General features: G+C 43.3%; 11 protein-coding genes and 2 long non-coding RNA genes across 24 annotated transcripts; 8 read left to right on the top strand and 5 right to left on the bottom strand.

Annotated features, from left to right (window-relative positions):
- Positions 1-9,473: 9,473 nt before the first annotated feature.
- PTTG1IP (PTTG1 interacting protein) lies at positions 9,474-19,922 on the top strand. Its single transcript, XM_082221968.1, has 7 exons — positions 9,474-9,832; positions 12,586-12,638; positions 15,632-15,740; positions 16,549-16,654; positions 16,772-16,837; positions 17,234-17,280; positions 18,275-19,922. Exons 1-7 carry the CDS (start codon positions 9,718-9,720, stop codon positions 18,319-18,321), a joined length of 543 nt encoding a protein of 180 aa, XP_082078094.1. The 5' UTR covers positions 9,474-9,717; the 3' UTR covers positions 18,322-19,922.
- Positions 19,923-25,687: 5,765 nt separating this feature from the next.
- SUMO3 (small ubiquitin like modifier 3) lies at positions 25,688-36,117 on the top strand. Of its 2 annotated transcripts, XM_082221985.1 has the most exons (4): positions 25,697-25,873; positions 30,010-30,138; positions 31,249-31,320; positions 34,292-36,117. In XM_082221985.1, the coding sequence occupies exons 1-4, from the start codon at positions 25,853-25,855 to the stop codon at positions 34,352-34,354; spliced, it is 285 nt and encodes a 94-aa protein (XP_082078111.1). In that variant the 5' UTR covers positions 25,697-25,852; the 3' UTR covers positions 34,355-36,117. The 2 variants fall into 2 exon arrangements, with proteins under 2 accessions (XP_082078112.1, XP_082078111.1); XM_082221986.1 differs by lacking the exon at positions 31,249-31,320 and having other exon boundaries at positions 25,688-25,873.
- Positions 36,118-39,621: 3,504 nt separating this feature from the next.
- On the top strand, positions 39,622-58,773 carry UBE2G2 (ubiquitin conjugating enzyme E2 G2). Of its 2 annotated transcripts, XM_082221970.1 has the most exons (6): positions 39,622-39,767; positions 44,289-44,324; positions 44,408-44,453; positions 53,912-54,030; positions 56,861-57,001; positions 58,516-58,773. In XM_082221970.1, exons 1-6 carry the CDS (start codon positions 39,725-39,727, stop codon positions 58,626-58,628), a joined length of 498 nt encoding a protein of 165 aa, XP_082078096.1. In that variant the 5' UTR covers positions 39,622-39,724; the 3' UTR covers positions 58,629-58,773. The 2 variants fall into 2 exon arrangements, with proteins under 2 accessions (XP_082078096.1, XP_082078097.1); XM_082221971.1 differs by lacking the exons at positions 44,289-44,324; positions 44,408-44,453 and having other exon boundaries at positions 39,681-39,767.
- Positions 58,774-87,235: 28,462 nt separating this feature from the next.
- On the top strand, positions 87,236-127,026 carry TSPEAR (thrombospondin type laminin G domain and EAR repeats). Of its 2 annotated transcripts, XM_082221803.1 has the most exons (13): positions 87,236-87,800; positions 95,770-95,813; positions 98,313-98,533; positions 99,827-100,065; positions 101,734-101,824; positions 107,989-108,145; positions 109,600-109,731; positions 110,748-110,980; positions 112,435-112,621; positions 114,921-115,150; positions 122,675-122,856; positions 123,172-123,273; positions 125,513-127,026. In XM_082221803.1, the coding sequence occupies exons 1-13, from the start codon at positions 87,784-87,786 to the stop codon at positions 125,664-125,666; spliced, it is 1,989 nt and encodes a 662-aa protein (XP_082077929.1). In that variant the 5' UTR covers positions 87,236-87,783; the 3' UTR covers positions 125,667-127,026. The 2 variants fall into 2 exon arrangements, with proteins under 2 accessions (XP_082077929.1, XP_082077928.1); XM_082221802.1 differs by lacking the exon at positions 95,770-95,813.
- LOC309532077 lies at positions 126,380-127,414 on the bottom strand. Its single transcript, XR_014219587.1, has 2 exons — positions 127,331-127,414; positions 126,380-127,272 (listed from the first exon to the last, which is right to left on the bottom strand). It is a non-coding gene; the product is annotated as an uncharacterized lncRNA (long non-coding RNA).
- Positions 127,415-130,749: 3,335 nt separating this feature from the next.
- On the bottom strand, positions 130,750-137,134 carry LRRC3 (leucine rich repeat containing 3). Of its 3 annotated transcripts, none has more exons than XM_082221948.1 (2): positions 135,636-137,134; positions 130,750-132,086 (listed from the first exon to the last, which is right to left on the bottom strand). In XM_082221948.1, exon 2 carries the CDS (start codon positions 132,056-132,058, stop codon positions 131,273-131,275), a length of 786 nt encoding a protein of 261 aa, XP_082078074.1. In that variant the 5' UTR covers positions 132,059-132,086; positions 135,636-137,134; the 3' UTR covers positions 130,750-131,272. The 3 variants fall into 3 exon arrangements, with proteins under 3 accessions (XP_082078074.1, XP_082078075.1, XP_082078076.1); XM_082221949.1 differs by lacking the exon at positions 135,636-137,134 and adding an exon at positions 135,134-135,229; XM_082221950.1 differs by lacking the exon at positions 135,636-137,134 and adding an exon at positions 132,891-133,007.
- LOC309532040 lies at positions 133,105-138,238 on the top strand. 2 transcript variants are annotated; one of them, XR_014219539.1, is made up of 4 exons: positions 133,105-133,489; positions 134,099-134,226; positions 135,176-135,276; positions 138,054-138,238. It is a non-coding gene; the product is annotated as an uncharacterized lncRNA (long non-coding RNA). The 2 variants fall into 2 exon arrangements; XR_014219540.1 differs by lacking the exon at positions 138,054-138,238 and having other exon boundaries at positions 135,176-135,291.
- Positions 138,239-142,304: 4,066 nt separating this feature from the next.
- On the bottom strand, positions 142,305-179,836 carry TRPM2 (transient receptor potential cation channel subfamily M member 2). Its single transcript, XM_082221699.1, has 34 exons — positions 179,623-179,836; positions 175,102-175,165; positions 172,666-172,973; positions 172,317-172,402; positions 170,496-170,664; positions 168,792-168,972; positions 167,492-167,655; positions 166,701-166,881; positions 164,543-164,604; positions 163,648-163,848; positions 163,444-163,546; positions 161,953-162,074; positions 159,285-159,635; positions 157,917-158,054; positions 157,196-157,325; positions 156,154-156,299; positions 154,890-155,002; positions 154,518-154,731; positions 153,655-153,773; positions 152,540-152,672; positions 152,208-152,379; positions 150,567-150,750; positions 149,967-150,148; positions 149,349-149,481; positions 148,865-148,952; positions 148,272-148,359; positions 146,875-147,026; positions 145,923-145,999; positions 145,634-145,735; positions 145,458-145,544; positions 144,548-144,653; positions 143,971-144,072; positions 143,150-143,266; positions 142,305-142,508 (listed from the first exon to the last, which is right to left on the bottom strand). Exons 3-34 carry the CDS (start codon positions 172,858-172,860, stop codon positions 142,383-142,385), a joined length of 4,524 nt encoding a protein of 1,507 aa, XP_082077825.1. The 5' UTR covers positions 172,861-172,973; positions 175,102-175,165; positions 179,623-179,836; the 3' UTR covers positions 142,305-142,382.
- A 163-nt stretch (positions 179,837-179,999) lies between these two features.
- CFAP410 (cilia and flagella associated protein 410) lies at positions 180,000-187,873 on the top strand. Its single transcript, XM_082221934.1, has 7 exons — positions 180,000-180,224; positions 181,033-181,051; positions 182,201-182,247; positions 184,134-184,363; positions 184,609-184,783; positions 185,670-185,766; positions 186,889-187,873. The coding sequence occupies exons 1-7, from the start codon at positions 180,034-180,036 to the stop codon at positions 187,015-187,017; spliced, it is 888 nt and encodes a 295-aa protein (XP_082078060.1). The 5' UTR covers positions 180,000-180,033; the 3' UTR covers positions 187,018-187,873.
- Positions 187,874-192,363: 4,490 nt separating this feature from the next.
- Positions 192,364-234,233, bottom strand: PFKL (phosphofructokinase, liver type). 2 transcript variants are annotated; one of them, XM_082221778.1, is made up of 22 exons: positions 233,455-234,233; positions 225,692-225,765; positions 222,669-222,746; positions 218,113-218,302; positions 215,880-216,045; positions 214,652-214,696; positions 214,368-214,476; positions 213,128-213,223; positions 212,081-212,173; positions 209,847-209,972; positions 208,025-208,089; positions 206,202-206,265; positions 204,312-204,458; positions 203,901-203,971; positions 200,419-200,506; positions 199,395-199,547; positions 198,973-199,137; positions 197,390-197,451; positions 195,620-195,735; positions 195,106-195,201; positions 194,336-194,441; positions 192,364-193,446 (listed from the first exon to the last, which is right to left on the bottom strand). In XM_082221778.1, exons 1-22 carry the CDS (start codon positions 233,558-233,560, stop codon positions 193,299-193,301), a joined length of 2,364 nt encoding a protein of 787 aa, XP_082077904.1. In that variant the 5' UTR covers positions 233,561-234,233; the 3' UTR covers positions 192,364-193,298. The 2 variants fall into 2 exon arrangements, with proteins under 2 accessions (XP_082077904.1, XP_082077905.1); XM_082221779.1 differs by lacking the exon at positions 233,455-234,233 and adding an exon at positions 226,205-226,277.
- Positions 234,234-238,425: 4,192 nt separating this feature from the next.
- On the top strand, positions 238,426-245,128 carry LOC309532009 (endothelial protein C receptor-like). 4 transcript variants are annotated; one of them, XM_082221955.1, is made up of 5 exons: positions 238,429-239,358; positions 240,887-240,922; positions 241,827-241,888; positions 243,121-243,393; positions 244,231-245,128. In XM_082221955.1, the coding sequence occupies exons 1-5, from the start codon at positions 239,087-239,089 to the stop codon at positions 244,341-244,343; spliced, it is 756 nt and encodes a 251-aa protein (XP_082078081.1). In that variant the 5' UTR covers positions 238,429-239,086; the 3' UTR covers positions 244,344-245,128. The 4 variants fall into 4 exon arrangements, with proteins under 4 accessions (XP_082078083.1, XP_082078081.1, XP_082078082.1 ...); XM_082221956.1 differs by having other exon boundaries at positions 239,160-239,358; positions 241,827-242,078; XM_082221957.1 differs by lacking the exon at positions 240,887-240,922 and having other exon boundaries at positions 238,426-239,358.
- Positions 245,129-247,645: 2,517 nt separating this feature from the next.
- DNAJB11 (DnaJ heat shock protein family (Hsp40) member B11) lies at positions 247,646-261,321 on the bottom strand. Its single transcript, XM_082221911.1, has 10 exons — positions 261,200-261,321; positions 257,604-257,760; positions 254,598-254,695; positions 252,933-253,065; positions 251,398-251,540; positions 250,802-250,884; positions 249,958-250,015; positions 249,055-249,166; positions 248,718-248,877; positions 247,646-248,009 (listed from the first exon to the last, which is right to left on the bottom strand). Exons 1-10 carry the CDS (start codon positions 261,265-261,267, stop codon positions 247,945-247,947), a joined length of 1,077 nt encoding a protein of 358 aa, XP_082078037.1. The 5' UTR covers positions 261,268-261,321; the 3' UTR covers positions 247,646-247,944.
- A 318-nt stretch (positions 261,322-261,639) lies between these two features.
- Positions 261,640-272,440, top strand: TBCCD1 (TBCC domain containing 1). 2 transcript variants are annotated; one of them, XM_082221831.1, is made up of 8 exons: positions 261,640-262,195; positions 264,330-264,689; positions 265,010-265,159; positions 266,140-266,506; positions 266,626-266,812; positions 266,926-267,423; positions 268,718-268,875; positions 271,981-272,440. In XM_082221831.1, exons 2-7 carry the CDS (start codon positions 264,345-264,347, stop codon positions 268,845-268,847), a joined length of 1,677 nt encoding a protein of 558 aa, XP_082077957.1. In that variant the 5' UTR covers positions 261,640-262,195; positions 264,330-264,344; the 3' UTR covers positions 268,848-268,875; positions 271,981-272,440. The 2 variants fall into 2 exon arrangements, with proteins under 2 accessions (XP_082077957.1, XP_082077956.1); XM_082221830.1 differs by lacking the exon at positions 261,640-262,195 and adding an exon at positions 262,202-262,328.
- Positions 272,441-275,298: the final 2,858 nt, after the last annotated feature.

The following is a 275,298-nucleotide window of genomic DNA, read 5'->3' as shown; positions in this document are numbered from 1 at the left end:
GTATTTGAAAAGTACAAAATAAGGTACGAAACAAGGTAATAATTTGCTGATATCTTTATTATAAAGAATGCAGGGTAAGGGAGATGCGAGGAAGTCCAGTTAGTTATATAAAAAATGTGTTGAATGGTTGGTTTTCTTTTCTTCTTTTTTTCTTTTTCTTGTTCTTTTACTTTTTTCTTCAGTGTATGTTTCTAACTTTGTATTTGAAAACTTAATAAAATATTTATTAAAAAAAAAAGAGAGAAAATCCTTTCGCTTTTCTGGGGTGCAGGGAAGTCTCAGAGCCGGAGGTTGGGGAAGGGACCCCCTTTGCTCTGCCCTCTTCTCCCGTCTTAGATTCGCATGGGGGTCCCCGCCTGAGCTTGCCTGGCCACCGGGCCACACAAGGGCCGCGCTCTACGCGGCACACCTTGCTAGCCGCGCAGCTGTCCTCCGCGGCTGTGGAGCAGCCCTGCGCCGGTGCCCAGCCCCTCTGGGCGCCCACTGCGCTGCCAATGACAAGCGGGCGACGTCGCGGGCGGGGAAGGCGTCGCTTTCTTTCCCGATCCTTCATCCTCCCAGTCTTCCAGCCCTTTTTTGGGTTGGAAGCTCGTCTCGTTCGCTCTTCTCCTTTCTTCACCCTGCGCGCAATTTTCCTCCCTCGTCTCCCTCCCCATTTCTCCTTCCTTCCTTCCTTCCTGACTGACGGGCTCGGGTTCGGGCTTCGGCTCAGGCTCGGGCTTCGGCTCGGGCTCGGGCTCAGGCTCGGGCTCGGGCAGCCACAGCGTCGGCGGTGTTGGCGATCGGCGGCGCGGGGGGATGGTCCTCCCGGGGGAGCCGGCGCTGCTCAATGGGGTTGCCAAGGAGACAGGCCGGCCGCCCCCCTCCCCCGGCCCGGCGCCCCCCGCCGCGCCGGTGCCCGTTATCGAGCTGGTGCGCGCCGGGCGCCCTATAAAAGCCGCGGACGCGCCCACCGCCGCCCGAGATTATTGGGGGGGCTGAGCCCCCCCAAAACGAATTTTTGAGGGGGCTCGGGCTCCCTCAAGCCCCATGGAGTCGGCGCCTATGCCGAACGGGCCAGTCTTGACAGACTCTGGGGTTTGTGCGCCCATCTCACTCAAGAGGCCGGGGGCCAGCGCTGTCCGGAGACACTTCCGGGTCACGTGGCCAGCGTGACAAAGCTGCATCTGGCGAGCCAGCGCAGCACACGGAACGCCGTTTACCTTCCCGCTGGTAAGCGGTACCTATTTATCTACTTGCACCCGGGGGTGCTTTCGAACTGCTAGGTTGGCAGGCGCTGGGACCGAGCAGCGGGAGCGCACCCCGCCGCTGGGATTCGAACCGCCGACCTTTCGATCGGCAAACCCTAGGCGCTGAGGCTTTTACCCACAGCGCCACCCACGTCCCATACTTTTCCATAAAGCAGTCAGAAAAATTGCACAGGCAGTAAAACACTGCTTAGTTACAAGAGGTAAAAGTTTCTAAACTATTGGTAGAGAAAAATGCTAGTTTCAAACTTTGTTCTGGTTTGAAACAAGAGAGGCTAGTTACAGCCATATGCTGGAACAACCATCTCAGAGCTTCTTACACACTGAAATCCTGGTGGAGAGAGACAGATAACTAATGTCTTAATGCACTTATTAAATTCAAACATGCTAGAATTCTATGAGGCTGGAATCCTACAGCCTGGAGACTGACCTCAAGCAAGACAACAGGCCATGATGATCATTCCTGCATAGATGTACCAAAAGCAAGTTTGGAAATAAGTCCTCACTCAGAGAAAGTGTCACTTGTTGTATCCTGTTTTTGTGTGTGTTTTAGGAAGTCAGGGAAACAGCAGTCCAGGAGGCAGTACCTGTGTTTCTCTAAGATTCTGAGATGCACCACAATGGTGGGTTGTGGTAGACAGCTCAAAGAAAGCAACAACTCAGTATGCAGCAGCTGGGGTGGGGGAGGGGAGAAGGCAAAGCCCAGGTTAGGGATCAGAAACAAAACTTCCAATATAATAACGTCCTTATAGATTTAGAAATATTGAGTTTCTCAATATTGAGTTTCTCAAAAACATTAGGAAGAACTTCCTGACAGTAAGAGCTGTTCGACAGTGGAATTTGCTGCCAAGGAGTGTGGTGGAGTCTCCTTCTTTGGAGGTCTTTAAGCAGAGGCTTGACAACCATATGTCAGGAGTGCTCTGATGGTGTTTCCTGCTTGGCAGGGGGTTGGACTCGATGGCCCTTGTGGTCTCTTCCAACTCTATGATTCTATGAGTTCTGCTCACCTCCATGTCTAAAAGGTTATAGAACAGCTGCAAATGGTGCAGAAAAGAGCAGCCAAAATGATCAGGGAGTTGGAGCACATTCCCAATGAGGAACGTTTAAAGCATCTGGGGCCTTTTGCTGCCGGGGGGGGGGGAGGAACTCTTTATTTTGTGCTTTTGGCTGTCTCTAGAATCAGTACAGCAGCTGGCAAAATCAATGTAATAGTCTGGGCTGCCTGTTCAGGGCTGGGCCCACCCTAGGCAGAGTGAAACAGCTCCTCAGGCAGCTGATTTTGGGTGTCATGAACAAGTAGCAAATTGTAGGTTATTTAACTTATAGTCATCAATCTTTTTTTCTTTTTTTCTTTTTTGCTGCCAGGCACATTAAGAAGCATTTGTGCTTCAAGTGCCAAAATAACTTGATTTGCCTTCGGTAATGCTCACCGAAACTTGGAGGAGGAGGATAATTTGCTGTTCTGCCTCCTGCAGCAATAAGTCTTGGGCCTTATTCCATACCCAAGGAAGGAAGGAAGGTAGCAGAAATGTAGCTGGATAAAACCTCCTTCAGTGAGGAGCTTGCTCTGGAAAGCAGATCAGATTTTATGAGCTCCCTAGTAAAGGACACACTGCAGTGGGTCTGGAGAGCTTCTCCTTCAGAGTGGGAAAATAGGCAGCAAACTAGGCATGGGATACCTTCGGCTCATGGGACATCTCTGAGGCCATTTTATGCAAGCCACATCCATCTGACATCATGGCCCAACCATCTCACACTATCTCATGCCATATAGGTAAAGGTGTGGCTGTTGGAAATAATTGGAAGAGACCCCAAGGATCATCTAGTCCAACTGATTCTCTTCCTCAGCTTCCAGCCCCTCCCTCTATTCCTCCAGAATTTGTTTATCGCACAGTAGCAAACCCACAGGGGTCCTATCTTCTGCTTTACTGGGGAGAATCACACAGCCTCTCCAGATTTTCCAACTCTTCCTCTCCCTGAATCACATTGTAAGTGAACCTTCTACAGCTTCATGGGGAAAGGGGAAGGATGGAGCTCATGATTGCCATTCACACTTTCATCGTTCTGTCTGGTTGAAGCCCAGACATGCTGGGAGGCTGGAAGCCTCAATGGCGCCCCTCTGGAGGCTTCACCTGGGGCAGAAACCCTGGCTAGACATCCCCACCCCAGCTACAGCTCTGCTTGTGGGCATTCTATAACTTCACATCAGCTGGCTTAATGCCAAGTAGGGGATAAATAAACAAAGGCAGAGCTCTCAGACAGGCAGCTGATGATGGCCAGCTTTTAGCTGATGAAAACCACATCCATCCTTGTCCAGGTCCTATCCTTGGAGCTTCTTCCACAGCCTGCTTAATTAGATACTCTCATCTAGAAAATCTATATGATGGAACCATATCGTGGCAGAAATGAACACACCTCCGTTCCTGATCCATTTGAAGAACATCATCTCTTAATGACTGCAGAATCCATCAGAGGATGCAGATGCCAAAGGAGGACCATCTATCACAGTGAATATTATAAAGCAGCTAGAATCTTGTGGCTTAGAAGAGTTTCTGGGAAATGAGGAGTTTCTTGGAATGTAACAGTGACTCACTGAAAGGATTTACCAGCAAGTAGATCCAGGTTGTTAGACATTAACAGAGCCCCATAATGTTGGGCAGTTTGCATACTGGAAATGCATGGCGGCTATTGCTTTCATTGTAACTGTTCTCCCTACTCCTTCTATTTCCTTCCAGCCAAATCATCCCCTGTGGCTGAGGAGCACTAATATTTTCTGTTGCACCTATCAATGACAAGGCTTTATTACTCTGAATAACTGTTGTAAGGATAGGGCAGTCTCCTGTTCCAGCACCAACTCTGCAGGGTAGGCTAGTATGCCTGGAAACTCATCCTAGTTCTCTCTCTCTCTCTCTCTCTCTCTCTCTCTCTCTCTCTCTGCTACAGCCATTCATCAATGTATCCAAGGCATTGTGCCCTCCAAGGCATTGTGTAGACCCAGTCGCCTAAGCCATAAGAGAGGTTAACTAGCCTTTGAGTGTGTTCAGAAACCAGTACAGCCCAGTAATCCAATTAAGCAGTTTATTCAAAGGGTAAAAAGGAAGACGAGAGGAGAAGCAGCCAGTATGCTGCTTGTGATACAAAAATACTGGCCTAAATAATCCTACACTTAATCCAAACTAACACTGCAAATTTATGCTGAATGGTCACCTCTAACTCTAACAAACTTCAAGAATATGTTGCAGGTTGGAGGAATGAAGGGCAAATGACACTGTTTGCAACAGTCCACTTTGGGGGGCTTGATTGACAGCTGGTGATACTCCACCAATCACAAGCCAGTCATATTCACCAGGTAGAGGGTTGACAGCTTTTGCAAGTTGGGAGATGGCTATCAAGGCTACCATATGTCTGGATTTCCCTGGATATTACTGGGATTTCAAATGTGGAATTTCCGAAAAGCAGTACTTTGTCTTTGATCTTAGGCAAGTAAATCGGAAAAAAAGCTCAACAACTTTCGGGGTGTCCTGGTTTTTCTTTTTGAAATATGGCAACCCTAATTGCTATCTCAGTGTTGGTTATCACTGAAGTCCCCACACTCCACCTGTTGCTGTGTATTTGGGAACACTGCAGCAAGGATATGCCTGACTCACTCAGGCAGAATGGAGGGCAAGTGATTAGAGCTTTTCTCCACAGCTGGTTTGCTAATCAGTGAAGAACACCCCTCCTCATTCTTTTCCACCCATAGTGTTTATCATCCCCGTAACAGTCATCTTTTTCAAACAAAGGCAATAATTATCCACAAATTTACAATTGTTCCTTGTCAGTTACTCCATTCTTTGTTTCACCTTGGTCATACACTCATGGCCTCACCATTCCAGCTGCATGCTGCAAAATCTCTTATTGTTTGTTTGGATGTTTCTGAAAACCTGATGTGAGGCATTTTGACCATATTTGCATAATCCCACCAATGTTTTTCTAGTCTTTCTTCAAAGAGCCTGAGCAAAAAAAAAGAAAGAAAGATATGCTTTGCTGGTTTAAGGCGTGCTCAGGATGCACACTGTGAAAATAAAAGTTATCCAAGTGCAGGTCCCTGGTTGTTGACAAAGGGCCAGCCTCTATGTGCCCTTAAATTCTGGTTCTAAAAATGCAAATAGCATCAGGATGGAGGGCTGGAAATTACTGGGATTACAGTATGAAGGGGGGACTTAACTCTTTCCTAAGGAATATTCCTCCTCTGAAGTTGGTATTTGCTATGCAGGGAAATCTCCCATTAACACCTAAGGTCATGACACAGCATCTAATGTATAACACAGCTCCACCAATGAAATACAATTCACATATATCAAGATGCACAGCATGGGTGGGTGTCACGATGACAACAGAACCATGAGCACATAAGAGGCAGCTGGGTGTCAGGGAACTTTTGTGGAAACAGCACTTTGCAAAAAGCAGGTATGGGGAAATTGTGGCCTTCCAGATGTTGAACTACAAGGCTCTGAATCTCTAACCCCTGGCTATGCTGGTGGGGACTGATAGAAGCTGGAGTACCATAGCCACAGGTCCCCCATACTTGGCAAAGAGAAGCACAAGCAGCCAAGGAGAACAATGAAGAGCAGATTATTGACATTAATGTATCCTTAGGTGTCTTGCTGTACTCCAGTCACAAGCGCACATAGGAACTTGTTCCACCCCAGCAGTTATAATGGAGGCTAACAAGGACTGTGGATGCCAGGGGGTGTACCAGTGAGAGTGAGACCATGCCTTACAGCAAAATTCCTGAATACCCACAGGGTTTACAATTGTAGTCATTCTCAGGAAAACTCAATCTCTCAGTGGCCACTGGGTCTGGGGACAGTGTACTGATGTGCTGTGTAGCAGCAAACAAGCATAACAGCCCAGAAGGATGTCAAGCATTCTGGTGGGGATTTGCCTCTTTTCCTGCCTCTGTGTGTTGCCACTACTCCCACAAACACCAGGAAAGGCCTTAAGCAGAAGAGTAGGTGGGCGCTGGGGGGAACTCATGAGGAGAGTACTTGAGGATTGGTGTGGGAGGACGAAAGCTGGGAATTTTTCTTCAGTGCAAATTTTAACCCAAAGTGAAAAAGAATTTCAGGGTGTTAAAAGCTCAGCTCTTGCTGGATTTGATCTGCATCCCTTGTGGAAAAAATTCAGTGCATCTCTTGCCTTAGGCCCTTATCCCCTCCTGAGTCCTCATGGAACTCAATTTTTCACAAATGAATTTTGTCCATTGCTTTATCCTGACAACATTCTGTTTATTTTTCTTCCATGCCTGTTATTAAGCCCTCCTGTTTCACAGGGCACTTCCAGATTTTCAGTACAGTGGTGCCCCGCAAGACGAAATTAATTCGTTCCGCAAGTTTTGTCATCTAGCGAATTTTTCGTCTTGCGAATCACGAAATCCCATAGGAATGCATTGAAAATCAATTAATGCGTTCCTATGGTCAAAAAAAGTCCAAACAAAGCCAAATTTGGTACAACAACAGTTTATTAACTGCTCTTTAAAGTCACACATACTGTAAAGAGCAGTTCAAAAATTGAAGGGAAAATAAATTAACTTTATAAACAAAACATGTCTGTTTTTAGACAAAGGAAACGTTTTCGTCTTGCGAAGCAAGCCCATAGGTGAAATTCGTCTTGCGAGGCAAATCGAAAACGGAAAAACCTTTCGTCTAGTGAGTTTTTTGTCTTGCGAGGCATTCATCTTGCGAGGTACCACTGTATTTTCAGGTGGGATTCAATCACCTATCAGCAAATCCAGTTTGTGCAATTAAAGTTGATTTGGAGGACTTGTGTAACAAATCTGCTTCTTCAAAGGATTGAAATTTTGATATAACATTGTCTAAACTCCTCACAAGCAAATAAAAATGAATGTCCTAACTTCTCTAAGAACTAATTAAGATGAATGCTCAGTATTCCAGGTCACCTGGAAATGCCCACAGTTCTTCAAAAAACCAAACATAAACAGCAAAAATAAACTTTTAAAAACCATTGTGAATTCTGCACTGACTGAAATCTTACGCCTTTCCAAAAATTTCCCAGGGGGGCTGTTAAATAGCTTTTGGAAGACAGTCTTCAAAACAAGTTAGCTAACATGTTCTTTTCAGGCTTTTATATATACTTCAAGATGATGGCACCATCGTGTGGTCATTTTTATTTTCTTTCTTTTTTACTGTTAATACTGCAATGGACAAATTAATCTCTGTTGTTACAATTACTATTTTAACCTCATATAACAAAGTAGATATTATTCCAACAGACACATCTTCTTGTGATCCAGATGTAAATATGGAAGGGGACACCATGGTGTAACTGCAATGGCTGACTTCCATTTCTCTCCAACACGCTTTGCCATATGAAAACTGGTTTTTGCTGCTCAGTTTATTGTTGCTCTGACACCGCCCCCCCAAAAAAAACCCCTATAAGAATCTCTGTCTCTCCACACACACAAGGAGGCACCCATTTAAATTCCCCTACAATGCTTCTAGTGCTTTGGTTGCCTTATTCCAGTATAATGCTTATATCAGGGTCCCAGAGGATTGAAATGGCAGGCACCACCAGCAATAGTTGCCGCTAGACTGCCCTCTCTGTCTGCCCTCTCTAAGTCCAGTCAAAGGTGACTATGGGGTGCGGCAGTGGCGTAGTGTGGGTTGTCAGCACCCGGGGCAAGGCAAGTAATTTGCGCCCCCTAACCCATGGATTTGCACCCCCTAAACCTAACCCCCAGATGTTGCGGCCGGTGTGGCCGGCCCCCCCTGCACCCCCCACGCTACGCTACTGGGGTGCGGCACTCATCTCGCTTCAGGCCGAGGGAGCCAGTGTTTGTCTACAGGCAGCTTTCCAGGTCATGTGCAGTGGAACACCATGACGGAAGCCAGAGCGCACGGAAACGCCGTTTACCTTCCTGTCACAGTGGTACCTATTTATCTACTTGCACTGGTGTGCTTTTGAAGTGCTAGGTTGGCAGAATCTGGGACAGAGCAACAGGAGCTCACCCCATTGCACAGATTTGAACCACTGGCCTTCTAATTGGCAAGCCCAAGAGACTGAAGTGGTTTAGACCACAGCGTCATCCACATTCCTGCCAGGATAAAGGACCCACCTAGGTGGTGGGATGCTGAAACTCCCCACCTGGAATTGGCACCAGCACCATGCAGTATATTTTTCTCTTTTATTTCCTTTTATTTAACAACTACCCTGTAGAAGAGTACTGGTGACCTCAACAGCTTGCTTAATTTTTAATTGGTCCTAATACTCATATTATGCAACTATTGCTGTTTGGATATCCCCCCCCCCCAATGGACCAACAAGGCTGATTACTTTAATCAACGATGATTAAAACCAGAGCAGCACAAAAGCTGCTGTCTGACAGAGCTTGCCCTGGGTAAAAGACATATAAATGGGACGAGGAGGACCATAGATCAGGGACAGAGCTCAAGCTTTGCACAGGAGGCAGTGAGGACCACCAACTAGGATGACTTTCAGAGGATTGGATAAATTAACGGAGCACAAGTCAAGCCTATCAATGGCTATTAGTCACGATGAAGGCTATGGAGGAGGCTCCTTTTACCCTCGTGCAGAAAGTCTGTAGTTTGGTCCCTGGCACCCCTACCCCGTGTGTCCCCTCCCCTTAAAATGGATTAGGGAAATGTGATGAGAAAGACTCCTGACTGCTTTATGCTCTTGGAGTGCAAGCCCAAAATCCCAACTTCAGTCCCATGTGTGTCTCCAAGGAGGTAGGGCTGAGAAAGAAAGACTCCTCTAAATCCTTGAAGAGTCACTGAGCTAGACGGATCAACGAGGGGGAGACTTGGCGCAAGGCAGCTTCCATCCCGTGCAATCATAATGCTGTGCAAACCTCCCAAGTCACTCAATTCGATGGCGCGGCGGGCTTCTGCTTCTCTTTTCCGCGCGCGAAAGGACAGGGCGCATCGCAAAAATACCGGTACAGTAATCTGAACAGGGAACGCCTGAACTCCCAACGGCTGCTATCGCCGCTGCTGCAGCCATGACGAGGGGCGCCAAAGAGCCTTGTGGGGAGAGGGAGAGCGCGCGCGATTGGGCGGCACCTAGAAAGCGCCTTGCCAGCAGTAGAGTATCATTCGCGCTTCGGCGCGGTTGTGATGGTTACGGCTTCCTTGCGGGAGCGCGCGTTCCCTCGGCCCCACCTTTCGGGGGGGGGGGAGCTGCCTTGTTGTCCCGCCCGCCCAGCGCGCGCTCCCGCCCCGTCAGTGAGGAGGGCGCGGGTGGAGACCGGCCTGCGAGCGAGAGCGCGACTGTGCGTGTGTCACGGCGGCTGTGGGTGTGTTTGTTTCCTGTTGAGCTCGGAGTACTGAGGAGAAAGAAGCGCAGTGAAAGCAGAAAAGTGTGTGTGTGTGTGTGTGTGTGTGTGTGAGAGAGAGAGAGAGAGAGAGAGTGTTCCCTGGCGCCAGAAGAAGAGGGCGCCTTCTCCGCCATGGGCCGCCACCACTGCCTCCCAGCCTCTCCGCGGCCGCTTCTCCTGCTCTGCGTCCCGCTGCTCTTCGCTGTCGCCCGCGGAGCCCCCACGCCCGGGCCCGGGGAGCAAGCAGGTGAGAGACCTCGGCCTCTCGGGGGCAGGGAGTTGTGGGCGGCCGAGGCAGCCGCGGGAGTTTCCCTCAGCAGCCCCGGGCCCGCTTCTTTCCCCGCCCCTCGCCGCTTTAAAACGCCGTTTGCGCGGCTCTCCGGTGTGGACGTGCCCTTCGTGGCCCCCGGAGGGCCCGTGCGTCCTTTCTCCTCTTCCCTTTCCAAAACGGCGCCTCGTTTCCGACGAGGAGCGCCGCCGCCGGGGCTTGCCGTGATTTGTTTTATTTTGTTAGCTTTATTGCCCTCCGCGACGCGTTGCCGGGGATCCGACGTGTTTTCCTGAAAGTTTTTTGTTATGGCCGCGTACGCACGATTTCTGGAAAGCCCGTTCGAAACGCAGCGATGGGAATGCGCGGGGGCAAACCCTATAAACTATGGGCGTAGCCAATGGGGGCACCTGCCTCCCCAGTCAAGTACTGTAAAGGATTGAAAATACTTAACTGAGGTTCTGACCCCCCTAGGTCCCGTCCCCCTCCCCAAAGTCATGGCTATGCCTATGCCCTAAGGGCTGCAATGTGAAAGGGTGCCTCAGCAATATTGCAGATTGAATCCAAATATCATCATCATCATTATTATTATTTTAAAAAATAGAGATGGAAAACTTATCTTAAAAAGGGGCTTCTTTTTTCTCACATGAAAGGGATTTCCTCCTACCACACATTCCTGCTTCAGAACTACAGTGGTACCTCAGGTTACATACACTTCAGGTTACAGATTCGGCTAACCCAGAAATAGTACCTCGGGTTAAGAACTTTGCTTCAGGATGAGAACAGAAATCGTGCTGCAGCGGCGCGGCAGTAGCAGGAGGCCCCATTAGCTAAAGTGGTGCTTCAGGTTAAGAACGCACCTCTGGAACGAATTAAGTACTTAACCCGAGGTACCACTGTAATTTTTTTACACACATGCAAGTTTGATTGCCTAAGATTTATGAAAACTGGTGACAGCTCCAAAAAAAACTGTACTGGACTTAGCGGCTTGAGAAAGCACTGGTGTAATCAGTGTCTGGTCTCTGTTCTTGTTCGTTTGCATTCCTTAATTTGGAACCTAAGCATTAGATTTACCTTAAGTGAGTAAGGTTGGTTTCTTTAGTCTCTGAATTTGAGGCTGATTCATTTGTTCAGTGATCTAATGTTATGGGTTTGCCAGGCAATAAATAGTTGCAGCAAAACTCCTGATATCCAGCCATGTGATACAGATTAGTTGCTCCTTAGCACACTTTGATCTCTTGATTGTATAAAGAGTTCTATTGGTTAATGTGGGAACTTCAGATCTCTGGAGAAACTGCAAGTCCAAAGTTGGCTGTTGTAGTTCGTTCTGGGCTATTCCTTGTGTGGTCTTGGGATAACAGGGATGCCATTTCTGAATTTCATGATGTAGCAAATTGCTGTATGCAAAAAAGTTTGTTTAGGGTTAAAAATAGTGGGGTTTACCCTTATAAGCATGAATGGCATTGTTATGGTGCTTGTAAAAAGCGCCATGCCATATGCTTTGCATACAGAATGTTCAGTCCCCTGTCATCCCCAGTTAGAAAGCTCATATGGTCAATGTCTAACTTAGTATAAGTTAGCCTATATTTCTGGTGTCAGTTTTCACTTGAGTAAAATACATGATAGCATATGGCTATAGCATTGCTTTCGTAGTTTACCTCAGTGACCTGCATTGACTAGTTCATTTGAACTGTGTGTGGGCATAGGGACATTTCACTTCCTTTAACCCAGATGTTTCCTTGGCCAGCATTTGCGACTGAGTTGACAACATTGTACAGATGCTGGAAACCAAGATGAGTGCCCTGTTGCTAAACCACTTCCTTGTAATTGAGCTAAACCAGGCTGTGTCATGTGCTCAGGGTTGTTCTAGAAGACAATTGCTTAGAACTTTATTCTGTAAAGCTGATTGCTAAACATGACCTCATTAATCAACTGCACAATTGTACTGACACTAATGTCGAATCTTAATGGCATCATATTACACCTACTTTGTGTACCTACCTGAGAGCAGTTCAGCACAGCATATATATATACAAGTAAATAATAGCCATACAGTAGTTTAGAAGTTTCCTCTTTGCCTGAATTTTAATGTCTAAGAAATGATTGTTGCAAATTATGGGAATGAATTTTGGACTGTTTTAATTTTCTGTCCTAAAATAGGAAGTAAATGTTTACAACCATAAGCAACTTGGCTTAGATTCCTGGCATCAGGGAATACCACAAACTTCTACAAGTAGAGTTCAGCCTTTTTTAAAAAATAGCAAAATATATTATGGGAGAAAGCTGCAGTAGTGAGTGACTAACTTAATGCAGGGGCGTGGGTGGCGCTGTGGTGTAAACCAATGAGCCTTGGGCTTGCCGATCAGAAAGTCGGCGGTTCGAATTCCCGTGATGGGGTGAGCTTCCGTTGTTCGGTCCCAGCTCCTGCCAACCTAGCAGTTCGAAAGCACATCAAAGTGCAAGTAGATAAATAGGTACCGCTCCGGTGGGAAGGTAAACAGTGTTTCTGTGCGCTGCTCTGGTTCGCCAGAAGTGGCTTAGTCATGCTGGCTACATGACCCGGAAAAACTGTCTGCGGACAAACGCCGGCTCCCTCGGCCAGTAAAGTGAGATGATCACCGCAACCCCAGAGTCATTTGCGACTGGACTTAACTGTCAGGGGTCCTTTACCTTTAACTTAATGCATTGTCAATTATAAACTAACACATCATTCCTCTACTCTCTCACAATAGGCTGCCAACAGTACACAAACAAAACATGTGAGGAATGCCTGAAAAATGTCACGGTAAGTAGTATACAATTGCAGAATGCATATTGTAACTTGAAATTGTCTATGAGCCTGCTGTGTGCTGTGATGTTAAAGGCTAGCCCAACCCACAACTGTTCAGGCACTCTAGAGTGCATCCACAGGGCTATGCTGTCAACCAAAAGTGAACGGTTCCAGAAACCCTGCAAATGCAATCTTGGTAGTCAAGATAACCCCACGGTTAATTGGAAGTTGTAACCATGAGCTCATATATGTTCATATTCACTTGCTTTGATATAGGCCAATTGGCTTGCTTTGATTTTATCCTTATCTGTGGGCTTGGGGTGCTGGGCTCTGAGCCCAGAAAATGGGAACTATCTGTAAGATGTGGTTATTTGCTATCTATGCCCTATCTGGTCAAGTAAAGTGATGGAAAGTGCTGGCCAAATTGACGTATGCTGTTTGGGGTATAAAGAATGTATAAACATTTGCTTGGGCCATCTCCTTGCTCCAGTGTCCTTCCCGCATCTGTAAAGGCTGGGAGACCTGGCAGGCTGACTTGTTGAAAGACTACACCTCTCTTTTAATAAAGCACTAGACCTGATTGCTCTGGTGCTTTTGACATCCTCCTTAGGTATCCCTGCACCAAACCACTCCCACGAGCCCTCCTTTGGTCTGGTGGATCAGGACTAGGGCTCAGCAAATACAATAAAAGGAATAATTCTGCGTGTGCAGTGAGAATGAATGCATCAAATTGTTTCTATTTTTAATGGGGAAGTCTCTTCCAGAATACAAGCTTTGTGTATGCACAGGGAGCTGTTGGCTTAGCACAGGGGTGAGGAATCTTATTGCCATTGCCCATGCTGGCAGGGGCTGATGGGGTTTGTAGTCCAACATCTGGAGGGCCATAAGTTCGCCACCCCTGCCTCAGATGCTCCTGCACTACACAACCCACTCTACACATACTCAATAGGATGGTCAGTGATACAGAAACAAGCTTGTTGTGCAAAAATGATCAAATCTTGCTTTCTCTAGTAAGTTTATAACATCCTGTTTCTTTCTATAGAGACCAGTATAATATTACATAAAGCCAAATCATCCTGGGATGAATAGATATGAGGCATAGGCACCACTCTTCATTATACAGTATACTTCAAAAAAATTAATTAACTAGTCCCCTTCCTCAACAGATTTAAGTTGCAAGCCTGTGATCTCTTACTTGCAAATTGTATTGTGAAATCCCTCTTCCAATTCTTGAGAAATGTTTCTCAATCAGTTGCTAGTTCGTCCAACTAAAAAGAAATCACTGTTAGTTGACAATAAGTGCAGATTCATGTTTAGGCAAGGAAAGAGGGTTCGTTAAGTACAAAAATTTGAGAGTCAGCATTTTTGAGTTATGTATGAACTGGAGATACCTGAGAAACATCCAATGAGTATTTTGATCTATAATCTACCAGATGTTGCTTCTGAGCAACTTCTCTATGACCTGGACTTGAGCAGGGGTTTTATACAAGTCTCATTGTACTGAAGCATCCAGATCTTGATTTTTCTTGCAGTTGTCTGGCTTTTCATATTGGGAAAATGCAGGAAGACTTATTGCATTCAAGTCCTATTGAAAATTTAGTCAAAATAGTTTTTAAGGATAGCAGAATTTGCTGCCAGTTTTGGACAAATGCACTATTAGTTTATTTGGACTCCGCTGCCATTCCCTATAGAACTGATGAGGAACCATTTTCAGTCAAAAAGCTGCATTCCCTTCTGGGCAATTACTAAGGGACTACATGCCAGTGTGGGCAGGGCTAGAGGCAGAAGTGTGCATTTTACCTTTATACAGTAGGTTTGCTTCTACACACATTCATGCATCACTTTCTGTTCTCACTTCAGGCAAGCAGGAAATATTATTGGAGTTCCAAGGACACATTCCAGCCAGGCAAAAATATTCGAGAGCCAGCTAAGAAAACAGTGGAGGGCTGCATTTGTTGTCTAAGCCTGAGGTTCCCCATCTGTGCCTTATAAGCATTAAAAAATTGTACTAACCACCCAGCAAACAGATTAAGCAAAAAATGGCATCTAAATATGAACATGAGGGCTTAATTTGGGAGGGGTGTGTGATGTTGTTGTTTCTATTTGACTGCACAGTCCTTTAATATGCCAGATGCACTGTTTAGAAAGCACTGCAACTATGGAGGCCCTAGAGGTGTACAGTGTATAATTCTGAGTCTTGGTAAAACCACTTCCAATTTGCTGCCTCGTTCTGTAAGAGTCTGAATCTAATGTTAGTCCTTGACCTCTAGGTGCTTTTGACAGGGTACCCTTTGGGTTCACTTGTGCTGATCACAAGAACAGTCTTCCTTGATCACTACAACTTTCTGCTTCTATCTGTGGCCACGTTATACAGTTCATTTACTGATCTATTATAGTTCCCAGTTTCCACATAGTAATATTTTTATTTGGTACTAATCCCATGCATATGTAACAGCCAACTACATATTTTAATGTGGCTGGGATTGTTTTTGTGTGTGGACATGTTAAATGTGATCATGTGTTTAACACAATGAGTAGTTTGTCTCTCTGCTGAATTAAGGGACGCTTCAAGTACAAAGGATTGCAGTTCTAGACGAAACAAGTTTTTATGACCTTTTAAAATGACCTACATTTGATGCTGTTTTAGATGGGATTACTTGGCAATACAAAACTCAAGAGGACCTAGTACTTCAGTAGTGCAGTGTTGGTACTAAGGTTGAAGCAGTGCTCTTGAATTCTTGGCAATGCCCTCTAGTCAACAAGATTACATAGAAGCAATATTGATAATGTTGGCATACAGTTGTGTTCCTTTCGCTATCTTTGGGCGATACCCAGCTAGTTCATTCTCAGAATAGACTGGTTGAAATCAGTGGCTTGAAGTTACTTAAGTCAACATATTTCAGTGGGTCTCCTCCAAGTATGGATATTGCCCTTCAACTTTATCCTACTCAACTGTTTTGTTTGTTTGTTTATCGGCTTGTTGTATTTTCCACCTCTTCTTTTTCCAGTGTTTATGGTGCAGCAGCAGCAAACAATGCCTGGAATATCCTGTTCGAAATATCCTCCCTCCCAGTTCACTTTGCCAGTTGAGTAAGGCCCGCTGGGGTGTCTGTTGGGGTGAGTAACTTCCAGGAATACTGCATGTGTGTCATTGGCATTGCAATTATCTCTATAAACAATTCCTGGATTGCTTCTTGGATGCAATAAATACTCCTCTTCTCAATACCTTTCTTTAATATTATTTAGGGTATTATAAGTAAACGTATCAGAAGTTTGCAGTCTCCTTGCAACATAGGCAGATCAAATTACTACAGCTTACAAGTTGATAGAAAGGAATGGAACTCCTTTACTTGCTACCAGCAGCAAAATGTTCCATGACATTATTTTACAGGCAGAGATTTTTTCCCCTGGGTTTTTTTTTTCTGGATTAAACAGCAAATCATTACTGCAGCAAGATCATGGGGATTCTTTCTAGTTACGTTCCTATATCACAGCAAAGATATTAGCATTTTTAGTGGTTAGCTAGGTGTTACTAGGATAAGCAGAGTATGATGATGCTTCTCCCAGTGTTTTGGTAATTAGAAGGTAAGCAACTTCTGAACATGAAGATTCCATTATGCATTTTGTGTTCAATAGTTTTGGATAGTAAATGCAACTTGTCCTTAAAAAAGAAAATTTAAAGCTATTGTGGTAGCAGAAGGCTCAGCATTATAGATGTCCTATAGAGGACATTGCCCATGCAGTGGCTCATTTGTATGAAGCTGCTGCACTGAGTTTATCCTCCATGCTTTAACTTGGCAGGTTTACAGTGATTTGTGTAGAATAACTTTAATTTTGAAATAAATGACTTAGGCCTATTTTAAATTCACAGTTTGTTTTTTGGCAAATGGCTCACTCACTACTTTTCTTATGTTATATATTTCAGTGAATTTTGAAGCTCTCATAATTACAATGTCTGTGGTGGGAGGAATAATCCTTATTGCTCTTTGTGTTTGTTGCTGTTGCTGCTGCAGAAAAAAAAAGAGCAGAAAGCAAGTATCTGAACATGTTCTTATTTTTTTATACCGTAAATATCCTTACCTTAATGACACCCCTCAAGTTATGGCATACCTAATTATACATATCCTAAATGCTCTTCTTTTGTGCAGACCTGATAAGGAGGATGAGAAAGTTGCCAGAGAGAGAGAGCAGAGAAGAGTAAGACAGGAAGAAAGGTAAGTTGCTGTCAACCTACAGATGTTGTCAGGCCTGCTGCTACCTTCCCTTTTGATGTTAAGACCAGATGTTTGCAGAAAACATCTGGAGTAACAGACTGTTGCAGGTCTCTTTATACATTATTCCTCTGTTGTAATACTTAACGTGTTGGCCTTGGAGGACTCCAGTGTTTATAAGCATCTGGAATTATATTGTAACCTGCTTGAAGGTCCTATTGATGAAAAGCACTTTGAAGATTCTATTGGTCAAGAGACAGGGTATAAAATTAATCTTGAATGTAGGTAGTTGGAAGCTGTCTTCTCACTAACATAATTTCCTGCCTACACAGGAGAAAAAAATGTATACAAAATTATTCTAAATTGCAAACATCCCATGACATGTTATCTTTCTTGCAGGAGAGCAGAGATGAAATCAAGGCATGACGAAATCCGGAAAAAATATGGTACGTGCCAATGGCTAGCTGTCAAATGCATAAGATGCTTCATCTTAGTGTGCTATATATCAACATGTGATAGTTACCACTTCAACTCATTACCCGAAGGAATGGTGTCCCAAAGTTTTTGACTGGCCTTGGTAACCAAGCCAAAAGAACCCTGATTACCAGCAATCTCTCTCTCCCATCTGTTGCACCTCCACACAGATGTCCGGAAATAAACCCTGCTCCCTAAGTAAGGGTACAAAACTGACTGGAGTTTATGTTCTCTAAGCGTATCATTTAACTGATTTTGCTTGAACGGTAATTTGGGTGTTGATAATTCTGATAAGCTGTCGTCAGCTTTTCCTTATTATTAGATCAGTACCCCTGACACAAGAAACAATCAGTTCTGGGTTAAGCCAAAAAGTTATAAAACATAATTTATTGTATTATAACTCTTTAAAATACTTGTCCAAAAACATGTTGCAAGAAAGGAGTTGTTGGGTTTTTTTTAACCAGATGCCACATTGTGTGGAATATTTGGATAGGCAAACTACAGTGGTGCCCCGCAAGACGAATGCCTCGCAAGACGAAAAACCCGCTAGATGAAAGGGTTTTCTGTTTTTCGATGCGCTTCCCTATGGGCTTGCTTCGCAAGACGAAAACGTCTTGCGAGTCTTGCGATTTTTTTCACTCCCCCCCTTTTTCTAAGTCGCTAATAGCCTTTTAGCCGCTAAGCCTTTAATAGCCGCTAAACCGCTAATAGCGCTAATCCGCTAATAGGGTTGCTTTGCAAGATGAAAAAACCGCTAGACGAAGAGACTTGCGGAACGGATTATTTTCGTCTTGCGAGGCACCACTGTATTGAGAAATGCAGTTCACTAGACTTTGATCCTGCCCCCTACTTTCATGAATACTGGCAGCCACTTTTCATCACCTCCCTCGGCTACTTCCTTTTCATATTTGCCCCTCACCAATATCTTTGATCTCTGTGTTCTAACCAGATGTTATTTTTTTCCAGGTTTGTTTAAAGAAGAGAACCCATATGCCAAATTTGAAAACAACTAAAATTTCTTTTGAAAAGCCAAAGTAAGCTCTGCCAGTGCTGTCTATAGAATGTGTAGTACAGCTGCTAAAAGATCTAGTAAATTAGATGCCTAAATTGCAAATGGAAAATTGGTCTTACTAGAAGACAGCTGTTAATAAGCAGCAAGATAAACGAACAAGCCAAACATACCTCTGAAAACCAGATGGCCTAGCAGGCTGGAGATGTTAGATTTTTCTTCTTTCTGTCCTGCAGGTGTCTGTGCTCTTACATAGTATAGCATAACCTTTGTTTGCTGGTCAAATCTTGGAACAAATTTGTTCATGAAGTGGAGAGGGACAGTGCACATTTCTTCTTGTCAATCTTTTCTATGGTCAACAAATTATAGCTGTTTTTAATTGAAGGCTAGGAGTTGGGTGGTCATATCAAAAAACGAGGTGGGTAGGCTATGTGAAAGGAACATAAGCTTTAATTGTGCCACTAGCAAAAAGTGCCTAAATTGATCTTTAAAAACATTTTGTTTGCAGCACAGATGTTTTTATAGTGTGATTCTGAAGGTTTGCACTTTTATATATGAATACTACTTTTTCTTCTGGACTACGTATGCGTGTTCCTTCTGTTCCTTTGCCTCTTTTAAATCACTTCAACTACAGAAATAGTTAGACTGATTTATGTTAGTAACAGTGTGATATGAATGCTTTACTGGTGCTGATTAAATGGCTGCTTGTATTGGAATTTTAAAGGCTCTTCTTATATTTAAGAACTTTGTACTGCTTGTAATTATCTGAAGCAATGTATAATCTTGGAAAGAATGTCCTTAGTAACCAAATCAGAAGAATGAAAAGGTTCCTTTTTTGAAGTAAAGAACCATAATGAAGCCTTGGGGTTGATTTCTGCTGCCTAGAGTAAGGCCTGCCAATACAATATTTGGCTTGATGCAATAGCCTGTTTTTCTTCAGGCTGTTCTACGTCAAGAGTCCTATGCACTGGAGTTTCTTTATAAAGACAGATTAATAAGGAAAATAACTTCTTATTGTTTACTGTCAAGTGGAAGAGTGGATTAAAACAAAACCGTGAAATAATGATTTGGAGGACTGGCTACACTTCGAATGTATAAAGTTTGTTTCCAAGGAAACTTTAAACACTACATTTGCCTGGAGTGAAATAGCACCTAGGTCATAAACACAGAACTTGTGAAAAATGTGGAATGATATTTTCATTTCCCCCACCCCAAAATTGAAAGCATTAGCTAGTATAGAGAAATTAAATGTCTGATTTTCATGCCCACACCCTTCTAAAAACACACATACATATGGAGGTATATTAGTTACTGAAGTAGTAAGATTCCATTGTAATCTTAAACTTTATATATGTTGTCAAAGTCACAAACACATATAATACTTTGTATTCATTTAAATATCTTTACTCTTCTGTTGACATCTTTAAAAACAAGTTGAAATCTGCCAAAATTTGCCGACAATGCGTAGTAAATTCCAGAAATACAGGATATTGTTTTATAAAAACTTTCATACAATTATTCTGCCATATTAACAAGTAAAATGAATTATTTACTGTAGCAAAATTTGTAATTATTTACATAATAAAATAAATATTTAATATCTTACATCTCTTGGCATTCTCTAATTCTGTTGCCCTCTTAAGCAAATATAAATAATAGGAATTATTGTACCACATGGCCATACAATCTCCTTTTTCTGAAGAATATGAGTACAAGTGGGGAGGGATGCCAGCATCTGAAGAAAGTGTTTTTTAGTGACAGAATCACAAATTTGAAAACTAAAAATGCTTAAGGCTTATGCTGACTGGTGTGTGTGTGTGAGTGAGTGAGTGAGAGAGAGAGAGAGAGATCTCCTCAAAGAGAGGGTATGACTGGCTGAAACTCTGAACAGGCTCCCACACTGCAATGTTTTGTGGCACACATGCACATACATGCATAACATCCTCAGGTTGTTGGGGCTGGCAGCCAGTCCAAGAATAAAGCCTGCTAGCAACATAGTGGAAGATGGCTTTGAGATGGGAAGCGAATGGAATGTGTCCTTTATTCCTTCCTACTCTGCCCTAACGGCCAGGGGTCTCTTTATCTTTACCTTTACTCTGCCCCAAGAGGGCAGAACAATAATACCTTTTGGGGATGGGGATACACTGCAACATTCCACACAGCATGTTCGCCTTGCTCAGTTTATCCACATATATGGGCTATCTACATGACTTAGTAATCTAGTTAGTCTTTACAATACTACAAAGATCTGTTCTAAAATTCTAATACATGTTCTTATTGCCTGGATTACTGTAATGTCTTGGTTCCAGTTTCTCACTCTAAATGTCTTCTATCCTCAGCTCTGTGGCCATCTAATATTTTGCTCACTGTTTAAAAGCCACACCACTGCACCATTCATTCACTCTTTTTGCATTTTGTTCAAACTTCTTAGTATTGGCTCTTCTTTCATCTCAACACTAGTCATATTTATTTCATGTAATACAGAGGTAGGGAACCTGTAAGACGCTGGCAGGGGCTGATTAGAGTTCAGTAATTCTGGAGAGCTACAGGTTTCCCTGTTCCTGATCTAATACTGACTTACATGCACCTAGTACATGCACCTGCCTTCCATTATTATTATTATTAAAAATTTTATACTACCCTATACCCACAGGCAGTTCACAGAGTAAAATATGAATATAAAACCACAAAACATACAATCAAAACAAAAACTAATAACCCCCACACATTTTTAAAGGGCAATAAAAGCTACCTAAATGTCTCCTCTTCTATCATTCCTATATTGACCTTTTAACAGTCTTCCCTTCAGTCTTCCCTCTTCCTAGATTTCTGCATTGTGCCCAATATTTAACAAACTTCCCATCTTGTTTGTTGCTTCTAATATACGTACAACACTTATGAAAAGCACTTCATTAAAAAATGACATATAGTGAGGCTGTGTGCTGAGTGACAGTGCAGTCCTACAGGTATCTACTAAGAAGCCTTATATGACACAATAGGGCTTACTCCTTACAACAGAGCAGGGGTGGGGAACCTGCCCCCCTTCATATGTTTTTTGGGAGTACACTTCCCATTATCCCTGACCATCGGTTATATGACTGAAGCTGATGTGAGTTGTCGCTCAACATCTGGAGGGCCAGAGATTCCTCAGCCATGATTAAGGACATAGGATTTCAGCCTGAGAGAGGGTCAAATAACACTCATCTGACTGCTTTCAAGATACTCTTTGGGAAGAGATCAATGAGTTTTTATCCTACTTAAAATATTTTGTACCTCTTCAGGGTGAACTACCTCACCACCCCAATGAATCCCTCTCCTCAAATATTAGTTCCATCTCAAAGGAAACCATTGGGGACGTTTTAGAAGTTTTGGAAGTTAACTACCCAATGGGGAAATATTTCTCAGTTGTCCCAAACTAAATTTAGGTACATGTTGTTCCTTAGTAAAGGGGGAATAGCTGCATTAGGCAGAGGGCGTCAGGACTACTGTGGTTAGAACTGATAATCTTTTCTCTACATCGCAGATTGCAGAGAAGAAGGCACAGATGAAAGAAGCAGTGTTTATATGCCACACTCTAGAGTTTTGAAAGAAAACCAGAAGTTAAAAGATTTATTTACCATACAAAAAACTTTCAGTCAAAGCCATAAGTTATGCTTTTGATCAATTTAACAAGACGCGACATGATCAATGTCTCCACTTCCTTGAAATTGCCTCAGAACTCCCAACAAGGCACCATTGTTTATGTTGTACATATCCAAGGTACTTATTAAGATGTTTTGCCACAACTACTGGTGCAACATACAGTGCAGCGGTTGCCCAATTTACTGGATTAGCAGTCACATAACACAAAATGGCTGTCACGGGGGAGGAGCACAGTGTAACAAAATTGTCATTGCTGATTCCCCTTCTCCCTCGACCTCACAAATGCAGAGGTCTGCACACATACAACACTGTTAAGAGGCTGCACACACATAACTGTTAGGAAGATTTGTTCGTAAGGACACATTCCCCAATACCAGGAGGGAGAAAAGGTTCCGACCCCACAATCACTACACACACAAAAACCAGAGACAGAGGCATCTCTCTCTCTCTCTCTCTCTCTCTCTCTCTCTCTCTCTCTCTCATGCACATACATGCACCTCTTTCTCTCTGTCCAAGTGCATCTCTCTCACAGTTCATGCATACAAACAGATCACACGCACACATCTCTTCCTCTCTGACACAGATCCACCCATAAACCTTTCCCTCTCTGCCCAAAGAATCTCTCTCAGTCTTACTCTCTCACACACACCCCATTTTGAAGCTGCCCTACACACACATGCAAGTCTCCCCACAGGTGAAGGAAAGTGCCTGTTGCCTCAACCCCACCCAGTTCATCCCTTACAAATACACAAGGGCTGTGCTTTTTTCTGGGGGCATGTGGGGGTACGCATACACCTAAACATTTTGTCAATCTAAGTTTGACCTCTTGAGGGGCAATATTTCAATATGAGTAGGAAAATGAGAGGACCCCTAAAAAATTTTGAAGGAAAAAAAGCACTGCACAAGAGCCACCAAACTAGTACCCACAGGTGTCGTGTTGGTAACCCCTGATAACAATGGGTGACTTGATGGTGATAAATATACTCAGTGTATCTAAAAGGGAAACTAGAATTCAGGAATTTGCTTCTTGTTTGGCAAAAGTGCAATTTCTCATTGTCTGAAATTCCCTTATGTTATGTTAGTTGTCTCTTCTCCCGCTGCCTGTCAAATATGGGGTGGTCACTGATATCCCACTCGTGGCACAAAACTTGAATAATTGAATTCTTTCTTAGTTCTTCCTAAACCAATCATAGCAGAAGGAGACACTGATGTTGGGCTAAATGAGCCAATGATCTGACCCAACAGGGTTGTTTAGGGTCATGGAGGCAACCTGTGTGGCCTTGATCCCCATCAGATATGGCTGAGTGGATACCATTGCTATGGTTGGTTTACTGCCCTGTTTTGTTATGAAAGTAAGTCACCTTCCGTTATCTTCTAAAACCTTCCCAATTCTAAGCATATTTGCCAGGAAAAAAGTACTGGACTGTACTGTACTAACAGGACTGTAAAAAATCCTCTTAGATAAGTGGAATGCCTTTTTTTGGGGGCCTTTGTTTTCTTCATACCAATTTCTTGTCTGCATTCAGTGTCATTCAGGTATAGCAAATTTCCCGACAAACTACTTGGCAGAAGTAGTAGTCTGTCTATTTGTATGGCTGTTAAGAATGTATTTGTGTACCAGAGTACTGGAATTTCTGCCTCTGTAGAGGTGAATTTGGCAAGTCAATATAAATGTGCAAAATAATTTGTCAGATTTTATTTTTAATAATATGGAAGTTGCCAAGAGAAATATTAATTCTGTGATCTATGAAGATTCTTTGTTGCTTTCAAGAAACAATTTTTACTTATAAAGCAAAGGACTTAGTGGCTTGGCTCAATAGATCTCTGGGAGCCTTTACAAGTGGCCACAAGAACACTCTCAAATGCTCTTTTAATTCTAATCTGGCTTCATATTCATGAGAGATAGTAAGATACCTTTTAGAGTTGCATATAGCACTAGTGAATATTGGAAATGTGAAATGAGAAACTCAAGTCTATTATTTTTATAAAATAGCATTTCATTTGTAAATGTGGCTTTTTTAACAAAAAGGTTCAATTTTCTGTGAGAATGATTAGTTTCAGCAAAAAGACATACGCTTACACAAATTCTTATTGCTGAAAATGAAAGAGTAATTTCTGCACCTTTTCTAATTTGGATTAACTAATTCCTTAGCTAGTGATCTCTAATAGCTTTCCCAGATGATCAGATCAATGTCATCCCATGCCATTTGTAGTCTTTATAGTGTGAACTTGGAATAGCCTTACTGCTCCAAGTGAAATATCCATGCCTCGTTTTCTTTCCTAGTCATAAATATGGATACTGCACATACAGTGTGGTTGTTCAGCTTATTAAGAGCCAGAGGAGCAATTAGGGGCACTGAAATGTTAAGAGACATGAAGCTGATATGAGGCTTTTCCAGAGTTTGTGCTTAAAGAGTTTCAGCTCCTTTGGGAGTCCAGCCTTTGCAGCATGGGTGCACCTTGGCATAATTTCAAAATTGCTCTGCAACACTTCAGTTCAGACCGCTGGCAAGAGTGATTTGTCTATCACATGGCGGCTTGTTGTTGAAATAGAGCAAGGAGAGAAAGAAGGGGTGGACCCACTATTGGCTTCAATCCTTGCTTATGTATTACGTTGCTCAGGGAATGCAGCAAAAAACGTTCTTTGATAGGCTAAATGCTGATGTGAGAGACAAAATATTTATTTCAACTATTTTGAGTCCACTTAACACTACGGTCTCTAAGTGGTGTACCCTAAGTTTACAGAAATAATATAACAGATATAAAATCAGGTAAAATTACCATAAAATCAGAAAACTTGTATTTAAAAAATCTGCTAAACAAGTATTCACCAAGCACTGGAAGTTCAGCAGGTAGGTATGATGTTGCTCTGGCACTATGACCCTTCTCCACAGTTTTCTGTGCTTTAAGCTAACTTTGAGCTGTTGTGGCCCACTGTAGCTTAATCCAAGTTGTAAACTGTTTATAGATTCATAGAATCGTAGAATTGGAAGGTACCCAAAGGGTCATCTATTCCAACCCCCAGCAATGCAGGAATCTCAACTAGTTAATACATGACTCGTTTCTGATGGCAAGTAATGCGGGGTTGTTGTTGCTTTTTTTATTTACTGTCTTTCATCATTTCATTAATTAGATTGTATTTGTAAACTACATTGTTGTTTTTTATTTCAGCCAAGCAGTTTATAAATTTTATGAAATAAATATTTTGCATTTTGCCTAGTTTGTTGGCCTGCCAGGAAATATTTAGCTGCCACGAATGGATGAAGCGTTTCCGCACAGCTTTTACAGCCAAGGTAGGCTTGAAGCGCAGCAGCTAAAAGGTCCTTATGTGAATACGTGTGGAAACAGAAGGCAACTTTGTGTATGAGAGCAGATGCGCGATGCCTCGAGTCTATTTCTATGATCGGCTTCCTAGGCCCACGACGTTATATCCCCGAACAGGTCACATAGGGGGACTATGGAGAGCGACCCTCCTCCATTCCCCAGGGGGACTTTTGTATTCCTTTTCGGAAGCCTTCGCCCCGCCCCCTCCTTCCTTCCGCGCCCTGACGTGGCTCCTCCCCTTCCCCATCCCCCCCCCACCCGCGCACCTTCTGCCGCCCAAGTGCTCCCGCTTCAGCCGGCGATGACGCACCTTCGGCGCCATCGCCGCCGCCGCCTCCGCCCTGGCGAAGCGCGCTCCCGACGGGGAGAGCATCGCTCGGGAGCGCGCATCGGGAGCGCGCTCCGCCCCCACGTGACCCCTCCGAGACCAACCGGGAGCCGAAGATTGCGGGGAGCGGAGCGCGTCCTCGCGGGCAGTTGCTGCGGGCGGGAGAGGAGAGCGCAGGAAGACGGGGGCTCCGAGCGCGTGCGGACTCGCTCCTTGAGAGGTCCCTGCCTGACGCGACGCCATGTCCGAGGAGAAGCCCAAGGTGAGTGCGAGGCCGCCCCAGCGCCTCCTACAGCCGCTCGGGCCCCGTAGGCCCTCCGCCTCCTCTCGGGCCCCTTCCGAGCCTGCCTGCCTGCCTGCCCCCCTCACGAGAGGGGCGCGAGGCTCGCCGTGGGGCTGAGGCCCCGAGGGTCTGCGTTCCCCCGCCCCGGTTGTGAGCGGCGAGACCCGGACCCGCCTCACCCGGAAGCAAGGCGGCTCGAGAAGGGGCGGCCCGACCGCGCTCTTCCTCCGCGGAGCTCCCGCAAGAGTTCGGCGCCGCTCCTAGGCCGCGCCGCTCCTCTGCGAACTCCCACCCTGGCCCGCCCCCGCTGGGTTCGCTATTGTGGAGCCAGGCCGAAGGCGCGACCACCACGTGCTCCGCGAGGCAGCGCTCTCTCGCCGGGGGCCGGATCCATCCGGCCTCTTTCCCTCTCCCCGCCGCCCACGGCCCCTTTTCCGCGCGCAGTTGGACCGAGGTCTACACGGACCGATGTCCAGTAATTTCCAAAGGGTTTTGCACCTAAGAGCCCCCTTCCCCCGCGTGCATCCATATAGTGAGGGAGCTGCCCTAGACAGAGCAACCCCATTGAGACCTGAGACTCAACATGCATAGGATCTGGCTGCAAGTTTGAGGAGAGGCTTTTAGTGCAGTCAAGTGCTGGCCATTGAATTCAGTGGAGGATACCTCCCAAGACGGTATGCGGAGCATTACACTGTTCTGTTTTGCGCGTGTGAAACAATCGCTATCCACAGTGTAATATTAGAACAATTTAATGAAAGGTGATACGTTTAGCGTTGTCCCCTTCAGTTGTAAGCCTACATCACAGAGTCGCTTAAAGGTGAGCTTTATAGATGACTGGGTGTTTGTAGGCTGAAAATAATCAGATAAGCAGGAGTGAAAGCATTGAAACTTTTTTTCCAGTTTTTTGGATGGTATGTAGTTTTTTTAAAAAATTGGCTTTTATCCAACCTCCCCCAATAGTTTTAAAAGCAGAGAGGGATCATTCTAAAATTGAGTCTTTTTGCAGACTTGTGGAATACAATGGTACCTCGGGTTAATTACTTAATTCGTTCCGAAGGTCCATACTTAACCTGAAACTGTTCTTAACCTGAAGCACCACTTTAGCTAATGGGGCCTCCTGCTGCTGCTGCGCCTCCAGAGCACGATTTCTGTTCTCATCCTGAAGCAAAGTTCTTAACCTGAAGCACTATTTCTGGGTTAGCGGAGTCTGTAACCTGAAGCATATGTAACCTGAGGTACCACTGTATCTACACTACATTTAAAGCGTATTTAACATCCATTCTTTTAATTCCCCCCAAAAAATCCTGGGAAATGGAGTTTAAGAGTACTGGAAAAGTTAGTTCTGTGAGGGAAATTGCAATTCCTACAATTTTTTTAGGGGAAATCATGTGCTTTAAATGTATAGTGTGGATCTGCTGTTGGTCAACCATGTTCTGATTCTGTGTGGAATCTGATAGAATTGTAGAGTTGGAAGGGACCAAGTTTAAATATATTATGAAACACGTAGACTTTTTAAATAATTACAGGAAGATTGCCTAGTACTGGAGGTTGTTTTCCCTCCTGCTACAGGAGACTGGTGCTGGTGAAGCTAAGACCCCAGGGTGGCACATCTTTGGCAATTTATTGAGTATTAATTGCACTCCAAATTTGGAGTAAGAGATGTAGTTCAGTGAAAGAGAATCCACTTTGCATGCAGAAGGTCCAGGGACCAGTTCCTGGCATTTTCAAGTAGGAGATGAGAACATTCCCTACCTGAAAAGCAGAGAGCTGCTACCAGTCAGTGTAGACCAGAGCTAGTCAACCCTGATATCCTCACATGGTTTGGACTGCAACTCCTATCCTTTGTTCTTGGCCATGCTGGCTGGAACTGATAGAAGTTTTAGTCAACCACATCTGGAGGGTGCCATGTTGGCTACTCCAGGTTTAAAGAATACTCAGGTAAATGGATCTGAGTCAGGATAAGACAACTTCCTCTGCTGCTTGAGGAAGGCTTTCAGTTTGCATCATGACTAGGCTGTGGGTTCTTAAAAAGCATTTAAAGATCATTTTGAATAACACATGCAGCTAGGGAAATGTAATTGGTGTGAGACTATCACTTGGGATCAAGCTATAGTGGTACCTTGGGATGTGAACGGGATCCGTTCCAGAGCCCCGTTTGCATCCCGAACAGAACGTAAGCCGCGACAGTGCGTCAGCGCACGCTGCGTTCCACCGCTTCCGTGCATGCGCATGACGTCATTTTGACCGTAAGCACAAGCGGCGAAAACCGGAAGTAACATGCTCCATTACTTCTGGGTCGCTGCAGAGCACAACCCGAAAGCGCTCAACCTGAAGCTTATTTATCCCGAGGTATGACTGTACTAGAAATTTATTAAAACTGCTAGTTGTTTAATATGCTATGTTGTGTGCTTAAGCCTACAATCCTAACCCCACTTACATGGGAGAAAGCCCTTTGAATCAACTATATTTTATGAGTAGACATGGTTAGGATTGCGACCTAAGTATAAGCTTACCAATAGTGAAAGTATAAATGCAATTTATAATCTTTCTAAGGGTAAGCTGTGAAGGGTGGTGTTTCAGCAACCCTCTTGGGAGAAGTTTTTATGCCAACCTTTTCTTTCTTTCACTTCCTGTGTTGCTCCCTGGGCTACTCAGTGGAAAAAGAAGGCAAAATTTATGTTTGTAGATTTCACTTCATTTTTTACCTTGAAATCCTAATGGAATTTCCTAGAGTAAAAAAATCTAGAGTCCAGTAGCTGAAGAGGGTGTTTTCAGACTAAAAATGTGGAGGGGTTGCTAGATAATGCATTGAGGCTGCGTTACATATCATCTGCAGTTGTGTTACAAATCATACCTCCAAACCAGTTGAGGAAGCAGTGCTTTGTTAATTCATACCAAAATGGTTGTGCTGCAGTCACAATGAAAGATCCAAACATTGCTACAAGCCAATGCACAACAACAGGATGACACATGGGGAGAAGCAGAAATACCCCATTCCAAATTCCTTTCAGCTTAGTCACATGGCTTAGCCACCCTGCAGGGGTTACACCATCCTTTTTGCCAGTGTAAGTCAAACTATTTTTTTTACAGGTTTGTGTGCCTTTGCCTCTGCTGCGTTTGGGCTGACTTAATCAGCAGTAGCTCCACTACTGAATAGAATTTGGAATAGGACTAAGTTGTACTGGCTTCCTGTAGTTTGGTTTGCTCTGCCCTTTTGTTTATTTTATTTAATGACATCCATGTGCTACTTAACTGTAGTGCGGCAGCTGTGAAAAAGGCAAATTCCATGCTTGGGGTCATTAGGAAAGGAATTGAAAATAAAACTGCTGATATTATAATGCCTTTATATAATTCAGTGGTGTGACTATGTTTGGAATACTGTGTACAGCTCTGGTCACCTCACCTCAAAAAGGATATTGCAGAGTTGGGAGTGATTTAGAAAGGTGCAACCTAAAATGATCAGGGGGTTGGAACAATTCTGCTATAAGGAAAGGTTGCAGCATTTGGGACTTTAAAGTGTAGAGAATAGGTGAGTAAGACAAGACATGATAGAGGCATATAAAATCATACATGGTGTCAAGAAAGTGGATAGATAATTCCCCCCCCCCTTTCTCATAACAGTAAGAATTCGTGGAGATCCAGTGAAGTTGCAAATTTGAAGATTCAGGGCAAATTTTTAAAAAGTACTTCTTCACACATCACATAGTTGAACTATGGAATTTACACCCGTAGGAGGCAGTGCTGGCCACCAACTTGGATGGTTTAAAAGAGGATTAGACAGATCCGTCAATAATAAGTCTTATCAATGGCTGCTAGCAATGATGGAGGCTATGCTGTGCCTCTGCAGTTGGAGGCAGGAATGCTTCTGAATGCCAGTAGCTGGAAATGCAGGTGGGAAGAGTGCAGTGCTCTTGTGATCAGGTCCTGCTTGCAGGTTCCCCACAGCTTGGCCATTGTGAGAACAAGATGCTGGACAAGGTGGGCATTGACTTTATCCAGCCGGTGGTTTGCACATTCTTTTCTGAGAAATCTTCTAAGTGCTGCAGGTATCAGCCAGGTTCTCTTGACTAATGCTCCCCAAATACTGATCTGAACTTTTATGTTTTGTTTTGCAGGAAGGAGTAAAAACAGAGAATGACCATATCAATTTAAAAGTAGCTGGCCAAGATGGATCAGTGGTCCAATTTAAAATAAAACGGCACACACCACTAAGTAAACTAATGAAGGCCTATTGTGAGAGACAGGTAAATGAGTTAACTATATTTTTGTGTTATTATGCACTTGTTTATTGTGAGGTACATAAAAAGGCTCCCAGGCACCCATGGCTTATTTGCCCAGATAGATTTTGATGTTAGAATATTTTCTCAAGGCATACAAAGTTCTGATGCCTTGGTGGTGTAAAACCCATTATGCTAGTGTGTTGAAGCATACAATTATCCCACATAATCTTTGATGTGCTTGTTGAATTCCTTTCATTTGCAGTGCTGAATTTATTAGCTTTGTCCTAGAACTTAAATTTTCAAAAATCCAATTACTGTAACCAGTTTTTTCCTATCTCTTGTTTCTTTAATGGAGACACCAAGGAAATACCCTGTGTTGTGAGACATATCTGCACAAGTGTCAAGTCATAATTTATCTCATGTTATGCAGTGTTAAATTGAAGTATGAGAAAGCTTCATTTAATGGGGCTGTGTAATGTGGATAAACCTGGGTGCTCATGAGATTACATTAGACCCATCAGACACATAACTTGTGTGCATTCAGCTTTACACATTTGGCAAAAAAAGTAAAATTTAAAAAGCGGGTGGGCATCCAAGGGGAAAAGACTTTGGCAATCCCACCCGCCATTGCACCCAGTGTGTTTTGACTATATGTGATTTTGGCTTGTATGTACTATTCTTGGAATGTAGTCCCCACATAAATTGTGGATTTACTGTATACTGCGAAGTGGGAAGCCATAGGCTAAGGGAGCCGAATAGGACCCTCTGGCTTTTCTTGCTCGGCTTGTGTTTGCCTCTGGCTCTAGCCATCATTTGCAGGTGGCCTCTAGTAGGTTGCCTAGATAGGAATGTATTTGATTCTGCTGTTCATAGAAAGTCACCTCTACACTTGACAAAGAAAATACACTGTCCTAATTACATTGCATCTCTAGCAGCTCTACTGAGATTGCTAAATTAGACAAGTTTATAGAAATGTTGCATGAGGCAATAAAATTCCTGAGAGATACTTGGCTCATGAAGTGTGTATCCTCAATCAGCTTTCAGTTTAATTCTTTGAAATACTGATGTCTGTGAGCAATATCCATTTTGACATGAACTTATATATGTGGATTTTCATTAACTGTCATATTTCAGGGTTTGTCAATGAGACAGATTAGATTCAGATTTGATGGACAACCAATTAATGAAACAGACACACCTGCACAGGTAAGAGAGAGTGGTGTTCGTTATACAGTTGAAGCTGAGCTTGCGGCTACTGCCTGTGTCTTGGAAGTTTAGTTAATTACTTCAAATGGGAATTAAGTTGATTCCTAGAATAAAATGTTACTATGGTGAGCTAAATCATTATTAACAAGAGTCCATCAAGGTGGGAGAGAGAAAAGAATTAGAGAATATTAGAGAAGCTGTAGGCCTTCAGAATTCACTGGCAATTTCCACTAGTGAGGAAATGGTGTGTAAGGTTTCTGGGGTGTAAATAAGGTTGACACAGACTGATAAGATGACAGATTTTGGTAGGCTCTCAGTGATTATTAGAAATACATATAATAGATCCTTTTAGATTTTGGTAGGCTCTCAGTGATTATTAGAAGTACATATAACAGATCCCTTTACTGGAATTAATCCCGGGCATGATGTAATTCCGTGCCTGTGGTACTTGGTGGAATTCTCTCATCATTGATAGAAAATATTAATCTTTTCTCATGGAAACTTTCTCCCCTATATCAAATTTATAGTGTAAGCATGCTACAAAATTTCCCCACCAAGAAAGGATTCAGCCTTATTGAGGCTGAAACTCTGTGCACATTTATTTGGTAATAAATCCTATTGAACTCAGCAATAACTTCTTCTGAGTAAAGATGCTGGGTTGTATCAGTTGACGTGCCTCCAGCAGATTTGTGAGGGGGCTGCAGGGGGTAGGGTGGTTATGGAAAATCACTTCCCTCGCCATTCTTCTGATAGAAGGCTCTACTGGATCAAAGAGTCTTCCATTTCAACAGGACACCAAATGGGCATAAAGAATTGCACTGTAAGTATTTGGCTGGAGGGAGTGCAAGAAGAAACATCCTTAGAGATGGAATCTAAGGCATTACCCCACAAGAAAGATAGGGATTTTGGGTTAAGAGAGCTGTAGCACATATGAGTGTGTGAGCTACTGGGAAGATCTGGTTTCTCCAAATAAATGTGTTCCAAAATAGTTAACATGTGGTCTAAATATTTATTGTTAGTCTGATTTTAAATGTTCTCACTTTCATGTAGGATATGAAAACTGATGCCTTTCTTATCCTTATTTTATTACTATTTCTAAAGGTTTTGAAAGGCATTAATTGGGATAGGAAAAAAGTTTTAGTCTAAGCTAACCGGTTCGCCAGACCATGCATGCTGGCTGGCACCAGAAATATTTGTTTTATCCTATGTAAAATTATTCATGCAAGTTGCTAGATTTTTCTGTATGTTTATAGTTGAGGATCTGTGTCTACAAATTTTGCCTTGCCTCTCTTTTATCTTCCTGAGGTCCTATGACCTGTGCACAGAATTTGGGGGAAGAGAGGCCTGCTCACTCATGTTCTAGGTTTCTGCAGAAGGTTCCAAGCAGTGCCTGTGCCATGAGAAGCAATAGAATCCATCCATCCTTCCACAGGTTGTGGAGAAGGGAGGGTACTTTTTCAGTCAGGAGCTGGATATCTGCAGGAACTAACATCAGCGATTCTGGAGAAGTTGAGTGAGGAAAAATAGTAGTAACTCACTTCTGCAAAAACCCAGTACTGAGAAGAATAACCATCCAGTGTCTTTCACAAGCTGTTCTTATGGAGAAAGCACTTGGCAGTACCTTTCTGCTTCCACTTACGAAAGTTGTGGAAAGGGAGGAAAAAGCATTTTATCTATTTATATGTTTGCTTTTATCAAAACAATTCACAAGGTGTAAAATTACAGCAATAGCAACTGAAAAAATGTAACATTTAAATAATCAGTGACAATAAGCAAGTATATCATAACAAAGTCAACCCACAACGTTATATTAAACTAATACAGATAAAGTAACGTAATTAACAGCTTAAAACTGAACAGGAGAGAGAATAAAGCCTGATATGGAAATAGAAATAGTAGTACAGAAAACTAAATTCCACAAGATATTCTATTAGGTTACCACAGTTAACATGCACACACTGGATGGCAGGCACCCACCTATCTTCACTAAATTTCTCTGTTGGATTTATTTGGAATGACTGTGTTAGCTGCTTTCTTAGCATGCCCTCTGAGATGTACTTTAAGCATGCTAATGTTGGGGGGAAACGCACTGTTAATGCATGTGTATCATACTAAGAAAGCTGTAGGAGTTGGCAGTAGAAATAACCCAAGAATATTTAGCCTGCCAGATTGTGAAATGTTGGACCAGTAAGAGTACTTAGACAATGATTTGCTAAGTATATGGTTTCCTCTGTTTCTAGGAGAGTGGTGAAGGGCATTGTTCCTTCAAGGCTATATATTAACCTTCCAAGCCGCATCCTCCCCAACCCTGCTTTGCACCCCCCCCCCCGTGTTCTTACCTGAGTAGAATGTGTCCTTGAACTCCAGTAATGTTTCTTGCTTGCTTGGATAGAGAGTACAGAGATGTGTTGAGTGTGAAGAAACTAGCCTGCTCTACAAAGGTACAATAATGCTTTTGCCTCTGGCCCTGTTCACCACTGGCATATGGTCCCCAGAGGCTCGTCCAGAAGGGAATGCCTCCCTTGGGCTGAAAAAGTTCCCCATCCCTGCAATACAGCAAGCAGACGTGGTTGCAGAGTTCTCTTTAATTCTAGAAACCCAATGTGGGTTTGTGAGAGATTCAGCTTTTAGCACTGGAAGGGGGAAAACTGGTGCTGATAAAATAATACATCTAAACAAACCTCTACACAGTATGCTTCCAAACATGAAATTAATTATGTGTATCTGTAGCCTGCCCTTCACCAAATGATCCCAAGGCAAGTTACAAAAATCTCACAGCTAAAACAGGTACAACTACATAAAAAACATAACACAACTGCAGAACAACAGACCAGCAACATGGAACAAGAGTGGAGCAAGAGAGAAGGCATCTACTCAACCATAGGTCTGGATTAAGAGGTTTTGGTATATTAGAAACAAGATTCCTTAAATATTATTTTTAAAACTCGTTACTTTTTTGTCTTATTAACAGTTGGAAATGGAAGATGAGGATACTATTGATGTGTTTCAACAGCAGACGGGTGGCATGTGCTAAATATCCTGTCCTTTTAGGAAGAGGAATGTAAAATTTCAACTCACTTTATCATCTGTCCTTGGATTTGCTATTAAATAGTAAACAAATGAACATGCCAATCATACAGGAATCTCCTCATGTTCTGAAGACATTTATCCAAATTCTTTTCCTGTCCCTGATATACTGCGTGTGCAAGTTGAAGCTGCATCTGTGGGAAATTACTGCATCATAAAAATGGGCCCAGTCAAAATTAAATTTTCAAATAAGTAAAATACCGGTTGTTGTCTGCTGTCATCTTGTTTCTATAAATTGGTGGCCTAAATACAAGCCTACTGTAAAAGAAGGATACTTAGTCCTGGCTTTCATTGTTTCTGTTTTACTGCTTAATTATGTAATGTAAATATTGAAATATTTTTCCTTGCAATAGTAAGTTTCTCAATACAGGTGGTTTGAGAAAGAAAGGATTTTACCATTAAACACATGTATTACTTTAAAACTGTTAATGGGATATGCAGAAAGGACAGTACTTCAGATACATGCTTAGTGACAGTTTAAGGTAATGCAAATGTACATGTGCTTTTTCATAATAAAATAGCATAGAATAAAACAATTTTTTAAAGTAAAGGAATGTCTTTGAGTTTGTCAGCAGCTGAAGCATTTGCATAGGTTAACTTTCACATCTTCTATTTAACTGTCACATGTCCAAAGTTGAGCACCAATGTCTTTGATAAAATGTTTAAAGAATGGACCAGAACCAGAATCCTCTTAGGAAGCAATGGTGTTCAACTAATTTTAATGGAATTTGTTTAGGAGAAATTCTGAACAGATTGTTCCCAGTGAGAATCACTCCTTATTGATGTATTAGGCAATAAATAAACTTGTGTACCTTTTTCTGACATCTCTCTTGAAAGCTGAAATTTTAACTATTCCCTTAGCTGCTACTTTGAAATCTATAGGCTGGGATACAAAGGACCATGTGCCATGTTCTGTGTGCACATCAGGGATTTCTGCAGTCTCTTCCTGCTATAACTCCTCATGTCTCCTGAAAAGTTGCTTCCTACAGGAGGAGGACCCTTTGGAGTATTGTGCAATACTGGAGGGCTGCAGAGGAGAAATGTGTCCGGTACCTGTTCTCCATGTACATGCAGAGTCTCCTGCTTGTGCATGGGGCTCTTTGGATAACCACCATCAATCCATAGATATTTTAGTTATATTATAATGAGTAAATTAGGTGTAGTTTTTAAAAAATATGGTATCAATATATTTGGGAGTTAAGTATGCAGGAAAATCTCAATGTAATGATACATTCTTAAAGAGGCTTGCTGTGTCCTACGTCCTCAAATATTTTGAGCTTCAAAATAATGTTTGTAGTGACAACTGGCTTGATAAAATTTAATTTGCAGAGATCCAAAAATACAAGGTCATTCTGTTGACTTTCAGGATGCTGTTCATTGCTGCTTGAGAATGTCACTTCCTTTTAATCTCTACCCATCATGTGTTAGATTATCTGCTTGCAAGAAATCCTGTTGGAAAAAAAGTCTGTTCTGTTTCAGTTATATGTTGTCTAAGGAGGGGTATTTTAAAATCTGTCATTGTTTATTCACAAATTTTTACATTTGTTGTCCTTTACTACTGTACACAGTAAATATAGTTTGTTACTCTGTCTCTTGGCTTATGCTTGATGCTGCTGCATTTCATATGACTGTACTCAAAGCTATATCACTGAAATGCTGACAACTTATTCTTATGTACATCTTTTATTAAAGTTCTTTTATTGAGAGTAAGCCTACTGTTCAGGGCATAAAAATCAGTTTTTCATAAAATACACCCTGGAGGTGTTTTTCTTTATTAACTTACAATTACATGGTGATATTATTTATCCTTAATATCTCAGATGAAATGCACTTACTATTTAGAAAAATGGATGGCGTGGGAGGAAGTGGTGATGGTGGCTTAAAGGGCAAGGCCATACTTTCTATTCAGTATTTCAGAGATAACTGCACATCAGACACCCATTTCAGGAAAACATTGCAGATCCATTTGGAATTGCTTCTATATGTAGTTACACCTGGACCATACAGCTGCTGCTTCTGTTTAACTTGCACATAAAAAGTTTCACATTTGAGTAATTTAGCTTTAGTGTAAAATTTGAGTTGTTGGAAGGCATACAGTGGTGCCCCGCAAGACGAATGCCTCGCAAGACGGAAAACCCGCTAGACAAAAGGGTTTTCCGTTTTTGAGCTGCTTCGCAAGACAAATTTCCCTATGGGCTTGCTTCGCAAGATGAAAACGTCTTGCGAGTGTTCCGATTTTTTTTCGCTCCCCCCCCCTTTTGCTAAGCCGCTAATAGCCTTTTAGCCGTTAAGCCTTTAATAGCCGCTAAGCTGCTAATAGGGTTGCTTCGCAAGACGAAAAAACCGCTAGATGAAGAGACTCGCAGAACGGATTATTTTTGTCTTGCAAGGCACCACTGTATCAGGATGCATAGTGCATTCTGGATATCTCACAATAGGCCTTTACCACAGTAGTGTGCCAAAGCCACATTTTTGCAGTTGTAGCTTGATGGTGGGCAATGCTTATATCTTTCACTTTGACACTATTTTGGGGTTGTAGCTATGGAGATGCTGCCATTACTTGCTAAAAGTCTAGTTACCTGCAGCTTTTGTTTCAAAACATTTGGGTTGTTGGGAGTCCTGCAGAATCTTTGTCCCTCAACTGTTTGACACCATTGGCATCAGGTTATTATTGAGTCCATAAACAACAATAATAGAGTTGTAGAGTAGAAAGGGATCACAAGGGTCATCTAGTCCAACCCCCCTGCAATACAGGACTCTGTTTGCCCAATGTAGGTCTTGGAACCTATGACCCTGTGACTGAGTCTCATGCTCTACTGTCTGAACTGTGATGGCATAAAAATTGCTGCATATCTTCATGAAGCAGAGAAGCATCCAGATATTATTGCAGATATCATTGAAGCTACCTTTTTAGGAATGACTACCTGTAGGTAAGTCACTTTGTTTTGCCCAAAAATGACTTCTGACCCTAGTTGGTCCAATGAATACCACTTTGAAGGGCTGGATGAATGCTGTGTGTAGATCAGGGGTCAGCAAACTTTCAGCAGGGGGCCAGTCCACTGTCCCTCACACCTTGGGGGCAGGCAGACTATATTTTGGGGTGGGAAATGAATGAATTCCTATGCCCCACAAATAACGCAGAGATGGACTTTAAATAATAGGACACATTCTACTCATGTAAAAACACCAGGCAGGCCCCACAAATAACCCAGAGGTGCATTTTAAATAAAAGCATACATTCTACTCATGTAAAAACACTGATTCTCGGACCGTCTGTGGGCTGGATTTAGAAAGCGATTGGTCCGGATCCGGCCCCCGGGCCTTAGTTTGCTTACCCATGGTGTAGATCATGAAGTACGTACTACTCGGTCTCTAACCAGGCTTTTGAAATGTCCACATGAATTGAACGATTTTAAAAACATGGTACGAGCGTGTGATAGTGGGTGCAGTGTGAGGATATGGAACTAATAAGAATACCCCACGGTACTCCCATAATTTGTTTCTTTTCTTTTTAATCATTTTTTATTTTAGAAATTAATTCATAACCATACCAAATGCACATCCATGTAAAGAGATTACTTTGCCCCCCCATAGGTTCTATTGTCAACATTTTCAACTGCATATTGTAATCCATATGTAATCCAATTTATGTCTATCCATACTGTCCATAGCATTTGTTACAAGTGAGATTAAAATCTTGCTAATGTTTTCATCTGCTTTACTGTGGTCTAAATAAATTATAAACTTTTCACATTTCCCATACTCAGTTTCAAGACAGCATGTTTAATTGACAAGTACTGAGTAAAAGAAAGTTAAATGATTCCAAGCGCTTTGGTGATTCCCTTTCTATTTTGTGAAGAAGCAAAAGTCTGTTTCCTAGTACAGCACAGATTCTCCCTGTCTTTACACTGTGTAGATAAAGAACTAGACAACTTTTAGAAGACATCTGAAGGCAGAGCTGTATCGGGAAGTTTTTTATGCTTGATATTTTACTGTTTTTATATATGCTGTAAACTGCCCTTATTGGCTGGGGGAAAACAAATATTAAATATTATTATGGCCGGGAGTTTAATAGTAGTAGTAGTTATGTTATATACATCTAGATTACAATGGAAGCGAAATTAAGGATCGAGTAATTCTGATTGCGCGTGACAGTTCTTAAGTTACGGGAGACCGAAGCTCGAGTTCTGCGGCACCGTCACCCAGAGCGAGATGGAGGTTGTGCAGAGGTGAAGCCGCTCAATTGACGCATGCGCACAAAAGTAATTCAGCTGGGTGACGACAGACAGGTTGGCTCACAGAGATAAGGTACGGGAAAAGGCATATCATATCGTGGACATGAATGACTTCTGGATTCATCTTGTTAAAATCTACACCAGGGTAGAAACAAGCACTCGCTGGGTCACCAGCATGCCTTCTTAGAAGGAAGCAGTAAAGAGAGTTTGTGCTCTTTCTAAACTCGAATAGCTCCGCCAGTTCAAACATAGGAGTGCGCTGTGGTTGAGAACGATTTACACAGAAGTGTGCATGCACACGAAAGTTCATACCAACAACCAACTTAGTTGGTCTCTACGGTGCTACTGGAAGGAATTTTTTTATTTTGTCTGTACTGTACTATAATGTACTCCACAACCCGCTGCAGGTTGGGGTTGGCAGTGAGGCTGAGCAATATCTTCTTTGGCGATCACTCGTAGCAATGCAGCCCAGGGCTGCTATCGCCCACGTCTTAGATGGGATTGCGGCTTATAACAGCCCTTCAACGTAACTCGCTGTCAGAGGAGGGAATGAGACTGGGTTGGCTTTCCATTCAAAATCACCTTATGCAAAACACGACCTCTCAGGCTACACAAACGATTCCTTCCATTCCGAGGCCAGATCCAGCGCCCACTTGCACGCAGAAGCCCTCCTGCTCCGTTTGGTCCGTTGGCTTGCATACCCGATGGGTTGCACTTTGCCCAAAACCCTGAAAAAACGCGACATTTCCCCACGAGTGGCAACCGAGCCAGAAAATCTAGACTGATTTGGGTTGTGAGGCCCGCTTCCCAACGTCGCAGAAGGAGAAATGCATGCTTTCTTTACCGATTACCATTATTCCGCTCCCCTCCCCCTCCCCCCAGCGAGCAGAAAGGTCGATCGAAAACATTTAAGCTGAGGTTCCCTCTACTTGTTTCTACCTCTAGGGAGAGAACGAAGAGTCTCCTCCGGGAGCGGCCTCTCTATGGTAAATGGCAACCGGAAGTGGCTCCTCGGATGGTTCCGGTGACCCGAGGCGCAACAGCTGGCGCCGGATCCGACTGCCCTCGTCACTGCCTGAGCTATGGCGGGCACGGCGCTGAAGCGGCTGATGGCGGAGTATAAACGTGAGTGGGGAGGCGAGGGCAGGCGCCCCCGTGGTCTGTCTCTGAGGGAGAGGCGGGAGCTACGAAGCGGCGTCCCCTCCGGCCGTTTCTCTGGGCTCCGTTGCTGGGGGTGGCGGTGGGGCTGGGGGGTGGCAGTCCCGGCCGGCCGGCTTCGGAGCGACGCTTCCGAGTCCCTTGGCCGTTGCTCCCCTAACTCCTCGTCGAGCTCCTCCGTCCAGTCACGCCAGTCTCTGGCACCCCGGGCCAGGGCAGACATTCATCAGGCGCAAGGGAAACTCCTTTTTCCGTGAAATTGGCTTTGGCTTTTTGGGACTGAACTGCCCCACGCCCCCACATCAGTCCCCTGTATGTGGAAATCTGGTGCGTCGAGAGAGAAGAGTTTCTCTTCGGGGTGGGGAGCCCTCGGCCCTCCAGAAGTAATTGGGACTCCAGTGCCATCAGGCCCGCCCAGTATAGTCAATGGGAATTGTAGCATAGCTGTCAACATTTCCCTTTTCTTCCAAAGAATCCTATTCGGAATAAGGGAATTTCCCTTTGAAAAAGGGAAACGTTGACAGCTATGAATTGTAGTCCAACATTGTCCAAAGGGCCATGGGTTCCCCATCCCTTGGTTCACTCTATATAGTAGTATTCTCCTTGACATGTTTTTTTTTTTTTATGTGCAAAGGTGTGGGGTGTTTTCCTTAGCCGGTATAGAAATATCAATTTCCCAAGTCCCTTCAGTGGTTTATATTTGAAAAACAAAACAAAATTTTGCACAAAGGCATAGTGTAATAAGTGCTACTGTCTGAAGTGTTAACAATGTAGCCGAGACTTTAGCGCTTGCTTCTCTTTTGTGTCTGAATTAGACAGCACCAAACAAAGGGTTCTGCTCTGCTGTTTTATTTAATAACTTGAACAGAAATATGAGAGTTAGTTTTTGCTGTGTGGAAGGTGTTTTGTTTGGTCATTCAGTTACCAGTGTGTAAGAGAATTTGGAATGATGATGCCAAAAAGAAGGTAATATTTTTCATATAGACTGCTTAGGAAGTCTACAGTAGACAAACCTAGTGCCATATTAGCTAATCATGAGAAACCCTTAACTGGGCTGTCAGCTACGGTTGCTGCAGTCAGCTATGTATCCCAGTGTTTGACATTTGCCCCAGGTGCGTGGCATCTCCAGGTAGGACTATAAGAGGCTCCAGCTCTAAGTTCTGGAAAGATGCTGCTCATTGAGTATTGAGCTCAATAGTATTGAGCTAAATAGATCAATGATCTTATTCTGCATAAGGCAGTTTCTTGTGTATCTTGCAGCAGAGCCTATGGGAAAGTGCTGGACTCAGGGGAAAAATCCTCTTAATATAGCAGTCTTGTCAAATTTATATCATAAGGTATAAAGGTAAAGGTACTTTCATGTGTTTAACTCTGAATGGTAGTATATAAACACAAAAATTAACAAATACATGGCTCACTTATGTGGGATGGAAATTTCTCCAGTGCTTTATTCTCCACAGAAAATTTTCTGTTTCGTAAGTTTAATAGTGTTACGCTAAAATCTGGGTGCGGGGCTACTCTGCCACCCAGCTCGTCGGACTAAGTCCGCGGGTCCCTGTGGAAGAAAATGAGCTCAGCCAGAGACAGGAGCAAACTGCAGAAGATCCAAGTTTATTGCGCAACAGGTTCAAGGCGAGATTGAACAGCGAGAAAGGGGTGACATGAACTTTTGAAATTTCCCTCCATGTCCCAGAATACAGTGCAAAATACATCCCAGTTACATCATGAATACATTAAGAAGAGGTTGGGTTACACAGATTACATCATGAATACATTAAGAAGAGGTTGGGTTACACAGATTACATCATGAATACATTAAGAAGAGGTTGGGTCACACAGGATTAACATATGGAGGAGGGAGGGGGGAATATGCAGAGCTGGAGATATGCACAGATAAGCACATCCTGAGTACCTGATGAGAAGACAATGGTCCATGTATGCATGGTCTGCCACCTGGCCTTGCCCGGAGGAAAGGCTTGACAGAGTGATTTGACAGGATTTGGGTCTTGACATCTTGCTTGAGGGATTATGGAGGACAGGGGAGGTGTCATGGAGTCCTAGAGAAATTGAGCAAATTGGCACGTTGATTTTCTATGAATTTTATAGATTTTAGTCCCTTTTGACATTGACAATTGGAAATAAATGGATATATTGTAGCGAAGAAGGAGGTGAAGAAGACATGCCCCCCCTTCCGTATCAATAGTAACAGTGAATATAGGCCGATTGCAAAAGCAGTACAGTATTAAGCAAGTTCAACTGTTTCAATACCTTTTTTTAGCTTTGTTTACTAAATACAAGTAAAATAAATGTGCTAAATAAGACCACTCTCTAGGGCATCAGTTAGCTTTCCAATGCAAGTTAGGGTAATTTGCAAATGAAATTCATTTTTCCTGGAAAAAACCATTAAATATTAATATGATTCTATGATTTTTAATTGTATTTTAATAGATTATGTTATGTCTTACATTTTATTGCATTACAGTTTGAATTCTATGGAGTAAATATAACAAAATAGATATGAAATAAAGGGAACAACAAAAATACAATTAAAAAATCATACAACATCTACCATAGCACATGATAATTGCTTCCGTAGGCAGAAAAATCATTAAGTAGTCTGCCAAGACCCTCAGCAATCTTCAAGTAGTCCATGGTGGGGGGAGTTTGAGAACCACTTTTTTTTAAACAATCATTTGATGCTGATATTTCCATCTTCTCCACTAGAGAGAGCAATAACTCCTCTTTTCACTCCTGTTCACTTCTCCTGTCCTCTTCTCCTGCCATCATCTCACATTCTAGATCTTATTGTTGTAAACAACTTGAAAAGTGGTAAGAATATGCCAGCCTTCCTTAGCCTGTGGCTAATGTGAGTTGCAGTCCAAAACACCCCTGCAGGGTCCTAGGTTTGGGAATGCTGGAGTCGGCACCTGTTAATGAACACTGTGGGTCAGATTCAGCCAACTGGCTCTGCTAGCAGAAGCCCATGCAGGGACTTCTGCTAGCACAACAGGGCTTTTGCCCCTGTCAGCCCCAAGGTGCCATGCACACAGGCCCCAAATTGGCTTGTAGGGGTGGTCAGTAGAACTCCAAGAGCTGAGCATGGGAGAGGAGAGAGAGGAAATTGTTCCACCAGGCAAGCAGAAATGCTGCACTGATAGAACATGATATGGAATTCCTTCCAGTTTAGGAACCAGGAAGCCTAATAGATTCCATCAGCTAAAATAAATAAAAACTTGAATAGCTGTAGGATCTCATGCTTATTGCTTGCTGACTGTATTCATATACATACTTTTGCATGCCTCGATATAAATGATAGAATGCAAGCTTGTTTTATATATAAAACAAGTCATCTCTGTGGCAGTGAGAACTAGATTTAAGGATATAAGAAAAGCCTGCTGGATCAGACCAGTGGCCCATCTATTTATTTTTTAGTTTTTAAATGTGTATACTGCCCTTCATCCGTGGATCTCAGGGCAGTTCACAACATTAAAATGCAAGATAAAAACACAAAACAACTAATAAAAACAACAACACCCCAAACTAACAACCCCCCTCCCCCAAACACATTTAAAAGGGGTATAAGATGTTAATCAGTCAATGACCTATTTAAAGAGGAACATTTTCGCCTGGCGCCTAAAGGTATAATGAAGGGGCCAGCCAAATCTCCTTGGGGAGCCACTGCAGAAAAGGCCCATTCTTGTGTTGCCACCCTCTGGATCTCTTGTGGAGGAAACACATGAAGAAGGGCCTCTTATGGTGATCACAAGGTCCAGGTATGAAGAGAGGTTGTTCTTGAGGTATAATAATATTTATTTATACATACATACATACATACATACCCTGCCCATCTGGCTGGGTTTCCCCAGCCACTCTTGGCGGCTTCCAACAAAGTATTAAAATACAGTAGTCTGTTAAACATTAAAATCTTCCCTAAAGAGGGCTGCCTTCAGGTGTTGCAGACCTGAGCAATTTAAGGCTTTATAGGTCACAACCAGCACTTTGAATCAGGCCCACAAACTAATTGGCAGCCATCGCAGTCCTGTATCCTGTTCTCAGAGTGGTCATCCAGATGCCTCCAGGAAGCAGTCAATCAGAACCCGAGCCTGACAGCAACAGTGGTTTCCAGCAACTGGTATTCAGAAGCTTACTGCTTCCAACAGTGGAGGGTGAAAATTTTAAAGCGAGAACTGGGTTTCCAAGAATACTGATAATTCATGTATACTTGGAAGTAAGTCCAGTTGTATTCGACGAGGCTTATTTCCTTGTGAGTGTGCTTACCCTAACAAGCAAGCAAGCAAACTAAGAAACAAACAAAATAGTAGGATATAAAGTTTACTCTAAATCATTTCCGTGTGTTGAGTTATCTGTTATTGCTGTCAGAAATTATTGTGGCCATATAGATTGTCTTGGTAGAATATTAAATGCCTTGTTTTTGTGGTATTAATGAACTGAGGAAAAATACTTTAAAATATTTATTCTTAATTTTAGAGTTGACCTTGAATCCACCAGAAGGCATAGTAGCTGGTAAGGAATCCTATTTATTTTATATCTGTATACCTTGAAATTGGATAACTTTAAATAAAATAATACATTTTGTCTTTAAATAGGGCCTATGAATGAAGAAAATTTCTTTGAATGGGAAGCTTTGATAATGTAAGTTTATAAGCTATTATTCTTTCAAAATTATATCTACATACATTTTGCTGGTGGACTTCAGAGAACAAAAAGTAATCCTATGTGCATCTTTTAATAAATGGAGTATCAAGTTTAGGGATTCCCCTGAAACAGTTCAGGTTGCATTTATCCACCTGCCAACACAAGTCTTCTTAATACGTTCTGAAAAGATAAAAGCTTTGCCAGCTTGCAAAGAGGGCAAGTTGTCGAGTTCAATAATAATCTCATTTTCTTGTCTTAAATGAAACAAAAAGCAATGCTTGCCAACCAAGCGGGCTTCTCCTTTTTGTTGAATTCATATGTGGCCTTTAGTACTGAAAGAACTTAAGAGTTTTGCATGCCACCACACCTTCTGGGACAGACTCAGATAATGAAGAAGAGAAATAGTGTTAGTGTCTTGAATTTCACCTAGTTTATTCATAGCCACATAGGAACAAGAGAGACTTTTCAGCATTGTGCTCTCACCTACGAGGTGTTTTTTTAATTGAGATGAAACAGGTGGTGAAATTGTTGAGGTCTAGCCAACCTTAGGGGAGTTATTTTCCACGTTTATCTTAACGAGGGTTTGTGCATCCCATTTTCACTCAAAGGGGACCTTGGCTGTTGGAAAGACTTGGGCTTTCTTTACCATAGCCCCAACTTTTGGGGTTTGTCTTGTGAAGTTTGCAGATGACTCAACTTGCCAGTGTCAGGGGAATGTTTCAGAAATGAAGAGTACAGACAATGGGAACACAAACAATATGACACAAATCTCAAGATCTGGAATTTCTCTGAAGTCCGGTTTTCCTCTTCTGAAGTGCACTCTTTCTGTGTTATTTGGCAATGTGCTGTATAAAATTTCAGATAGGATCATAGCTCTGGAAAATTGTAGCAGTACAGTATGCATTAAGACACACTGGAAGAAATTAAAATAGTCTGTATACCTCTGGGAGGCTTTTTCTAATGAGAAAGGCGGGTGTTAAAGTAACAAGCTAACTGTTACAAGTTTGCTGCAAATTTTGATTGTGTGGCCATAGCTGATAGAATAGAGAAACACATGCTTAATTTTGTGCATCAGGCTACTAGTCAAATTGCAAGAAAATAAACTTTGGATTATAATAAACCAGTGCTTTGGAAGGAAGTGTGGCCGGTATACAGCAGGGTCATTTTTTTGTAGTTCTTAAATACCAAATGTTATTTTCTGCCTTGCAACACACATGTACATATGGAAAGAGTACTTTGAACATTTTTTCAAGGAATTTGTGTATCAGCATCTTCCCTTCCCACTGTAGTGGAGGTGTAATCAAGGGCTGCATTGATAATGAGAGTGCCTAATTTATGAGTAGCACCAATAAAGATTAAGCTAATAATAATGAGGCATCTCTTTTTATTTACTGTATTAAAGGCTCAGTTTGGAAGAACTACAGAGCTGTAATACTTTCATGACTTCTGAAAAATTTAATTCTATGTAGATGTGAATATCAAAGTGTAGAGTCTGAAGTTTCAGGAGTGAGATTAGAAGGGTGATGAGAATGACTGCTATTCAAACATACCAGAAATACCAAGCCTTGCATTTCATGATGAAAACTAGTATTGCTGAAACATCATATATTGAATATTTTCAGTGTGGCTAAAGCTGAAAAGAAACACTGGTTGGCATCTGATCCTAATAAACTTACGTGGAACAAGACCCAATTTTAGCAAAAAAATCTTATTTAGTTTTGCTGTGTCCATCTCATGGCCAGTAGTATGTCCACTTTGGTAAAACTATGCTTGTTTTTAGGGCCTGAAAACAAGTGCTGTGATCTTGTGCACAATTTCTAAAGCAAATAAATGCTCACTTTTGATCTTGTCACATCAAAAGCGCAAATAGGCAGTGTTAGATAATGGGAATGCATAAAGACTTCCAGCTTCATACCGTGTGAGTGCTGTGTTGCGTAAATCAATTAACTTGATATGTGAGATTAATGTATTTTCTCTCTCTTATCAGGCTATTCTCACTTAGCTTTATTAACTTCAAAACGAATGGCATTTGAAAACTGTTAGTGCTCATTATCACAACAGTTTACCCCACTAAAATGATACAAAAGTATTCATTGTTAGAACTTGGCTAGCCTAAAGGCTGCTCTTAAAAATAACAAGTACAAATTTAAGCCAATATTTCAGAAAGCTGTCTAGAAATGTAATTATATTTCAGTTTAGTGTAAATGTTTACTTCGTTGTGGAATTCCCCTTTGTGCATTGTAAGATTTTGGGAGCAGGGATTGCAGCTGCTTTCATAAAAATTGGAAAAAACACACAAATGTGCTTAAAAACAATTATTATATCATTAACTGACCTCCCATAAGTGTTTGTTCTTTTGTTCCATATGTTTATGTGAAGGTTTTCTACCCTTTTATTTTCTGTAATTGTATGTTACTGTTATAATGTTTTTGCTTATGCTCCAAGATACATGTAAATTTATGGCTGTTTGTCATAATATTTTTATGTCATGTGTCACTGAAACGCAAGACACCACTAACTTTTGAAAACTTCCAAGTTTTTCTTATATCTTGAGCTACATGTGAATGGTGTTTCAAGAAATAAGAGCCCTGCTAGGACCCCTCAAGTCCAGCACTCTGTTAACCAGATGCCTATGGGAAAACCATAAGCAATACATGAGGCTCCCGCTCAGGACTCCCAGGAATGAGTATTTAAAAGCATATTGAATTTGTCTATCCGCTCTTTAAAGCCAATCACATTGGTGGTCATCACTGCATCTTGTTGCGAATTCAATAGTTTAACTATGTGTTGTGTGAAGAACTACAGTCGTACCTTGGATCCCAAACACCATGTGAGTCAAACGTTTTGGCTCCCGAACGCTGCAAACCCAGAAGTGAGTGTTCCAGTTTGTGAATGTTCTTTGGAATCCGAACATCCAACACGGCTTCCAATTGGTTGCAGGAGCTTCCTGCAGCCAATCGGTAGCCGTGCCTTGGTTTCCAAACGTTTTGGAAGTCAAACGGACTTCCGGAATGGATTCCATTTGACTTCCGAGGTACCACTGTACTTCCTTTTGTCACTCTTGAATTTTCCAACGTTTAGCTTTTTTTGAATGACTCTGGCTTCTGGAATTATGGGAGAGGCATCATTTTATACAGTTCCATCAGGTCACCCCCCCCATTCACCTTTTTATAAACTAAAAAGCCCCATACGTTGTAACCTTTCCTCATAGGGAAGTTGCTTCAGTCCCTTGATCTTTCTGTTTGTACTTTTCTGCGCTATAGTTTATATTACTGTATTGCACCTAATTATCAGCAACCATTATGTACTGAGAGCTGGAAGAATGATATACAGTCTGTAACAAGTGACTACTTGCTCAGTGTCGCTATTTTAAAGTTTATGGGGGTAGGGTGGAGGAAGTATTAATGTTTAACCCCTTAGAAATTGTAGCAGTAAAACTACCTAGACTTATTTATTATCACATTTAAAATGTGCTTAGATTAGGAATAACTTTTCTGTACAGTAGTGAATTTATGATGTGCTATAGATCTAGACAGGGACACGGGTGGCGCTGTGGGTAAAACCTCAGCGCCTAGGACTTGCCGATCTCATGGTCGGCGGTTCAAATCCCCGCGGCGGGGTGTGCTCCCATCGTTCGGTCCCAGCGCCTGCCAACCTAGCAGTTCGAAAGCACCCCCAGGTGCAAGTAGATAAATAGGGACCGCTTACCAGCGGGAAGGTAAACGGCGTTCCGTGTGCTGCGCTGGCTCGCCAGATGCAGCTTGTCACTCTGGCCACGTGATCCGGAAGTGTCTGCAGACAGCGCTGGCTCCCGGCCTATAGCGTGAGATGAGTGCACAACCCTAGAGTCTGGCAAGACTGGCCCATATGGGCAGGGGTACCTTTACCTTTCTAGATCTAGGCATCTGAAAGTTGTGTGTCTAATGGCTGATCCAAGGTTTTTGTTTTTATTACTACTACTTATTTGTAATGCTATTTGTAATGCTTATTTGTAATGTAGTGCTCTGGTCCATGGGGTCATGAAGAGTTGGATTTAAAGTATTGGTATGTTCTTGCTAGTTCCCATAATACTAGACAAAGAAAGGAGGCATGCTATTTCTCTTCTCCCAGAAGTGAGTAGCTTTTCTTGTTTAATATCAAAGAAATAGCTTAGCTTGGGAAATTGTAGTTGCCTTACAAATAAAAGGCAATGATCAACTTTGATCCAGAAAGATCAATTGCCCTGGAAAATAATTTGTTATTCTAGGACCAAAAAAATCCATTTGGTTCCAGTCTAAATATGCAAATGATATTTCTTTTAAAAAAATACCTAATTGCATCCTACAGTGCCATAATAGGAGACATTAAGCATGTATTTTGCTTTTATGGTGGAAGCTATATCATTTCTTCCTACTATGGTGACAGAGGCAATTTTCACATGGGGAATGTTGGTTCAGAATGTTGCTTTGATAGTTCTGTACTACCTAATATGGAGTCAGAGTACTGGAAAAATTCTAACTTAGAACTTGCTCCCAGCACCTGGAAAGCTGAAATAATTTTTTCTGCTACACGCGCATAGGGATAGTGAAATAACTGGCGCAACCTTATTTAATTCCAGTATTATACCCTAACTTTTTAACAAATATTCAGGGTATATTACAAACAAAATAAAAGCAGTGAAGAATGATAAAAAATAAATTGGAGCTAAATCAAAAGTATAAAAACAAAGTTACAAAGCTGTTACTTTTTATATAAATAATTTATTATCACTATGATTTAGACTTCTTCTTTTGTAGTAACTTGGAATGCATGCCAAATATCTTCTACTTCAGTGAATAGAGCGTTCATCACTTTTCATTCTGAATAACATAGAGTATGGTTCCTTTAAGAGGTTAAGGTACCTGACACTTCTAGTTTGCCTATAATAGCAGAGGTTACTGCCCCATTCATATACATAAGGCTTACATTTGCAATTTCTAACACCTACTACAGCCATGCTGTTGTCTCTTTGGACATTCACAGTACAGCAGAAATGCTTTCTGCTAGGGCTTAAAGGTTGTATCCAACAGCCATACACTGAATAGACCCATTTAAATCAGTGGACCTTAGCATGACTTGGATACAACCCAGAGTGAGCAACATATATCTCATTATAAACAGGGGTGGCGCTGTGGGTAAAACCTCAGTGCCTAGGACTTGCCGATCGTATGGTCGGCGGTTCGAATCCCCGCGGCGGGGTGAGCTCCCGTAGTTCGGTCCCAGCTCCTGCCCACCTAGCAGTTCGAAAGCACCCCTAAGTGCAAGTAGATAAATAGGTACCGCTTTATAGCGGGAAGGTAAACGGCGTTTCCGTGCACTGCGCTGGTGCTGGCTCGCCAGAGCAGCTTTGTCACGCTGGCCACGTGGCCCGGAAGTGTCTTCAGACAGCGCTGGCTCCCGGCCTCTTAAGCGAGATGAGCACGCAACCCCAGAGTCAGTCACGACTGGCCCGTACGGGCAGGGGTACCTTTACCTTTTAGGACTTAAGGGTTGTATCCAACAGCCATACATTGAATAGACCCATTTAAATCAGTGGACCTTAGCATGACTTGGTTACAACCCAGAGTGAGCAACATATATCTCATTATAAACAGAGGAACATATATATATATATATATATATATATATATATATATATATATATATATATATATTCAGAAGTAAGTTCCACCGAGTTCGGTGGTTTTCCCCCAGGTAAAGTATGGGATTGCATCCTGACCAGACCAAGGGAAGCATAGAGGAAACTTCAGGTGATTGAGGATCAAAAAACACTGTTCTTGTAAGCAGATAAAGGTTCTTCTAAAATAAAACATCTAAACATAGCACTTGTCAAAATTGCCTATAAACAGAGCATATAATAGTGTTGCAAGGCCATCCCAGTCCAGGAATCACAAGTGGGTAGAGTGATAGAGTTAGTATAGTCTTGTTGCTTGAGTGTTGGATCTGAATGTGAGAACCAGCATCAAATCCTTGCTCAGGCATGAAACTATCTGGGTGGTCTTCGACAAAAGCACAGAAATTAAAGGGTGAAATAAGGCCCTCCAAGGGGTTCTGCTCAATGCACTTAAGCTATATTAGGTGAACAGATTGGAAAGAAGAACCTGTTCTGTTTTTGGAAGGAGAAACGCGTAATAGTGAAGTTCTACTTGGCTAGACTATGATGGCTCCAATATTTTTTTTGCCAAGGTGATTGTTGAAGAAAAAAAGGAGGGGAGGTGTTTTTGTTTTCTAGAGGAGGAGAAGCTGTTTAGACCCGAGAAGAAATATGCTAGAAGTGACACTGAGAAAAAAATGAGAGGCACAGGTTGTGCATTTGTAGGAGGGAAATAAAATAACAATAGAGAGGTAGCAAAGGTTGAAACTCCTACTTCTAATACTTATTACTTATGAGGACTCTAATTCTGAAATTCAGCCCTATGTTTGTTGTTGTTGTTGTTGTTGTTCAGCAGTGCTCAGAAACATATGTTCATTACTGTCTAGAAAAGCTATGGACATACAGGTGGAAGTTTCCACTTTGAATGATTTAGCTTGCCAAAAATTATGGTCAGTGCTTGGTGTGTATGTAACCCCATTTATAATCTGGGTGTGCACCTTGGGTGTACTTACCTTCAAAGTCTGAAGTCTGGCCAGCATGCACATCCTAATTGCGTATCCTGAAGTTGCTTTTATTACTTGAGTTGTTGTGTTAAAATCTAACATGCACATCTTTCCATCAGACCATTATAGAAATAATAAACATTGGTTATACAATGCCTTGCAAATGGCAGTTTCTGACACTTTTGTCCATGCATTATAATAGTGTCTTCAAAGTAGCAAGATCAAGCACCTGTAGGCTATATCTCTTAACGTGCAGGCACTAAAATCTGGAACATGCCTTGGAGACAGATTGAGCATAATTGAATAAACACACCCTGGTAATTAAGCAGTGTTGTGACCTTCCTAGTAATTTAATGTGCAAGCTTTGATTTCTCTCCCTTTCAGCTTCTTGTTTTAGGTTAGAGAGGATGTGAACAAGTTAACTCTTTGTAATCAAGGCTTCTAAAAAAACAGCATGAATTTTTCAGTACACATTGGGTTTCACTGTGTAGTATAGCCTTGTAAATAAGCTCACCAAAGTTACTTGTCTAATATTTTGTTTAAGTGGCACAGAAAGTAGGGTAAATGTGCTTTCCACAAATTGGGCTGGCAGTTAACATATGGAGCTGAGGGACAAGCTTCTTGTCTTCTATGACAAGCTCAGAAAATTAACAAACAGGCTGAGAACAGCTAAAGAGACCTGTCCCTCCTTTGCCAGCCCACTCACTCGCTTGCATGGAATTTCTTGTCACCTGTGGTTTCCAAGCAAGGTGTTGGGAGAGACAGGACCAGTTTAGTACCTATAGTGGCCCATGCTGAAGCAGCTTCTGTAGAAGTGGTTACCATCTAGCATGGAAGCTTGCATGCTGTTAATTACCTATGACAAATCACCAGTTGTAGAATGGCAAGTAGACGAGTGTAGGGCTGTGTGGATTGGACAGAGTTGTCTCTGATGGCCTCTTGCAGAGACCAGCAGGAAGCCCCCAGATGGGTCTTTTCTAAGGAGGGAGAAGGGCTGAGGCAGCCCATGATCCATTGGAAACTGAGCTTGCTGCTCTATGTCATGTGATAGCATTGAGCCTAATCTGGGCCTGATCACTTGGTTGCAAAAGCATAAGTGTAAAAATAGTGTGTCAGAAAAGCTGTATCCTTATTATTAGGTGAGAAAACAGGGTTTCTGATTCTCTCCTTTTGCAGTGAAAGTTGAGCCAAGTAGTAGCTTAGCTGTAGTATTTAGTGATGCATTTCCATTGAGAATAACTTAGCACTCGCCCCCTGCTGCCAAAAAAATCACTTTCTTAACCTGGTATTAGGAATCAGACCTCCAATATTGGATGTTAGAACTTTAAAACAAAATAAAACACAATAATAACTGAGAGTTAATCCTATTTCATATTTATAGTAACAGCTTATGTATACAACTGTATACAGCTTATGTATGTAAAGACCCCAACAGGTGGAGTGATTTAAACTGAGGCTATTTTAAATCACAAATTATATATGACGTTAGGTGAGGGGCAGGTGGAGATGCTGCTCTCTATGTACAGTTGGATGCTGCATTAGAAAGAAAAATGTAAGCCCAGCCAAATCACCATTACTGCTGATCAGCTGATTGGTGGTAACTTCAAACCCCACTTGGATAAACTTCAGATTTTTCTTCCTAGTGTGGCTTGCCATAGTACAAAGGAAAAAATGGCTCTTGGTAATGTCATGTGGGCAGGCCTTGAGAATGGAGGAACTCAGGATCTGACGCGCTTGTTGTTTAGTCGTTCAGTCGTGTCCAACTCTTCGTGACCCCATGGACCAGAGCACCTCAGGCACTCCTGTCTTCCACTGCCTCCTGCAGTTTGATCAAACTCATGTTTGTAGCTTCGAGAACACTGTCCAACCATCTCATCCTCAGTCGTCCTCCTCTTCTTGTGCCCTCAATCTTTCCCAACGTCAGGGTCTTTTCCAGGGAGTCTTCTCTTCTCATGAGGTGGCCAAAGTATTGGAGCCTCAGCTTCAGGATCTGTCCTTCCAGTGAGCACTCAGGGCTGATTTCCTTAAGAATGGATAGGTTTGATCTTCTTGCAGACTCTCAAGAGTCTCTTCCATCTGGCCCACTAGCTGGATCCACTTCTCTACTGCCATAGCATACAAAGTGATGCAAGTTATCCTCCTGGGGTCATTTAATGATTCCAAATATGTATGACTGTTAAACTGCCATTAGTGGAGGAAGCAAGTGGTGGTGATCCCTGCAGCACAGACTTCCCCTGCTTCTTTAGCCTTGGTTCTTGAGTATGATTGCTGACTCAGTAAGTCATCTATGGCAGTGCCAAATGTACAGCTGCATCAAAGCACTATGACTACAACATCAATTATAGTTTATCAGCAACTTATTTATGTTTAGGAAAATATATATAAACCATCCACTCATAAAATAGCCAGGTGGTGTACTACAATATATACACATAAAAACAACATGCAATAATCGTAAAACTGACTCACTCATTTTGGCAAAATCTAAACAACTGAATGGGTCTGTCAGCATAAAAGATATTCAAGAGCTCCCTGAAAGTTAGCAGCAAGGATGCTTGCCAAATCTCTACTGGATTACATCTTGGATATCCTCTTGAAGATTGATCTGTTTGAAATGGAGAATACTCTCCTAAATAGTTTATAGTTATTCAATTCATACAGTCTGGAAACTACTTCCATGTTATAATTGCATGTATCTACTAATCTAGAGACTTCCTTGTGCTGCTGAAATACTTGATTACCATCAACTTCCATTTTTAGTAACTATTATTTTGGAACTAGTTTGAAAGTGGTGCCAACTGTTTCCATGCTGCATAGATGTAATGTTTCTTTTGTTTCAGGGGCCCAGAAGACACATGCTTTGAGTATGGCGTTTTCCCTGCTATTCTGAGTTTTCCTCTTGATTATCCTTTAAGTCCTCCAAAGATGAGGTTCACATGTGAGATGTTTCATCCCAACAGTAAGTTCTACCAATAGTGCCTTGATGGTTTCTACATTGGTAAAGAATGTCATCAAGTCCAGCTATCTAACAAAAGCTTAACGGGCACTTCAGCTATCTGGACCTACCCTTTGATTTTTGTTGTTGTTCATTATTACACAATTAGAGAACCATGTACTTAGTCACTGGTTAACACCTTTTAACTATGTTTTACTTGTAAGCCACTTTGAATTGTGGTACAAAATAAAGCAAAGTACAAGATGTGATCTTCTGTATACCATATACCCTTAATGTAAGTAATTTCATAATGTAAAATGCCCTGAAATAGAATGGAGGAGATAGAAGGGCTGAGCTAGCCTGGGATCTGCTGGAACCTAAGCTGGTCTCACTGCCATCACATGATAGGATCAGCAACCTTGCTTCCCCATCTGAACTTCTGCCCTATCCACCTTGTGTCCATAAAGTCCTGTTGGTAGGGGAGAGGAGAGGTTTGAGTTACAGCCTGAGATTACAAATACTTGACATATAGATTTACCAATGAGATCAATTTAGTTCGTCAGTAGCTCCATTTCTGGTGATATTTTGTCTTTGTTTGCCCAACTGATAACAGTAACTAGTTGGCCTCTGCGTAATTCCCATTGTCTTAAAAGAAAAAAATCACAGGGTTGAGACTTCCTTTCTGAATTCCATGTCTTTAATAACAGGAGAGCTGGATACTTCTCTAGGAGCATTATAGGCAGATGGATAGGTACCATGAAGTAGCAATTGGAGAAGAAGAACAATGACGCCCACCAAAAGCATGGACCAGATTCAATTAAATAATTGTTCTGGTGGGAATCTGTGCAATGAGTCCCACTAGTGCAGTGGGGCTTTTCTCCCCCCCCCACCTCCTAAATCAGCTCTGCAGAGCATGAGTTAACAGTGTAATGTTGGGAAATGTTGATCAGTTCTCTTACCTGGGCAGCTATCTTTCCACAAGGGCCGACACTGATGCTGAAATCCAGCATCGCCTGAGCTCTGTGAGTGCAGCTTTCTCCGGATTGAAGCACAGAGTGTTTGAGGACCGGGACATTAGCAGGGAAACCAAAATGCATGTTTACAAAACTATTGTACTACCAACCTTACTGTATGCTTGTGAAACATGGACCATTTATAAAGGCCATTGCCACTCTTCAAAAGATTCCATCAAAGGTTCTCTCTGAAATTTTTTACATGTCATTTGGGGGGACAGGCGAACTAATGCCAGTGTACTGGAAGAAACAAAGATCACCAGTGTCAAAGCAGTGATTCTTTAACATCAACTTCGTTGGACTGGTCATGTTGTTCAGATGCCTGATTTTTGTCTTCCAAAGCAACTACTTTTAAAAAATGGAAAGTGTAATGCCGGTGGTCAGCAAAAGAAGTTTAAAGACTCTCTCAAGGCAAATCTTAAAAAATGTAGTATAAACACCGACAATTGGGAGACACTGGCCTGCAAGTGCTCCAGTTGGAGAACAGACTTTACCAAAAGTGTCATGGACTTTGAAGACTTTAAGCTCAGGACGAAAGGGAGAAATGTGCTAAGAGGAAGGTACATTTGGCAAACCCTCACTTTGATCAACTCCTACCCGGAAACCTATGTCCTCCCTGCAGAAGGACATGTGGATCCAGAATTGGCCTCCACAGTCACTTACGGACTCACTCTTAAGACCATGTTCATGGAAGACAATCTTAATCGGCTGCGAGTGATCACCAAAGAAGAAGAAAGCAGCAGCAGCAGCAGCAGGGCATGCGAGGGAAGATGGTTCCATCTGGCAAGCGGAAATGCTTGCACTAACAGAACAATTGTATTAGCATGATGTTGAATTCAGCTCTGTGTGATTAACTCTCTTTTCATGTATTATTTCCCCTAAGTTTGACTATTGGGACTTTCAAAGCATCTTTGCATCTTCTATTTATGTGCCTCCTCTACAGAATAGAGATCCATCAAAGTCTTCTCTCCCTTTCCCTCAGCTATGGATAGACCAACAACAACCATTCCCTACCCTAAGGCTGTAATGAGGGAGTAAACACAGTAACCTATATATAGCACTTAACAAGTTTCAAACTTGCACAGAAATTAGCTGAAGGGGAGATTTGAAAATGTGCCTGGCAGCTTTCTACCACCCGTTTCACTCTGCTGTTATTTTGGGTGGAGAGTAGCTGGACAAATGGAAGAACAACCCTGGGGGGCATGAGAGAGAAAATAAAAGTGAAGAACCAAATCTCTCTCCCAGTCACTCAGTTAGAAGTGCAATACCAATTTATATTTGTAGCATGGTCTTTCTCCATCTCATTCAAAGTGAAAAACAGTAAAATGGCACAAAACACTAGTGCAAGGCAGACTGTTAAAAGTGCACCAAAGGTTTGTTGAATTTTAAAAATCTAGCATCTTTTAGGCTGTAGACCTACTTGTTAGGGGAGTATTTTGGGGAGGCGGAACTTGTCCTTCTATTTTAAGACACCTTAAAATAAGAACTAATGTCAGTGTAATCCTATGCACTCCTAACTGGAAGTAAATTCTATTGTGTTATATGAGATTTATTCCCATGTAAAAGGATTAGGATTGTAGCCTAAAATGCATAAACGATGGGCAGTGTTTGGACAGAAAGCATGTGGGGAAACATATTACACTGGAGAATTTGGAATCCCTCAGAAATTGATCTATTGACCCCTCCTTTTTATCTAGAAAGTTGTGTGTTTTAAGAATATTAGCTCTGTAGTTGCAAAAAGTATACTGTTGCCTCCTAGATTCTTCCACTTTCTTTCTGTTTTTCTTAAATGACTGTTGTGTAGAGGAGGCTAAAGAACAAAATACTTTTCTTCTCCACAGTTTATCCAGATGGGAGAGTTTGTATTTCTATTCTTCATGCTCCTGGGGATGATCCCATGGGCTATGAGAGCAGCGCAGAACGATGGAGCCCAGTACAGAGCGTGGAGAAGATCCTCTTGTCAGTGGTCAGCATGCTGGCAGGTATGAGTTCATCTCCAAACAGTAAGCTAGGAAAGCTGTTCAAGCAGCAACCAATTAATGGGCTGCTAAAATAACAAGAGTTTCAGCAGCCACCTTAGAAGCTGTTTAGCTATGGTTCTCTTTTATGTAGTCTACTATTCCCTTAGATTTGGCCTTGGCTTTTCTTTAAGATAAATTGTGTCTACGAAGAGAAGAAGTGACCAATTTAATCAATGTCTTGCTTCCAGGTAAAGCAGTCCACCTTCCCAAATGTAAGCCTTTATGTTGCTACTTTTGAAGACTGGAGAATAAGGCTGTCACTGGCTAATAGCCACAATGACTATGTTGTACTACACTGTTGAAGACAATATGCCTCTGAATGCCAGTATCTGGGATTCGCAGCTGTTGTGCTCAGGATCTTCATGCAAGAACAGAGTGCTGGACTAGATGGGCCTTCGGCCTGATCCAGCAAGGGCTCCTTAGGATGAGTTGAAAATCCTATGTTCAGATAGTTCATTGTTTATCTAAATAGAAGAAAGTTGTTACTCTCCCTCTATGGCAAAGTGCAAGGCAAGCTGATGAACTGCAGTATGTTCAGACGACAAGGGTGAAAAATACTACTCATTCTGGCATTGAAATAGTCATTATTTGAGGTCTTATTTCTGTAAGCCCCTGCAGACATGAATGGTATGTGCTTATGCACATAAACTTTGGCTTAAGTAAATCTCAAGGAATTGTGAGATTTGCTTTAATTAAGAAACCACCATTCTACTAATTTGCTGTCAAAACAGCTACAAATTTAACAACAACAACCAAATACCAATTCAAAACCAAACTTATAGGTCCAATTTAAATGAAGATGGAGTAGCTCAGACCGTCAAATATGGGTTGCCAAACTAAATTGTTCAGTGAGCCAGCTTCACCACCTAACCTACAATCCTGGAGTTGTTTTCAGTCCCTATATGTACTGGCAGTTTTCTGTGTCTGTTGATGCCTCAAATTCTGCGACTCCATTTCTTTAACACAGTGCACGTGCAGTTGTGGTATAGTGTAAATACTTAGTAGCCCCATTAAAATATTAGTTGGGTCAGTGATCCATGTATAGAGTCCAGTACAGTGGTACTTTGCAAGATGAATGCCTCGCAAGACGAAAGAGTTTTCCGGTTTTTGAGTCGTTCCGCAAGACGAATTTCCTTATGGGCTTGCTTCGCAAGACGAAACGTCTTGCGAGTTCTTGCGAGTTTGTTTCCTTTTTCTTAAAGCCGCTAAGCCGTTAATAGCCGCTAAGCCGCTAATAGCCATGCTTTGCAAGACGAAAAAACCGCAAGACGAAGAGACTCGCGGAACGGGTTAATTTCGTCTTGCGAGGCACCTCTGTACATTGTGTACCTTTCAGTTCTGCAAGGTGGTCTGGGGTGCCAGCAATCCTTGGAAGCAGTAGGGAAGGAAATTGAAGAGGCAGAGGACCAGTCAGAGTCTTAGGGTGCATTCAGATGTAATGCTAAACCCAATTTTTCTTTTATTTCCCTTTTCAGAACCGAATGATGAGAGTGGAGCCAACGTGGATGCTTCTAAAATGTGGCGGGAAGACAGAGAGCAGTTTAACAAAATAGCCAAGCAAATAGTCCAGAAATCACTTGGGCTTTAAAAAAAGGAAGGAACTGAGACATTTGACAATCATAGTATTTGATCTTTTATCAGGCAGACACATGGCAGTACTCCGTGTTGATAGGAAAAAGCAAATCTTGCAAAATTTTTGACTGGGTGTCTTAATACCACACACATCCTCTCTCCCTCCTCTCTACATGTCTTAGATGGGATCTTCCTCCATCTAAGACATGTAAGTAGCTGCAATACAAGTGGATTTAGTCATAGGAGAAAGGTTGCATAGTGCTGTGGTTTCTTTGCACTAGTGAAAGCATGGGAGCATTGCATAGCGTCTGTGTCTCTTCAGTTATATTTATATTTTCTTAACCCTTTTCAGTGCAGTACTGTGCACTTTCTGGTAATGGGGTTGAGAAGATCTATGAATTAATAACTGCCCAGAACCATGGAAAGCTGCTGGAACACCATTGGACTCCCTTGTCTGGAAATGGAGAAATGCCGTTCTAAGGATGTCTTACTTCATAACTGGATGTAATTTTTGAAGGCCTCAGATTCTCTCCTCCTTAAGACAAAGCAACCACACCTGAAGTCAAATGAGAACATAGTTAAGCTGCTGGGCAAGAGTATTTTGAGAGCAAGTGAGTTACTGTATCTAATTGAGGTAAATCAGAGAAGTGGCCAATGTAATCAGTGTCTTGCTTCCAGGTACAGCAGTTAACCTTCCCAAATGTAAGCCTTCATGTTGCTACTTTTGAAAGCCTTCAAACACTATTGAGTTCCTCTTGAGACATTATTTGAACTTGGTACAACTCCAGAAAGTTTGATAAATAATCCTCATTTCTAAAATGTATTGGTTTCCTTTAACAGCTATCTCTACTCATAAGATATGCTGGAAATACCTTGTATTGCAGCAGAGCAGTCTTTCCAAAGTTAATCTTCCGTCCTCAGCTGACAGCACTTAAACCTAATGCAAAGAGGCTGTCTTAAATCTAATGTCACCCAAACTGTATTCCTAATAGAAATCTGGAGAACAAAATCAAGTGTGAATATTATTTGGATTAGAAGGACTTGATGGTATTCAACTTCAGTTACTCTTTTATTTTCCTGAGTGTGCTGTGGGAGGGAATCTTTATCTTGGAAACACTAGACTAAAGTAGTACTAGACATCCCCTAGTTTCTTAGTCTAGTACCAGGAAAATAAAAGTTATTGCTTTACTTTCTTACTGGCTGGGAACAACTGAGCAGTAAACTGGTTCTTGATGTGTATTTCAAAGCCAGGTTATATAGCAGTTGACAACCATTTCTTACTACATCTGTACTACTTTAGAATGCCAAATTTAAAGTTACATGGCAAGAAATACTATTAATATCTCTTGCTTAAGCTTGCATTTTAATTACTTTTATACTGTTTACAATTTAATCAATTTCTGATTGAAAGGGATTATCATTCTCTGAAATTTCATGCATTGAAATTCAATTTCATTTTTTTTTTTTACAGTGGCATACTTTCCAGGAAAAATTGCTCTCATAATTTCATCAGTGCACAGCAGAAGCTGAATCTAGGCATTTTTTTAGCAGCATGAAGCCCTGACTTCACGAGAGTGATTTTCTGTGGGAGTTGTGCCTGAATTAGAAGACCTTTCTACTTTAAAAGGTTTTGAGAAAGAGAAGTTACTTTGGGCATGGATTAGGGGAGGGTGGAAGTAGTAGTATTTTTCCGAAACAACATCTACAAGTGGTGGTTTTCATGGCAAATGAGAGGTTTTTATTTATTCTACAAGTTGTAATTTAGTTTGACGAGTCCAGCAAGACAGCAGCATGGAAAGAAGGTGCTCTTTGTTTAATGGTGATTACATATGGGAAAGCTGTCCTGGTCTTACACAGTATTCAAGTGTATTTAAACACATTGTTTTATATTGGACACGAATATTGTCAATGAAAATAAATGCATATTTTCCTTAAAGTACAAAATCACCTGTACTGCTGTTTTTGGGAGATGTCCTACTTTAACACATACTACATGTAGAAGAGAGTGTATTTACCTCAGATTCAATGCGACCATGAGAGAATGTGGGGGTCTTACAGATTGTAGAAAATGAATTGTAGAGTTGGAAGGGACACCCAGGGTCATCTAGTCCAACCCCCTGCAATGCAGGAATGCTGCCCACAATCATCCTTGGGTGGGCTTGAACCAGCAAGAGACATACAGTGTATTTTTTTGCTCCACGTGTGACCCACCCTCACTGAAGCACATTTACCTAGAAACAGCAGGGCAGATACATACCAGTTTGTAAAGAAAGAACCTCAGTGATCTTCTGTTTCATCTGGGATTTGATGGGCAAGTGTTTACAGGCAGGGGGGTTAACTGTCTACCACAGGGGTGGGGAACCTCTCGCTCTCCAGATATTGTTGGACTCCAGTTCCCTTCATCTCTGACCATTGGTCGTGTTGGCTGGGACAGATGGGAGTTGGGGTTCAACAATATCTGGGGGGCCTCAACTTAACCACCCAGCAGCTACAGTTCTTCTCAGCCATACACATACATACACTGAGTTCACAACAGAAATACTCAGATATAATTATCAGCTGTGCTGGCTGACAACTGTTGAAGACAGATCTGAAGAAGAGTTTGGATTTGATATCCCGCTTTATCACTACCCAAAGGAGTCTCAAAGCGGCTAATATTCTCCTTTCCCTTCCTCCCCCACAACAAACACTCTGTGAGGTGAGTGGAGCTGAGAGACTTCAGAGAAGTGTGACTAGCCCAAGGTCACCCAGCAGCTGCATGTGGCGGAGCGGGGAAGCAAACCCGGTTCACCAGATTACGAGTCTACCGCTCTTAACCACTACACCACACTATGATCCAGCATTAACAGTCTTCTGTTTTCATACAGTGGCCTAAATACTTGTGCAGGTACCTATGGTGGGAAAACTAGGTAGCGACAGGTCTTTAGCAAGCACCTGCTTTTTGTGGCAAGGCATGAAGCATTTTTTTTAGCTTCTTGAACTAATGCCCAATGCATATGTACTATTTCACTACGAGGGGAAATGAGCACATGTCTTTAACTTACATTGTAGATGGATGAGCTTGCATAACTTAATTGGGAACACTTGAGCCTCTTGGTGTGCTGGCAATGAAGGGAACACATTATCGTGTGTGATTCAGCTGCCTCCATGTGTACGAAATTTAGAGATGATTAGACTGCTGTCGGAAGAAGCCATGAGGAAATTGCAACCAGGTCTAAAGCTTTTTTTTTTTTTTTGCTCCAAAATATGGTGGTTTAGAACTGCAGCTTTGGGAGAAGACTGCAACGTAGTGCTTCGAAAGGCCGCTGCTCTCAAATCTTATTAGTGCCAGTGTAAGAATAAATTTTGTCCTCTATTCTTTTGACAAGGATATGTGTGTGTTAGCAGGCTCTGCATCCCTAGCTCCTGGCGACATTTCTAATTGGTGTACCTTTTCTTTCCTCTAACAAACAATTACTGTAAAACTTGTTCCTCGGCAGATGTTACGAAATTTTTTTTTTTAAGGTGTTACTATTAAATACATGCAAGTAGCTTTTTAATCTACAATTTTCACCTTTCTGCTTAGATTGTTTGCTTTAGGCTTTGTAGTTGGAAAGGATGCAAACAAATGCCTCTCCCCTGGCAGCAAGGGCTGTGCTAGGACACACAAGACACACACACAGGCAAGGGAGAGATTAATCATGTCTTCCATCCCTTACCCCACTTCTTTGAAAAAAACCCTGCTGTATTAAATATGTTGGAACCACATAAAACAGTTGACGCTGGAGGGCAGGGCTGATCTCTGGATTCTTACTGCCTTCTTGTGTTTGGCCCAGTTCTCACTTCGTGATTATCAGCATGTTGAAAGAAATATGCGTGTTCTACAATCTAGCTGGCATGCTAGCTTTAAAGTTACTACATGCACTGCAATTGACACCTGTCTTAGTTTTTTGCTTTGTTTGTTACTTTCAGTTTTCTTGGCAGGGTCCCGCTTCACAGTTAAGGCATGAGCAAAAGAGATCCAGTTAAATCTCACACCATGAGCTGCTGACAGTTCATACGTTACTGAGGAGTTAGCACCCTATCCATAGGCCCCAGCCACCACTGTAACCAGCCAGCTGACTTCTATGTCCCTCAATTCATGGTCCTTTGGCCCCGTCCAGGAACTGAAATCTATGCTCTTACAGCTCATTATATCTCTATATTATGTCTCACAAGTAGTCCTTTTATTTTCTTGTCCCTTTGCCACTTCTCTTTGAGAGGAAGGTTTATGTCTAAGCCAGGGGTAGGCAAACTAAGGCCCGGGGGCTGGATGCGGCCCAATCGCCTTCTCAATCCGGTCCGCGGATGGTCCAGGAATCAGCGTGTTTTAACATGAATATGTCCTTTTATTTAAAATGCATCTCTGGGTTATTTGTGGGGCATAGGAATTTGTTCATATTTTTTTTCAAAGTACCACATGGTCTGAGGAACAGTGGATCAGCCCACAGCTGAAAAGGTTGCTGACCCCTGGTCTAAGCTGTCATAGAATAATTCCACAACAAACATTATAAACATTATAGTCACCTAGTTCAACCTCCGATCATACTCTAGGGTGCTTTCATTTACTGCTGTCCTGTACACCCTCAGAAGGAGTGGAATATGCTCATCCGAATCCCTTTGGTGCTGCTGGACAAACGTTGCCAGTTCTATCCCCAACATGTGGTTTAACCATGCCATCCGACTGAGGCCTAGCTTGGTATTCTGGGTATTGTGGATGCCTAGAATTTCACCCACTTTCTGGAACACCCTTGACTCACAGTTCCTGTGTTGATCAGAGTGCAATTCCCCCAGCACTTGAAAATCAGAAAAAGAAAATGGTCACCCAAGGCATTTGCCACTATCACAGCTTCCTGTTTTTTTAATAGCAGACGCCTCTGACCACTGTGTGAAATAATCCATGGAAACCAAGATGTAGCAGTTGGGTCCTAGCACATCCACTGCCACATGTTCCATTGAGGCATCACCAGGTGTTGCTGCATTGGAGCTCTCTGTGCTGGGAAGAGAGCTGCTTTGTTATGCAGGCATCACACCTTTGACACCAACTGTCCACGCCAGCTGAACCCTCAACGTGTGGTTAAAGCTCTCAATGCCAAAGAAAATGACATTGCAATTCCAGTAGATTTGGAATTAAACTTGCTTCATAGCCTGCCTTTTGGAGTTTATATCCTCTCAAGATGGGTTACAACAAATGCTACAGCATTAACATTCCAATCATTAAAACAGCAGTAGTGAAAACAGCAAATAGAACGGTGTGTGCATATTTAGAGATTACAACATTCATTAAAATTTGGACGAACCCAAATGAGAACGATTGGTTTCAATGGAAGTACTGTCTCTTGTGGCCTCAGGCTGGTACCCAGGATAGCGCCAGAAGGAAAGCGTTAAATCTAAAGCCGATCCATGTAAAATCCTGCAAAAGCGTTGCTTTTCACTCCTTCGGCCACTTGGTGGTGCCTACAGTTTGTCTAAATGAAAAAATCGTTCCGGAAATGAAATAATCATCTATGCCTAAACTATAAGAAACATGGAAAGAATGCAAGAGTCAACCAGTCCAGTCAGCATGGAAACATGCTCTGCTCTCCAGGAACAGATTGTCCCCTATTCCTTGAGATTAATTTCTGGTTGCTGGCCTTGAACATTCACAGAGCTAGAAGAACTTTTAATGGGATTGCAAGAGTATGAGACCAGCAGCATGAATTGGAGCATTTCACAAGGGTGACTTAAATTGGTTTTGGCTTAAATTAGCCTGCATCATGAATATAAAACCTGTATTACCTGTGCAAAGGTGATTCTTATGTGGCGTATATGGTGAGCGAGGGAATCAAAAGCTTAAGACGTTTCGCAGCTGTGAAAATGTCTTCAGACTCTATAATAGAATGGCTAAAATGTTATATGCAAAAGAATAGTGTTTCAACTCGATGGATTTGGAATGGAGGGCATATCAGACACAGCCCTGAGCCTCTGAGAACTGGCTATCATGCAACCGTGTCTGGAGTCCTACAGCTGAGCTATATATGACTTTCATAATGTAGCTGATTCCCTTTAACAATACATGGAGTGAACTGGATTAGAATCATTGCAGGGGGCTGGACTAGATGAGCCTCAGGGTCCCTTCCAACTCTACAATTCTATGATTGTGGTGGGGATAGGGAAATTTAGCCCTTTGCTGCTGCCACAGCCCAATCAGAATTGGACCCCTTCCTGCACCTTCTATTTGCAGTGGAGAAAAATGTGATTGCGAAGATATCTTCGTTGTGTTCATGTATGGCATTTACATATACTGTATACACACACACACACACACACACACACACATGCATTTTATGGGCACATTATAAAAGTGTAAAGCAGCCATTAGATGATTCTTCAGGTGCATTTCAACAGAAGCAAATATCAGACGAAAAAGATAATAAAAGTTTGCTGTGTTTACATATTTATATTCTGTGGCTGAAAATGGGAGTGCCAATGCTTGTTCAGAACTGCTTGTGTAACATATAAATGGCAATGGCCAGTATCAAAGCAAATGTAAAATAAACAACTATCTGACTTTTAGAAGATATCTGAAGGCAGCCCTGTTTAGGGAAGTTTTTAATGTTTGATGTTTTATCATGTTTTTAATATTTTGTTGGGAGCCGCCCAGAATGGCTGGGGAAACCAAGCCAGATGGACGGGGTATAAATAATAAATTACTACTACTAGTAGTAGTACTGGTACTATTAGTAGTAGTATTCTGTGAACACAATGGCACTTTGAATGTGTGGCAGCCTCCTTTAGCAGTTGGGCCCTGTACTGCATGAGCAATCAGCTTTTAAAACCAAGGGGAGTTTAAAAAGCAATTGGTGAGAGGGCATGGATGCAGGTCAGTGATTCAAAGGGATCTGGATTTAAAAAGAAAGAAAAGGCATCAGACAATGTGTTGGCACAAGTACCATGTAAGTGTCTAACCATCTTTCTGGATCCTAGGCAAATGCCATCATTTACCAAGGTGAAAATATACAACTTTTAATTATACATCCTAAGGCCCAAGCTCAACAGTTTACACGCATAATAAAAACCCTATTAACTAGTTGTTCCAGACAAAGCGACTCTTGGAGCGGGAAGCTTGCAGCAGAGAAGGACACATGCATTTGAAGCCCCATGAAGGCAGTTACAGTGGGAAAATGGCAAAAAGAAGGAACATCCCTTTCCACTACTGCTTCTCCGCTGCAAATCTCTCGCTCTCCAAGACACTTTGCCTACAAAAAGGAATCCCTGGGCTTTTATTGCCTATATTTGCATGGAATGGGTAGCTTGCCCTTGATCTTATAGTTATGGTGCTGTAGAAAACAATACGTGAGCAAGCCGTCGTCTGAAAGATTGGCTATTGTGCCAGCCAGTACTTGCTAGGGGTAAAACGGCAAAGCAGCCTAGAGATACCTTCAAGGCTTGTGGAGTTTGAATGTTGTTAGGGAGAAGAACCACACTAGCAATTACTGGCACTTTGCAGTGGGATTAAGGCGATTACTCAAAGTACAGCCCAACAGCAGCCTGCTGTTGCTGTGCAATTACAGGGGGTCTGGCTGTGGCAGGGCACCTCAGAACTATCCCTGCTTTCACTCGGAGAAGCTGGAGCTGCCTGGCGAATAGCTGTGGCTGATAAGAGAGTGACAAATGTTCATCCGGCTACATCTGGATGACTTGGGATCTGTTGCTGTGGTCTGAAGGCAACCTGAAACCCCTGAAACAAAACATTTCACAACCACAGTCCCCAGCTAAGGGCAAGACTTGGGAATCCTTCCTTCTAACAGCAAACTAAGTGTCAAGGCGATTTGAACCACACTGAAAAGGTAGCCGCATGCACAGGTGAGGCAAAATGTATGCAAAAAATAGGGCGTGTGTGTGTATGTGTGAAAGCCCATCCCCGTGAGAACTAGGTATCCTCGGAGGTCTCCAGGAGCCATGACATGTTGATGTCAATTGGGAAAGAATCTCTTATAACTTGTTATAGTATCTTGGAAGAGGGCATGTCTAGATGCCTTGGACCATAAAAAGGAGCGCAGCTCTTAGGCCCCATTTGCACCACACATTTAAAGCAGTACGGTACCATTTTAAACAAGTCATGGCTTCCTCAAAGAATCCTGGGAAGTATAGCTTGTAAATGGTGCTGAGAGTTACTAAAGGTAAAGGGACTTCTGACCATTAGGTCCAGTCGTGACCGACTCTGGGGTTGTGGCGCTCATCTCGCTTTATTAGCCAAGGGAGCCGGCATACAGGTTCCGGGGCATGTGGCCAGCATGACTAAGCTGCTTCTGGAGAACCAGAGCAGCGCACGGAAATGCCGTTTTCCTTCCCGCCGGAGTGGTACTTTTTAACTACTTGCAATTTGATGTGCTTTCAAACTGCTAGGTTGGCAGGAGCAGGGACCGAGCAATGGGAGCTCACCCCATCACGGGGATTCGAACTGCCAACTTTCTGATTGGCAAGTCCTAGGCTCTGTGGTTTAACCCACAGCGCCACCCGCGTCCCTTACCGAGAGTTATTAGGAGGCCTCTATTCCCCCTGCAGAGCTACAATTCCCAGAGTTCCCAGGCATTGATGTTCTGCAGGTCTGGCTCAAGACATTTTGGCACCTGAGGAGGACCACAAAATGGCGCCTCCCCCACCAAGGAAGGAAGGGGAAGAGGAGATTTTACATAAGGAAGAAGGGTGGGGGGATAAAGTTCTACATTGGGAATAAGGTGAGAATCAAATCACCCTAACCCAACTGTTAAAGTGGGAATCAAATGCCATGGGGTGGGGCTCTGAATCATGCTGGAAGGATGCAGGCCCCAGAAGACCCCAGAGGGCAGCCCTTGCCATTTCCTCCCTGGGGTGGGAGGAGATGAGCAACACCTCCCATTCACCAAGAGGCCACTGGAGGGGGGGGAGGCAGCAGATCCAGCCCCCAAGGAACGTGTTGCAGCGGGTGATGCATTCATTAGAAGCCAGATCTGGTCCTGTGGATCTTGCCACCCAAGGCAGTCATCTCAACTTGCCTCATACGTGGGGTGGCTCTGACTCTGGGCATTGTAGTTCTGTGAGGGGCAATCCTAGCTTAATTTTTGTGTTGGAGAAGAGATAGCAGAGGGGGGTGGCAATGGACTGGTGGAGCAGAACAGAGGTGTCTCTTACACCTACACAAACATTCTCATTCACCTGCATGGAATTCCTTGTTGTCTATAGTTACCTGCACAAACATTTAAAGCACATTTGCCGCTGCCGCCAAAGGATCCTGAGAACTGCAATTTGATAAGGTTGATGGGGCTTGTGGCTCTGGGAGGGGCAAGCTACAGTTCCCAGAATTCTTTGGGTGGGGGAAAATGTGCTTTAAATATATGGCATGTATACAGTCTATGGCTATCAGCTGAGTGCTTAAACAGACCAGGCCAAATCTCAGCTCCTCTTCCTAAAAGTGTGAGTGACTTTGGCAGACAACTCAGTTTTCCAAGCTGATTTTTCAGTGGCGAAACTACTATTCATGAGACAGTTTTCTCCCTCATTAAAACCCCAGCGCAATCCTTCAGGGCATTCAGAGGCATTACGACAATCTCCCAGCTATAAACCACTTTCGGGATTGCACTCTCTGGTGAGCAAGGGAGAAGAAAGGCTCGTTCCCTTGGGTCTCTTTAAAGGAGGTGACTTCAGAGGCCCCACAAAACTCTTAAAATGTGGATCCCACTCCGTGAGAGGCCAGTAAGATTATGGAGTGTACTGGTATATAATTAATGTTAATTATATGCTTTGCTGTGTCATTATAGGGCATATGCTTCCGCTGGCATCACATGTGTAAATTGCTTGTGAAGCAAAAGGAGAGGCCGCACTTTTGTGCATAGCAGAAATCTGAATATTTAGGGGCAGCTGAATAGATTCAAGCAAAGGCTGATTGCATACATTCATCGTGAAGTGGTAGGATGCAGGTTTTAGCTCCTGGGAATATTAGAAAATGAGACGTATGATCACATGCGAATCAGCATGTTTACAGATTTATGGGCTGCATGCATGTACAGAGGTACTGTAGCATGCAGGCCTGGATCTAGACACATCAAAAAAGTGTTTCAGAAAAATGCGTTGTAAACCTCAAAGTGGGGGAATCACATTGGCAAAAGACGGAACTCCACAGCGCCATCTGGTGTCACAGTGTTATAACACATATAATGTGCTTTTTCTTTACTAATGTAACTGAGTCCCAGTTGCCATATTAATTCATGCCAAAATGGATGTTTAATACAGCTGTGCTGCAAACAAGAACAGTCTAGAACAAGCACATGACGGATTGCCACCATTTGACACAGTGCCACCTATAGTTGGAATAGCAGTATAACAGTTAACGCTACATCACAGCAGTGAAACAGAGACTCAGGTGCTTTTGACACTCAAAGGAATAACATTCAAACAGCATCTGCTCAACAGCTGCCTCTTTCAAAATGACCGGGGTCACCTTCTCGTCAGATAAATGGTTAGCAACTTCCTGGAGTCAGTCACTCATCTCTCTCCAGCCAAAGAAATCCAAGGAGCAAGCAAAAATGTGGCAATCCTTACCCTCCACGCACCTTGTTCACGTCCTCAGCTGATACCAATTGAAACTCACCTCACCCAACAAAATAGGACACAATGATAAACTAGACAGAATTTCAGAAACAGATGCATCTAAGCTGTGGCAAATGCGAACTATTTTATTGCCAAAGTGTTTAGAAAATATGCTACAGGAGGTCTCCAAGGGTTCACACACATCCTTTTGTGGGCCAAATTGGAGAAGGTCCAGGACTACTTGGAAGATCAAACGAACTATGCATTTAATCTTATAATCAAAGAATGTGCATGTCTCATCTGTGCTTTTCTCTTCAGAACTATAGATTTTACCCCTCCTAATATGTAGAATTGTGCATATCTAATCAAGTGATTTTTCAATCAGGTGAAACTAATACAATTACAGCGGTACCTCAGGTTAAGAACTTAATTCGTTTGGAGGTCCATTCTTAACTTGAAACTGTTCTTAACCTGAGGTACCACTTTAGCTAATGGGGCCCCCCGCTGCCGCCGCACCGCTTGCATGCAATTTCTGTTCTCATCCTGAGGTAAAGTTCTTAACCCGAGGTACTATTTCTGGGTTAGCGGAGTCTGTAACCTGAAGCGTATGTAACCTGAAACATCTGCAACCCGAGGTACCACTGTAATTGACTAGGATTTCTGAAGTCGTGAGGCATTATACAAAAGTGTGTGTGTGTGTGTGTGTGTGTGTGTGTGTGTGTGTGCCAACTCCCTGAGGTGCAAACTCCCTGAGGCCCTAGGTGCCCGAGCACCCACAAAATTCCCCATGAAGGGGCTGGGCACCCACACATTTTGGTGCCAGGGCCATGCACGCTGCGTGGCACCCATGGTCCCAGGCACCCACAGTCGCGGGGCCAAGCTGGCGCTCCTGGTGTATATACACATATATACGCTGACACACACATCTGTGCACACAAATGTAATTAAATCTTATTTCCTTGCTGTCAAGCAGAGCATGAACTGCCCACTGGTGCTCCCCAGCAACTGGCATTCAGAGGCATGATGCCTCTTGAGCCTGGAAATAGTGCGTAGCCACCCCCATTGAAAGCCTTATCCTCCATTATGATTCCCACCCAGCAAAGCTGACAGAGATCGACTATAAGAGTTACGGACGCTTCAGGTTACAGACACTTCAGGTTACAGACTCCGCTAACCCAGAAATATTACCTCAGGTTAAGAACTTTGCTTCAGGATGAGAACAGAAATTGTGTGGTGGTGGCGCAGCGGCAGTGGGAGGCCCCATTAAAATTTAATTACATTTGTGTGCACAGACGTGTGTGTCAGCGTATATATCTTGTCGCAGGAGGGGATGGATAAGACCTACCTTCCAGAACAAGAGCTTTCAGGATGGCTATTGTTTAATGTGGGGGGGGGGGTGTTTGAGGGGACATTCATGGGGAAATAGTGGAGGTGTGCAAGTATTCAGAGGAAACAGTCCAAACTGGAATCAGCTGTGGAATGATGCCAAAAGTGAATTCGCCCCCTAAACCTGACTGTGTGCTATTTCCCCTGCATTTGTTAAACTAGCAATTAATACCTGGGAACACCCTGTGAGCGTTCTATATATGGGAGACATATGGCAGTAATCCTTGGTAAAAACCTGTAGAGAGCTAGAAGGTAAATGCCCATAATTGTTGCGCTGATGGATATGACATTGTAACAATCTGGAAGCAGAGAGACCTGGTGTTTAGACACGCATAATATGAAGTATCAACAAAGTTTTTTTACAGGCTATTTACCTGTCAAAACACAGTTTATTGCTGGTGACAGGAGCCTTTTCAGATTGTCTTATCGAAACAATGGCAGGTCCCAGCCAGCATTCCCCAGGGAGGGACAGCGTTAGTTTCTTCTGGGTGAAGCCTGTCCCCCTGCATTTGGACATGACAAGCCAGCAGGAATTGCCAAACTCCATGCCAATGTGCTTGATGGAAGAAGCTCCAAAAGCGAAAGCGAGATTCTGGGAGATGAGAAATCCCTTATCTGATAAGGCTTTATCCTGTAACCACAGGGAAAGGTGTGAGTTCAGTGGCAGACCACATGCTTTGCATGTAGACAGTCCCAGTTTCAAGACTCAGCATTTGGTAATGAAAACCCTAGAAAGTTGATTCTACAACAATGATTCTTCAACATCAACTTCGTTGGACTGGTCATGTTGTGCGGATGCCTGATGATCGTCTTCCAAAGCAACTACTCTATTCTGAACTTAAAAATGGAAAGCGTAATGCTGGTGGTCAACAAAAGAGCTTTAAAGACTGTCTCAAGGCAAATCTAAAAAAAAAAATGTAGTATAAACACTGGCAACTGGGAAACACTGGCCTGCGAGCGCTCCAGTTGGAGAACAGCCTTTACCAAAGGTGTCATGGACTTTGAAGACACTCAAACTCAGGACGCAAGGGAGAAACGTGCTAAGAGGAAGGCACAGTTGGCAAATCCACACCAAGATCAACTCCCACCCGGAAACCAATGTCTCCACTGTGGAAGGACGTGTGGATCCAGAACTGGCCTCCACAATCACTTATGGACTCATTGGTAAAACCGTGTTTATGGAAGACAACCTTACTCGGCTACGAGTGATCACGAGAGAAAGAGAAAAAGAAGAATGAAAACCCTGGAAAGTTGCTGTCTGTCAGTGTGGACAGCCCTGAGCTAGATGCACCAGTAGTCTGACTCAGTTCTCCCTGTGTTCTTATACAAAACTCATAGAACTGTCTGAGGGTGCAGCCACCAATGGTGCTGCTGTTTCGAACATGACTACATCATTGTCCCATCTTGCATGATCTCTCTCTTTCAAACACTGCCAGCATGGCTGAGGACCTGACCATGCAGAAATAGCAACTTGGTTGCACAAGTGACATCAAAACCAATTTGCCAGTGAATACAGAGGAATGGTGGTGTGGAAAATGTCCAAATGATCCAGGTGAAACACATGTTCCTACAGTAACAGTGCCATGAGGAACCGTAGATAAGGCAGCAGCTTTGCAACGGCCACAACACCATAGAGAAATCCATGAAAATATGGAAGAATCCTAGCATAGCAAAATACCATAGTATTTGTGCCAAATACCAATTCACATGGCAAAATATATATATTATTTTACCAGAGTTAAAGTATTTTTTGGATAAGTAGCTTAATTCATTTTTAAAATGGAGCCCAGGCACTAGAAAATGTCAGGGACCACACACTGATGGTTCTCAGAATTAGAATTTGGGTAATCAAAAGCATTTAAAACTCCTGTTAAAACTGCTGTTTTCAATAACCTTGCTGTGTCATTAATTACATCTTAAAATACATTGAGAGTGTGTGTGTGCGTGTGTGTGTGTGTCTCACAGATTCTGGGCACTGCAGACCAGTAAGGAACAGGCTATCCAGACACTGCATAACAGTAAGATAGAGTGTTTGGCTTTGGAACAGACTTCTGAGGAAGTACCAATAAATTAATGAAAATGGCATTTTTGCAAATCATGCACACTTTGTCATTTTGCATTTGACACAGTTGTAACAGAAATGAAAAACCTAGTTTGCCTTCTATGTGCATTCAACTGGCTTTCTCCCCATGAGATCTATATGGATACCTTAACAGAATCTGCAAGGGCACAACCCTTGTGATGAAGAAGGGCCATGTAGCTCAGTGGCGTCAGGGTTGCATGCAGAGAGGCCGTCATTTCAAATCCCTGGCATCTCCAAGCAGGGCACTCCAGTTGTTGTTGGACTCAAAGTCCTGTGAACCCCAACCAGTATCAGACAGGGATGATAGGAGTTGTAGTCCAAGAACGTCTGGAGAGGCACAGACTTCCCATCCCGGGTGAGGCCAGGACTGAGCTACAGTGGACCAATGATGTCATTCAGTATAAGGTCCTATGTTCTTGTGATCCTTATACTGGAGTTTAGTGGGGCTTCTTAGGAGGCACATATACACTACAATAAAAGCACAATTTGGTGTGTGTTTATTTCCTAGTAAGTCCCTCTGTGTTCCTTCCATTGTGTTGCTGGGTCAATGTGCCTAGGTTTGCAGCCTTCGTTGGGAGTAGGCCTGAGTAAACACAGAGTATTAGGGTACCTTTTGAAAAGATCCACACAATATAATTTCCTGCCTTGCCCAGAACATTCAGTGAAAAACAAAAGACTCTTCTCTTGTCAGAGCTCTCCCTTTCTCCCTGAGTCCAAGTAAATAGCTGGGTCATTTGCTGCCATACCCCGAAAGTCAATAAATGACGTTTATGGCAAACTACTTTTAATTAAAAGAAATGAGGCTAGAGGATTGCTTTGGATGCAAGAAGGGAAAGAAGGCCAAGTCATTGGTTGAGTAACAGGGTGGGGGTGCCACTTCCCCTATTTGAACTAAACTTCAGGATCAACGTATTTGGGAAGGAAAATGCCTAGTGAAGCCACATGACTGCATCTCATCTGGCAACAAATGTTTGTCAAAGAGAGAAGAGTAGTTCTCAATACACAGTCTGGCTTTCCCACATTAATACACAAAACAACAATCATGTGATGCAATCAAACACAAGAAAAAAAATATAGTTCAGCACATCTTCACTATAACCTTTCCAGTCTCCACCATTTTGAAAAATAAATAATCTTTCAACTTGCACTTTTTTGTCAATTAAAAAAAAAATGTTAAACTATATTTGCAATTGCACTTTAATGAAACTGTTTTAGTGTAATTTTTTTAAAGTACTTTTAAATTAATAGTATATTTGAGGCTTTTTCAATTGATTCCACTTATAATCAGGCTTATTCCCATCCCTGTTTAATGTTATATTTTACTTCTAATGTTAAACCTTTTTGAGTTAGTCATTCAATGGCTCCAAGTTTTTTTAAGCACTGTACTGAAGATTTAAAAAATAATTTTTAAAAAATGATCCAGAAAGTTTTGTTTCAAACGTCAGGCTCAGGTGACTCAACCTTTCCCCACCCATAGCAACAATACATCGCTTAGTCCAGGTGGAACATAGCAGAATGAACACACACAAAAAGCCCTAGAACATCCAAAGTGTGGGAAATGAATTGCAATTCCACATGCAGCTTACAGCGGAAAAGTGCTGGGAGCTGCCCATCTGGACACAATCCTGAGCATGTCTACTTAGAAGCAAGTCTCACTGGGCTCAATGGTGTTTACCACCAGTTAAGCCTGAATAGGACTGCAGCCTTAAGGGTCATTCCAGATGTCTGGCCAGCAGTAGCAGGCTTGGCAGAGCAATGCAGCCACCTTTGCTTCCACAGCCCCACTGCTCATATCAACCAGAGAAAAGTTCCCTTTTGCTACAGCAGCTACTACCAACAGGCGATACTGTGCTGGACTGCAGCCTCCTGACTTCCCTTGACACTAGGACTGGATGAATCTGCCAATTTCTATTTTTCATTTTTTCCAGTCTTAAGTTCAGTTCCCTACATTTCTGCATCAGTTTGCAGATTTATTTATTTTTAAAGCCCTCATGAAAATTCAACAGGATTGTAGTGAAAATTTCTTATAAGGTAAAAGGTAAAGGTAAAGGTACCCCTGCCCGTACGGGCCAGTCTTGACAGACTCTGGGGTTGTGCGCCCATCTCACTCAAGAGGCCAGGGGCCAGCGCTGTCCGGAGACACTTCCGGGTCACGTGGCCAGCGTGACATCGCTGCTCTGGCGAGCCTGTACCAGCGCAGCACACGGAAACGCCGTTTACCTTCCCGCTATAAAGCGGTACCTATTTATCTACTTGCACCCGGGGGTGCTTTCGAACTGCTAGGTTGGCAGGCGCTGGGACCGAACAACGGGAGCGCACCCCGCCGCGGGGATTCGAACCGCCGACCTTTCGATCGGCAAGTCCTAGGCGCTGAGGCTTTTACCCACAGCGCCACCCGCGTCCCCTGCAACGATAAAAACTTTTTTTTAAAAAAAGCAGTTTCCCTAATATACTGCATTTTATATGCCATTTTCACTAACGTATACATTTTAAGCACACTTTCCCCTAATATACACATTTTTGTATGCATTATTTTGTTTGTAGACCTGCATTGCAAAATTCAGAGAAGTACAATTTCAAAGGATAGCTGTTCTCATCTCCACACCATACATTTAACCCCCCCCCCCCATGTTGGGAACTGTAGTTTTTTAAAAGGGTGCTGGGATTGATATGGCATGTGGGATAAAGCATGGTTCCCATGAATTTTTTTGGAGGGAGCCATGTGTGACCTGTAATTTCAGTCTGCAGATATTTTTGGAAGGCGAGAATTAGGTAGACATGCATTAAAATGTGAAGCAAGCTGAGTTTCCCCAGCCCTATCTTACACACCATCTTTTGGGGATTTCTGCTTGCTACTGCTGGCAGGGATGCTACTGGCAGGAGCTCCCACCCACGATTTGGGTGGCTGCATTGGGGTGCTCCTTGCAGGTGGGACTTCCCCACTGGCAGAGGCAAGCAGACCTGGGCAAGGCAGGGCAGAAGGACTTCTCCACACCCTCCAACACCCCACAGCACAGCAGATTGAGGGACCTTGCAACTAAGATTAACGCAACAAAACCCATTTCCTTAAAATGCATCTTTAGGATGGTGCATGGTAACCAAATCCAAACAGAACAGTAGGCTTCAGTTCTGCAGTGGTGGTGCTGGGGAAAACGAATTGTAATTATGGGAGGGAATCCTGGATCGAGCCTCCACCTTCTCCCTTCTGCCAAACACACTGCAATTAAGAGTGCAAAATTCCTGAGCGTCCTCCACATAATTTCTGAAAGCACCGACTTCAAAGACTTGAAAAGTGGGAAAGAGGTACTGCGGCTCACTGACGAAGGGATATAATTATAGCTGAAAGAGGGGGAAAGGGAGAGAGAGAAACGCACACCAGAGCTCAGAGTGCGATCAAGGGGTTGCTCATCATCGTCATCACACACAGCTTCCCTTTTCTATTTATCTTCTGCTTTTTGTAAGCAGAGGCCTCTATTTACAGACACACAACCCTATTAGGAACAAAGGCGCATTCTGTTTGATGTGAATCAAATGTAGCCTATAAAAGGGAAGTCTGTGCCAGGTTCTTCTCTGATAACATGTTGTTTTCTTCTTAGCTCTTTGATACTTTGGCTGTGTTTAACTTCCCTCCCTGCTCCCCATTTCTGGTGACGAGGCAGGCAGAGATACATTACTGACCCCACCCCACCCCACCTGCCTCCATGTGCAACAAACCCAACCCAGTACCCCATGAAAATAAGCCTTCTGTGGCTTGTGCCACAAACCCAGTGGGTTAACTGAGGTCAGATGGGGTTCCATCCAAATGAAAGTCCGGGGAACCAATGTGACCATCATGGGCAACTAGTCCTTATGAATAAATGCATTGCCAAACAACTGTCATGTGGGTCACCCAGCCTCCCTGTGTAGCACTTTTTGCCTATTTTTGAGACTTCTTTTCTCCCCAAATGAACATGTGAACAAATGAAGCTGTGTTATACAACACTGGACCACTGGTCCATCAAGCTTCCAGCAACAGTTTGTGGGCTAGGGTGGAGTGTGGTGGCGCTGCTTAACTGCCTTTCCAACATGGAGGTCACCACCATTAACCAATGGGGGGGGGGAGAGGCCAGCACAGTTAAGGTGCAGCAGCAGCAGCAGGAGTGTCAGGTTGGCACTGTGCCAACCGCCCCATGCCCAGGTCACCCTCCCTCTCTTGGTTACCAGCAGCGACCTCCTCACTGGAAAAGCAGACAAGCAACACCCCCTCCCCACCCACCACTACTGCTAGCTTGATATTGTCTATTTTGACTGGCAGTAACTTTCCCAGCTCTATAATATCCTTTGAGGTGAGGCAGTACTTCAAGTTGGGTTGCACCAGATAGATAGTTCTATAAATGCATTATTCCATTGGCAGTTTGATTTTCAGTTCCTTCCCTAGAGCATGGAATTCACCTTTTCCGCAGCTGCCAGCCACAAACTGGGGTGACCTCTTCATTGAGCTCTATCCCCTGAGGTCTCGTTCCTAGGCAGTCACCTCAGTTTCAGACCCCATGAGCATATATGTGAAGTTAAGTAATGTTTATGCATACACTCATTTACATTGATCTGCATTTGCCGTTTTACTGCCCATTCACTCAGTTGGGAGAAATCCTTATGAAGCTCTTCACAATCTCTTTTTGTCTTAACCATCATGAACACTCGGGTTTCGTCAGGAAATCTGTCTACCTCACTGTTCACCCCTAACTCTTTAATAACATCTCCTTTAGATTATTGATCTCCTCTCTCTCTTTCCCAGAAAAATAAGTTAGTTTATCCCAGGAGGCAATTGCAGAGTAGAATTTTATTCTGTTTGGTGCGTTCTTTTATCTATTATTTTATATTTATTATTAGTCACTTCATAACAGAAGCCTCATATACAGGTATACTGTTAAATGTGGATATAAAACTCCTTGTACCTCCATTAATTCTCTGCTATCCACAGGACATTCTCCTTGAGATTACTGCCTTCCTGCACTTTTCCTTTCCTCGGTTGGGATTTTCTTATACTCTCTCCTTCTCAGAGTATCCCTGGTTTGATAAAATCCAGACTGAGGGATGGGAAAGTGTGAGAAGGCAGTGATTTAGAGGAGAACGTCATATGGAAAATTAGAAAAGTGGAAAATTAATGGAAGTACAGGAAGTGGACTATTCACACTGAACCAAAATATGGATGAGCCTGTAGTTCTCTGGGTGTCATACAACTCTTATTTAATTCAAAATTTAAATTAACCAAACAAATTATTCAAATCAAAAACACCAACATCAGCAATCAGCATGAGCAAACAAATGAAGTAGCACAATTTTTTTTTAAAAACCAACCAACTGCCACCTACAGCAGAGACGTAGAAAACCAATCCTTAAGAAATAATAGCATTATCTTTACAAAGTAGTGAGGTTAAAACAGTATAAAAAGGCAATGTTTCTTCAGACTTCAAACAATCCATTTTCTACCACCATCAAAGCTAAAATAAGAATACAGCACATACTTTATTAACCCATTCCATTTCAGATTAATATTGAACTTTCCAACCACAAAGTTAGCCCGAACTTTTCATCTTGTATTTGAGGATTAATTACCCTTCAGTTTCTGACTTGGGAGTTTGTAATACTTTCCACTCTCACAGAACGGATTACACCATATCCTTCATAAAACCTCTCTCTTTGTTTTCCTGTATAAATCATTATTAAGTCAGCTGTGGAGGGGGGGAGGGTGCATTGGCAGTTGTGACTCCTCTGTGCAAACAAGAGCAAGACAGGAAAGCAAGCTTTTATAGTCTTGCGTTTGGCCTCAGGAGCTATTATTTGTTGCTCTTCAAGACTGGTTCCAAGTGAGGTCAAAGGGAAATATTACACATTGCAATTGCTCTCAGAAAGCTGCCAAAATGACAGGAGGAACTACAAATTGTCAGCTACAAATTGTCAAGCAGTAGGAACAAGCCAGCCAGCCTGCCTGCCTATAACATCAGATGTAAGGAAGTGACTGGCAGGTGTGAAGGGTAGACAATCTCTGTTACTCTTAGAACCTATGACTCCTCTGTTTCCATTTGTTTGTTTATTGTTTTTTGCATTTATATTCCAGCTTTTTCTCCACTGAGCTCAAGGTGGAGTACATGATTCTCCCCTTCATCATTTAATCCCCATGACAATCTTGTAGGTAGGTTAGCCGAGAGGCAGCGACTCATGTTAAGGCAGTGACTAGCCCAAGCACACCTAGGAAGAGCTTCATGGCCGAATGAAAATTCAAACTCTGGTCTCCCAAGTCTTAGTGCAACAGGTGTGAATGGGGCCAAGTACGGTACTTCCCATCTGAATTCCTTCCCCCATATTTCACAAATGCTGATTCTCCTAGTGTAATTTGCATGAATGTACAGCTGAGCCTTGCATTTCTCACGTTAAGATTGTTGGATACATATTAATGCCACATACACAAGATGACACCAGGGTATTCTTTGCCAATTGAGCAGAATTAGGCACCTCCAGTTCTATCTTTTCCACAATCAGACTAGAGTGGCTTAGAATCTTACTTCATCCTGAAACATTAATCGAAAAGGTAGAATAAATCTGACCATTATTTTCTACTCTTTAACCTTTCCGACTGTGTGTGCAACAGGATGTCTAAAGGATGGTAAGGAATCATTCTCTACTCTACCTTAAGAGATCTTAAGTATTCATCTGCCCCCAAGGCCTGAGGTTCACTGCTCTAGACCTTGGAATTTGCAAGACAGGGAAGTACGTATGTGTCTCATCTGTGTCACAAATGCTCTCAATATCTATTAAGTCAAAGGGTTCTCTAGTTCCCAGGGGCATTTCCTATACACAAGCTGCAGAAACCAGCAGAGTGTGGCAATGACTGGTGTCAATGGGTAGGAGTAACACCACCATAAGCAAGATTCCAGGAGCAGCAGGCCCCAGTGCTCATGACAGAGTTCAGAGGCCCCAGAGCCTGTGTGAATAAAAGAGTTATACCTCCAGTGTCCAAAGTGTGCGATAGCCAGCCTCATATAACCAACATACTTCAATCTAATTAATGCATGAAGGGGTTAATACCATAGAATAAGCTGTCCTGCCAGGTTTAGTGAGAGGTCACTTCCGCTTACCCTGGGAGGCAATGGGTAATCAAGCCTATTGTTCTATTTTCTACCTGATGTCCTGAACCCCTGGCCTACCTGGCAGTAAGTCAATATGCCTAGTCCAAAGTCTGGGGGTCAAGCCACACAAGCAAAGTCCAAAGGTCAGGAAACACATTCTGGGGTCAATCCAAGTAGCCATGCCTGAAGTCCCACAGTCAGGATACATACCAGAGTCAAACCTCAAGCACAGTCCCATAAAGGTCCAGGAACATCCAAGCCAAGGGCCATCAACATGGGCAGTTGAGCAGACCCAGCACCTCAGCTCTGTTTCCTTTTTGTACTTTGCATGCTGATTTCAGCATCTGGGCTTGATGAGGCATGTGACCCTCACCTGTTCTAAGCCTACTTCAATTGAGGAATCACACCCCTCCCCCCAGAGCTAGTGAGCTCCACCTGGCCAGCTAGGGAGCTGGACTATGGGCCCTTGCCTGCCGCAGCTTCCTAGAGTGCCACTCCTGCTGCTCCCTATGCCTCAGAGCCTGCCACATTTGTGGGGACAGGGACCCATCTGTCTCTGGCTCCTGCTTCTCCTGTACATTGACCTCCATTCCCTCGTCATCGTCCATCACTCTGTGAGTACTTTTTTCTCCACACCCCCCCCCATTTGCCCTGTGTATTCCAGTCCCAGCTACAACACTTACTGGGATCCTCTTCCTCTTCTTCCTCTTCCCTGTCATTCTGCCAGTTCATGACACCTCTCACAAGCTACTCTTGAGTTCCTATACCAATAATTTAGGAAGTTTTACCACTGTGACCAAGCCACATTTTACTGCCTGTGCAACTTTTTCTGAATGCTGTATGGAAAAGCCCATGAACCAGACCCTTGGAGAGTTTGTAACTAACCCAACTTTTAACTTGCCAAACATGTGGTCTTTTCCTGTACTGGGGGAATAGGGAAGTTTGGGAACTCACAAGGGCATATTTTAAAGGTCTAACAGACTATATTTCCACATTCATGTTGGTCTGATGCAGTCGAAATAAAAAATAAAAAATAGTCCAGTAGCACCTTAGAACCAACTAAGTTTGTTCTGGGCATAAGCATTTGTGTGCATGCACACAAAAACCTATACGTAGAACAAACTTAGTTGGTCTCTAAGATGTTACTGGACTATTTTTTAATTTTTAATTTTTCTACACTTTACTTTGCTGCATATTTTGTGGTTTTACCAAAGAGTTCTTGCCCCCAGATTTGTATCTTGGCACCCAGGAATTCTTCCCTTCTATATCTATATATATTTTTCCTTGAACCAACACAAAGGGCATAGGAAAGCTGAAATTAGATGACAGGGACAGGAAACAGTGTCTAAAGGATAAAAATGGTCATTTCTGTGTTGTTCTGCATACCTGCCATACTATGATGTATGGCTATAAATATTTATTAGGCATCCGGAAACAGGAGCTCAAACAAAGGGAACTAAATGAAACCACAGGGCACCAATCAATACTCCAATTTTCCAAGCTATGCAAGGGGTTGTGCTTCAGGAGTTGGAAGTTGTACAGTTTGGCTCAGATAAATTACGTTTGGGCCCCAGCATGGCAGTCTTGTTGGCCATATTTCTTGCTGGTGTGAATGCTGGCAGAATGTTAATACTTTTATATCCTTTTTTTAAAAAAAATAGAAGTTCCTCAAACCCCACCCTCACAAACGCATTGAAAAATAATGAGGCGCTTAGTTCAGAAAGACAGGCTGTATTTTTACTTTATTGGGATTTTATGAGGAACAGTTCATTAAACCATGTGCTACTTGTAGCTAATGAGCTTGCATCTGAGGCTTCTTTGGGCAGCAGGGACGAGAAAGACTGAACTTGGCATTTTAATTAGTTCAAAATGTCTGCTATGCTCATACACTCAGAAAAGTCAAGCAGAGTCTTGTTTAATATGGACAATTATTATGATGCCATGGGTGAACCTTGACAACATTTAAGTTTGGATGCCTCAGCTTTCAGAAACATACATATGGCACATGGGGGGGGGAATACAAAGCAGAGAGCCCGCTTTAAGTATGGCAGGAGACAAGACTTGACAGCTGAGTCAGCCGTCAAGTTGCTGGTACACTTAAGGGCGATCTACTTTCACACCTCTCCATTCTGAAGGAAATCAGCCCTGAGTGCTCACTGGAAGGACAGATCCTGAAGCTGAGACTCCAATATTTTGGCCACCTCATGAGAAGAGAAGACTCCCTAGAAAAGACCCTGATGTTGGGAAAGATGGAGGGCACAAGGAGAAGGGGACAGCAGAGGACGAGATGGTTGGACAGTGTTCTCGAAGCTACAAACATGAGTCTGACCAAACTGCGGGAGGCAGTGGAAGACAGGAGTGCCTGGCGTGCTCTGGTCCATGGGGTCACGAAGAGTCGGATACGACTAAATGACTAAACAACAACAACAACAACACTTTCACACAGCTGTGTATATGCACAGCACTGGAAAATAGATTCAAACCAGAGTCCTCATGACTCGCAAGGAGACCCTCCCTGGAGCCCAAAAAGGACTTCAGTGAGAGCATATGAAACTCCAGAGAGACCTGAGTGGGACTTTTTGTGGGCTGCTAACCCTCCCTGCTGCTTTCCCACATGTCCTCCAGCCTCCAGTTGGCCACAAATCTTCAACTCTAGTCAAAGAGAGAGTTGTGTGGTGAGAGATGGGGAAAGAGAGCTGGAGAGCTGAGGAAAATAGGAGTTAAGAGGTTTTTTAGAGAGTGCTCCCTACTTATGCAATTTTCGCTTATGGGCATGGGGCCTCAGAATGTAACCCCTGCGCAAGTGCGGGGGTGCCTGTATTCATGCCTGTTTATCATATGTTGGAGATGTGATCATGCTACAGCGAATAATTCACTATAAATCTTCCCTTTATGTCAAGTGTGTAGCGTTTTTGATCCTTTGGATACAACTTCCATCAGCCCCAGCAAGCATGGCCAATGGCAAGGGATGATGGGAGTTGTAGTTCAGCACAATCTGGAGGGCAAAATGTTCTCCATGCCTACTTTGTCTTTCAATACACATAACAAACTTAAAGGAGGATAACTCATATATAGATGTTCCTCCTCGTCGTTTTGCCGCAAAGCAGCTTACAAAAAATAAAGTGAAAAACAAGCAGATCAACACAGTAATGAAAACGATAAAAGCAGCAGTAAAACCAACTGGACCACCAACAGGGCAAAATGCAATTTAAAAGTACTGAAAATGGATATACGCACTAAAAGTATGTGTGAAGAGGGCAAACTTTGTGTGATACCAAAAGGAAAATAAAAAAGTTTTATTTTTCTTCATATGCTGGGGGAAGGAGTTATTCAGTTTGGGGCGGCCACACTGCCTCATTTCCAATCGGTGCATATTCTGTGGCTTCCCGCTAAAATTCCATAACTTTTCATAGCACAAATGTATTTTTTTTTGGGGGGGGGAGGTCCCACTCTTGCTGCACTAGAGCCCCTTCAGATGCATCTGCAGAGCTTGTGACTCACAGGTTTCTGTGAGTGATCTATAGTTCCCAGCGCTGCCTTCATGCTGTGACTATATTCCTGCCACCTGCCCTCTCCCTTGCCCTGGGGCAGTCCAGTGTGGGAAGGGCTCCATTCAATGGCAGGAAAGCCGCAACGGCATCTGACGCCTTGAGGTCCAGACATACAACAATCTGTACCTAATTTGGAATTTGGATCATTGTTATTTTTTATGTCCAGAGGATGTCTGGGAAATATGAATGAAGAGCAGATCATACTCTTGGTGGTTGTCGTCTTTGCTCATCTCTGTTATTGGAACTGAAATTTCCAACGTTGCTGCAATTTTAACAAAAGTGCAGCGTCTTCAAGGCTTATCCTCAGACAATTCAGTTGCTCTTGCAAAATTTCCAACATTAGATGGGCAATGTGTTAACACTCGGGACCGCCTACAGGTGAACTGAGGGAGAGAAAAAAGCAAATAAATCAGGCCCTCGAGGTCTTTTTGGTGGCCCTTGGCAACATTTCATATGCCCCCCCCCCCGGACCCTGCACTGCCTTCCAAAGCCAGGTAAGCAAGGCGCTAGGCTTTAGGAAGGAGGCATGAGGGCTCTGGCAAGGTCCTAGAGCCCCCCTTCCTCCTTCCCAAAGCCTAGTTAGTGTTTTCCCAGCTTTGGGAAGGATATGAAAGGGCTCTAGGACCCTGTCAGAGCCTCATGGCTTCTCAAAGCCCAGCACCTCACTTAGCTGGTTTTGGGAAGGCAGCACGAAAACTGGGGGGGGGCATTGGTTTTTCACCTCACTCCCCACCACCACGTGAAAAAGTAGTGTGTGGCCTACAGGTGCTGTGTCAAAGCACTTTTGCAGCCCACTTGGTATGAAAAGTTGGGCTGCCTTGGTCTAAATCTATGCTTTCATATCCCGGCTTCTTCTTCCCCGCACTTTTGCTCCCAGCTGAGCTCAACACACTCCTGCAAAGCCCTCCCATGGGCTTTGTTCTTCCCCAGCAAAGCCACCATCCGTCACAACTTGAAGACTGTACTGTAGCGTTCCAAACCACAACTGAAATTTGAAATACATATTTCAGCCACATCCAGAGATGTCGACAATTTCTTCCAGATAGCTGCCTTGCGCTGTCGTGCTCTGAACACCCAAAGTATGGATGACTGCCATTTGCGGCTTCATTGCAAATCTTTAGCTGGAATTCATTTGCAACATTTGCCTGTGAATACTAACCCAGCTTGCTAGAAGATATTCATATGATCAGGATTCCGAGATGCCTGAAGCCTTGCTATATGCATTGCAGAGTAATGGGAGGATTTGGGGTTAGGAATAATTAACGGCACAGAGGAGGTCCACATCCTGAAATGGTCTGTTTTCCTTTCCCATTGTCTTGTTGTTGGTTTGCTCCAAAGTCTGCTCTCTTATCCCACCAGGGTTCCTATAATTTTAAAAGCTGAGCAAGAGGCAAATATATTACCAGCGGCACCCTTCTCACAATGTGGAGCCTGCCGTGGTTGGAAACTTTGTACCTGATCCATTGTTCTGCTCATGTGGCATCTTAAGAGTTGAAAAGCCCAGTCAGAGTAGGGAGGAAGGCAACAACAATAAAAAGAAAAAATACCTTACTTTGGTGGATGCGTTTCTTTAACAATAAATACAGCACCTCAGGGAGAAAGAATCCCAAGCCTCCCTCCCTCCTGGATCATCCTTCTTTGCAGTCAATTAGCTTATGTCACTTCACCTCACCTTGGGAGGAAATGGGCAGCCAAGCCTTTTGTTGTACTCAGTCTAAATGCGAATTCGATAGGTGAGGAGCCCCAAGCTGCTCCTTCCAGCCACATGGCTTTAACCAGCCTCTTTTGTTTCAGACAATAACGGAGTTTGAAACCAATGTTTTCCTATACCGTTGTATGGGAAAGCACCAGAACCTGGCCTTTAAATGGTTTTGTAAGTAAACCATTTTATAACTGTGGTCTACCTGTGTGCTAGGGGAAGTGGGAAACTATGGAAGGAGCTCTTAAAAGGGATGTTTTGGAATTTACTGAAAAGGGCACATTTTAAGGTTTTCCAGCCTATATTTCCATGCTGTATGTTTTTGCCATATTAAATCTCTGCAAGGGTTCTCTCACTTGCCCCAAACTTGGATCTTGGCAGCCAGGATTTCCAACATGCTTTGCATTCAAAAAGTGCCTGGTTCAATTCCTGGCATCTCCAGGTGAGATTGGGAAGGACTCCCACCTGACTATAAGGAGAGCCAGTCAATGACAATACTGAGCTAGATGGACCAATTGTTCTTCTGACTTTCTACAAGGCAGCTTCCTATATTCAACTCTGGCTCCGGCCTGGCGGAACGCTCTGTCTCATGAGACCAGGGCCCTTGAAGATCTGATTTCTTTCCACAGGACCTGTAAGACAGAGTTGTTCCGCCTGGCCTTCAACTTGGAATCTATTTGATCCCCCCCCTTCTTTTTCCTTTCCCCTCCTGTGATGGAACTCCTATTTGGGGACTTCCCTGGCTTTTTTCTGGCCCATGTAGGACCAGTCTGGAAAGTTAGCCTTGGTGAAGACTTGACGTTTTCATCCCCCAAAAAGTTTTTGATTGGAGTTTCCATTGAAATGAGGCTGTGTTTTAATGTTTTAATGTTGTATTTTAATCTTGTGTTTAAGTTGTATTTCAATCAATTTGTTTTTATATCGGGTGTTAGCTGCCCTAAGCCCGGTCTTGGCTGGGGAGGGCAGGGTATAAATAAAATGTATTATTATTACTATATTGCTTTCCTGGAACAGGCAGTTGTGTCAGTCTTGTCATGGTCAGACCATGGTCACACCACTGTCTTGGAGAAGCTCAGATGTCTGTGGCACAAAGCCTTCCATTTCTTGGTCTGATTGGAATGTTCTGCTCTGGAGATTGATGAATGCCCTTGGTTTCCAGCACAGCATGTATGCAGGGCGGTGGTGGAGAGGGAAGGATCTAGTCATAGACCTTTTTTGTCGAAACTCAAGAGGCTAATCAGGGCTGTTCCCTGTCAAGAATAGCCTGGAAGAAGTATTTGAACTGGTCCGAATTCACCACAAATTCAAAACGAATTGGCACAGAATGGTGCCCATGTTCTTCCTAGGCATTCCTTTATTATCTTCCAAGGAAACAGTCCCCATTGTTACAGAACTGCATTCTCATTTTTGTGGCCACAGTAATTGGATGTTTGCTATTATCTAGAGACCTTGCAGCTCTGTCTCTAATTCTACTGTTTTAATTTTAATGAGCTTCTCAAGCTGTATGTTTTCTCGCACTTTTCTCATGCCACCCCACCCGTCTCACAGCCGCCGCCTCATCTCAGGGAAATCCACAGCTTCACCAACCTCAAAGTGAATATCTCTGTGTGTACATATCACACATTTAAAGTACATTTAAAGCGCATGATTTATCCCAAATAATCATGTGAGCTGGAGCTTACCTTTCACAGTGCTGCAATTCAAAATGTCCTTACACTACAGTTCCCAGGACTCTTTGGAGGAAGCTATGTGCTCTACATGTGGTTTTTAATGCCTGGTTTGTACGCAGCTTAAACCCAGCAGCATCAGTTTCCTTTGTTTTCTGCGCATAGCTTCCAAATTGAGTTTTGGCAGCATTTAGACAGGCAGCTAACTCCCTTCAATTGCAGTAATATTGGTGGTGTGAAGCACTGCCTAGTTATTTCAGAATCCCTTTTTTCCTGCAAAAATCTGGTGGGTGGGAATAATTACAGAGCCGGGAAGACAAGGCACATAACACACGCACATGGCTCTATCTTAATCTAGGCTTGCAGCATCACAGTAGATGAGATGATGATTTCAGGTGCACACAAAAGCTGAGCTCCTCCTCCTGCTCTTTATCTGCCATGCCCTCTGAACACTGGCTCTGCTGGAGAGGGAAATTCCTTTGCTTAAACATTAAAACCCAACCTCAAGAGGGCTGGGCAAAAGATGAAAAGCTCCCCAAGGCAGTACTTCTCCTCCTCTTTTTCAGGCTAGTTTCCATTTAAATGTCTGCAAAGGCAGCCTCCTGCTGTTGCTTATTTTGTGTCTGGTGGGAGGTCTCTTTCTCCCTGCTTCTTCAGGATGGGGCATTTCAGCAACTAGACACCAGAAAGCCACTTTCTGGCTTTCCTCTGTTGATTATGCTTGTGCTTCCATTTGGGGGGAATGCCTCTTACCTTGCAGCCTAATAATAGCAGCTGGCTAAGCCTGGACGAGTGGTTTTAGGTGGCACTGGGAGGAAAGCCTGATGAGGAGAAGCAGAGAGAGGGAGGATTCAGACTGTGGTCACCAGCCTGATACAACCCCTTCTCCTAGGAGGGGCAGGAACCTTGGAGGGCTGGGTCACTCCTTGTAGGTGCCCCCCAACAAGATGTTCCTGTAAGGTCTCTGAATGACCCAAGAGCAGAGGTTTAGGATATGAGGAGATTAGATGATGACCAGGAGTGACAAAGTTCTCCGATGTCTGCTCTGCTAATGGTTTGGGCTGTGCTTCTGCACTTGGGGATTGAGCAGACCCTGGCCAGAGGAGGAAAGTCATGGGAGCACTGCACAGGTAAGAAGGGCTGGGGTGTCATTTATTGGGGTGGTTGGCTACACTTCATCCTCTGATCTTCAGCTCCTCAAATGAGCTTGCCTTCTAAATATGGGATCATGATTATATTGCAGAGCTCTATCAAATACACGGGCTTCCAAGTCCTTACCCACCCCCCACCCCCCGAAATAAACCATGATGTGTGAAATTAAAAGATGGGAGGGTCAGCAAAGATATCATGTAGGGTTGAAGTAGAATTATTTTATATAAAACAACAACAACAAGAACTGCCTGCTTTGGACTTTTCTGTGTCAGGTTCCATTTCAGCTGTGCAGAACCCTTGGCAAGACAAGAACTGTGTTACTGTGTTAGTTAACCTGGAAGTTAGTTTTCTTTCAGTTCTGTCATGTTATCTAGTTGTGAGTGAAAGTGAATTATGTTGATGAGCCTTTTGAGAGCAATGCTTCCCCCCCCCTTTGAGAAATCTCAGTTGATTAAAGCAAAAGTGCCCCGCTGCCCGATCCTGTGCGTGTTTGATCAGAGGTCTTCCTGTGGTTGATGGGGTTTTCTCCCTCGTCTATGCGTTTGGGATGGTAGCAGTAGTAAATTTACTAAAATATCATTCGATGGAAACTTTCACAGCATTCAGGAAGGAGAAGATTTTGACACACGCGCCCCCAGTCCCCTCTTCCAATTAGCCATGTATTCAAAGATGCATTCTTGGAAGTAGCAAATTCTTGGGGCTGTTAACCATGATAGGGTTGCCATATTTCAAAAAGTAAAAACACCCCGAAAGTTGTTGACCTTTTTAAAGGAAAAGTTGTTGAGCTTTTTTTTAGACAAACTCCCAACATTGTCAAGCTTTTTATTTTTTACAGTTTGTTTTTTTTACAAATTGGCTTCAGTTTCAGCGCTTTGATCTCTACAGTTATTGGAATCACAGCCGTGGAGACATATATGCTGGGTCTGCTGAAATAACTTTTAGAAGCACCTTTTTAATACAGAAAACCCGTGCACAATTGTTGCCCCTAATGAAGGCACTTGTTGAAATGTTTAGTCACATTAATAAACTCTCCTGGCACCTGTTTGAAGCTCATCTTATTCTGCTTTTCTGGGCAGATTTGGTGCTGTCATTATTATTATTTTTAAACCCTTCCACTTTTCTTTCTTTTTGTATTTCAGTCTCGCATATTAACATATTTTTGTGTGGTAAGTGCTGCTCCACATGTTACAACACTGCTGCATTGAGGACACATCTGTCTAGCTATTGACATGCAACCCACATCACAAATGACCATGCAAGGCACATATGCCAATAAGCTGTGGTTTTCGTTGCTTCCCAAGTATGGGCACAGAGCAAAATAAAACCCCACGTGTCTAACCATTGCACATTGCTATCTTCATCTGAGGTTTACATTCATTCCGAAAATGCATTCCTTCTGCATAGGAATTTTGTTCTACATCTAACAAAACAGCTCTAGCTTTGAGACTCGGTTCAAATGTTCATGCTGTGTTGGAGCTACTGATCCTTGTTAAAAACACCAGAGAAATTGTTTCTCTCTTTGCAAGTGTCTACACGAATATAGAAAATGAATGAGTTTGCCATCTTGAGCTGATGACTAGTTATATGCATTGCCTTCGTTTGCTTCTACTAAACAGTTATTTTGGGGTGGGTGGAGAGAATCTACCCCACAGTTAACTCACCAGGTTTTCAGGATTTGTCAATGTAATTTTAACTTTGCATAGAAATTAAACCATTTATATTTTGATTTGTTGTTAACAGGGTTTAATATACTGCTTGCTTGCAAATAGAACTTCTAAGTGCTTTACAAATGGCAGGGATGACGCAAATCATAAACCTGACAGAATAAAAGCAAGTATAAACACAAAATACTAAATTCCCCTTGGAATCACAAGAATTAAATCTAAAATATTCATATAACTTGATAGTTTATGTGCCCATGGGCTTATCTGTAAGTGTAATTATATCTAGGCATGCCTGGTCAACATTTTTTTGATGCCTTCTCTTAGCAAGCGGGAATATTGTAACAGGCAGGAATATTGTAACGTCCCAAGACACGTTACAGTGAACGAGCTCAACAGGGTAGTCTGGAAATGTCCATTTGCAAGTCCAAATATATTCCAACATGTTTTCTTTTCTGCACACCGTTTGAATTTTGGTGAGTTCGGCATTTCCCCGCACATATCTAAGGGTGTCCAGTGTTTGGAACTGGCCCGTAAGATACATAACTAACAAGGAACCATTGAATACACATTTTTAAATATATCTGCACATATTTTCTCCCCTCACCAATACAAAATCAAAGCAGTTTCAGTCACTAGTAATCTGTCTTGCTTTGAACCCGAGAATAAAAACTCAATTCCAGTAAGAAGGACTAGCGTCAATATCAGCAGGGTCATTTCAAGGACAAAATCCTCCCGAGTATAGAACATTTCTGAATTACCCCTCGATGGAAAAAGGAGAGCAAAATGTTCGAACAGACTGCATAAGTTCTTCAAAGCTCTTTATAGTTACATATTGCTAAGTGCTTTTAGTCTTTGAAACTAAGTGATGAGTGATGTGTGATTATTTCTATTCCACTTGTGGTTCTTTTCCATTCATATCAGCAGTGGGAAACATGTGGCCCTCCAGATGTTGTTGGAGTCCCTACTCTTAGTCAAGCAACATCTGGAGGGTTCCTCACCCAACTGACCAAGCATAGCGAATCTCTCTCTCTCTCTCTCTCTCTCTCTCTCTCTCTCTCTGTGTGTGTGTGTGTGTGTGTGTGTGTAAGAGAGAGAGAGAGGGAAGTGTAAACTGAGCATATGTTACTTAAACTATTCTTCCATATGTGTCTTAAATAAGCAAGATTCTTCGATTCCTGAAGTTAGTAATCTAGGATAATGAACTGATTTCTGGACACCACAGCAATACACAATTTTATGCTTGTGTATTGTACCTCTCTGGGTGCTTTCAGAAAGGGATTGAATGTGGTGGTGTTGGTGTTGCAAATGGGTCATTGAGAACAGCTTTGGTTTTCCTCACCAAGGGTAAATTTGGGGGGAGGGGAATACAGACTAGTGTTTTGATTTCAATGTTTTGTGGATGCTTCAAAAATCTTGTGCGTATGAGGAGCTTGCTCCTGATATCTCTCCACATTGTTGGGTTCTTCTTCTGGGGCTGCTGAGCAATCTCTAGGAATGCAAGTTTGATTTCAGCCCATTTCCTAGGTTTTCTTTATTTTAAATTACTGAAACAATTGCACAGTTATACTCTCCTGGAAGTGGCATTGCCGGTGCCTTTCCCACTAAAAACCATATTGCCTTATGTCAACTGTTGGAAGTTATTTAAAATGTAGTCAAGGGAAATAATGGGGGAATCCCCATTCCATGGTAAATTTTACCTTTTGAACCCCGGATGAGATTTCTTTTGCCAGGTTCAGGAGTTTTTTTTTGTCTGCGTTTATTTTTATGGTGCGCTGAAGCAGGGAAATCCCCTCTGCATCCTGAGCCTTAATGTTCGGTATTGTAATACTGTACTGCAAGACATTAATTTCCATATGTTATCCTTTCAGATGAAGGATTTGTGTATTGCATGGGGTATTTCAAATATCTAGAATTGCGATAAGATCAGGATCTTCTATGGTTCTGTTAAATAATATAGACACAAGACAACCACAGCCCCCTCTTAGACTACTTATATTGAATTTTTCGGTGGCAGAAAATGTTGTATTTGTCAGGCAGTGGAAACGGCTTTCTGCACCATCTGCTAAATATTAACTCATTAAAATAACAGGGACCATGGAGATGGATAAATTAATGGATTGTATCTGAAGAAGAAACAATATTCAGACTTAAGTTTTTTATTTGAAAAATGAGGAAAAGTCACATAAACTATATCATGCTAGACGGAGATTTCTTTCGTGTGTGAGTTTTTAAATCTGTTTCAATCTTAGTCTTCACCAAGGAAAAATAATTGTAACCCTTTGATGGTGGGTCTGGTGCACATTTCAGTACAAACTGCACATATTAGGTGTACCAACACCTTGACTGAGCAGTGGCTCAAGGCAACCAACTAGTACATATATTATTTTTTTTTATTATTTATTAAATTGTGAAGGAATTCCAGTGCAATCTAACTGCACAACCTTTGATTCTTGTCTTAGGATCTGTTTACACAGTAGTTGTTAACCAGTCTGGTGCTACAGCACACAACTGGGAGCGTGGGAAATGAAAGTGAAATGTTTCCTTCAAGATTTTGCAGGAGCAGCATGGGCTATAAAGCAAATTCCATTTGCCCACATGAATGCATCAAATCTTCAGCGTGAAGATGGATCCAGAAGCATGCAGGACATGAAAGAATGGACAAATGGGGGCACATTCCCAAAGAACTCGGCCCTAGAGAACTATAAAAAGCAAGACAACGATTTGCATAAGAGTGTATAAAAGCAATGGAAACACAGGGTTGTAGTCAACTAAGTCCTACTCTGACCAGTTGAAATAAATGAACCTACGTTAGTTATGTCCATTAACTTGTATGGGTCTACTCCGAGTAGGAATAGTATTGGACGTTGCAAACATACAACACTGTACTATTTCAATTGTTCCATCTGCATAAGCATTGCAACTCGCCCGATGAAACACCCCCTAGTCCCCCCTGTGCTGCTCTTTTGGGTCTCGCAACCCCCTTGAGCCAATTTTGGGGGGCTGAAGGGGGAGGGGATGGGGGGAAAGCCCTGTTGCACAAGTAACAATTAGTATCAATTGCACATGCATTTCAGCTGTAGACTGAAACATCTAAGGCAGTATTTCACTAAACAGTTCCCCTAGCATGAGGAGTTTTCAGTTCACAGTGAAAGTTCCCTGTGCAACCGCTAAATGTGTTCTAGTGGTGCCCCCAACCCTCCAGAACAAATTATGGGGTGCGAGCAGGGAGAAGAGAGGGTGGGGAGTTCCATTCTGCAGCTAACATTCCTTGAGCTTGGGCAGTGCTTTTCTTCTAGAAAAAATGGTTTGAGTACTGCGTACCCTTGAGTGTCCCCAGGAAAAAAACGCTGTGGTTGGGGAACTCTTTAGTAAGAAGGCACCCAGAAGGCTGATCTAGAAAGCCCTCAAACGCAGCCTTTGTCTGTTTTGAGACAGGAATTCTTAAATTGAGACATGATGGGCATGCAGAGGCCCTGGTCCACACCCCTTTTTAGAGTTCACCCACATAGGCCTCTGAGTTTCAATTTAAAATAATTAACTGGAACATGTTCAACAGGAGAACTCAGCCAACTAGCCTTAAGTCTGAGAGCTGTGCTGAATTCCTGCTACAGGAATGGAGAATGGCCTCCATCTCTTAGGGCCTGGCACACATCTGCCATCCGACGAACAACCAGACTGATGGATAACTGGCAAAGTTGAAGGCATTGCATGTACTGACAATACCAAAGGCTGATTCTCTCCAGTGTGGTTCAGAGACATGAGGAACCACTCCCAGTACACCTGGCAGGTGCTTCCATCACAATCTTTTAGAGCTGCCAGATCAAACCCACTGAACTGATGGTTGCACGTGGCCGATATTAAGATGTCATGTAGTTTTTAGAACACTTGTATATTATGCAACCTGATGCTTTTTTGAGTGTTTTCACACAGAAGATATGAGGGGCATATTCCTCACTCCCAACCCCAGTTGTATAACTTCAAGTGAACATGTTACTATGAATGTTTGCTGTGGAGATTTTGCAGGAAAGGCACTACGCTTGCAAGTTCAAACACCTTATACAAATGAAAAACTGACGTTTAAACCATATGCAGCATAAATATCTCAAGGAGGCTGTTGTGCTTGCGAGGTTCTGAGGGGCTTTGTGCATCCAGAGTGCTATTCCAGTTTGGTTATTTTAGAAGCCGCGCTGCAGTCAGGCTGCTTTCCCTCCCTGCTCCCTGCTTTCTTCTCTTTAGGGCCCAGAGTGGAGCTCCATCGCTTTGCCAGCCAAGGGAGATTTAGGCTCCTGTGTAACTTAAGAGCTTTTGAAAAGGCTGCCCCAGGCATTCCCTTGATCTCTCGGATGATGTGGCCCTCCTGAGTCTCTGTTAAAAGTGAAAGAAGGATCTAGTCAGAGTCTTCGCAACATAATTTGCCTCACTTCTCTCAAGTATCCACAGCTGCTGTTCTGTAATCATTAATAAGATTCTGCATAATCCCTCGCTGCACTTTAATCATTAAGAGTGTCTGTATAATGTGGGAGGTGAACTGAAAATAACTGCTTTGGCTTTCATTTTACGTCAGTTTGAGACGGAGGTGCTCCACCATCTCCGAGGAATCTGTCTGCAAGCCACAGACAGCTGAGCTGCTCAAAGTGCCTGTGCTAACCTACCACAGTCAGTCTTCCCATTGAGAAAAGAAACACGGAGCAGCTTTGTCTACTTGAGGAGGAGCATCACACCTAGGGATCAAGAAGGGATCTGATTTTTTAAAATGGGTAGTTCATTTACATCAGGGGGTGTCAACATTTTGGACTCCCATGGGCCAGCGGTGGAGTGTGCTTTAATGGCGCCCAGGGCGGGCGCACACATGTGCCGGGAGAGCTGGACAAAAGGAGCCCACTGCATGCCAGCCTAGCCCTTGCCAAAGCGACACCAGCCCTGAGCCTCTTTGCAAGGCTGGAATGATCCCAGCCTCGTGAAGCGAGGTTTGGGGAGGGCAGTGTGAGCAGCACCCCCACCCAAGAAATGTGCCCCCCATGCCCCTGCGATGGGTACATTTACAAACTAGAGAAACTCTTGTGGGCATCTTGCATACAGCACACACACCCTCCCCCACATGCACATAGGGTTCCTGCAGACACCCCTTTTTTCACATCCATGATCCTTTGTGCTCATGATGCTATTAGGTGCTCAAACATGATCCCACTTTCAACATAGTTTGCATCTGCAAAAGTCTGGAGGCAGTCACACTGCTTCATTTCCAATCAGTGCATATCCCATCACTTCCTGCTTCCTGATTATTTTTGTCCTAGTTTTGTTGCTCTGTAGCCTCCCTGGGCAACAGTCATGTGGTAGCACTGAGGAAATGTCACACAACAAATGAAAGAATAAATCCGCCACTAATATAGCACCTGTGTGGAGGGGCACTCACTTGCCCCTCTCCTGTAGGCTTGGGAGAGAAAAAAGGAAATAAGAAGCCAAACCTATTTTAGATGTTATATATGCATGCGTGGATGTGCAGAAGTTTGTTGTATATGACCTGCCTCCATGCATCCATCTGAAGATACATCAAAATGTGTAGGGTCTTTCAGATCTCAAAACTAATATATATAGATGTGCACATGCCTCTCACCATTCTTGCATTTATAAAACATCTGCAAGGGGGTAAACTTGAGGGGTAGGGAAAAGCCCAGTAGCTTTGATGTGACTAACAGCATGCTGACTGATACAGGAAATGAAAACAAAATTAATGACAGCATCCAACCAAATCTGGTGAATCAGTTGCAGGCACAGGATAATTTACTTTGCCAATCTTTAGTTGGGATAGATATATGCAAGGTTTTTGAGTTGCACAGCTCTTCAAGGTAGCTTATTCAACCTAGATCAAGAGAAAAGCTGGCTGCCTGTGTACTGTAGCTGCCCAGCTGCACTTATTGGCTCTTAATCCCAAACGAGGAAGGTTAGAACCGCAATTCAAGGCTGTCTACATTTACCATACTTTTGAAGCACATGACACCCCCCAAATAATTCAAGGAACTGTGGTTGGTTAACAACAGGTGCTGGAAATGGTACCTCTGTGAGGGGTAAACTGCAGTTCCCAGAATTTTGCAGGGGGGAGTCATGTGTTTTAAAAGCATGGTGTGTATGGAGCTATTAATGACAGAATTGCAAAATGGCTATCACTTCCATACAATTATCAGGCAATTTTCTTGCAGTGGCTCAAGACCACCATTTCCTTTTCCTCCTTAGGCAAAGAATAGCAGTTAATTTAAAATGTGGGTTTATTTTTTTCCTTTTTAAGGAAAGAAATTATATTGGTGCTGCATAAGCATGTGGAGCCTCCAGGTAAGGTTTAATCCCTTCCTATTTGCCCCCACCCCCACCCCCCAGCACAATATTTGGGAAGACATCAAACGGTGGGGGTTTTCCCTGCTGCTAAATGGACCTAATTTGGTGTTGCTGGTGTTTGTTTGAAACACCGCAGACAATCTTCACGCGGCTCAGCTGGTCCTGCAAGGCTGGTGTCTGTACTTACCAGATGTTTTCTGTCATAGAGGCTTATCCTCTTTCCCTCAGTCCATGTGATTCCCTAGGGCCACACATGTGTCTTGCTTTCTTCTGTGAATAATTTGAATTATTTGTTGTTGTTTTTTAATAATATTTATTGAAAAAAGAGTTTTCTCAAAATTACAAAGATAAAAAAACAAAATTATAAAAAGAAAAAACAACAAAAGAAGAAAAAGAAAAAACAAACCATTATTTTCAAGTTATCCATTTTCGTTACCTTCTTTCCATGACCTCCTCCTCCTCCCTTCTCTTGTATCTTGATTTATAATTGTCACAGCAAATCCTTTTCATAATTCATAATATTCTGTCATTACGTTACCTTACTCTATTATCATCTTATCTTATAAAAAGTCTTAAAACTTAAAACTTAAATCTTATCTTTACCAACTTCTCATAACCATTACCTTTTTACCTAGTTCTTAAAACATTTTTTACAAGAGCCAAGTAATTTCATTTCAACATTTTCCCAACATTCATAAAACATTTCTAGTAATAGAAAAAAAAGAGAATAAAAAACAATCCAATCCTCTTCCAGCATCCCCTCCCCCCGGTCCCGGGATTGTCAGTCCTTTTTATCCCGTTATTCTGGCACATTAACCTGGTGCTCTTACATCCGAGGCCTTCAAATCTCTTCCATGTCCCTTCCGCAGTTCTTCTTCATATTTTCCTTTCACTCATGGGAACTCCAGCTTAGTAATGTTTTTGACCCTTTTCAACAAGTCAGCCCCTTTCTCATAGTCCAGACTAAGCTCCATGTGGTATTTTAAGACATGTTTCAAATTCCCTCCCAAATTGGAAGTCCCAACAGCTCGAAACCTCTGGTGGCCCATTGCCAGACTCGGAAAGTCCAAACATCCCTGCATAGGGGGGTCAGTCCAACCCCCCATTTCCAAGTCAATCCAAGCTTTGTCTTTCCAAATCTGGTTTTTCCCAAGTTCATTTATCAAATCCAAAGGTTCATTTCCGAATAATTTGAATTATTTGGAAACTGACTATCTTTTTGTGGAGACGTATGTAGATTTGAGTGAGTTTGTTGCGTAACAAAGATAGCTAGGCTTGAGGCCAAATCCCTGGAACCTCACATCTATATCTATCTAGTAATGCTGCAGTTGTCTGATTCTGGGCTGCTGAAATCACCTGTTTGTAGACCATCCACCCTGATTTGATTGCACAAAACTCACATGGAGGTTAGACGATGTCTGGTCTTTATTAAACGGCTCAGGACTGCAATGCCTCAAGGACTGTCTCTCCCCATATAAATTCATCCTGGCTGTGTTCATCATCTGAGGCACTTCTTTGTGTGCCTCTCCAGTGGCTCTCAGTTTGTGAAATTCTCTCCCCAATGAGGTTCGCCTGGCACCTTCATCATATAGTCATACCTCGTGTTACGTTTGCTTCACATTGTGGCTTTGCAGGTTACGAACGTGGCAAACCTGGAAGTGTTTACTTCCGGGTTCGCCGCGTGCGCATGCGCAGAAGCGGCACTCTACTTATGAACTTTTCGGGGTGCGAACGGCACCCCAGAACAGATCGCGTTCGTAAGAAGAGGTACCACTATATATATATTTAGGTGACAGGTGAAAATGTTCCTCTTCAACCAGATCTTTGGCTGATTTATATTTTACTGCCTTTTAAATGTGTTTGTGGGAGGGTGGGGCTATTGTTTTATTATTTTGGTTTTAACTACTTATTTGTGTTTTCATCTTGCATTTCTGTCTTGTGGACTGCCCTGAGATGGAATAAGTGTTTAGTTTCAAAAAATAAAAGACACTTGCTTAGAATAAGGGATACAGTGGTACCTCAGGTTACATACACTTCAGGTTATAGACTCCGCTAACCCAGAAATAGTACCTCGGGTTAAGAACTTTGCTTCAGGATGAGAACAGAAATCGTGCTCTGACGGCACGGCGGCAGCGGGAGGCCCCATTAGCTAAAGTTGTGCTTCAGGTTAAGAACAGTTTCAGGTTAAGAACAGACCTCTGGAACGAATTAAGTACTTAACCCGAGGTACCACTGTATCTGGCAACCATAGGACTTGATGGTCCACTTTCAGTTCTATGTCAATGTCCTTACCTCTGTTTGGTTAAAAAAAATCCAGAGGGATTTAAAAAAAAAATCTTCTGCATGCAGCCAGCTAATCAGTTCTTCCCATTATTTTGATTAATCTCGAAGCCGTTTTCCTGGCATAAGTGCCTGGCCTTTCAGGAACAGCCTTTGCAGCCCTTTGCTGTGTTTCACCAGTTTTAGTAATGTGTTTTGGCGCTGTCTCTGGTGTAGATCTGCGTCCTTTGGATATTCTCTCCGAAGTGGTTCCTGTGAATGGGGTGAAGAGTGGGATACGGATGATCCAGATCCAAGGAGCACGTGGCTTCCAGTTCTCTGCAATGCGCCCTCGCTTTCTCAGTTTTCCAGCATCACGGATTTTCATATACTGTGACATCTTCCCAGAGGAATTCTCCATTGTGGTCACCCTAAAAGCTTTCCCCATGCAGTCCAAGGTAAGCATGTGGTAGGTTGTTTTGTTTTTTTACACTAGAGCAGAATCACGTATCCACCGATAAAATCGTGGTTGGTGAATTCAGTTTGCTAAACCTGATCTTAATTACCGTAATACTGTAATCAATTTGGCAAACTTCGCAATATCACGTGATTTAAATAGCTCATTCCATATAAACTGTGACTGGAACAGTTGTTGGCATATTTACTTGGATGTAAATGTACTCGGATGCCTGATAGAATCACTATGCATAATTTATGCTGTAGGTGATGAAATAAAACTGTCACAGGTGACAAGAGATAATCTTTAATTGGTCATGATGTGCTTTATGAATTATATCCTTAAAAAAAGAACTTGGAAAAACATCCTGGGGTTTCCTTTTTTTCTGGATTGTGATAGCACAGGAAACAAAATGCAACAGGAGCTTGATTCTATCTTTATTTGGAAGTTGGGCTGTGTACACACTCCCTGTTCACTCTGCATCCAGTGTGTTCCCACCACAGGTTTGGGAATCGGTATACACACAATGTTTGCCTCTATCCTGTCATTTCTCATGAAATACAGTGGTACCTTGGTTCTCAAACTCAATCCGTTATGGAAGTCCGTTCAACTTCCAAAATGTTCGAAAACCAAGGTGCGGCTTCTGATTGGCTGATTGGCCCCGGAAACAATGCCGAAATGGATGTTTGGCTTCCAAAAAACGTTCACAAACCACAACACTTACTTCCGGGTTTGTGGCATTCAGGAGCCGATTTGTTCGTCAACTAAGCCGTTCGGGAACCAAGGTTCCACTGTACTGTGTTTTGAGGTGTTCCCTGACATATCAGTTTCAATCTGAAGTTAGCTAGAGAACCCCCTAGATGAATTTTGAGGTGGTGTACACAGAGAACTGGGAATTGTAGTTCTCTGAGGTGAATAGGGTCGCCCTAATAACTCTCAGCACTCTTGACAAACCACACTTCCCAGGATTCTTTGGAAGGAAGCTATGACAGTTAAAAGTGGTATGATACTGCTTTAAATGTATTGTGAAGCTGGGGCCAGCGTGCTCAAAAAATTAAAGTAGTGATTCATATGCTGGTAGAAGAAAATAATGTATTTCAGGCTGACAAGCTTAACTGTGTTTTCAAAAAATGAGTTTTGGAGGACATTTATTTGGAGAACCTTATTGTTGCTCCAATGCTTAGGATTAAAGGTTTTCTTTTCTTTTTTTGCAAAAATTTTTGACTGGTCAGGTTGATAAATAGGAGGAGCAGGGGGAAGCTTTCCAACTAACAGCCTTTAACTGTCCTTTCAGAGAAACGAGTACATCTTTACGGTTTTGGAGGAAAACAGTGACACTCTGCTGCTTGGACTCCGATATTCGAGGAATAAAATTCACTTCATCTTCTGGAGCAGAGAGCTTTCCAATGGCTGGCAGACACGGGTCACCTTCCGGGACGTATTTTTGGCAGACAATCAGTGGCACACACTGGTACTGGCAGTAACTAAAGGCTCCTTCTCTCTCACTGTGGACTGCAGCATCCCCACAGATGTGTACGTGAAGCACGTACAATTCAGGGGTAATTTTGCCGCCGCCACCATCCCTGGGTTGGGGCTGCATGGAAAATTACACTGCCCAGAACTGGGAAGTCTGAAGGCTTTGTGCAAAACGTGGGAGCTCTTTTCATCAGGTCCTGGCCAAAATCTGCCTCTGGTTTTCTACAGGCACGCATGCACCTCCGTCCACCTTCCAGAAAAGCAAGAGAGAAGCATGATCACAGGAGGGAGCAGCCTATGGGAGGGTGTGTGAGAATGTAACAAAAGCCTGCTGGATCAGGCCAATGGCCGATCTAGTTCAGCATCCTGAAGAGAACCCCAGGGGCTAAAGGGCTGCATTTGGGCCTCCCACCCGCTGCCTAATGGTGCTCTGTACTCCAGTTTAGCCTCCAGACTATGAAAGTGTGATTGTAGACAGGGTGGGTAACCAAGTAGGTCAACAAGATGCAATGTCATGGGAGCAATTAGCCTGTCATAGCCACCCGGAAGGATTGAAGGCACAAATGGATTGCAGAAACAGCAGATAAGCTGCAACCCTATTTTGCACAACTTTATAAAAAAAAATATAGTACAGGCAACTCCCCATTTACATGCACTCAAAAGGTGCACAACTCTGCATACACGCAGGCTTTTCCAATGGTCTTTCAAATACAGTGGTACCTCGGGTTACATACGCTTCAGGTTACATATGCTTCAGATTACAGACTCTGCTAACCCAGAAATAGTACCTCGGGTGGAGAACTTTACCTCAGGATGAGAACAGAAACCGTGTTCCGGTGACACGGTGGCAGCAGGAGGTCCCATTAGTTAAAGTGGTGCTTCAGGTTAAGAAAATTTTCAGGTTAAGAAAGGACCTTCGGAACAAATTAAGTACTTAACCCAAGGTACCACTGTATATGCAATTTCACTTAAATGCAAGGTGCCTTGGAATGAAACTCCTGTGTTGGGAGTTGCCTGTAAATGGTTTACTCCCTAACTCCCAGAGGAGCATAACCGTCTGAGTCTGACACCATGTATTGTCCAAGATTGATAAGCTAAGAACAAATCTTTGTGTCCCGTCATGGCTTCTTTGAAGTGAAACAAACCACAGCCCCTAACTTGGACATAATGCCAAGCTAGGGGACCATGGTTTGCTGCTCCTATTCATACTAGGGAAGGTGATGAAGCAGGAACTTCCTGTGTCTTCATGGTAATCCTTACTGCAAGGGGGGACGGGACATTTTCCAGCCTGAATTCCCTTGTAGGCAACATTTGGGGAGTGTGTGTGTGTCACATTCCAGGGGTGGGTGGAGCCTAGAGTAAAAGTGGGCAGAGCAATGAATATACATTTTATAGTAAGCTAGTTTCTGTGCACAAACACCTCTCTATCCTTCATCCAGGGAAGCAAGAGGCAACAGCAGAGAGTTCAAGGACTCATTCCAGCCAGGCAAAAGCACTCAATGAGATTGTGAAGCAGGGCCAGTGGGAGGTGTGGCTGGGAAGGATTCAGGTCTGGGGAGAGTCTCAGGGGCCAGAAAGAAAGGCTTGAGGGACCACAATAGGCCCATGGACTTCAGGTTCCGCAACCCCTGATGTGTGAATGCAAAGTTTTGTTACCTCTGCTGTTACCAGTGACGATGACTTAACTGTCTGGATACATATTGCTTTCCTTTTTATTCACCTTAGGATTACAGATGCTGTTTTCCCCACATCCTTGACTGTGACAGGATCCCGGTTTTATGTAGGGAGCAGAAGGAGAAGAAAAGGTTTCTTCACTGTGAGTACACTATTTGTGTTGAAGAGATTATCATAGCCATTCAGCATCCAATGGGCTGACTCTGCCGTACATGGGGATGGAGATGTGCATTATCAATGCATGCGCGTTTAATATCACTTTAACTTTCATTGGTATCCCCAAACCATTTTGAGAATTATAGCTTGGCAAGATACCGAGAATTTCTTGTTTGAGATTCCTAGCTTCCCCCCTTGTGGAAATACAGTTCCCTGGGTTCTCAGAGAAAACTGACCAATTTAAGTCTAGTATAGAGACAAGTAGAGACTGCAGCAAAATGTTGCAGCATACCCATCCTTCTAGCAATGGAAAGGGCCAAAGCTCAGTGGTAGAGCACGTGTTTAACTTGCAGAAAATCCCAGGTTCAATCCCTGGTTCCTCCAAGAAGGGCTCCTACTGAGAATTAGTTAACTATTGACAGCCAGCGATAGAAATAACGCTGAGGCAGATGGACTGAGGGTCTGGCTCAGTAATGGTGGCGCAAGAGACACTGCAGGTGAAGTCGAACTCTGAGGATACTGGAGGAGCCATGTTTTCAGGCCAAGGCAGTGTTGAAGGGACAGGGACTAGTGCATCATCTGACTCGGAACCCTCTTCAGCAGTGCTGGCTGGTGGCTATTGGGATTGGTGGGCCAGAAGGCAGGAAGGTCAACAGTGGGTGGAGCCAGAGCCAATGAGAGGCAGAGCCAACTGATTCTGTTTTTGTCCCCGTCTTCCTTCCGGCTGAGGGGCAACGCTGAGACTCATGAGAAGGAAGGGGAAAGGCAGTGCCACCCAGTGGCGGAGGAAGCATAGGGGCAAGGTGAGGGCGAGGCGATCCACCCGTAGCGGCGGGGTGAGGACGGGGCAATCTGCCCATAGGGACGGGGTGCACCATGGGGCCTCCGGAGTCTGCCTGCCTCCTCCCAGTCAGCCGCCCTACAGCTGGAGAGGAGGCAGAGGGTGGACCGTTTGGGCAGAGTGGAGCCTGTCCACGCCCAAGCCACCGTGTCTCTTCCAGGAGAAATGCATGACTCGGGCATGCTGCAGGCCCCACGGTGAGTGCTGCCCAGCATTTTGTCACCCCCAGCAGTGGTGACACCCGAGGTGGCCCACACCCACCGCACCCCCCCTTCTTCCGCCCCTGGTGCCACCCTCTAGACCAGCCTTTCTCAACCTGTGGGTCCCCAGATGTTGTTGGACTACAACTCCCATCATCCCTAGCTAGCAAGGCCAGAGCTCAGGGATGATGGGAGTTGTAGTCCAACAACATCTGGGGACCCTCAGGTTGAGAACCACTGCTCTAGACTATTTGTACAGTAAGTAAGAAGGCAGACAGGTGGGGTGTCTGAAGGCAGACCGAGGTTGGTGGGTCAGTGCCCCATTGCCCTAGAGGGCCAGCCTTCACTGCTTTTCAAGCCAACACGGGTACCCTGTGATAGGGGACGTGACAATTTTATGTAGGCTGTGAGGTGAGATATTGATAAAAAGTAGTCTGCGTTAAGAGTTTCTGTGACATTCATCAGCCATGTTCTGTGCAGGCCTCATAAAACTCTGGAGTATGCAGAGCTCTGCATAAAGATCAAACCAACTTCAGAACAGACCCTGAGGGAATCACACTGATGGAAGTCGTGGTACTAATCTGCTAGGAATGCTTTGGCTTCCCCTCTCTCTTGTAGCATTTCCAGATAAACAGCAGATGCATACATGGAACAGCTTCTGTTCATTTCTGGGTTGCTGGCGATAATTTTTAGCCATTCTCTCAGATAGATCAGTAGGCTTTCATGAGCAGACATTGCAACAGATACATAATACCGTGTGTGGCTGGGACTGGGAGACACAATTGAGAGATAAAATTCTATTTTCCCTTCTTTTAAAACTAACTTGTGAAAAGAAGCCGACAGGAGCAGAGAAGCGTCTGGTTCAAGATAACTCAGCCTTTGGGGAGGATGATCTGAGTGTTCCATGCCCACAAATTAAGGACAAGATAAAAGCTGATAATAAGCCTACAAAGGCAAAGGAAAGCCAATCTGATAGCCAAAGATTTTCATAGCAAAAATCACAGGCAGAAAGACACAGAAACCTCTAAGTCAAGAAAGATGAGTCAAGAATAGGGATGGGGCAGAAATTGGATTCAGTTACCATTTCAAGGCAAACTTGCAGAAATTTTCTGAAACAAAATGTGAAACGGAACACAGCCACCCTTTGAAATTCACACTTCACCAGTTTTTGCATTACAGTTCTCCAGCCAAGTAGTGTGCACAAAATGCTTATGTTAAGTTAAAGTGTGCATATAAATACATGTATTGGTGAGAAAGATATATGAAAGTGCATTATATTACAGAAATTGCTTTGAAAAAAATGTGTATGTGAGGAAAAATTGCATAAAACAATGTGCATATTAGGAGAAATGTGCAGTAAAATGTTACCAAATTTTCATTAGGACTTTTTTAAAAAATGCAAATGTGTGGAGAACTGAAAACTGGAAAAACAAGAAATGGAGAGAAGCCAGAACCAACACTTTCATTCGTCTCTGGTCCATGTGATATCTGAAGAGAGCACAGATATACCGAAATAATGAGAATCCCCAGCCTTCTGTGGGGATTTTATTATTTTGTTTTTTTCAAAATGTCTACGCCACTTGCAGTTTAACAAAACTTCCAGGGTGGCTCATAATAGTCGTTAAAACAATTTCAGATAGCTATAGATATCACTTAACAATGATGGAACTGTAAAAAACCTAAAGAGAGTAATAAAAACTAGCAGCAACCAATAAAATTTATTGGATTAAAACCAGCTGCCATGTTGGAAAGGCTGACTAAATAAAAATGTCTGCTGCGGGAAGAACATCTAATTGAGTACCAGGCAAGGCTCTCTGGGGAGAACATATGATGTGTGGACTGCCAGAAGGACCAGGAAAAGGGGTGGGACCCCTTTCTTCTGTCATCACCAACCTCATTTCAGAAGGCAGAGGGATTTTTAAGTAGGGATGGGAGAGAAATTTGATTCAGTTTGCAATCAAATGTAGACTTAGCTAATTCACACTTCTCCAGATTTTGCCGCGCAGTTCTCCAGCCAAGTAATGTGTACAAAAATGCACACACTAGGGTAAATTGTGCATATAAATTCATATGTATGCTACTTAAAGTAGCATACAAAAATGCATAGGTGAAAATGCTTTGCAAAAATGTGTATATTAGGCAAAACTGCATACAAAATGTGCATTTAGGAGAAATTTGCACTAAAATGCTGCTATGTTTTCAGGACGACTTTAGAAAGTAATAATCACAAGTTGATGTAGAAATATGGAGAACTGAAGTTAAAACTGGACAAATGAGATAATGAAATTGATGTATTTGGCCATCCCTAATTTTAAGCAGGGGCCTCCAATTATTACCTTAGCAATCACAAAGGTTCATATAAAAGAAAACCACTCTCCAGATATCTGGGCCCCAGACTATTTAGGGGTTTAAAAGGGAAGCATCACCACTTTGAATTATGCCTGAAAATGGCCTATCAGCCAAATTAGTTTAAAACTAGAGAGATACCTAGAGGGGTGGTGAACTATCCGTGGAAGTTTTCAAGCAGGGACTGTTGGACGTGCTCTGGTTTTTTGGCTATGAGATGTGTTCCATTTGGTTGGTTCAAGTTACAAAACCTACAGAACGGACACGGTATATCGAAACGAGGCTCAGAGCACTGTGAATCCACACACACAAATGTAACAAGTCATTGTGAGTGTGCCTTCTCTAGGAATTTACAGCTCTGTGGTCCTTAACCCCTTCATTTACTAACTAGCATTGTTAGTTACAGATGGGTAGCCGTGTTGGTCTGCCATAGTCAAAATAAAAAAAATTCCTTCCTGTAGCACCTTAAAGACCAACTAAGTTAGTTCTTGGTATAAGCTTTCGTGTGCATGCACACGAAAGCTTATACCAAGAACTAACTTAGTTGGTCTTTAAGGTGCTACAGGAAGGAATTTTTTTTATTTTAGCATTGTTAGGTTTGACTGCCAAAACTCCCACACTTTGGCATCCCAGAAAACGTGATTTGTTTCTGAGTACATCTTTGCGACAAAACCACCTATCCCTTTCTTAATGTTTTGTGATGGTTAAAGGTCAACAATCGTTCATTTTTTAAAAAAATGTTTTCTTGAAATGCTTTCCATTGTAGTCAAAAAGAGTCTTTGCAAGATCAGGTAGAACAAACAGGAAATGAAGAAGACATTAGCTGAAGTGATTTATGCTGATCTTCATCTTGCACTTACAAATGATTTATTAAATTCAGATTATGACAAAACAGCCTGAAGCGTACATCTCAAGCTTAAAGAGAGTGAAAAGCCAAACTATTTGCACCGAGGGTGTGGGTGTGTGCTCAGGATGGGTGGCTGAAAGAGGTGTATTGGGGGAGTGCTAGAACTGGCTCTAAGGGGATAATTGGAAGATGGGGGGGTCTGGCAAATTGTTTCTGAGATGCTGAGAGTACATTTAGAGAGAGAAACTAGTGCAGGAAAGCCATAAAAAGGATCCAGTTACTGTCCCAAAAGACTTATAGATGAATGAGAGGCATAGGGGAAACAGTAATTCTAGACCAGGTGTGGGAATCCTTTGGGCTTCCACATGCTGCTGAACTACAGCTGTCAACCCAGCCATCGTGGTCAATGACAAAGGATTATGGGAGTTCAGCAACATCTGGAGGTTCAGAGGTTCCCTTGTTCTAGGCAAATTGAGTGCCAGACATGTAGCATGCAGGGACACCATCTGCAAGTCCAGGGAATTTTGTCTCTTGCTCCCCTTTCTGAAATAGATTTCACATGCTCACTTCTCAGGAAGACTCAGAAGTCATAGCGGCCAACAGTAGATAGAGGCAAAGCCACTGATGAGCAGAGCCAACTCTTCTCCCTGCTGAGTTCCAAAGGGGGCAGCTCTGAGGAGGAAGAGGAGGAGGAGGAGGAACTTGGCAGCCAGAGCCACCTCCAGGACTAGTAGTAAGAAAGAAGGCAGGGCCGGTGGGGGCTGGCTGAATGCAGATTGAGGCTGGTGGGACAGTGTCCCATTTGCCCAAATGGATCAGCCTCCACTCCTAGCACCTCTGTTTCTGCCAGCTCACTGCTTCTAAATGTGCCCCTGAGGACATTATACTCCACTGGTTGAATAGTCATTCCCTTATTTGAAGTGAAGCCTATTGGAAGTGAAGGAAAATTACCACACTCTTACAACTACTGCACATGCGTGCTTTTTTCCTAATCTCTCTCCTCGGACAAACAGCCCAGCAGGTTTTTGTTACATACCTATGTTAAATAATGTATAGCTAGATCCTTAGTTCAAGAAAGTATGGAATAGTAAGTTTTCTTAGATTACAGGGTGTGGGTTTTCCTCCACCAGTAGAAGCTTATTTCCACATTAGCTTCAGTAACAGTTTAATCCCTGTCAAAGTGGCAGAGTAACCATTGCAGAAGTGTTTAATTACAAACCAATGTTAACATGGGGTAGTATACTGTTGTTTGAAAGGCAAATGCTCCTTAATATCCGGCATTCCATGAAGACCTAGTATGTTTGTGCATGAAATGTTGCTTTGATCTGCATCTACACTGTGGTGTTCAATTCAGCCATACACTTTCAACAAGGTCAACATAACATGAAAGTGTCATAATTTCTCTCGTGTTCCCTATTAATGTGGATAGTAAAAGGACAGATTAGTCAAAGAATTATTGCTCATATACCCTACTTGCTCACCCATCATGCACACATTGGTGAGAAGTTGCTCTTGTGAATAAAGAATAAAGGCCAGCAGCACAGAACTTATTTTGAGCAGAGACTCTTTGGAACCTCTGAGCTCAGCCCTGGAATCAATGTTCAATGGCAGATTCAATAGCCCACTAACACATAGAGCAATATGAAGAGGCTGCCCCTGAGCACCTGAAAGGTAGTTTTCCCCTGTCACTGATGAGTCACAGTTGCTCCCCACACATATGAAAATAGGGGCCCATGATTTTTCAAATGGGCTTAAGCCCCGTCATCAACTGAACAAAGAAAGAAAGAAAGAAAGAAAGAAAGAAAGAAAGAAAGAAAGAAAGAAAGAAAGAAAGAAAATGTTGTAAACATACCAACCATGGTCTTCCAACAACCCTGATTGATTTCATTCCCTAGTCTGTCTTCCTCTCTTTTCAGGGCTTGCTAAGGCAGCTGGTCCTGTTGCCAGGATCTGATGCTACCTCAAGGATGTGCACTGGCATGAACTTTAATCTAGCAGTGCTCTCCATCCCTAAAATTCTGCAGGATCTCCCCGTGAAACCAGTGGGCAATGGGCTGCTGAAATACCCTTACGGTCAGTAAAACAAACAAAATAGGTTTTGAGGGGCTTCCAACAACTTGCATTAGGAAACTATAGAGGAGAACAAGCTGGTAACCCTTCCAAGTGCAGAGAGAGAGCCTGGAGTTAGAACAGATCTGGGCTGATTGACTTGCAGCAGCAGAAGGGTACGTTTCACTTTTGTCATATAATACTATTCTGTTTCGTTTCCCCCTTCAATAAAATTGAGAGACTGATTCCTTGTAATTAATGAACCTTTCTTCCTTGTGGACCTTTTCACTGATATACATAATATATTGCTTTAAGCCGCCCAGAAAATTTTGTATCTTAGAACAAATGTTGTTAATAAATAAAAACATGGTACAGTGTTTCTGTTATCAAATGCAAAACAATATTTCTTGCTTATACTTTGATGACAGCAACATATGTCTGATTTGCCGTTTACTAGTGGAAAGGTGTCACCACAGAGAAGGCCCTGCTCCTTATCCCTACCTGCCTGACTTCGGAGGCTGGCAAGACTCGGAGCAGAGCCTCTCCTGCAAATCTTACCATCCAGTAGTGTGTATATATGGGAGAAGAAATTGTATACATTGTAGAAGATTGATTCCCGTCTGCCTCAGCCACCATGGCCAGTGGTCAAGGTTGCCAAAGAGATATAATTGAGCGTTATCAGCCCACTGGTGACATTTACTTCTGAATCCTCAGATGAACTCTCCACGTGATTTTATGTAAAGATGTTAAAGAGCTACAAGGGACAAAATGGGACTGTGGGATTCCATAGGAAAATTCCCAAGAGGTTGAACAACAGTTCCACAGTGCAAGCTCCTAATTAAGCCAACTGTCATTGCTTAGTTTGTGGTGTAATGAAACATTATACCCGGAGTGCTTCTAGATGAACTGTTCCTTTGCAGAAGATTTGGTTGTTATCACACACCACCACGGCTTGTTTATTGCCAACAAAACCACAATCTGAAGTGATGGTTTGTTGCTTTGCTTATGAATCTTGGCTTGTTTTAACTATAGCTTGGTGTTATGTGTGAACCCAGCAGCCTGCCTTTACCATGGCTTATTTGGTGACTTCATCCGCTAGACCAGTGGTTCCCAATCTTTTTTTGGCCATGCCCCACCTAAGCATCTCTAAAATCCTGATGCCACCCCCTCCCATAACATATAATTTTTATTATTCAAAAAGTGAACTATTCATGTGGAGGAAGCCTAAAAGGCCATTCACTGTTTATAACTCATTCTCGAATTGCCCCCCCTTAAAAATCAAAGACCATACTTGTTCAGTGGCAAATGAACACAGAGAAAAACATGTTTGTAGCCAAGCATTATCTCACATAATCCAGTGCAGTTGCGTATTGATATCTATAATTGCATTTCTCATGGTGCCAGAGCAAGTATTTATTTGCTGCTAATTTACTTGTGTTGGGTTTTGGTTTTTTTTTTTTTTTACTGTTATCATTCAGAAGCAGACATGAAGGTGACTTTGGGGTCTCGCCCTCCCTGTACCAAAAGTGAAAGTGGTCAGTTCTGGTTTAATGCTGCTCAGAAAGGGCTATTTATATGCAACGGGGATAAATGGATTTCCTTGCTAGAAGGTAAGCCTTTCTGGGTACCGATTGATTGGTTGTATTTCTGTTCCACTTTTCATTCATCTCAAAATCTCAAATCAGCTTACAAACAATAAATAACAAATTGGTTGGCCTCCATCTGTCTCGGGAGACAATGCCTTTGGGAGGTGGAGTCAAACCTTTGGGGAATTACAGCCCCTGCTATGGCAGTAGAGACCAATATGGGAAAGACATGTTTTGTTGCAGCTGGGGCAGATGAGGGTGTTTGGTTGTGCTGGTGCAGGTAAAGCATGGCATTTCTTCTTTCTGCGCTCCTCCAAGCAGTCATTCCTCTTCTGGTCACTTCTGTGGTTGCACAACCTGACTGCCTGTCTCCAGGTGTTGTGGTCATCTGTGAGGGATTCTTTCACAGCAGAGTTAATGTTGCCAGCCTTCATGTCATGTTTCCAGACATCTTTGTAATACAGGGTTGGTCTGCCAGCAGGCCTGGTGCCTGAAGCCAGCTCCTTGGGGATCCTGCCATCTTCCATTGTGTGTACATGTCCAAGGCAGTATAGACGTCAATGAGAAAGAAGTGCAAACATGCTGAGAGGTGCTAAGGCACCATGTTTAAACTGGCTTATAGGCATCTGAGCAGAGAACATAGCTGTCAACTTTCAGATTTGAAAATAAAGGATCAGCAGCCTCAAAAATAAGGGACCAGCAACCTCACCTGTTCCAGGGACAGTCCACGGGATATCTAACAATCCGGGCTAGCAGCGGGAGGCAGCAGGAAACGGCGCTGGAATAAGGGAATTTCCCGCCAAAAAAGGGAAGGTTGACAGCTATGGCAGAGAAGCTAGATCTAAATGTGAAAGGTAAGTTTGAATAGGATCAGGGGTAGGGAAACCAGAAGGAATGAGAGGGAAATTCAGGGCAGATAGGAGGCCCAAGGAAGAGGGTCACAGAAGGGGTGGGGAGGAGAAGATAAATTTCAAGAATGCTAATTCTGCTGGATCATTCTGCCTACAGAATCCCCTTATTAATGCCATTTGATTTCATAGTTGAAGAAAGACTGGACTATTTGGAAGAATACCAGAGTTTAGCTACAAATTCTGAAACCATGGGCATTGAGGTCTTTGTCATCCCTGACGTGGGACTCTTTGCAGCTACTGCTAATCGGTACACTCCTCCAGGGTCAGCCATCTACAAATGGACGGATGAGAAATTTGTGGCATACCAAAATATCCCCACTTACCAAGCCCAGTCCTGGAAATTCTTTACTATCGGAAAAAAGGTAAATTGTAAGTTAATTTTTAGTATTACTGGATATTCCACCATTCCCATCAGCTTTTCTCTCTGGTCTTTTTCTCACACTTCCCTTACCAGTTCCTTAACTGGCAGTTAACCCCCCATCTAACAGTCAACTCCCAACTCAATTGGAACCTTAAGCCATTAAGAATCTACTGTCATCCAGACCAATCGGATTAAATTTACCTGATCCAGGCCCCATCTAATACATTTCTCTCTCCTCTCCTCTGTCATAAACTGTCCCCAAGAACTACTACTATGTAGGCTTGCAACACCATGACAAATCAAGGCACTTTGATGAAGGTCACAACACATTTCCCCCTTCAAACACAAATAAATATACAGATATAGATTGAAATGGATATAGATATAATTCCTCCACACCTCCATACTGGTGTTCTTATTTATCTAGAACAGGGATGGGGGAAACTCCTTACCATGTGGCCAGCAAGGGTAGGAATTTGATTGAGAAAGGTGTATTCCTATCCACCCATCAGTTTCAACTCCCCCTTGCGCTTTTCCTTCAGAACTCTGCAGTTTGAAGCATGGAGGGGGCTGTGTTTGAAAGCGCACTCCTACCTGCCCATCAGCATGTGCCTTGATCAAGGCTTTCAAATGCCCTGCCCCCGTGCTTCTTCAAACCTTCATGATACTTCAAAGGGAAACATCACATGACATCAGTATGTCAGGTGTTGGGCAGGTGGGCAGCCCTGCCCACCTGTCAACTTTGACTTGCCAGGGTGGGGAAGAGATCCAGCCCTCTGGCCAGAAAAAGTTCCCCACACTTGCTCTGGAATAAGAGATTTGGAGCAGGCTGTGCTAGAAGACTTTAGCAGACCAAGAATCTCATACCAGAGATGTTTGGTGGCAAAGTGCAAGAGCTTTTCAAAGCTGACTTTCATTGCACTGCTGTGTCTTGCTCTATTGCTATTTATGAAATATGGCTTCTGTAGCAGTTTCACTATTTTATTGTAGGAAATTCTGAGAGCATTTTATGGAGTGTGCCCAATAAATATTCCAAATAAAGTATGTGTGATATGGGGTGGGGTGGGGGGAAGGATAGCATATTTTTGCATTTTGAGAGTTTTTCCTCTCTGGAAAAGAACCTGTTGTGCTTACAGGCCTTCAAAGTAGGCCCCCTCTGATACAATGCACCACTGACAACGTTCGTAGAACTGTTGGAAACTTCTGGAAAAGTCCTCTTTTCGTACTGCTTTCAGTTCCGCCGTCCCAATAGCTTGGATGTGTGAAATGTTGGAAAATCTGTGACCTTTCAGGGCAGATTTCAGTTTTGGAAAAAGAAAGAAATCCGATGGGGCCAGACTGGGAAAATATGGAGGGTGGGACCACTCAGTAACCTCAGTAATTATTTCATGCAGAGTATATGGATTGTTGTGTGCAAGAAGAGAGACTGAGCTGTTGTAGCTTCTTGTTTTTCAGATTTTCCTTGCAGTGGCAAATTTTGAAGCAAATGAAAGGGGTCAAGAGTTTTCTGTGATTTACAAGTGGAACTACAGAAAGGAGAAATTCACTGTGTACCAGAGGATCAACACATACAGTGCTCGAGACTGGGAGGCATTCGTCATTGATGGAGAGGCCTTCCTCGCAGTGGCTAATCATAGAAAAGGTATCTAGTTGTCAATGGACAGTGACACTAATTGGCATGTGCAAAATCCCTTCCCTTTGCCATTGGACAGCCAGAACCACCTGGCTTGCATCTGCTTTCCTTACATATGTTCTGTTTCTCTTAGCAGCTGTGTGGCGCGCATCAAGGCAACAGATGCAACTTTTGGCATGGAAATGACAAGATGAGCTCCCCTTAATTAATTTAATCTATCAATCATCTATCTATCTATCTATCTATCTATCTATCTATCTATCTATCTGTCTATCTATCTGTCTGTCTATGCCCTGCTTGCAAAACACAGAGGGCAAGTATCTTAGATGACTTTCAAAGGGGATTAGATGAATGTGTATAGGGATAGGTCTGCCAGTCTCCACTAAGCCACTGTTGCTCGGGGGAGAGCTACTGCATGGAGGTATCTGGTTGGCCACTGTGGAAAGCAGGATACTGAATTAGGTGGATCCTTGGTCTCATCCATCTAGGTTTGTGTTCTTAGGAGACTCTTCCTCCAGAAGTGACCCTTCAACCCAGAGAGATACTGCAAAGGATCACTGAAGCTGCTGTCACTGTAGCTATTGCAATCAGCAGTCCAGCTGACTGCAGCCTTCCCTTGTGGTGTTAATCAAGAGTTTTTGTAGGGTCTATAACAGGGAAATAACGAGTTGCACTCCTCTTTTGCCCCCATCTGCCAGGGTTTAGAGGCCGCTCATCAATTCACTTCCAAGAGCTCTGTGTCCTCTTTAAATTAATAATTCCTATTGGCTAAAACCATTTTTAAACAGTGGATGTCTGCTTCATTTTGCATCAGCTTTTTCATATTTGCATCTGTACTGTGTTTAGTATGTGGTTATACATATTTAGACCCCAGCAACAAACGGATGCGTTCTTTGTGTGTCAGGGCCTTTGCAGTGTTAAGAGAGAGATTTAAAAAACCTGGATTTATGAAAGCAACCCTGGGGGTCCTCAATCCAGAGTGAGATTGCAACATGGCAGGATGTTGTTGTCATCATTTATTCATTTTTAACCATTTGCCCCTATGTTGTTTTCCTGCTGAAAATCATCCATCCCCTTGTGGTTTCTGTCCCCCTGCCTAAAATTGCACAGTTACAAAATTGTGAGGTATTTTCTGCAGGGAAATGGGTCCCCTGTTAGAGTGTGGGCCTTATCAGGTCCCCCACAAGGCCAGACTCTGGAGCTGTGTCTGGGTCCTCAGCCCAGCCCCTGAGAACAAACAACTGATTCTTAGTTTCCCACAAACAGTATGCTAAACCTTGGTTGAAAACGTGGCTGGTAGTTTAGATTTCAGGCATCTAGGTTAAAATTCTGCAACATTCCTCCAAACCATCAGAATGGTTTGTCACTTGGCATGGTTTACACTTCACAAACTATGAGCCAAAAAGCCAAAGCCTGAACATAGCTAAACCACAGGCTTGGGTTTGCCCAACGCATCAAGGTAACTAGAGCTTCATTTAGCTCAGTGCAGCAGCAGAACAATTGGGAAGGAGCACAGAAATCGCAACCACCTCTCTCAGAGGCTGTGCACTCACATGATTGCCCTGCGCTTAGCATGGCTTGCAAGCCTGGCCTCCAAACTAAAGTGGAACCTCCTGGAAGCTTTTTGGGATCCAAAATCATTTGGAGTGCCCATGAAATGGCCATATGCTGCCACCCAGTGGAGTCTGTTAACATAATTCATGGAAAGAACTGTTTTTCTAAAATGTGTTGTGTGGGAAGAAAAATTAAAATGTATAGTTTCAGCCTTAGTATGAAGTAAACAGGGACAATATGGAAGTAAATGCTATTCAATCAATCCTATTTGTACTGGGTCCCTCACTTGCTTTTGCAAAAAGGAAAATGGTGGTAGTTGTTGTGATTAAAATCTAATGCTTAGCTGACCAAATTCTTTATTCCTCATTCGTGTAAAGCCTTACTCTCTTCCAAGTCCAGCCTTGCCATTAGGCAGGCCTCAGGCAGCTGATTTGGGGTGTCATTACTATATTTTTATTATGGAGGAGGGAGAAGCTCACATCAGAGGGGATGTAGAGCATATGACCCCCAGCCCCATGTAGGCTTATTTATGGAATCCTATACATTCCACCCCATGCAAAAATTCCATTGTCTTTTGAAATCTTTTCAGGTGAATTGAATTATTAGCTCCTTTTTTGGTTTTTTATCTGGTCAAAAACCAGACAGTCACTTCCTTCAGCTTGTCAACAACAACAACAAGCCTCTCACTTGACTCTCCTTTTCATATAAAAACCTTGAGGTCAGTCCTTGACATCTGACATTTTTTCTTCCTTAGGGAATAACCACAATATAGACAGTGTCATATACAGGTGGAACGCCAGGACAGGGCTTTTTGAAGCCAACCAGACCATTCCTACCTCGGGAGCCTACGACTGGGAATTTTTCAGCATTGGGCCTTATTCCTTCCTCGTGGTGGCCAACACATTTAATGGAACATCCACCACAATCAACTCTCACATCTACATTTGGCTCAGTGGAGCCTTCCAGCTCTTCCAGTCAATATTGGTAAGATACTGAGTAGGAAAAACCAATGTAATTGTTTGATTGCTTGGGCAATGTATTTTGCTCTGAACACCTCAGTGGATATACCCTATATAGGCATAGGGAGGGTGGGTGTGCTGATTTTTATACACAGTTCTGTATGCATTAATAATAATAATAATAATAATAATAATAATAATAATAATAATTTATTATTTATACCCCACCCATCTGGCTGAGTTTCCCCAGCCACTCTGGGCAGCTCCCAATCAGTGTTAAAAACAGTACAGCGTTACATATTAAAAACTTCCCTGAACAGGGCTGCCTTAAGATGTCTTCTGAATGTCAGGTAATTATTTATCTATTTGACATCTGATGGGAGGGCGTTCCACAGGGCAGGCGCCACTACCGAGAAGGCCCTCTGTCTGGTTCCCTGTAGCCTCACTTCTCGCAATGAGGGAACCACCAGAAGGCCCTCGGCGCTGGATCTCAGTGTCCGGGCTGAACGATGGGGGTGGAGACGCTCCTTCAGGTATACAGGACCGAGGCTGTTTAGGGCTTTAAAGGTCAGCACCAACACTTTGAATCGTGCTCGGAAACGTACTGGGAGCCAATGCAGATCTCTCAGAACCAGTGTTATGTGGTCCCGACGGCCACTCCCAGTCACCAGTCTAGCTGCAACATTCTGGATTAATTGCAGTTTCCGGGTCACCTTCAAAGGTAGCCTCACGTAGAGCGCGTTGCAGTAGTCCAAGCATGAGATAACTAGAGCATGCACCACTCTGGTGAGACAGTTCACGGGCAGGTAGGGTCTTAGCCTGCATACCAGGTGGAGCTGGTGGACAGCTGCCCTGGACACAGAGTTAACCTGCGCCTCCATGGACAGCTGTGAGTCCAAAATGACTCCCAGGCTGCGCACCTGGTCCTTCAGCGGCACAGTTACCCCATTCAAGACCAGGGAATCCCCCACACCAGCCCGCTCCCTGTCCCCCAAAAACAGTACTTCTGTCTTGTCAGGATTCAGCCTCAATCTGTTAGCCGCCATCCATCCTCCAACCGCCTCCAGACACTCACACAGGACCTTCACCGCCTTCACTGGTTCTGATTTGAAAGAGAGGTAGAGCTGGGTATCATCCGCATACTGATGAACAACCAGCCCAAACCTCCTGATGATCTCTCTCAGCGGCTTCATATAGATATTAAAAAGCATGGGGGAGAGGACAGAACCCTGAGGCACCCCACAAGTGAGAGCCCAGGGGTCTGAACACTCATCCCCCCCCACCACTTTCTCGACACGGCCCAGAAGGAAAGAGCGGAACCACTGTATGACAGTGCCCCCAGCTCCCAGCCCCTCTAGACGGTCCAGAAGGATGTTATGGTTGATGGTGTCAAAGGCCGCTGAGAGATCCAGCAGAACTAGGAAACAGCTCTCACCTTTGTCCCTAGCCTGCCGGAGATCATCAACCAGCGCGACCAAGACAGTTTCAGTCCCATGATGAGGCCTGAATCCCGATTGGAAGGGATCCAAATGGCCCGTTTCCTCCAGGCGTGCTTGGAGTTGTTCAGCAACCACTCGCTCAATCACCTTGCCCAAGAATGGCAGATTTGAGACTGGGCAATAGTTGGCCAAATTGGCCGGGTCTAAAGATGTTTTTTTAAGAAGCGGTTTAATGACCACCTCTTTCAGCGGGTCTGGGAAGGCTCCCTCACAGAGGGAAGCATTCACCATGCTGCAGAGCCCATTGCCCAGCCCTTCCCGGCTCGCTTTTATCAGCCAGGATGGGCAAGGATCAAGGAGACAGGTGGTCGGTTTCACTTGTCCAAGCAGCCTGTCCACATCCTCGGAGGTAACAGATTGGAATTGATCCCATGTAACAGGACCAGACAGAACTCTAGCACTCTCCCGCCCTGGCCCTGCTCCCACGGTGGAGTCTACCTCCTTCTGAATCTGAGCGATTTTACCTGCAAAAAACTTTGCAAAAGCATTGCAGGAGATCTTGGGGTCCCTACCAGGCCCCGGTGGTACAGGTGGTTCCGATAGATTGCGAACCACCTGAAAAAGTCTCCTGCTGCTGTTTTCTGCAGATGCAATGGAGGCGGCGAAGAAGGCCCTCTTCGCCGTCGCCATTGCCACTTGGCAGGCTCGACGTTGAGCTCTAGCCCGTGTCCAGTCTGATTCAGAATGAGTTTTCCGCCACCGGCGCTCTAGCCGTCTCAATGATTGTTTCATCACCCTCAGCTCTGGGGAAAACCACGGGGCTGTCTGGGCTCCATGCAATCGGAGAGGGCGCTTCGGAGCCAGACAGTCAATAGCCCTGGTTAACTCCGCATTCCAGCGTGCCACCAGGGAATCAACTGAAAGGCCATCAACTTGGGATAAAGCATCCCCTACCACTCTCTGGAAGCCAATTGGATCCATTAAGTGGCGGGGCGGACCATCCGAATCGGTCCCACCTCCCTGCAGAAGGGAAGGGTTGCGGAGAAGTCCAGTTGCACCAGGAAGTGATCTGACCATGGCACTTCTTTTGTTTCGCTTTTAGTTAGTGTCAGATCACCAACATCCATAGAGGTGAACACCAAGTCTAAGGCTGTGAGTTGGGCCAAACTTATTCAGGGACAGCCCCATGGAGGCCATGCTTTCCACGAAATCCCGAGCGGCCCCTTGTAAGGTCGTGTCGGCATGGATGTTAAAATCCCCCAGGACAACCAAGCTAGGTGTCTCCAGGAGCAGATCCGCCACGACCTGAAGCAGCTCGGGCAGGGAATCCTTGGTGCAGCGGGGAGGTCGGTACACCAGTAGGAATCCCGTACTGCCCCCTATTGCCCAACTTCCAGAACATGCACTCAGAAAACTGGGTCTTCCCAATAGGACGCCTGGTGCAGACTAATGACTTCCTAAAAATCACTGCAACCCCCCCTCCCCACCCACATGACCTGGGTTGCTGTGCGTAAGAGAAACCTGGTGGGCAAGCAGCGACAAGGACAGGCCCATCTGCCTCATCCAACCAGGTCTCTGTTACACATGCCAGATCAAATCCTCCATCCACAATCAGGTCGTGGATGGCAGTGGTTTTATTCATCATTGACCTGGCATTGCACAGCAACACTTTCAGGTCATGTGGGTTTCCCTTGCTGATTACTGTATCCTTCCGGTCAGGACCAGACCTGGAGGCAGGGATAGTCCTCAAACAACGACTAAACCTGCCTCCTCGGTAATGACATGGTCTGGTCTTAGCATAACTCCTTCTCCTGCCCGTGATCACTGAGATCGGGTGTCCCAATACATCCCCCCCTGTGGAACCTGCCCCACCCAATCTATTGGCTGAGGCCCACTCCCAGGCAGCCATGACCCTTCCCCTTAAAAAGCAAAATACAAACTATATAATAATTTAACAGAATAATAATAATAATAATAATAATAATAATAAAACAAAACAGAACAAAACAAAGCAAAGCAAAGCAAGAAACAATAGCGCTGACTAAATGCTTATCCCACCCCAAGCAAAAATAAAATAATGAAATAATATAATATTATAAAAAACAACAACCACCATTTAAGGTGCTGCAAATTAAAAGCAATTAAAACATTTAAAACCATTTTGTCCATTGCTGCCGGTAGCTGCTCAGGCCTCTAAACTGTAGTGGTAGTGCAGGCCCCGCCCCCTAGGCCGGATGGAGTTGACAGGAGAGGGAGCGGTCTTCCCAGCACTCACACAAGCAGCAGCAGCAGCCGTGTCCCGGAGGCCTCTCTCAGGCCTCTTATGCTATGGCGGTGAGTGCAGGCCCCGCCCCCTAGGCCGGATGGAGTTGGCAGGAGAGGGAGCGGTCTTCCCAGCACTCATACAAGCAGCAACAGCAGCTGTCGAAGCTGCATTGAATGCTGCCGCTGCCACCAAAATGGCATAGCCAAAGATTTCCCTTCCATTCATATATGTCAGTACTGAAGTCTGTTGCACACAGGTAATGAAAACTGTACATTCTTCAGTGTATCTGAAGAAGTGTGGATGCACACGAAAGCTCATACCAAGAACTAACTTAGTTGGTCTTTAAGGTGCTACTGGAAGGAATTTTTTTATTTTGTACATGCGGATGTGACTGCAGATCAGGGGGATGTAAGTATAGGTGTGCATTGTGCAATCTATTGTCTGTAGCCCCCTCATAGTGCAGGTTGCCTTGAGTCACCATATACCAACTTTTGTGTTATTTGTTTTAATGGGACTGCAAAATAAAAGTGTGGGGTCATCCTTCCTTGATTTATTTTCCCCTTAGTGCTGATCAGCAGCATCACTGAGTATGCTAATTGGTCAGCTGTGTTTTTTTTAAGTTCTGTTGGAATCTGTAACACTAGAGATCAAGTTCACTGGGGGACGTGTAAATGGCAAATAAAATTCAGCTCCCCCCCCACAACCTGTTGCCCTCCAGATGTTTTGGACTGTAACTACCATAATGGCTGGAGCTGATAGGAACTTAAGTCTCCAACATTGAAAAGTTGGCATTTTTTTACTTCTTCGAATGTAATGGGTTTTTCTCTGTCCCATCCTGAGCTTGGCTAGCCATCTGCTGGGACTTATGAGCCACTTGTAAGCAGCTGTTGCCTGAATGAGTTTGCTAAGCTGTTTGAAGGCAAAAAAGAGCAGGTTGTCTAAGGCAGGCAATAAAGTAGCAAGACAGGGCATGCTGCCCCTCCCGATGTCAGGGTGAGCTCACCCTCAGGCCACTTCAGTTCAGATGAAGGGAGTTGCTACTTCCCTGTTCCCCACCTGCTGCCCGTGGTCTCAGGAATCACATGGCTCTCCTTCCTGGCTCCTGCTCCCTTTGGGCCTCCGTGCTTCGTCATGTGCAGTTCCTTCCCACAAGTCCCCCTGCTCCTGTGTTACTACTGAGGCACATCTCAGTCGCCCTGGCAACCAGACCAGCTTCCCAGCTGGAGATGGCAGCTGTGGTGGAGAGCATTCCGGTTGCCATGGCGATGTCACAGCTGTTCTTGGTCTTGCCATTCTGCAGTGCTCATCCCGCTGGCCCCGAGAGAGACACTTTTGGCCTCACCTTCCTCTTTCTGTGAGGCAATTGAGGTCACCACTGCTGAGCCTCACCAAAAAAAATGGCAGCGCTTGGGCCAGAGGCTCAGGCAAGTGGGGAGCAGCAAAATACAGGAGGGGCTGGTACAGTTCCTTCCCTGGAGCCAACAAAAATCCTTCATGGAATAATGCTTTAGGAATGATTCCTTATGATGGAAAGCTATTGGAAAATGCTTCACTGGGATTAAAAATGCACATGGATTTTTCTGGCAAGCAAGCTGCCTCTGGGACTCTTAAATCTGCAATCCATACAGCAGTTTATTCCATTTCCCCATTACCCTAATTGTTAATTTCTGCATTATATTTGAACTTCCACACAAGGAAAAAGCCACTTCCAGGAATATAGACCAAGTTCATAGATCGTTTCCATGTTGTTTGCAAGCAGGTTTTTTTCCCCCCTGGAAGCAAATTACATGGAGATGGGTGCTATATTTGCACTGTATAGTATATGCACTGTATATTTCCAGAAGGGCTTGCTTTTAGTGCCACGTGAAAGCTCAAATTAACAGTTAGGGAAATGGAATAAACTGCTGTGTGAATGCAGTCAAGTTCCAGTTTCAAGGAACTTTGAAGAATCTACATGGATTTTCAACTTTGGCACATTATTTTCTGGCTACGTTCCTTCATAAATACGTAGAAAACTGCTCTATACTGAGCCAGACCTTTGGTACATTTAGCTCAGTGCTTTTAGCAGCAGCTCTCCAGGATTTCAGAGAGGAAGCTTTTCCCATTCTTACCTGAATCTGCCAGGGGTTGAGCCAGACACTTTCTTCAGGCAAAGCAGATGCTCTACCATTAAGCAACAGCCTACGAAGTATTGCAATGGAGGAAAGACCATTGCCTCATTGAGACCACCCATAGATCAGTGTAGATGTTCAGCAAAGGCAACCCTATTTCACGTGAGCTATGTTAGAAAATGGGTGGGTTTGCATGCACCGTTTGACACAGCTCTGGAAATTGTGGTACTAGTTAAGAGCAGAGGACTGAGTTACATTTGTCCCTAGTAGGGCTGCTACTAAGATAATGTCCTAGTGCAAGGGAATGTCATGCATGAAATAAGAGAGCAGGAAGAAGCATTTGCCAGACATTCTGCTAGCAATATTTCCAATGGAACCCAGCTGGGCAGGAAGCAGAATGGAACGTGGTTTTGCATTCTTCATAATTGTGAACACCAAGGGGTTTCCAAGTAAAAACCAAGTGAGTGAACATGCCAACATATCTGGACAGCTTTCTAAAATTGGGACCCACACCAGACCTTCCTTCTCACTGCTAACTAACTGCTAGGTCTGCTTCTGCAAGAGTTACGTGGCTACTCAAACCCCCTTTTACACCAGGGTGCAGGGGAGAAACGTCATTCCTAGAGCAGGAAGAAAGAAATTGTTTTTGAATGAGAGTGGCAGGGGAGGAGGGTAGCCCATCTTAATTTTGGTAGAATTTCCCTTTTTAAAAGGCAATATGAGCACTAATATGGAAAAGAAGAAAAGCATTCACCTTTAAAAAACACACCCAAAAATGAAAACAAAACCAAGCAAAAAATGCTTCCAAAATGGCTTGGGCATTTGGTGGATGGATTGGCGGTTGGAGTTTTCTTTTATTTTCATGAGCAGAGGTCACGGGAACTGGGCAATAAGTGCCAGTGGCAGTATCCCAATCACCTTACACCAGGGATGAGTAGCCTTTGGCTCTTCATAGCTTCATGGCTGGGGCTGGTAGGAATTAGGAGTCCAGTTGGAAAACTGCAGGTTCCCCATCCCAGGCTTACACACACTACCCTCAGCCTTTATTAAGAGAAAGAAGAATTGGGTATGCAAGCAATTGTGGTTTGTCATTCAATTACTGGCAAAATCAGTGTTCAAAGTCCAGCCTAAAAGGATGATGTCTGCACTGCTTGTCGCCAAAAGGTTATGACAGTAGTGTTAATAAAATTCTTACTGTATGTAAGCCCTTAAAGCAGGAATGGGGAAACATTTTCAGCCTAAGGGCCACAATCACTCACGGGCCAGCTTCTGGGGGCCACTTACCAGTGGTGGGTGTGGCCACAGGCAAAAAGTAGGTGGAACAACAGTGTGGTTCTTGCCTTTGTGCAGTAGGCTACATTCAATCCATGTACATGAGATGTTCTACATACATCTCCATCCAGACACACTTCAAGGACATATTCTAGCAAGGCAAAAACTCTCAAGGATGGGATGGAGCAAGGCCAGAGTGGGGCCTGGCCTGGAGAGGGTGAACAGCCTAGATAGCACCTTGAGGCCTAGACAGAGTGGCCTACAGGGCTGGATTTGGCCCCCAAGCCTGAGGTTCCCCAACCCTGCTTTAATGGAAACTGATGTGCATGTGCTGAATGGCTTCCTGGAGGGGAAGTTGAGGTCTGGATTATTCTCCTCCATGTATTGTGTTGGATGCTTTCTTCTGCAGTTGCTGCTCATTTTCTGAAAAGCTTTTCTTCACGCCTTCTCTTTTGGTCTAGACTTTTGGTGCTGCTGATTGGGAAGTCTTCCAGATCCAAGACAGGGTCTTCCTTGCTCTGGCGAACAGCTATGACAGTACAATTGTTGCCCCAAACAACAGCTTTGCCATCAATTCTTCCATCTACGAGCTTAACATCACTGCACAGATGTTTGTCAAGTTCCAGGACATTCTTACCTACAGGTGCCTCCTTTATGTATTGCTGAAAACACCAGCATTGTGTCATTTTGATAATGGAATGTGTTTCGGTCTGCCAGAATGTTTTGATTCTTTTTTTAAAAAAAATTGTAAGACTGCAGTCTAAAATGTGTTCTTAAATTGAACTAGGTGGTCGAAATGTGTCATAGAAAGATGAAAATGTTCACTTCTCTTAAAAGAGTCTGATTTGGGGAAATGATTTTAAAAATGTATTCTAAATAGTAAATGGAAAGAGGATGTTTTCCCAGGCAGTTATCCTGTTGTTGTAATCTCTTCTTGTTTGGTTGGTTTCTGCTGCAGTGCTGTGGATTGGGAGTTCTTTTCCGTTGGAGAAGATAACTTTTTGGTGGTAGCAAATTCATTTGATGGTGTGACCTTTGCTGTAAACAGCATTATTTACAGGTAAGTAGGTGCACAACCCCCGCAGTGTCATAGCTTGAGTCATACTTGATTATTTTCATAGTGAATGAAAGTGGAACTGGTAAAAAAGGTAGGTAAAGGTAAAGGACCCCTGGACAGTTAGGTCCAGTCAAAGGCAACTATGGGGTTGCAGCACTCATCTTGCTTTCAGGCTGAGGGAGCCGGCGTTTGTCCACAGACAGTTTTCCAGGTCATGTGGCCAGCATGACTAAACCACTACTGGTGTATGGAGGACTGTGACAAGTGCCAGAGCACACAGAAATGCTGTTTACCTTCCTGCCGGAGCGGTACCTATTTATCTACTTGCACTGGCATGCTTTTGAACTGCTAGGTTGGCAGGAGCTGGGACAGAGCAATGGGAGCTTACCCTGTTGAGGGTTCAAACCACTGACCTTACAAGAGGCTCAGTGGTTTAGACCACAGCACCACCTTATGATGGTAACTAATATAGGAAGGAAAATCAATCTGATCTCAACCTGTGGGGCCGTGTTATTGTAAGGGTCTGGATGCAAATGGATATGCATATGTAAATACCATAGATCAAATATCACAGGCAGAATTTTCTTTTCACCTGCTTAGGTCACATAAAACAAAATGCACTCTTCCCTCACATTCTACTTGGAATAATTAAAGGGTATACATATGTGCACTAGCCCTCAATACATTGAAACACCAGATCCAGGAACTATCCCAGGAGCATGTCACTGGATACCACTGTTGATTAGTTAATATTTACCCTTTAAGTACAATTTCCCAGACTGCCGAGAACCCATGCTACCTGTCCGCAACACACTCTGCTACCTGTTACATATTTCAGAAGCTTTTCCAGGAGGATATAAAATACAACACCTCTATTAAGTCAGCTAACTGGAAACTAGGTCAGTCTGGCATCATTTGTTCTCAATAAAACCATGTGAACTGTTAATGATCACTCGTTTGTACTATTCAGTAACAGCTGTACTGGTTTTTTTATTGTTTCCTCGACTTGATATTAAAACCAAACCAATCAGCTCTACTTCCCTGGGTTTTATTCCTTCCATTAAAAAAAGGCATGATGTTTGATCTTCTCCATTCCTCGGGCACTAGCCAGACCAACCCAGTTTCCTTTTTGATCACACAACCAAAAAAGGAGAGCATAGCTGATGCATGTCCTCTGGGAGAAAGGCTATGACTTGCAACAACTTGCTATGAAGACTGGCCTTGTGCATTGTATTGGGAACCTTAAGTGGAAGTGAATGGCCCTAAAATTATATCTGAATACTGTCAAGCAATAGCAGCCATCCAGTATTGGATTCTGGACTTGATTGTGCAGTCCTGGAGAGGAGGGGTATGCAGTCAGGAGTGGGTGTGCACAGAGGGTGCTGCACACGCAATTCATTCCCTAATACAACTGTTAGGACTGTTTTTCTTCCCTTCTGCCCCTCCCTCTCAGGAATTGGCAGTAAATCATGGTGTAGGGAAGTCAAAAGGCAATGGAGCCCCACCTGTGTAGCCCTGCTGGCTACCACAGCTCAGTCTATTACCCCCAATTTGTGCCCACAGTACACTTCCCTTCCTAAGTCAATAGCACTACCATATGAGTCTCTGAACAACAGGCTACATGCAGAAGTCACCTCTGAAAGCCAGAGGTGAGGAGCTTTAGGCTTAGGGGCCAAAAATGGCCCTCTGCGCCTCTCTGTTTAACTCTTGGGGCCAGCTCACCCCTACATCCCAGCCTATGCCTCCTCTCACAAAGCCACACCAGCTCACTGACTGTGCTCCACACACTTCTCAAGTGCTTTTGCCTGGCCAGGACGTGTCATTGAATTGTGGCGATACCTCTTGCTTACCTGAATGGTGGCTGGGGAGATGTGCTTTCTTTGTAAATCTACATATGATCCACTGTACAAAGGAAGAGAGACACACATCTGCTACACCACTCGCATGCGTCCCCCAGAAGGGAATGTGGTCCCTGGGCGGAAAATAGTTTCCCGCACTTGCTTTCAAGTGCTGCCTTGCAGCACAATGCCAGTGGCCCCTTCAAATATGATACAGTTATACTGGGTGTTAGGAGCGTGTCTGCTATCTATAAGGTAGGCTCTTTGAACTGGTGTTAAAGGAGCGCATTCCCCACTAGGCCTTTTTCTGAATGGGAACGCTGTTTGAAGGCAGTGGGGTAAAACGGATCCTGTGAGGTTGGTGATCATGAGCATTGAGTAACTCTTTTCTCTCTCTACTGTAGATGGCAAGGATATGAAGGCTTTGTAGCTGTTCACCATCTTCCAACGTTTGGCTGTAGGGACTGGGAAGCTTTCACCACTGCAGCTGGCTCTTACCTCATGTATTCAAGTGCAAAAGAACCACTATCCAGGGTGCTGAAGCTGAAAACCTTTTGATCTGGACAGGGGTGCTTTGATTTGCTGCAAACAAGTGGGCAAGTCTGGACTTGTGAGGAACTACTTTGGCTACTCAGGGCTAGGATCAGGAATGCTGTACCAAAGAGTCACTGCCATGAATGCCAGAGATGCCAAAGGATAGATACCCAGGTTGCCTCTCTGGATTAGGCTGAGTATAAGGCTGCTCAGGATTAGATTTCAAACCTGTTTTCCAGTACCTGGAATGAGCTAGGAATATACATAACTTGGAGCTGGCCAGTGATATTAGTGAGTACAGTAACCTTGATTTCTCTCTCTCTCAGACATACCACACCATCCATGCAAGACAAACACATGCCCACTTCTGAACATCTTCCAGGAGCTGCTAATATAATCCACAATCCTGTGGGCAACAGAAACTAGAAGATGCCTTTAGCACATTATGGGCTACTGACCCCCAGTTTAGCAATATGGAACAAGTATAAGCATTTGGGTTCACTCCTTCCAGATTCCAGATGAATGCTTCCACTGCCATGTCACTTTATGGGAAGAGCTTCAGTGTGCACCATTTTGGCATATTCCAACCCACTGTGAGCCCCTGTGGATATTGCTGGATCCCTGAGAAAGATCCCAGAAGAACGGAAAGAAGATTCCTTAGGATATGGATACGCTTTATGTAGCTTGAGAGCTTTGTGCTACAGCAAAGACCCAGCTGTTGTTTTTTCAAAGCTATTAAACCATTTCAGACATTTATTTATGGCTCTGGATTTTAGGAGTTCAAGGGAAAATATCTGGGCCTTGCTGAGAAAATCTGAAGCCCAATTATTCCCTTAATACAAAGTACTGCAGTCCACACCAGAGAAGATGCACAACCCATAAAGGCTTGGGACGTCGTCATGCCAACAGTTGCACAGACCAGTGGGCTATGGTGAAAGCCCTGGCCTTACAAAGTGATCTGTACATTAGTCTTCCACATTTTCAGCATAACTACAAGGAACGGAAAGTCAGATGTATTCTTGTTATGTTTAGGCTTTATGGATTTCACAAAATGGTGCTTACTGACATTTGGAAAGCCATTAGTACCTTGTCATGTGGATCTGTGACACTTCTCTAGTAAGCTCTACCCCATTTTCATTGGTGCTTTCTCAGTCTTTGCTTACATGTTAGCCTGTGAATAATCCCCCAAAATATAACTAATACTTGTTATTGCAAAGGATTTCAAATCATTCTCTATAAATGATATGTTTATATTGTATGAATTGCTACTACTGACAATAGCAGTTCTTATAGGGAGGTGGAATTATTATTTATTATCCAAATAATATTTGCAATTTTGAAAGTAGCACCTAATAAAATTGACGGAGTGACTTTGATAACCTCAGGGGTTCTGCTTCAGGGGTTACTTTTTGTTAGCACTGTAGACCCAAACACCCACCTTAGCTGAAATAAGTGAACAAATGCAGTTCCAGTTGCCAGAACTTTCTAGGTCCACATTACCTGGGTACCAGACTTACCTAAGTTAGGTTTGGCTTTGTTTGCAAAAACACACCGAAGTAACGAAACATAAAAGATGGCTGCTGATTTTTACTACTACTTTGCATAATGCACGATTAATTTATGTAATTCACTGCCCCAGATTGTGGATTTGTTTTTTGTTTTTAATAGAATATTTATTGAGATTATACAAAAAATGTGGATTTGGCCACTAGCATAGGTAAGTCTCAAAGGGGATTAGAGATGGGAACATTTTACAGGGTCTGGAATGTGCTTATAATGCAGCCTACAAGGTGCAAGAATGAGTGAAGGAATCCCATTCCAAAGCATCCTATGCAATCACAACTCCTAGTGAGACGTTCTTGACCACTTATGTCAATGTGACATCTCCGGTGCAAAGGTCCGCCTCCCCTCCATCACTTTCACAATCTATATATTCCCTTCTCCTACATATTGCTTGCTTCTCGGAATTAATGCAGTTTTTAATTTGTTTATCCTAAATAAGAATATATATATATGCTGATCATTGATTTTATAGATAGGTTTAACTAATCTGGTATGTTCAGCCCAGGCCAAAACTAAAAAATAAAATGGTTGTGTTCCTTACCAAGCCCAGGAGGGGGCAATGAAGGAGAATGTTGCAAAGGATGCTGTTAACAGTATGAAGGGGACTAAGCCAGTTAGTGGGGGTTTTAGTAATAGCATTTTCTAGGTAGGTCTTTTGGGCAATATAACCCTCATGTAGGAAATATGTGGGGTGTGTGAAGCAGTCTGAGGAAATGTTTGCCCTGTTCCTCACATACCAGGCAAAACAAACAGCAGCAAGCCTGACTTTACTGTACTAGTAAGCGTACACTTAACCAGCAACAATGTAAGGCTATTTTATCTGTCTAAAACAGGGAGCCTACATGATGCCCTCCAGATGTTGCTATGTTGCAGCTTCCCTAACCCTCAGCCATCATGGCCAGGGATGATGGCAGTTGTAGTCCAACACATCTGGATGGCACACCACTGGCAACTCTGGACATACACCAATATTCCAGCTGGGAGTGGCTGTCTAGGGTCTCATGGAAGTTTTTCTGACCATCAGCTGTTACCTGATTCTTTTAACCGGAGGTAGCAGAGATTTAATCTTGGACCTTCTGCATTCAGAGCAGGGGCTGTTATCGGTGAGTTGTGATCTCTAAAGTCAGTCAGAAAGCTGCTCCTGGTTCTCTGACCTAGATGATGTCACCTGTTTGTTACTTTCACATTTTAACAGTTCCTTTGAGGTGAGGGAGTCTTAAGACAGTGCCAAGCTTTTTTTGAAAAAGCAATGTGTGAAGAAGTCCAAACATTTCGGCTAAACAGTGCTGTGGGTAGCTGTTGCCTAGGTAACACACACACACCAACACACACCAGGCACAAATAAAGAGCAAAACCCTCCCAGCAAAACTTGTTAATTATTCCTTTTCGGTTATAACCAAGTCCTACATTCATCTGATTGAAATAAGATGAATGGTGTCTTTCGGGGCTGGCTTCCTGCCCCTGGACCCACAGAGTGGAATTGTTGCTGAAAAGATACTTGATTTAGGCTTGGCAACACCTGATTTAAGCTTCAGCATAATGTGTATGACTGTTTTCCAGACAATAAAGACACACACAACATACCAGATTTTATCCATTGTGCTTGCATTAGCTCTGATCCAGCATCAACAGCATAATATGTCATCCTTATGTATAATGGATGCAGGTAATCATCTTGTCAGGGAAAGGATATCACTTTTTTAAAGGGTATACAACTTCTTTAAAAATGTGCAGTAGGAGTGCTCCAGCAGTGTATCTGCGGGGGGGGGGGGCAGGTAGACACACTCGGCAAGAAAAGTACCGTATTTTTCTGCGTATAAGACTAGGATTTTTTTTTACCACAAAATTAGGTTTAAAATTGGGGCTCATCTTTTACATGGGTAAATACAGTCATACCTCAGATTGCGAAAGTGATCTGTACGGGAGGCACGTTCGCAACCCGCAGTGCCGCGTCTGTGCACGCGCATGACGCGATTCGGCACTTCTGTGCATGCGCATGACATCATTTTGTGCTGCTGTGCATGCGCGAGTGCTGAAACCTGGAAGTAACCCGTTCCAGTACTTCCAGGTTCAGCCTGGTCCGTAACCCGAAAACACACAACCCGCAGCGTTCGTAACCCGAGGTATGACTGTAGACAAAGAAAATCCAGTGAAATATATCCACTTCATTCTTCAGGTTGGCTATGGCAAACTGTCAATTGGCTTCTCCATTTCCAGAACACACTCTTAATAGCCACTCCACTTGGTCATTAAACATTAGTGTAAATTCTGAAAGTGCCTCAAAGTGCTTAATTTGCTGTTTTATGCCCATCCCCTTTTTTCAAATGCACCCTATAGGCAGGGACTGTATTGTTTTTTAATCTTTCTGAAGTGTCTAAAAATCTTTATAGGCAGCAGCAGTAGCAGTGCTCCTGAAACTAAAGAGCAAATGGTCAGGCGAGGGAATCTTAGACAGTGCCAACCTTTTTTGAAAAAGCAATGTGTGAAGAAGTCCAAATATTCCTTTTTCCACCCAAAGAGCGCACAACCACCCAATATAAAGTTCACAAAACAGGCATGTGTGTAATGCATCATGAGTGATGTCATCCATCTTAATCTTTCTGAAGTGTCTAAAAATCTTTATAGGCAGCAGCAGTAGCAGTGCACTCCACTATGGTGGCAATGCAACCCAAAGAGCGCACAACCACCCAATATAAAGTTCACAAAACAGGCATGTGTGTAATGCATCATGAGTGATGTCACAGGCACAAGTTGTCTGTGATACAGAACTGCATACTACAAGGACATCCCAGTAGCAATGTGTGTGCTAACAGAAGGATGATTTGTGTTCCGCCAGTAATGTAACATAGCAGTTCTGAGTGTTGGGCTGAGAGATATCCCTGCAACCCAACCTTGAGGAAGTTATGGGCACAATAGCTGAATAGCATGTAGCTATACCCATGCATGTAGCTATACCCATTTTTCTAAAAAGGCTACTGGAGCTTTGAATACTGAAGCAGCTGAGATTATTTTAACAGTTTGAGGAACCACTTGAAATTTTATTTCCTTACTGTTTATTGTTTCAGCAAATGAGCTGCGTTGCCTAGGAATTTTTGTCAGCTGGAAATACATGCCACTGCCATGTGCCCCCTAATTTTTGTTTAGTTTACATATAATCCATACCCTACTTTTCCGCCTTACTAAATACCAGCACCAGCTACATCTTAGGACCATCCTTGAGGAAGGGGGGTGGGTTTGCGATATGAGAAAGAGGCATATTTAGAAATAAGCATTTTCGGTCACGTGCTTCCTTCCTCCCTTTCTGTGGAAGAAGCCTGCTCAGGCTCGTTCGTTACATAATATATGCTTAAAATTGTCCTCTCTGATTATTTTCAATGTTTACCTTAATAGTGGTCACCATGAAAATAGGTTAGTAACCTAACAGAGAGTGAAGAGGTGCAGACTCCAAATGCCATGTAATACGTAAGCCCAAAGGAAGCACATACCCTCTTCAGCTTTGCAACACAAGCACGCTTACATCAAACATAATTCCTGCTCATGTACATGAATCTATACGTGTGCATGCTTGCACAATTTACCGATTTGAGAGAAAGGACTTTGTGTGGTTCCAAAAACTCCTGAGAGAGTATGTTTGCAGTGTCCCAAAGAATCAAGCAAAGGTCAACCATGTACATACTTCCCATTGAAATCAAAAGCATTTTCGGAGCCACCAAGTTCTAGACACTGCAGGGCTTTGGGGTCTCTCCCACAGAATCAAATCCTGATTGTAAACATCTCACATCAACTGTCCATTGTCCTAAAGTTCTCCTAGAAAGCAGATCTCCTTATCTCTAGTTTCTGCTGGAATCCTTCTGCTGGTAATATGGCACAGAACATGAGAACCTTGGCTTGGACACTCTTCCTATATTTATATAACAACAAGTTTTCATTTTCTATTAAACTGTTGGTTTGTTTTTGTTTAAAAAAAAGTTGTTGCAGAACTAGTTGGACATAAATGTCCCAAGTCCCTCCCACCGTTCTTTCCTACATAGAAAACTGGAAGTCCAGCCAAGGATCAACATTCCTGGCTACAGGATAGTGCTGATGGTCTCTTTAGGGACCCTTGTGCTAGGCAGGGATTTCAGATATTCCAGGTGCTTCTTTGTGTCCTCTTGGTTGTGCCGAACATAGTACACCACATAGCTGATGACTAAAGTAAACCAGCTGAACATGGTAACAAACATGGCGACATCCGTGGTTTTCTGGTGCATGTTGCAAAAGTTGATGCCCGAATCGAGGATATGGAGCAGTGGTTTCCCAGCGTACTCCTCTTGCACAGATGTCTGGCAGGTGATCTCATTGACTGAATCGGGGTCTAGTTTCACTTCCCACAAGACTTCCTGCAGAGTACATTCACAGTGCCAGGGGTTATTGGACAGGCGGATCATGGCATTTAAGTTGACCAGGGCTTCCTTTGGGATCCTCTGGATGTGGTTGCCAGAGAGGTCAAGCAGCCGCAGGCCATCGGCAACCCCTTTGAACGCTGCAGAATCAATCTTCTCAATGGCATTTTTGGAGAGGTCTATCTCCTGCAAGTGGGCGAGGTGCCTGAATGTGCTGTTAGGGACAGAGGTGATCTTATTGGCATCCAGTTTCAAAAACATGGTGTCCTTGGGAATATCTTTTGGAATTTCATCTAGGTTGCTAGCACTGCACAGAACAGCTGTGGCTCCCGAGTAGTTGGTGCACTGGCACTGGTCTGGGCAGGAGGTACAACAACCGGAAGGGGCGCAGAAGAGGAGGCAGAAGAGGGCTTGAGACCAGAACAACAGCGCAGGCCGAGATGCTTCAGCTGCTAGAAACATGCTGGTCATCCAGTCAGGAGTGTGCAGTCCTGCATGGCTGCAAAGGCAAAGCAAGGCTCTCTCAAAATCTTTTGAACTAGGAATTCCTACCATCACACACCAGCCCCCAGCTATCTGTAGAGACAAAGGTCCGGCCCAGCCATCTGCTCCTCATTCATTCCTCTTGTCTTCCAGAGGTGGGTAAGCAACCCAAATCAGTGCCGGAATTAACCCTGTGGAGGCCCCTAGGCAGTCGAAATCTCGGGGGGGGGAGGCCCTCACTTTGAACTAAGAAAGCTTGGTTGTAATTTTCTTTCAACATCAAATGAATATTATTTTGACCCATTGTTGTAGGGCCCATAAGATGGTGCTTACTCTGCCTATTTGGTAATCTGGCACTGATCACCACAGGGAAGACAATATGAATAGGTTTTTCTAGGATTCGTGATTCTCCGGTTCAGTCTAAGACAGCCGACCAAGCACCTGCTGTCCTACAAAGTTTGAGGACATGTTACAAATGCATGTTACGAAGGCCTGACAGCCAGCCAGCCTTCCTTCCTTCACTGGAACTGTAGCCTTTTTAGCCTCCTTCAGAACCATGGACATGGGCGAGGGACACACAAACAAATGACGGTAGAAGTTAGCCCATATGGCCTTGGCAAATACATGCTCCCAAAGCCACATTGGCTGAGATTAGTACAAACACAGGTCTGGCACCAACAGTGGAAGCAGGAGGCAGGGGTGCTTAACTGGTTTTGGATCATAGCTGAAGAGGACTTTAAAGATAATCTAGATATTGGTGTTCTTCCATTTAGAAAGGGCAGGGGACACGCAAATAAATCCTGTTTTACATTTGAATTACATTTTACAGGCTACAATGAAATGTGTTCTGACATTTGTATTGCACTGTCCATTGTAATGTTTTTTTATGTGAGGAATTTTCTGTGTGGCAGTTTAACTGTCGCTCGGGGCCTTAACTGACACCTATGAAGAAAGGTTGGTATTAGAATTCCCAGTATGCAAATAAAGGGTTGAATGTATGCACATTTTGATTGGTGGGTGAAGGTTTAGAACTTTCAGTTAAACACAGTGTGATTGGCTGGGACTGGAATGGAAGGGCCAGAAGAAGTGCATATAAGGTCGGCTGCTGGTCAGTGGTTAGTTAGTTGGCTGGAGGTGCATGGTGTCTGTGGAGTCAGCCAAAAGGAAGAGACAAAACCAGAGGAAGAGGATTGGATAAGAGGAAGGAAGACCTGAGAGGCAGGTAGAGCGGTTTGGTGGATGAAGGACAGTGGAATCATTTGGCTTAGGCTGAATAGAAAAGAGGAGAACCTGCCGGCAGCACTGAAGGGAGAAGGGAGAAGGGAGAAGCAGCTTGAAATGCTAGACTCTGGTGACTGGCAGGAGTAGTGAGGGAAGATTCTGACGGCAGTACAGCAAGACAAACCAGTACTTACACAGGTTAGAAAAAAGGATTGGAAAAAGTCCTCCACTACAGTGTTGGTGGAGATTAACTTGGGTGGAGAGAACAGAAGGGCAATTTGGCAAAATATTTTTATAGGGTAACTAACTGCTTCCTAAAAGCTGTCTTCGCTTAACATTATAGTTGGATATAAGCTGTTGATATTTAAACTGACAGTAACAACAAAGCGTATACTACAGTACTATTTTGAAGTAACCAGCTAAGTTTGTGCACCTTATAATCTTGTAGGTCATAAAGGTAAAGTACCTTTGTTAAATGTAATATCTGTATATGACTAGCTTTGTAACATGCCTATCCCCCAACATTACTGGGGTACTGGTAAGTTAAGGGTTCAGACAAAGTGAGCGAGCGAGACTGAATGAGCAACAATGGAATGAGGGGTGGGTTTTGTTATTATAGATTAAGTAAGGAAATGCCCTGCCCTCCTTTCCTCCACAGGTGGCAAGAAGAAAATGGGCCTTCTCCCCTGTTATCAGAGAGGTATTAACAACAGCATGCTTCTGCCACATCCATTTAACCAAAGGTTTTCCCAGTAATTAACGCTAGATTCTACAATCATGTATTTTTCTGATATTTGTATTTTTCAGAATAGTTTTAATGTCTGCAGGAGCAACCAGTGCTGTGGTGCCAATCACCATCTGGGCAGCAGCAACACTGCCAAGTGTGGCCGCAGGGGGCCAGTGTTTCAACCTTACCACTGTCTTGTCCCATTCAGGTAAGCGGCAGCACCACCTCACCCATTCCTGAATATATTTTACAGTGTTAACTGCTTTGAGATTTTCTTAATAATAGTAAGCGATATAAAAGTACTTTAAAATACATTAAAATAAATAAAATGTGTACCCTCTGCAGAGGGAAAAGCAGCTGTGGAGGACAATGTGGAGTGGAGAAGTGATGAGTTTTAAAGGGAAGTCTTTAAAGGGAAGTTTGAAAGGGGTTAGGCACTCCCTTAACCCCTACCACACCTCTGCTTTAAAAAGCGTACCCTTCAGAAGTATTTTTTCCTCAATGAAACCAGGTCTATTGGGTTCGCCACATGCATTTGTACATAACACTCAAATATTTATTTGAATCATGTTCAGAATATATTACCAACTTCGTATGGCTGTTGATAAAATGACCCCAATTTTTAAAAAATCAAGACACTGAAAACTGCATAACCGATGGCCATTATTGTTGCTGTTGCCTTTATCAATCCATGCCTCAACCTATGCTACTCATAGCCCATTCTACACCACAAATTTGTATCAGTTTTATACAAGCTTAACTATGATGGATGGGAACCGTAGTCTGGGGAAGGGTACTTACAATTCTATGACATCTCTAAACCTTCACTCATAGAACTACAATCCCCAGAGTTCCCCGAGGAAAGGAAATGACTAGGACTGCTACACTACAGCTTAAGTCTGTAGTATAAATATGCCCTGCTAGTGGCCAGCTGGAATCTAGAAAATTGAAGTTATTTTGCATTTGAACATCGGGACATTATGGGGTGTTGATGCCCAGCTGTATGTATCCTGTTATGGATCTCAGTCTTTGACTGTAGTGATGATGACGATGGTGATGATGATAGAGGAGAAATCCCCTCTATCTCCGGGAGAATCCCCCCTCCCTTGTCCTACCTAGGAACGTTTTCAGCGGCGGCGCTCCTTTCCCTTTAATAGATGCGTCGTCGAGGGAATTCTGACAGGCGCAGCTTTTCCAAGCTGGGCAAGCGCCTTGACATGACAAGAGGCATCTGCTGCTTTCCCCACAACTATTAAAGGTACATGAGTCATAACGCCCAGAGGTTTGGCCATCCCTGCTGTAAGCCCAGCAGGGAAAGAGGCTGATCTCGCCTTTCCCTCCAGGCGATGTGAATATGACACTAAAGATCTCGCTGCAGCATCCGCCCACACGGCGCTTCTCAGACTTCCGAGCACGATGCCCGCAGTGCAAAAGCAGCCCGGATCTCGGAATCCCGCTTTGCAGGGCTCCGAGAGCCTCGCCAACACTGCTTTAACTTAGATCGCTATGGATCCCATCCATCCTGCAGATCCGTCCCCGTTAAACCCACCGGCTGGCCCTCCCCGGCGCACACCTCCCTCCCTTCCCCAACCTGAGGATGGCGTGCAGGCGCGTTACCTGAGCTGAGGTCACTGGAGCCCACCGGACGCGACTGTGCCAAGTTTCTCCCGCGCCACCAGCGCAGCGCCGCTCTCCTGGCCACGCCCTTAGTCGAGGGGGCGGGCGCAGCCCGAGGCGGCGGCACCGCGGCGAGGACTTGCAGCCCGCTTGCGCGCAGGACTTGTTGCTGCCATCCTCTCGCCTTCCTCCCAGTCGCACACAAAGCCGTTCATGGGGGCTGCCGGCTGTACTGTAATTGGATAGCGCCTGCTTGTCACCGACAGCCTGGAGGGGGGCATCTTTGGATTTTTTAAAGGGGCAGCTGCCGCTCAGGCAGAAGGGAGGCTCGCCTTGCCTCGCGCTCACAGCCATATTGCGCTTTTACGCATTTGCAAAGCAGATCCGGGGAGGCCAGAGAAAGCCGCCAGTCCTTGTTGCGTCTGCTGTCGAGCCGCCGGCTTGGGTCTCGCTCCGAACGCCGCTTTTATTAGCTACTAAAATGCCATCTGTGAAGTTGCATTTCAGTCCTCGTGTTGAGAAACAGTGGCATGGGATGGGGATCTCGCGTCTGCGCGCACGTGGCACATGCATACCCGGCATGTGTTTGCAGGCGCGCCTCCCGACACCAGGGAAAGGTCCACGACAAATGCCGTAGGGCGTGAGCCCCGTTTGTCTGGCCCAAAGACTTAAAAGGCCGTACAGTAATTTATAGGCACTTACTACCATTCTACGTAATAGAACTTTGGTTGCAAGCCCGCGGCGGGAAGGGATCCACACACGTGTGTTCGGATGTGTAGGGAATTTTGAGAGGGAAAAACCTTTATGGAAACTGTCTGGCGCCTGAGGCCTGGAAGGACTTCTCATTCTGTATACTGCAGTTAAGCCTTTTTAGATGGGCTGAGAGATGTCAGTGTGGTCAGTAGGCTCCTGTTCAGAGGCCCTTTGCTGTATAGCTGCCACATTACACAATATTTCTGGATCTCACTTAAAAATATGCACTGTGCAGTATACCAGGCCAGTTGTCATTTTCAAAACTGCACTATTTGAAAGCTGTAGATTTGATTCAGTATCAAAATTGCATTTGTATACTGCTTTTGTTTGTCCATTTTCAACATTGCAACACTACCGAACTATTCACTGGTCACAGGTGTTAAAATGTTGTTGCCTAAAATCTACAAGGGAGGAGAGCACTTTGGCACTCTGGTCATACTTTTGAGCTTCCCATAGGCAACTTGTTGGCTTTCGTGAGGCCAGGATGTTGTATTAGATAGGCCTTCAGAGTGCTTTTTGCAAGAGTCTTCGTATGTTCACACACTTAAACCCATCTTATGGCATAGGTGTAACCAGGATTTATTGGGGGGGGGCAGAACACACACGTCTTGTTCCAGAACTAAGCTACCTGCAACACAATTGGTCAGTTCATAAAAGCCATGTGTATCACTTATCACTAGAATGCACCACATCATCATCCAAGTGACCTCAGCAAGCATTTCAATTTCAAATATTCTGATTAAAATACAGTGGTACCTCAGGTTAAGTACTTAATTCGTTCTGGAGGTCCGTTCTTAACCTGAAACTGTTCTTAACCTGAAGCACCACTTTAGCCAATGGGGCCGCCGCGCCGCTGGAGCACGATTTCTGTTCTTATCCTGAAGCAAAGTTCTTAACCTGAAGCACTATTTCTGGGTTAGCGGAGTCTGTAACCTGAAGCGTATGCAACCTGAAGCATATGTAACCCGAGGTACCACTGTAACTAAAAGTAGAAATAAATAATTTACTTGATTTTAGGGGGGCAGCTGCGCCCCTCCCCCAGCTACGCACATGTCTCATGGACTCAATTTTAAATTGGGCCTTTGAAGCCTGGGTATTCTAAGAAAAAAATTGAGTGCAATCAAAGGTGTAATTTTAGGCTGAATGCACTTACCCATTCCTGTGCACAAGTGTTTCTGCTGTAGAGTGATCTCTTCTCCCAACTGCCACCTTAAAGGACATGCATACATAGCTCCAAACTGAATGCTGATGGTTTATCAAGCACCTGTTTGTCTTGTAGTTTTAACCACTTGGTTTATTTCAAATTTGTTTAAAACTTTAAAGTTGGTGAGCACTTTACTATTAAAAAAGCACTTTAAGATGGAAGGAATGGCTTTGTTATTTGCATGAGCCAGTCAGTAGTAATAAATAAGCATGTGCAAATAAGGCTTTTATTGAAAACCAAAACAGGATTACTCTGAGCTTGATGTGGGGTATACTATGGAGGGGGACATGCACAGTAGGTTATCTGAATCCTCCAGATGTGTGTCCATAGTGGTCTCACTGCTAAAATTATATCATTTGGTCACAACATATTCACGTTTCATATTCTCTGGGACCAGCCCATCAATACAATTCTATTAAAAATATGTCTTCAAGTTCTGTCTCTTTCATGAATCTTCCCAGATTTGTCTCAGGCTTTTAGAATATTTCTACATAAAACAAGAAATCTGCAAATGAATGGGAGATCAAACTACTTTGCAACAGATTAACAGAGAGAGTAAAGCTATTGAGGAAAAACTAGCTGCAGTCTTGACAGTGTATTATACAATCTTCCCACCTATAAATAAAAAGCAGCAGCATTAATGGAATCTCTGGCATGGATATATCAACACTTGGCGAAAGCACAGCTTTTTATTAAGCAGCAGCAGACCAATGTGAGGCATAAGCATAGAATCCATTACCATTAGCACCATTGGACTAACATGAAATATCAAGATGCCCCAATATTAAGGTGAGTATGAGGAAGAATGTGAAGTAGGAGCACTACAGTCCAGAGAAAATTCAGAAGCAAAAACATTTCAGTAATGGCATTTGAAGCAGTTTCTTCTAATTAATTTTACACATAATGGATTAGTGGTATCTTACAAAGAAGGATTAGACCAGCACCATTTGGAATTGTGAAAATGCTCATGGGAATACTCTTTGTAAAATGTTGTTTCTGTGTAATGAGTACTTGTGAGCAGGGACCATCTAGTCACTTATGCATTGCCAAAAGAGAGGGAAAACAAAAAGGATTTGTCTGTGCAAATTACCTCCATTGAAACAAATGAGGTTTGTAGTGTTGTTGAAAAAGAATTCAGAGTGTATCAGAACACTAATAGAACAGATTACTGGGAATTAGTATCTCTGGCCATAGTTCACTGTGTAGTAATGTTTCAAGTAACTTTTACATGATTTAAATTACACAAATGGAAATTTATTGAATGCGTAACACAAGCTAAGCTTATGATATTTGGGGAACATTTTCCTTTTTTTACCTGAGGCTAAATCCAGAGTTTACTATTACAGCAAGAAATTGTTACTAATATTAATTACCATGCTGTGGCATAGATTGTGGTCACATTCTTTCAGGAACTCTTCAAGCTAAGGTTGCCATATTTCAAAATGTGAAAATCCAAACACAAAAGTTCCGACATGGGTTGCCATATGTCCAGATTGTCCCAGACATTTCAGTGCTTTCTGCCCAGTTTCCGACTACCATATTCCAGAATTCCAGACACATGGCAACCCTACTTCAAGCAAACTATTTAATTTAGGCTTTGAACTCAAATAAATTGACTTTACGTTGAACTCACATTGACTTCACTTGCACCAGTCTTTTAGATCTGGGGCATCATGGTGCCATCTTGTTGGACTACAGTTCTCATTGTTCCTGACTACTGGCCATACTGGCTAAGGCTGGTGGGACCTGGAGTCTGGCAACTTCTAGAGGGCACCACATTCACTAACCCTTACTAGGTAAGGCCCAACAGCTTCTAGCATGAAAACATAGAAATGGTAAGTTGCTGCAGTTTTGTACGTTATTGTTTTTAAAGCTGAGAGCCTGGGCCTCTCGAAGCACAGTCAATTTGCCCCATAAATAAGGCAGAATAAGACTGAATATATTCCTGAAAATATGGAGCACTAAAAAGAGGAGTGTATTAAATGCAAGAGAACTGTAAGCAATGCAGACAAAGCTGTGTGCATCCAAATGGCAGTACAGGATCCATCAAAGAAAACATGGAGCTTTGTGCCTTTTTAGCACCCTGGCTAAAGGCCTATACTTAGAGGTAAGTTTTATTATAGTGGCTATTAGCTAAAACAGAAACAGTTATGTTCAGAGATGATGCATCTGATTGCCAGATGCTGGAACCAAATATCTGGGAAGCTATCTTCATCTTGCACTTTTTATTGGAAATCAACTGTTGGATTATTTGGACCTTGGTTTGATCCAGGTAGGGCATTTTAGATTCTTATGGATGACTGTGACATGACCCAAGAGAGCATGGAGAAAAGTAATTTGATTCAAAGACTGCACTCAGATTCAGCACAAGAATCAACACACTATCAGCTAGATGGCAAAACGGTGAACACAGAATCAGAAAATGGGAAAACAGTTAAGAAAATTCAAATGATGTGGATGCCTTGAATGAACAAACTAAGTTTTAATTATGTCAACATCTGATGCAATTTAGCTATCAGCCTACTTACAAATTGAGAAGACAATTAGTTTTATGTTGCAGTAGAACAGGGGTGAGGAAACTTATTTCAGCCCAAGAGGCAGATCTGAATTTGGCCAGCCTTTTAGGGGCCACATTCCTGTGGGGGGGGGGGCAAAATAAAAGCTACCAAAAAGGAAACACATGTACAGTATCTCCATTCCCTACCATTGTCAGAAACATACATGTATCAGACATGAAGGCATACGGTTCTCACTCACTTCCCTCAACACTCTCTTATCCACCCTCACTCTATTGCTGCGGTGGGTGGAAATGCTGCCTTTTACTTTTAAGCACACAATTTATCTCTATGCACTGTGAAACTTAGCACTAAAATTGGAGATAAGCCCTTAAGGGATCTCTTATTTCCATAAAATGACATGGGGTGATTGGAAGGGCAGGGCTCACTGGGACAGGCTTGGTGGGCTGGATTGTGGGATATGGTGGGCTATATTTGCCCCAAGGTTCAGAGATTTCCCATTACTGGAGTGAAAGCTCCTGTAATTTCAGTTGAAAAGAGCCTGGAGACTTTATAAAATTTTACCCTGCAGGGCCTAGGATCAACAGTGTAGAAAGCCCATGTGATGTCATGGTTAGTGTGTTGGACTAGGGCAGGGGTCTGCAACCCGCGGCTCCGGAGCCGCATGTGGCTCTTTTACACCTTTGCCGCGGCTCCGGGGCGGATACTAGCGAGGGGAGGAGGCGCATTGTGCGCCCCGACACTCCCCACTGTGGCGGGCGCTATACTGGCTGTGACGTCGCATGGGGGCAGTGCGTGCGTTAGTCACGCACTGTCCCAACGTCACCTTCCCGCCCACCCGCCCACTACATTGTAAGGGGCATGTACGCTGGTCACTGCATTGAAAGGGGGCATGTACGCTGGTCACTGTTTTGAAGGGGAGTGAAGAACACACACACACAAAAAGGTAACTTGTTAATTTAACGTTTATTTCTATGAGGAGGAGTAATTCTGAGGGGTCAAACAAAGAAATAATAAAGTGACAAAAAACTTATTTTTATAATGACGAGTTTTGCGGCTCCCAGTTTTTTTTCCTTCGGAAACGGGTCCAAGTGGCTCTTTTTGTCTTAAAGGTTGCAGACCCCTGGACTAGGACCTGGGAGACCAAGGTTCAAATCCCCATTCAGCCATGAAGCTTACTGGGAGACTTTGGACCAGTCACTGTCTTGCCACATAACCTACTTCACAGAAAAGTGACCTTGGACCAGTCACTGTCTCTCCACTAATAATAATAATTTATTATTTATACCCCGCCCATCTGGCTGGGCTTCCCCTCACATAACCTACCTCACAGAAAAGGAGAGGGAAGAGCCATTTGCACCAACTTAAGCTCCTTGAAGGAAAAGGTAGTATATAAATGTAAAACAGTAAGAAGCCTTGTGCAGAGGTTCCTTCTGCCTTGACATATCTCCACAGCAAAGAACGGATTTGGTTATACTTTTAAAAAAACCCCAGTGTCAGAATGAATTTCCAGCCTCAACTTGGCCAGAACTGCATTGATGAAAGCAAAGCAATAGGTAGCAGTGGAAGAGCCGCCTTCTCTTAACCTTGGCAACCACTAATGCCTGGTTCAGAGATGCTTCTCCAGCTCATTATGCCAAAGACTTATCACGGAACAACATCAGACCTGTGAATTGATCTACTGAAAGCTGATAGTCTTCTACTTGCGACAAATTCCTAGCTCCAGAGTCTTTGGAAAATGGCTTGTATGCTGGACACAGGACTACTTTTTCCAAAGGCAGCATTGATGAGAGGACATGCATCTTGAAGGCAGTGCAACCGGCCTCTTTCCATTACCTAACCAGAACCTCTTTCCATTACCTAACCAGTGATCCTAACCAGAATCAGGCCCCACTGCACTGCCTAATTTGCAGATTTAGAATGCCATCCTGAGCGCTAGGATTATCTGTATCGGTTGCAAGATATATTGTTAGCCAATGGAACAGCTGAAAAGGAAATCCAGTGCCCCAGCAGCCCTGCTCCAGGAAGAACAACAAAAGAATGCTCTGCCCCTTTTCCTTCTATGGGCAAATACTAACTGTTATGCAAAGGCCAAGATTACATTGCTTTCTACAGTCGTTTTGTGAGGGTCAGCTGAAGTGTTATTCTGCACACAGGAAAAAGAAAATGCACAAAGAAAATCACCAGAGGGAAAGATGTCAGTCAGGTTTTGCTGCATTTTTAAAGAGCTGAGAGAGAAATGGGAGGAAGACTAAGGGTGATGGTCCTGTGTCCTCAGTAGTATGCCCCCAGGAGGACACATGCTTTCTGCAGGAGTTCTTTGTGGTTCACATAAAGCGGGATTCTCTTATCCACAACCTGCCACCGGACGGTCGCCTCCAGATCACAGCCCTGGAGAAACTGCAGAAAGAAACCCCAAAAGGAATATAGATTACTGTCAGCTTCCTATCAGCCTCTCGCAAGCCACAGTCACAGTCCAAGTGATATGGATAGATTCTCTCAGAACCATCAATACATCTACTAACAGGGGTCTACCGAGTATTAAAAGAACCTGTGGGAAATAGTCAAAACAGGCACTCTTGGGGCCTGCTCCACTTCTTTCTACTTTCTACTTTGTGCTATATATAGCACTGTGCCTGCATCTGATTACACCAAGGTGTGCTGAATATTCCTGATTACAGCCCTCAGGAACTGCAATGCAATATTTTAATTACAGAGTAGTATTAAGTAATTATCTCTCACACACACTCAGACGCATACATGCACACACAGAGAACCACCTCTCTAATATCTGCCCATTCATTTCTTCCAGTGATTTCTTTTTCTATGTCCTCAGCATCGTCTTTCTTAAGCTTCCCACATATTTTCACTTGGCACCATGCCCATTCTGATGCTTAAAATTCAAGGAGCTGCCCTTTCTCCCTCTTCTTACACAGCAAGATTTCATGCCATGGTTTCTGCAAAACCTGTGGCTTTCATCCCACTACCTCTAGAGGAGAATTTTGTGGCATAAGGGTAATAAGCTGCATTATGGCATGTACCGAATTCATACGCTTCATCTCCACATCATTATGCTCTTCAAAGTGCACACTAATGGCCACCGTTTCTATCCAGGCATTGTCTGTGTTCCTGGGGTCATCCACGTATCCTTTGTATACCTAGAAATAGAGGTGAATGAAGGGTAGATGGAAAAAGAGAAGACATAATGTATGGACTCTTCCTAAAGCTGGTGATCGTTATGTTCTAAAGATCTCTCCAAATGATTGAGGTGAAGAGTAGATATTAAAGTAGCTTTTCCAAGGGCATGGTGGCTTTGCTCCTTTATTAAAGAAAATACAAGTCAACCAAAGTGCCCAAGGATGGAAGGTTAGTACCAGACAGCAGTTAGATTTCATCAGACTCCTACAGCTACAACTACCAATTCAAGCTTACCACTTTTTTCCTCCATCTTTCTCTTCCGCACCATGTCTGTGTCAGCTTTCCATACTGGCCCTTGTAGGGAGGAATCACTGTGTGGATCTCGGGTTAAGGGCTCATGGGAAAGCATGACAGAGTCTACTCTGCTTCAGCACCCCAGCCCACAGATGTGATCTAAGACAGCAGTTGAGGAGTGTATGACCAGAGGAGTGTCCACAGGAAATTACAAAGTACTGGTGAATTGTCTGGAGCCTGAAACCTCCTCTTCATTTTTAAAACACTATTGATTTAAGACTATGTCATGTGCCCATTTGGTGCATCATGCCCCAAAGCCTAATGGAATGTAGTTCCCCACCATCTTCTCATACATTATTTTGAGAATGGGGCAAAGGGGTTCACTGACAGTGCCCTTGTTTCTGTCAAGCCCCCTTGGTGCTCAAAGTACCTCTGTACCCTGATTCAGCAATTTCTGAAATTGTGGCCAGAATTCCCGTCTTAGGATCCGCTTCAGCTTCTGTGGCAAAGCTTCCCCTGGCTCTAAAGATCCCTGGAAGAAAAATCAAAACATTACTTGGTGTAAGAAGCAGATAAGCTTCCAAGATACTAGGCCAAAAAAGCAGGAGTTTCTATCTGGTTTCCAGCTGGCAAACGTTTCTTGGAGTTCCAGGAAAGTATGCCTTTCAAGTGAATGAGTATTACAGTCAAATCTTGGAAACTCAAACAAGAAAAGCTAGAACCTCTGGCTTGAACTTTTAAGAACCAATCAGACAAAAGATGCACCTAACACAGCAATCAGTGGGAGCTCACTGGCACAAGGCTAAGAAAGAAGGTCAGCTTAACATAGTTTTAGTGCCCTATTGTTTTATAAAAGGCTTTTTAGGTTTGGCATTTTCTATGGCAGAACCCCTGGAATGCAGGAGTTTAACAGCTCATGTAATTTATCACTCTGACTTTAATAAAACCTTGGCATACACCTCCCTTCTTCAGATATGGGCTAGATGTGAAGAAATATAACTACTTACCCCAGGCAAAGCCCAATGATCTGAAAAGGGGAATTTTACTATTAAGACTTCCAGCATTTTCTTTAAGCTTTTTCTATAAATGGATCCATCCACATTCCTCCTCCAGCTACAAATACCATAGAGAAAGATGTTACAGAGTATTATCCCATGGTTTTGAAGATACTTGATACAATGACTTTGAGGCAGCTATGCAGATCTGGGTCTGGACATTGTCTGGATGGAAGACCACATGGGAACCCAACATATGCCGCCTTGAATTGTGTAATGGAAAAAAGATAGGATATAGCTATCATTCTTTGTATACATGTATCTTAAAAAATGATAGTGAGAAGTCTTTCCACCACAGCTACTGTGATGGACTTCTCTGGTGCCTGTGAAGTGTTCTCAGCTTCAAATACAATTTCTTTGACATAGTTCCCGGACACAAGGACAAAACGCTGCTTTTGGAAGCAAGAAAGTGTCTTCTGAAGCAAGGAAGCTATCTGCAGCCCACATGACCTGCATCAGTCAGTTTTCAGGCTAGGGACATCCATGTTTCTTTTCCTGGCCTGTTGTTGTCATGGATACAGCACTTACTCCTGCAAAGGCGCTGCATTTATCAGCTGAGGCTCAAAAGTGCTCTGAAAATAGGCAGGGCACTTTACAGTATTAACTTGTGAAAAGCAGACTGCTTGTGGATGAGTACAAGTCTGAAGTGAGGGGGGGGAAATGCATCTTGCTGCTCTCAAAATGAACCTGGTGAAATTGCCCTTGATTGGAACCAAGAACTGAGGAGTAAGAACAGGCTCCTGGTATGGTAACATTTCATTTATAGCTTATTTTGTGGTTTCTCACACAGTCCAAAGCTACCAAATTAGAGTAGAAGACTACACTTATAGGGATGAGAAATGGCACTCTGCTATCTACTCACCGTGTCACAACAGGGTGAAGAGCATGATTTGGTCCAAAGAACTGAAGAATACCTTGGCCCTTCAGGCCTGTCCTTCCCATGGGATTCCTATAAAAATATTAAAAGAACTATGTTGATGCTAGTGTGATGTGGGCACCATAATGAAGATTCCCACTCTTGTTACCAGACTCACTCACAGTGGCAGGCCGTCCTCAATAAGATAGGTGCCATGGAAGCTCTGTCTGTTGATATCTCCATCCATACTGTTGAAGTTTATCCTTGAAAGATTCTCTAAAGAGCTGAAAGACAGGGACAAAGCTTTCATCTCCGCAACGTGTTGAGTCAATGAAAATCAAACCCAAAGTAGTTTACCAGTACAACGAAATGCAATCACTAGAAGATGGGTGGCATAAACAGAGGAAGAAAGAGCAAAAACAGTACAGATAAAGTGTGTGTATGTTTCTGACTCTCTGAGGACATACATACTCTTTCAGGAAGTCAGGTGAAGCATTCTCCAGCCTTTCTGCACTGTAGAAGGGAGGGTTGTAGATCTCAAACTCTACCTGTCAGGGGGAAAGGATGTTTTAGACATATCTCAGAGTCTTCCAGAGAAGCACAAATTCACATTTCAAGCATGATCTATTAAGAACCCAGAAGCAAGAACTCAAGAGTTCTTCATTTATGACTTTCCTTGTATCTAAATTCCAGAGTGTGTTTTTCTTTGTTTGGCAGCTCTGACAATACTCCCAGAGCTAATGTGCCACATGTTTTTGCTTGTTTTTTCCTGCTCTGTTGTGTTACTGTATGTTAGATATGATTGTTATTCATACTTTTATCTTGTTATGATCTTGTGAGCCACCATGAAAGCTTGTTAGCTTAGGGCAGCATATACAATCTTAATAAACAAGTAAGTGTTTTCTCATGCATGAGCAATGCACCCATGGCAAAAACTGCACATGGGCTCTCTTCAAACCCCTCTTATTGTGCCAAGGGAAGCTGACAATATTGCTACCATCAACTTTCAGTGAAGGCTGAGCCCAAAGCCAATTCTGTTGGGGGGGGGGGTGCGCGCGCGTGCACGCACACACACATTCTAATTGAAGTCTATAGGCATCATATATATACACTACAAATATCTGTATCACCTCTCCATATACATTTTTTGCCAGTTTAATTGACATGGCTTCTCCTGTGTCAGAACTATAGAATGTGAGGGTATGGCAAATTCTTGCTTGAAATTTCTAATGCCCCTGTCCTCACAGAAGGACAGTTTGCAGGGTTCACTGGGGAGAGGTAGTGGCTATTAAACCATCTTAAGATTGTAATATAGCTCTTCTCTCAGTCATGCACAACCGTGGTCACATATAATGACTTATGGCATCATTCCTTCTTTTTTGTATGAAACCATATCTTGCTCCCTAAGATATAAAGCTCCTACCTCCCAAGGCACCTTCTCATCTGGTACAGGAAAGCAGACAGCAGTGGAGCTGGGATACATGAGGTTCCTGGCGCTCACATGATATACGGTATCAAAAGATTCTGGGACATCCTCTTCATGGCATTCCTTCATCTCAGGGGCTCTGCTAGGAACTAGGTCAAACAAGATGACTTCTTCACACTCCACATATTCAAACTGTGGATCTCGCCATGCCATGCTTTTGTGTCTCTATATTTTTGGAATTTATTTTATTTCCAGCCAACCAACCACCGCTGGAAGACAGTATTCTGATATACTCTTTTACTCAAAACTGGTTAGACTAAGGCAAATTCTATCACACTCATTGTCTACAATTCTGTTTGTGTAGTCTTTCCTCCTAATGAAACAAGTTTTCCTCGTACAGGTATAATTCAATTAGCAAAAAAAGTTACATTTCAGCATGTTAAGTGTTTTCCATGTTTTCTCAAGCTCCAAAAAGCAAGGAAATTACAGCAGTTAAGGGCCACACCTAACAGATGCATTATTTAGGTAATATGGTATGGTATCCTATTGAGCATCACCACTACCTTGGATCTGGATGGCTGTCAGTGGTAGACCTCAGTCCCAGATTTGTCTGTTTACTTAGGGTTGTCATACACCTGGAATTTCCTGGACATATCCAGAATACCGGACATATGGCAGCCCATGCCGGCAGTGCCATTTTTGCCGATTACCCATAAAAATAGTTCAAAAATGGCAATTTTGTTTGCTATTTTGCCAAAATGCTCAACAACTTTTCTGTCCAGATCTTCACTGTTTGAAATATGACAGCGCTAGTTTACTAGAACTGACGCATGGATAAATAATCAAAATTGCCATGTCCAGGGAAAGTACTGCTCAGTATAGCTCAAACTAAGTTGGGCAATTGGCCCATCTCAGGTCCACTTCTTGTGACACATTTTGCACTCAGGTTCCAAAAACCAAGTAGAAAATACAGTACACACATTTCACTTCTGTTATGAACAATAGCATTTGTGTGTGAATGTATAATTCACAATGTTTCTCTTATAAAATACATGCAGGGGAAGCGGAAGGACAAATATGTCTGGAAAACCTGAAAACAATTCATGCTGCTCCCTCATAGAACTGTTGAGTTGGAAGGGACTACAAGGTTAATCAAGTCCAACTTGCTGCAATGTGGGAATATTTTGCCCAATGTGGGGCTCCAGACCACAACCCTGAAAGTAAGAGTCTCATGCTCTACTGACTGAGCTATCCCAGCAATCGTAAGTGATGAGTACAAAGCAGGTATATACCACAAGTATCGGAATCAAAATTTTATACATATATATATATATAGAGAGAGAGAGAGAGAGAGAGAGAACAGTCCTCAGACTCATATTTGTAGCCAGACATACCTATGGTGGGGACGTCTTCTTCTGATCCAAACCCACTGCTTGACAGTGAGTGAACCACCCACCGCAGTGCCTTTGAAAACTGGAACATCTAAAAAGAAGCAGCCCATCAAACTTGTTAAGGCCTGTACTCATCGACCAGCACCTCTGTCCAGAAATGGGGGGAGGGAGGAAGAAGATAAGTCTGTTGAGTGAGTCTAGGTCCCAAAAAGGAACCTGGGAATGATCTTTTCTCCAATTCTGGTCCAGGAAACACATTGTTCTTACTGGTGAATCATTCATGGATCTCCCTTCTTCCCTAGAGAACATCCTCTCCACTTAGATAAGGTTAATCATGTAGGTGAGCAGACAATTGGCCACATTTCCTCTGGCTAGTTAATGGCAGAAAGAAGCTGGCACTTAAGAGACTCCTCTATATTGAAACCTCTGTAATGCAGTGAAGTAATGTGGCTGACACAAGATAGGGCACCTGATCTTATTTTCTTCCCACCCTTTCCAGTTTCCTGACATTGACTGACAAGCTTCAGTTCACCCCATCCTCCTCATAAAGCCTTCAGCATTCTCCAGGTGGGGAAGCCTTAAAAGTCAGCCCTCACCTGCTCTTCCAGATACGCCAACTTCTGCTCCACCAGGCCTGTCCTTTTCACTCGATCGAGGTCCAGCATTTCTACCAGCATATCCATTCTTGGGGGAACAAAATCAGTGTTAAGTGAGAGGTGCAGGCAGCATCCTATGGACAGCCACTGAGCCCTCAAAACTTGCCATTTAGGTGTATCACTTATAGCTCCAATGAATGAGCAAGGATGTTTTTCTATGGCTGTCCATGGGGATCACCTCTAAAATGGAGTGTGGGCTTATGACACTAATTTCCACAGTTAAGTGGTGTTCTAAGTCATGATGAACAAATAGCAGTAGGATAGGGTAGGGCAATGGTGAGGACTTCTTGCAGCTGCAAGGCCTTAAGAGCAGTATGCATGAGTGAAGTGCTAGCTCCATCAGGTTCTTTTGAGTTGTACCCATGAGCAGCATACCCAGTTGGTCTGGCATTGGTGACTACTTAGCATGGCAAGGATACCTCACCTTTCTGCAGTGTCACTGATCTTCTGTTCAGTGTTCTGCTTCTGTTGGGACTGTTGAATCTGCAGGTAGTTTTCCTTCATGTACATCTCCCAGGACAAGAGAGCTGCCTCTTCATTCTTCTCAAGCTTCTCTTCTGCAGATCAATCAAACAGAAGAGGCAATGCAATGTACACAGTTCCCAGTTATGGAAGAGAAGAGGCAGATTGGCCATCCCTTGAATCCAATGTATATAACAATATTCCTTTCTCTGATAAGATTAAAGCTGTTAATGTAGACATTCCCCTGTTGTTGCCTTTAAACATTCTATGTCACCCTCACGTGTCATGCATACCATAATGTCATAGGAGTAGGAATTACATGAAGAAAGGCACAGACTGAGGTACCAGCCAGCCAAGTAACATTGCTGTTCTTTTCCAGGGTCCCCTAAGAGAACCAATGGCTCTGGTGTCCCTCGTTATAGCACATGCTTCAATCTCCTCCCTTCCAGTATTGATGAATGTCACAGGTCATCATGAAAATGGTCAGCAGTGATGGAGGGGGTATCCTCATATCATAACTCCAGTCAAGCTGACCCTGCAACACCCACTCTGCAAGGCCCCACCCAGCAGAGCTTCTTACTGAGTTGCTTATGCCGTGTGGCTGGCTTCCGGAGAATGACCCGCTTGATGAAGAGCTGAAGGTGGTTGAGAAGAATGAAGGGTGGTGGAGCAGGGGGCCTGCCATGGTACTCCTCAATCAGGTCATGGCGCTGAAACTTCCAGATTTGATCGGTGTGCTCCTGCACCTGCTGAAATGTGTAGCTGGGAGAAAAGAATACAAGAGTTAGCTCTGCCTCTCTGTGGTTGTAATTTAAAGACATATAGAGTATGGTGGTCCTCTCCTAAACATCCCATAAGTAGTGATGGAGGGGCAAAGTCTTGCAGAAGCACATCTCCATACTGAATAGTGGAGGCATCTTGCAGAACAGCCTGCTACTATCCATTAATACTACCTCTGTTTAGCTGCTCAAGTGATGTCCTGAACTGGCCCATGCAACCTCTAGTTGGGTTCTGTGGATGCTGCAATTTGGCAACCTGGGCTTGATGTAAATCACAAGAAGCTTAGTTGATCAAAGGGCAGTGACCATGACAGGCTTTCTAGGCCTGTCAGTCTCATTGTTGCTAGAAATGAACTAAGGGGAAAGAAATGATAGAAGTTGGTGCTGAATGTAGAACTCACTTGAACATTGCAATGAGGAGATTGAGGAGAAGGATGTTGGTGAACAACAGGTACAGGCAGAGCAAGATGACCGTCAGCCACTCAGGGAAGATGGGCTGTTGATTTGTCTCATTGTTTTCCGGGCACTTGGGCTTGTATGGGTCAGTACCATTTGGGCTGCACTGATCCGGGTTGAAGTTCACTCCTGCCATAAAACACAATGAACCTCAAAAGTGCTGAGCTGTTCCTGGAACAGGAAGTCCTCATCCTATTTTCTTGCCTGCTGAGAGTAATCTGAAATGCCATATCTATAACAGAATGACAGACGTCAAGCTCTGTTTAGAGTTTAGAAAACAAAGTTTTTCGAAGGTATGGAATGAATGACTCAGTCCTTTACTGACTGATATGAAAGCAGGAGCTAATCTGAGAGGAGATTCACATAATCACACACTTTTCTTCCTCCCTCTGAGAAATGTTATTAAAGATGTGCTGCCAGTGAATTGCTGCCAGAGACATGTCACAGGAGCTCATCTCCTGGGGACCCTGTATTTGCTTGAAGTGCTATTTATAGCAGCAGCCTAAGAACAAGGGCTGAGAAACCCAGTGATGTAGCTGCCTTGGGACTAAGAAGCAAATATTGGTGCATATACTTCAGATGATACTTAATCAGACCAGAACTTACTTAACACAAGAGGCACCATTGGGATAATTTTATCACATGTAAAAGGTCAACAACACATGATAACAGCATGATGGTTGTTTATGCCAGAGCAGCCTCAATCAAAAGCATATTAGGTAGCCATATTTTTCTAAAAAGCTTGATTATCACATGTTTATTTAGTTAACGACTGCTTGCACCATTGCTTCATGTTTACTGTTTTTTACACAGTGCCCCCATGTGAGGTCAGGTCTGGGCCTATTGTGAGGTCAGGTCCAGGCCTGGAGCTGTTTGAATACAGTCAGCCCACAACTTACACGTTCCTGGGATTATGCCTAAAGCCAAATTTTGTATAGTCAAAACACATTGGGTTTGATAGCAGGTGGGGTTGCCAAAGTCTTTTTTCCCAGATGCTTGACTCCTTTCAATTTTTTTGGATTATTTTTTGCCAAACATGTAAGTTATGAGCTTACTGTATACAGGCATCCTCCTACTTACATGGGGGTTACATTCTAGGCCCCCAAATGCATAAGCAAAAATTGTGTAAGTGGGGAGCATGCTCCAAAAAGCCTCTAAATTCGTTTTTTCCTGCTCTTCTGCTCTCTCTCTACACAACTCTTCAGCTAGATTTGAAGCTCTGAGGGTGGCTGGAGGCTGCGCAGAAAAGCAGCAGCTACTGCTGCTCCCCTACCCTGTGTTTCAGCTGTTAAGTGGGGACTCTGAGCAGTCTAGCCAAAGCCTCACTACATCTCAGATCTCTTTGGGACTTCCTACGCCCTCACTGAAGTCTTCTTCAGGCTCCAAAGAGAGTCTTCTTGTGAGCCAAGAGGACTCTCCAGCTATCTACTGCCATTTCCTGGTTTGAATCCATTTCCCACCACCACGCAAATATTGGGTCGCATGTAAGTGGAGGTGGGCTGTCTGTACTCTTAGTGGTGAAGTAAGGCATTCAAACAAATTGTCCCTTGCTAGTCCACAGTATGCAAAGATTCTGTATTCTGTACCATCGATATAGGAAGGGATCTGTCCAAATATTGTCAAATAAGAATGGTAAACAACGCCTCGGAAGATCCAGTCCACACGCTTCTCATTGTGGATCAAGATGGCTTGCTTGGCGACTCCAAAGGACACAACCCAAACAGCCAAGAGGAAGAGGAAGAAAAAGACATCCTTCATCTGTAAGCCCACAAAACAAAGCAGAAATTTATTTCTTTTCTCTTTTTTAACATGGAAATAATTGTTGCCCCAGGGCATATTTGATTCTGGCACCCTCATCATAAAAGAAATGCCAGAGACTATGTAGTCACCATGGTGCTTATCAGTAGAAACAACTTACCATCCTCTTCACTATGATGATCTTGGGACCTAGAGTTTTACTGACTGTGAATATGTGCATCAAACGCAGGCAAAAAATAATAAAAGCCAGAGACAGAATGATCCTTCCAGGATATAAAGTGGCTGGAATCCATCTTAGCACAGGGGAAAGAAACAAAAACACACTTATTGAGATAACAAGAGGAAATATCAGAAAGACATTCCCAAATATCACTATACCCAGACACAAGGAAGCAAGGAGGCTTGATTACCAAAGGACATATATTTCTGCACTAGTGTCCAACCTGCTGCAGCAAACAACTGTCATTCAAATAAACAAAGGGGATTGCGCATATGCTCCTGGTACAACTATTTCCTAAGGCATACCAAGCACAGCAGCCAAAAGATGAAAAATACCCATAGAAATAGAAGAGGCTTAGAGGCTTAGAGGGAACTGGGTTGGGAGTTTCAGGAGTGAGATTAGATCTCCAACCAGGAAAAGAGCAGCAAGTGATGCCAAATGCTCAACAATTCCAGTCCTGCCAATTCATGAAAGAGCCAGTTAAAGGGAACTGTGGCATAGCAGGCAGCAGCTTTGCATACATAAATGTACTTATTTTTCTAGACCATTCTTCTGAGAGATGTCAGAGCTGCTTCCTAAAAATGATCAGTGAGGATGACTGTCATATCTTCCACAACCAGGGCGCTGCCACTAGGGCGGCCCTATTCTGCATCATAGCAAGATGGATAAAGCCAACAGGATGATCAGAAGAAGAGTCTTCCCTGAATAACACAGGGCCTGATTTGAGAGGTATGGGGAGAGATTGTCTTTCAAGAGTCTGGGCCCTTAGTCATTTAGGGTTTTATATGCTAATATCCACATGTTGAATTGGGCCTGGTAGCAAATGGGCAGCTTATAAGCTTCCTCATACATGGATCTAAAGGGGACTGGACTGAGGGATAAAAATACAACATAAACACAAGCCTCCTCCAATTATCCATTGGCAAAGTGATCCAGTTTGATGAAAAAATTAAGCATAAATCAGCATTTCGATTTTAAAACCCCCCACTCATTTTCTAAACATGCCTTGTTCTCTTCCCTTTCCAGCTAGCTGGAATCATTGAATATTAACTCACCTGCAGCTTAGCCCAGCTATAAATATTAGGATGGCACACAGATCTAATTTATTCCAGAAATCGTTGAGGTACAAGGAAGCCATTTTCACTAAGCCAAACCCATCTGGGTCATAAAAAAGCTAAAGGAAGAGAAATGATTTTACTAACCATAGTTTATTGGATCAAAAAAGCATTGTGCCAAGGCACCATTCCCTTCTCTTTTGCATATGAACCAGAAAACTGGGACTTGCTCTCTAATTACAAACCAGGATATCAAATGCAACTTCCCCACAACAGTTTTCTTGGAGGTTGATTCCAAAAGCCAAGTAACATTTTCTCATTTCTCACACGTAAAACAATAATCTCAAAAGGACCAGAAGACTAAGGAAGGAGGGAGGGAGGAATCTCAGGCCCACAGAACAAATATGGCCATCAAGGTTTCTATAATTGGCCACTGAGATTCTCCATGCCATGCCTCGTCCCCAGGCTACATCCCTCACTGTCTCTGCTTAGCACTCTTCATGAGTGCTTTTGCATAGCTGGAATGTATTCTCGAACTGTGATGATGATGCTTCTCTTGCTATCCTGGATGAAGAGAGTTGTGGTGTGTTTGTCTGTAGAAATCCCTGACTTTTGCATTGCTAGACTATAATAAAGGCAAAGTGTACAAAGGTAGCATCTATTGCTCTATCCACTTTTGTCCCCAGTCATGCCCTGGCCTCACTCACTATTCAGCACTGTCTTGTGGCCACCAGAAGGTTGCCTATGAGGTTATGTGACCCTTTGGGCTGGAAAAAGTTCCCCACACATAGCCTATGGGAACAGGCACTTGAGAGCACTGTTTCCGAACTGCATTGTCACGGCAGCCTTTGCACAGCCAATACCTGCCGTGTCTCCTCGCACACCAAGGAGAAGAGCCAGAAATAGATGACATGCTCCCGCCAGGATGGAGTTGGCTGGAAATCTATCATCAACACATAGGCAAAGAGCCAAAGGAAGGTGAAGTAGGAAAGGATATTGAGGTGGAAGATGACGACAGGAGCTGTAAAGAAGGCTCGGAAGCGGTTCAGGCAAGTCATAGGCTGCAGCCTCTTCTCTCTGTGAAAAGTAAGAAAGAATGATATAGTTTTACATCTTTGGAGGAGATACCAGAGAATTGTAACAGTGGACTGGTCATAGCTGCTACCATGCAGTACAAAAACGTGAGAACTAAATCTCTATGCCAGAGAGTGGTGCAGTCAAGCCCTGACAAATACCTGAATGTGATGAGGCCAGTGTAGAGAAGGGGGAAGAACAGCATACACATGATGACCCGACATATCCCATTATCGACACTCAGCTTCCCCCACCAAACTTTGGTTAAGAAAGCCTAGAAAGAGAAACAAGTTGCAACAAAGGTTGAGGTCTGTTTTCCATCTCCTGGGTAAGGTCAAGAACAGAAGGCGAAAGATGGGACATACTTGGGGATCAGTTTGCAGTGAGGACAGCAGGCAACATTCTCTGCTGAAAGTCTGTGGGCTTTATGCCAAAGAGGACAAATGCTAAATAGCATGAGTGTGACTGTGGTAAAAAAATATGCCAGAAATTTGTGTGGTTTGAACTTGGCAAAGGAAACAAAAGAGGGTGATAGGGCTTGTCACATGCTCTGGCAAATTGAAAGTGGCCATCATGTGTGGATCTCAGGACCCAGAAGGATGCATACAAGCATGAGCTGTGTTGTTAGCCAAGTCAGAATCACTGGCAGTACAAGGAATCCCACCTATCGGGAAAATTTAGACCACACAGTAACTGTAGGCCTTGACTTAACTGCTGTGCCCCCATATCACACACTGATTTCACATCTGCAACCTAGAATGAATGGTGTTTCCACAATAGCTCCCCCCCCCCTACAGTCAACACCATTCTTCCTGGTGCATTTGGTTAGCCACTCTGAAAACAGAATGCAGGACTAGTAGGCCTTTGGTCTCATACAGTGGGGCTGTTCTTATGTTCATTCACTCACTCATTTGTTTCTGAAAACCCAGATGATATTTCTCTTATTTTTTTAGATGTGAACTAATGTAGTCCTGGTGGTATTACTTTACAATTTTCCATCATTACTTGTTCTAAAAGGCCTGCTCTTTGCTGTAGAGTATCTGCAGTATTTCTGCAGTTCAAACCCTGAGTGTTCACCCTCAATGGAGCAGCAGGAACTACAACACAGGAATTCTTAAAGGGGCAGCCAAAGTTTCCCAGTAGCTGAATGGAACTCTACTTAGAGAAGGGTGACCTTTTCTGTCAATGGAGCATCAGCAACAATGGCCATGCATAGTGAGGTGTGAAGTTTCTCAGGCAGTAGTAGAAACAGAGATAGTTACTTTAATTAAAGGGTGGAAATTGGGTGATGTTTCCCCAACAGTGGTCTCTCTTCTAAGTATTTCAGTTAATCCATTCTGTTGGGGCTACATATTGCACAGTTAGCTGTAAATCAGATTAACATTACTATTTAAGCAACAAAGTTTTGTCAGTAAGCACTCCAACCTGGATGCCCCCATAAGACACAAATTTCATATTTTTGGCCTCCAGGGCTAGTTGTAAGCAGGTGGTCTTCCCCCAAGCATCAGATATGCGGATCAACAGTTTTTGGGCTCTTTCTTCATCCTTCCGGTAACATTCAGTGAAGACACCTAGAAGAGTAACCGGGATTAGAGATTCTTATTATTTCTTTTGTATTTCTCTCCCACAGGTTCTCTGAGAAGCACTTCCACCTCAAACAAGCCTGTGAGGTAGCTTAGCCTGAGGATTAGTGAGCTGCTACGTAACAAGCTTAACAGCCAAGACTGTGAAAGCCACAGTAGTGTAGTGGTTATTGTGTTGACCCAGGACTGGAGAGGCCTGGTTTACAATCCCTACTCAGGCATGAAGCTCTCTGGGTGTCCTTGGCCAGCCACTGTGGTCCTAGAAAGCACAGGACTGAGGGGTTTTCCATCAGCTATGCCACTATCTCTGCTTTTACCACTGAATGAAAGCAAACGTCAGTCCACAGAAAACCCCAACTGACATTTGCTCTGATTCAGCAGTAAAAATGAGTTTCCCTGAGGGAAAAGCGGTGGGGTGAGAGAAAGTGTGGACAAGCCCTGTGCCTCTCAGCCTTATCACAGGTCACAGGTGAGCATCATGTGCATTGCAGGGACATAATAAGCAATAGTACCAGTATAATGACACTGCATTTCTGGTCACAGAAACAGAGACTACAACTATGTGTGTAGCTCAGGAAAGAGCTCAGGAAGTAGCGACTTAGTTAGGGAACAGGCATAGTTGTAGTGTAGCTTCTTGATCCCAGTGTTCATCTGTTGTTGGGATCATTGCTTACAGAGCATTTACATACAAAACGCCCATGTTTCAAGATGAACTGAATTTATAGGATCTGCGTAGTTGTACTGAGGGATCTAGCCTTTCATGAGATAATGCCATGGTGGTCTGTAGTGTGAGCAGGCGAGACAGAGTAGGTATCAGAGGAAAGCATGCAGTAAGTTGGAGGACTTAACCCGCCCTGATCAGAGGCCTACCAGCCCAGACTCACCAATGGCTCGGTACTCATACTCCTCTGCCAGGTTCAGCATTTCCTCTGTGCTGTCAGTGTCATCTTCCTCCTTGGACAGCTCCTTCAGTATCTTGCTGCAAGCCAAAGCTGCTGCAGTGCAGTCCTGGCTCTGAAGCAAAAGGACTCAGGTTAGCAAGAACATGATACTTCTGGGTCCCAGGTTGACCGTGTAACCTTCAGGAGTCCTCTCTTTTGGAAGTGAGCTTGCTGCTCTTTCAGCCCTTCCTGCTCCTAGTCTGTGGACATCTTTGTCATTCCCAGCTTCTCACTGACTTCTCACTAGCAAACCTGTGACTGGCCTGGACTGCTTCAAACTCCAAGCAGAGACTCACAGGAGTAACAGCATCTTTGCAAAAAATTAAAAAATCCCTGTACATTAGAAATCCAGGATAATCTTCTATGTGGAGAATATCTTTCATTTTTTTAAAAAATGGAAGAGCATTCTGTCGTGTGCAGCCTCAACTGGTGCAACCCAGATTCAAATTTATCACCTAAGTGAGAACTAGGCCTAAGGCCTCTTCATGTTAAAGGAGTGCCAAAGGAACCCCATGTCTCATGCAAGGGGGCTGCTGCTAGCAGAGGCGGTGAAGGTTGTGAAGGCTCAGGACTGTAAGGAAGACAACTATGAAGACATCTTACCAGCTTTTATTGAGCTGGGTATGGTACTATCTGGAGATGGTTGAAAAAAGAAAAACTTTACCTGGGTCCAGATGATGTCAGCCAGTTCCTTGCGGTTTTGGACAATTGCCCAAATGAGCAAGTCCCTAATGGGATCCATTGTGAATGTGACTCGGCCAGCAGAACGCTTGTACAGGGATCGGAGACTAACCCCTTGTACCTTTAAAAGAGGGGTGGGGGGAGAACATGATTATAAAGCTGGAATCAGATAACAATTGCTAAGTGGTGGTGTGAGTGAAAGGAGGACTATTGTTCTTAATTTTCATGTTCATTTTCTGTCCTACTATCGAGCATACACACCATGGTCAGTGATGCCTTCTTCACACAAACGTCAATACTGACTCGGGTGTCTTCAGCCTCAAATTAATTTCCCTCATGGAGGCTGTGTACACATAACTTTAAAGCTCATTCAAAGCACATTCTTTCCCTCAAAGAATTTGGGGCATTGTAGCTTGCTCCTCAGATTTACAATTCCCAGCAACCTGTAACAAACTACAGTGGCCAGTATTGTTTGGGGGGGGGGATGTGCTTCAAAAGTCTAGTGTGTACACAGCCATAGACTCACCATTCAGCTTCTGCCACCAACAGAGGGCACAAGGAAGGAGTCATCTAACCCTGGTACAGTCTCTTTTTCTCCTTCAGCTTGCTTAACTAATTCTAAGGCCATTTCCTTGGGTCTAGGAAGATACAGCACATCAGGCCTTTTTCTGGTTTGAAGTTATGGAACAAAATCTTGGAACTAAATTTAAGAGGAGAGAGGCTGGGATACAGAGATCCACAATCATATCGAAATGAAGTCAAAATCAAAAATTTGCACCAGTGAGTGGAGAAAGGGCACTAGACATAGTAAATGGAACCAGCAACAAAATGTTTCAGTGTGACATGCAGGATTCCAGCTGCACTATTCTACTCCCATTTTTGTCTCCATACCCCCAAACACTGAGTTGTGGCAGTAGGTTGACAGGGTTTCCCTCCTTACAGTTGTATTTTTTTACTTCTGCAAACTGGAAGGTTTTTTTCAAACCTGCTGATACCTCTCTATTGCAATTGGGCAGTGCTGTTTTGGTTACATAACTGATGGCACTTTCAACTTGAACACTGGAAATAGGGGGGGATCACTGCATGAATGTCCTGGGTGCCCGTAAAATAAATCTCCAGTATCAATTCTTCATTCAGCTTCTGCTGCTACAGCAAACTGACTGCAAGACACAGTATAATATTAATACGTATACGTTTAACTAGCTTACCAAAGGTGATGTTCTCCTGGCATTGGTGCAGGGACCACTAGTAGAAGTGGCGAGGGGATGTATGGACTGCCCTGTACATTCTGTACTAAAAAGGGGTGCCATGAAAGGTTGTAAGGGATTAGTAACATGCGGAGATACATTACATTGAGCTTGATATGGGGCACGGCGATAGAGAGCCGATGTCTCTCAGTGTTCTTCGGCTTAGGGTACAGCTGCTGAGTGAAATCTCCCAACAGCTCCCTCAGCACCTGGGACACATGGTGCATTTGGACTCTTGGAACTTTGGAGAAAGCTGAGCGCTCCTTCTCTTCCATTAACACCTTCTGTAGCTTTGTGTGGAAGACGCTGGAGTTTGCCATGTTTTCATAGAGGTAGATCAGGTTGTCCCAGGTAACAAACTCCTTCAGGCGCACACCTTGCTCAAGAAACAGCTTGACAAAATCTGGCTTGTTGGCTATGAGGGCAGCAGCCATCATTGGGTGCAGATCAGAGGGCTGTTGGCCAAGAAGACAACCAGAAAAAGACAACATCAACCAAGGGTAATGCAGGTTGTCCTCCCCATAGGGGGGGGGGCGGAGAGAGAGAAAGAAACAGACAGACAGACAGACAGACAGACACATGGACATACACACAGTGCAAGCTCACAGGTAATGAGGAAGCATACAGAAGTTGCAGCAGTCTCTAGAAAGGCAGAAGCTGATAGCTAAAGCAAAGTCCCTGAAGCAGATGAAGCAGGCAGTAGAAAGCTAAGAGATAGAAGCTGGCCAGCATATGTTCAAGTGTTCTATCTCCCGTTTAGTCCACATTTACACCTCAGCAAAGCACAGAAAGCAGCAGGCAAATTGAAGCAAGCAGGTCTCACTGATGCTGATGGGGCACAGCCGCTTCCTTTCTAGCATGGAGTGATGGATGCATGAGAAGCCAATAGTAAGAGTCTTTCCACAGCATGCTACCCTAAGGGACAACAGGATAATAGTGGGTGAGCCATGCCCATGGGGTCAGTCAGCAACACACGCCACCCCCTCATGGTTACCACTGCCTCCCATTCCAAGAAGTAGCTGGAAGTTGCCATGTTGGCTCTGACACAAAAGATGTATGACACAGGTATTAATAACATGCGATTTTTCAAGGGATGCGGGTGGTGCTGTGGTGTAAACCACTGAGCCTTGGGCTTGCCGATTGGAAGGTCAGAGGTTCGAATCCCTGCAATGGGGTGAGCTCCCATTGTTTGGTCCCACCTCCTGCCAACCTAGCAGTTCAAAAGCACGTCAAAGTGCAAGTAGATAAATAGGTATCCTTCCAGCGGGAAGGTAAACAGCGTTTCCGTGCACTGCTCTGATTTCACCAGAAGCAGCTTAGTCATGCTGGCCACATGACCTGGAAAAACTGTCTGTTGGCTCCCTCAGCCAGTAAAGTGAGATGAGCACCGCAACCCCAGAGTCGTTCACGACTGGACTTAACCTCAGGGCTCCTTTACCTTTTTAAAAAGATTTTTCAGTGAGGGCAGAACCCAGCTCTTTAGCATGTCACAGCAACAGGGCAGCCACTCAACCACACTGCCAGTGCAGGGTTTAAATAACTTGGTTTACCTATTTGTAAAAAGCCTAAAAATGTGAAAGTATTCGCTATTTGATGAAATGTTACTTGGAGCCCATGGGATAATTCCACCTTACTCTGCTATTGTCTTCTGGTGCCAATTGACCAGGGAGAGTGTTTTCGGCATAGACAATAAAAAATGGCATTTTCGCTGCTTTTTGTGGACACCTCTAAGAAACATGACGCGCTCCCTTAAGGCAGTTTACACTTCTGATAAAAGTGGGTGTCTTAAAGATTCCTCAAAGTAGCAAGCTGTAAAGGTTGAGTTTTTAAGAGTTCACATCCAAACGGAAAAACCTCTGGCAATGTAAGAGTTGTTTTGCACCTTCTGACACCACGAGTTCTCTGAATAAACTGTTCTTTGATCATCCCAAGTATGCCTGCCATTGCCAGACAAGCATTATGACTATTCTGTCCTCTGTATGAACAATAGCAAACAAGGAATGTGTTACATAAGACCATGCATACTGCTGCACTGATCTATTATTCCCTTACAAAAAGTTCTCTGGGCAGCTTACAATGCAACTGAGTGAAATATACAAAGGCGAGCCAGGAATTACTGTTGAGATACAACAGGCACCCACAACTTTGCAGAGACTACTGAATACATTTTTGTATTAACAATGCATCTAGATGAGAAGCTCTCTGCCTTAAGTGTTCATTCTGTATTGTTTTTAAACCTAGCTTTAGTTGTTTCCATACTGTTTTAAAAACTATTTTATATGTTTTTATGGCATGTTTGCAAATATTAGTCACTTTTTTGCCATGGCAACGCAAAGCTACTTACAAAATGACTGTAAAGAACTGGGAGAGCTGCCATTCCATTACTCTTGACCCTCTCTTCCTCATAATGTGTCTACAACACAACACAACACAACACAACACAACACAACACAACATCATTGCATTGTGTCTCCTCATCCCTGCCTGCCAATTGTGTAAAGGTGGGGAGACACACCTCATGAGGACATGTCACGGGTGTCACACAGTGTATTGCAGCACATATTAGGAGGAAGGGAGAGCAAAGAGACACAGATTGGCAGCTGTGCAAGGCAGCTCTTATAACATCTGGTTTCACCCTCAAGACACCCCATGCCTTCCGCAAAGTCATGCTTGCAGTCAAGCCAAGCCTAGTGCTTTTAGACCCTGCTCTAATTATGCAGGCAGAAAGCACATATGCTCATTGCCAGTGTGTGTCACCAAAAGCTTTCCTACCTTCCACTCATGATCATCGGTGAAAATCTCACTCCGGGCAATATCCACCCTGTTCCATGCCACTGCAAGCTTCAGCTGGTGGTCCCAGTTTTCATGGCCTAAGTGATCTCTGTATCGAGAGGCTGCAATAGAGGAATAAACAAAAACATGGCTGAAACTAGGTTGCAAAGGGCTGACCTTTATTGGCTGTCTCTTACTCATGCACATCCAGAACTTGAAGGGGAATGAATGGCAAGAGAAACATATTGGGAGGCCTAGGTACCTTGCAACATAAAGGTTTCACTAGCATACCCTTTTGGCCCCCAAATGCTTCTTTAAATATCCTATGGATTTAAGAACATGTAACATACCCAACATTACTGCCTAGAGCTTGGTTACTCTGAGCATGTTCCAAATAGACTTTCTTGTTTATGTTGACATTTAATGGCTGGAGCAAAGCAAGTATGGAGTCATTTTAATGTTTCCATTATGTGGCTTGCATGTTTTATTAAGTATTTGAGCTGTTTTTGTTTTTTAATTGCTGTTACCTCCTATGAGCTGTAAGGTTAACAATCAAACTCAACACATCAAATAAAATGTGTTTGTGACAAATGACTTTGTATCTCCTAGGTATTGCTCAACATCCCACTTCATGCAATATCACAGTTTCGGGTTATGATACCAGGTAGTATTTGTTGTACTGTACAGTTACTGACTCCCACTTCCATGTGTGAAAGGGTTAACCTGAGCTCAGGTTGCCAGTGAAGGTGGCTTAGCAGGCTGTCAGCAGCCTCTGCCCCCCCTCCTTTCCCCCCTTAATGCTTCCTAGAACAAGCAAAGAAGGAGCCATGTAGCTTTGGCTCCCCACTCAGCTGATCCTGTAAGTGAACAGAATCTCTTTAAAAAGTGAGATTTTAAAACCTGCATCTTTGCAAACCCAAAGATTGCATGATTCCTTTTGTAAGGAAACAAAGTACTTTTCTTTTTAAAGTTGTCTGGAACCTTTTCATCTTTGTTTTACTGCCAGAAGATGGAAATTTGTTTGCTGTAACTTCTGATAATTTCTTAAGTAAAAAAAAAATCACTTATTTGCGAAGCTAAGTTTCTGTGATTTTTTTCTAGCCTAAGTATTTTAATGGGGAACATTCTTTAAAGGTAGATGAGGGTAGATGCAAACCTAACCAAGTTTTAAAGTTCTTTGAACAATCACCATTGTGTTTAACTCTGCTACTGGAGAGTAGGAATCTCTCTTCCAAGCCTCTCTCTCCAACAGTATTTTGCTCCCTGCATATGGTGATCAGGTGTCCTTGCTGTGCCTCCACTTCCATGGAAACAAATCCCTTAAGGTAAGTGAAGTATAAATTATGACACACAAAAGTTTCTAGAGTACAGTACTGTCTTGTGCTGCATTCTGAAGCAATACCACATTCCAACACAAGGGGATGTCTTAAAAGAAACAGTTTCACTTACTGATCTCTGTAGCTCATCTGCAACACCCACTGCACTTCTCACCTTTGAGCATTGCTTGAAGAATGGCTACATCGACATCCTGTTGTCCATCTTTGCCTTCCCTGAAGATGGTCAAGAGCTGCCTGTTGCGCACAATATCCTGGATCTGCAAGTGCCAAAGAAAAGGTAGGACTGAAGGTCCTAGCTCATGACTGCTACTTCACCAACAAAACCCAGTAAAAGCTGCACAGAGACTATTTGCCTTACCTTTTTGGTCCATTCCACAATCTTATTCTCAGTAAACTGCTCATAACTCTCTTTGAAGAATATGCTCAGTTTTTTCTGAATGAGGGAGATGCTTATTTGGGAGATGGGCAGATTAGCCACTTGAGCAATGACATCAGCCACCCGTCCTGAGCCTTCCACAATCACACAGGGGGTGCCATTGGTAATTGCATTGTAGATGGTCTGTAGAACAGAATACAGGAGCATGACTGCATTTGAGCTGATGCTATCTCATGGACATCACTTTGATATTGCCACTAAGTTCAGAATCAATTTATGAATTGGATAAGCTTGTAGAATGACATCTTGGAATTCTGAACTGTATCATATCACATGGCACAGGTGGGAGATCATATTTCGGAATATATATGCTCCTTGTATGCTGTTGTAATCTATGGAGCATTATCTGGGATTAAGGAGTAGTATAGAGAACTTCTTATGTGAAAGTTTAAAAACACAATTCTCCCATCTGCTGTCGTAAGTGATGTAGTTCAGAATTCCACCTTGCTCTGCCACTTCATTCTGCCGATCAGCATGTTGACCAGGTTTCAACAGTTTTAGAGCGATTCTCATTGTTTACAGCTAAGGCATACTCTCATATCTTCTGCTATGCAGAATCGCTTTGTTGTGTGTGAGTTAAAAGGGCCTGAAATGTACAAGTCAGAACTCTCTGTGCCCGCACAGCCAGTTCCTGCTTTGTACTTACAACCAGATGTGTTTCTGCAATGTCACACAGACACCACAAAAGTGGTTACTATGTGATTGAGGCACACTGTGCTCTGAGAGAGAAATATCCAGGTGTTAACAATTACTGAATTCTCCTACACTCTGCTTCTTTTCCCATAATTAGTTGCCCTGATGCCTGTAGAGTACTTACATCAAGAGTCCCAGGGCCACCCTCGAGTACTACACAAACGATTGGTATTTTAATGGCAACTCCTGTAAGGAAATAAAGGCTCAGTCAGTCCCATGTGCAGAAAGCTAGTTATTCTTTCCCTTCTTGCTGATGCCCATTGGCAGTTACCTTTGAATCCAGTTAAAATGAACAATATTTATCTCAAATAACAAGAGCAATCAATTAATAGCAGCTACATAATTAAGATTTCTAATGATGATGAACAAACACAACCATCATCACACAAATAAGCCAGCGTTAAGCCACCATTGGTTACTTACTCACTATGGTATCAGTTGTTTGTCGCTTGCAGTCAATCCCTTTGCTTATTTTGTTTAAATGATTTTTAGGGAAAAGTATCAGGGCAACATACAATAGGAGTGATAAAAGGCCAATATACAATCCTATAAAAAGTAATAACAGGATACAGCAACAGCAGAAAACTTTTGCAAAAACATATTTGTATTTTTTTTGTTTGTTATGAAAACCTCCACCTCCTCTTATACTTTGCAGCTCTTGTTTTATTGCTCATATAGAAAATAAAACCATGTCAAATTGTAAAGTCAGATTCTGGTTGGGATTCACCCCAATAACATGAATATGATGAGTCAGCATGGCTGCCGCAAACCACAACTTTGCCTACTACCCTTCCAAGGCAACACCCTTAGCATTTTTCCATTTCTGCCTAATAGTCAGCAACTAGCATAAAGTCATTCTTTGGAGTTTTTTTTCCTACAATCGGGCAGTATATAAATTTTAATAAAATAAATAAATACAATATTTGAATTTATACTCACAAACATAATTTGGCTCACTTAAGAACCTGCTCCCTGGAGGGCAGTTCATCACAACTGCCAGTATGTACCCTTATGCCAGCAGCTTCTCCAGTGCAAAGCCAGTGTCGCACCCTGTTACCTTAGCTAATCAGACTTTGATATAAAACCATGTGTGTAGGAATTCCATTTTGGGTTTCATGGATATCAGCTGAGGTTGACCTGAGAGGCATACATTGCCACAGGGAATCCCATTGTTTTACTCAAGTTCTTCATGGAGGTCATTTTTGCACTGATTTTTGAGACCTGAGAATCCATTAGAATTGATATATCTCAATAACACATGTATTTCTTAGATCAGGTCTTTATAATTCCTCAATTTCTGGTGGTTATTCATTTTCTTCCACCTTCCTCAGTTCTCTCTTCAGGTCCAACTGTCACCAACTTCTTTTTCCCACTTGCCCTTTCCCATCATTCTGTGCCCCTCCCTTCGCTTGCCCTGCATTCCACCATGTCACAAGTCTAGCCATTTATGCTGTCACAACTAGGAACATAGGAGCTGCCTTAGACAAAGTCAGACCATCAAGCTCACAACTGTACACTGACCAACAACAGCATTCAGACTTTCTTCAGAAAACAATCATTCCCACTTTTATCTGGAGATGTCAAGGATTGAACATGGGACCTTTAGAACGCAAAGCATGTGCTGAGCAATATCACTTGACAACATCTTGGCATCAAAAACACTGAACTAGTATATTCAAGACTGCAGTACCAAATGGAAGAAATTGCATACCACTGGAAGCAACATCCAAACCTAAAGAAACAACTGTTCTTCCCTCCCATCTCTAACAACAGTGCCCCTATTATATGGATGTTGATTCCAGGATTCAAGTCTTTTGGCACTTTACCTTAGCAAATAATGTCCTGATATTTTAATGTCCTGATATTTCATGGTCTCTCCACTCTCCACCTGACATCATCAAGGCCTAATGCAGAAGCCTACAAAGAGGGAACCTTTGGTCCTCCAGGTGTTGATGGGCTTAAAACTTATATTGAACCTATTCCTGTAAATGTAATACGTTTCAACTGTTTTTAATTCTGAATTTTAAATAACTGAAACCCACGCAGGGACCTATAATGAAGGGCGGGTAATCAATTTAACACCAACCAACCTGGCTATTGGCCATGCTGAATGGAGCTGATGGGAGCTGAAGTCCAACAGAATCTGAAACAAGTTCTTCATCATTGGCCTGGCTGACATAAATGAATTCCAAGCCAAACAAGCCTTAGAGGAGGGAAGGGCTCAGACTGCACATCAGATTTTTATCAGTAATGAGATACCCTGTATACTGCATCACAATTACCTTCTTTCACCTTCGTTTGCTCCGAAATGAACTTCTCAAGTCTGGTCCTCAAGGGGATCTCCACACCATATTTCCCATGTGTCCCATCATCCACTAGGATGAAGTGTGAGTGATTACTGTCCAGGCAAGAGAGGTTCCCTTGAGTCTCCTCATCCAGGACATATTCAGCTGGGAAGCTACCCTGTAAACATCCAGGGGGGGGGGAGTGGTCAGAAACCAACAAAGGACTTAATTATTGGGGCTCTAACTCTTCCTTGGGTTTGCATAACATGCTTCACTAAAATCTTCCTGTAGAAGAATGCCTTATCTTTAGAAAATGTGGCATGTTTTTTGAAAGTGGGCATGTTGAGGTCTTTTTCTAGTACCAAAACAAACGCTACAAATGGTGCTTACTTTTCTTAGAGTTTGGTGAGGTAGCAGTAGGATCTGCAGGGTGTTAGAACACAAAGCTTTCCACTCCCCAAGAAATGGTACTTGTATATGATTGGTCTGTATTTATAATGCAGTACCATTATAATGAATTGTACTTGTATATGATTGGTTTGCATTTATAACTTATAACTTATTGCTCATCCTTCTTCATCTGTCATCAAAGTCTTAACAAAACAAAAAACAAACTTCTTTTTGCAGTGCACATGTGATCCTATACACCTGTTAATTTCACCTGCTTCCTTTATTTTCTTTTTCAGCAGAAGCTTAAATGCAAATTAGATTGACATTAAATATGACATGTGTGGGATTGAGCTGTAAGCATCCTATTCTTCTAGTAGAACAGCCTGAAAATGGCTCACCATAGGGCAGATGAGGCTACTCCGGTTGTGTACTGTCCCCCATGTTGCAATGCCAATGGTGATAATCTCTCCTTTATAGTTGCTGCTCATGCTGAAGTCCCGTACTGCTTCTCCAACTTGCTTCATCACGCCAGCATGAGAACCACCAGTGATGATCCAGGCACCTGGGAAACAAAAAACATGACTGGATTAAGGCCAGCTGCTTCATATCTGAATCTTTGTTCACAATTAGGGAGCAATACTTCCATTATTATTTTTTAATAATAATAATAACAATAACAATAACCCTGCCAGCCATTTAGTCTGGTGGAGTTGAGTGTTTGTTCCCCACTGCTATGAAGTCTTTTTACTGGCTCTCATTTTAGCTTTCTGATCTATTTTTGTTGGGAATTTTATTTTAGGTTTTATTACTTCTTAATGTTTGAAAACCACCTCAGGGGTCCATCTGATTATTAATGATTGAAAGAAGAGGTCAAAATATTGTTATCAGATTAGGGATTGGGCTGGGTGGTCTCTTTGTGTCCCTTCCATCTTTAGGTTTCTATAGTTGTTAGAAGAGGCTGCTAAAATGGTCACACTGGTTAAGATACATTTTGCACAGCAAAACCCCCATTTAAAAAAATGGAGATTACCTTAGGCCTGCCATACATCTGGCATTTGTCCGTCAAAAATGGTGTGGTGTCCAGGCGGAATTTTTAGAAAGTAGCTGAAAAGTCTGGAAAATCCTGGGTGTATGGCAGAAGTGTTGGGGTTTTTTGGTAATTTTCCTAAAAACTTCAATTTTTTCATTTAGAAAAACAGCTCAACAACTTTTGTGTCTAGATTTTCATTTTTAAAATATGACAATCCTAGCTATTGGTTCTTAATGGCAAACTTTATCAATGGCTAGCAAAAATCTGAATGATATGTCCATAGCACACATCCCTACACATAGCAGCTTGAGGCAGATAGAATCAGAGAAAAAGGATAGATTTTGGACTTCTGGACCTCTAAAGGTGCTGCAAGACTTGATGTGGATGTGGTGAACTTTGGTGGGGGTGTCAGTTGGAGTACTTGATGCTGTATCTCCACTGAAGTGCAACTTGTATATTTGTGAATAAATACAAATATTACAAAACACCAGTAAGCTTCCAGTGATTTCTTTCCATATGAAACGAAACCTGAGTAGGTGCTGCTTCCTTGTAACCCTCTTACCATCTGGAGAAGTGAGGGAGCAGGTAACAATATTACATAAAGAAACAGAGAAACAATACACGAATGTGTCCTTTATTGGTGGCTTTGGAGCAGGATTCTGCCTTACCTGTTGTCTGCGCTACTTTAACAAGCCCCCTCCGGAATATGTTTTTCAGTCTCAGCTTCATGTTGAAGTTTTTAGCTCCTCCTGTCACAGATATTAAGAGGTTGGGTATATCAAGTCCCCAGTGCTGCGTCATCAGCTGGTAAATTACGCTTGGGGGGGTATTAGAGGAGACACGCACAAACTGCAACAGGAGAATAAAGCAAATAAAGCACAGATGGTATGAGAAAGCTATTCTCTGATTCTAGCAACTATGGCCAATATCTTAAGAGTTCCAGGCTCTCCACAGGCCCTCCCATTTAATTCAAGCATCCAAGGAGTCTTGTGAATCAGAAGCATATTCTCAAAGCTTTGTGTCTGAGTGGAATAGGAAGTCACAAAGACAATGTAGAGAATATCTTCTGTGACTTGGGGGGGGGGGGCAGAAATCTATTTCAAGCTACAAAGGGTTCTTTTTCATTCAGAGACAACTCTTATTGTTCCACTTATTATTTATTAGAGAATATAAACCACTTGATAAAAATCTCCAAGCAATGCACATAAAAATTATCAGTGTAGCACTGATAAATTCAGCAAATATTAAAAACAAGTGTACATGAATAAATTATGTGTCTGGCTAGGCTTGCTAAAATAAAATAAAGAAGTTTTTATCAGACATCTAAAATAGTACAGTACCTGCCTAATGTTAATAATTCCCAGTATCTATGCTATGAAAGCCCTATTTCTGGACATTTTGGGAGCTGCGAAAAACAACACATAATGGCAGGCTGTGGAAACAGGTGCACTAACTGTGTTCCCCTCCCCACCCCGCTCTGTAAGTTGAAGGGTAACAGGAAATAAATGTTCTGCCTCATGCAGGGAGCCTCCACATGCAGAAGCAGGCTCCCCACTCCTGACAGTTGCTTCCCTTATCACAAAAAACACTATTCAGATGAAATGCTCCATGATGAATCTACATGAACTGGTACCTCCACCCAATGTCACACACACCAGCTTGCCTCAGCCTGAGGTTCATGCACTTAGAACAAACATCCGCAGTGAGGGAACATTTGCATGCACAGCTTCCTCTCTGCAGACATTCAAGCTATATATGCAGACATCAGGCACAGATGATGAATGACACTGGGGGTGGGACTACCTTGGGGGTGGGCTGCTTCAGATATTGATTCAGTGCATAAGCATTTCAACTGAATGGGACTAAATTGTCACCTTCAATACTGTCAAGATTATAATTCTGTAATGCGACACATGCAATTGGTCTTGCCTGAATGGCTGTGGGATTATTAACAAAAACAATAATACCCTGCTCATCTGGCTGGGTTGCCCCAGCCATGAAGCAGTTGCTCCCCTTATCACAACTACCACAACTTATCATTTATAGCAACAAAGTAGGACATATCCATTGCATAGGGGCTAGCTTGGAGCCCCCATAACATTTAAAGGATACCTAGTAGGTTAGAATCCCAGAGTATGATTACAGTGTCTTACTTTTCATTCTTGCCCTTGCAGCCTGAACACTCAATCAAAAATTTAATTGGCGGGTGTTTTTTTAACCTACTTCCCTTACAAGCTTTATAAACAATGCTCTCTTCTTAGCTTCCAAATCTTACTAGAAATCCTTGTGGCCTACACAACTTTCAACTGCTATGAATGCTAACTACTCATGTTGAAGTAGTAGGCTCCAGTCCCTTGCATGTGCTAACTCACCTTCCCTGTTTTCTGCCCCACAGTTGTGAAGCTGAGATCCCCAAAAGCATCTGTTGGCACTTCCTGGACATGTCTTCTGGGATCCCATTCTTTCCCCTGAAACATGGCAGGCTTTATGGCTTCCTCCAAGTGCTGCTCCCTGAGATAGCCACACTCACACACTACTTTCCTGGGGGGAAATAAAACACGACCATTGAATCTAAGAAGCTACTTGGTAGCCCTTTCAGAGCAGCCTGCTGGATCCACAATAAAACAGAGGGTTATACTTATAGCAATTCATGAAATGACTATTAATTGGCTTTGCTAGAGTTTTCAAATTTCTTACAGGACAGAGCTTCTATGGCTTTAATCATTGTGCAATGGAGTAAATTTTAGTGCACTCAAGCTGTACTGTTCTTCATAAGCAACACTAAGTTCAGATACGAGATGGTGGCCTCTGGATAGTTTCGTTATGTAGTTCGTACTGGACTTACTTGAATCTAAGACCTGCGTGGAGTAATAGGTTTTCCATTGGTCTTGTATTCTTGTTGGAGACAAATAAATAATAATAATAATTATAGCTTCCTGACTGGTATATCTTCTAAGCCAGGCATAGGCAAACTTCGGCCCTCCAGATGTTTTGGCCCTCAACTCCCATGATCCCTAGGTAACAGGACCATTGGTCAGGGATGATTGGAATTGTAGTCCAAAACATCTGGAGGGCCGAAGGTTGCCTATGCCTGTTCTAAGCCTTCCATGACAGTGGAGCATAGGGTCTCCAGGTCTCACCATTCCATAATTCACAATTCACTGCATTTCCTTTCTCAAAATTTTGGATTCCTCCTGTGGCACCTTAAAGACTAACACATGCACTGATGCATAAGCTTTCATTAGATCCACCTGTTTTGTGTACAGAGCATATGATGATAACTGCTCAAAAATCTTCTTCATGATGGATTTCAGTCCACCCGTTAGTAGACAAAGTATTGATCTCTTGGCAAGCTACTACAAACATCACTATTTTGGAGCATTTGCTAGCACATGCTAGCAGCTGAATTTCATCCATACTAGCAAATGCGCATGATCAGTTTTGCCAGTGGCTGTGGGGTATCAATCATAGCATTTCCAAGTGACTTTTGCCTCAGCTACTCCCCACAACCTGGCCAGGTGACATGAATAGGTCCACAGCTGTTAACAGGATGACAATTCCATCCTCTAAATACAACTCAAGATAGCTTTTGTGCATGAAGATTAACAGTGCAATCCTATACATGCCTACTCAGAAGTAAGTCCCACTGAGTTCAGTAGAGCTTATCCTTAGGTAAGTGCATATAGGATTACAGCCCTAATTGGTTTTGTTTTAAATTGGTTCCTAGAACAAACATAATATATATCTGTTTTTCTTCTGAATTTCTGTCATAACAGCATTCATAGCAAAACACACATGAAGCATGTGAGAAGCTCAAATGCTGTTAAGCGTTATGTATAGACATGCATTCAGCTCAACTGAACACAATTTACACAGCATAGTTCTTTTACTGAGTTTGAATTTTAAAATTTTGGGTTTTATTTTAAATGTAAATTTAATTTAATTTTTCTATACAGTGGTAGCTCGGGTTAAGTACCGTATTTTTTTCTCTATAAGACTGACTTTTTCCCTTCTAAAAAGTAAGGGGAAATGTGTGTGCATCTTATGGAGTTAATGCAGGCTGCGCAGTTATCCCAGAAGCCAGAACAGCAAGAGGGATCACTGCTTTCGCTGCGCAGCGAAAATAATTGTGAATAATGGTTGAAGTCAGAGTTAGAAGTGTATGAAGTGAGAAGTGAAAACAAGGCACTTACCCAGAATCTGACATTTGGGAACCTTCAATAAAATAGACACATTCTTTTTTCCGTATGTTTTCAGGGATCCATGTGCTGAGATTTTCCTGTCATATTGGGAAGAGAGCAGTCACCAAAAAGTAGCAGATAAAAAATAAAATGCTACAAAAAAAGGTGCTAATTTGCATCATTTGTATAAAATTCATTTTTGCACAATGCGGAATTTGGGGTCTTTTAAGGGACACAGTTCAACTTGTAGCCAAGCTATCCCTTTAAGATGGGGTTATTTTTTCGCTTCAACTTGCACTCTTGATTTCCACCCCATGTTAGTTTACTCCTCCAATGTATGACTTCTTTTTATTTAACTTACCTTTTCATTGGCACCAGAGTTAAAGTGAGCCCTCTTCTTGTTCTTACTAAAGGCGCTGTTACTTCGTCTGAGATTAGGGACCACATCAAGGTCATAGTAGCTCCTAGGATACACAGGATAGCCATCTCCTTCATCAGGGCCAACCTTATTCAGATCCGTAGGGAGTGTTCTGATTCGCCTGCCTGGCCCAGCCATGGCTATATTTCTCAGGTCACTCACTGATGCTGTTCAGACTTCAAACACAACTGGAAAAGGATCCCTCAAAACCATCACCTCAGAGATAGTGGAATTCAACAGGAGTGCACTACCTGCATTTTGGAAACACCAAAATGGATCTGCTGACTGAAGCACTTCCATCATTTTCTCATATTTCAATTTAAGTATTATGGTGAATTTGCTAGATTCCCCTAAGTTCAGATAGTACCACAACACTGAGGTTATGACTAGTATTCAAGGTACGCAAATATATTTTAAGTACTAACATGCTGAAAAAATCACTGAGCTACAGGGATAAATGTTGTCCAGTTAATTGAGCAACAGCAGGAGAAAGTCTTAAAAACACAAAAAGAGCCTTGCTGGATCAGGTCAAAGGCCCATCTAGTCTAGCATCCTGTTCTCACCGTGGTCAACCAGGTGCTTATTTCTAGTTAGACTAGATCCCCCTGACTGATGCTGCTTATTTGTAGACAAGACAAATGTATAGTAAAATATAAAATAATCTTAATACTTTCTGCATCTTCCACTATATCATAACGCCCTAACCATAGCTGTCAACTTTCCCCCTTTTTAAAGGGAAATTCCCTTATTCCGAATAGGATTCCTCGCAAGAAAAGGGAAAAGTTGACAGTCTAACACAGGGGTAGGGAATCTGTGGCCCTCCAGCAGTGGCTAGACTATAGCTCCCATCATCCCGGACAATTGGCTATGTTGGCTGGGGGGGATGAGAGTTAGAGTCCAACAACATCTGGAAGGCCACACAGGCTTCCAATTTCTGTCCTAACGTTTTATGGGAATCATGGCAAAATCTGTTTGGTCAATAATTCTTTCTCACATACTTTCCAGTATCCAATCCAGTTTTCTGCTGTTGTCTGCACTGAAAGAAATTTCTGCTATGCAGCAGAGAAACCCACCTTTATTGGATACATTATTAGTCTTCTACCCAGGCATCTTAGGTACCAATGTTTAAGGAGTGACTGGTACACAAGGTGGTAGAAGGTGACATGGAGACCCAAAGTCTTTAATAATGGCAAATCCTTATATCTGTTACTAGATGTAATGTCTTTTCCACAAGAAAAGGCACAGCAGTTGTTCTCACATTAAGGCTGCAATTCTGAGCATACTTTCAAGGCAGCAAGCCCATCTGAATTCAGTGAGACTTCCAACATGCTTAGAATTGTGCTGTATGCCTACTGTAAGCAGTGCCTCTCTACACACCACCCTGATCTCTCTTTAGTTGGAAAACACTTGAGAAATTTTAGACAAAAACATACAAATGGGCAAACTATGGTAAGTCTCTTCATTTATATGAGTTATCTACATTTTCTGGCTCCAATACTGCATCTTAAACTGTTTTCTTAAGATTAGTAATTCAATTATCCCCCTCCCTTTTAAAATTCACTTAAGGAAACATCTGAAACAACACGTATTATGCCACTAGAGACTAATGACCCCAGGTGGTTTTTATGATGCTTCAAATATTTCTAGCAAAGGGAAGGTGGAGATATAATTGGGAATGGTGTAACCAGCAAAGTTCACATCAGCTGAGAGCCCAATAAAAAGTATCAGCATGTGCTCTATTACTGATTGCACTTTTGTCACAGCAGCTTCCTAAAAATGTCATTCTAACTCCAAAAATCAAAAAGACATTTTTCTAGCTCTGGATAGTCTCATAAATGGTCTCGCTGTAAGCACTTTGCCAAGGTTTTCCTATAGGCATAAACTGCAATCCTATGCACACTTATTTAGGAGTAAGAAACATTGAATCCACATACTTCTGAATAAATACACATTAGCTAATGAGGTACAGCTTGAAAGAAGAAAATACGAAGCATCAACTCATTCACGCATGCACGTACAGTTAATATCTCTATGCACATAAGCATCCAGTTCCGTGTGCATTGCACAAAGCGATCTCAGACTGTTTAAAATGCACCAAGGATTTCTCCTGACCTTGCAGTGCAGAGTATTTCAGTCCAGTCAGTAGAATTACTAAGCAATTTCTGCAGAGACTGTTTTATCCATCTCTAAATGTGCAAAGCATCACTTAGGTGCAAATTCCCAGCCTTTGCTACTTCAGCCCCCCTCCCCCCATTTTAAAGGTTCTTAGAATTTGCAACGAAAAGCCACACACACAAACAGCTTGTCTCTACCTTTCCTGCAGCATCCTCCCGATCCCACTCCTACTCATGTACTTCCTGCCAGACACGAGGGACATACCTCTGTCTCATGCTGCAAGCTGGTCACTTTATGGCTGGAGAAAGAGGAAGCCTTTCTGAAGTGACTGCAGTTAAGAGGAGGAGACAGATCAAGGGTTGGCAGCTTGCCAACAAATCACACTGCAGAAAGAAACTGTCCCCAGCCCCACTCAAGAGCTTGGGACAGGAAGACAAATCCAGAGTTTGCTAGATTGTGTGGTGTAGAGTCACACATCTGTCTTGAACAATTGTAGACAAAGCAGTCTAGTTTTTGAACAGTCCCGTTGAGGAGCTTCCCCAAATGAGCAATACAAATGATGGGGCAAAAGTCAATTTGCTTTTTGATGCATGTTCCAATGTGGCTACTAGTCCACATGTATCAGAAACAAATAATGCCCCAATAAGAAGATGCCTCTGGGGTCTGATCTGCATACAGTATGGATGCAGTATATTCGACTGCAATTAGCCGACACTCCTTCCTGCTAGTGTTAAGGTGACATTCTTGTAAAAATAGGCTAACAATTCTCCAGAGTGAATAACTGCATTTAGCTCACAATATTCCATATAATCAGGATAAAATACACTAAATTGTTTGGGGGGAAAGCCAAGGAATGGCCCAAGGTAGAAGGCCTGCATGAAAATCTTAGAGACTGTGACTACATGCAACCACAACAGTCCAGCCTTATAGATACTACTGCATGTACTGCGCTAGCAGTACATGCTTCCAGCTGCCATATCTGTTGGATCCTTTGTGGTAAAAGCAAGGGTCAAAATTCACTTACCACTTCATGGGTCTTCCCTTTACGTATTGATAAATAGCTGTCCCCAAAATAATGTTGTGGATGGAGAAAATCATTTCTAGTGGAGATTGTTTATTTATAAAAATATCCGTGAGCAATGCATTTAAAAGCAGAAGTCCTTATTTTAGCTTTCCATGTACACATGCAAAACCATTTTAAATAAATTATTTAAAGGTGGGAATAAGAGCCAAATGGGAAAAGTTCTAAAAAGATAAGACTCCCTTCCTACACACACACACACACACACACACTATTATCATTGATATAATGATAATTGAAAATGACATTGCATTGCGTAAAGCATTATTGTATTTTAATGGAGATATAGTAAGTCACCTATCTCACAAAGTACTAGTTACCAAAGCAGCAAAATAAGTGACAGGCTGAGCCAGAATGCTGTCCCCAATATGATAGTTTTCTACTTAAAATGTTTTTTTTAACATGGGAAAGCATTCCACTCACCTTTAATCTCATCTAGTACTATCTATTAGACCACCTCTTTATTATATCACCTTATTAATACATCTGCTGCACATGAGACTCATGATGCTTAGGCCAGTGATCCCTAAAGTATTTCCTTTGACCATTACTTCTCCAAGCTCTCAGGCAAAGGTCTTTTAACTGGAGATTCTAGTTAATAAATCAGTAGTTTAATACATATGTAGCATAAGCTCTAGCACAGGGTTAGCTCATGTGATCCCCTCCATTTCTAAGTTTTATACTACAACTCTCATCACCATTCTATTCTCATATGCTATTTTAGGCTGCATCAGAAGTGCAGTGTCCAGATGAACGGAAGTAATAGTACCACTCTATTCTGCCTTGGTCAGACCCCACCTGGAATACTGTGTTTACTTCTGGGCACCACAATTGAAGAAGGTATTGACAAGGTGGAACATGTGCAGAGGAGGGAAACCAAGATGACCAAAGATCTGGAAACCAAGCCTTATGATAAATGGTTGAAGGAGTTGTGTATGTTTAGCATGGTAAAGAGGAGTCAGGGAGGAAATATGATGGCTATCTTCAAATATCTAAAGGACTGTCACATGGAATATGGAGCAAGCTTGTTTTCTCTTGCTTTGGAGGGTAGGACACAAACCAATGGCTTCAAGTTACAAAAAAGGAGATTGCAACTAAACTTCAGGAAGAACTTTCTGACATTAAGAGCTGTTTGACAGTGGAATGGACTCCCTCAGGAGGTGGTAGACTCTCCTTCCTTGGAAGTTTTTAAGCAGAGGTTGGATGGCCATCTGTCACAGATGCATTAGTTGAGATTCCTGCATTGCAGGGGGTTGGTCAAGATGACCCTCAGGATCCCTTCAATTCTAGGATTCTATTATCACCAACCATTGGTCATGCTGGCTCAGTCAGATGGGAGCTATGGCCCACAACAGGCACCACATTGGCTATTCCTGATTTAGCTGCTTCTTTTCTCAGCCAACTTAGATGCCCTCCACCCCACCATCTGGCTGGCATCGTGCTGTCTACAATATAACCACTGAGGTCCTGATCCAAGTCTATTTAGGCAAGTATGTCTAAAGCTCTAATGAGCTTAGAAGGTGCCCCTGAGTGCCCATGAATAGGAGTGCTTTTCAAGTTTTTACAGCTCTGTGAAAGGAAAAACCAACAGGCAATTATGTAAAAAATTACTTTAGAAAAGATGGAAAGTACATTAATCTCAGACATCAAGGTCACCAAACAGCTTCTAGGATATATGCTGAAGAAATATGAAAGGTGCTCTGGTGACTGAGATAAAGGGTGGTCAGAGACAAGCATCTTTTTCCATCCACACTGTAGTATAAATGCCAAGTTGTCACTTATTTGTTGCACAAGCTCTAGACATCTTTCCTCAAGGAAATGTATCCTTTTATGGATTTTTGTTAACCTACATACAGTACCACCATATCATAACAGCCCTCAAGGTGGTTGCCAACAGTTAAAATATAAAAAGTGAGATAAAACAGTAAATACACCAATAAATAAAACACAGGAAAGTTTACAAATCAGTGCAAACGACACAAGCAACAAGAAGACGACCACAAGAATGGAAGCCCAGCTGCATTCAGGGACTACATAATTAAGCACCATAAAAAGCATAATTAGGCATTTCATGGTAATGGATAGTTTAGTTGCCTCCCTTAAAGTCCATAGAAAGGACACCAAGGGCCATATGACCAGATCACAACAGGGGACAAAGTTCACAAACACAAAAGTTGTTTCTCAAGTATGCCAAGTCCTGACAATTTCTGACTTTACGGGGATTTAAAAAAAAGAATCAGAACTTTGATTTGTGTGCCCAGAAGTTTAATTGTAGCCAGTACAAGTGTACTCGTGTAATATTGTATTAGTCAACAACAAATAGAAAACTCTTGCGATGAGGCTACAGATGACAGCAAATAATAAAAATAAATAAACTCAGCAGCTGCAAATTGTCCAAAGTTAAACTTCTAAGCAGTGGCAACTCCAGTAAGAGTGAAATTTGTTGTGGTAATTAATCTAGAGATTACCAGATCATGGCTAATTCTGGCAAAATCCCAATTCTTTAGGAGAGAGTACAAAAGACTAGGAACAGTTACAAGCTGCAACTATGGTCTTCAGGAAAGTATGATCCTATCTATAATATTTAAGTCTTGTTAGTTACCAAGTTATAATAATCTCCATCTTGTTTTAAATTTGCCCATCCTCACTCAGCTACTGCATTTTCCCCAAACTCATTTGTTCCATTCTTGTGATTTTTACCTTGCATTTTATATATATATATGCCATTTATCAATTGCTAATGTGTGGGTGATGTAGCTGCCTAGGTAATCATGGGCATCTGCGGCCCATGTTATTAAGAGAAACAGATACAGTGAAAAACAAGGTATTGTTGTTGTTTAAATTTATATACCACACTTCACCTGAAGATCACAAGGTGGTTTACAACATGAAAACACAAAATACATAATAAATTAGCAAAAACAAAACAAAGCTGCCAGCCACATAATGTTGTAACTCAAAAGTTTGTTTTTATTTATTTAGAAACTTTTAAAATTTGCATAGTTCTTTCTGAAGACTGGATGTTACACTAGCAGCAATGGAGCCAACTGCAAAGTAAATTTATTTTACCAGGATTAATATACAGAGGTGCCTTGGTTTTCAAACATCTCTGTTGACAAACATTTCGGAACTTGAAGGCCGAAAACCCAGAAGTAAATGCTTCCATTTTCGAATGTGCCTTGGAAGTCGAACAGCTTCCGCTGAGTGTTTCTCAATTTTCTCAATTAAATTTGCAGGCCGCCCTTTGCGCCTCAGTTTTCAAACGTTTCAGAACTTAGACGGATTACTTTCGAAAACCAAGGTGCAACTGTACTGCTTAATCATCAAAACCTCTAAGTAAATGGGTACAGGATAGGCATGTAATGGCTAGAACTTTTGTGTGCCTGATGGATCTACAAACTGAGTCAGAACAGTATATTTCAAATAGTTTTAGTGCAATGTTCCTCACTCAAGTATAACTGCTTATGAAGTTTAGCTTTATTTGTTGGATATTACTGTCCCTGCCCAGATTATCTGAGGTATAGACTCAGGCTGCCAAGCTTTGCCCTGGGCGGGTTGCAATCTCTCAGCCTAGTCTACTTTACAGGTTCGCTGTAAGGATAAATTGGGAGTGGAAGAAACAGCACGTGCTACTTTTAGTTCCTTAGAGGAAAGACAAGATAGAAGCAAAACTCATAAAAAATAGTTTCAATATACATACATACCACCTTAACCCACACCGGGGTCAAACATACAAACCGCACAGGGTCGCTTTAGCATTTCAAAAAAGGGGGGCCTAAGCTCCATGTATGCTACTTTTGAGGTTCTTGGCTGGAAAAAAACGTAGGAGCGATAATAACAATTAATTTGAGGAACAGGCGAGCGCCGTCAACCGCTGCATTCCTATTTCAGTTGACGCGCACGCGCAGAGCACAACGCCGCCAAAAGGTACTAACGATCTCCCGGCGACTCCGCCCACTCATCTGACTCCACCCCTCGGGGTCCAGAGCCGCGACTAACTCCGCCCCTGCAAGTCGTTTGGCTCAGGCTCGCGCCACTGGGTGAAGAGGGCGAGGGGCGGGGCAGGCAATTTAAGCCCCGCCCCGGCCCAGCGTGCCGGCTCTGCCGTGAGCGGGATGGAGGCGAAGGCGTCTGCGCCTGCGCCCGGGCCCGCCCTTGGAAACGCGTCGGAAGCTGGCGAGCGGGCCTTGGCGACCCGGCCCGGGAAGGCCGGCGACCCCGCCGCGGCCATGAAACTGACCCGTAAGGTGGTCCTGTCCCGGGCAAAGGCCACCGACCTCAGCGGCGTCCGCAAGCTGAACTGCTGGTACGGGGAGAGAGGCCAGCGCTCACCTGGCGGCGGAGCTGGAACCGGGGTGGAAGAGGGGTCCGCGGCTGACCGGCTGGGGAACGGAAGATCCGGGGGTTAGAATAATGGCACCATAGAATTGTGGAGTTGGGAGGGACCCCCGGGATCATCTAGTCCAGCCCCTGCAATGCAGGAATCTCACCACGCGGTCGAAACACAAAATAAAGATGCTAAAACCGGTCCATTCTCCCTCCCCTCCCCTGTTGTGCTGCTGCACCTGATAGGGTTGCTACAGTTTCCTCCTGGCCAGCGTCTCTTTTGGCACAAATCAACAGGTGTTTTGCCCCCAGCAGATACAGCCTTGGGGAAAGCTTGGCCAGCAAAATGACTTCCTGGAAGTTGGAGTCCAACAGCAACATCTGGAGGACGCATACCTGATTGCTTGCACTGTTTTCAGTCATCCAGTGTCTGGCTCCTCTTCCATTGGGACGTTTGCAACATCCCTGCATAGTATCCCCATATGTGCATAGCAAATTCTCCACTGGTTTCGGATTGTGCTCATGCACATATAATTGTAGATGCACTGCAGAGGTGCAGAAATACATGTGTACAGATATATGTGTACACAGGGGCTGAGGAAGAGCTTGTCATTGCAGTGCCACTCGACACACTTCCATTAAATGCAGAGGAGAGGCAGAATACTTGTAAAGGCCTTTAATTGTGTCTCTTTCACAAGTGGCTTTCCTTTGCTTGCTATAAATACTGTTTCAGCATTTTAAGTGCATGATCTGTTTTACCTATTAAAAATATTGTTTTTCTCTTTTAGGGGCAGCCGCATCTCAGATGTAAGTGTTGTTCCTAACTTTCTAAAAAAGCAGTGAATTGGCATGGTGTTTGCCGTTGTTGTTTTAAAGGATAGAAGCAGAGAATTTGGATGTCCCTCCCCCTTGTATACCTTACTTGTTGAACAGTCAGTGTATCTCAAAATTTTTGCTTTCTGCTTGTCTTCAGAAGCTAATTATAGTGAGAGGATGCATAGAATCCAGTTTTCTCCTGCATGTTTTAGTTATTGGAAAAGGGAAATGGTCCAGTCATCCTACGATTAGCAGATATGGCAAGGTCTTCATATCAATTATAGCACTTGAATTTTCCCAGCAGAGGAAGGAATGCGGTCAGGAGTGGTTCTTAGCCATTCCTTGTTGAAATCAAACTGAGAGAGAGAGAGAGACCAGCTCCAAGGAGGAAGCAAAAGTTAATAACTTGATCCTTTTTGCTTCTTTCTAGAACTATACTTCTATACTAGAAGTATACTAGAAATAAGGATGTGATGAGGTGGCTTTACAGTAGCTTGGCACAAGTATCAGCAGCCACTATTTCATGCAGGCATTGTCAGTAAGTATGAAACAAAAGAGCTGTCTGGCTTCCTTGAGATGCCGCCTCTCTGTGCTTTGTCTTGGCCTAGCTTTCACGGCCAACTGGGAATTACGGTATTGACATGATGGCTGTAATGGACCCAGAGCCTTCACTGCCTGTACTGATCTCCATTAAGGGATATAGCTCATGGGTAGAGTACATGCTTTTGCATTCAGAAGGTTCCAGGCTTGATCCTTGACGCTTCAACTTAAAATGATTACTGGCAGGAAAAGATCAGAGTGATCACAGTCTTAAGACCCTAGGAAGCTACTGTTGTCAGAAAAGAGATACTAATCTTTTGTAAGTAATTTGGAAGCAGAGCACCCTGCCTTGACACAGGTGGCCTTTCCAGCCCTGTAGTCCTGGGATTTATTTATTTTTTAAAATATTGGTTGATTCAGAGTTCTTTGGCTTTAAGTTAAATAAATGGTACAAGAAAAAAACCTTACAGTATGAGTGCCTAACATTTCTAACAGGCTTACTGGGTCAGTTAGCAAGCTACATACTTCCTCCCTGCCCCACCAACAAGAGACTGCTAAAGTTTGCTAAAGCTTCTCTTCTGCTTGATTCTCTTTTTCTAGATTTCTATCTGCCGTGAGCTTCCCAACATTGAGGTGATCACGTTCAGGTATGTGTTGCAGTCTGTTAAAAGGTAATTGTTGGCTTAACAAATCAAGCCAGGGGAAATAAAAAATCTCCCTTCTGAGGATGAATAGGACTCTCCCTTGAAAACCTAACCAGTCCAGGCTATTTACCATGTTGAGAATGCGTAGCATTTTGACTCTTTTTCTTCATCTTCTTACCTTGATTGGTTGTTGGGTTGCCTGCCTTCTGCCACACGCTCTTTGTATGTCTCACATTTTATGACAGCATAGGATTTCAATCAAATCAGCCAAAGGCCTGGTTAACAAGAAATGTTTTTGCCTGGTGCCTAAAGGTATATAATGAAAGTGCTAGGCAATCTTTCCTGGGGAGAGCATTCCACAGACAGGGAGCCTCTGCAGAGGAGGCACATTCTTGTGTTGCCACCCTCCGAAACTCTCTAGGAGGAGGCACACAAAGAAGGGCCTCGGAAGATGATCTCAGGGCCCGAATAGGTTTATATGAGAAGAGGCAGTCCTTGAGGTATTGCGGTCCTGAGCTGGTCAAAACCAGCACTTTGAATTGGGCCCTGAAACTAATTGGTAGCCAGTGCAGTCAGACCAGGATCGGTGTAATGCTCAAACTTTCAAAGGTGGCCTGGTCACCAATGGCTACCAAGAATTCCACACAAGTGAGGTGGAGGATGTGTGCAGTGATCTGTTCTTCCTGTGCACTCAGCATAGAAATGCAGCTCCCAGTTCTTCATCTGACAACCCCTCAGCTGGCTAATATTTTTTTTCCAGGCTAGTCAACTCGGGAGGGGGGCTTGGTAAAAAGCCCTATACAGTTTATTTCTAAACAAATCTGTGCCTTGTACGTGGAGATTGTAAATTAAGATCCATTCTGATCATCTCTTGGATGTGAACATTTACACATGCCCCTGCTGAACATCGGCACTTCATCTTCACCTGATGGTAATAAACAGCTTTAGCCTTCCCAGTTACAATCAGCCCTTCTTTTCCCTGTCAGTGATGGGCACTCAAGTTTTGTTTGCTTCCTTTCCTGTGAGGGTGGGGCTATGTCAGGTGAAAGCGAAAGGAGCAATACCAGAAAGGAAAACGGAAGGCAAAATTGTGCAGTGTGCATGTTCCTATATTCCTTTCTCCCACTTACTTGGGAGAAAGCCTCCTTGAACACAAGAGGGACCTATTATTAGTAAATAGAATTTTGCTATTAACCCTGCAAACTGTTACAGATGCTGACCATAAGAAAGACCCTATGTGGGGATATTTAAAATATATTTGAAAGAGAAGGTGTGTTGTTGTTTTTTAGAAGGAAACCATGCAAAATATAGACAGTGTGATAAAGAGATGCAAGACTTGGTTGTAAGAAAGTTGTGGACAGCCCTGAGTTCTATGGATGAAGAGTGGTATACAAATTTAATAAACGAATAAAACTAAATAAAACGGTAGTATAAACAATACTGTCTGTAGTTGTAAATTAGCATGACCTCCAAACCCCTTGTCTATTCTGCTGGAGGGGGTTTGGATGCAGCAGCCAGCTCTGCCTGGCTACATCATCTTCTGTCATTGAGGGAGCTGGTGGCATTGGTGGGGAAGCCCCACTGTCAAGGAGCTGCGATCTAATGTGACTGCCCAGATGGTGGGTTGTACCAGCAAGACCTAAGCCAGTGGTAACCAGCAGAAAGGGGGGTGGGAGGGTAGACTTTGAAACAGCACTTGATCTGCTGCATCGTGTGTCAGCCATACTGCTGTCATGAGGCTTCATATGTCCCCCTGCAGAGAGACAGAGCAGTGCTGTGTATTTCTCCTGGGGAATCGCAGTCAGATCATGAGCCTTATGTCATGCAAGCCTGATACAGCTGATAACACTTGCATCTAGTTTCCAGCTTTCCTTTGCTTTCTCCAATAGTGCAAATCACATCTCCAGCCTGGAGCCAATGAACCAGTGCCAGAACTTAACGGAGCTTTATCTCAGGAGGAACAACATTGCAAGCCTCCTTGAGCTGTTCCACCTGAAGAAGCTGCCCCGCCTGAGAATCCTCTGGCTCTCTGAGAACCCTTGCTGTGGTCCTGATCCTCATCGCTATCGGATGACGGTGCTGCGCAACCTTCCGAATCTCCAGAAGCTTGACAATCGGAGTGTGTATTACGGCAAATTGCCCTGCCTCTGTTGGTGTTTTGCATTTGCTGATTTAAACTTCTCTTAGGTCTACATGTGGTGGTGGTAGAATCCTACCATTGGGGATCCCATTTTCTTAATACTACCCATGTGGGAAACCCCTTGCAAGTAAAGAACTAGCCCACAAGGGCTCCCTGTGCCAGCCCTAGAGCACTGAGCTCGTCTAACAAAAATGCTCTCTCTGCTTTTTTCCTGATATTTGCAGTGGTGACAGAGGAAGAACTGTCCCATTCCCTGCTGGAAGGGGAAGAGATAACGTCACCCCCGGCCAAATTGGACATGGAAAACTTCTGCCAAAACTCCACCACTGAATCCAGTGTAACGGAGTCTACAGCAGAGAATGAAAATGAAGTCATGAACTTCACCTTGGAGGAGACAAAGTGAGAAGGGCTCTCTTTCTTGCTGGTGGTATTTCTTTATTGCAACTTTATTAATACACAACAGGGGTGGAGACCTGTGCCTCTCCTGCTACGATACAATACGATATCTTTATTGTCATTGTCCCATATAGAACAATGCAATTGAAAAATCTACATAAGACATTCAAAAACCCCTTTAAACTCTGAAATCCCATTTTAAAATACAATATACTCCTATAGAAACTCCTTATACTACGTTTAAAACTAGAATTGCATTTGGGTAGAAACTGTTTCTCAGGCAGCTAGTCCTGGTCTTTATGACCCTATACTTTCTTCCAGAAGGCAGAAGCTGAAAGAGATAATTTCCGGGCTGTGTACTATCCTGCGCTATCTCTGCAGCTTTCTTATGGCACCTAACAGCATAGATTTGATCTAAGGTGGGAAGAGTGCACCAATTATTCTCTCTGCAGTCTTTACAACCCTGGACATCATTGTTTTCTCCCTGGCCATGCAGCTCCCCAAACCACACACACAGACCATAAGTTAATACACTCTCCACAGTACAGTGGTATGTTGTTGAATTCCATTTCCCATCAGCCCCAGCTAACATGGTCAGTCATCAGGGATGATGAGAGATGAAACCCAACAACATATCAAGGACCACAGATTCCCCATTCCTGCTAGAGAATGTCCGCCTTAACACAGAGATTCTCCCTCTTCCTGTGTAAATTCACATAGTGTGTTATTGTGTGGGACGCCAAGAGCTCGTGTCTTGAAATGCTCTTGTTGTTTGATCTCTTGTGTCCAGTAGGAGCAGCTATTCTCTGCCATTTCCGATAGCGCTGGTGGGTGCTTCCATATGGCTGCTTTACTTATTTCCTTTTTCTCTTCCTTTTATCCTGCCCAGTAAAATCCGCGAGCAGCTTGGGATGAAGCCTGTTGCTCCGAGGGAGAAGTTTGTCTCCTTGTGCCCTAGGCAGATGGAGGGGAACCGAAAGAAACGGGTGCGTGTGAGAACCTTTCCCCACTCTCAGTAGTTCTCTCTGTGTTTTGTGCGTGATGCGCTATGCCACTGCTTTGAGCTAAGCCCTGCTGTGGCGCTCAAGTCAGGAATAGCTTGGTCCTGCTTCTTTGGAAAGCTGCAGGGTCCTATAGGTAGGGTAAACTGGATATGTGTGAATAATTTGCTGTCCCTGTGCAGCAGCATGTGGCATGAGGGAGAGCTACCCTCACAACACTGGGGCCATTGCTGAAAACCTGGATGGGGATGGGGCATGGTGGTGGTGAAGTCAGAACTGTGCAGTTGCAGGGGCTTTGGTTGGATGGCACTGTTCCCATACAACCCTGATCTTGTTGCCACCCCATAAAGCGAAGCCGCAGCAGTGCCAGTGTCTGGAGGGCAGCTCCACCTCACCATGTGCTGCTGAGTAGTAGGAAGGAGTTGCTATCTCTCTCTCCCCTGGTAAAGCAGGTCTTGGCTACAGGGAAGAAACTGCTGGCTGGCCTTGCTTCCTCATCCCATGGTTAATTCTAAGTAACTGATCTGCCCTTGCAGTCTGGGAGGGGAAGGGCAGATTCATATCATAACATAACTGGCAGACTCTCAAAAGGTAGCCTGTTCTGACTCATGCATTAATTGACCTCATCCTGAGATATTTTGCCATAAGCAGCAGTAAACCAAGTGCCCCTGTTGAAAGATGCCTGGTCTTGTGGTGTTGTCCTGCAGATGGGACGGCATTGCTTTCAAGAGCAGTAGTTGCTGCAGATTATAAGCAAGGGAGTTCTGCTACGTGTTTGGGCTTCTCAGAGGCATCTTGCTGGCCACTGTGAGAACAGTTTGTTGATCAAGACGAGCCTTTGCTCTGATCCATGTTTGTGTAAGAAAATTGAGAGGGCAAAGTATGGTCAGTAATAATAATAATTTATTATTTATACCCCGCCCATCTGGCTGGGTTTCCCCAGCCACTCTGGGCAGCTCCCAACCAAATATTAAAAACATAGTACAGCATTAAACATTAAAAACTTCCCTAAGCAGGTCAAGTACTAGTAGAGACTAGACTTTAGCAAAGTAGTGAATTTCCTGACCCATTTTTGATCCCTTTGTCTTGTGTGTCCTGGGTTAACAGAACAACATCCTCAATGCCATCATGATGCTCCTAGAAGAGCTTGATTCAGATGGACTAGAAGTTGTCCATCAAACAACTGGGAACAAGCTCCAAGCCTTGCAAAAGAAGGAACTCCATGAGGACCGATAGCGAATCCGAGGCAGCTGTTTTGTGGATCAGCGGAACTAGCATCACCAGCCCTGTGCTGTTGGGCTTAGTGTGGGGATGTGCTACTGAACACAGGAAGAAACGTCATACATTCCTTGTGCATGATGCACTCGGACCATGCTCTAAGGCATGCTTTCCTCTGCAATCACAACGTGTGTGCCTGCATCTATGCAACTGCTACCCAGCAACCTGCAAAAGCCTTTGGCAGTGAGGGGCAAACAAGTGTACACCGAATTACAGCAAGTAGTTGTCATATGGAAAAAGGGGTCAGCATTTGTGGCCCTGCCTTCTCCTTAGTGCCTCCCCAGTAGAAGAAGAAAATCACTCCTTGTCTTGCTTCAGTTGTGAATCTGTCAGCCAAAGCTGCTGATCTGTTAGCATAGTCTTAATACTGGAACACAAATCCCTATGATGCCGCCATCCTCCTGCAGTCAGGAGCTTCTGATCCTTGATCTCAAGGCCTGATTTACACAAAAACTGAGACTTTTTTTAAAAAAATAAATCATTGAACTTCAAATTTAGTGGCAAACTTCTAGGCTTTCTCTTCACCTTTCCTTCTTTTCTAAATAGTGATTTGGACTTAACAAGAATGTCACCTGTAGTCAGAATTCTGGATTTGTATAATGGAATATCTTGTTTCTTACTTGATTAGAATGCGGTCTTGCACCTTTTGGATATTGCCTTGACTTTCTTCTGCCACTTGCTTGCTTAATCTTCACAGTAACCTAAAAAAAGAGAAAAAGCAAGTTTACTTAGTTGTTGTGACGGAAGGACCAGGGGAGGTGTGGTTGATGGTATATGGTTCAGGAAGTGTATTAAAGTCTGAATCCAACAACAATACAGACTTTGTCTCTGCTCAATATAGTATCGGCTCCGTTGTGTTTAGTCTGTCAAGCTGCATCTGGTGCACACCAGCACACTTTAAGTGGATGCTGCTAAGTAACTTACAGGTAGTGTGTTCTTACTTGTAATAGGAAGCTCTTAACTACAGTATCTAAAAGAATAATATTTTTTCCTAATAATTCTGGTTACAAATATGTCTCAACCAAGGGATCTGTTTTCTCTGATTACATATAAAACACAGATCTGATATTTCTGCCCTCCACCTCTGGATAGATGGCACCAATTGAGAATTGCTTACTTTGTAGTGATGGTTTTCTCTCCTGCCTCCCCCCCCCCCCATTTCTGTGTCTCTTGGAGTGGATGGACGTTACACAGGTACAAGCAAGCTCTGAGTTCTGATCCTCAGAGGTAGGCCCAAAATGCTACTTTTGGCAAGTCATGGCCACTTTTTCCTACACAAGATGTTATATGTGACATCAGGTGCGGGAAAGTTCAAACTGTAGTTCCTGAATCTTCCTTTGTAGGCAAAATTCGGCACTCTTTGTTTTTGACACCTTTTTCTCTTCCGCACACCAAATTCAAAAAGCTGTGGCTTTAGAAAGTGCTTCCCGTTCTTCCTCTGCAGTCCTAGGTTGAAGTTACACTCACCTGATACCATGTGACAAGTGGATGTCCACACCCATCTGTCAAACTGACCTGTGAAGGGCTGACCCCTTTGGTTCTCCACCCCTGTCCTAAGCAATAAGACTTGTTTGAAGAAGCAGTAGCAATGACTCTCAGGGCATGGAGAGGGCAGTGTTCACAAGGTTTTAAGCCACGGGTGCCAGCCTCTGAATGGCTCTCAGTTTGATAACGACACAACTAGTAAGGAGCTACTTGTGGAAAAACTGAGCTGAAGGCCAATGTGCCAACCAGCAAAGCCTGAGTAATATTTACCAGCTGAGTATTCTCTGAGGAATCCGATTTCTCTTTTGAGATCTGTGTTGCAGTAGAAATCCAACATCTTGTAAAGGATGTAGGTTCATCACAGGAGAGACCATTTGTGAAGTAATACTGGTTTACCCTAGTGCAAGTATTTCACTGTATTCAAAGGAATGCTTAGCATAATTACGTAATACAATTAGCTGTTAGAAAGCCACTACCAAAACACAACTACCAAAATCATAATGCCCGTGTCATAATCATAACAGATCTATTATGCGTCCATAGTTGGAATACGGTGTCCAGTTCTGGAGAAATAATATTATAGAGCTGGAAAAAGATGCAGAAAGGGGCAACCAAAATGACCAAGGGACTAGAGCAACTCCCCTATGAGAAAAGGTTCCAAAGTGGGACCTTTTTTTAAAAAAGGCAAGTAGGTAGGGACGTGATAAGTGGGGTACCTGCCCAAGCTGGTAAAAGATGGTGGAGCCGCTATAGCTACTTTACAGTGACAAGGATGGATCAAGGAGCACCTCGGATCTATGCATTCACAAATGCAACCCTGCCCAGAACATGCATTATTGCCCAGTCCCTGGGTCCACAAGATTTGTCTTTTAAGGATATGGCTTCTTGGTCTTCATCACTGCTTCAAGGCGCTGGTCCAGACCTTGCATGGCACCTCCTGATTTGGGTACAACAGACAAACAGCTGAGTATCATCAGTCTACTGGTGACTGCATGCTCCAAACCTCCTATATGCCAAATACTATTGGCATGTATGGACTGTAATCCTTCGGCACTTACTTAGGAATATACAACTCTGAAGGAACTAGATCAGTGTTTCCCAAACCTGGGTCTCCAACTGTTTTTAGACTACAATTCCCATCGTTGCTGACCACTGGTCCTGCTGTAGCTAGGAATGATGGGAGTTGTAGTCCAAAAACTATCTGGAGACCCACGTTTGGGAAACACTGAACTAGATTTCTTAGTAGACGTGCCTAGGATTGGGCTGCAAGATAAGACATTCTCTTGGACTGCATGGACTAAAATTTGCTCCTGCAGGCTGACTCATCTGTATTCCAGTATAACCATAATCAGCATAAAACGGTTTCATACTGAACTCCTGTCACCCTGAAGAATATCTCATTCTTCTTTAGAAGTGGACTGTAAAATGAACCTTGATATGTCCCAGGGTAGCCTCTTCTAGGGTGCCAGGAATCTGAAATCGGTTACAACCAGACTAATGAGCCATAAAAGGGGACTTGCATGCTATTTTGTAATTCTCCACACTGGCAAAGATGTATTTGTTCACTTATTTTAATTGCTCCTACTCATGAATCTCTAATTGACTCTTCTTTTGAGGTTTGTACTAATAACTGTAGAGAAAAAAATGCAGTTTTAGGTCTGCAATAAAAAGAGAGAAAAAACAGCAAAGACTCCAGTTGAGTTTGTGTTGAAGTATCAGCAACTGAAGGCACTTTCAAAAGGGACAGCAGGGACAGTTCTTAGTGCAGGGTGTATCAATTGTGAATGCCATTAATGTGTTCTGGAAAATAGAATAGGGCTCCTTAAAAATCAAAAGCTATGTTCCAATCAGTGTAGGTTTTACTAATGTAGGAAATATAGGTTATGGGAAAAGTTTATTTTGTTATAGCTTTCTCTGAATTTTTTGGGTGTTGTCTCATTCTGTGTGTTTGCCAAATAACTGAGAAGCATAGAGAAGATCCTTGCTCCCCTCCTTGAACACAAAACCAGGCTTACCTTCTTTCTGTCTACAGCATAAAGTGTGTTTATAGAACATATGTGAATGTTATCTTTGTACAGCAGGCGAGTTTTACACATGCTCTATCTTCCTCCATTCAGGAAAGCAGGAGGCACTATCAGAGTTCAAGGCCACAATCCAGCTATGTGAAAACACACAAAAGAGGGTAGAGAGTAGGGCTGGAGAGGGTGTGTGGCTGAGGTAACTCTAGGGGGAGCTACCATATTTGCCCTTAGGAACCCCCCCCACACTGCTTTAAGCAACTGCAAAGCAGCCCTGTGAGCAGTGCATATTAAGTTTATACCAGGTACTAACATGAGTGTAGACTAGTGCTGAAAGAGGGAGGAGCAGGTGCGCCTGAATTGATCTAGTTATCTCCAAAGCGACAGCAGAAATGTTTCATGTTGTCACTCTTTTCCATGTGAAGCAATTGTTCCACCAATTGCTTTTATGCTTTGGCCTTGGTTGTGAGAGCAAACCAAGCAACTTGCCCCCATTTTCTCTGCACAGTAGTTAACTTCACATAGACACAAGATCAGGTTTTGCAAACCAGAGCAGTGAGCTGATGACTCTGAGGATCAGCCTGTTCACACTTGGGAGGAGGAGGCTATCCACCACCTGCCAACTTGACTGACCTCATTTAGAGAATTCTGGTATATCCTTGGGTGCTGTGCTTATCATTGTACATTCCTTTTGATGAACTTCTTGTTCGTATGTGGGCCCAGCACAGAACACTACCTTGAGTCCTATGGCTCCCCACCCCCCACCCCCACAAAAACAACCTGTACTAAATAATTAGGAATGACTAACAATTTCCCTCTTGCATAGTCCAGGGCCTATTCATCTCAGTAATTTTTGACATCCACCAGAAGTTCTAGGGAAAGTGCAACTGAGTTGGCTGGTTAATTGTCCCAACATGGTGTGCTATGAGTACGCTGCATTGTAATCTCACTGGGATTTATGTCCAGAACCTGTCATGCTCTTCCTGAAGATGTGGGTGTTAAAGCAGCCAGGCACCGTGAAAGGTATAAGATTCTACCTGTGTGTAATGTAAGACACAACCCATCTATTGATATTTGATCCTAAATGTCTTGTAATTCTGGAAGTGGTGGAAGAAAGCATTCCAAGAGTGGCGTGGAGTAAGGAAAAGGTTTAGAAAATAACAGGTGTCTTGGTCTAGGGGTATGATTCTCATTTCAAATAAACACAGAACTGAAGCGTTGGAAGGGATCTCCAGGGTCATCTAGCCCAACCCCATGCAATGCTGGAATCCTGTCCACAGCCATCCCTGGGTGGGCTCAAACCACCAACCTTCTGGTTAACAGGCAGACACACTGACCCATGGCACCACACATGTGAGGTTCTAGGCTGACATTCCTGACAAGCTATTCTTATCAGGGATGAGCCATGGCTTAGTGGAAGAGTACATAGCTCAGGGCACAGGCTTAGCAGGTTCAGTTCTTGACATCTGACTGGATCTGTCTGAGACCCTGGAAAGCTGTTGCCCGCCAGAGCAGACAATGTTTGAGGGACAAACTGTGTGATCTAGCATAAGGAAGTTTCCCATGTTCTTATGTCTTCATCATGAGGAGACTAGAGGCAGAAGACCCATCACCTTCCCTGTCCCTCCTTCATTGTGTTCCAACTTCTCCCCCAATGGAGAACTTAGGGTGCATAAGGCTGGTATTCCAGCACAGGACAGCATCATTCCTGTTAGCCCATCCCATGCTGTGAGGTCAGAGACAGTTTCCCCAAACAGGAATCAAACTGAAAACAAGAATCAAACTGAAAACACACACAGGCTTGGTTCATTGATTTCTTTTAATGTACTTCTAGAAGTCACAAAGCTGTGGCACAGACAAATACAGGCAACACAGGACACTGAGTTCACAGACGTGTATTGGGAAGAGTACGCAAAACGGGTGCCACCATCGCAGCTCTAGCCAGGAAGATGGCTCAGTCAAACCAGTCAGACAGCGTGGAGAAGAGGGTTTTCCCATGCAAATCCATGACACACTGGGCAACCCCAGCCCAGCATTCAGACATGCTGCCATGTCCTGGTTGGCATGCATCACCCCAGTGAGGGAAGGTGGGGCAGGGGAAGAGAGGAGCTGCTCCACTGCTTACTGCTACTTTGCAGTATGCCGCCGACATACTTCTGCTAGACAAGATCTTTGTGCTGGATGTTAACATGATAGCGGCAGAAGGTCTTGGTCCCGGATCAGACCCATCAGTTGTCTTACAGCACTCCCCAAGTTGGGGAGGCCCTTGGGGACCTCACAGTCTCTGTGACTCCCATCTAAGGGACACCCCCTTCTGGACTCCTGCAATCTCCATGGCACCAGGCCCAGAAAGAATCTAAAACCAATCCCCATTGTCCATCTGATTATTGAGTACATGATTCTTTAAATAGTGTCTGAATAAAAGAGTAGCCTGGGAAACAGGGATGGACCCCTTCTGGAGTGACTGTGCTGCCTGGAGTGAATAGGCTCCAAAGAGGGAGCCATGGACAGAAGAACACTCACTCTCTTAGGCAGTGAGGAGTATACAGCAGTGGGTATGGAGTGATTCCGCAATGTCAGCCAGGCTGGCCTCAGTCACACTCCTACAGGCTCACAGTGGCACCAGCACTGCACTCAAAAGGCATGAGAAGGCCAGAGGAAGGGGGGGAGTTGTGGGTGTGTGCAGGGAAAAACAATGGAGAACTAGTCTGGGGTGAGCAGAAGAGAAGATTGCAGCTAGAACCCCTTTTCGATGCTGAGTGTGCGACGGGTGACATGCTCAATCTTCCCAGACACATATTCAGTCAGGCTGATCTGGTAGTGGGCCAACATCTTCAGCATAAGGCGCAGGTTCAGCCACCACTGTTCCTTGGGAAGCCTGTGCCTGCAAGAAAGGAGGGGGAAAGCGAAGTCAGCACCAGGGTTCAATCTGAGCTGGGGCTCAGCCCTGGAATGCGTGATGTCGTTAGCAGTAAACAGAGCAGCTCTGTGCACCTGTGAAGTCAATTCCCCTCTCATAATTGGGGGAATTCAAATCTTTGCAAATTGCAACGGGAATTGACCCCAATCTCTACCTCCCAGAGGGATGTACAGATCAGATTCTGTGCTGAACTTCACAACACAGAAGGCTCAAAAAGTGTAGCAAAATGCGTATTTTACAATAAGGTATAAATACAAGTGTGTACTTTGATGGGAAAAGCTTTCGCTAATGTTGTGGGGAAAAGACACCCAAATATACATATTTAAACACTAAACATTTTCTCCTGAAGTTTTTTAAAACTCAAAGAGATTAATGCAGAAATGGGAGGGGGTATGGCTGAACACATGTGAAACTGACACAGATCGGAAACAGACCGTCCTGCCCATATCCTTGTTTACAGGCAGCCTCCACCCATCTGTGGCTGTGGAGCATATCTTAAGTAAGAATTCATCAAGGGAGAGGCCGGCAAGGAACTCGCCCAGCTCACTTTGATGTTCAGTATGCTAAATTCTGAGCATTTGACTCCCAGGAGGGATGAAAATGTCCCCACCGGCAAACAAGTCACAAGGCTGGCCAGCAAACAGAGAGTACCTCACCATTTCCCAAAATATCTGGGCACTTCCCACTTCCCTTAGAAAGGAAGCACAAAACAGAGCTAAGGGAACTGTAGTTAACGCCTCACAGCCATTCTGCCCACCAGTCCTTTCCATGAAAAGCACTGGCAGGAAGTGTCCTCCCTGCTCCCAGAATCTCACATTCCGTGACTCAGATGGCAAAAGAGGTGCCTACTTACTCAAAATCTGTGACTTTCTTGAGCTCAGTCACAGGGCTAAATGACACAGCCTTCCTCTTCAGGCCTATCACACAGGCAGAATCGGCAGAATTGGCAAATACCCGGCCTGTGGAAACAGAGAGGACTTTTACGTGTGGTGCCGAGAAATTCTGACGTCAACCAAACGGCTTGCCATTACTTGAGAAGGCCTGGATGTGGCTACCCTGGTTGTCTCCGGCAGAGAGCCAGTAGCTATAGAGGCTCCTGGAACCCCAGCAAGTCAACAGGACTCAAGAAAATTAGTTGCATACTGTTTTCAATGACTATGGGCACACACTGAAATACTGGTCTCGTGAGCAGTCCCCACAGAGCACTCAGTGGCTTCAAAGCACAAGCACCGCAAACCAAGGAGGCCTCACTTTAGGATGACATCCTCCTCCTAGGTACAGGCAAGGTGCCTCAAATTACAATGGTTCCCTGGGGCGCCACCCTGCACAGTCCTGGCTAGGCCCTGGCAGGGAATGAACCATCTCTCATGGTAAGGGGGAAGGCACATGTGCACAGCAGCCTCCTGGCATTTGTCCCTTACTGAAGGAGCAGTGGTGCTTCACCCGACTCCCTTAATCCCTCTCCTTGGTTGATTAGCAACCATAAAAGTGGTTGACAGGCAGATGGAGGCGTGGTGCATAAGAAGTTCACCTCATTCTGCCAAAGTTCTCCTGAGGATCTTCCCTATTATGAAACACCGGGGTGAATATTTCCGTTCCCAAGGTGATCCTCTCTGAACATACCCTTGCGGTAAACTTCCTTCAACTTCTCCGACATCCACAGTACAGCTTTCACACCCAGCTTGGTGCCGTAGTTGCGATCAAAGGGGGTTGGGGCACCTCCCTAGAGACAGAGACAGGGAAATGAAGGCAGTGCCCAAAGGGTGGTCATGCCACTCCTGCTGCAAGGGAGGCCCAGCTGTTCTTCTGCTGGGGCCATCCCACTCAGCAGCCATTTTGCATGCCTCTTCTGCAAAATGAAGACAGTTCAATGAAAACTAAACAAAAAACCCTGGTCAGCTGAAAGCTGGAAAACAGGACCTTGGCATGTACCCCACTGCCCTGAATGGAAGAAGTAGCTGATGAGTGTTTTCATGCAAGACAAAAAGTATTCCGGTTACAAACTCTCAAACAAAAGCTCTGCTGTTTTTCCCAGTTAATATCTGCCTGCCTGCCTTTTCTCCACCAGTAATCTTCTAATCCATTAGAAGTGACTTAGCCTGACACTGCCTTGTGGCTACCCAATATGTAGCAATACTTGCCTGTTGGAGGTGGCCTAGGACGTTGATCCTGCAGTCAAATATTCCTTTTCCTTCGGAGGAGTATAAATTGTAGAGGAACTCAGTGGTATAGTGCTCGTGGCACTTCTCATTGCTAAGAAGACAGCAAAAGGAAGAAGACACTTTAAAACACAGGCAGCTGCCTAATAATACCAAGTCAAAACTCTTAGTTCATCTAGCTCAGTGCTATTGGCACTTGACAAGCGGTGGAGCTTCAGGGTTTCAGGAAGGAGCATTTTCCCAGCCCTGGTGGGAATCGAACCTGGGGACTTTTGCATGAAATGTATGTGCTTTACCTGCTGCGCTACAGCCCCTCCTCCTCTTTGATGCACTAAGTGAGTATGACTGCATCTCTCACAGAAAATACAGCATAGAAAGCATCCCGGGCCCAACTGATTTAAAATGCTGAAGCCCTCGGTGGCGGAGTCTTGTGTTTTTTATACACTGGCTTTTTCCATACAAGACCTTCTGCCCCCTGATTTCATAAGGAGGGCCCTGCTTCAGGTTTCATCCCCTAATCCACAACAAGAATAAAGGGTGGGGCTTTCTTGGTAGAAATCCAATGAAACACACCAGGGCCAATCATTCTTAACTCATTCTTGATCTTGTTTCAGTGACTGGTTCCTGATTGTAAGCTGCATTTTTATTGGGTTTTTCAGGATATATGTTTTAGCTTTTAAAAATATTTTCTGAGGTTCTGATTTCTGCACACAGACTTTATCTTAATTCCAAAACAAGGGAAAGACAGTTTTTGGAAAGAAAAATCAAAATGAAGTGAGTTTGTTTGCACAAGTTAACAACGCCAGGGATAAGAGCTTTGGAGAAGAGTCCTTTATGATCCAAGAAGTGTGCGGGATTGAATATTCTTAACGTTTTGCTCTGCCAGGGCTACACAGAGAACTGGGTTTCAGGCAAATGCCAACAAAATTTAGACAAAGGAAGCAGAACTAAATCAGTGACAGTGTAGCCAGCTACTGAGCACTGGCAAAACCATTCTCTCCCCTGTACTAGCTTTGCACTTGAGGAATCTCCTCTGTCCTTTTTCCGCAGGACTGCGGTAGAATCCATCAGATCTCCATCCCGGCAGGGAGCCAAGCCTAATCTCATCACATTTCTAAAACCATCCATCTCTTTTCAGTGTTTCAGAGGTTTCTAGGCTGCAATTCCTTCATTTGTGCAGAGTCACTATTCACGCATGCTACAGAGATGCAAGTCTTGGCAATACTCCAGGGATTGGGTCAGCAGAGTCACAGAGAACAGTGCCAACCCTGTGATCCAGGAGCAGATGATGGCATCCTGCACTATTAGCTGATACTTCCCATAGTTCAGAGGCAGTGAACCAAGCTCCCATCATCCCTGAACATTGACCATGTTGGCTGGGACTGCTGGGAGATGGGAGTCCAGAATCATTTGGAGGGCCACAGATGTTCCTATCACATATATTGTTCAGTATAGTACACTCCCTCTGCTGAACACATCACTTGCTCCCTCCTTTCTTGAGGGAGATAGTCTGAAAAAGACAGTCTGATGAACCCATTTTAAGCCCCAAATCTCTTTATGGCTTTTTCAGCTACCGTCTCAGCCTTTTTAAAAGAGCTGCTGCCATAGCATTGGCACACTCAATATAAAACTGTGTATTCAAAAAAGCTACAGAGATAAAAGTTATTTCAATCCCAGATGACACTGAAGATTTCCATCTTCTTCAAGAACTGAAGCACGGCCGTTTCAGAGCCTTTTCCGCAACTCACCGCAGTACTAGGCCTCTCTGAATGTCTGTTTTCATTTTGTCAGTTAAATGTTCAACATTTGCCTGGAAAGACACAAAGACCAATCGTTTTCATTGGAACAAATTTTGCTGATTCAAGAGAAAACAGCTCTTCAGAAAAAGGAAGAAGGAAATGTCAATTCTGAGCTACAGAGAGAATGAGATTAGATAAGACAAGACTATAAATGCTTTGCTCAAGCCTGACTGTGTTAGAATCAAATGTCATTAAGTGCAACAAACAAGTGAAAAGAAAAGGTTAACCAGGAGGGAAACAGAATGTTTTAGCAGCTTAAATAATCTTGGTCACTGTTGTTCTTGATAGCAACACATTTATACGAACAACAGTTGCTGCATTTGTTCCATTGAGATCAATGTAAGTCAGCCTTCCCCAATCTGGTGCCCTGCAGTTATTGGTGGACACCAACTCCCATCAGCCCTAGTCAGCCTGGCCAATGACCAGGGATGATGGGAGTTGTAGTCAGAAACATCTGGAAGACACTATGTTGCAGAAAGCTGTCTTCAAGTAAACCATTTTATAGCTTGGGTGTATTCATTGCCAGTAAAGATGGCAAAGGCAAAAGGCTCCCCCAGAACAAGAATGGAAAAAAATCAGAAATGGAGAAGTGGTCACCATCAGATGATATATTGCTTTTGCTCTATGATCAGGAGTTTGCTAGCATAAATGCTTGTATAAGGCATGTCTAAGGAGAGGAGAGATTGTTGCCTCAAGCAAGCAAAATGCTTGTCTGATGTAACAGAACTACTTTGAATTCCATCCTAACTGCCTTGGGCTTTGGAGCCAAAATTTGCTGTAGTGGAACAGGGTGGCAGAGGGATAATTCATTCTGCCTCATTTTTAATTTACCCTGTAAAAGGAGACAGACGAGTTGTCACGATGAGCATTGCCACCACACGTGGTCCTAATATCTCCTCTCTCTTTCAGCCCTTCCTGCACTTCCAATATCCAGGTAAGTTACAGGATTCATTGGGAACACTTCAGTCTTCTCACAGATGGAACATGACTTATGTAAGAGAGGATGTCTGCATTTTATAGAACTACATATGTAATTTAGGTCTTGCTTTTTCAAATATTGTTTAATAATAATAATAATAATAATTTTTATTTATACACCACCCTCCCTGGCCAAAACCGGGCTCAGAGCGGCTAACATCAAATGTATAACACATTAACATAAAATCAGCCAATCAATTAAAATACAGATCAGGATCAGAATAAAATCCAAACAGATGGCAACCAGCAGATTAGGGTTGGGGACGTTAAATGCTCACCAGGCCCAACTGTTTGTGCTGAACTTATATGAGCCTGTGAGAAAAATTGGGAGGCCACTTTCATGCAAGTTCTTATGAAAGGGGAGGGCTACAACATGAAGTACAGAAATCAATAACAACTTATAGGTTCCTGATAAGCATTGATTTGAAGTTTGGAATTTTTCCCCCAACCAGGATTCATCTTCTTTTCCATATTCCCTCCTCATCCACCCCCAATTATCATGCAGTCCTCTGCCCTTTGCACATTTGACAAATGCAATTCTGCCACCAACACACCTTTAAGTCATGAATGGTGAAAGGATCTTCATAGACGTAGGCAGCATCAGCTCCTGTTGCAATGCCAGTCACTGTAGACAAGTAGCCGCAGTAACCTCCCATCGTCTCCACAATGAACACCCGTCTTTTTGTGCCCGAGGCGGACTGCTTGATGCGGTCACAGCTCTACAGATCAGGGAGGAAGGAAAAGGATGCTTAGGTGCCCAGGTGTTAAGCTGAGTTTCTGTCTACCATTCTGGGGCAGGTGTAGTTTTACGTGGTCTGTATTACTCCCCTGCTCCACCTCCTGCCTCCTCTATCTTTCTTGCCAACATTTCTGATATATGCAATAGAAATACACTGATGAAAGAAAGGTTACATAATTCATCTCCCCGCATGCCTAGTTCCCGGTATTCTGCGGCTGCTGGATAGACCCATCTTACCTCCATGGCAGCATTGACAGCTGTATCGGAACCCAGGCTGAAGTCAGTGCCTGGGACGTTGTTGCTGATGGTGGCTGGAATCACACACATAATGATGCAAAGCTCATCATACTGCCCACGAGATTCCACCAATTGTAGTACTCCCTCATACGCCTGCAAAAGACAAGAGTGGCAGAAATGTAAGCCACATACCGAAGCCTAAGCACTGGGCTGCAAGAAGTACAAGATAAAAAGAAATTTTACACCTCTGAGCATCTTAAATCTAAATTTTGATTGACTCTCTTGAGCTGGGTAGGAGTCATGACCTTGAAACGAACCCTTGGAAACTGGGTATCTATCAGTCCAGAGGTATTTTTGATACATAGTCATTTAAAGCATATGTTTACTAAAGAGGATTTCAATTGTTGAAACAAAAGGTACTATGAAAAGAGACCAAAAAGAGACTAACTCTATAGATCTCACTATATACTATATTTAACCTAGTCAGTCATCACATGGTTTTTATTGGCTGCTTCCCAAGGGTCCAAAGGCAGGAGTGGGGGAAGGAGGATGGGGGGGGGGACAAGGAGAAAGGAAAACTCATGTTTGTAGTACATGATAGTGGGGATTACAGGAAGGCCTTGGTGTGGGGAAGAAGGGTTTATGTGTATGGCAGTTTTAGTTCTTTGGTGGCTGGGGGGAAGAGAAAGGAGGAATTGGGGAAGCAGCAAGTGGAACTGGCAGGGGAGTGGTTAAGGTGGCATTTGGGGATATGAGGGGGAATATGGGAGGGTTATTTAGGTGATGAGTGGAAGAAAGCTGGAAAGGAGGAGGAATTGGGATGGGGAAGGTGGAAGTGGATGGGTTTAAAGGGGCATGTGTTCTATGACTGAGCTGCAGCTCAATGTGGGTAATTCCAGCCTTGCAGTCTGTCTACAGACTGAAGTACCAACATCAGTGCAATCATGCCTGGCCCAGCTTTTTAGGAAAAGGAGAGAGGCATTTCTCATTCAAATCTGAAAGTGTCCAATGAACTTCTCCACACCTCAAATCCTCCAACAACCAGCAGTGCATGGATGTTAAATTTCCGGACATTTTCGACAATCTTTTCCATGCATGTCTTGGGAAGTGTTCTGGCAAAACAAGAACAAAACAAGCTGTTAGAAAAGCTGCATCACGATGCCTGCCTCTTCCTGCTTTACCGCACCTGCTTAAGAATAGGATTGTCTTAGCACAGTGAAGGAAAAGAGAGGAGACACCAATTCCATGAAGCAGGCAAATAGATCCTTTGAAATCTTCCACGTTTAATTTGCTGCCTTACTTTCCAAATAACAGCATAAAGGCAAGCTAGAGCATGCGCCAACGGCCAGCCTTTGATAGGATATGTTCTTTGCCAAGGGAGCAGAGACAGACAGGCTCACTCCCACAGACTGGCAAGTGCAAGTCATTTAGGAACAATGCACCTTTTGTATTGCTTCCTGCAGAATGAATGGCCTACTGACCAGCAAGAGGAAACACGCTTATTAAACCAACTTCCTCCCACTTTGGCCATGCTAACAATTGAAGAGTACAGTCCAGATACTCTGGAAAAGACTCTTATGTTCAGATAAGCCCGGTAGAATAGGTACTTAGCTAGATAGCTCATAGAAGTCTGTGGTCACTCTTCACCTGCAGTACTAAGCAGAAACGAGGCTGTCTATGTGAGGGAACATAATCCTGGCAGCTCACATAGCAGGTGATTACTTCAGTTGCTACTCATCGCACTCCCTTAAGAAATACTGTACTACACAAGTGAAGCAGGGTCAGTACAGAAAAGGGTAAAGATGTAACATGCAAAACTGTTACATTTGCAATGGCCTTGTAAATGATTTGGAAATGAGTTCACGCTTGCAACCTGTGACTGTTCCAGCTATACAGTCTCTGCAATGGGATACAGCAGGGATCAGCAAACTTTTTTTGGAGGGGGCAGGTTCACCATCCCCCGGACCTTGTGGCAGGCACCCACCCAGCATTGGGGTCTTCTCTCTCTCCCCCAGCCCCTCCCCCCCCGCCTACCTATGGTGCTGCTGGCGCAAGGGCTGGCTGGCTCCGGAGAAGTGCTGTGCTCTCCCAACTGTGGCTCCTGTGCCTGCCCTTGCAAGCGGCAGAGGCTGTCGGCGGAGGGACAAGCGGCCTGAAAGGGCTGCTTCGGGCCGCTCATCCCTCCACCGCTGCCAGCCTCTGCCACTTGCAAGGGCAGGCACAGGAGCCACGGTTGGGAGAGGCGCTGCCCTCTGCCAACCACGGCTCCTGTGCCTGCCCTTACGAGAGGCAGAGGCTGGTGGCAGTGGCAAGAGCAGCCCAAAAGGTGCTGGCTGGCTCCGGAGAGGCACTGCCCAAAATGGCACTCAGCCAGCTCAGCCCAGCCCCCTTCCTCCTCTATGTAGGGCGGGCAAAAGGACGAGGAAAACCAGGAGGGAGGGAGGAGATGCCGCTATGTGTGTGTGTGGAAATGGTGCCCCGCAAAAAAAATGGTGGCGCAGGAAAAAAATTAACAAACGTTTTTTACAGAAGGAATCCACACGATTCACGGACTGTCTGTGGACCGGATGCTGAGGGCAATTGGGCCGGATCTGGCCCGTGGGCTGTAGTTTGCCGACCTCTGGGATACAGCAACAGGATATACAGTGAAATTATCTGTTAAGCTGACACAGCACAGCTGAGACTGAGGACTGTAAGGAGACAAATCTCTGGAGGACTGAATTCCACAGGGATTCTTGACTGGCGAAACAGTCCAATGAAACTTGTGTCTGTAGCAGATCTGGTTTTGCATTCATTACCAGTTTAAATAAACCAGTTATTATAGAGGCCACAAGCACTTTATGGCAAGAATGTGCAACTGGTGTATATTATCCAAATTCATACTTGCAGTACACATTTTAAGATCCTCTGCCCCATATGTAATTTATAGATGAGTATTTGCATGCACGCAGACCCCATCAGGTTTCAGACGCAATCATCACCATTGCCATCACATTTCAAACCCTCACAAAATTTCAGAGCCCACAGGAATAAATGGCAAGCTCAGTAGGTCCCCCTGCCCTGTTTACCAGAAAGGAGAGCAATTTGGATGAGATAAAGCTTCCTGTCTGATGGGACTCAAGTCTCATGACACTATTATGCAAACCCAAGAGTTTGCAACATTTAAGACTCACCTTTTCTAACATTGCACAACTTGATTATCAACCTAAAGCAGGGGTGGGAATCTTTTTTGGCTTCACCAATGAGATCCTTATTAGGATCTGCCTTGTGGGTCAAATTTGACAGGTGGCATCATTATGACATCACATGACTGACAGGTGGGCAGGACTGCCCTATTGTCAAAAATCCCTTTCACCCCAATATTAAAGGCGGGGAGCAGAAAGAGGCTTCCAAAAGCCTTTGCAGGCCTCCCTAACCTTTACAGTTAGAGTGAGACTGGGGGATTAAAAGGGAAGCGGGGGAGGAACCTTGCAAAAGCCATTGTGAGCCTCCCACCTTAAGACTTGAAGCATGTGGGTGGCCTATAAAGAAATGAGAGAATGATGCATGGCAATTCCACATTGAATAACTATTTTGGAAGCCCTCCAAATGAGACAATGAAGAATTGGCAAGGAAGTAGGAAACAGAAAACATTATGTTTGCTTATCATAGAGCACCAAAACATTCAGGAGAAGCAGATAAAGCATTCTATGAAAGAGAAATAAAATAAACAAAGGGCCATGAACTAACAATAATGAAGGATCCTGTAGAGATAATACAGGAGCATGATGACTGTTCAAGAAGTTCAGGCATGCACTTTCCATTTCCGACAGCTGAAAAAATAAGATAGAAGCTTGGCAATTTTAGGTTTGCGTCGTAAGAAATGAAGAAGACAAATGACACTGGAATGTTAAAGGGGGAAAGTGTCTATGGAGAAAGCTGGTTATGAGATGACTATGGTAAGAAAAGAATATAGAATAGCAAAGGATGAGTACATAGAAAAACTGACTGTCATAAGCTTGGTATGTTATCAAGAGACCTTTCAGAGAAATATGTTGATATGTTGACAGTGGCCAGCAATTTTTAAGAATAAATCATACAGGAAAAACAACCACACAAACAATTAATTTCCTCAACTGGAAGGCAGAGGTAAGATAAGCTGCAGGGGGAGAATTCTTAAATTACAATAGTTCTGTAATAAATTAAGTAGTGATACATCCCTGATCACCTTCATGAAAGGTTGAGAAAGGTTTGCTCTGTTTTAGGTGAAGGACAATTGTGTAAAACTGCTATGCTATGCTATGCACCCCCTGAGATAATAAACTAATTCCATTTTAGAACAAAAGATCCCTTGAAATGAGAGCCAGATTGCATGTGAGAATTGCAGGCTTGCATGCTCACTACACACTTCGTAACAGGTACCAACCTTTTGGAAGGTTTTACCTGTATCGCCCCCTCTTTGAACTCAGTCCTGCAATTTCTCCCCATCTGCAGAGAACCACTCTGTGGGCTGTCATGTCAACTTACCTTTTGGTCCCCAGCATGGATCCTCCGCGCCCTAGCCAGCCTGCAACATCGTGCCAGCCCACCTCTCGGATCTACGAGAAGAAACATTTCATTAGACCTCTCATGATTCGCCCAGCCATTCCCAACTGCACCAGGTTGTCTTCCAAACCTTGGATTTGAAAGTGAAAGCAGTGTGGTTTAAAAGAAGAAAGGTCAAATTGATATTTTGCTTCCTGTTACAACCAACTCCGCCTCACTTCTCCCCCCTCCAATCAGAAATTCATAAATCATGGTGCCAGTTTTGCAGCACAAATGACAGTTGGAGTTCCAAATGAATGTTGCCCTGTAGATGCTCTACTTTACAAAGAAATGAGAAGGACTAGTAGTCCGACAGGAGGGAGGACCTCCTCCCTTCCAATTAGAGAGACTCACCTGTCCTTTGCTCAAGCCTTCAAAGCCATCATTCACCACATACATTGTGTGGCCTTGGCAGATCCCAACACGCACAGCTGACCGGACTGCTGCATTCATGCCGGCTGCAGGGGCTCCCACATTCAGAATGGCAATATTGAAATTGCTCTGCCCGGAACAGAAACGGATAATAAACAGCTGGAAGAAGTCATTGTCAGCACTCAGAGGGTGCTGGGAGCGCAGCGAGCCCTTAGGAGGTACCTCTGCTACAAAGCAAGCTATGTAAGAGGACATTGTGCAACTTCCTTGTCCTGCAATACTTCAGGTAAGTATTTTGAGAACTTCAGACAAGATACTGAGTAGTCTTGGCTGAGATGTACCTCACTTCCTTGCATAATCATCTCAAACAAGGTGGTCCAACTTTTCATACCAAGAGTACTTTGGCACAGAACCCAAGGGCTGCAAACTGCCTTGTTGCACAGGGGGAAGGAAGCAAGGCCAAAATTTGACACCCCCTCTCAGTCCTTGCACTGCCTTCCCAAAACTGGCTAAGTGAGGCACAGGTTTTTGGGAAGGAACTGTGAGGCTCTGGCAGGGTCCTAGAGTCCTCCCACCTTCTTCCTAAAGCTGGGAAAGCACTACCTAGGCTTTGGGAAGGAGGAAGGAGGACTCTAGGACCCTGCCAGAGCATTGCGTTTCCTTCCCAAAGTCCAGAACCTCACTTAACCAGCTTTGGGAAGATAGCATGAGGGCAGCGGCTGGGGGCGGGAATCAAATGTTGCTGAGGGCTGCCGAAAAAGGCCACATGCTGGACTACCCTGATCTAAAAGAAATGACAGGAAGACCATATATCAACATAACAATTACAGTTCACAAAGTCTTTGCCTAACTTTTGGCTGTAGAAGAGGGTCAAGTTTTTCCACCCTGTGCAAGGAGTTCAGAGCTCCATATAGCAGCAGCAGCATTGGGTCCTACTTTCACCTGCCCTCTCCATCTCTTTGCACCTCTGTTCAGGCGGCTCAGGGAGTCAGGCATAGCACTGCTGCCTATGTCCCTGGGATGAAGCACATATGAGGGCTGCTGGTGTTTCCTGCAGAAGCCAGAGGTTGCTTCTGCATTCCTTTGTTTGACCCTTGAGCAAAACAGATGGCAGCTCTTTCCTGGTCTGTAAGGACACATCCGACCTCTATTGAAAAAGGCTGGGCATGCAAGCAACTGCTTTGAGGCTGCGAGCATCTGCAAATGGGAGGGGGAAATGTCCAAGAGACAGCACTTCTTTTGTGACTGTATTGGAAACCTTTATTGGATATACAGTGTGGATTCTAGCATACACAGGAAGACATTGCTTTTACTGTCTGTGAACATAGAATGCAAGTGCAATTTGTGGACATTTTTTAAAACCTTGCATTGTATCCAATGCTGTGCCAGCAGGGTTCCACTAGTGCAACAGGACTTCCGTTCCCTTTCCTACCCTGATGGGTTCCCAAAAGCAGCTCTGGAGGGTCCCCCAATATAATTTTGAGTGTGTGCAGGGGGCTGGTGGGGACAGGAGAGGAAGTTCCATTGCACACAGAAGTCCTTTTTGGAGCTGCAGCATTGTATAGGTCCGTCCATCATTAAATGTCCAGATGCACCCTCTTGAGGCCTGCTTCCTGCTGCCTTGGGGCTTTTGATTTGTGCTTGTGCACACAATTTTTTTTATTTATTTATTGGTGGCTTTTTCAAACACTTTCCTTACAAGGAGCTCACAAAAACAAATTAATAACAAAAGCAACATGCTTACAACATGCAACAACAAACAACAGACCATGATAAATATGGAAACATTAAAGCAGTAAAAGAAATAACAGCTACTCCTTTCACACTGCAAGAAACCTGCAGAACAAAATCTGTTTCTCTTTGCTTCCTCACCTTTTCCATTGCAGGCTTCTGGTGTGCAAGAAGCTTGTAAATGTTCCAGTTGTTTTCAAAACTCCTGGTAAAACAAGCCCACAATTATATTGGTAATCTTTTATCGTAAGAAACCACCAAAGCCAAGTCTAAGAGACAGAGAGAAATTCTCTTCTCTTTCTTACTTGGACTCTAGAATGCTCCTAAGATGCACAACACCTTCAAACGTGAACCTCTTTTTAATTCCTTCCAGAAAATGTACCATCACTGAAGTGCATTGTGGATGTAACTTCTCAAATTTAATTTAGCTTTTGCCTGAAAGTGCTGACCTATGGAATCTTCCACCTATTTCAATTAAGGTAAGTGAATTTTCTACTCATGCATCTTAAAGCATGCTCAGACCTTTGAACTTATATTTGTTTAAACAAAAAATACACACAAGAATATTTGCAGTCTTAAATTGCTACTCCTGTGTCTCCTTGCCAGGAAGATCACTTAAAGCAGGCTTCCTAATTCTCAGGGAAATTTAGCTATTGCTGGACTCCTTCAGCTATTGTTGTATTCCAAGTACCATTAGGCCCAGCCAGCATGGCCAGAGGTCAGGGATGATCGAAGCAAAAGTCCAGCAACATTTGGAAGGTCACAAGTTCCTCATCTTTGCTCAATCTGGTGTCCTCCAGATGTTTTGGAAGGCTACCTCCCCACTGTGTACAGAATAAATTATTGCCTTGTTTTGCTGCAACTGGTTATCAGTCATTTCCTCAATAAGTTATGTTTCTGTTTTCAAAATAGGCTGATAGTTTATCTAAGCCTTGAGTCTGCTATAGCAGTCACTGTGACACTGTCTTATAGGTGACACGAAAAAGTGTTAGCCTGCAGTTCCTTTCTTAAGCATTAAGGACTTACTTAAAAGAGTGGCACGACCAGAATACTGGTCAAAAAATTCCCTCTATCTCTGATGTCTAGACTTTCAGTGGCATTGCTTATGTAACCAAAATGGTGCCATCCATGCATGAGGAAAAAGAGCAGCAGAAAAGGGAAATGATGGAATGGAGTGGCTAGAACCCTAAACAGAACCAATTCTCACCGCAACATTTTGCATAATTCTGCCCCCCCCCCATTTTAGTTCCAGTTATGGAGAGATCCTGCCATTGAATGAGTGACCAGAACATACAGTATGTATGTATGTATGTATGTATGCATGTATGTATGTATGTTGTATGTCCACCCAAGTAGTAGTGGAACGGGGTTAAAATAGGAAGAAAACAAACTGCTCGCAATCCAAAACATGTGTGAGATTTATTTGATTCTCGTGAACCAATGATCCATGAAGAAAGAAGGTTAGACACTTAAGACACCCATGTTGCTATTAATGTCAAGGAGATGGGCTGAGTGGGTTGCAGTAGAAAGGAGAATGAAGGAAAAGTAACCATCAGCTCTGATCATTTGGCTCACAATAAATAGGACTGGCCATCAGAAGTTGAAAAAAGAGCACAGATCCACTAAACATCTAGAGATTTCCTCAGACTGTGAATCATGGCTATGGGTTGGGGAGTCAGGGTTTCTCTATGGGCAGGGAAAAAAAGGTAAAGAACTTCTGTAATATTTAGAGGAGTTTTTAATGCTTTTTTGTACCTGACTTCACATTTCCTATGAAAAAACACCTTGGAAATGTTAAGAAAGGAGAACTGAACAAATGAGTAACAAGTTCTTGTCTTTGCTACTAAATACCAAAGATCTACAGCAAGACTTGCCTTCATCAGTGTTGTTATTTTAAATGTTAATATAAACAAACAGATGAGAGGAAATTCAATTTCCACCCAGATCCCAGAAACACCTCTCACCTCCCTCTGAGCTGAATTGCTTCATCAAATCTTTTGTCATCCATTGCCTTCTGGACATCTTTGGTCTATAAAGATATTGTGGAGGTGGGGGTTAGAGAATCATAGCGAGGCTCTAGTAGAAATCTAATAAAACCAACGGTACAGTGAGATTAAGTCATCTTCTGCCAATTCCTTTTCAGGACATTCAAGGACATGCTCAGCGGAGGGCCATTTCAGGCACAGAGAAAAAAGCGGCAGAAAAAAGGGAGGCTGGAAGGACCAAAGGATTGCAAAACCCCTGGGGGAGATGCATTGCCTTTCTACCCTCTTCTCCAGAAAGGCTGGGCAGGGGCAAACCAAGAAAAAGAACTCTCCCAGGGAGAGTTCACTGGCACAGCCTGTTCCATCATGTATGCCAGACTCCAAATGTGTATAGCCCTGAACAGGCATGGTTCAGGGGCTCTGGAGGTTCTGTGCTCAAAAATCCAAAGTCATACACCCACAAACTCCATGTTGATGGGTTGCAACAAGTTATGCATGCATAGTTGATTTGGGAAGTGCTTTTTTTATTTAAAAAATCTATTTTATTTTGTCAAAAACCGGAAGAAAATGGTTATTCTGGTTAATTATGTTTTTAAACAGTGCTTCATCCCAAAGGATCCCAAGGTGGTAAACAAATGCTCCAATAATATACAACACATAGTAATATTAAAACTATAAAGCAGTAAGTATCGGGGTGGCGGGGAGTAATATATACAATTTTGCTGCAGACAGACCAACCCTTAAGCTCACATATCCCTGAAAAGCTGGAAAGGAAAAAAAAAAACAACAATTCCCCAGTGTGTTGAAAAGCTGACAATATGAGAACAGCTATATCTCCACTGAGAAGGAATTCCACAACTAGAGTATAGAATGACAGAAAAGGCCCAGCATCACCCCAGACCAGGCCTCAGCCATCAATGGGACCATAATAAGCCTTCCTTGCAAAGCTTGACTCAGGCCTCATGGAAAAATATGGGGACAAAAGACAACTGGACAGCTATATCTAAGGGTGCAGATGCATGGGAAGAGGCTGGTACCTTTGCTAATCAAGGCTGCATTCAGACATGTTGCTTTTTCTGTTAATTTGATTATAATGTTAGATTTCTTATGTTTCTTTTATGTTGTAGCACATTATGGAACTGTGGCTTTTCAATCAGCATACTACCATGCCATGCTAAATTTTAATGGTGGGAAAGGACATGTACACTGGGATGCCAGCTTAGATTTCGTCATGTGCAGTTACGACACAAAACTCCTGCAATTTTCCATGTGAACAGGGTTGCAAATGGACTCTTTTGGTAGAAACAGTTAAAATGGAAATCAGTGCTAAACTTCCACTAGATTTCCAGAGGTGGTTTTTATGTTGTATAAAAGATCACATAAAACAGGGGACTGAGCAGGTAAGGAAATGTAACAAAAAGCAAAAAAGCAAAAACAACCCCAACTACAGAATGCAAGCTTAGTCATACCTCCCACCCACTGGAAATCTAGCAAAACCTCATACCATGTTTTCAGATTTCTTTCTACGTAGGCTATTTTTCTTGTTTGTTTCAATGAAAGCAAATAGTTTTGGTATTCCGTCTCAGATGCCATATTCCCTCTACATATGCACAATTCCCACCCCCCTCCAGAGAACCTTCCAAATATCTGCTTGTTTGCTGATTATCATCATCATGTGTCAACTGTGAAGCTCCCTGTCACCCCACTCACATATATAAAAATGGAGGCCTTTCCCCCCCACAAATGCTGTGCTTCTCCACACTGCATATATTTGGCTTCAATGATCATGTGAACTACTCACCACTTGCACACATTCCATTAAGGGTAGGCGCACTGACTGGTTCCCGGAGAGACTGACCACACAGGCAGGAGTGTCTGGTGTTGCTTCCAGCAGTGCCATCACAGCTTCCATCCCCATTTTGCTGCTCTGGGGGACACACAATGCATTTCCAGAGACAGTCAGCTATGTATACCTTGCATATTTAGGCACATACCATGTCTCTTTGAGATTCTGCAGCACAACATGCTTTGGAAGGTTGGGGCCTTGTCTCACCAAGCACTGGAAATCATACTTCACCCCTTCAAAAATGTGTACATGTTTCAATGTAAAAACCACTGAGACAGAAAGATGGGGTAACTGTGATGCTAACAAATGCCCACAATTTTCACATCAGCAGCAGCACACAACCTGTATAATATGCATCTCCTAAAGTTACAAAGCAGCAAGACTTCAAAGAAGTGCTAATGGGAAAAGGCTTGCCTTGTAGAAACAAAAGACTCCCAGCAACAAGAATATGAACTGAGATGATAGGAAGACCCAGTATACAAAGTTTCCTCTGACAGAAAACACTCTTCCCAGGTGTTCACACATTAGGAGCAGCACAGAATGGCTTTGGTCCACAGCCGCTCCCTCTTACCCAACAAAGTTCTGCAGTGCTATCTGACACGTTCTCATAATAGCTGTTTTTCCAAACTACTGTATTTTCTCTCTTCTTAGTGCACGTTTCTAACTATCATGTCGACCAATCTTGTTTAACAGGCCTAGAAAGCCACCTCTTCAGAGGAAACTGAATACGTGCAACTAATTGGGTTGTTTGCTTTACTGAGAAACGGAAATCTGTCTTTTTCTGTTAGTTCCCATTCTTGGTAGTGGCAGATAGGAGCAGCCTTTACTTTGAGGGCAGTGCTTCCTCTGGGTCACAGGGTCAGCTTGCAAAGATGCCAAGGAGGGCACTGCCAGGCTGCACCAGAAGCTGAAAAATAACTCCTCCTATCCTGTAGAACTGGATAAACCAGCAGTTTGCAAAATTCAGCTCTCCAAACACCAGGTTGACCAACTGGACAAATATGACTGTAAAAACACATCTAATGGACCATTTCCGAAAGAGAAAACATGAAGAAGATGGGACAGAAGGTCATCCCCAGGTCTTAGAACGGTCTAGCCTACAAATGCAGAAAAATATTCACCCACTCCTTTCTTGCGGCACAGGAATTCCTCATGCGATTTTCCTACCCTGTTTAATAGTGTGTTTTTTTGTGGGGTGGGAAAAGACTGCCTCGTTTCAATACCACTAAGAGTGCAGGAAATCCTCTGGAGCAGTGGGAAAGGTTAAGACAAAAAGAAAACCATGACCTAATGAAAAGCCTCTCCTTCCAAGACCAGTCCTAAACAAAGAGGAAGGCAAAAGAGAGAACAGAAAAAAGAAGTAGCTAAGTATTCTGAGCTCTGAATGGAGCTCTGCTGGGAATCTTGCTTTTGACCAGCCAAGACCAGCCAGGGAGACTTCCTAGCCCTTGGATTATTTACAAGTTAACTACGGCTTGCAACAAGATGTGACACTATCTTGAAAATGAAGACTGCCCCACCCCTGCATTGATGAAGAATACTGAGATCCTGGAAAATTTCAAGGTTAACAAAGGTTTCTAATAGTGTTAAATAGAAATGGATCAGGCATTCTACACAATGGACTGAAGAACACAAGGCTGTCTCTATGATGCACAGCAGGGTTTATTGTTCAGACAGGTCTAAGTCACACCCAGAGATCTAGAAGCACTAGCCTAAGAGAAGGTCCAGGAAGCCTCTGGATTTAACACCATAGCCTGCAAAACCAGGACAATTTTTCTGTTTGCTTCCGAGTGGCCAAGCCAAGAATAAACAAAGCAAACACCATGAAGGGTGCAGAAAATGCCTTCTTGCCATCCAGTCTACTCCATTTGCTTATTGTGAGTTCTGCATGCCAGTTTTGAAAGAGGACTTGAAACATACCAGCAGTGTTTCCTTTTAGTTATGGCTTACTTATCTCCACCTATATACAGTGGGGCATAATGTTCGACCAGTATGGGCAACTGATTTCTAAATGGCAGCAGGGCACATGCACTCAGTCTGTGAGGTTCCTGCTTTTTTCAGGGTCTTCAGCTCTGACTCTCCTTTCTGCTGCTAACACAACGGCACTTTACCAAGAGAGTGACAAGCCATTCCTTAGACATACCCTGAACATCCCAGACATCTAGCAAAAGAAAGAGAGTAACACTTACCAGGACACGATCAAATGCTGAGGGGGTCCCACCACGCTGCACATGGCCAAGCACAGTCACACGAGTGTCAAAACCCAGGCGCTTGACAACCAGCTGATCAGAACGTGGGGGGAGGGAGAAAGAAAATCTGGAATTAAAGTATGCTTACACCCTCCCTGTACCAGATTCCTTGGTAAACTGGGAGAGGGGCTCTAGGTCAGACATTTATTATTACCATCATTATTACTATTATTATCAATTTATTAATCACCTTCCAAACCACTGTCGCACAGCAATTTACATGATGAAATACTGCTAAAACCACAAATATAATAAATACATTTAAAACAAGATCAAGTGAATACTCATAGTAAAGACCCATTTATCCAGTTGCGAAAGCCTCCTGGAACAAAATGCATTCAGCTGCTTGTGGAAAATGCAGATAGTAGGTGCCTGTCATATATTGACAGGAATGCTGTCCCACAGAAGAGGGGAGGCCACAGTAAAAGCCCTGCTCCAAGTTACCATAGGGCAGGCTTCTGGTACATGTAGGAGAGACTCTCTTGTGGACAGCAGTGATTTATTGGGTGTGTAAGGGATAAGGCGGTCTCTCAAGTAACTTGGTCCTAAGCTGTATAGGGACTTGTATGTTAATACTAACACCTTGAATGTGGCCCGGTAGCCAATTGGCAGCCAGTGCAAATCCTGCAAGCAAATTGTTTGCCCCACAAGCAACCTAGCCGCAGTTTTCTGCATCAGTTACTGCCTCCAGATACACTCCAACAACACATGTAACAACACATTGAGTGCATTGCAGTAATCCATGAGGTTGCCAATGCAATGTTTACATCTGCATTGAAGCTGCAAATGCCCACTTTAAAATTCTCCAGAGTGATTCAAAGCCCGAAGAAAGCTGGGAAGCCCAAGTGAAAAATGGACAGCGTCAAGTTCACAGGATATTTATATACTCAAGATAGTTCCAAAATATGGAAAAGCCTGTTTTCTAAGAACCATGTGCTAAAAAATACTTTCACTGCTATGGCTCTACAACATTAACCAGTTACTTACATCCTTCACGTAGTTAGAAGTGATTGGTTTTCCATTCCTGTCTATGGCACCTTCAGCGATGATGATAATATTCAGCCGGGATCCTCTGCTCCGGGTCTATCCAAAGAAAAATATGGAAGCCAATGATTGATCCATCAGGGTAAGGCAAGAGGCTGTTAATGGAGACTCTCTCATAATCCTAACATTAACACCTTAGGCTTGACAGTCAAGCCTTTCCCCATCAGCAACTTTGCAGTTCAGGGATGGGGAAGTAATGGTCCTCCAGGTGTTGCTGCTCTACAGCTCCCATCACTTTTGACCATGGTGATGCTGGCTGGGGCTAACAGGAGTTGGTGGTGTCCAACAATATCTGGAGGGCCAAATGTTCCCTGCCCCTGTTGTAGTTCCTGCATGCTGAGAAAGGATGACTAAAGGCGGCTAGGTGGTTCGGTATCTAATACTAAGATATTAAGAATGGTCTGCTGGATCAGGTCAGTGGCTCTTCTAGACTAGTATCCTGCTCCCATAGTGGCTAATCAGATGCCCATGGGAACCTGGAAGCAGGGCCTGAGCACAACAGCGCTCTCCCCTCTTGCAGTTTCCAGCAACTGGTATTCAGGAGCATATTGCCTCCAGGAGTGGAGGGAGAATGCAGCCTGGGTGGCTAGCTTCTGATAGCTTTATCCTCCATGAATCTGTCGAATCTTTTTTTAAAGCATCCAAGTTGGTGGCCATCACTGCCTCTTGCGGTAATGAATTCCATGTGCTTCGCAAAGGGGTATTTCTGTCCCAGATCTTCCAACATTCAGCTTCATTGAATGTCCTCAAATTCTAGTATTAGAGGAAGAAAAGCTTCTCTTGATCCACCTTCTCTAAATTAAAAAGCCGCCAATCCTCAACTCTCTCTCTTTTGAGATCCTGTCCTTCCCCCCCCCCCCAGCTCCATGCCTCTGCCAGCCAGCTTTTCCTATCCAGTGTCACCTGCATTTATCTGCAGTACAGCATACACACAAAGGAACATCTTCCACAAAGAACAACACATCAGCAGCACAGAGAGCTCTGGAATGCTGCTGTGAGCTGGTGCACAGTGCATTAATAGATCTGATTCTGTAAGCTCTCTGGAAAAATATATGTGGCCCCATTAACTTAGATGTGGCCACTAAAGAAGAGAATATAAATGAAATGCCCCCCCCTTTGTGCTCATCAGAGAAAGAGCACACAATTTCATTTTTGTTGTGCAACAGATACCACTGACACCCACCTCACCAAGTCTCTCACACATGAAATCTTCCCAGTCATCCTCAGGAGGTGACTCAGGGATGAAAAGCCAGTCTGCACCAGAAGCCAAAGCTGAAACTAATGCAAGGTACCTGCAGAGGAAGAAGAGAGCTTGTGAATGATGAACCTGGGGCTATCAATCATGGTGAAAGATTTGGGAGATGGGTGGGTGGGTGGCAGGCATATACCCACGTTTAGATTTAATCCCCTAATTGGAAATCTAGGTCTCCCTCAACGAAACCAATAACAAGACACCTCTCTCCTTACCCACAGTGCCTGCCCATCACCTCCAGCACAAATGTTCTCTGGTGACTGCAAAGCAAAAGAAGAGAATAAAGACTTGTCCAGATGGTCATTCAGTGCATGCTTCAGTTGCATCTTCTCATTACTGCAGTATTTACACACACATTAGCTGGACAGGGGAAGAGACAGTATCAATGCTGGGAGAACGAGCCCACAGATGTGTTTGAGAGCTTGCTGCTGTTGAATACATTTTTCATTTTATCTTCCTGCCAGTCTCCTAGGCTTTTGAAGGGGACTCTCCCAGGCCTTGGGCTGACTTTGGAAAGAATCAAAAAGTCTCCAGACTTGGGAAAGAACATCTTCTGCTTACTCAGCAAACCTCACTGTGACAGGGATGAGCACCTGAAATCGCATGCACATTAGAAGCGCTCAGAAGGATGTCACAATTAAGACTCCACATTCTCTCACAGAGGGAGGAGCGACCAAAATCTGTAGAGCCTAGGTTAGAAAACGAGCCACGCCAGGGATGAGTGAGAGGGGAGGTACTGTGGTGTTGCTTCTCCTCCACCTCTCTGAAATAGTGTAGGGTTGTGCATTTTAGCCCAGGAAAGATGCAGTGCACTGCTACTTGTGGAAGGAGCAGAAGGCTGCTGCGGCAGTGGCTGCTTGTCTCTGAAGATCAAGGAAGGCAACCAGATCTTGCTTCTGAATCATTTGGGCAAGCAGATATTGCTTACATGGTGCCTCCAGCACAGCAGCTCCAAAGTGAAACAGTGTTCATGTGACAAGACTGCACATGTCGTGCAGGCAGGTAGGGATTCACATTTTCTTAGCAACATGTTGCTGAATGAGTGGGGAGAAATATAACATCTCAGCAACACAAGTGTCATCTTTGATGAAGACATCTGTGTACTTGGCTAATGAGTTCCTTTTATAGTGCAAGGAAAATAGCCAAGGGTGGCATTCAATGAAGGTTTACTCAGAATATACTCAATGAAAATGACTAAGTTAGGTCCATTGATTTCAATGGCTCTAACTTAATTGTTCTGGGTGGTGCAACTATCTGGGAAGGCTCTAATAGGAGTTAGTTCGAGAGAAGCAGGTTCATCACACCTACACACCCCTCGGAAAAACGCTTCCACAGGGCAGGAACTATCTGTTGGTTACATAGCTCTCAAGCTAGTCCTAGGCATGCTGCAGTCTTTTGTAAAGAAATATAGGAAGCAAAAGACCTGAGAAATCATTTGCTGACCTCTGGGCAGTAGTGGTGATTGCGTCAATCACCTCCATGATACGGTGCAGGGCAGAGTCAGTGCCAATGGTCATATCTGTACCACAGAAATCGTTGTCAATGGAGCCCACCAGGCCCACAATGTTTAAATGACAGTATGTCTGAGACACCTCCTCAGTGATCTTCCCTGAGGAAGAAAGAGAGAGAGAAAATATTAACAAATGGATATGAATGAGAGATGGTCTGTCTAGGGAAAGGACTATGGAAATGACAATTACATATGAAGAGAACATATCCTAAAGTAGAAAATAGGATGGTGTTAGCCCAACTGGAAATGGTTAATTGTTAATTTGAGTGAAGTTATATTTATTTCCTTTTAACTTGAGACTGTAAATGAGATTATAACCTTAATGTCTTTTCAACTTGATTTGCAATCGCATCTTGATAATCTGAAAACCATAATTTGGCACTGATAATAGCTTGATTGCAGAATCATGTTTTTAACTAGGGGAAAAAAGAATTTTAAGAAGGAGGAGGGCAGCAAATTAAACCCTACAAATTTAGTTAGCATTGACTCCATTGAGACAGAAAGCTTTCTAAACTCAAGTATAACTAACCTCATATACTAAATGTGTTAAAAAGGTAAAGGTAAAGGTACCCCTGCCCGAACGGGCCAGTCTTGACAGACTCTGGGGTTTGTGCGCCCATCTCACATCTATAGGCCGGGGGCCAGCGCTGTCCGGAGACACTTCCGGGTCACGTGGCCAGCGTGACAAAGCTGCGTCTGGCGAGCCAGCGCAGCACACGGAACGCCGTTTACCTTCCCGCTGGTAAGCGGTACCTATTTATCTACTTGCACCCGGGGGTGCTTTCGAACTGCTAGGTTGGCAGGCGCTGGGACCGAGCAGCGGGAGCGCACCCCGCCGCGGGGATTCGAACCGCCGACCTTTCGATCGGCAAGCCCTAGGCGCTGAGGCTTTAACCCACAGCGCCACCCGCGTCCCTACTAAATGTGTTACTATTGTGTAATTTTCAGAGAGATGAAAAAGCCAGACTCATTTGTTACTTGATTGTTTCCTTTCAAACATCTTGGCCATGGATACACAATATCATGTAACTGAATCACTGGCAAATTTTGTATTCTAAGCTATAAAGACTGCTAAGCAACTTTTTGCAGAATTAAGGAGTGCTCATCTTTAACTTTGCTCTATTTTGTTCTTTTTTAAAAATCATGAACAAAGTAGTGTTCATAGGCTCTCTTGTATATTTGAGTTTCTTTCCCTCTCCATTGTATGAAATCAGTATTTGTTTTTGGAAATTGAAGGTCTGCAAACTAGCAAGAAATTTGAACAGTCCTCAGTGGTCAGGATCCTGTGTGTTTATTTTTGTGCTACTGAAGGTCCCTTCTGCTCACTGCATGCATGTATTGAGGAATGAAAGGGCAAGTTGGTGAGTAATTGAATGTAAAACACAGTCACAGTAAGTTTCAAGGCCCTTCATAGTGATACATTTTCACAGAAAGTTGAAGTTGTAAGGACAATGCTGCCAGGGAGGTAGGTTGGGGAAATTAAATGGGGGGAAAGCGTGTATATGAAACTGCTTCAGAACGAGTTTTTAATGACCCATTTTCCTTCCTCGTACCCAGTATAGAGTTTTTGTACTGGTAACCTGCATTTTACGGTTCTTCTATTTACATGATCGCAGCTTTGCACGGAAGCTGAAATAAATAAATGGACAGTGGAGGAAATCCACTCTCTATTTATTTATCCTCACCCCTGTGAAAGTTGAAATTGCAGGCTTACCCAGCTTTGGGAAGGCAGTGCAAGAGCTCTGACAGCATCCCAGGCCGCCTGTGAAGTCCATGCCCAGGATACAGTAAGTTGTAAGGGAATCAAGCAGGACATTTTACTCATGACACCTGCCCACCCCAGTTTTTGTTTTTATTTTTGAACTGACACTCAACATTTTGAAGATATTGAGCAATGCATGCTCTGTCCTCAGTGGACTGGGAGTGGGTGGGGTTAAACCAAACCTTTTTTTTGGCAGGGGGTACCTCTACAAACCTAGCATGCTGATACATCTCTCTTGTTTCTCAAAGGCTCAGTTTTGGCTCCACTTCTATTGGCCTTTACCATGTGGGCTCATTGTTACGGGGATTTCTAACATCCAAGACTGCTATTGGGATTTCTCTGATATAGGCATCAGGTTGACTCACTGGAGTAGTGTTGTGAAAGGAACTAAGGTTCACACGTACCTTCTTTGACCAGTTCCTCCAAAAGACCACCCCACTCTGAGCGGAATATATTTGCACCAGTCAGGCTTCCATCCCCACCAATGACGCACAAGTTGGTGATGCCGTGCTGCACCAGGTTGTAGGCAGCCTGGAGGCGGCCCTCCCGGGTCATGAAAGCTTTGCAGCGGGCACTGCCAATGATGGTGCCACCCTACAAACGAAGAAACCAGGTGAGAAAGGAAGCTCAGAAGACAAATCGGAAGTCAGCAGACAGATCCACGGTTAAGCACAAAGCTCATCAACATCTTGAAGGGCTGGGAGTTCCAACAGGAATAAAGCAGGGGACTTTCTCCAGCTGGGTTGGGGATCCCCTCCAGATGTTGGATTACAAGTCCAACCACTCCCAGCTGGAATGGCCAATGAGAGCTGTGGTCCACCAAACCCCAGAGGGCTACAAGTTTCCCAACCCTGTTCTAAACAGAGATACTGTTTAAAAGATGGTTCCAGATTCAAGCAGAATTGGATTGCAATATCCTCTAAACACAGAAGGCATATGTCACATCAGCCCAAGAAGTTTAGGATTCTTATTTCTAACCTGATGTACCAGGGAACTCCAGTACTAGTGGGTATGAAGATAAATGCAACAACCCCAAGGCATGGGATTACCCTGATACACCATTATGTATACTGAAATGCGAAGAAGGGATATGGAAATGTCTCTTTCTCTATCCAGTCATACTGCTGCCAGAACTGTGATCTTCAGTGGACTTGGTGCTGCAGTCTTTATAAATCATGTACTGTTGCAGTCCTTATAAATCATTTTATTGATAAACAGCAGCTCTGACTATTGCTAATAATAATAATAATAATAATAATAATAATAATAATAATAATTTATTTATTCTTTATACCCCGCCCATCATTTCACTCAAAATCACTCCTGCCCCTTGATCAGTGTTCAAAACTTACATTGTTCTAGGTGCATTTTGCGACAGGGAATTTCATTAGCGTGAGCAGTTTCTGAGCTGTGGGCGCAAAAAAGCGCCTAAGATTTCAGATTAAAACTGCAGTGAAAGAAAAGGAGCACCTTCTTCTGCCTCCCCACTTCCAGCTACTCTCTGAAGACTGGAGAAGAGACCCTCTTAAGAATATTAGGGGGGTGAGCAGGGGAAGGACTAGACCATGTGAAAAATGAACATAATAGTTTTAGCTGCAGTTCATTCATTTTCAGCTTTGTATTCTTGTTATAAAAAAGCGCACCTAGACATTCTGTTGTTGTGCCCATAACCTAGGTTTAAGGTGCCATTTAGCTCCTGGCTTTCATATCTCAGTCTCTAACACTGCCTCTAACACTGCTCTTCACACAAAACAGCTGCTCAGTCGGATCTCCTGCTGGGATCCTCACAATGTTGATGAATGCTGCTGTGACAGGGGAAATGATCTTCCTGAACGCCCTCCCCATTCTTGAACAGCACGAGAGCTAAGGGAATAGCACCACAAACCTACATCCATTGAGCTAAAACTCCAGACTATGACCAACAAGCGTCACTTTAGAGCAAGAAAACAAGAGGGGGTAGAGGAACACAACAATGAGGGATGCAAGTGTTACTGGAATAAATACAAAGAGCAATGTGCTGTGAAGGTCTGTAGAGGGAGAACATGCTGTTAGCACAGTTAAGATTCCTGCCCGGAGGCTTGCCGTACCCTGCTAAAGGGGTGCGCCAGCACCACAGGAACTGACACAGCTGCCACCCTTGTCCTCATCTTTCTGAAGGTAAGTCTACATGGGCAGGTAAAACAAAGCGCTGCAGACAGCATGCTGGCCTTGCTTAAGCCCATCAGAAACAGCAGGCTGCATTGACAGCATCAGAAAGACATGGAGGGTGAAGGACAAGAAGGGGAAATCCTGCAGAGGCATGCAAGACCAGAATGTTACCTGAGGGAAAGGAGGCACACCAGTCAAATTGGGAAAGGCTCTAAGAAGGGGAAAAACAACAACACAAACACTATTAGGAGGGGGCTGAGCAGGTCCCAGTTCAGAGAGCTCCTGACAATCAGGATCACCTAGGAAGCAATTCCAGCTCAGTGGTGCGAGAACTGCAGCACTCCCACCCTACCCGCAGGTGACGGATGTTATACCCAGGTGAACGGAGCTGAGTTGGATTAGACCTGGCCTACAGAAGAGTTTCTGAGACATCTGGAATTACTAGGCGATAACTTGGGCTGTTATGATGAGCCAGGTGGAAAGAAATAAAAACAGGAGTAGAGTCAAGAGCCAGAAATTGCGAATTACACTTAGTTATATTCTATACACCTGAACAAAGCAAGGTCACTTCAGAGAGAGAGAGAGATTTATTGGGAAAACACAATTCTCACATAGGTAGGGCTGCCATACGTCTGGACATAGCCAGGATTAGGCCCACGTAAACAGTGGAAATCATTGTAAGTGGAGTTTTTGGAGTATTTCCTTAAAAATAGCTTTTTAAGTTTTGTGTCCAGATTTTCACTTTTAGAAATATGATAATCCTACACATACGTATACAACGCAGGAAGCTGTGGCCATTTCAGGGTTGCTTGAAATCTAGACATGCATCACACACGTATTTTAAATATAAGCATTGACTCTCATTAGGCATTTTAGGTAAAGAACTTAAAATTGACAAGGCCCTGATGATTATTTCTCTGTCAGCACACATTTTTTTGAGCCTGAGGAAGGAAAAAGGAAATTTAGCACCTGCCTAATAAAAACAATAGTAATAGTAATAATAATGATAAAAATAAAAATAATTTAAAAAATCATGTGACACAGATATGTTAAAACTGTGCCACCACAAATTAATTCCTATTACTTGCGACTGTGGTGGGCCAAAGAATGCATATGTCTAATCCACCCACAATAAATGGCTCTTTTGTAGCACAAACCCAAAGCCACCATTTGACCTTCCCTGAAACCAAGCACAGTGAAGAAATCATAAAGGTGAAAGGGCAAGTTAAGCATCCCAGGCTGACATGAAATTAAAGGAGTCTCTCTGGAGGATGTCCATATGAAGTAACAATGACTGACAAGGGAAAGTGATATAATCTTTGGACTGGGGAATGCATCAGGTATGAAATAATGTGAAATCAATTCATTAGGAGATTTAACTGACTGGATTGATTTCTCCAAAACTCAACCCTTTCTCGTGATTCCTCCAGAAAAATGTTTCTTGGTAAATTACTGCAAAGCTTATGCTAAATATCCCAATTCAGGGAGGGACCCTGCCTCATCTCACAACTGGGGCCATATCAGGTGGAGAGGCTACAAGGGACCTCTGCCTGAGACATGGAAGACCTTACATAAGAACACAGGAAGCCGCCTAATACAAAGTCAGACCAAACTGACCTGGCTCAGTATTCTCTACACTGACTGACAGTGTCTCTCTGTGGTTTCAGGCAGGAGATGCCAGGAATTGGATGTGGGGCCTCCTGAAGCATGTGCTCTGGCCCTTTCCCAATCTTCCTAAAGCTTCTGCTAGCTGGGACAAACAGTACCAGGTTAGAATGAATGGGTTCAATTCAGGGCAGCTCCTGCAATCTTATTATTCAGGCTTCCTTTAGAAGTCAATTTAAGAGTACGATAATGTACCAAAACACTCCTCCTTTCTCCCTGCAGTGGCAGCCAAGTACAACTCCCATCTCTCATGAGGCCATGCTAGGCAGCTACAGAACCTTTCTTAAACAGACCAAGGGATCTCATTTCCAGTGCTAGTCAACATATATTTCTGGTCTGTTACCTAACCAGCTGTGCCACAGCTATACCCACTGCTGTGAATTCACACATTGTAGACGCTTCCTCCAATTGATGCCTGTTTCCTTCCTTCTAACATGGAGCCTTCTAGGAGAAGGAATACCTCACTGCCTATCTAGTCAAGATTTTGGGAGCAGAACTGTTATTTATAAAGGGCACAGGAAAGCAGGGGAGGTGGAAGAGGTCATAACTGGTGATCTGGGAGACAAAGGCCGAGAAGAACCAAACAGAGCTTTTGCAGAACTATGTAGGCCATGTTGCTACCCCAGCACAGTCCTTCTCCCTTCCTGTGAGGAGAAAATTGCATCTGCATGAATTTGAGAAAAATGGGACCATGAGAGGAGGTGGTTTGTCTTCACTAACACCCATAAATTACAGATAGGTAGCCGTGTTGGTCTGCCATAGTCAAAATAAAAAAATTCCTTCCAGTAGCACCTTAAAGACCAACTAAGTTAGTTCTTGGTATGAGCTTTCGTGTGCATGCACACTTCTTCAGATACTTCTTCAGGTATCTGAAGAAGTGTGCATGCACACGAAAGCTCATACCAAGAACTAACTTAGTTGGTCTTTAAGGTGCTACTGGAAGGAATTTTTTTATTTTGACCCATAAATTAGCACTTCAACTCAGAAATGTACAACTAATTTAAACCACTCAGAGAGCTACTGTAAGTCAGAGCTCTGTACTCCAGAAGGCAATGTGTGGCTATAGACGGACCTGAGATGGGAAATGTCATGAGGCCTGTCTGCTTCCACAGCAGGGAGTCAGGCAGCATGACCATTTGGGCCTTACCAGTTGAATGATGTTGGATACACTGAGCCAGTTTGCTTGCTTGATATTCTCTCCTCCTTCTACCAGTCCCTCGTAACCCTGCAAAGAGGAAAGAGAGCAGTGTGAATGCGTCATTGCACTGGGGAAAGCTTGCTCCATGACCCTTTAAAATTAATCCAGCATAAGGAGTGTTGCAAGAATCCCTTAAAACAGCTCTAAGCCACCCATATTGTCTCCATACTCCTCAGATCACACAAAGATTGACAATTAAATGTGAAGCCCTTGAATATACAAAAATAAAGTTGCAAAAGCTTCAAGGACACACATTACAAAGACAAATGGCATGTTATCACACCATTTCTACAGGATTTGATCTTGAGGTCTGGCAATTTTACAGCACCACAGCAAAAGTTCTTGCATAACTTGCTGGACTGTGAGAAGCTCATGAGGAAGACTATGGAACTATCTGCCACAATTTATAGGCGGTACAAAGTGTCTTGTGGATTTACAGTTTGGAAGTGATCACAAGAACAAAGGCGTTTTTGCCTGTTTATCTCACCATTGCCATTGCTTTAACTTTTATATGAAGAATATACTAATATTTTTGAAAGATCCCTCAATGCTACTCAGCTGCAGAAATATAATGTATTCAGCATTTGTTCTTGTAAAGCATGTTGCTAAATTATTATACTACAATTAATTTTGAATCTCAGAGAATGCACAGGTTGTCAATTTTTGTGAAGGGGTATCCTAGGTGACATCTAGTTCTAACTTGATCATCGTGCTTCCCCTGAGCCCTGTTTTACAGTTGCCTCATATTCCTGGCCAGGGGCTGCCAAGGTGCCATGAACTGGGCTATTCTTGAGAGTCATGTGATCACTAGTCAAACTGTGAAACAACTGCACCCAGGAGCACTAGTTTACTGCATGACTAATTATGCTGTGAATTATGAAATCTGGCTTCAGATGTGACATCCAGTGCCTGTATGACGTATTAGATTTTTGGCTTCCCTTTTAAAAAACCACACAGGCATGCTATTTAATCTCAATAGGTGATGGGGTGGTTTGTTTTTAAAAGGAAAAAGCAATAGACAGGATCCAGGTGGCCATACACACTTACTTAATTTGCATATCTAATTTTACTTCCTGTATATTCATTCCTGGACGCGGGTGGTGCTGTGTGTTAAACCACAGAGCCTAGGGCTTGCTGATCAGAAGGTTGGCGGTTCGAATCCCCGCAACAGGATGAGCTCCCGTTGCTCGGTCCCTGCTCCTGCCAACCTAGCAGTTCGAAAGCACGTCAAAGTTCAAGTAGATAAATAGGTACCACTCCAGCGGGAAGGTAAACGGTGTTTCCGTGAGCTGCTCTGGTTCGGCAGAAGCGGCTTAGTCATGCTGGCCACAGTACCTGGAAGCTGTACGCCGGCTCCCTAGGCCAATAAAGCGAGATGAGCGCCGCAACCCCAGAGTCGGTCACGTCTGGACCTAATGGTCAGGGGTCCCTTTACCTTTATATTCATTCTAGAAACTGCACCCTGGATTCCCCTAACTTCAAAGGACTATTTAATGATACTGATTCTGCCCACGGGAGATTTGCAAAATTCGCCTTTCCAGGCTGTGGCTTTTTAGAGGGAAAGGAGTGAAAAAGTCAGTTATGTTTCTTAATCACACAACTCCTGCTAAGACAATTTCTGAGCACCAACCTTCAGAGAAAGAGACTGATACTGTTGCCACATCAATGAGACCCAGGCCTACTTTGGAAGATACTCTACTTTCTTCCTTTGACTGTGTAGAGATGGAATTCTTATAGATAGATAGATAGATTCTTTATTGTCATTACACAAGTGCAACATTGCACAAAGTGCAACGAAATTGGATGCCATCCCTTAAAACAACAAAAGCAAGACAACAACAACAACAACCAAACAAACCACATTCCAGCCACACCCACACCACACCCATCAAACTCCCAGGTCACACTAACGAGTTACAGCATTCAAAAGGGCCACAGCTCTTGGATAGAAACTGTTTTTCAGTCTATTTGTCTTTGACTTGATGTTTCTATATCTTCTGCCAGAAGGCAGTAGTGCAAACAGACTGTATCCCGGGTGAGATGAATCCTGCAGGATGTTATTTGCTTTCCTAAGACAACGGGAACCGTACAGTTCTTCCAAAGATGGGAGAGGATGACCAATAATCCTTTGGGCTGTGGTTATGACCTTCTGGAGCACCTTCCTCTCCCTAGCTGTACAACTGGAGAACCAAGCACAAATACAGTATGTAAGAATGCTCTCTATGGAGCCTCGGTAGAAGGACACCAGCAGTCTCTCACTCAGATTGTTCTTCTTTAAAAGTCTGAGGAAATAAATTCTCTGCTGGGCCTTCTTCACCAGAGCAGTGGTATGTGCGCTCCAAGTCATGCCCTGATCGATAGCTACTCCCAAAAACCTGAATTCCGCCACCCTCTCCACCCGTTCCCCGTTGATATACAAAGGCTGAATGTCCGCCTTTTTTTTCCTGTAATCCACCACCAATTCCTTGGTCTTAGCCGTATTAAGAGCCAGATTGTTCTCTCTTATCATCCTATTCTGCCTACCAGGCACACATGACCTGCCTTTGACACTCCCAATATGTTCACAAAGTTTGAATAGCGTTATAGATCCATAAAATTCAATGCACATTAGCCCAAATCACAGAGTCAATTTCCACCCTCACCCTGCCAAATCTGGGAACTGGCCCTTCCCATAGTGGAATTTATGCATGTATGCCCAATGTAAACATTACACTCTAGCATTGCAAGTGGTGTCAAAAGGATGGATAATCACATGGTGCGCAGGGCAGAAAGGTGTGATCTCACTCTCCCAGTGCTAAGAGGAAGAAGGTAGGAAACAGTATAGTCCAAACCAGGCTCCCCTGTCATTTACATGATTCCAGAGTCTCCTGGCAACTATCCAGCAATTTTAAAAAGAACAAGGCTATACCAATAACCACCCACATGCAAAGAAAAACAACAACACAGCATTTTGATGGGTAAAAATTTTGAACCTCATAGATCAGGAACACTTTTGCTCCAATATATATCCCCATGCGAGTCACGGCTCGGACAGCAGCATTCATACCTAGAGAGATAGAAGACAAGGTAAATAAATGGTACAAACTTGAGCTAAAGTGACGCAGAATTCTGCACTTTTATTTAGGTAAGAAGCATAGCTAATTTTGTATAAAGCAACACACTGCAAAAATGTTGAATTCTCACATATTTTCAAGGAATGGCACATGAAACTTACAATCCCCATTAGCTCAACAAGACTCAGGAAGTTGTCCTAAATATACTTACTAAGGAGCAAGCTCCTTTGAACACAGCAGGATTTCCTCTGAATATTTAGGTTTGCTTTGTTACAGTGCTCAGGGTGGCATTAGTGGCATGTAAGTTGCCAGTAACATGTTAAAACTCCTTGCACAGAAAAGCTAATCCACTCAAAAACGAAGGCAAGAAACAAGTATAAATGGATAAGAAAAGAAATATGTATGAAATCCCACAAAAATGGCAAAACGTACCTGGGAAATAAAAAATGCAACTGCAAAATGTTTGTCTTGACGTATTCAGTGTGTACATTTGACTTTATTTCACTTTAGCTGCCAAAAGAAAATGCCAAAGATGATGTTGCCTCCTTCTCGAATTGGGCAGAATTATTGGAGAGGAGGGAAGTACAGTATGTTCTTAAATAAAAATATATTAACTTTTAATAAATCATTATAAATTAACCAAGAGATCCACCTGACTTTGGCAAAGAGGATAGGACTTTTTAAGCTATTCTAGTTCCAGAGATTTTTTGATTGGAAATAAAGCAACAGTGTCTGCAATCTGTGGCAGAGATGCAATGAGAAATAAGATACCCACTAAAGACTCAGATTTCATTAACTTTTGGCCTGAACATGAGGCAGTCAAACTAAAGAGGCATGAAATATATTAGAACCAGTGTCATTTGCCAAATTTCATATACTCTCTCTTAACTCATCACAACAACACTGAATCTTGATATTTACCATATATAATGCCTTTCCTAACTAAAATCATTTCCACAAACGTTATCTGTGCAACCATAACAGCCTTGCAATGTAGAATGCTATTTATTATTACCCTCATACTGCAAACTCGCAGTGATGGGGAGTGGGGGTTATAAGCATAAGAAGTAGCAGCTTGCCTAAGTCTACCCACTGAGCTGGGAATTGAACTGTGAATTCCCAGTTTATTGAAACCACATTCTGCACTGTTTCACATGGCACAAGTTCCAAAACTGAGACAATGCAATTTGGCTCCACTGATCATGTTTTCTTCTGCCCAGAGAAATGGGAACCCTAAAGCACAATTTCCCCCTCTTAAGTACCATTTTCTCTCTCTAATCTGACATTGGAAGCCAGGAAATTTGAATGGGTGTTTTCCAAAAAAGGCCTCTTTCTCCTTTAGATAACTAATAAGCCAGTTATGCAGGATGTTTCTTTTTTCTTGGTACATTTAGTTGTTGTTTCTTTTCTTGTCCTTGACTGTCAGCAGCTAGTCTCTCTGTTTCTGTCTCTCTCTCTCTCTCTCTCTCTCTCTCTCTCTCATGGCTCTCTCCCCACTCACTTGGTTCATTTGTTGGTTTTTTGTAGCTTACTCTTCAAAATCTGGTTCTTCTCTTCTCTTTTCTTTTCTTTTCCGTACTTTCGCCTCCTGCCCCTTTGTATAGTACAGTATATACCCTTCCATCTTTGAGTCCCTTATTTCCCTAGATTTCCATAGCATCTCCATCAGATGCTCATGTAAAAAAGTTATCTGTCTGCAACACATATCCAGTGGCTTTGTATTTTATGCCAATAGATTTCCTTAACATGAGGTCTGAATTCTAATTTCAAACAGTCCAGTGGATACTGACCCCTCATAGTCACACTGAATCCATGGAGTCCAATTCCCTGCTCTAAAGATGGGACGATCCATCCCACTCTCCCATTGTAACAGGCCACAAGGAAAGACAAAAAAACTGTCAGCAGGGAGCTGTGTCAGCTACCTGATAAACAAATCACAGTGGGCAGATGCACTATCGGGGCTTCATCCCTGCAGAATATGCAAGTAGATCAGCTTGCCAGTGAAAACGCTATTTACAGAGACCTACTTCCCCTGGAGGGATGCGGGTGGCGCTGTGGGTTAAACCACAGAGCCTACGACTTGCCGATCAGAAGATCGGTGGTTCAAATCCAGAGAAGCGGACACGGAGCAATGGATCCAAACTACAAGAAAGAAGATTCCACCTAAACATTAGGAAGAACTTCCTGACAGTAAGAGCTGTTCGACAGTGGAATTTGCTGCCAAGGAGTGTGGTGGAGTCTCCTACTTTGGAGGTCTTTAAGCAGAGGCTTGACAACCATATGTCAGGAGTGCTCTGATGGTGTTTCCTGCTTGGCAGGGGGTTGGACTCGATGGCCCTTGTGGTCTCTTCCAACTATGATTCTATGATTCTATGAAATCCCCGCGATGGTGTGAGCTCCCATTGTTCGGTCCCTGCTCCTGCCAACCTAGCAGTTCAAAAGCACGCCAAAGTGCACGTAGATAAATAGGTACCGCTCCAGCGGGAAGATAAAAGGCGTTTCCGTGCGCTGCTCTGGTTCGGCAGAAGCGGCTTAGTCATGCTGGCCACATGACCCAGAAGCTGTACGCTGGCTCCCTCAGCCAATAAAGTGAGATGAGCGCCACAACCCCAGAGTCGGTCATGTCTGGACCTAATGGTCAGGGGTCCCTTTACCTTTACTTCCCCTGGAGAAAAGCAGATAGAATCAAAATACAAATATGCCTAGTGTGTCACAACAGCTCAGACCAGATTTAACTCACATCTCATAGGAAGTTGCCTTGTGCCAGGTCAGACTATTTTGCCATCTAGTCCAACCTTTCCCAGATTGGTGCATTCCAGGTGTTTTGGACAACTCCTACTATCCAAGATATTCCCCTCTGTACTCAGATACAAGTTGCTACCTGCCTCTGATCTGTATATGCCTGTTGTACTTTGGTCCTTTGTGTACAACAACTCACAAGCAGCTCTTCTTGTCATGCGAGTCATCTCTGAATTGGAGTTAATGTGTAAAACAAGTCCCAGTTACTTAACTAATTTGCCATATTGGGGCATGTATTGCATAAAATACTTTTCAATATCATTAAAAGTGATGCCCCAACCATAATGAGAGATCAAAAGTTGATTCTGAATATACTGCCATTTACTCTGCTATCAGAAGATTACCCCATTTGCTCCAGTATACTGTGCTAAAACTTGCAAGGATTAAACAACGTATTTATTTTAAAGTTTTCTATTCTGCTTTTCATCTACTAGGAGAAATCAAGGCAGCTACTTAAGAGTTAATTTCCATTTTTTGTGCAAATATAAAGTATTAAAACCACTGTAGAGAGAAGCCAGACAATGTGAAGTTCTAAAACAGGGGCGGGGAAAACTTTTTTACTGGAAAGTTGCATTGCCCCTTGGTCAACCCTCCAGGGGCCCAGGCCTGTAGTGGCCATGGCCAACTGGATGTAACCAATACCCCAGTACAAACACCACAAACATACACAAACATTTGCTGCCCTGATCTCCTTGGGGAGGAAGGGTGGGACGGAATAATAGTAACAATACATACAGTACCCGCATGCACACAAAGCAATTTTATTGAATTCCACGGATATGCTTTCCCCAATGATGCAGGGTGCTGTGGTTTTCCATGCTCAGTGGAGGCCTGCATCAGGCTGCATGCATGGAAGAAAAATCATTGCAACATTATTTTATTTTAAAACTTCATGACTTTTAAATCGGTTTTAAAACATTGGGATTAGGTGTGCCAGAGGACATGAACTGACTTAACTGATTAGAGGCAGCAATCACAACTGGCCATCTGGTGCCATCTGTCTAGTTGTCATCATACTGTGCTTTGTTTACAGGCCCCATCAGCTACACAAGAGTAGCCCTTGCCAATATTCTGCCATGTCTACAGCTTTCTCCCTTGGTGGGCAAAGCATCTAGAAAGAGACACTGGTTTGCTACAAGATACCATGGTGATGTCAGAAACCTTCATTGATGTCATCCCCAACAAGAGGCAACCCCCCCCAACAACCCTTTTATGTCATATAAAGCACTAGCCAAGTGATAATGTTACGTACCTTCCTACCTCGGGGCGAGGCAAAATATAGGCACTTCTCTCAGGGAAAGTACAGACCAGCAAGACTTTCCACATCAGAAGGCTTTGAGAGGGGATTTGCTAGGCACCTCCCTCCAAAAATTTGCTCCAAGCACCAAATGAGCACACAGGTCCACAAACATGCTTCAGAATCACAACAGATGTATTACCTCTTCCATACTAAATGGATTACATCCTTTACTGGTTTACGTTAGGCTGCTTCCACTGAAGATACACTCACATACTTCCACTTCAGCAATTAGGTAACTTGCCAAGCCCTGGAGCATATCCACAGTAAAGATCAGAAACCAAGACAAGGGAGTAATTAGTGGGACTAAAGGGCAAAAAAAAATTGCCAACTGATGGTTGATGCAGGAACTGGATAGTTCCAAGTATGTTGTGAATGCAATCTGCCAGTGGAAGAGGGGAATGGTTTCAAGGACACATAACAAGGAATATTAAATTGATTGTTTTTACAGTGCTGTTATAATGCATGGTGCTTTGCAGGCAAGGTATGTGTCATAACATTCTTCAAAACATTATTCACTCTAAACCGAACAGATTATTTCATTACAAATGACCACAGAAACTACAGAACAAAAAACAAGGGCAAAGAGAAAGCTGTGTAAGGGTAAAAAGCTGTTCCAGAATTTCCCCTTCCACACACACACATCCAGCAAATTCAGTTTGTCTGAAACATTCTCATTTTATTCCTAGCCTTTATGTAATCCCCCCACAAAGTGAAAATTAAATTCAATCAGCCTTCACTGTGGCACATGATAAATTTATTTGGATCTCCTGTATTCCAAGAAAGCTCAAAAAAATTACTGCTAAAATGGCAGGGAAGAGGGAGTTGAAATTAAAAATAGTTGGATGCTATAATATTGTCTATCATTAGACAATATTATAACATCCAACAAACAGTCAGTGTTATAACTTAACATCCAGCCTTAGGGCTGTATCCAAGTTCAATTCAGAATAGACCCATTGCAGTTAACAGACATGACTAAGGTTCATTAATCTAAAGGGATCTACAATGAATAAAACTTATTTGTATCGAACCCTTAATTTTGATTTTTCTTGGGAGTCTGTCATACCAATAAGTATTCTAAACTAATGTTTTAACATTCAGCAATTACAAACAAAATAGTGATAAACACTTTCCACTCATCTGCTTAACTAGGCTGGAGAAAACCCACTACTGCCCTCAACAATATGTTTATTGTATAGAAGACCATCATGATATATTTATCCCTACTCCATCATAGTATACAGACTCAAAGATGGCTCTGTCCCGTCAAGGGCAAAGCAAATTGATCAGGCAAAAATAGCTGTATGTCTATTTTTAATAGGTTCCTATGATGGTCACAGCTGCACCACAATACACAACAGGGGCAAGTTCAAAAGAGAGAGAAAAATCATTAAGGTACCATTAACACAGAGGAATCTGAACTTCTAAATATGCAACTGTCAATAGATAAATTAGCCCAGTTATACCAGAAAACTCATTACAGTTTCCCTTTCCTTATGAAGGAAAAATATCTTTTGTCAGTGAAGTTATAAATGTAACAGTTGTTCCATTCTAGCTTGCTACAGAGATACAGGCAGGAATCACAGAGTAAAATGGGCTAACCTAATCCAGGCCCCTGGAGCCATGTGTATAGTTTAATTGCAGTGGAAGGGAACTAGAAGGGCCTTGATGTCACACTGAAATCATCTAGGGTATCTCATGGTTAGTGCTGTTTCAAAGAGTGCAAAAATATCTTTATAAAAAAATTCCTTCCAGTAGCACCTTAAAGACCAACTAAGTTAGTTCTTGGTATGAGCTTTCGTGTGCATGCACACTTCTTCAGATACCTATAGGTATCTGAAGAAGTGTGCATGCACACGAAAGCTCATACCAAGAACTAACTTAGTTGGTCTTTAAGGTGCTACTGGAAGGAATTTTTTTATTTTGACTATGGCAGACCAACACGGCTACCTATCTGTAACTAAATATCTTTAATTAGCTTGCAATGCATCTCCTAAATTAGCATGTACAAAATATGAAAATTAGTGTAGCTGATTCCCTCCCCCCCACACCATGGAATGATCAATAAATGTGTTTTGGACCCAATGCTTCAGTAGATCAGCACTTGTGCTGTATACCCTTGATGCTGACCAGTGACCCTTGCCCTCCTGTGCCTAATCTTGGCGTGCACTGCTAGAATGACCATTGCATAAATTTTCATGGCAGTTCTTACAAAAGCGGGGGGGGGGGGGCGGACACCTGGCCAAGGGCCCAATTAGGCCTGTCCTATTTGGCTGGCAAGGCTGTTTCAGCTAAGCCATGCCTACATCTTACATGAAATCAGGCATGGGGGTAGGCAGACATGATTTTGCCTGGAGGTCTCAGGGCAGTTCACAGAATCAGGTCATGGTTGGGTTTTGGAAGAGCTGGCCCCGGTCTTCACAAACCTGAACCATCAGCTGATCACTGGCACAGCGTACAATGTGCTGATTGTCTACAATGTGTGGGCTGTGTCTCTGTCTGAAAAGTTTGACTTCAAACTGTGCAGACAAAAGCAGGCCTCCTGACTTTGTTATGTGAGGTGATTGACCAAGTGAGCGGCTGCAACCACTTGTCAAACTTGGCCCATGGGGGCAGGAGATAATGGTTTGGCTGCTGCCTTAAAATAATTATTTATGGTAGGCCAGCATTTATCCCCATATTGCCGACAGAAGAGAGGGATGAGGCAGGCAGCGCAGCTTGCCTAAATAAAGCTAAGGAGTTCATGACGGAGATGCTTACTGACTCCCACACTTACTCTTCTTCTTTTTCTTCTCCCTCATAGAGCTCAAGGTGGCATATGTGAAATTCTCAGATAGTTTCCCACCTAGATGCCTCCTAGAACTGCTTAGCTTCTCCAAGGTGACTACTTTTAGCCACAAGGTCAGGGACGGGAAACCTGGTTCCTGCCTAAGGTCGCTGGACTCCAACAGCGCTAAACTAGGAAAGGCCCATCCATGGTGAAGACTGACGGGAGTCCAGTGAGCTCTCAGTGGGAATGTGCTCCTTCTCCCCAACCCCAGATGTACAAGGCCTGCTTCTGCCCACTCATCAGGCGAGAGAACTCTTCACATGCTCCAGGGCGCTCTCGCTGCTGCTTCACACATTCCTTGCTCTTACTCTAGCCTTCCCACACGCCTTGCAGCAGGAGGATATGACCCTGAGCGTGACCCGAGGGGAGCAGCGGGGACGCGCACACGCGCGCCCAGCCCTCTGAAGGAACTGGGGAGTGAGTGGCTGAGAGGAAGAGGTGGGCGGAGCTCGCCTGAGGAGACGCCGGTCGCTTGAGGAATCCTTGAGGGATCCGTTTCTCTGGCTTCGATTGAGCAGGCGACCCTTCCCCTCGCCCCTCGAGGCGCCGGCCTTCCATTACTCAGGCCTTGCAAGGAAGAGACGTTCCCCCGCCGTGTCTGCCTGCACGTTCCACCTGGCGGCGCGAGACGGGAGTCTACCCCCCCGCCCCCCTCACGCAACATCCTCCCTCCAGGGTCTCGAGCGCAGGCGGCAGGAAGAGGAGGCGGATGGGATGCTGAGGAGGATCCTTCCTCCTCCTCCTCCGACTGACCTTGTGCGTCGCCGCCGCTGGTGAGCACCGCGAGAGCCAGGCCGGCGCCCGCCATGCGCAGCTTCTCCAGGTCCAGCCCCGCCGAGCCCAGGCCGGATCCCGCCATTGCCCCGGCTGCGTCCAAAGTGCAGAGCCCCGGCGAGAATGACAGCAGGCGGCGGCACCCGGAGCCCGCGAGTCCAGCTCCCTTCAGCCACGCCCCCCGCGACCGCCCTCAGCCTCTGGCTCCGCCCACAAGGGGTGGGGCTACCTGCCTCGGCCGGGCAGCAGACGTCACGGCGCGAAGGCTTCCCCGGGGGTCGGTTTTCTGAGCCCCGTCTGAGGAGGAAAGGGCTCTCTGCTCTTCCGGCAGACCAGACCACCACCACCTCCTACCTGAAAGGCCTGCAGGATTTGCTTAGCAAGGGTGATGTGGGGGGGTGGGGGCCGGGGAATGGCAGGTCGTGTGAGCATGAAAAAGGAGCCCCCAGCTCAGCATCCCGTTTCCCACAGTGGCCGGTCAGAGCAGAGCGTGAAAGCCGCAGTGCTTTCCAGCAAATAGTGGTCAATGGAATGTTGCATCTGAGGGTGGAGGTAAATGACCCTGTAAGCATCGCAGATTCATAACCCCTGTGAATCCGAAGAGGATCCCTTCTAAAGGCAACTTTTATGTGGCTACTGTGTTGCTATCAATTTATAACGTTGCCTTTTGCCAGTTTCGTGTCGGTGTTCACGTTTCTCTCTATACCATGCAGCTTCATAAAACTTTGATACTATATATAAGGCCAGATTGCAAAAAAAGAACAAGCATATTTTAAGAGCACTTCCTTTTTTAATCTTTATTTGTCCTGTGGACACAGCCAATTAATTTTATCACCGTAGCAACACCCAAGGACAGATTTAGGTCTAATGAGGCCCTAAGCTACTGAAAGTAATGGGGCCCTTTATATGTCCAGCTGTCCTTTGTCAACAACAAATTGTCACTGTTTTTTGTGTCGAGTATATGCTATATGGTAATTTATGGACCTAATTAGTATCTAAAGCCATTTGCACATAACAAAATATGTATTTTATCAAAGTAATTGTTGAACTGAAATACAATTAAGAAGAAGTATATTAATAGTGAAATACAATTAACAAGTATACTGGGGGGGGGGGGGCAAAAGTGTAAGGCCCTAAGCCATTATGACTTGTTTAGCTTATACGTAAATCAGGCACTGGTCACACCAGTGAGCTGGCCAGAAAGATCCATGGTTATTCCTGGGGCATATCTATATATCTGGCCAACTCGTGATGAATGCTAAAAGTGTTTATTGAATATATGGAAAATAATTGTGTACAGCTGAAAATGCTGGCAGCATTAAGATACCGGTAAATTCAACAGTGTAAATAAATTTTGATCCATGCAATAATGGAAAACCAACTGGTATAGTTTTTTGCAAAATATTCAGGGATATAAGATATGCAAAATGAACCATGAAAAGAGAAGAAGGGAAGTCTTTGATAGCTTAAGTTGTAAAATGCTTATTTGAAATTGTAAAACAGAAAATTTAATATAAATCATATTTTTTAAAAATGATGAGTGCTAAAAGCACAAAGGGACAGTGAGGCTGATTCTATAGTTATGAGATATAAAAAAGTAACTGCAACAAGTGTTCTTAAAATTTTTTTTTGCAATTTGACCTTGAACATGTTGAATGGTACTAGTTGGGGAAGGGGAAGGATGCACACCTTGCATGCAGAAGATCTCTGGCATCTCCACGTAGGGTTAGGAAATACTCCTCTTGGAAAGCCTGGGATGCTGCTGTCAGTCAGTGTGCGCAACACTAAGCTAGAGAGGCCAATGGCCTCTTTATATGAGGCAGCTTCCTATGATACTAGGGGGGTGTTTACTATGCTGATCTTTACATTAAGTACTAAGAGAGCTTCCAGGACATGTTCAAGTTAAGAACTAGTACCAGGGTTAAAACAGTTCATAATGGAGATCTCTTTTTATATCAAATTATGCCAACTTTACTGATCTATAGAAATAAACTATAAGTTCAGATTGACAAACACCATTACAGTGGAGCTAGGATGGCCAAATCCTTTAATGCCATTCCATTTCATGCCTTTAACTATAACCCATAAATCAGTCCAGCACATGATGGCTTCCCATTTAACATTTCTGTTTCTTTTTATGGGTAATTTTGGTCAATTTTCATACTCAAAATACCAGAATACATAATAACAAAAGAAGGCTTTTCCCAGCACCAAACTTAAATGCTCAGGCTGACCGCACTCTTCATGAATCACCATGTAGAAGACCATACTGGTTATTTTGCAAAATGGAAACATGTTTTCACGTAAAATTATTGTATACAATAAGATTTCATACAAGGGGGTTGTGGAAAGAATGGAAGAAAGCTGTTCTGTTGTGGAAGATTGTAAAAATTGTAAGTTAAGGCTAAGAATAGTGTGTGACTGCTGGATGCACCCGAAGTGCAGAAGACAATTCTCAAAAAGTTAATTGATTTGTTTCTACTATTAGCTGTCCTCATCTGATTCCTGTTGGTCCTTTTGTTTCTCAGCTCTAGGCATGTTAACTGGGCCTTCTAATTATTATTCATATTAATTGACTGACCTCAGATGTTCAGCTTTAGTGAGCTCACCTGTATCCACATCCAAGCAGCAACCAGAAATGCATTAAAAATCCAAGACTGCTAAACCAGGTTAGATGAAAATAAGATAAACTTTGGTGTTATTCTTTTAAATTAAAATATGAGAACTGGATATTATTGCTGCAACTATATCTTCGCACATCTGCACCACACAATCTCCTATATAGATTGAGCAGGAAAAGGAGCATGCATTTTAAACCTTTCAAGAATGCATGGAAGACTTCCTGACAACGTTTAAGTTTGTTAACATCTCTGTTGCCCTTTGGGACTCCTTTGTTAGATATATAACTACATTCAGCTGCTAACCTATACTTGCCCAACAATCTCAGTTACAAGATGCATAGCCTTTTGTGTTTATCCAATTCTGATCTTCATGGTAAGTACTCTACCAGTTTATCATAAAACTTAAAATTCAAGGCATGTCTGAGTTTTGTGAAATAAAACATCTGTTTTTCTTCTGGAAAATTGTTCCGACTATAATTGTGCTGTTATGTTTTGGGTCTGGCTGTGCTATATCTCATTCAAAACTCCACCAGTGCACCCCCCACAACAGACTTTCTGAAACCACACTTCGTTTTCTCTGCAGAGAAGTGGGGGAGGAAAAGGAAGCATCCTTGCTATGGCAAGGCACAGTAACTTGGAAAACCATTAAAACAAAGAACTCCAGAAACATGCTGTATAAAAGAAGGCCTCTTGATATGGTTTTTTTCACTGAACCCACTCCAGCTGGAACACTTAGCATGTAAGCATTTTGATGTTTTAATAAACTGACTGAATCCTGACAATAAGGAGGCGCAGTGGCATGTGCAGATAATTGGTTAACTGCCTGCTTTGTATGTGGCCATACTCCTCTTAAGGAGCAGATTCATAGTTTGGGGTGTCCTTTGACCCATTTTGTCATGAGTCCCAGTGGAGCAGAATATCACCATCATATTACTCCATTGCTGAAAGAATTGCACGGATTGATGGGGTCTGATAACTGACAGTTTGAGCTCTGTTAGGTGAGAAACGGAGAAGCAGAGAGAACAATATGTTTTAGTGGGTTCCCCTCCTCCTTTTAGTGGTTAGAGTGTTGGACTAAGACTTGATATGCTGGGGTTCCAAGCTCTACTCAGCCACGAAGCTCACTGGGTGACCTAAGGTTAGTCACTGTCTCTGCCTAACCTACCTTAGAGAGACCCATCTACACCACCTTGAGCTGCTCGGAAAAAAGGTGGGATATGAATATAGTACATACCTACCTACCTACTTACATACCTACTGTGATCACTGCCAATTTGCTTGCCTCTTTCTTTGGGCCCGATCCATACCAAAATCTAGAGGTAAAAGCTGCTGTCTTGAGCAGCTGAACATGCAGTGAGAGCACAAAACGGCAGCAGGATCTGGGACTCGAGGGTTGGCAGTGGGTTGCCTATAGGGGTGTGGGCTTTGTCAGGCGCCCAGCAAGACAGACTTCTAACACCACCCCTGGAGACAACAAAATGGGGAGATGTAGAAGTATGGACCTGGGTTTACATTCCTTTGCCATACAGTCATATTACATTTTATATAAAAGCTTGTACTCTCATTTTTCTGTTGGCCTGAAATAAAGCCAGAAGTTTCCAGCCTTGCTTGCTAAAAGGCTTACAGCAGGATGTTGGGATTTTCTGTCAAACACACAAAGTCTATTGTTTAATTAAAGTTGGGAGCCCTGCATCACACAGACGAGATTTTGCTATCTGCTGAAAGGAGATTTTTCTAGTCGTTCTGGTAATATCCTCTATCTTGGAATTACTTAACTTAGTCATTGCTACTGATAGGGTTAATCAAGGCTGCAAGGAAATGGGTTTTTGTTTTAGCTTTGGAACTGTGAGTTAGAAATGGTTTAGTCAACAATGAAGAGAGTAGAGAGCTAGAAAAAAGAAGAATAAAGAGGTCAGGCAGAAAAGAAAAAGAGCAAAGCAAACAGTCTGAAAAGGAACCTTTCTTCATAGAGGTTTAAAATTTAGCTAGTGAAGGACATTCAACACTCTCAAGTTGATTGGGTTTTTTGTGTAATATTTTCTGCATTGTTTATAGTTGTCGTTTAATTGTTTAATGTTTACTGAGTTAATTCATGTTTTAAAGGAATGGGGTTTAGGAATTACTCAGCCCAGAGATGGATTAACCAGTCTGCATCCTCATATCTATATTGAAGAGATCATCCTGATATACTTGTTGGTTGACCATTGCTTTATTAGATGAATTGCTGGTTAATAGTCCAGGATGGAGTGGTATGGAATGGTTTTCTGATAGCTGAAAATCTCTGATCCAGCTCCCTGCAAATAATCTGAATCAGAATTTGAATAAAGTAAGAGAATGTGTGTGTATACAAAAGCACATGCACACATGCATGTGTGTTAAAAAGCAATGGGTCATTTAGGGAGAGTGAGAAAGGGAATAGTGAGTTGACTGAAAATTAAGCACGTTGGGATACAGGATCCCTGGTGACCTGCAGTCTAGTGGATACGCTGCCCTGCAGAAGTGCTTCTGTGCCTCCACATGTATTAGTAAATGCAGCAAATATCACAGGTAGCATAAATCTCTTGTGCATAGAATATTAGACAAAAAATGCAGCCTCTGGAGTAATCTAATTGCTTAGGGAAGTAGAGAGTTTGCAACAATATGCTTTACATATTTGAGCCTCAAAACTGTGTATTAACTGCAAAAGTCCCTGCGAACCCAAAAAGCTCTGCTAGAGGCAGGAAACAGGTTTTCTTTTCCAATGGGTATAAATAGTACTTTCCCTACAATGCCTTATTTTGATTTCCTCATCACATTTATTTCCTTCCCCCACCCGCTTTTCACACAATAAACTTGGGGAATCCTTTAAATAATTTTTTTAAAAATCATTTCCCAGTTATAGCCTGGGAATGTTGCAATAGTAATAGCTCTGGGAGAAAAGAGGGGCGAGGTCTGGCAAGGAAAAGTGTCAGTTCCTCTACTGCAGATGAGGAAATACGAAGACAGATGGAATGACACGCTCCACCCTTCAGTTCCCAAGAAACCCTGGGCTCCCTCCTCTAATCCTGACTGGGCAGAGTAGACAGCTGGATCCCAGATTTTGTTTGCATTTCCAAAAGTGGTGGCTTGAGATACAGAAAGCTTGGATTTCTTTCCACAGACTACAACACTACACAGCACCTCCAGCACTCCTGGATTTTGCAAACAAGCGATCACCTTCTGGGAATGTTACTCCTGCAAATAATCTTTGCTTGGGCTCTCTGCCACTGGGTGTATGGCGTAGGTAAGTGAAAATGCCTTGTTCTCTAATGGTGCAATTTTACTCAGAAGAAAGAAGCTAGATTATTTCCAGAAAACTGCAGATAGCATGCAATCTGTTAAGACAGGGAGTGGTGTATGGCATACTGCAGTTTTATTAAACTGAAAATGTTTGTAGAGAACTTTTTGGGATGGAGACAGAAATGTCTATTACCTAGGGGCTCCCTTCGTGTGTGATCTATATGCATATCTTTACTTCTGTATCAACCTGCCTAATCAGTAAAATCATCTGTCAAGATCCTCCATGTGTCTCGTCAGCGTTTTGAAGAACATCTACACAGCAGAGGGGCTTACTTGAAAACCCTCCTCAAGAAGTTTGCCTGGCGCCACTCGCAGCTGCTTAGGCATTAGACAAAAACATTTGTATTTATCCAGACATTTAAACAGATTTCGTTTTAGCCAGCAATCGTTAAAGCACCCAGACTAAACCTCATTCAACACAGTGGGGCTTCACTCTGCATAAACATGTACGAATTGGTTCTGTTATTCTTTTGCTTTCATCCTTTTGTTTTTACGGTGTACGCTGCCTTGAAAAATGTTTTAAATAAGTAAGACTACGGTCTGAAATCTGGGTGAGGGGGGTGGAGAATCAGAACAAGAGATCTTTGGGAATCTAGCCAGCGTTTGTAAGTTCGGCTTAGAGCAAAAGATGGAAATGGCTGGCAGGAACACAGAACTGCAAAGTAGACACTGAGTTCAGCCTCATGTACAGGACCTGGTTATAAGAACAGCTCTTGTTGGTCTCAACAAAACAGACTTGCCTGATCCATTAAAGTACTATATGCAGGCACACACACATACTGCTTCAGAGTTGTCATATTGTTCAGTGAGACATTCATTACGTTCTATAGAGCAATTGTGTTTTTAAATAAGAAACAACCCTTAAATGCAGATGAGGGCTCTCTGACCCTCCCGAAATTGTTGGGAATATACTATCACAAGCCAGCATGGTTAGGGATGATGGGAGTTCTGCAACATCTGGAGGGCCACAGGTTCCCTTCCCTGATTTAAAGAGTGTCTTGACACAGCTGTGTTCCAGAAGCCCTGTCCTGGCCCCTAAACTAACCATAGATTGCCAAAGTTGAAGTAACATTTACTCCCAATCTAGTTAGCTTTTGTACTTAGCAGCAGGCAGCAAAACGTTTTCGGTTGACTCTGGCATCTATGCTTGCACCATGCACCAGAGTTCAAGCTCTCCTGCTTACCATGGTACCATTACATAGAAAGAAAATCTAATCTGGGATCTTGACTTCTCTATGTGGCACAAAAAAGTGCTCCACTACAATAGGGACCATTATAGTCCTGGGTAATTATCACCTACTACTGATTCTAAATAACTGTCAGCTTTTGACCAGAATCTTGTAACTATTTGGCATGGCCACTAGCATATTTCTTAAAGGCAAGCTTGTCCCTGCAATTTGGCATAATGCTCTATTATTAATTATTCTTATATTCTTATCACCATACATCAAATGATTTATATTTGTTTTCAGAGAGAGCTCATCATTCAACAGCAGCCTTTGTAGCAGGTATATTATAGCATCCTTTTTCAAGCTCAGTATTTTAAACAAATTTCAAGCAAAACTAAAATTCTGACTTTTAGTTTCCCTGTTTGAACTGAGGAAAATGTCCCTTTTCGTTGTAAGCATGAGAGGGACAGAAATGAATCAGGTAGGAAATGTGCTAGCATTCCAGATAAACAAAAATATGGAATACATATATAATACATTCAGAATTATTTTAACTTTTAATAAAGCCTGCCAATTGGTTTAAAAATTCCCAGAACAGTTCCGTATGGCAGACTGTGACCAAGCTCTAACTACATCTCACCACCTTGACTGCACAGGGCTGGCCTTAATGGATTTTATTCTTTGCAGCTGCAGCAAAATTCAATTTGATACCTCACTTCCACTCATTGTTCGTTTGAACTGCACAGAGAGAGGATGGAAGCAGGGAAATAGCACTCCCTCTGAAATCTGTTTCCTGAAGTAGCTGCTTTTATCTTGCTTCAGAGAAAGCCCAGCCATATGATAAGGAGCTGGCATTTACCATGGGCACAGCATGCACCTGCATATAGGAAGCTACCTGCTCCCTCTGTGAGGGAAATTTATTTCCCTCTTAGCTGCTTTCGAGCAAGTCACCACAGGAAAAGGTGGTGCCTTCCAGTCTAGGAACAACAAGGGGATGGCAGTCAAATTCATGCCACTTTCAGCCCTGCGACTAGAAAAGCATCCCCTTGAAGGATAAGCCAGGAAAGAAACCCCTTCCTTCTTTCCTGTATGAAGTTTCCTCTCAACTTTAGTTTATTCACTTGTGGTTGCCTCTGAGCAAAAGGGAGCAAGGATAGGCTAGTGTGAAAGAACGTGCTTTTGCTATTTCTCATTTGCAGGTGGCTGAAGGCAATAACTTAGGTTGTTCTGGTTTTCCTCTCAGAATCTCATGCCTTCGTTATGACTCACCTGGCCTACTTCCCAAACAAGAGCTCAGTGGAAATGGTAGGTAATGCCACTCTGGATGGAAAACTTACCCACAGCATGGAGTATCAAAATGAGCAAATGAATGCAAGCCAGTTGCTCCAGCTGGAATCTTTAGATCTCTGGGAGCAGAGGAAGAGTGCACTGCAAAATTACCTTGAGCTTTTCACGAAATTGGTCAACCTGTTTGCTCGCGAAAGGAAAATACCATGTGAGTATTGTGGTGCGATGGTAATGGGCAGAGTTGTTGCCATAGCAACTGTCACACAGCTGCTTAAGATGATGGTATCATTGAGCACCAAACTTTGGGACATGGTGTGATCACGGAGTAAATAGTTTATCTAGAGATTTGGATATGACGGAAAGTATGGTGCCATTTACTGTTAAGTAAAATTAAGCCACAGAGGCAGCCAAGAAGCCAGCTCCTATTATTGCAGTCAGCTATGAGACCAATTTGCAGTCTGTGGTAGAAATAAAATTATATATTAATATATGCATTCATTCATATTATATCCCTTAATGAATACTAAGAACTGTTAAGGTACTTCATTTTGTATTATGCTTTATAACTAAAACATTCCAGGCCTTGTTCTAATTTGCTTGCATAAGTTTGTCAAATAAAGACACAGGTTTAGTAAAACTGACTTGCTAAGGAAAGCATGAGATGGCAAAGGGGCTGTATAGTGAAGATGTATTGCTTTGATCCAGCAAGTTCAATGCTTGGATATTTTAGTGGGCAGTAAGTGCTAAAACACCTCAATAAAAGGTAAAATTGCCCTGTCTGATGTCAGTTCAGATTTTGCACTGAGAAAGTGAGATCTTGAAAAGAAAAATGATCTTCTCAAAATATTCCCAGAGTAGTGACGCATTTGGTAAACCTTCCAGCCTCCTATACTGAAGATTATTTCTTCAGCCCTATTACTTTCTGAGGTGTAGTTATTTTTTTCCTTGTCTATCAAAAAGTATGAAATAGGGACATGGTCAAACAATTATTTAAAAACATGCACATCTTGCTTATTGTGTTGGATGCATATTTACGCTTTCTGGAGAGCTAGCATCAGCTGTAGCCTGTTTCCACAATTTGCTATTATATATGTGAAATAGCTCTCTGTGGACATGTCAGGGCTAATTTCCCTGAGAAGTGCAGACAGAATGCTTCCTTAGGTAATTCAGCATAGTACAAGGGTGCATGTGAGAAAGATAAGAGGCCAGTTATGGGGGAAATATTTCTAACACATTTGCTTTTGTTGCAGACCCCCTATACATGCATTGTACTCTGGGGTGCCAGATATTTGGGAATGGCACCAACAGAACCTTCTATGAGGTTTTATTCAATGGGACCGATTTCCTGAGATTCAGTGCAGCCAATCAGAGCTGGGTACCTTTACAGGAAACTCCTGTGGCCAGCTATACCAGTATGCAGCTGAACAAATACAATGAAACCAGTGCGGACCCAGCTTTCTTCCTGAAGGAAACTTGCATCAAGATTGTAACAGAGCACACCGCAGTGAAAGGAGCCTTTACAGGTATGTGAAACACTGGTTATATGATGTCTGAGAAGCACTCCTACCCTGTGCAGGTTGTCCAAGGGAGGACACAGCCAAGTATCCTTTATGGCAGTCTTCTTACCAACACACACTAATGGACAGGGATGGGTATATTTTGTGGCGCTGTCACACCACAAGCATAGATGTTGGAATGAGGTACAGAATTCTGAATCACTGCCTTTCTTTAAAAAGAGAAATATAAGTACCTTGTCCCCGACATGCTGAAGATAGTCTTGGGAGTGTTTGATGAAAGCAGGGATGCAAAACACCTGACAATTCCGTAAGATGTCATGGGGTGACAGTGGGGTGGAGAGGTAGAAAGAGTGCAGCATATTACAGAGGCTTTCCAGAGATCCAGACTTCAGGACCCTTGCTAGCTTTGCTGCTTCTGACTAGCTGCAGAGCTCTGCACACATATAAAATGCTTTATTAGCTGCAGAATCCAGAATTATCTTGGTGCAGAACGTATACCAACTGACATTTGCTTTGAGTTTTCTCTTCCTTGCAAGGGACACCCACAATCTCCTGCTGAAGCAGTGGGTTGAAAGTGGACGAGTCAATCAGTTCAGTCATATTTTCCCCCCAAACACCATCCTACCCAACTTTTTTCATGAGCTGACTCAAATGTTTAGAATTTTTAGAGTGAATGCATTAGTTCAGACAGAAACAACTTAAATCTTGAAAACAAAGGTTCCAATCCTTGAACCTATCCACATAAACAGCTAAAGCAACATTTACTTATCAAGTCTTAGAATGCAGCTGCAACCCCTCAGTTGTAGAAAAAAACCTCTCAAATCTTTTTTTTTTGCCTTACAGGGAAACATGAAGGACGTTCACACACTCCACTGGTAATAGGCATCAGCCTTGGTGCCCTTGCTGTAATGGCACTAGCTCTTTGCATCTTCCTATGCACAGGCGGGAAGAGATAGCATCTCAAGTATTATATGGACCAGCAGCTCTGCAGATGAGTTAACCAAACACAACAGAAGAACAATGAAGTTGGGATGGGTGAATCTGCCCAATTCCGTTTCTCATCTTTCCAATTTTAAGTCCACTTCTCCACATTTCCACATCAATCAGAATTTTATTTTAAGAGTCCTTATGTAAACTCATTATTTTAATGTGAATTTCTATGTTATTTCACCAATATATGCATTTTTGTACACGTTATGTGGCTGGAGAGCTGCATTGCAAAATTCAGAGGAGAGTGAATTTCAAAGGATGGCTATATTTTGCTTTGTGTATTTTAAAAAGGAGGTGTGGATCAGGTAGGTTAGCATTTAAATGTAAACTGATTCAAATTCCTCCCATCCCTCTTTTTAAAAAATTTTCTTATGAAGAAATAAGCCAATGTCTATATAAATCTGTATCCCTTGCCTCACATCTACCTGTAAGAATAAGATGGGCTCTAGAACAGCAGCAAGATCACTGCCGGTCTCACAGGAATCTTTCCATCTCCTGTCATTACTACCAGGGCAAACAGCCTCTCCCCATAGAACTTTAGTGTTTCACCCACATCAATGGACAGACACCACAGAAGCACAGCATAAAAACATACCCTAACCTCTTTTTGCTCAGTCACAGCCTCTTTTAAAGCATCCTAAATCTGGGAATTATTACTGCTCCTATTTGACATTATTTCAGTCCAACAGCATAAGATATTGAGATGGGATCGATGTATAGTTTTTAAAATAAAGTCTTCACTACCACAAAATGTGGTAATGGCTCTTGGGCCAAACTAATTAATGAAGTATAGGTCTATCCACGGCTATTAGAAAGACTGGCTGAATGGAGCCTCCATTTTGCAGCATCTTTCCCTAATCTTCAGAAGCAGCAGTGAGATCATGCTGTAGTGCAGAGCTTTCCCAACTTTTCATGTTGGTGACACACCTTTTTGACACGCATCACTTTGTGACACATTGATTCAGTTCTCCTAGCAAACCAGAGCTCAAACTAACCCCTTATAAGAGATACAGACACATATTGCGCAACACACCTAAACGCTGCAGCCGACACACTAACGTGTCGCAACACAGTTTGGAAAGCTCTGCTGTAGTGTTTCATGTGGCAGGTATATCCAAGGCACTGTGGTATACTTCAGCAGATTTTGGCGAAGAAAGCCATGTGCGACTCTTGTTATATCTTCATACCTCCCTTGGATATATAGCGTGCAATGCAGAATGATAAGTTTCAACAATAACAACCCAACATCTCAGGAATATCTATTGACTGGGTGAGTGAATGGGGGCGGAGGAGGAATCAAGAGCCACAGAGATGTCTACTTTGATGAAAAGGAAGCCAAGCTAGAAAGAGTGCTTTTCTTACCGAAGCTAGTACTGAGCATACCAGAACACTTCCAGAAGCCAGGACTCCCATTAACTTTCTTTCCACAGACTTCCTTGAGATTACAGCAGCAAGGGACAAACCAGGAGTTGCTCCTCAACTCTACACATTTTAACCTTGCAACAGATCTGAGTGGAAAGCCAAAACTCATTTAAAAATGCTCTTAGGAACATTAGACATCTGCTCAATCAAGCTTCACTGGGTTACACCCCAAATAGGTAAAACTCTACTATTTCTGCAAAATACCAAACTTGTCTCTTTCTGCTTTGAAATGCTAAAGGTTCTTTACTAAAAGCAACCCTAAAACCCTTCCAGCTCTCTCTTTAAAGGCCTCTTCCCTTTATACATAAAAATACTTTCAATAGTAGGAGGAAGGATAGGAAGGGGCTGGCTTTCTGAATGTATGGATATTTTTTACAAAATCACTCCAATTTATCAACAGTTATGTGGACACTTTCAATGCTAATCTATCTCTACTTCTCTGTTCACATAGATTATGGTGACAATACATTGTTACTTCAATGGCTGTTATTTCAGATAGTATTAGTGCCAATACAACACTTTCATCTTCAGCAGAGAAAATAAGCACTGATTCACTCTTATCCAGCACAAGGAGCTGAAATATAAAGGGAACAAAATCCAGCTAACATTTCACCAAGAAGAGAACATAAGCCATATTGAAACATACACAACTAATTGCAGGGGATATACTTCAGGAGCCTGAAAGATTTTAAGATTGCTGTGCTCATTAGCCAAGGGACAGTTTGGATGATAAAGGAAGAGCTGGATACCATTCTGAGTCTTTCTGTCTTGCATGAATGTATGTGTTATCAACAAGTCTTCAAAGCAGTTGGAAACAATGGCAAATTCAGATACAAAAGTGTGTGTTGCATATTTGCCCGGTGTTTGCAGGAGTACAATACCATATGCAGTGTGAAATGGAGGCAATGGTTTGTAAGCATATGGGAAGCTCAAAGTGTCCTAGGTTCCTGAGTGGCTGGGGCTACCACGTTGCTTATTGCTGCAAACATACTTGTTCTGTAAAATATGAATTGGCTTTACAGTTCCCACAGAAGGCTACACGAGTATGTTGGCTTACATCAATTGCATAAAATGCAAATGCTGAATTTGTTGAACCACAGGCTAGGGAGGAAGTGTTTTGATGCAGTTTCTAAGAAATAGGGAGAAAGCAGCAACAGCTGCACAAAGGTGGATGAGGGGGGAGTACATTTCTCTTTTGGAGCTGCGTGGAGCAAATTCTCTATCAGCAACAAGAGTCTTATCACTTTCACCCCATATAACCAAGTGTAAACCTTCTCTACTCAAATGGTGCTCCGTCTAAGGGACTGCATAGTCTTTGCTTGCTGGACTGTCTGTTTATGAACCACAGATTACAAATCCATACACATTTGCTATAGTCTATAAAGGAAACCCAGTGGTAAGTACTGCTGCCACTCTTAGAAATGCATAGTAAACTGTCAAAACTTTTCATGGACAGTGTCATGTACTGCAGCAATGCTTGTGCAGAACTAAATGCAAAACTGTGTGGTGGCAACAGCTACAGTACACTTCCACAGTACAAACAATAGGAAGTATCTGGACAGTTGTCAAACCCCAGAGGACAATGCAGAAAGCAAATGAAATTTCAACTGCAGAGATAAGGGTTTCTCATGCCTCAATTCCATTAGAGTGAGTGATAAGAGGACTAGGTATGTACAGAAATTAGGAGACTGAAAAGATTTTAAACCCATATTTTCCAAGCTGGGCCCAAGAACCAAAAATGCTAGCAGCAAAGAACCCATTAGTTTAAAAGTCTGAAACAGAGACAATATAAAGTAAATCGGAGGGATAGGGAACGAGTTATGAAAATTCACTCAGAGGGGCAAGAAAAAGTAACTTCAAAATATATTTTAAAACCAGAATTTCAAACGTGGTACGTGTGTTAAAACGCCTCACATTTCTCAACTGCTGGAGCCTGATTGCTCCAGATAGAGCACCAGTTGTGTCCCAAATAAGGAAAATTCTTTTACCGTCTTCTGATCTCTCCCCAAATCACCTTCGCTATTTGTAAAAATGGAGGGCTCAGCAGTCACTCCAACACCCCTCAGCTTTGTTCTATAACAACCAGAAGACTGCAGTTCATAGCACTGATTTCTCTCATTTGCAACAAAGTTCATTTGTCACCACTTAATATCCCTGCAGTCCATTGTACACCTTCTGCACTGATGCCTGTTTCAGCAGTTGTTTGAGACCTGCAAAAGATTGAAAAAAGTAATAACCATACAATGTTCCAAATATGTCACAAGGAGGAAAGAAAATCAAATGAATTCAAGCTCTTCCAATTTTAAGCCAGCACATTCAGTTTCAATATTTTGAGACCGGCTCACTCAAAACGTTTTTGAGAAAAACTCCCAGAATGATGTCTATGCAAATACTCCCCATAGAAAAACAGATATGCTACAAAATCAATGATATTACCTTGGTTAATAACTAAAGCAGACTAGGAACAAGCAAGACGCCTGGAAAAGATTCCTGACCTGTTTTTAAATTTCACTGTTTGAAAAGTTAGCAATATTTAGAAAATTGTACAAAGCAGCAATGGCTGCTCTCCTCCCTACCATCCCTAGTCTTCCAGAACATACCCCTGAAGAGATCCTGTCACTTTTGTCACAATGTCTGTAGTGGTTGGAACCATGTTATAGCCAGAGCAGCCCTTTCTGACAGGCTGCAGCAAACTGGTTGAATCAATATCTTGCAGCCAACTAATAGATGGCATGCCTTTCTGAACACAGAATCTTAAAACTGGAAAATGACAGAATGATACCCACAAGATGGACACTTTAGATGACAAAGTAACTTGCAGACCTCAGCATGAAGAGTATATCAGTAAATGGAATTACTGATCAAACCATTTGGGATTTTACCATAGCAACACTATTCTAGGATACATAGATACAAACCTTCTCGTTGTTCACTTGTCAGCTGCTCTTTGGGAAAGTCTACATCAAATGTAATTATTAGAGAGCCTTTAATGTTATTGTTGTCAAAGTTGGGAAGACCTTCTCCTTTTTTCCACAGCTTGGCTCCAGGCTTTGTGGTTTTATCCCGGGCAACATGCACCTGGTAGATGGGAGTGTGGTGAAGAGTTTACAAGATTAGCATTTGTGACTAGATACCTTGACACATCAGCAACACCCCCCCCCCAATATTTTAGTGTCAACAGATGCAATTATCCTGGAAATAACATAGGAGACTACTCTGAAAATGTATTATTTCAAATAGAAAAAACTGCCTTACCTTATGCCCATCTAAATGGGCAATATCCATTTCAAAACCCACAAGAGCCTCAACCAGCGAAATAGTCACATTTGTATATAAATCGTCTCCTCTTCGCTCAAAAACTGGGTGCCTGTTGGAAAGATGTTGGAAAACGTTAACATATTCTCCTTGTTACTTCATCATTTTTCTGTATACTTGGCAAACTCTCTAACATTTAACTTTTAAAAAATGAATGAAGGCTTGCGAATTATCCTGTAAGTCTGTCACACTTGTTGCCAAAGGCAATAAATCCACCTCAGTCTTTGCAGGAGGGGACAATTTACTATGGGGATCATCAAAACTTTCTGCAGCTTAGCAGGTGCAAAGTATTTATGCAAAGTAGTTATACATCATGGTAAGAATGGAACTGACCCCAGTATGCTTGAGTCATTTGCTCTAACCTAGTAGGGAGGTCATTTGTTGAATAGCTACTGAAGTCATGAAAGGGGCAGGTCTAACTCTATTGCAGTTACTCTCACAGATCCAAAGTGGATATGCAAGTCTTCTGCCAGGAAACATTCAGCTTATCCAGGTCTTGGGTAGTAAGGAGAGGAAGGTACTACTTGCATTAGAATCCTATCCATTTGGATAACTTTACACACACTTCTGTGTCCTGTGTGCCCCCTCCCCATTCCCCAAGGGAGGTCCACACACAATATGACAAACACTATTGTTAGGGAAATACTCTCCTCATTGCAGCCCTTAATTATATGGGTTACTTCCCATACAGGGAATACACGCATCAATACACGTTTGGAACAATTCATCTTTCAACATAATCCAAGGAGGTCCGCTCAGTGACTAGTTAATATATGATTTTTTTGGGGGAGGGGCGGGGCTTAATTTCTGGGTAAACAAGGCAAAAATAACTAAACGACTTACTTGAGAACTTTTATTCGGAAGCGTAAATCACCTGGCTCTCCATCAACATGTGGTTCACCTGTGTAAGTTTCAATATGGATTAGGTCTGGTTTCAAAACCATTTCACTTCCCACAAATGAAACCCAAAGGCAATTCTTCCCTTTAAGCTTTCCAATAGTCACATGATCCAAGAAAAAGATGTTTAAATAATTTATCCTGCTCTTACACCAAAATAGGATGGTATAGTAGCTTACAGATGATACACACAAAAAATCCCCACTCAAGTCCCTGCCCTCATCTACAAAGTAATGATAAAAGTAAAATGGATTGGATGGCAGAAAATAAGTAAAGTCAGGTACAAGTTATTTGAAATCTAACAACTAGTTGGGGTGAAAGTGTTAAAGGAAAAGAGGTGCCAGAAGTTGATGGTTTCTCAGCTGTACTGATGGTGTGGTCTTGTATTCCTTCTCTTCTCTGCTGCAGCCTGACAGAATAGCTGCTGCCAGGTGTCGGGGGAAAACCTTGACTTATTAGCTGAGCCAATGGAAACCCTGCATCCCTTCCTTATAGCCTAATGCAACTGGTGCCATGGCTGCTGCCCATGGCCAATTGGAGGCTTTCCACCAGAGCATCCTCTGGAACTGCCATTGCTAGGGTAGCTGTGGGGATAATGTTCTGTGTAGATAGTGCTGAGTCAGAAGAGATGGATCTTTACTGCTGTTCTAGCCCCAAAATAGGTTCTTTCAACAAGGAAACCGATTTGAAAAATCAATAAGCTTTCTGACAAGTTCTATCCCCCACCCAAGTTCTTTACTACCTCAGACCCAACAAGTTATTAACTCCAGAGAGAAAGGGAATATTGTACCTTCTCCAATAAAGGGATATTCCATGCCATCTCTTACACCAGGTTCTATCTCCACTTCTAGGGTTCGCTCTTCATTTACAAGCCTAAGAAACAGGGGAGAAAGGCAGCACTCTTTTTTTTTTTAAAAAAGTTTTCTTTCTTTAATGATTGCACTATAGAAGAGATGTTTGCTTTTCTTTGCTATTCAGACCATGCTGTGCAACTGAACTACAGAAGTGTTGGGCTTACTACATTATGGAACCTTGGAGGTACACAGAAACAAGGTGTTTCCAGATGACTCAATAAGTCATCTATAAGACTGCTGCAGGGAGCATTCACAAGTTCCATTCCATTCCAACAACACAAATGAAATGCTCTATTTTACAGGGGGGGGGGAATCTATCAGGGAATCTATATTGGTGGGGCAATTATTCAAATTCTAGTCAGTAACCCTGGTTTTCCAACAATTTTTCCTTCCTTCTTTCATTCCCATAGATGAGCTACACAATACACCACCATGTGGCTCAAAGTGGTAATTCTCTCCCTGTGCTTCTTTCAACAGCAATGCATAATTACAAACTATGCATGCACCAAGAGCCAGAGGACCTCAGACTCACTTGACATTGGGACATTCATCACAAACTACTTCTTGGGTCATCTGGAAACGCCCTGGGCCTAGCTGAGTTGTCCTCATCTCTTGCCGGCAATTGCATTTCCGCTTCCCTGGTGCCTGCCTTGCTACTGGCTTGTTTCGAATAACCTGCAGAAATATAAAGAACCAGAGTCTCATATTCAGATTATACATATAAAGCACTTTAGTCTTGATGGCTTGAGTAAATGCACACGTTCCACTTACCTCAGCTTGCCACCTTAGGCTTTGCAGCTAGCATGTCACATATATAAGGACAAAACAAGGCAGCCTAGCAGAAGTGAGAGTGCTGCGCTCCCTCTAAAAATGCTTATATATTTGGTGGGTAGGACTGGTTGTCTCTGTTGTATTAATGGGCAATATCCAATGCACTCTGTTTGTGCAATGGATCCCTGCTACACCCTCCCCCAATCTATTTTGGAGGCTTGAGGAGACCCAGAAAACAGATCTGGGGGGGGGGGAGACAGGGGGGAATTCCATTGTGCAGCAGAAATCCTTTGATGGAACAAGTCAGTTCAATACCAACATATCCTAATTTAGGTATGTGTCTGAAGAGATGTTTTTGATAGCTGTTGACTGGTGAAGATTAAATTATGTATTTTAAAATGTGTATTCCTTATATTGTATGTCGCTAATGTTTTGAATTGTAAAGTTGCCTATACCTTTTCTGCATAGGCAACTCATAAGTTTAGTAAATATTAATAGCAATCTTGACCTACTTATGAATAGCAAAAGCACAACTTACTTCAATGATTTGTGAATACCTGCAGCAATTAGAGCAGGAATCCACAAGTTTGGATAGGGCTTACCAGAAGCCAGCCCTTATTTGTGTCCAGCTCTGGTTGTTCCCCTCTGAATCCAAAGTATGCTCGAGGATTGAGGGAGGGATTTATCTCCCTTTGCAGAAGGTAGAAGCTGTGTTAAAGACTGTTTCTGAAAAAGCAACAGTAAATATGACCCAACCACTACCAGAAGTCTTTTTTGTGTGTGTGGGGGGCATCAGTCTCATTTCACTTCACACAAAACTCTCCAGACGCAATTTGAGGTCGTTGCCACTTCCTTCTACACACACTAGAAGCAGAAATAACTTGGCATCCTGCTTAATAATGATGAAAGGCAGAAAGATCAATTAGCAAAGCTTTAGTTAGACCAGTTAAAATCGCTGCAGCTGTTCCACTGGAACATTAGAACTACCAGCTGTTCCACTGGAACATTAGCAATACCCTCAAGACTAGCTCAACAAGCACTCAGGTGACAACAACATACTTCACTGTATGGTCTGTTAAAGGCACAAGTGCCAGGAAAGGCAGAAACCACAAACTCTCAGTAGCAATACAAAAGTGATAGTGATTTGCTACTTTTCTGTATGCCATTCACGGGAAGAATAAGCCTGATGCCAAATTTCAGTGTAGACTCTCATTTATGTTCAGACAAGAATATATAACTTCCATATCCCCAGAACTTAACAAAATAATAAGATGAGGAGTAGACTGGCAAGCTTACTTCCACAAAATTTCCCGAGTACACTTCTTCCAGTGTAACTTCTAGGTCCACAATGATATCACTTCCTCTTGGAATGTTCCTATCTTGCTGGCGAGGATTACCTCCAAACATGAAACCAAAGTCTCCAAAGAAACTGTAAAGAAACGAACCACCGTTATTTAAGAGAAAAGAGTAATGGGCCTATTGTGGGGCTCCTTCAAATCAACTGGTAGGAAAGTATGCATGAAAGGGTTAATTTCATCAACTCAGAAGATTATCAGATTTGTATCACCTTCCTGAAAGGAATCTCTTCCCAATTTGAGGAATAATTTCTGTGAAGAAATAACTAATAAAAACAGGAAAAGGAGCTGCTTGTAAAAACAAAAGCAAACTGCACCGAGACAATCAAGTTGCAAAAATTGAAACATGAAAAAAGCTTACGGGGCAATCAGAAACAGCTTTATTACTCAGTTTTGCATAGACTTTGAGCCCCCTTCTCAGTAAACTTTGCCTGATCTATACATGGGTGGGTCTGCCTAGTCTTCTACTAAATGAACAGTGTCAGAACAGGAAGGAAAGGGATGCATAAAACCTGCTTCATATCCCAGAGTGGGTTTTTAAGTGGTTGTGTCCTCTCAGGGAATGAAAATATTACAGAATATATCTCCTGAAACAAGAGGTCTGCAAATTTGTGCATCATTACAAAATTGATATACATGTGGACAGGGAAAACTATACAGCTGGCTTACTGATTTTTATTTATTTAACTATTTTAAATATATTTACCTTGCTTCAGAGCATCTTACATAAAACCACTGATATATTCAGCTTTAACATTGCTTCTGAGAGCTGCAGAGATTTAAGCATATCAATATGCTACCTCCAGAAAACTATTTGGAACTGCTAACATGGTAACAAAAGGCTGCTGCGCCTTGGAAATAGGAAGCCATAATACATGTTGGAACTGGAGAGCCACTGTGAACTCTGCCATGGCTTCAGTGTCTAGAGGGTTAACAGCTCCAAGAACCAAATATGCTTCTGCCAAAATGAAGCAAACAAGGTAATCTCTGTTCAAGTGGCCTTGATATTTGGAGGAAAACTTTAACCCTATCCCAAAGCAAGATGTGAAATCATTGGGGGAAAAATCAGACCCAGGGGCCAGAGAATTGTGAGAGTGCTTTCTGCCTTTGCTTTCACTATCTGGAACTTGGATAATAACTGTTCTGCCCCTTGCATGTGAACTGAGCCAATGCTGGGCCTCTCCTCATAAGGAGGATAAAAATGTCCACATGGAGGACCCATTCACCTCAATCAAGAAACTGAAGATTCAGACATTCTAGTTTGACTTTCAGATCCCCTTGGAAGCGTTTGCTCCAGCAGAAATCAAATTTAATTGGTTCTGTCTTCTCAGTCACAAGGGACTTAACTCTTCCCTGCCTCTTCTATAGCTGATTTTTTAAAAAAGGAATATTCACTTGTGTGATATGGATTCAGTGCAGTGTCTACTCACCATGACAGACTTCTATTGCTGTAATATATGTCACTCATTATGAAAGAAGCCAGAGAAGAACCTCAAGACAATAAACTACAGCAATAGTGTTGGCTGCAATGAACTACCAATGATATCCCTTCACTGTAAGCCTTGTAATGTTGTGCAAATATGTTGGAGAAATAAAACAGACTTACTGTGAAAAAATATCTCCATGAGAACTCTGGTGACCCTCTTTCAATCCCTCTTCTCCATATGCATCATACTGCTTTCGCTTTTCCTCATCTGACAATACCTGCAGGAGATAACAGGGTGCATCTATGTATCAGGCAAAACTTTAACATAACTGTTACAAAGCAGTGAAATCTGGTATTAATTGATTCCACGTCAAGTGGAAACACGTTCCACTGATTTTTGTCAGGGAAATGCCTTCAGCAGTGGGCTTATGGCAGCCTAAAATGTTTGTTTGCTTGATTGCACTTGATGTCTTAAGGCTGATGGAAGATTTTGAATGCAGTTATTCTTGGAACTGCATGGAGACTCAGCATTATAAAACCTATGAACAATGGATTGTGTCCAATATTGTCACTCAGCTGCCAGTAAGGTTTCAATTAGCAGAATGAGCAAAGAAACATTTTTTGGCAATTTCCCACTGGCAACCCCCTCTCCCTCGGACTCTAGAAGGTTGGAGGATCCTCCAGAGAAGATTTAGGGTGGGTGCAGGGGGAGGGGGGAAATCACAAAAAATTCCTCCTCTCCTTGTTTTAACAATGGAAGCTTTATTGTCAGTTGAGCGACACTTTTTGATATAACCAAATATGCAAATATTTAAACAACAATTTGTGACTTTTATTGACACTGTAGTTGAGATAAGCAACAGTCACTGGTTTCCATTCTCAACCTGTGTCAGAGGCTGCCTCAGGTCTCAGCTCACAAAAGACCAACGCCAAGCTCTTCTTATATACAAGGATGTTTATTGCAGTTCATTATTGGTTCCACAACCGAGGCGCGCAGCCCCGCGTCTCTTAGCCTAGACATTTGAAGTCCCCTCTGAATCGGTCCCGCCCCTACACCAGTTTAAGAGGCTTGTGCTAGACCACCTCTTCCTGTCCTTTCTTTTCCGCAGGGTCTTTCTGCCCCCCTGGGTTCCTTCCCTCCTGCTCTCCCCTGACGCGGATTCCTCAGATGCCTGCTCCCCCCTCCTTCGTGCTTTGGGGCCAGGCTCCTCCTCCGGGCTCTCTGCATTTCCGCGCGCCTCCACATTTGAACTTGGCGCGCGTTCGCTACCCCTGACCTTCCTTTTGACAGCTACACTACTCCCTGTACTACTCTCCGCCCCTTCCGGCAGGACGTCCTGCCCCGATCTCCTTCCCCTGTCTTCTTCCTGCTCTGCTCCGTGTGTCACACTGGGAACTCCACCCTTCTCACTCCGTTCCTCCTGGGAAGCCGACCCCGATCTCCCACTCCCACTCGGGGTTTCCCTGCTGCTTCCCTGCTCCTGGCAAGTCCCCCCTGTGACCCCCCTTGGCTTGACCAGGGGCGCCCCCTTCTGGGAATCCTCCGATTCACTTGAGAGACTCATGGAAGACCTTAAGTCATTGTCATCCTCTTCCCCACTGTCCTGGGTTTCTTCCCCATCGCTCTCCGTCTCCCCCCTCACCTGTGCCTCTGTGCCTGAACCCCTGACAACCTGTAATACAGTGAAAGCTGTAGAAGGGCTTGCAAAACATTTTTTCATTGTCCATACTTTATAATCAGAAGATGTATGCCCTATGTGCTTCATTTGCACCCCAATCCTATGTTTACACAAAAGCAAGTCATACAAAATTTAGCAACAGGCAAGTTAGGGTTAGGGTGATTAATTGCACATTTAATAACATACTGCAGACTTTAATTTCAGCATAAGAAGCGGTCAACTAGATAAAGCTAGCTTGCAAGCTCCTAGTGCAATAGTTCTTATTTCTCTAGAGTTCTCTTCCTGCCAACCCACAATACTGTGCATTCCATGCTGCAGCCTGTTCAAGTATCTTGATTCATTGAATTTACAGAGCAATGGATAAACTGTGCGACTGTCAAAAGGGGATTCCTGTTCTTCAGTTCAGAAAAGAGAGATCTGGCTATCTAGAAAAAGCTAGCAGAAACATTAGGCATGAGCAATGCATAAAATGTTTAGAATTTCATCTGTTCACCTCCCTCTGCCCATAACATTCCTGAGCTTAATTTCTGTAACGTGTCATTCAGTGGTTAGGCCAGTGTGCTTTTTTATCCTTATCAGGAAGATGTACCAGAAAGCCAGGCATGGCCTATCTAACACTAAAATCTCCACTTGTACATTAGCTTGGACTACCATTTGCAAATACAAGAATCACAACTGTGCTCACTTTGGGCTCCCTGGAGATGTCATCTGGACTAAATATAAATTTTTTTGTTGTAAATTCCTTAAGAGGCTTAAAAAAAGAGCAAGCATTATATAAATTTTGTTAAATAAATCCTTCACCTATGCTCCCAAAAAGCACAATAACAGGCCAACCAACAAGTTAATGATTTTTTGTTAACCAGCCATTAACTTCAATAAGTCCTTTCACTATGTCAATTTAAAGACAATCGGTAGAGCATGTTAATTCGGCACAAATAAAATGCAGATATGATACATTTTGTTGCTAATGTAAAAACAACAGTAAAAAAACCCTGTGTTTTGTCTGTTTACCAAACTTAAAACCATCTACAGACCATTTTCAAATACAGACGTACCTTGGAAGTCAAACGGAATCCATTCCAGAAGTCCGTTTGACTTCCAAAACATTCAGAAACCAAAGCGTGGCTTCTGAATGGCCAACTGGAAGCTGCAGAAGTACCATCGGACGTTTGGATTCCAAAGAACGTTCGCAAACCGGAACACTCACTTCCAGGTTTGTGGTGTTCGTGAGCCAAAACATCCGAGTACCAAGGCGTTTGGAATCCAAGGTACGACTGTATAGGTGTGTCTATAAATCATCCTAAAGAAATGAATGATAGGAAAGGGGATGGAGATGACTTTCCAGGAATGCCTGTTAATGACACTCTATCATAACCATGCTGTAGTTGACTTAAGACATTGTCCACTTATTGCTCACTCTGCTAAGGTTTTGCCAAACAGCAAAGATTGAAACAGAGAAAGCAATGGGTGCACTAGCTGGGCACAGACTTTCCCTAAATACACCAACCTCATAGGCAGCCCCAAGATCCTGGAATTTTTCCTGCGCACGTGGATCATCAGGATTCCGGTCTGGGTGAAGCTGCAGGGCGAGTTTTCGGTAGGCCTTCTTAATGTCTTTAACAGATGCACTACGGGGCACCCCCAAGATCTTGTAGAAATCTCTCCTAAAAGAAAAACGAAGCCAGTTATTGTTGTGCATCTTCTTCCTTTAATGCGACCACATATTCAGGCTACACATTAGAGAACAGCAGGAGGGCTTCGTTTCCTTCTTCCCCTCTAATATTGTTGCTTATAACTTGTAATAAAGCTCTGTAAGCATGGCATACAGAGAATGTCAGAAATGGTGCCTCCAAGGATGTATTAGAACTTTCAGCCAGAGAATACTTGGAGGGAAGGTCCTGTTTTTAAAATGCGAGTTCACTGAAAACCACATGCCTTATACACAGTAAGTCTCTCTCTAATAGTGCAATCCTAAACACACTTACTAAGGAGTAAGCCCTACTGAACACAGGGAGATTTACTCCAGAGTAAATAAACTTCAGATTGCCCTATAAATGTACTATGTGGTCTTAATCTACACATTAATAATATGCATATTCCCAAGTGTCTACTCAATGCCTGTGTCCCCTGAGGGAAAAGAAAAAAGAAGAGAAAGACAGGCAAAAATTAAGGAGCTGATGTGATAAGAAGGCTACAATAGTGTGTTTGTGTGTAGGCATGCATACATTAGTATTTAAACTGGATACCCCTTGAATACATTGGCAGAAAACGGATGCAAATAAAATGGTATATGAAATAAAAGGTGTTACCAAAAATACACAATTACAGTGAAAAGAAAAACAGAAGGCTTGCTTGGTCCCCACTCTTAAGCTTCTGCCATTTATTGAAAACATTTGTGGTCCAGTAGGCTTTTGGCCTGATGGACTGAATTATTTTAATACAGTACAGTCTTAGTAGACTTATATATGTTAGGCATTTATTATTTATTTAGGTAAATTTATATATTGCCTTTCTTTCACTACAGAACTCCAAGACACATGCTCTTCTAGAAACAAACCAAACCCAGACATACTTAGCTCCAATAAGGTGGCTGTATTGTAAAAGGCCACAGCCATTTATTTTAATTGTGTAAGCTTCCCTGTTTATTGCAATTTCAATAGAAAGGAATGTATAAGCTAACAAATAAGTGAATTTACTTGCGGGATTTATGATACTGTACATTCTCAACCAACGTCACGAGAAGGGACAAGCAAACATAAGTTACACACAAACTAACATTAGCTGTGTTTTATCTTGGAGTTCCCAGACCTTATCTTTATTCAATGTCATTTGGGGCAAGCCTACACATATTTACTCAGAAGTAAGACACCCTGTGTTCAATAGCATGCTCCTGTACTTTATTTATTATAGATTTATATTTTTATATATTTTAATTATTTCAAAAAATTGTACACAGCTTAATCACACCGATCCCTAAGTGGTGTAACCAGGTGACTGGCAAAATTTCAATTCACAATAAAACAAATCAAAATATATAAAAATAATACAAATAGAAAAGGCATAAAAACAAGTCCAACCAAGATAAAATGGATCATTCTGAATTAAAAAGTCTTGAGAAACAACAAGGCCTTTCCCTGAACCCAAAATGACATCAGAGTGAGTCTCCCTGGGAGAACATTCCACAACTGGGAGGCTACCACTGAGAAGGCCCTTTCCCCAATATTCACCCAACTGTACCTCAGATGGCAGGGAACCTAAATAAGGACCAGTTATGAAGATATTAATGTACAGAAAGGCACACAAGGATAAGCGGTCGTTCATGTACGCTGAGCCCCATATCATAAAGGGCTTGAACCAGCACTTTGAATTGGACCTTGAAATAGATTTGGAACCAATGCAACTGATGAAGCACAAGCATACATTATCATAATGCCTAGTCCCACCTAGCAATCTAGCAGTTGTAGTTTCTAAACTGTCTCAACATGTATTTTTAAATTAAATTTGTATCCTTCCATCCATTATAAATTACCTCAAGACAAGTAACAACCTCTAAAATTAGATGAAACCAACAAGAGCATAAAAGAAAATATACAGTGCAACCCTAAAACAATTGATCAATCTACCTATCATTATCAAACCATACAGGTTCTTACACCTAACATACTCAAAAGACCTGGAAGAAGGGCTAGGTCTTCAGCCTAGCCTATGCTGAAAAATGTTCAGTGTTGGCATCAGTCAAATGTCTGGGACAGTGTGTTTCACAAGCAGGTAGCAATTGATAGAAAAGCCTTCTGGTGAACCAGACTCCCAAACCTTACTCAACAATATTACCAAAAGCGCCTCCCTGGCAGACTTCAAAGCTGAGACAGCACAATGTAGGGGGAGGTCCCTCTCAGGAGGTTACTGGATCCTATAATAATGCATCACAGTTGTCTAATCTGAGGGTTATCAGAGTATGGATAAGTCAGTAAAAGATGCTCCATGACAGCAACAACCTGCACCTTGACAATGATGGATCAACTATCCCCATGCTGTGAACCTGTTTCTTCAGAGGAGACAAACACGTCCCCAACACGTCCCCCCCTTTTTTGGATCAGGCCACAGTGTACTGGCCTCCATTCAGTTCCTGCCTGTTCCCAGTGCACTAGCATCTCAACCCGTACAAAAACGCGATGTGAGAGGCAGCACCTACTTCTGTGCCACGTACCACATCTATAGGGACGCGGGTGGCGCTATGGGTTAAACCACAGAGCCTAGGACTTGCCGATCAGAAGGTTGGCGGTTCGAATCCCCGCAACGGGGTGAGCTCTCGTTACTCCGTCCCTACTTCTGCCAACCTAGCAGTTCAAAAGCATGTCAAAGTGCAAGTAGATAAATAGGTACCGCTTTGGCGGGAAGGTAAATGGCGTTTCCGTGCGCTGCTCTGGTTCGCCAGAAGCGGCTTGGTCATGCTGGCCACATGATCCAGAAGATGTACCGGCTCCCTTGGCCAGTAAAGCGAGATGAGCGCCACAACCCCAGAGTTGACCGCAACTGGTCCTAATGGTCAGGGGTCCCTTTACCTTTACCTTACCACATCTATAACCTGGCTTTCATCAAAGGAGCCCAAGGCAGTGGGCACAGGCCTTCCTCCAATCTCTCACAACAACAACAACAACCCTGTGGGGGGTTGGGCTAGGGTGGGCTAGGCTGAGCGTGGTCTGTGGCTGAACAGGGCTTTCAACACAGTCCTGGCCGGATAACTCTGATACCCCGAACCACAGGCGGAAATACACGGCCAACCGAAACTCCCTCGTCTGCACAAGCTGCGAAAGCGGCAGCAAAACCGGCCTTCTTCCCGGTCACCCTGGGCGGGGGGGGGGTCCGAGGGGGAGGAGGAGGCGCCATAACGGCCGTAACCGGGGAAGGAGAGGGGAAGACAGGACCACCCGCCCCGCGTGGGAAGAGGAAGGCGAGAGCTGCCCCTGTGAGGAAGGGGAGAGGTGGCGGCGAGGGGCGGGCGAGACGAAGCCCCCTCGGCGGCAGTGAGGGGCGAGGCCACCTGCCAGTACCGGTGGGGCGGCGCCGTTTCCTCCCGGTCCCTTCCCGCTCCCCTCGGCTCACCCGGCGACGGCGTCTCCGAGCAGGCACAGCAGCAGCAGCAGAAGCCCGCCGAGGGAGCGGGGTGACATGGCGGGACGGAGGGGGGTCTCTTCGAGCAGGCTCCTCGGCTCCTCTCACACGCCGGTAACCATAGGCACGCACGAAAGGGAACCCGGTGAAGCTAACCGCCCAATCAGGCTCCGACTCGGCGCGCGCCGCTTGCCAATCACAACCGCACACTTCACCCGCGGCCCGGCTACAGCCGCCCAACCAGGCTTCGAGACGTCAACAAATGGGGACGGGGCGAAGCCGCGCGTCGCTGCCTTAAAGCGTAGCGTTGGGGCGTTGCGACGTTCTTTATTATTATTATTATTATTATTATTATTATTATTATTATTATTATTATTATTATTCATTGTTTTGCCTGCGGCTCCTTATGGATTGTTTGTAGCAAACGGGAGGACTTTATTATTAAAAAATCAATCATGAGGATGATCGAAATGAATGACAATCAAAACGTCAAGCGAATGCCATTTTCAGTTTTCCTTTAAATGCCTTTGTGTGAGGCGGAATTGGGGAGCGCTTTATCCCCAGATCTGTGTTCTTTCCCGTTTCTTCGCGGGTTGCCCCGACAACAGCCTTGCGGTGCCTAAAGAATTAACAAATACCGGTACGTTCATGCCATAAATTGTATACTAGACAGTTCACTGCCGGATACCTGAAGTGTTTCCCTCAGTTGTGGCAGATAAATTAACATCGGCATATGTGTGCGAGGTGAGGGGATCAAAGCAGGGGGGTCAAATAGCAGAGAAATGTAAGAATCTGACGATTCCTCCCCTCCGCAGGGGGCGCAGTTGCCTCTGCTCGGCCTCTCCGCTAGCATTCGAACTGGACTACTACACATTTTTAGCGGAAGTGCTGAAAGCTAGTAAGCGGACGGGGCGGCTGTTGCTCTTGCCACTTGCCGGAGATTCGAAATGACGGCCCTGCCGCTCTAGGCGAGCATTTCTCTCTTGGGTGAGTGTTTTATCTGCGGCTGGCGTCCAGATTCGTCTGTGCGCAGGCGCAGTGGTGGGCGGAGGCCGCGGGCTTTCGAAAGTAGCTCGGTCGGCGCAGCCGGGTGGGGAAAGGCGCCGACGGAGGCGCGCAGGTAACGGGAGGCGGGCGGGAGTTTCTTTCCTCAGCCTGAGGCGGGCTGTCGGGCCCCACCTCCCAGGCGGGGAAGCGCCACAGGCTGAGGGCGGACTTTTCCTTTCTCCCCTGTTTCAGAGGTTGGAGCCGTCCTCCGCCTCCTCTTCCTCCCTCTTGCCTTGGAGCAGCATCCCCCAACTCTCGGCCCTCCAGATGGTCTGGACTACAGTTCCCATCATCCCTGACCACTGGTCCTTCTAGCTAGGGATCATGGGAGTTGTAGGCCAAATAATCTGGAGGGCCGCAGGTTGGGAATGCTTGCTCGGAGTCTTTCATGAGAAAATAGGGGTCGCCCTTTCATTCGCTCTTCCCCTCAAAAAGCGGGACTTCCAAATGCACGTGCAAGGGGGAAACTTTCCGCCCTGCTCCTGCTGCACTTGACAGGAAGCAGGCATCGGGGGCTGGGGCTTCACTGGAGTGCCCTCCGTTACTTGTCAGAGAGGGGAAATGTGCCAGTGTTGACTGAGGGAGCAGCGGGATGCAGTGAGGAAACCTCTCTCCTTATACAGTGGTACCTCGAGATGCGAACGGGATCCGTTCTGGAGCCCCGTTCATATTCTGACGCGTCTGCGCGGGTTGCTTCCGCGCATGCGCGTGACGTCATTTTGAGCATCTGCACATGCACAAGCGGCGAAACCTGGAAGTAACGTGCTCCACTACTTCCGGGTTGCCGCGGAGCGCAACTTGAAAGCGCTCAACCCGAAGCATATTCAACTTGAGGTATGACTGTACTACGGAATCAGCTAGAGGACAGAGATTTTCAACTGGTGGGTGGGAATTGCGGTCTGAGACAAGCTGGGTCTCATTGGTTTCATTAAAACCATTGCCAGTTACTCTTCAGGCGTGGCTCTTTTCAGAGTGGCATACTAAGTAAATGGATAAAAACACAATTAAAGCATGAATGTTGGGAAATAATTTTTAACCACCCGCCCTCAGAAATCATTTGCTTAGGGAAATAAGAAATGAGAAGGAAGTTTGAAAGGTGGGGTGCTATAACTGGAAAGTCTCAATCTCCTTTTCCCCACCTGCCTTAACAGTAACATGTTTTCTTGGAACAAAAAGTTGCAGGGTGAAATTTGAGGTAGTATTTTTTTATTTAAATTAATAATAATAATAAAATCAATGGGGGATGGGGGACACACATGGAGCTAGGGGAACTTGGAAAAGACCCATAAAAATACTTTGCAAACACAGGTATGATAGCATTCTGTCCTGCTGCCTCTGGTAACTAGCACACAGAGGAAGAAACTTGTATGCGAAGCAGCAGGAAGACTGTTGAAAATAATGTTTGGGGCTTTAGAAATAATGAAAGCTTGGCCTGCTTTCTGGAGTCTGGGCAACAGGAGGTATGTCTATCGTAATATTGTCTGGCTTTGAGGCCATGTAGTAGTACATGACTCTACTGTGCCTTTGCTGCCTTGAATAGAGATGCCATTATTGAAGAGTTCCCTTTATTGAGTGAGCTGCTACAGTAGAAACTCCTGAGCGTTTTCCTCTTATGTACTGTATTCCATCTGCTCCCTCATTTGCATGAGCAAAGACATATGCAAATGGGAGTGTCTAATGTGAATAAGAGAATGGTTTGCCCAAGCTTCCTGCTGTTCCTACTGAGGAGGAGGGATTAAAGAGCCAATGTTGTGTGCCTTTGAACTTTGACTTAATTCAAAATACAGCTTTAGCTAAAAATATTTGCCGGTCAGGCCTATATGGCATCCAGTGACTGGCAGGACCCACTCAATATGTTTGAAAGTTTAATTTCTGAATAGTCATTTCTGTGTTATGTAGAATGAGTGTGTGCATACGGTTTGAGACTGCAAATGTTTAAATATAGGATATTGAGCAGAAAAGAAGGCATAATAGATGGGGGAAATAGACCACTCACTTCCTTGAAGATATGGAAATGTGTATTATTTTTTAATGGTTGAACTAACTTCTTATTTTCATTTTCTTGAAAATATAGATGTGAGTTTTGTGGATGGCAAACATGGATCAAATCAGTGTCAATCTGTGGGTGAAAATGGAACCTTTTATAGTGGGAGCCTTACAAATCCCACCTCCCTCCAAGTTTAGCATGCATTATCTTCGGAAGATGTCAACTTATGTACGGATGCGCTCCAGTGAAGGCTATTATCCACACCTTTCTTGGCCTATGTGGCGACACATTGCCTGTGGGAAGCTGCAGATAGAAAAGGACTTGGCTTGGCTATACTTTGAATTATTTGACAGTCTTGTTGAACGGACCACAGAGGAGCGACTGGAATGGGCAGAGGTGATATCCAGCTGTGCAACTGAGGAGGAGGCAGAGAAGCAGAAGAATAAGGCATGGAATGTCATATTGTCACTTTTAATACTATGGGTGTATGCTCTTCATAGCAGCCTTACCGATCCAGACTCCTCATGCACTCAGTGTGGAAGAAATGCCCCCGCCCAAGTACATTACATGCTGCATGTGAGCCACAATCCAATATGAGGTTAGCTGTTGGGCCACTGTAATTGCTTCTGGTTGTTAAGAAAATTAGCAGTGGTCTGTCTTTTTCTTTTCCACTTCACTACATGCTGCTAAATATAAAATAAGAACCCCTGCTAAATTATGTACTTCAGTGTTCTTTAAAATAAACCTTTTTTTTAATTTCTGCTCAGTTGTCTGTGGACACTCTACAGTTCCTGCTGTTCCTTTATATTCAACAACTAAACAAGGTTTCCCTGAGAACATATCTACTTGGAGATGAGTGGCCGAATCCTAGATCCAAGAATTACAGTCTGACTGGAGAATCCACCAATCAGATTAAGGTATTGCTTTGAGGTTCTTTGAGTTCTTCTTTCATCCATGCTTTGGTAACCATTGCTGCAATGTGTTATATGTAGGGCTGCCTCTGAAGACGGTTTGGAAACTTCAGCTAGTGCAGAATATGGCAGCCTGGTTGTTCATTGGGTAAGATGGTTTTAGCATAATCACACTGTTCCTGCTGACTGAACTGGCTGCCAATTCATTTCTGGGCCCGAGTCAAAGTGCTGTTTTTGACCTATATAGTGGTACCTCTGGATGCGAACGGGATCTGTTCTGGAGCTCTGTTCGCATCCTGAAGTGAACGTAACACACGAGTGCGCGGGTTGCGTTTTGACGTTTCTGCGCATGCACGTGTCGTCATTTTGAGCATCTGTGTGAGTGGCGAAACCCAGAAGTAACGTATTCCGTTACTTCCGGGTCGCCACGGAGTGCAACCCGAAAATGCTTAACCTGAAGCATGTTCATCCTGAGATATGACTAAAGCCTTAAACAGCTCAGGACTGCAATTCCTCAAGGACCACCTCTCCCCATATGAACGGACCTGAACCCTGTGATCATCATCCAAGGCCCTTCTTTGTGTGCCTCCAGGAGATATCTGGAGGGTAGCAACACAAGAATGGGCCTTATCTGTGGTGGCAGCTCCTGGTTTGTGGAATGCTCTCTTCAGGGAGGCTTGCTTGGTACCTTCATTACATAGGCTTAGGTGTCAGGCGAAAATGTTTCTCTATAATCAGGCATTTGGTTGACTAACATTCTATGGCCCTTAAAATGTGTTTGTGGGAGGGGGTTATTGAATTGTTTTTGTTTTATTATGTATTTTGTGTGCTCATTTTGTATTTTTATGTTGCAAACAACCCTGTAATCTTCGGATGAAGGGCAGTATTCTATTACAACAACCACCACCACCACCACCTAGGATTTTGTTTGTTTGAATGTCCATCCTGTATCTGATATTTTTCTGTTTTTATTCTTTTGGTTTAAGAACTGGAATGACAGCTATCAGCAAGACTTTATCCAGAACCATCTCCAGGATATTCTCGAACTGTTGCTGGACCCGGATCAGCTCACTGCCTCCTCACATTCTACCCACAATAGCCTGATGTCACCTGAGGCTGTTCGCGCTCTTGGCTTCCTTATTGAAGGATGTGTGAACAGAAACAGTACCGTCCACCCTCTGCATGCGCTTGCGCTCTGGCAGCCATTACATGCAAAGAGTGGCTACTCAAAGATCTCCAAAGCCTTCTCCTTCCCCAGGCTTGAGTCCTGGCTGAGGGCTTGTCTGACCGGGAACCCGTTTGGAACATCAGCTTGTCTCAAGTCTGGGAAGAAACTTGCATGGGCACAACAAGGTACAGTTATTTCAGGCCATCAAAGCTTTGGCATAAGAATAAAATCTCCCTATTCTCTTGCTGTTATAAAATGGCTTCTTTCACTTTTTTAAAAGCAGTGTTTAATTTTATTCTTGCAGTTGAAGGAACAACCAAGCGAGCTAAGATAGCCTGCAATACTCATATGGTCCCTTCAGCACACCGCATCGTTGTGATGAGCCAAGTTTACAAGCAAACACTGGCAAAAAGTTCAGGTACCCTAGAAGATACGCACGTGAAGATTCATCGCTGCTGTGAATCCTTCATCTATTTGCTTTCTCCCCTGAGGTGAAAGAGCTTTCACCAGTCATTTTTTGCAACCACATTTCGAAGCTATGTGACCATTTTTGTTATGTTATTTTGCTCCAGCTTTAATTGGCTGCTTTCCCATCTTCTTTCAGATCTGTGACCATAGAGAAGTGCAGGAATAGTACCTTTGTACTTGGCCCAGTGCAAACAGTAGTTCACCTCCACAGCTGTGACAATGTCACACTTATTGCTGTTTGCCGCCGTCTGTCTCTGTCATCAACCACCAGTTGTACCTTGCATATTCTCACCCCAACTAGACCTCTCATCTTACTGGGGAACATAGGAATAACTTTTGCCCCCTTCCATACGCATTATCCAAAGCTTGAGGACCACATGGCCAGGACTGGCCTGGCTACCGTGCCTAACTATTGGGATAATCCAATGTTAGTATGTAAAGAGAACTGTGATCGAAATGTCTTCAGACTCCTCCCACCGTCAGAGTTTTACCCCTTTGTTGTCCCATTTGAAATGGAAGGAGACACCACAGAAATACCTGGTGGGCTGCCACCTGCGTACCAAAAGGCACTGAGTCAACGAGAACAGAGAATTCATATCTGGCAGAAGACCGTGAAGGAGGCGGGGCTGACCAAGTAAGTAAACAACCTTCTTCTTCCAGGTAGGAAGAACCAGCTGCAGCAGCAGATAAGAACAAAATGTAGCAGTGTTAACAGATAAAAATATTGCTATATGTATGTTGCTCAAGTATATATTCACAATTTCTGCAAGACAGCTACAAACCATTTTCTAATCTTTCATAAGTTATAAACTTGTTAGCTAATGCTTTTTAAACTGACGAAACTGAGAAAAACACTACATTGATGCTTTTTAAACTGACTCACGAAACTGAGAAAAACACTACATTGATGCTAAACATACTGTGTAACCTGCCACCATTTCTCTAAAAGTACTGCGCAGATGTGCAAGTAAATTTTCATTGAATTAACACCTAGATGGGATTGCTTGGATATGATGTTTACTATCTGATTTGCTCTCGTATAGCTGCAATCCTGTGCACGTTTACTTGGGAATAAGACAACTGAACACAATGGGGCTTAATTCCAAGTAGAAATGGATAAGATCAGGCTGCATGTCTCAACATCTTTTGGCCTACATCCTAACCAATGGAGCCATGGTAGACCTACTTGGTCAGGCGTGTCCTTTGTCCAAGCTTTAAGAATTCTCTTGTCTTCCAGAAGCGCCCCAAACTTATAGTTATTTTAAACCTCATAATTTCAGAGGCAGTTTGAATAAGGTTTGAATTCACATGATTGGCCAAGTCATTCAGTTTACACTTAGAGTTAGTAGAATCCACAATGTGTGGGGCATGAATGGTAAAAATTAATAGGAATTAATATACAAACTCAAAGCCATCTTGGTTAGAGGTTCCATTTCACCCAAGAGCATTTAAATAATCTCTACCCTCAAAGTATACAAAAAGATGCCACCCAAAGCAAAACCCCATGAACAAATTGCCTGTTTTTCCTTGCAGAATTCACACCTTTTATTGCAGGGTTCCTACTCCTCTGATGGGCAGAAATAAGTTCAACAGATTTTAAAAGACACAGGAGTGTAATTTAACTATTACTCACCTGTTCTGTTTTCAAAAGTGTCCTGCTCTCTTCTCCAAGAAGGTAAACAAAAACAGTTTGAAAGATATTTTGTGGAGGAAAGGTTTCCATATCTTTGAAAATTGATAAATATAGCTCTCCAACATGTATCAGTACTTAAATAGTAATGAAATTAGGTAGGACCATGAAAATCGCAACCCCCCCCCCCCACAGCCAGAACTTCTGAATCATGTGCACACACTTCAGCAAATATTTTCATTGATGGGTCTTACATTCACTGTATGCATTATAGTGCTAATCTTTTACTGGATTTCAGGGACCAGAGAAAGACGTTCCAGGTGTATGTGGAGAACAAGTTCAACGAATGGCTAGTCCAGACAGGCAGTCGCCAACAACTTGACAGCCTGGTGCTTCCTGCTGCAGGTTCTAAGCAGGCAGCAGGATAGGAGAGATTTTGAAGTACACAGTTATTTGGTGAGTCCGGAGGCCATGTTCTCCTCTGCAATTGTGAAAAGCTTGTATATTGTCTTTCACACAGTTTACAAACTAGAACTGCTCAGATGGATCACTTCGTAGGTCCAAATAGTCTGGCACCCCTTTACCTGTGGAGGATGTTCCTTAAAACTAAACAGTTTGTCTCCTTTGTTTCCTTCTCTTTCTCTCCCCACTCCCCTGGCAGACTCTGTTTCTTCCTCAGTTTGGGGAGGGGGTGTTGTCTTAATTAATTAATTTAATTAATTTACTAAAATTTAGATACCTCTTGATTGTAGAAAAAGCATCAAAGAGGCAGTCAGAGGCTTTGCTGGTTTGGTGCAGTTCGAAAACTCAGCAAGAATGCATTGTCCATTTCCATGAGGGAGAAGGTCAGAGGCTCCTCTTTGCAAGTACTGAGCTTCAGATTATGGTTGTGCAAATATTATTGTTTACTTCAGCTCCAGTGCACTCCCACTGCTGGTTTTTTGTTTTTTGTTTGTTTTTAAAGTGTTTATTAATTTTCCAATAAAAACATCCAATTAACGTATCAAATCAAATCCAATAAAAATAAAAAACTAAAATAAAAAAGTCCAATTGTCTTCCAAATTGTAATACTTTTGGTTTTGGCTTCCCACGGTCTGAATTCCGAAGTGCTTTCAACATCATAGTCCTGCCTCTCATCCTCAATGTTTTTCATAATTCCATATCCAATTTTTTCCTCCACGTTTTGACTCTGGTTCTGCGATCCTCATTCATGTCAGAAAACAGATTTTTTTTTTTCCTATGGAGTGCAGATTTGTCCGTATGTTGTACTCTTTCAGCTGTTTTGGTTTTTTCATTGTACCGCTTCATTTAATTGCATCCAATTTCAAAGTTCTGTCCAGCTCTTTGAGAATTGTTATTTTGGCAGCTCCCAAATCGTTGATCGTTCCCGTCCAGGTGTTATCAAAGAAACAGAGAGAAATCTCCTTCTTTATTCTTAAGTAGACTGTTTGCAATGTAGCCATATATCAGACAGTTAACAATTGGCCCTTTGGAATCCACCCAATCCCCCCTCCGGGCCCTAGAGGGGGGCTGCCAGACATCCATTTGGCCCTCTCTCTCGCTCATAATAAAAAACATCTTTTTGCAAACAGTTGTATATTGTTTCCAGTCTTTATGACCAACCATCAATTAGCTCCTGTTTCTCTTAATCAGGGAAGTATTTCAGATATTCCATAAGTGCGTGGTGGGTAGAAGCCATTTTGTCCTTTGTCCTTTGCTTTCGTCTTTAACAGGCATTTCAAATCTTAGAAGAAAAGCAGCTGCGAATAGGTCCCAATTATATATGAAAGTCCATCTGTACTCACTCTTTGAAGAGCAATTTAGGTTCTTAATGAGGCTTGGCATGCAATACAAATTGTTAATGTTAGAGGGAGAAGAAAAAAAAAATACCAAGCCCCTCCAGATTCCAAACATCATGATGAGGATCTCTTTGAAGTTCGATCTTTTGCACCAGAGACTGTACATACTGCAGGTTTCCCCCCAGCTTCGTCAGTTCAGAGCGTGCCTGTTTGTTTTCCAAATCTTTATATTTTCACAAACAGATGCGTCTGGCTATGGGGTGGCGTTGCAGGAGGGTCAGTCCGTCCCTTGCTTCGTGACCCAGTGCCCCTGCCGTCTGCCACATCGGCAATCTGGGGCAAACCACAGGTCGTCAAGACAATCCTCTCCTGCCCTGGGGAGGCTGCCAGGGCTAATTACGCCCATATCAGCCCTGAATTATCGGAACGGCTGAGGTCCGATCGTGTGGGATCCGCCATTTCCCACCGCCGGAAACAGGAAGTGCCCGCTGCTGGTTTTGAAGCAGAGTAAACAGGATGTCACCCATAATTGATATGCATTCTCTGGTTTCTTGAGAAATCATGTTGCTTTATGTGCTTTCCCTCAAATCAGTTTTTATCTAGTTAGAACATATAAAGTACAGCTAAGCTGAAATGTGCACGTTTTACACATGTGCAGATGATGGCTTCATTGAATAGATTTGGTTTTGTGTGTGCAAACAAATTAGGTAACGGTGTGTACAGCAACATAAAAATGCAGCTTGAAACACTGTGTGTGGAGGGGGCGAGGAATGACCTTAACTGCGTTCCAGGCTGCTAATGTGTACACGCTGAAAGCTCTGCCATTATGTGAAGCTTCTGAATGCCTCTAAAGACCAGTGAGAGGTCCAAGATGAACCACTGCCCATCTCTCACTGTGAACTTGAGCAGGTATCCAAAATATGCTTTCCACTGGTTGTTCTTTCCTGAAGCCTAAGTCTTTGCATCATCTCCCTCCTCAACCTCTAACTCATTTTACTCCATGTTCCTTATATTTCCATTTAAAGCACTCTGTCATTCGTTATACTGGTTCTCTCCATTTCCCTTCTTTTCCGTCATATTCTGCACAAGCTCTCCTGTTTGTTCTTTTAATCCCATCTTCAGAATATCCACTGTGCCACTCTGTGCACAAAACAACCTAGCTCTTCTTCTCTGTCATGCTGCTACCTTTTGCCTTTTAAAACATACTGCTTCAACAGAGTCTTAGTGACTTTTTTAGTTCCTAGTTAACTGTTCTCTATCTCAGTATCACTAAAGCTGTAAGGTCAGACATGGCCAAACTTGGCCCTCTAGCTGTTTTGGGACTACAACTCCCATCATCCCTAGCTAACAGGACCAGTGGTCAAGGATGATGGGAATTGTAGTCCCAAAACAGCTGGAGGGCCAAGTTTGACCATGCCTGTATAAGGTCATTCCATCTCTTTTGTATTCTCCACAGCACTGATATAAAGCAAATGCTTTATATGTGTAGTATTGGTATTTGACTAAGCTTCTGATACTTTTATTTCATTCTTGTGGCAGTTGCATAGTGGTGGTGAACTAAATTGGAATTTTACCCACATGATGACGTTTTTGTAGTAGAGTGTGTGTGTGTGTACATGCAAGAGAGTGAGAGAGTGTGATGCCAGCTAATAATTGCTGTGTAGTCAGAAAGCAATGGGATTGTTGTTGTTTTGTAAAGAAGCAATGGGATTGTTGATTGCTGTATTCAACAAATACAATCTGTTTATCTGCTTTGTTACAGTTCTAGAGATGAACTTTGCAAAACTGAAAGTGTTTTTACTGCAATAAACTGGAGCCAAGCTGATTAAAACTCTTATGGCATTGCTAATGAATTTGGAAACTTGAATTTGCTTTGTTTATTGTCAAGGCAAGGATCGACTTTTTCTCCCTGTTACAGCTGTCATAGTATCTCCCTTCGTTCTACACCTTTCTCAGACAGCCAGTATCTATAGAAAACAAGCCAAGACTTTGTTGTTAACACTTCTATCTATGGCTGAAATGAAATTTATGTATAAAGGTACCCTGAAAAGGACTTTTACTTTCCTGGTGTGAAGATAGGAATAAGGTTCTGGCTGCTGAATGAACCTTTTCACTTTTATTAACTAAATTTGTATTGTATAAAACTCACAGATGTATTTTTATACCAGTTGTTTAACACTTCAACTATGAAATTTGATTAAATTCACGTGATTTCTTTTGTTTCTTTTTCTTCTTTTTCGTATTTTAATTAAAAATGACCTTTTTCAGTATTGTCATTATACAACATAATAAGGGTCATGGAGGCACCGTTTTTTCTCTTTAAAAAAACACTGGTATCCTGCTCAGTCCCTTGCTCTCTTAAAATACTTTACAGATAGAGCATTCTCATCTGAAACATTCATCTCACTCCAAAGATGGATATACACATTGTGAATCCATAAGATGTACTGACTTACCTTGCTTTTTCTGAAGACACACTTGGTAGGACAGTGAATTAGCCCAGGCAAAAGTTTTTCGAAATGGGAAGGTAAGGAAGTGAAATAACATGTGTCCAGGTCATCTATGACAACTGTAGGCATAACAATTTTGAACAAAAGTTGTTCAATTATAAAAAGTTAGTGGTTCAAGACATCTCCTGTTGCACCTTGTTAAAAGGAAAAGAAAGTCATTTTGCCTGCAATCCTATATATATATATATTTACTTAGGAGTAAACTATTAAACTTATTTTAAGGCTTATTTCTGAGTAGAGCTGCATATTTCTCCCCTTCTACTCACATTTTGCAACTTTTCTGTCATTGTGTGTATAAAAGTGGAGGGAGAGGGATTGTTTGTGTACTTGGTGTTGGCTAAATTTGAATGCTAACATGGATGACAAAGTTAAAATCCTTTCTGAAATCATGGTGGTTTTTCTAATTAACTAAAACTATCTAGCTCTTGTATGCAGTGGGAAAAAATATTCAAGGGAATCAAGGTTTTAACATGGATGTCTTTCACATCATCAAACCCCAGAAGTGCTTTGTTATGCTTCTCATCTATAATGACTTCAAAGCATGCACGCCTAATTGGTCTAATACTACAAATGTCAGCTCTCATTAGTACTCTGGATTCATAGTGCAACGAGAGCCATCTTAAAATTTTCCATTTACAAAGTCACATTTTCTTTCAAGCAGCAGAAACTCCCAGTTGAATAACTCTTCATTTTTATGGAAGAGGACTGAAATGCACGTTTCTAGGTTCAATTGTTGCAGAATTAATGTCAGAAACCGTGATAATAGTACACTAAAAGCTCAAACATACTGAAGAGGAGCACACACAGATCAAATGTCACATTATTCCTAAACCCATTTCATATTTTTAAGAATTAATATTAAAATGTATACCTCAAAAATTACATCTTGCAGATATTATAGATTTTGGAAAGAAGCCTGCCACAGATTGCAGTTCGCTGCTTTCAAAACAGTTCTATTTATCGCTCTGGTGAACAAAGCATTTCCAATAATATGTTTGTTCAGATTTCTTTATCCTGAAGACTTGGGAGTAGGTTGCCGTAACATAAAATGAACAAAATAAAAAAATGCCCCAATCCTGTTCCATACACTGCAAAAATGCTGCTTCCCATGTTGCTTTTTAATGGTATGGGGATGAATCTTTTATGTTGGGGGGGGGGGGACTAATGGAAGAAGGCATGTTAAGTGAGGATGTTCCAATAAGCAGGAATGAAGAAGCGTGCAACCCAAACATAACACTGTTTGCTGGAAGAAATCCCAATAGTTTTGAAAGAGCTGTTAGTGTTGCTCCCCCCTCACCCTTTTGAAACCTGTGCAATCATGTGCAAAGAGCGTGGTGGCTTTTTGGGTACATGGGAATGGGAAGAATTCAAAACAGAATATCGCTGCAGGGTTCATCTAGTGGAATTTTTCTTTAGGTCGAAGAAGAGAAGGCTGGGAAGATAAATTGAACTAATGAAAAAACACTCTTTACAAACAGTAAAAGTGCCTTCTAGTCTTTGGAACAACTTGTAAAATCTGATCCAGCAGAGGTTTTGGTCAGCAGTCACACCGAGGGAGGCCATTTTTGCCAGTTCCCTCCCACTGCAGGCCCCTGCTCTGTGCTCCAGAAGGTTGGGGGGCAGTAGCTAACCGAGGTTTTTATACTACATTGCATTATTATTATTATTTTGCAAAGCTAGTAAACTGCAACACATTTTTAAAACATGTTTCTCTGCATAACTACCATTCTAAGTAGTAATAGATTGAAAGAAATCCAGACCCTAGCAGTCCTCTTAAATACAGTTTACTTAATAATGTAAGAAATCTCAAGGAGTTTAATGCTAGATGTTGCATCTGATGGTGTCCATCCACTGATGGGAGGCTCTTTGAGTCAGAGGAGGCTTCTGTCAGCAGGAGGGAGATAGGGAGATGAGAGGCATCTTTGGCCACTTCCTCACTTGCGACCTCACACACTGTTCTAAAGGGTCCTCCAACCTTCTGGAGCAAAATAGAGGGAGGCTGTGGGAGGAGAAATAGGCAAAAATGGCCTCCCTCCCTGGTACTGTGGAGAAACTCCTGCATCAAAGAGCTACCAGTGGAGGGACACCATTGGATATGGCCCTGCCTAGGCCTTTTCCCATTTCTTCCAATGGATGCTGAATCCTTGTAAAGCTGGGATGGAGAAGTACTGGTCCTCTAGATGTTGCTGAACCACAGATTCCTTGACCATTGGCCATACTGGCTGGCCTTGCTGGGAGTTGGAATCCAACAGCTGGCGGGTCACATATTCCCCATCTCTCCTGTAAAGTTTTGGGGTACCCTTTCTCCTGTCTCAAATAACCATAGAATGGCAAATAGATGGGGCCAGCTAACGTTCAGGCTTTTGTTTTTTTTAATGTCTCTGACATTAAATGGCTAGCCCATGTCTTCTGAAATTATTTTCTCTTATTCTCTTAATATCTCTTCCCGCCCCCCTTTCTTCCACCAATAAATCCATTTTGGGATTTTGCTGTTAAATAATGTCTCAAGTGTATGGGGATATTTTGCTAGCTGGTTGCAGTGACGAGTGTAATGAGTGTCTAGTTAATTT

Source organism: Podarcis vaucheri (assembly GCF_965113315.1).
Source record: "Podarcis vaucheri genome assembly, chromosome: 5".
In the NCBI taxonomy this organism is placed as follows: Eukaryota; Metazoa; Chordata; class Lepidosauria; order Squamata; family Lacertidae; genus Podarcis; species Podarcis vaucheri.
The sequence above is the reverse complement of the archived record's forward strand: the minus strand, read 5'-3'. Positions and strand labels throughout refer to the sequence as shown.

Bases quoted from the DNA above. Each gene is read 5' to 3' on its own strand.
- PTTG1IP (XM_082221968.1), top strand. From the start codon at position 9,718: ATGGGCCGCCACCACTGCCTCCCAGCCTCTCCGCGGCCGCTTCTCCTG. The intron at 9,833-12,585 runs GTGAGAGACCTC...CTCTCACAATAG, and splicing joins CGGGCCCGGGGAGCAAGCAG to GCTGCCAACAGTACACAAAC. The intron at 17,281-18,274 runs GTACGTGCCAAT...ATTTTTTTCCAG, and splicing joins CGAAATCCGGAAAAAATATG to GTTTGTTTAAAGAAGAGAAC.
- SUMO3 (XM_082221985.1), top strand. From the start codon at position 25,853: ATGTCCGAGGAGAAGCCCAAG. The intron at 25,874-30,009 runs GTGAGTGCGAGG...TTTGTTTTGCAG, and splicing joins TGTCCGAGGAGAAGCCCAAG to GAAGGAGTAAAAACAGAGAA. The intron at 30,139-31,248 runs GTAAATGAGTTA...GTCATATTTCAG, and splicing joins AGGCCTATTGTGAGAGACAG to GGTTTGTCAATGAGACAGAT.
- UBE2G2 (XM_082221970.1), top strand. From the start codon at position 39,725: ATGGCGGGCACGGCGCTGAAGCGGCTGATGGCGGAGTATAAAC. The intron at 39,768-44,288 runs GTGAGTGGGGAG...TCTTAATTTTAG, and splicing joins GCTGATGGCGGAGTATAAAC to AGTTGACCTTGAATCCACCA. The intron at 44,325-44,407 runs GTAAGGAATCCT...GTCTTTAAATAG, and splicing joins ACCAGAAGGCATAGTAGCTG to GGCCTATGAATGAAGAAAAT.
- TSPEAR (XM_082221802.1), top strand. From the start codon at position 87,707: ATGTCTGCTCTGCTAATGGTTTGGGCTGTGCTTCTGCACTTGGGGATT. The intron at 110,981-112,434 runs GTAAATTGTAAG...CTTGTTTTTCAG, and splicing joins TCTTTACTATCGGAAAAAAG to ATTTTCCTTGCAGTGGCAAA. The intron at 112,622-114,920 runs GTATCTAGTTGT...TTTCTTCCTTAG, and splicing joins AGTGGCTAATCATAGAAAAG to GGAATAACCACAATATAGAC.
- LRRC3 (XM_082221948.1), bottom strand. From the start codon at position 132,058: ATGACCAGCATGTTTCTAGCAGCTGAAGCATCTCGGCCTGCGCTGTTG.
- TRPM2 (XM_082221699.1), bottom strand. From the start codon at position 172,860: ATGGCTGGGCCAGGCAGGCGAATCAGAACACTCCCTACGGATCTGAAT. The intron at 149,482-149,966 runs GTAAGAAGCTCT...ATTGATCTGCAG, and splicing joins CACACGGCATAAGCAACTCA to AAGAGAAGCTTGAGAAGAAT. The intron at 144,654-145,457 runs GTGAGTAGATAG...TGGTATTTGTAG, and splicing joins CTTCACCCTGTTGTGACACG to CTGGAGGAGGAATGTGGATG.
- CFAP410 (XM_082221934.1), top strand. From the start codon at position 180,034: ATGGAGGCGAAGGCGTCTGCGCCTGCGCCCGGGCCCGCCCTTGGAAAC. The intron at 182,248-184,133 runs GTATGTGTTGCA...TTTCTCCAATAG, and splicing joins ATTGAGGTGATCACGTTCAG to TGCAAATCACATCTCCAGCC. The intron at 184,364-184,608 runs GTGTGTATTACG...TGATATTTGCAG, and splicing joins CCAGAAGCTTGACAATCGGA to TGGTGACAGAGGAAGAACTG.
- PFKL (XM_082221778.1), bottom strand. From the start codon at position 233,560: ATGGCGGGATCCGGCCTGGGCTCGGCGGGGCTGGACCTGGAGAAGCTG. The intron at 203,972-204,311 runs GTGAGTCTCTCT...TTCTTCTCGTAG, and splicing joins AAGGCTTGAGCAAAGGACAG to ATCCGAGAGGTGGGCTGGCA. The intron at 199,138-199,394 runs GTAAGATGGGTC...CCTGATCTGTAG, and splicing joins CTGTCAATGCTGCCATGGAG to AGCTGTGACCGCATCAAGCA.
- LOC309532009 (XM_082221955.1), top strand. From the start codon at position 239,087: ATGACACGCTCCACCCTTCAGTTCCCAAGAAACCCTGGGCTCCCTCCT. The intron at 240,923-241,826 runs GTATATTATAGC...TTTTCCTCTCAG, and splicing joins AACAGCAGCCTTTGTAGCAG to AATCTCATGCCTTCGTTATG. The intron at 241,889-243,120 runs GTAGGTAATGCC...CTTTTGTTGCAG, and splicing joins ACAAGAGCTCAGTGGAAATG to ACCCCCTATACATGCATTGT.
- DNAJB11 (XM_082221911.1), bottom strand. From the start codon at position 261,267: ATGTCACCCCGCTCCCTCGGCGGGCTTCTGCTGCTGCTGCTGTGCCTG. The intron at 253,066-254,597 runs GTAAGTCTGTTT...GTTTCTTTACAG, and splicing joins CATGGAGATATTTTTTCACA to TTTCTTTGGAGACTTTGGTT. The intron at 249,167-249,957 runs GTAAGTCGTTTA...TCTTTCCAACAG, and splicing joins TTCCGAATAAAAGTTCTCAA to GCACCCAGTTTTTGAGCGAA.
- TBCCD1 (XM_082221831.1), top strand. From the start codon at position 264,345: ATGGCAAACATGGATCAAATCAGTGTCAATCTGTGGGTGAAAATGGAA. The intron at 266,507-266,625 runs GTACAGTTATTT...TTATTCTTGCAG, and splicing joins ACTTGCATGGGCACAACAAG to TTGAAGGAACAACCAAGCGA. The intron at 266,813-266,925 runs GTGAAAGAGCTT...ATCTTCTTTCAG, and splicing joins TATTTGCTTTCTCCCCTGAG to ATCTGTGACCATAGAGAAGT.